Raw genomic sequence first — 288,358 nt, 5'->3', positions numbered from 1 at the left:
TCAGCAGTGTAGACAGCTATTCACTTTTACCTTCGTCGCCAGTTTTGTAAGGGCCCCGAAGAATCCAGCACGAGTTTTAAGGATACAAAATAATAAAGTTTATTTACTATAACAATATATACATAGCAGTAGCAGTAACTTCCCTTGCTACCTTCTCCTTCCTCCTGGTTCCTGGACTGGCCAGCTTATTTATAGTAGGAGTTTCTCCGCCCCCCTCATTGGGGAAGTTCATACTCCCATAGGATTGTGGGATAGTCATTAGTCCCCAGCCAATCGTCAGTAGGCAGGTTATAACAATGAAAGAAAAACAAAAAATGCTGGAAATACTCGTCAGGTCTGGCAGCATCTGCGAAGAAAGAAAGGAAGAGATTGTCAAGTGGGGTTTTCTGGCCATTGCCACCGGTGATCTCCCGCCATGGGTTCCCTGGCAACAGAGGGTGAGAACAACAGGAAACCCCATTGACAGCCACATGAAGGGGAAAATGGTGCCAGTGGCAATGCAGTCCTTGGCATTGGCACAGCAGAAGTTATCAAGGGTGATAGTAAGTGACAGCCTTATCCGCTTTTCAACTTCCTTCTCACCCACATTGTGAGATGCAGCATCCAGGAAGCTGAAGATGATGTGATCATCCAACTCTAGCTTTACTTCCCATGTGCCTTCCCTCAGACCAACATTTTCATTCAGATTTGCTGCTTTCAGACACCCAGAACCACCACCTTCCCAACTACACAAGCCCTAGGATAAAGAGGAAACAGAGCAATAGGTCAACATTAATGAGAAGGCCCCATTAATTGATGTGACCGTCACAGGCAGCAGCTCAGATACTGCCACTGCACCTACCTTGGAGTCTATTATAGAGTTGGTATGAACACATGCCAAATCATTTGGGCATGAGTGACTTGCAGCCAGGCCAGGGGTAAAAGATGGTTTGTTTCCAGCTCAGCGGAGACCAAGGTGACAGACATGTTCTGCTACAGAAGACTCAGATGAGGTTCTGGTTGGGCAACATAAAGGAGAGTGCTGATAGGCGTGCACATTGGGTGCATTGGCAGGCCTGCAAGATACTATCCTATTAAGGAACATGGAGGAATCCAGCTCCAAATTGGCAGAGGGTATCGCCCGACAGCCAGAGCTCCATCTCCCTGGGGTGGCACAGGCCCAGAGTGCTGCAACTGCTGCCATCAAACTGGCTTCAGCCTTTGTATGCACTTACTTCGAGTTCATTAAAATGCCTCAAACTTCCTCAGTGCTTCCAGACACTTTGCAATGGAAAAGGTTCCAAAGATTTACCATAATTGCAATTTGGGGCCGGGCCCTTTAAATCAGGAACGATCTTGCAGCGCCATGATTGTACTTTTTTTGGTGAAGAACAATGGGCGTCATTCTCCGACCCCCCAGCGGGTCGGAGAATCGCCGGGGGCTGCCGTGAATCCCGCCCCCGCCAGTTGCCGAAGTCTCCGGTACCGGAGATTGGGTGGGGGCGGGAATCGGGCCGTGCCGGTTGGCGGGCCCCCCCGCTCAATTCTCCGGCCCGAATGGGCCGAAGTCCCGCTAAGAAATTGCCTGTCCCGCCGGCGTAAATTAAAGTAGGTATTTACCGGCGGGACAAGGCGGCGTGGGCGGGCTCCGGGGTCCTGGGGGGGGGCGCGGGGCGATCTGACCCCGGGGGGTGCCCCCACGGTGGCCTGGCCCGCGATCGGGGCCCACCGATCCACGGGCGGGCCTATGCCGTGGGGGCACTCTTTCCCTTCTGCCTCCGCAACGGCCTCCACCATGGCAGAGATGGAAGAGACTCTCCCCACTGCGCATGCGCGGGAAACTGTCAGCGGCCGCTGAAACTCCCGCGCATGCGCCGCCCGGGGATGTCATTTCCGCGCCAGCTGGCGGGGCAACAAACACCATTTCCGCCAGCTGGCGGGGCGGAAATCCCTCCGGCGCCGGCCTAGCCCCTCAATGTCAGGGCTCGGCCCCCAAAGATGCGGAGCATTCCGCACCTTTGGGGCAGCGTGATGCCCGTCTGATTGGCGCCATTTTGGGCGCCAGTCGGCGGACATCGCGGCGTTGGGGGAGAATTTTGCCCAATGAATTTATTGCTTGCCCATTCATTGTACAAATTTGGGTTTTTGTTTCACATTAGTCAATTGGGCTGTGACACCAGGACCACATCTGTCCCAATGAGACAATGACCCCATGTGTGTCTTCCTACCCTGCTGGAACACCACCGCAGCCACGGCGGGAGTGGCCTGTTAGCAGGGAACAAACCGAGAGGGGTACCGAGTTTCCCTGGAGCCAATTCATACAGCGAAAACAGTGACTGAGGACATGAGAAGGAGGAAATGTTTACAATATTAGGCACTGGGGAATCAAGAGTCAATGTTATTGACTGAACATCTGGATAATGGGGGTGTGGCGGGCAGGGCTTGATGCAGGATCATACATATGAAGCAGAGCATTGGATGAATATCTGTGGATATAACAGACTTTGAGAGTTGGAGCCTTGTGCCTGTGCTATAAAAATGTTGTTTGTTCATATGAGGGCACTGGAGGATCAGTACAGAATATCTCTATTGACGCCTGACATCGCTCTGCCGGAGTTTCTCCTCCAAAAAGCGAACATGTATTGGTATTCCTCAGGAAAATCCATTAGCACCGGTGGAGTTAGCAATAGGGAGAGGAAAGGAGCAGCAGCTCAGTTATTACAAAGTCTCATGAAATCAGAAGTGGCAGGAAAAAAATAACAAAGTGATAATGATCTAGAAGTTGATTAATTGCTATGCTCTGTGCTCCTACCAAGCAGTAAGATTATTGTCTCACCACTGTCTTTTTCTTGGAATAAAGTAGACTCTTCAGAACCTCCCATAAGCTCCTTGGAGTTGTTGGCATGGACTTCACATTGCCTGTGACATATTGCCAGACTTATTGACGTGGTCTTGTGTTATAAGGATGTTTCGTACACTAAAAATGTACAGTATTTCTCTGTTAAACTGTTCATGAACACACCCAGAACCAGGGTGCTGATTCAAACCTCTTTCAAAAATGCCTGCACATTCCACAATATGGCTCTGCAGTGTTTGGTGTGCTTTATAACCATGTGGCATTCCTTCCACCCTTATATCATTTGAAGCTGATGGACAGCAATAATTTCTAAATAAGTGCAGTGTTTAGTCAGTTAGAACTAAATAGCCAGCAATCGAATGTCATACTGCAAATTTAAATGCAAATTTCCCGACATGGCAGAAGAATATAGTTGAAGATGTATTGTAACTATAATTTCAATTTTGAAAATCAAATCCCTACAAGCAGTTACTATATTGCTGTCAACATTTTTCATCGCTAAAGTGTTTTTGTGCCATGCATTGTTCTCCAGGAGGGAAAATAGTGGACTTGCTCCTAGGTCTTTGGCAATGCTCGATAACTCTCATCTGCTGAGACATGTGAAAGCAGCCTAGTGTAACGGGCCCACTGATTATCCATCCTTCCCTGTGAATATGTCTATTTATCACCTTCCCCCATAGCTCGACAGTCATGACAAATTCTTGTGAGAAACCTGAAGCAGGATGCCTCCACACAATGTGCTTTGGGTGACTCCATTGAGCTGTTTATGACTCGTTAGGGAATTGTTGGAGAGCCCCCAAATTAACCTAGAGTGGGTTTGGAGGTAGGTGGTTTGTGTGGGGGGGTCAGGGGGGTGAAAGATGGTGTGGATGGAGGGGGTGGGGGCTGTGGTGGTGGTCAAACAGCCAGAAATGCGAGTGGTTAGCAAGCTGGTTCCCACTCACTAACTGACATGTTTAAACCAGGTGAGTTAGGTTGTTTGTGTGAGGCAGGCTGTCGATTGACGTATGCCAATTGCTCAATTGAATCGATATTTCAATTCACTTTTAAATGTAACGGGGCATCCATAGCTTTCTCTGACTTCCTCAAACCCGCCAGTGAAAACAAGGTGAGAACGCCATGGCAGCTCCGCGGCCCAAATCAAACTTATATAAATACTACAATAATTACTTACAACTGCTTTCTTTAGTGAGTGTTTTTTCACAGTATTTTTTGCAAAGTGTTTGCTTTCTATGGCTTGCTCAGTCGCAGCAGGATGTGTGACACTTTGTCGTGGACTGGATCAGACAGGGATCAATATGACCAGCATCAGCAAAAGGAGGGTGTTCTTGAGAAGTCGGTAGCTTGGCAGTAGTCACAAAGGAGGGAGCTGCAGTAGAGGAGGGGCAGCAGCTCAGGGGCATCAGCGGCAGAGGGTACAGCAGAGAGGGGGCAGCAAAGAGGGAGCAACAGCAGAGGGGGCAGCAGAGGGGGAGCAGTGGCAGAGGGGGAGCAGCGGCAGGGGGGGCAGCAGAGGGGGAGCAGCGGCAGAGGGGGAGCAGTGGCAGAAGGGGCAGCAGAGGGGGAGCAGTGGCAGAGTACGAGTAGTGGCAGAAGGGGCAGCAGAGGGGGAGCAGCGGCAGAGGGGGAGCAGCGGCAGAGGGGGAGCAGCGGCAGAGGGGGAGCAGCGGCAGAGGGGGCCGCAGAGGGGGAGCAGTGGCAGAGGGGGAGCAGTGGCAGGGGGAGCAGTGGCAGAGGGGGCAGCAGAGGGGGAGCAGTGGCAGAGGGGGAGCAGTGGCAGACGGGGCAGCAGAGGGGGAGCAATGTCAGAGGGGGAGCAGCGGCAGAGGGGGAGCAGTGGCAGAGGGGGCAGCAGAGGGGGAGCAGCGGCAGAGGGGGAGCAGTGGCAGAGGGGGCAGCAGAGGGGGAGCAGCGGCAGAGGGGGAGCAGCGGCAGAGGGGGCAGCAGAGGGGGAGCAGCGGCAGAGGGGGAGCAGTGGCAGAAGGGGCAGCAGAGGGGGAGCAGCGGCAGAGTAGGAGCAGTGGCAGAAGGGGCAGAAGAGGGGGTGCAGTGGCAGAGTGGGAGCAGCGGCAGAGGGGGCAGCAGAGGGGGGAGTAGTGTCAGAGGGGGAGCAGCGGCAGAGGGGGCAGCAGAGGGGGAGCAGCCGCAGAGGGGGAGCAGCGGCAGAGGGGGCAGCAGAGGGGGAGCAGCGGCAGAGGGGGAGCAGCGGCAGAGGGGGCAGCACAGGGGGAGCAGTGGCAGAGGGGGAGCAGTGGCAGAGGGGGAGCAGTGGCAGAGGGGGAGCAGTGGCAGACGGGGTAGCAGAGGGGGAGCAATGTCAGAGGGGGAGCAGCGGCAGAGGGGGAGCAGTGGCAGAGGGGGCAGCAGAGGGGGAGCAGTGGCAGAGGGGGAGCAGCGGCAGAGGGGGCAGCAGAGGGGGAGCAGCGGCAGAGGGGGAGCTGCGGCAGACGGGGCAGCAGAGGGGGTGTAGTGTCAGAGGGGGAGCAGCGGCAGAGGGGGCAGCAGAGGGGGAGCAGCCGCAGAGGGGGAGCAGCGGCAGAGGGGGCAGCAGAGGGGGAGCAGCGGCAGAGGGGGAGCAGCGGCAGAGGGGGCAGCATAGGGGGAGCAGTGGCAGAGGGGGAGCAGAGGCAGAGGGGGCAGCAGAGGGGGTGCAGCGGTAGAGTGGGAGCAGTGGCAGAAGGGGCAGCAGAGGGGGAGCAGTGGCACAGTAGGAGCAGTGGCAGAAGGGGCAGCAGAGGGGGTGCAGTGGCAGAGTGGGAGCAGCGGCAGAGGGGGCAGCAGAGGGGAGCAGTGGCAGAGGGGGCAGCAGAGGGGGAGCAGTGTCAGAGTGGGAGCAGCCGCAGACGGGGAGCAGTGGCAGAAGGGGCAGCAGAGGGGGAGCAGTGGCAGACGGGGCAGCAGAGGGGGAGCAGCCGCAGAGGGGGAGCAGCGGCAGAGTGGGAGCAGTGGCAGAGGGGGAGCAGCGGCAGAGGGGGCAGCAGAGGGGGAGCAGCCGCAGAGGGGGAGCAGCGGCAGAGTGGGAGCAGCGGCAGAGGGAGCAGCAGAGGGGGAGCAGTGGCAGAGTGGGAGCAGCCGCAGAGGGGGAGCAGCGGCAGAGTGGGAGCAGCGACAGAGTGGGAGCAGTGGCAGAGTGGGAGCAGCGGCAGAGTGGGAGCAGCGGCAGAGGGGGAGTAGTGGCAGAGGGGGAGCAGCGGCAAAGGGGGCAGCAGAGGAGAAGCAGTGGCAGAGTGGGAGCAGCCGCAGAGGGGGAGCAGTGGCAGAGGGAGCAGCGGCAGAGGGGGAGTAGTGACAGAGGGGGAGCAGTGGCAGAGGGGGAGCAGTGGCAGAGGGGGAGCAGCGGCAAAGGGGGCAGCAGAGGAGAAGCAGTGGCAGAGGGGCATCAGCACAGGGGGAGCAGAAGCAGTTTGAGAGGTGGCATTAGCAGCAGGGCATCAGCAGCGGAGGGGCATCAGCGGGGTGGGGGGGGGTATCAGTAGCAGGAAAGGGTCAGCAGTAGAGGGGACAGACATCTATAGCCTACTAGAAGAAACCCTGTTGCATTCTGAACATAGTGGCTATTTATACAGTGGCTATCAAAATTACCGTCATCCTCAACATTTTAGCCTCTGAGTCCTCCAGGGCTCTGCCAGAGATTTCCAGGATTTCACAGGCGGGGGCGCCCAAATGCATAAAACTGATGGCTTGTTTGTCAGGGCAGCACCTTTGTCAACTCCGGCTGTGATGCCAGCCAGATAAAGTAGGCACTTGGGTTGTGGCTCTAGCTGACTTTCCACAGGTTCAGGGCATCATTGACAAGTCATTAACATATTGAAAATCTGCTTCCGGTATCTAGGCAGATGAGAAGGGGTTCTTCATTACACACCAACCAGAATCTTTAGAATGGTGATGGCGAGGTATAATCTGTACAGTATTGTGCAGCGGTGAGGTTTGGATCTGCAGGAGGAAGAAAGAACAGAGTTCACCTTGTCTTCAGATAATTTTGAGGACGAGAAAGGAGGGGAAAATGACAACGCGGAAGGTGATAAGGATAATCCACCACCAACTGCTCACATTTGTATCGGGGATGCCTGAAATGCCCTTATTAATGTTCACTCACATTGCACCAATGGACCAATGTCAGGAACACATGTAATGGACACTCTTCCTGCCTTCCTGCCCTCAATATCTCTGGCATAAAGAAGTCCTACAAATAATCAACCTCCCTTGCACATCCCCTTCATTGGGTCTCTGTCAATTAGGTCTTCGCATTCATTATCAAACAAGGTGAAAGGCGACTTGCTCTGACTGCTGAAATGTTCTTAGCCAATATTCTCTGGATGTGCATGTGAGGGTGCTGCCAAAGACCGTTTCACCTGCAGGGATAGACATGGCCATCAGGGCAGAAGGCAACATGTCCTATACATACTGAGATAGGTCCTGGGACATGGGAGCAGTGAGTGAAAAGTGAAAGTGCTTTGGGTGGAGTCTCCACTTCCATATCTCCTTTTCGCATTGTTTCTCTCATGACAACTGTGTTTCACTGCTCCACCCCTGCTGGAAAACACTTTGATGCAGATTAGTGGTGCTGTCAGGCTAAGGAAAGGTGGCACACAAGTAATCCAAGCTCTCCACTGCCTTGGTCAAGCCTGCATGAACGCAGTTTATTCCAGTATTTGGTGTTTTGTTGCAGAACACATCCTTACAATACCTTGTAACATCAACACTCCCCTGTTTGAGGTGAATCCTTCATTCTCTCTGCAATTGTGGTGAGTGTGTTGCAGAAATGTCTGTGGCTGCTTGCTGATTCTCCTGTTACAACCTTTGTGTCCAGCTGAGCAGAGCTTGGAGAGTTCTGCACTCTCCAACATTCACTCACCTCTCATGTCCCGAATACCATCTGCTCTTGTTCAAAGAATGAGTTAACAGGTTACTATGTGACAAACAGCACTCCACCAAATTGTTGAATATCTGAGTTGATGTACGTTATGCACATCCCAACCTTGAGGAGTGATGTGTTGGGTGTTCTGGATCCGTGGGACACATACAGGCCACCAACACTTAAAATAGTGCAACACTATTTTATTAAGCAAGAAACTGTTGAACATACTTTCACTGTGGGTTGTAAGCTATAAGCTCTGTCCTTCTAGGAGGCTGCATCCCGAATGAGTGGGAACTCTGATGCCCTCTGTCTTTATAGTGAGTGTGCTCTAACTGGTGATTGGCTGCGGTGTTGTGTGTGTTGATTGGTCTTGCTGTGTGTCCATCAGTGTGTGTGTATCTGCACCATGATATACTGGTGTGTATTATGACATCCCCCCTGTTATAAAGAAATGTATGTGTGTGGCAATAAATAATGTGTGGTGAGAATGTTCCTAACTACGTATGGGGTGCGAAGACATATTTACAGGACTACGTACATGAGAACTAAGCTATTTACATGGGAAGGTGCCTGGTGCAGAGAAGCAGTATGCAACGAGAATAACGAGAGCAACACTATATACAAACCAGGGAAACGATCAAACAAAGCAACAAAACAATTCAGAGAGTCCATAGATTTGAAAAGTTCATAAATGTAGTCTCTGAGGTGGGCGACGAATTCTGGTTGACCGCCTCAAGGGTGGATTGAGAGCCGCCGGTTCAGGAGCGGGCTGGACTGCGTCAAAGTTAGGGGGAGGCAGAGTGACAGGGAGCTCTGCATAGTCCATGGCAGGGTCAGCAGGAGGGCGAGGCGACACTGGAGGATCACGTGGCGAGCGTGGAACGAGATGAAGGGCGCGTCGATTGCGGCGCAGAATAGAGCCATCTGGTAGATGAACCAGGAACGAGCGGGGGTCCACCTGCCGAAGGACAACAGCGGTTGCAGACCAGCCACCATCCGAAAGATGGACGCGGACGTTGTCATCTGGAGCCAGAGCAGGGAGATCAGCTGCACGGGAGTCATGAGCCGCCTTGTGCTGTGCACGAGACAGCTGCATCCGGCGAAGGACCGGAACGTGGTCGAGGTCTGGGACATGGATGGACGGCACCGTCATCCTCAGGGTGCGACTCAGGATTAACTGGGCTGGTGGCAGGCCAGTGGACAGTGGGGCGGAGCGATAGGCCAGCAAGGCAAGGTAAAAATCAGACCCAGCAATGGCAGCCTTGCATAGGAGCCGTTTGACGATATGTACTCCCTTCTCCGCTTTGCCGTTGGATTGGGGGTACAGGGGACTGGACGTCACATGGGCAAAATTGTACTGCCTGGCAAAGTTGGACCATTCTTGGCTGGCAAATCAGGGGCCATTGTCCGGCATAACCATGAACGGGATGCTGTGTCGAGCAAAGGTTTCTTTACATGCACGAATGACTGCAGACGAGGTGATGTCGTGCAACCGTATCACCTCCGGGTAATTCGAAAAGTAGTCCACGATCAGGACATAGTCTCTACCCAGTGCGTGGAACAGGTCGATGCCCACCTTGGTCCATGGTGACGTGACCAACTCATGGGGCTGCAGGGTCTCACGTGGTTGGGCCGGCTGGAAGCGATGGCAAGTGGGGCAGTTGAGCACTGTGTTGGCTATGTCGTCATTAATGCTGGGCCAGTACACTGCCTCTTGGGCCCGTCGGCAGCACTTTTCCACGCCAAGGTGGCCCTCGTGTAGTTGTCCCAGGACAAGCTGGCGCATGCTATGCGGGATGACAATGCGGTCCAGTTTTAGAAGAACACCGTCTACTACCGCCAGATCATCTCTGACATTATAGAACTGAGGGCATTGGCCCTTGAGCCACCCGTCCGTTAGGTGGCGCATGGCACGCTGTAGCAGGGGGTCAGCCGCCGTCTCGCGGCAAATTTGGACGAGGCGTTCATCCGAGGCAGGTAGGTTGGAGGCTTCGAATGCCACATGGGCGTCAACCTGGCAGACAAATCCCGCTGGGTCACATGGAGTGTTGACTGCCCTGGATAGAGCGTCAGCGATGATGAGTTCTTTGTCTGGGGTGTATACCAGCTGGAAGTCGTATCGCCGGAGCTTGAGAAGAATACGTCATGTCGTTCAAGTCTTTCTGTATTATATTGACCAGCAAGCGATGGTCGGTCTCGACGGTGAATTGAGGAAGTCCGTAGACATAATCGTGAAACTTAACCACACCGGTCAGGAGGCCCAGGCACTCCTTTTCTATCTGCGCGTAGCGTTGCTCCGTGGGGGTCATCACACATGACGCATATGCAACGGGGGCCCATGATGAGGCCTCATCACGTTGAAGGAGCACTGCCCCAGTGCCGGATTGACTGGCATCGGTCGGAATTTTGGTCTCCTTTGCTGGATCAAAGAAAGCTAAGACCGGGGCCGTGGTCAGTTTTGCTTTGAGTTCTCTCCGTTCGCGCTCGTGGGCAGGGAGCCATTGGAAGTCTGTCGTCTTCCTGACCAGGTTCCTGAGAGCCGTGGTATGAGAGGCGAGGTTAGGGATGAACTTCCCTAGAAAGTTGACCATGCCCAGAAATCGGAGGACCACCTTCTTGTCCTCTGGTGTTTTCATAGCTGTGATGGCAGCTACCTTGTCCACATCTGGCTGCACACCCAATTGGGAGATGTAGTCCCCGAGGGACTTAAGTTTTGTCTGACCAAAAGAACATTTGGCCCTGTTGAGGGGGAGGCCGTGCTCATGGATACGTCTGGATACGCACTGGAGGCGACTAACATGCTCCTGCGATGTGGTGGACCAAATGATTATGTCATTGACACAGACGTGAACAACTTCAATACCTTCCATCATTTGTTCCATAATCCTATGGAACACTTCTGATGCAGAGATGATCCCAAACGGCACCCTGTTGTAACAATATCTTTCAAAGGGGGTGTTAAATGTGCAGAGTTTCCTGATGGATTTATCGAGCTAGATTTGCCAGAATCCTTTTGAGGCGTCGAGTTTGGTGAAGAGCTTAGCGCGAGCCATCTCACATGTGAGCTCTTCGCGCTTGGGAATTGGATAGTGCTCTCTCATAATATTGCGATTTAGATCCTTAGGATCAATGCAAATTCCCAATTCGCCGGAAGGCTTTTTTACACATACCATGGAACTGACCTAGTCGGTCGGTTCCGTGACTTTGGAAATCATTCCTTGGTTCTGGAGGTCCTGCAGCTGCTGCTTGAGGCGGTCCTTCAGGGGTGCTGGGACCCTGCGAGGTGCATGCACCATAGGCGTGGCATTCGGTTTTAATAAAATCTTGTAGGTGTACGGGATCGTGCCCATGCCCTCGAAGACTTTGTGGTACTGGTTGATAATGGCATCGAGCTGCGCCCTGAAGTCAGTGTCCTGATAGGCAGACGCGTCAGCAGGAGAGAGAGAGTGAACTCTCTGAACTAGGTTCAACAGCTTGCATGCCTGCGCGCCAAGCAGGGAGGCTTTCGAGGAGCCCACGATTTCAAAGGGAAGGATGGCTTTGCGTGACCTGTGCGTCACTTCAAGTTGGCATGAGCCGCTGGAAGCAATGGCATTGCCATTATAATCTAATAGCTGGCAGGCTAATGGCAGGATGGCTGGTTTGACCCGAAGGCTTTGGAGGTCAGATCGCGCAATGAGATTGGCGGAGGCACCAGTGTACAGGCGGAATCGTATTTGCGACCGGTTGACCATAAGGGTGGCACACCACTCATCGTCCGGATCGATGCTGTATACCGACAGAGGTGGATTCTTTGCTTCGGGAACACCCTGTTTTTTGTAATGATACCGACTCGAAAAGGCGCCTTCGGGTCCTCGGTGTCAATATTGGGTAGTAGGTCCGAATCGGGCTCGGTGACCGTGGGTTGAATAGGCCGGACATTCCTGCGAGGCTGGCTGGAGTGACGAGAGTTGGCAGGCTGAGCTGATCTGCACAAAGCAGCATAGTGGCCAGGTTTGCCACATCGCAGGCATCGTCGGGATTTGGCAGGACATTGCCGCTTTAAGTGGGCGGAGCCACAGTTGCCGCACGTTGTAGCGTCAGTACGTTCGATGCGCCACTGCGCATGCGCGGTGCGGTCGGACGTGATTCGCGCCTGCGCAGTACGTTGTCAACGCCGCCATCCCCTCGTTCGGTGCGCATAAGTGCGGGAGTCCGCGAAAAGCGCGCGAAATGGCCGCCCTCATCCAGGCTGAGGCCCTGGAGTTGCTCGATTGCTTGGACCCGTTCTGCTTCGTGGGGACCTTGCCATGCCGTTTCAGCCACTTGGATGTGGGAATACCGACTAGTGGCGTGTTCGTGTGGCACGCAGGTCTCAATGGCAATCGCTAGGGTGAGCTGCTTTACCTTGAGGAGCTGCTGGCGTAGGGGGTCCGACTGAACACCAAAAACGATCTGGTCGCGTATCATGGAGTCGGAGGTGTGCCCGTAATTACAGGACTGCGCAAGGATGCGCAGGTGGGTGAGAAAGGACTGGAAAGATTCATCCTTACCCTACAAACGCTGTTGGAATACATAGCACTCGAAACTTTCATTCACCTCGATGTTGCAGTGACTGTCAAACTTAAGGAGGACCGTCTTGAATTTTGATTTATCTTCACCATCAGCAAAGGTGAGAGAATTGAAAATGTGGATGGCATGTTCCCCGGCCGTGAATAGGAAGAGAGCGATCTGCCTGGTGTCTGAGGCAGCTTCCAGGTCTGTGGCTTCAAGGTAGAGCTGGAAGCATTGTTTGAATATCTTCCAGTTGGCCCCTAGGTTATCGGTGATGCGGAGCGGCGGCGGCGGGCAGACGCTGTCCGTTTTGCAGGATGGCTGTATGCTGGTGGAAGGCAAATCATTTGCAGGTAGGTCTAAGAAGTTCTAACTTCCCTCAACTCCTGGTACCATGATGTGTTGGGTGCTCTGGATCCGTGGAACACATACAGGCCACCAACACGTAAAATAGTACAACACTATTTTATTAAGTTAGAAACTGTTGAACATACTTTCACTGTGGGTTAACACGATGTTAGATTAAACTAAAGACTTATGCCTGTCCTAACCAGTCTATGCACTCAGCACATGATGAAGTTCTGTGCTGTAAGCTGTAAGCTCTGTCCTTCTAGGAGGCTGCATCCCGAATGAGCGGGAACTCTGATGCCCTCTGTCCATATAGTGAGTGTGCTCTAACTGGTGATTGGCTGCGGTGTTGTGTGTATTGATTGGTCTTGCTGTGTGTCCATCAGTGTGTGTGTCTGCACCATGATATACTGGTATATATTATGACAAGGAGGACCCCAGGAAAACCCCCTCACCCCACTCAACCTGGTAAGGCCCTCTGGGCCTGATCTCTGGCAGTGTCGATCTGGCACCCTAGCACTGCCTGCCTGGCACCCTGGCAGTGCCCCTGCCATCTTGGCAGTGCCATCCTGGAAGTGCCAGCATTGCACTGCAAGGGTGCCCGGGTAGCAATGCCAGGGTGTCAGGATGGCAGTGCCAAGATGCTCCTTTGCCAGAGGGAGTGCCAAGGTGCCACACTGCCCTGACCCGGACCACCAGGGGGTCTCCAATGGCCTGGGAGACCCCTAGGTTCCATTACAACTGGTCCAAGACACCACAACACAGCCTTGGGCCAGTGCAACCAGTTACCCAGGCAATGCTGGAACAGAGAATCAGCAATCAATCAATTCGCAGCACAACTTAGTGAGGCAAGGAAACAAAGAAATAAGAACATCTTTGAACAGAGAGCTAAGGTGAAAATTGAGCCCAGTGATAAGTCACACCCACACAATAGGAAGAGACATTTTCCATCCCAATGTGTATCATGCAGCGCGATATTTCTTTCTTTTTTAAAATAAATTTAGAGTACCCAATTCATTTTTTTGAATTGAGGGACAATTTAGCGTGGCCAATCCACCTATCTGTGGTGTTGGGTGCTCTGGTGCACAGATGAGCCAACACAGTTGTATGTGGTACAACTCTATTTTATTATAACTCTTATAATACAGTTCGTTCTGGATACTCTGCACGTGCTGTCTCCCTGAGTGTGTTTGGCAATAGATGTGTCCTGGTTCTCCTCTGCAGCTAATACTGACCACCAGGGTTCCTGTCTGTGCTTTTATATCTTTCTGTAATTGGTTGTGGTGTTGTGTGTTCTGATTTGTCTGTTGGTGTGTCTATCATGATGTGTGTGTTTGAATATCATGACATCCCCCCTTTTTACAAAGACAAGTGCCTACGTGGTTATAAATATAATTGTGTCGTGAGTGCATCTAAGAGTGTGCGTTTATGTTGTGTACAGCGTGTGTTTGTGACGTAACTATTTACATGGGGCGATGTCGGGTGCGTCACACTAACAAGGTTGTACCATAACAAAACTTGGATGCGAGAGAAAAAAAAACTTGAACATTGGTCCGGTCAGACGATATCTGGAACAATAAACAACAACAGGTTATAATACAGAAGTGTTTGACTTTTTGAACGTATGAACAGCGTTATAAGTCCAGTCTAATGGGTGACCGCCTCAAGAATGGGCTGGTCCTCAAGCCGGTTCAGCTGTGGAGATTTGGGGTCACACTGGTTCACCTTGGACTGTTGGAGGTGATGCTGTTGCCGAAGTCTCTACTTTACCATTTGTTGTACTTCATGCAGTGCTTGGTTTTTTTCATTCTTGCAAATATAACATTCAACATCTTTGTTAGTGGTGCCCTGGCTGTGGTTTGGTTCTGGTGGCGATGGAAGGGGCATGATCCGTGGCATCTCCACGAAGTCATCCTTGGGAACCAGTGGAGGATCCGGCGTGTGCGTACGGTGCAGTTGCGAGCGTGGAAGGCGGCACAAAGCCCGCTGATTGCGCCTACGCACCAATCCATCCGCCCTGCATGCCAGGAACAAGGTGGAGTCTGTTTTCTTTTTATGTTTGTGGTGGACGGCATCTTGTAGCCGATGGGTCGTTGCCATCGAAGTAGCACCATCACTAATATCATGCAAGGCGATGACTGTGCCAGATGTGGAAGTTGGCCAAGACCGTGTACGCTGGTTCCGGCCTTCTGCTGTGCCGGAAGGGCGACTCTGCAGAGAAACGTCGAAGCATGTCGCCTTGGAGAGAGAATTGTTGCTCGCATCAACGTCTGGCGATGGCGCGAATTGGTGTGTCCATCTTGGACCGCCGGTGCTGGTTGCCACTGCCGACCCAGTGGGACTGCCACGCGATCCATTCCCTGTCGCCGTGGCATCTGCCGTCACCCTGAGCGTGCCATCACCGAGGCCGCGACACCGCCCGTCCGGAGCAAGGTCTGGCGTGCGCAAATCAGAGTCGGCGCTTGGCTGCTCCCCATCTGGAGTCCGGTCTGCCTTCCGCCGATGCCCCCCGTCCGGAGTCCCAACAGGTTCACTGGAGGCAGCCGAGATTCCCTGAAGCTGCACTTCTGGAGTCGGAACATGCAGGAATGCACCAACCAGTGGAGAGGCTCGAGCCATCGAGGGTGGAAGCGGTGCGCCGCCACCGCAGTCGTCAGTGGTCCCACCGTGATCGTTGAGTGCCTCGGTACGCACTAGGCGAGGTCTGTCACCTTGCACCTTTTGCATGGGAAGTGGGATGCTGTCGTCACTCGTCTCACATCCCGTGGATAGATCGTCATTAGCAGCTTGCTGTTCACTAGGGTTGGGTAAATTGTCAGAGTTTTCATCTGGTGGTGCACACCATGTCAGTGGACTGTCATTGTCTTGCCATTGTCCTTCATTTGGGCTTTTCTTCTTTGGAACTTTAAATCTTCCCCCAGACATTGCAGAACCTTGTTTATTACCCCCAAATTCTCCCATATGTATGGTCTCGAATATAGGATCCACTGTTTCTATCGACATTGTACCATTTTCCAAAGAACATTCCGTTTCACTTTTCTTCTCAGGTACCTCATATGTAACTTTGTTTAATGTACATGCCTTCATGGTCTCTGGGTCTGATTTTGCTGGGACTGGCATGGTCACAGTCTCTCTTTTACTGTTCTCAATTGCCCACATTATACTCCCCATACATAACTGCTTAATCACTGGGGTTAGTGTGGTACAATGGACAATCGGGTCGACCTTATCTGCATCTTCACCATTAGTGGAAAGCACACTTGGTTCACTTGAAACTGCTGTGGGTTTTAAATTCGTTATCTGGCTACTCGATGTCGGTGTCCTCAGGATTCTTGCTCCAATGTTCTGCTCAATAATCAGTGGAGTGTGTATAGGTTCAATGCAATTAATGTTCCCCTCCAGGTTTGAAGAGTCATTACTGACTAACTGCTGGTCTCCGAAGTTGGGATTTTGCGGCATTGTGTTGAAGGGAGACATTTGTCCCTGCTGTAGATATGATTCAGGTTGTGTTATTTCCATTACCTGAGGATCAATGTCTTGTCCATTTTTTCGATCCGTACTAAAACACTGGCAATTCTCAGTCTGCTCCTTGCAAGTTAAACATTCAATTAATTTCGTTAGCAAATCCTCAGCATCCTTCTGTGGCCGTGCAGCATTATTAATCTCTGTTCGGCTACAATGACCCTGAAGGTCAGCGCATAAACCTTTTTTCTTCGGGCTTGGACGAGGCGATTCCCTTGGCTTGTCTTCAGTTGGGCTTGAACAGTCTTCAGCGCTGTGCCCTTTATTGTAGCATGAGAGACCGTCATGGTCATGCTGCTGTGTAGTGGAGCATGGTAGGCTGTTATAGCCTTCTTGCTGTTCACGGGAGCATGGCAGACTTGCATCGTCTGCCGCTGGTTGGTCAGGAGAGGTTGCTAGACCCTCATGGTCTTGTTCCTGCAAGGACTGCGCTCTGGAGTCTTGCGTTCCTTCCATCGTGGAGTCCGTCCACGAGCTCTCTGTGGAGGCTTGTGACACTGGAGTCACTTCTTGTTCGTGCAAGGACTGCGCTCTGGAGTCTTGCGTTGCTTCTATCGTGGAGGCTGTCCACGAGCTCTCTGTGGAGGCTTGTGACACTGGAGTCACTTCTTGTTCGTGCAAGGACTGCGCTCTGGAGTCTTGCATTTCTGCAATTGTGGAGTCTGTCCACGAGCTTGCTGTGGAAGCTTGTGACACTGGAGTCACTTCTGGTTCATGCGAGGACTGCACTCTGGAGTCTTGCATGTCTTCTTTCATAGAGTCGGGAACGTTGAGCGGGACGTGGACCACGCTCTGTGTGGCAGCAGGGCACTCTCCGTGTGCTTGCACCGCTCCCTGTCTGTTAATGTCAGGCTGCAGCATCATCCGGTACTGATAAGTTGGAACGTCATATCTGCTGGATTGAAGATCCTCAAATCCGAAAAATGAATCCGCATCTGCGTCGGATTCAATGTGGGGGCCGCCAATGTGCAACACGAAAGGTTCGTCCGAGTCATAGTCATATAGGACCACGGAGCTATCATTGGGCTCGCGAGGTCCGGAAACACTGTAAAAATCGTCATCGAAGTATTCAAGGTCGGAATCATCGGCTTGTGCGTAGTTAACTGCTTGTCGGAGGGTTCTTCGGAGGTTAAATTCATCTCCTGGGTCAATTTGCGGCACTGTGCTGTCATTCCAGGTGAAGGAAGGTTGTTTTACAGCTTTAACAGATTTTTGTTTTTTTGATTTGGGACGTTTCCCTTTTAAATTGGATTTGGGACATTTCCCTTTTAAATTGGTGCAGTCTGGGGCCTCTGACATCCTGACGCTCGGTATGTAGCACGTAGGAAGCGACTGCGCATGCTCAGATCGCTGTTCCTTTACCGATGGCCGTTTTCTTGACTGCGCATGCGCAGCATCTCGCGCATGCGCAAACGAAACTTCCGGTTCTGCGCACTTCTCGCGCAACTGTGCTAGCGTTATACCTTTAGCAAGATGGCCGCCGACCTCGACCCAGCCTTTTCTCAGGCCCGGGATTTCGGGCTCCGGGATCCCAGCCACGAGGTGAGTACTGCAGCTTTTCTTACCTTTAAGTCCCCATTGGATTGCGTATTCTTCACAGTACTTGGCGAATTTGCCCATGACTGCCTGGTAATCGTGCCTTTGCTGCCTCCTGAAGAACCTGAACCTTCTGAACATTGCTCTTGCCCTTGCACCGGCGACGATGAGGAGAAATTCAATTTTTTCCTTATCATCCAGGTCCTTGAGTTCAGCTGCCGCCAGGAACAACTCGAACATTTGCCGGAATCGCCGCCAGTTTTCGTGGAGGTCGCCGTCGCACTGGAGCGCCTGCGGAACCGGGAGCTCGTACATCATACCTGGGCACTGCTGGTTGTCTCTGTACACTGAGGTATGCCGGCAGGTATCGATCCACTCCTGTACCATGTGGTGTTGGGTGCTCTGGTGCACAGATGAGCCAACACAGTTGTATGTGGTACAACTCTATTTTATTATAACTCTTATAATACAGTTCGTTCTGGATACTCTGCACGTGCTGTCTCCCTGAGTGTGTTTGGCAATAGATGTGTCCTGGTTCTCCTCTGCAGCTAATACTGACCACCGGGGGTCGTGTCTGTGCTTTTATATCTTTCTGTCATTGGTTGTGGTGTTGTGTGTTCTGATTTGTCTGTTGGTGTGTCTATCATGATGTGTGTGTTTGAATATCATGACACTATCCTGCATACCTTTGGGTTGTGGGGATGAAACCCAAGCATACACGGGGAGAAAGTGCAAACTCCACATGGACAGTGACCCAGAGCTGGGATCGAACCTGGGACCTGGGTGCCGTGAGGCAGCAGTGCTAACCACTGTGCTACCGTGCTGCCCTTTGGCCCGTGATTTTGAGGTGTGTTTCCTGCCATCAAACCCCCACTCCAAGTGAACACACCCGCTATGAGGTCGCTGAGGGCCACACCACCTATTGACCCCCCACTTTTAATCCCCCTTTCAGGCAGTCCTTCTTTCAGGGCCCCCCTCTTCACCTCCCCAACTTTGATGATGCATCTCCACATTCTTCCTTCACACTCCCACCATTCATTATCACCCTTTGGGCATGTTCCCGCCTCAGGCTGCAAACCCTGGCATTGCCAACCTGGTACCCTGGGAATTGCCAGCCTGGCACCCGGGAAGTGCCCTGACACCCTGGCAGTGTCAACCTGGCACCCTGGTACTGCCAGGGCATCCAGGTGCCAGCAGGAGTTCCAGGGCACTGCCCTCCCCTGTCCCCCACCATCCAGGGGCCTCCAATAGCCTACAAGACTCCCGGAGTGGCCATCACGCTTGGTCTCCACAATCAGCACCCGGGTGGGCCTCGCCAGTGCAGCAGTGAGTCCCATGAGCTGGGAGACTGTGGCCTCAAACCTAATGGACCATTTAAATATGAAAGCACCGTGTGGCGTGGGTCGAGTGATTCGCGTCCAGATTTGCACTCGGCAGGAAGCCCAGGTCCAATGTATTGACTGGATGCAACAGGGTGGCAAAAGCATGCCTATGGCGAACCATACATAGGAAGAAATACAAAATGATCACTGTGGGTGAGCTGCAAGTTCACTTTCCCCATAGGGAACAGAATAAACCATTGAGCATCAATAACTAATATCCTTAAGGGAAGAAAATCTACCATCATTACATGGTCTGCCTTACAAGTGACTCCAATTCCACAGCAATGTGATTGACTCTTAAAAGCCCTCTGCAATGTCCCAATACGCCTTTGAGTTCAAGGGCAATTAGGGATGGGCAACAAATGCCCAAATCACCTTGCCAGCGATGCCCACATCCTATGAAAGAAATAAAGAAACACCAGATGGGAATTTGAGAAGGTGCGGTTCATCTGTAAAGAACAAAGAAAGACAATTGAGATCAACTAACCAAATCCCAGAATGTAGCAAGCTGCGGCCGCTGCAGGCCGCCGCCGTGCACGTGCGCGGCCATGGACCCGGCAATTCTCCGGCTCGTATCGGCAACTAGAGCTTGGGGCTCTACGCTGCCGGCATGCTAGCCCCCACCAAATGGGGAATCAATGGCCATCTTACACCATGTTTTCTGGTGTAAAACGTGACCCCCGCCAGGGTGGGGACATAGCCCCAGAATCGGAGAATCCAGCCCCCTATCTCTTCCAGAGACCCAGGGTGGGAATCTCCGTTTCTGAGACTAAGGGCGGGATTCTCCGTCCCATTGCACCCGTTTTCTGGTGCAGCGCGCCCCAGCCAGCAACATGATGTTGAGTCCTGGGAGCCGGCCAATGGGGTATCTCATGGTGGGCACCTCCACTCCATCAGGAAATCCACGGGCGTGAGGGCACTGCTGGCAAAACGGAGGATCCTGCCGATGGAGAATCCCACCATTTGTGTTGACGCCGACGCAGAATTTGTGGACTTTCATGGCTGCAAAACTGCCGCCGAACCTGGATCGATTCAGCAACTGTGGAGGGGCTAGCACCATTTGGAACACAATCGATTCCAATGAAAAATGGTGCAGGATTCTCTGGGTCCATGATTGATGCTCAGGAGGCTGACAAGTTGCAGTCGCATGTACACATTCCAATCCCCACACACATTCATCCAAGCCAACAGGATGGCACTGGTTGTGCTGGAGCGCGCCCATACAGCTGATCGGTCGGCTGGGGCCATAGGGCACCAAGGGGGGGTTGCCTGGGGGGACACCCATGGCCCTACATTCACAGTGGGAGGTTAACGGCATGTGCAGCTGCATGATTGCCTTGCCGGCTGCAGCAATGGTGCTCCATGCCCGTCCATCCCGACCCCACAGCCCACCCTCACCGCCACTCCCCCTGGCTCTGGCAGAAGCCCCCTGCCCAGCGGGACAACTGTCAGCAAACTATGACGATGTTGGACACTTTCCGTAACCCCTCTCTCTCCCTCAGCAGCCACCTTTGCATGTTTCACAATTTTTAAAAGCACAAATGGACCGCCGTCGGGGACTCAGCCCATTGGAGAAGGAGCATCGCGGAGGCCCCAAAGAATATTGGGTCAGGCCTGCTAATGACAAGCAAATGGTGTTTACTGTACGTGCGTTCCGGATTGCATTGACGGCGCTGTCAAGGTGACGGAGAATTGCGATTTGGCATCAGAACCTATTGTCCGCCCAATCGCGTTTCACAAGTTTGGCATCAGCCAATGGAGAATCCCACCCCTACCAGGTTATACACATCAACTTTCAGATCCAGTATTAGAGCATACGGGGTGACATTGGGCTTCAGCTGTTATCACAAAATGAGCTATAGCAAGTCAGTAGCTCATTTTACACCACACTCTATTTGCTTTGCTATTAAAGACAGTGGAAAAGAAAATGAGGCAGGGTGTAAAACGGCTGATGACTTACTAATGCCTATTCTGCTGGAATGCGCAAAATGAATTTCAACCCTACTTTCTAGGTTTACTTCATTTCCATTCTAATGCATGTTGCTCGATCTTCTGGAATAACAGGTAACTGGATAATTTTAAATTTACATCAGCATTGTTGTCCCTCAGCTGTTATATGGAAATGCAATCTGTCACTGCTCATCCTTCTCCTCAATCCATGCACATCACTCTTCAAATTAATAATTGTTCCCTATTTTCAGTCTGCTGATCTTCCCATTCAGTAACTTATTGCATCAGTATTCAAGAATCTGGCAGTGATGGGTAATTCCATCACAATCAACTTCCGTCATTGCTTTTTCACATCTGTTCCCTTTGTTTAAACCACTTAAGGGTGCTGCTATTTTGTATTTTCTCAATTATACTTCAGTTCTGAGCTTAATTTTTGTTGTTTCTTCCACTTTTTGCCGCAGACTTCCATCATCACAAACTCTAATTTGGCTCATTGCTTTACATCTTTTCTATTACTTTAGTAACCAACTAATCAAAGCAGACAGTGTCTGACGTTTGACGTAGGATCTTCCCCAACATGTCAATACTCACTGATCTCTTATTGCGCTCACATTTAACTGCAGTCAGTTGATTCCCTTTAAAGCACCAAGTCTATCTCTGAGATTCAAATCAAATTAACATCAGCTGCACAATTCAGACTGCTGACCACTTCAACACAGATCTTCGGTCCTTCATTACCTCTAATTACCAAGAGCAAAAGGCAAGTATTCTGTGAGCTCCTTGCCTAAACTGACAACTTACATTGATTTTCTGTAACTCTCTTGCCTTGCAGGCAATGTATTTGGAACTACCTTAACACCTTATGATTTCCAAAGACTTACCAAGAAAAGTTCAACAATTGCCACACGTTTGCTGTGAGAAGTCCTGCAATGCACCTACCAATTGTGCTGGCTTGTGCACTGTGTGGGACATCACTGCCTGGTTCATAAGTGCTGGTTTCAATTGTTCGGTATTTGATTATATATGTCTGTTGACGCTTGTTCTGTGTGCTGTTAGTCAAGCCTGGCATGGTGACAGAGAAACAGAAACTAAACTGAAGATATGTCCTATGTCATAACTTTAAACATGGACTGTGTTGGCATGGAAGCTCCTGGGGCTGTTTTTTTTTAATGGACACTATTTTTTTCAAATGGACACACACGTGATGGCTATGTTGGCTGTCAAGGATCAGGTGACATTTGCAAATTCAACAACACAAACTATTTGTAGCTTCTACAATGTTCCTGCTTGCATCACCCTGTGTGGTGCCTCTCCTTGGAATTGACAGATCAGGCTGAATACTCACTGTGGAATTCATACTTGCCATTGTTTGGGGATTGCCCAAAACCAAGTCTCAACACCATGTATCCAAATTGAAATCCTAAGAACAACAGCTGGGCAGAAACCAATTCATCCTGAATAAGTGTGAAGAACTCACCAACTATCTCTTTTAGCTACACCATTCTGGGTGGCCAATACCAATATTGGTCATGTGAGTGAAACTGGCTGGAAATAGCAGGTTTTTATCAGAAGACCCAGAAAGACCTGGACAGTCAGCAGAAAATACCAAAAGAGGCAGAAGCTGCAGTAAAAGACTGTATCATTTTTGCCTTTCAAGCTATGCATCCTAAAAGAGCCTTCCAGCCTAATACCAAAACTCAAGTCCTTCGGTGAAGAAATTGGACCTCCTGACACAAAAAACGAGAGTTCCCAACTTTGTCTCTTGCTGAACATTCATATCTTCAAGGGAATCTTGAAATAACCTGATATCTAACCTCAGCTATCAGGACTAATTTGAACTACAATCTAAGGGTGGAAAAAGACTCCTCTCTGTATGGGGCCACAGGGGCTGTTCTTCTAGGACGAGGCAGTGGTGGAGTGGTAACTTCACTGGACTAGTAATCCAGAGGCAAAGACTAATGCTCTGGCACCACACATTTGAATACCAACACAACAGCTGGTGGAATTTAAATTCAAATAATAAATCTGGATTTAAAAATCTATTCTCAGTAACAGTGACCATGAAACCATTGTCGTTTGTTGTAAGATCCACCTGGTTCAATAATGTCCTAGTGGAAGGAATTGTGCTATCCTTACCTGGTCGGCCTGCATGTGACTCCAGGACACGACAATACAGTTGATTCCTGAATGCCCTCTGAAATGGTCCAGCAAGCCACTTGGTTGTATCAAATCCCTCTACACAAAGAAAGCAAAGCAGTTGGACAATCTGGCAAAGACCGAGGCACCAGAAACAAAGCCTTGTCAACTCTGCAAAGTCTTCCTTATTAACATCTGGAGGCTTATGCCATAATTGGGAGAGCTGTCTCACAGATTAATCAAGCAAGAGCCTGACATAGTCATACTCACTGAATCATACCTTACAGATAATGTCCCAGATACCACCATCACCAGTCCGAGATAGGTCCTGTCCCACCGACAAGACAGACCCAGCAGAGGTGGCAGCATAGTGATATACAGTTGTCAGGGAGTTGCCCTGCGAGTTTTCAACATCGACTCTGGACCTCATGAAGTTTGTTTTATTCATTCATGGGATGTGGGCATTTCTGGCTCAGCCAGCATCTGCTGCCCATCCCTAATTGCCCTTGAATGTTGGCAGTGAGCAGCCTTCTTGAACTACTGCAGTCCACCTGGCGTAGGTGCACCCTCACATAGAGAGGGAGTGCTAGGATTCTGACCCAGTGACAGTGAAGGAATGGCAACATATTTCCAAATCATTTTGATGAATGGCTTGGAGGAGAACATCTAGGTAGTAGTATTCCAATATGCCTTCTGTCCTTGTCAATGGTAGTGGTTGTGGTTGGAAAGGTGATTTTTGAGGAGCCTTGCTGAGTTGCTGCAGTGTATCTTGTAGAAGGTACATACTGCTGGTCACGGTGAATTCATCATGTGAACTGTTCACACTTGTGAAGTCCATCATCTTCTTTTACTGCATCTTTCTGGAGTATGTATGTGTGTTTGTGCATGTGTGAGAATAATGTATCATTTAAATTTTTGAGATGATTGTGTGAATAAATAATCCTTTTTATTTAAACCGACAAAAGCTCGCTGCTGTTATTTCTTAATTGTCCACACACTCTGGGGGCTAAGAACCACACACATCTTCATCTCTAAAACAACGCTGATTATGGACAGAAAAGGATATGGAAACAAGGGTTTCAGTTTACCTTTCCTCCCTGTATATAACCGATAGCAAGCAGTAAGCATGAGAGCAGGCATTTTGGCCCAGATCCTTCAGTGAGCGGCAATGCTGGGCAGTTGCCACTGTCTGCAAAGTTTCTGTGCCCTGACAGAATTGTTCATTCCTTGCCAGGACTTCAGATCACAGCTGTAGTGGAAATAGGTCAGCACCAGCTCTCCAGGGTAGGTCCAGTAAGTGCATGAGAGTCAAAGGGAGGAACAAACACATTATTGCCTTTTTATGAAACTAGCTATTTATTCAGGTATGTGTTTAAAAGTCTCAAGTCTTTTATTGAATGTGGGTTAGTGAGTGGATCAGTGAGTGAATGAAGGAGTAATCGAGTGAGTGGTGGGTGAATGAGTGGGTGAGTGGGCAGTACGGTCAGTAATGGTTGATCGGGTCGGATGGGTAGTTGGGTCGGTGGGGTGGTGGTGGTCAGGGAGATTGCGTAGTTGGGGTGAGGGTGTGGGTAGTCGGATTGGCTGAGTGGTCGGGTCGGGTGGACAGTCGGGTAGGGGTGGTCAGGTCGGGTAGGTAGTTGGATTGAGTGATTGGTCGGGGGAGAGGTGCTGGGTAGTTGCGTTGGGAGGTGGTTGGATCAGGGGGTGTGTGATTCAACTAGGTAGGGGGTCAGGTGATCGGGCCAGATGGGCAGTTGGTTAGGGTTTGCCGTCAGATTAGGTTGATGGGATGGTGTTGGGAGAGAGTCCAGTCAGGTCGGGTCAGGGGAGCGATTGGGGTTTGGTGCTCAGTTCAATTTCTCTGGCTAACCACTGAGTTGATTCAAATCTTAACCAGTGTAACATTTCCTGGGAAAGTATCTAGGGAAGTCTTACATTTCTGACCTACAGTTCAGTTTTAGAGATGTTCGCAGGGTGTCAAAGACAACGCCAATCAGCCCATCAGAAGTTTAAACTTCCCTGATAATTCCAGCCCATGTGCACATACCAGGACTTCCACAGGGTCCCGATGCACAACACAAGTTTAAGTTGATATTCCACTGCTCTGGACACTGGAATATTTGGGCATTATGGCATTGAATAAAATCCTGTTCAGACACAGAAACTGGTGTCATCTCTGCGTATCTCCAAGGCATGAAAATACACCAGTCGGCTCTGTAGTATTGAGTTTGATCCATTAGAACTGCACAGCCAACAATAGTCCTTATTGTCTCCTGGACCATCACTTAGAATGACTGAATCGGAGAGTGAGTATGACAAGTGTGCAGGAAGTTAACTTTCTGGCTGCAGCTTGATGAGATATTGTCCAATTGGGAGGGATAAGATTTGTTGAATGTGTTTACGATATGACATAAATAATCTCAAATTGACCCTTGCATATTTTCATGCAGCAGTTAATGTCTCATACTCCTCACAATTTCCTCTCCATTAATTGGGTATGTAAAAGAAAGGTTTCTTTAACTTGTACTTATGTACAGCCGGCACTTCAAAACCCTAAAAAGTACCACCAGTGCTGCCTCTGCAAGATCCTGCAAATCCACTGGCAGGATAAGTGCACCAACGTCAGTGTTTTCCCTCAGGCCAACATCCACAGCATCCCCCCACCCACACTGAGCGTAAGCACGGTGGCACAGTGGTTAGCACTACTGCCTCATAGTGCCAGGCACCCGGGTTCAATTCTGGCCTCGGATGACTGCATGGAGTTTGCACTTTCTTCCCGTGTCTGCGTGGGTCCCTATAAGAAGAGTTGCGTGAATTTTACACAAAATGTATTTGAATTGCGATTAGGGTAAAATAAATGTAATTGGCTGGAATAGCTGAAAGATTCTGTGCATCCTTGAAAATGTTCAGCCTGTGCATCTCAGCAGAAGACCTGGGGACAGAGGTGATGTGTTATTTGAGTTGGTTTAACATTGACTGCAACTGGATGCAGGGAGACTAGAAACAGGCTTCCGACACAGGAGATGGTCCAACACTGTTTTATTGAACCTGCTGGTTGCTGTACATAATCTGCTGTGGGTTGACACTCTATTAATCTAACTGATAACCTCTGACTGTCTTGACCAGACTAGCTCTCTGTCACATGGAGATGATGCTCATGGCCTTGTGCACTCTAACTATCTCTGTAGCTGTATCCTGTGAGAAGAGGGAGAGTCTTAATGCCTTGTGTGTTTTATAATGGCAGTGCCCTGTCTGGTGATTGGTTGTTCTGTGTCGTGTGTGTTCATTGGTTATCCTGTGTGTCAATCACTGCCTGTCTGCATCTCATTATATACATGAGTGGATATTATGACAAGAGGTAAAGGACCAACAGTTCTAGGCTCTTGCACTTTGCTGCCTGAGAATCTCTGTAATTAGATGTAATATTTTATCACACTTGCATTGAATTATAATCTCTCAAGTGCCCAGAAAATAACAGGGCGAGAAGAAGACAAACACCCAGGTTCACTCATTCATATCTCTAAAATATGGACATGGAGTGGAGCGTGACCAGATTCCTGGGTGTTGATGCCGCCAAGTCACCCAGAATTATTGCTTATACTTGAAAGGGAGCGACCTGCAGAGCTATTGTGAAAGAACAGGGGAAGGAGATTAATTGAGGAGCTCTGTCAAAGAGACAGCACTAGTTAAGATGTGTTGTACTGTGATCTGATTAATAAAACTAAACTCTAATAAAACCAGTACCATTCTGAAATGATTATGTAAAGATAGCAACAGAAAGCGCACAAATATTTTCTTCATTCATGAAGTTTCTTTTTCAGATATTCCAAATGCAACAGATCAAGAAAAGCAAATGTGGCAGTAAAGGATTCAATGAAATGCAGGTGATAGAATTAGTACTGCAGTCCATGAGGAAATGATAAATTATCTGCTCTCCCTGCTCTATGATCATTGTGTCCCTGCTCTTCCAGCACACAGCACCACGGCATTTATCCTCATCACTCCAGATTGTCTCCAGCCACAGAACACATGAAATGAAATGAAATGAAAATCGCTTATTGTCACGAGTAGGCTTCAATGAAGTTACTGTGAAAAGCCCCTAGTCGCCACATTCCGGCGCCTGTTCGGGGAGGCTGGTACGGGAATTGAACCGTGCTGCTGGCCTGCCTTGGTCTGCTTTAAAAGCCAGCGATTTAGCCCAGTGAGCTAAGTCAGCTCCACTAAAATGAAAAAATACTACGAACAATCGGATATTTTTACTGTATTTATTCACACAACAACTTGCTAGGTTCCACTCTCATTGAAACCAGAAAGAGAGAAAAAGAGTGTCTGATAGACTGAAGACATGGGAGGGACAGAGAAGATAAGGTGGCCAGGTGCATTTCCTAATGTACTGGTGGCCTGTCAGTCAAATGGTGGGGTGCGGGGTTGAGGGGTGGGGGCACCCATACGGCTGGTGTCACTCTGCAGTCAAATGCTATCTTACTATTTTCAGGTCGTCATTATTTTGACCCTCGCTTCTCCAACAATTTACTTTTGTTTGGCAGATTATCCCAGTGTAGCTAAACCCCTCATTACAGCAATCTTACATCAGCAAGAACAACAATTTCTATTTCTCTAACATGGGAACAGACATGCATTTTATAGTGTGGTAGTCACCACTGTTGTATTATATTGTATATATGGGTATTACAGTAAGGCCCCTGTGCTACAGGTACGGGGGTAGATCCCTGCCTGCCGGCTCCGCCCAGGAGGCGGAGTATAAATGTGTGTGCTCTTCGAACAGCAGCCATTTCGTAAGCTGCTGTAGGGGGCCACACATCTCTGTGTAATAAAGCCTCGATTACATTCTACTCTCGTCTCATCGTAATTGATAGTGCATCAGATAGCATTTTAAGATATTGAATTGCTTCAAATTGCTATCAGCAGGTCGAGAAATTAACAGCCATTCTGCACCAGCAACATTCGATAAACAGCAGTGAGCGAAGTTTTCGCTTTTCTCCGATTATGGGCATGGTTCTCCGTTTGGGAGACTAAGAGCGGAATTCTCCATCGGCTGAAATTGCGAAACATGATTGGGCAGAGAATAGGTTCCGACGGCAAAATCACAGCAGGCGCGGATTTGACGCCAAATCACAATTCTCTGTCACCTCGACAGCGGCATCAAAGCGGTCCGTAACGCATGTATAGTAAAAAACATTTGCATGACATTACTGGGCCCGACCCGGTATTCTCCGGGGCCTCTGCAGTTCTCCGCCTCCGATGGGCCAATTTCCCGATGGTGCCATTCACTTGTGCTTTTAAAAATCATGAAACCAGCATTGTGGCTGATGAGGGAGAGAGACAGGAGGTAGGACATAGAGAGGAGCGATTGTGGGCTGCAGGGCCGGACACTGGGGAACAGGCCATGTGGCCGGGGTGACCCACCACGGGATTGGGGCAGTGTCCAGTCATGGACCGCCATTGCCGCGGCCTGCAGGGCAGCCATCTTGCTGCGCACCCCACTGACCACAGGCCTTGGCTTCTGGTTCTGCAGAGTGACACCAGCCATATGGGTGCCCCCACCCCTCACCCCCGCGCCCCACCCTCTGCCATAACCCCCTCACCCCCGGCTGTCCACCGGTGGCCCACCCAGGCCAATGCCCACTGTAGCCCCTATGGGGGCGCCAGGCGGGGGCAGCGGAGTGTACCGGTGGCAAGGACAGATCTTGCTGATGGTACCCCTGGCATCAGGGGCAGGCACCAGGGCCAGAGGTTCCCACGGAGCTGGGCAACAACGGGGCCAGGGGTGAGGGATGGAGGGGGGGGATTGACATACGGGGGAAATTTGCATGTATCTCTGCTCCATCAGAGTCATCGATTGAGATGCGTATGCAATAGGTTTCCACAAATCCTGAGCAGGGACACATTCTGTAGGACGACTGCGCCAATGCCCTGTTTGTTGGCATCTGTGGAGATTTTAATTTCTTTCATTGAATCATAGAACATTAACAGTGGAGCAGTGGTCAGAGTTGTTTTCATGTCCTGCCACTCAGCTGCATGTTCAGGCATCCATTTAAAATCATCATTCTTTTTAATGAGGTTCTGTAGAGCCAGTGTATGATTTGATAAGTTTTTACAAATAAATTTAGAGTACCCAACTAATTTTTTTCTAATTAAGGGGCTATTTCGCGTGGCCAATCCACCTACCCTGCACATCTTTGGGCTGTGGGAGCGAAACCCACGCAAACACGGGGAGAAACAGGGCAGCACGGTAGCATTGTGGAGGGCAGCACGGTAGCATTGTGGATAGCACAATTGCTTCACAGCTCCAGGGTCCCAGGTTCGATTCCGGCTTGGGTCACTGTCTATGCGGAGTCTGCACATCCTCCCCGTGTGTGCGTGGGTTTTGTCCGGGTGCTCCGGTTTCCTCCCACAGTCAAAAGATGTGCAGGTTAGGTGGATTGGCCATGATAAATTGCCCTTAGTGTCCAAAATTGCCCTTAGTGTTGGGTGTGGTTACTGGGTTATGGGGATAGGGTGGAGGTGTGGGCTTGGGTAGGGTGCTCTTTCCAAGAGCCGGTGCAGACTCGATGGGCCGAATGGCCTCCTTCTGCACTGTAAATTCTATGATAATCTATGATAATGTGCAAACTCCACACGGACAGATACGATTTGATACATTGAGAATGAACTTCTCCATGAAGTTTACCACACCGAGCATTCACAGAATCGTTTTCTTGTCCATTGGAACTGGCCTTGATCTTGTCTGGATCCGGCCTAATTCCTTCCTGAGGTATGATATCGCCTAAAAATTTTAACTTGTGAGTTCCAAACTGACACTTGTCACAATTCAATTTAAGACCATAGTGCTGAACTCGGTCCATCACTTTCTTGAGCCTATCAAGATGTTTTTCTGGGGTGTTGGACTAGTTGATGACATCATTAACGTAGGCTTGCACCCCCAGAATCATTTTGATTATAGTCTCCATGGCCCTATGAAAAGTTTCAGATGCCGATATTATTCCAAACAGTAGCCGATTGAAGCGATATCTTCCGAATGGCATGTTGAATGTGCAGAGCTTTCAGCTTTGAACGTCGAGTGTGAGCTGCCAATAGCCTTTCGAGTCGTCCAACTTGGTGAATAACTTGGCATTAGCCAATTCGGAGATGATTTCTGTCCTCCGCATACCATCGAACTGACCCAGTCCGTCAGTTGAGTGACCTTGGGGATGACACCTTCCTGTTGCATGCAGTCAAGCCCGGTCTTGAGGCGCTCTCTTAACGGAGCTGGCACCCATCTTGGCGCATGTATCACTGGTTTGGCATCCTTTATTTGTTTGATTGAGTATGTAAAGGGTAAGGTGCCCATTCCCAAGAAGTCATGTGCGCTTGTCCAAAAGGTGCCCACTTTCATTCTGTAGCATGTCTTCCACCTTATTGGTTGCATGTATATGCTTTACTAGGTTTAATTTTTTGCCAGCATCCACCTTAATTAGTGATGACATATCATCTTCCACTATTTCAAAGTCGATTGGCATTTCGATGTTACCATTTCGAACAACGAGACAGCAGGATCCTCTTGTGGCTACGTTGTTACCATTGTAATCGGTCAGCCGACAAGTAGATTTCTGTATTAGCGGTGTACTACATGCTTGTCTTAAATTATTTTTTGTGATAAGATTTGCGTGTGCTCCTGTGTCAATTTTAAATGGTTTATCTGAACCATTTATTTCTAATAATGCAGTCCACTCTTTAATTATCTTTGAGAGCTGTTGTACTGGTTTGTCATTACAATCCAGCGCATTAATCCTAGTGACTGCTTCAATCATGAAAGTATCCTTTAGCGTGTATGGTGATAAATCTTCATTATCAGTCAAGATACTTGATTTTTTTACCTTCACTCTGAACACTTTGGATCCTTCTGTTGTCATGGTAGGATTTTTAAAATTTGGTCACTGGAGAAGCTGTTGAGAAACGATATTGTGCTCCAAAGTGGTTGAACTTGCAACAATTGGAAAACTATTTGCCTTTTGCCGGACAATTTCTTTTACTGTGGGCATGGCCACAGCGTGTGTACATCATCACGCTCATGATGTCACTCTCCAAATGGCCGCCAGCCGATGTACGGAGTTTTCTGTGCTGCATTAATGGCGTCAGCCACATTTCCCGATTTTGCACCTTTTCTGTTTGCCCTGAACTCCGCATATTCAGAGGATGTTTGTTCACTGGCTTTGCACATATTAATCGTGTCTTCTAGCAGTAAAATCGGTCATCTTAGCATTTTTTCACGCAAACGTTCATCAATTATCACAAATACAACTTGATCGCGAAGCATTGAATCGGCAGCGGAGGAAAAGTTACACGACTGCGCTCTTAACTTTAAAGCTGCAATGAAAGAATCTACCGATTCCCCTTTTAGCTGCAGCCTTTTTCTGAACATGTAGCGCTTATAGGTCTCATTCACCTGCTTCTTGCAGTGTGCATCGAACGTCAGTAGCAGTACATTATATTTTGTTTTACCCTCATCAGCAGTAAATTCAAAGAAGTTATAAAGCTTTAATGCTTGCAGTCCAGCCAAATTCAGAAGAAGTGTTATTTTTCTCTGATCGGAAGCATTTTCTAGCATGGAAGCAGATAGGAAAACTTCAAATGCTTTTTAAAAAATGCCCAAATTTGACATAGTTTACCATTTGTCCTGAAGTAGTCAGGCTTCTTGATACTCTCCATCTTATGATTTATCCTCTGTGTAGATTTTCTGATCCGTGTAGTGGCGAGATTGTTTTCTTCAATCTTCTTAAAGCTAACTTGTCTAATCTAACTGCTTATTAATTGTAGAAATAAACTCCTGGTACCATGTGGTGTTCTTTGTGTTGCTAAATTCAGGATGGTTGGCGTAGTGTTCAGAAAGACCACAAAATAGCTTTAACTTGAACAAAGCTATAAATTTATTAACACTAATTTGAATTTGACATGTACTCCTAAATAATACACAGTTGATAATTAACATATAATCTACACTCAATCGCTTATCTATTATAAACTATGATCTGCTCTCACTCACACTATCTTTCCTTCAGTCAATGCCTTCACTTCTGTCCCCAAGGGTTAGCATCAATGTCTTATATACTTGTTACTCAACTCCCTCTAGTGGCTGATCTATACATTTCATTAACTCTTGCAGTTCTTACATTTATGATAATATCACAGGCAGGTGTGAGACTCAAGCCCGACATTGTTAACAGGGTCTGGGAGGAGGTGGCAGAAGTGGTGAGCCAGCCTCATGAGGTGGACTGGGACCCAGTGCAGGAAGAAGATTAATTACCTCCTTAGGGCAGATTGGGTAAGTCACCAACTCTGTGCTTCTGGCATCACTCCTGTCCCTCACTCCTCAAATCACCCCCCCCCCCATTCCCTTCGAAGGCAACCAAAACCCACCTGCCTGCATCTCCCTTACATCCGACCCTCCACCAAACCCCAAAACCTGTATTGTTCTCTTTGACCAGGTGCCTTGCACACTAATACCACAAGCTACAGAGCCCCTTATAATTCACCTCCATGCGTCTGACCATGTCCTTTATGTGTCCCCGAGGACAAGGCGGGCCATAATCAGTGAAAGCAGCAGAAAACTGGTGGGGATATCCCAGGTCTGCGAGTACAAACCCCCATGGAGCAGAGACCGATGGAGCTAGTGGGTGAGGCTGAAGAAAGGGTAGTCTCAGAAGTGGAGGTCAGCATGTGGCAACCAAGTGAGCTCCCAATGCAAAATGATATTCCTGCAGGAAGTGTGTCACCCTTCTCCCACAGACCACTCCTCGCCAAGATCTCACCAGGTCCCTTGTCTGTTGTCTCACAGGACTGCCATCAGATGAGGCCGGGCCATCTGGTATCGCTTCCCCCCTGCCACATCCCCAGCACACCCCGCAGCACCAGTCCAGGAAGACACCGACTTCTCATCACTCTGTCACCTGCACCTCCACCAGCGCAGAGGTTATCACCTCGGCGGGGGAATTTAGTGAAAAGGCTCCTGGGTCACCTCCCAGTGCACACTTCACATATGTTACTGCACATCAGGTAGAGATATGGACTCCTGAGGGAGCGGGCGGTCGGAGCAATTCCCGATCCCAGGAAACAGCTGTAGTTCAGACAAGTGGTGCACTTCTGAAAGGTGTGATCTCATCACTGAGCCATGATTTACAGGAGAAGGTGCCAGTGATTTTCCAGCGCCTGCAGGTACAGCTGGAGGAGTCCAACTGTCTTCAAGCGCAGGAGATGTTGCTGACAGTCAGGCCAACACTGAATAGGTGGCATCTGCAGGGGATGCCATGGGCAAAGACATCCAAGGCTTGGGAAACTCTGTGCAATTGATGGCTGAGGCTCAGGTAGGGGTGCTTCGACACAGGCAGGCATGCATTGGACCTACATGGACATTGCTGCTGTGCTCCAAAGCTTGGTCCAGCCACAAAGGATCATGGCTGAGGGCATTGAGGGCATTGGCCAGGCCCAATCACAGAGGCACTTGTCAGACAGGCAGAGGAACATGGCATACTCTCTGAGGGACATGGCGCAATCTCAGAGGACATTGCATAGTGCCAGAGGGACATGGCCGAGGCAGTGAGGAACATGTCTCACTAGCTGAGGGATGTGTCCCAGATTTAGAGCACCTTAGCTGAGAGCATCGAGACCATGGGCGGGATTCTCCCCTACCCGGCGGGGCGGGGAGTCCCGCCGAGATGGAGTGGCGTGAATTTCTCCGCACCTTTAGGGGCCAAGCCCTCACCTTGAGGGGCTAGAATGCGCAGGGGAGGGTGTCTCTTACGCGTCGGCCATGGTGAAGACTGTGGCCAAGGCGGAGGGAAAAGAGTGCCCCCACGGCACAGGCCCGCCTGCGGATCGGTGGGCCCCGATCGTGGGCCAGGCCATCGTGGGGCACCCCCTGGGGCCAGATCGCCCCACGCCCCCTCCAGGACCCCGGAGCCCGCCCTAGCTACCTAGTCCCGCCGGGAGGAGAGGTGGCTTGATCCTCGCCGGCGGGACAGGCATTCCAGCAGCGGGACTTTGGCCCATCGCGGGCCGGAGAATCGCCGGGGGAGGGGGGTGGCTCGCCGACCGGCACGGCGCGATTCCCGCCACCACCGAATATCCGGTGCCGGAGAATTCGGCAACCGGCGGGGGCGGGATTCAGGCTAGCCCCCGGCGATTCTCCCACCCGGCGGGGGGGTCGGAGAATCCCGCGCCATGGGCGAAATTCTCCGTTATCGGCGGAAAGTCCGCCGATCGGCGCCATAAACGGCGCAAATCCCACTTGCGTCACGTCATAAAAATGGGGCGATAGTCTCCGGCCCGAAATGGGCTAGCAGCGACGTAACGGGATCCGCGCTTGCGCAGTGGTTCACGCCGTGCAGCGTCATACGCGCTGCACGGCGTGACGGCTCATAAGGCCGCGCAGCTCCCCCCCACCCGACCGGAACACCCGACCGCAACACCCGACTGGATGGCTGGCCGTCGCTCAGCCCCGAGGTTCGAGTCCCACGATGTGGAGGCGCTCCTGGACGCGGTGGAGCAGAGGAGGGACGCCCTGTATCCCGGGCACGGCCGCAGAGTTGCCCCACGCCACAGCCGCGTCTGTGGAGGGAAGTGGCAGAGGCCGTCACCGCTGTGGCCCTGACACCACGGACAGGCACCCAGTGCCACAAGAAGGTGAACAACCTCGTCAGAGCAGGCAGGGTGAGCCTCCCCCATATCCCCCATATCCCCCCTCCCCCATATCCCCCCTCCCCCATATCCCCCCTCCCCCATATCCCCTCTCCCCCATATCCCCCCTCCCCATATCCCCCCTCCCCCATTTCCCCCTCCCCCATATCCCCCCATATCCCCCCTCCCCCATATCCCCCATATCACCCCCTCCCCCATATACCCCCTCCCCCATATCCCCCATATCCCCCCTCCCCCATATCCCCCATAACCCCCCTCCCCCATATCCCCCCTCCCCCATATCCCCCCTCCCCATATCCCCCCATCCCCATATCCCCCCTCCCCATATCCCCCCTCCCCCATATCCCCCGTCCCCCATATCCCCCCTCCCCCATATCCCCCCTCCCCCATATCCCCCCCTCCCCATATCCCCCCTCCCCCATATCCCCCCTCCCCCATATCCCCCATATCCCCAAGTGAATCCAGCCCTAACCTTAACCTCTGCAATGCACGCGCAACCGATGGCGTGCATTCATATACCTGCCTAACACTGTTGCCTTTTACCCCTGCCACCACCCCACCCCCCACAGGAGAAGCGCGCACACAACAATAGGGAGCATGTGAGGACTGGAGGAGGGCCCGCTGATGAGAGGCCACTGACCGTACACGAGGAAAGGGCCCTGGAACTGGCTGGCGGACCTGAGGACCGGGAGGTTGCTGATGCAGAGGTCGGGGGCCCACCAGCAAGTGAGCCACCGACAGCCCGTCCCTATATCCCCCCTCCCCTATATCCCCCTCCCACGGATCACCTGATCACTGCCTGATGTCTAACCAGGCATGCTTCATTGTGTATCGCAGGACCAAACGTCCAGGCACCCATCCCCGCAGAAGCACACCGCCCGCAGGATGCCCCTCGGAGACCACAGGAGACGGAGAGACCCGCACCCTCCAGCATGCGACGCCCGCAGGATTACCCTCGCACACCACGGGAGACGGAGAGACCCGGACCCTCCAGCATGCGACGCCCGCAGGATGCCCCTAGGAGACCACGGGAGATGGAGAGACCCGGACCCTCCAGCATGCGACGCCCGCAGGATGCCCCTCGCACACCACGGGAGACGGAGAGACCCGGACCCTCCAGCATGCGACGCCCGCAGGATGCCCCTCGCACACCACGGGAGACGGAGAGACCTGGAGCAACAGGGAGACGACACCCCCGTCACGTGCGGGAGCGACCACCCAGCGATGAGGGGGGCAGCCACAGGCCCCCGTCACATCCGAGCCAGGACACCACTACCCAGGACACCACTACCCAGGACACCACTACCCAGGACACCCCTACCCGGGACACCACTACCCAGGACACCCCTACCCGGGAAGACGAAATACCAGACAGTGACTCAGAGTGGATGGGTGGAGACGAACCCCCACCCCAAAGGGCCATGGACTCAGAGTGGGACGAACAGCACGACACAACGCCACTGCTGTCACCAACACCCTCCACCATCGCAGAAACACTCACCACGGTTGGGCACTTTAGTGATGAGGCGTCTGGTACACTCACTGGTGCGCACAACACAGCCGTCCCGGTACAGCAGGTGGAGGTAGGAGCAGCAGAGAGACCGGGCGGTCGGAGGGCAGCCCAGGCCAAGCGAACATCTGCCGCCCAGATGGATCCCAGGTTCCTGCAGTTACCACACCCACACATAGATCCGAAGCAACCACCGACCCGGAGACGAGCGAAGAGGGTGACGGGCGGCTTGCGGCGGCTGCGGTCGCAGGTGGAGGAGTCCACCCGCGTCCAGGAGCTGGGAGTGGTCCCGGTCATGCGTGCCACCCAGGCTGACACCGCACGGGTGGCGTCCGCGGTGGAGGCAATGGTTGCGACGGTGTCAGACATGGGGAACGGTTTGCGAGGCCTGGGGCCTTCCGTGCAGGCGGCGTCTGTGGCCCAGGAAATGGCTGCCCTCTCACAGGAGGCCATGAGCCAGTGCCAGCGCCAGATGGCAGAGGCGCTCAACGCCATAGCCCAGTCTCTGCAGGCCTTGGCCCAGTCTCAGCAGGCCATGGCCCAGTCTCTGCAGGCCATGGCCCAGTCTCAGCAGGCCATCGCTGAGGGCATCGGCGCCAGTGGCCATGTGCGAGCTGGCGTCGCACTGTCACAGACAGGGTTGGCCAACACCCTGGGCTCCATGGCTGCAAACCTGCAGACCCCTGTGTCAGAGGGCAGGAATCACAGGAGTCCACCTCCAGTTCTGCTGTACCGTCTGGGGAACCACGTAGACGTAGTCAACGGGCCCGTAAGGCCAAACAATTAGACACTGAGTAAGTTGGCACGGGTGCAGGGCACAGATGAGTTTTAGGGGCTAGGGCACGTGCATGAACTCCTTTGGTTATTAAAGTCAATGTTACACCTACCGAAGCTGCCTTTGTGCTCTGTCCAAAGTGTGCGGGTGTGTCATGTACGTTGAGCGCAAGTGTGTGTGTGTGAGGGGTGGTCTTACCTCAGCCCCAGGTGAGTCTGCCCCCTTCCCTCTGGGCCGCCATCAACATCCCCCGGGCAGAGGACGGGACCGTGCGCTGCAGTGTCACAGCCGCATGCAGGGATGGTCCGGGTGGATGGTGGTACTGTGGCCATGGGTCAGACATAGTCCAACGATGTAGAGCCAGGAGCTCATCGCAGGGCGGGTTGTCATCATCCTCCATGGCCTGCGATAGACACGCGTCCACCCGCAACTGTGTGAGCCCGGCCCGTTGTGCCGCCGGTGGATCGGGGGGTCGGAGAATGACGCCCCATGTCTCAGACGTGGGCAGGCCTCCAGGACTGCTGATGGTGGAACCTCCGGAGCTCATTCCGGCCTCATCTCTCTCCCATGAAGTAGCCTGGGGGGCTAGTGAGTGATGTGTTGGGTACTCTGGATCTGTGGAGACTGCGTTTACCTTCGCAGTAACATAGACAGGCTACCAACACTTGTAATAGTACAACACTATTTAATTAATCTAGAAACTGTTGAACATACTTTCACTGTGGGTTAACATGATGTTAGATTAAAGTAAACACCTATGCCTGTCCTAACCCGTCATCGTCCAGATCGATGCTGTATACCGATAGAGGCTGGATTCTTTGCTTCGGGGACACCCTGTTTTTTGTAACGATACCGACTCGAAAAGGCACCTTCGGGTCCTCGATGTCAATATCGGATAGCAGGTCCGAATCGGGCTCGGTGACCGTGGGTTGAATGGCCCGGACATTCCTGCGAGGCTGGCTGGAGCGACGAGAGTTGGCAGGCTGAGCTGATCTGCAAAAAGCAGCATAGTGTCCAAGTTTGCCACATCGCAGACATCGTCGGGATCTGGCAGGACATTGCTGCTTTAAATGGGCGGAGCCACAGTTGCCGCACGTTGTAGCGTCAGTACGCTCGCTGCGCCACCGCGCATGCGCGGCACGGCCGTACGTGGTTCGCGCCTGCGTAGTACGTTCGTCGACATCCCCTCGTTCGGTGCACACAAGCGCGGGAGACCGCGAAATGGCGAAATGGCCGCCCTCGTCCAGGCGGAGGCCCTGGAGTTGCTCGATTGTTTGGACCCGTTCTGCCTCGTGGGGACCTTGCCATGCCGTTTCAGCGCTTGGATGTGGGAATACCGACTAGTGGCGTGTTGATGTAGCACGCAGGTCTCAATGGCAATCGCTAGGGTGGGCTGCTTTACCTTGAGGAGCTGCTGGCGTAGGGGGTCCGACTGAACACCGAAAACGATCTGGTCGCGTATCATGGAGTCGGAGGTGGGCCCGTAATTACAGGACTGCGCAAGGATGCGGAGGTGGGTGAGAAAGGACTGGAAAGGTTCATCCTTACCCTCCAAACGCTGTTGGAATACATAGCGCTCGAAACTTTCATTCACCTCGATGTCGCAGTGACTGTCAAACTTAAGGAGGACCGTCTTGAATTTTGATTTATCTTCACCATCGGCAAAGGTGAGAGAATTGAAAACGTGGATGGCATTGTCCCCGGCCGTGGATAGGAAGAGAGCGATCTTCCTGGTGCCTAAGGCAGCTTCCCGGTCTGTGGCTTCAAGGTAGAGCTGGAAGAGGTGTTTGAATATCTTCCAGTTAGTCCCTCTGTTACCGGTGATGCGGAGCGGCGGCGGCGGGCGGACGCTGTCCATTTTGCATAATGGCTGTATGCTGGTGGAAGGCAGATCACTTGCAGGTAGGTCTAAGAAGTTCTAACATCCCTCAACTACTGGTACCATGATGTGTTGTGTGGATCTGTGGAACACATACAGGCCACCAACACTTAAAATAGTGCAACACTATTTTATTAAGTTAGAAACTGTTGAACATACTTTCACTGTGGGTTAACATGATGTTAGATTAAACTAAAGACCTATGCCTATCCTAACCAGTCTCTGCACTCAGCACATGGTGAAAATCTGTGCTGTAAGTTGTAAGCTCTGTCCTTCTGAGAGGCTGCATCCCGAATGAGCAGGAAAACTGATGCCCTCTGTCTTTATAGTGACTGTGCTCTAACTGGTGATTGGCTGCGGTGTTGTGTGTGCTGATTGGTCTTGCTGTCTGTCCATCAGTGTGTATGTCTGCACCATGATATACTGGTGTATATTATGACAGTGAGCACCCCGGGAGAGGAGGAAGTGAAGGGGCCCATGCATCTGATGCGCAGTGAGCAGAACAGTACCTGTGGCACCTGAAGGTCAATCAGCCCCATCCAGGTCCAGGCCCTCCAGGGCATGTCGCCAAAGGCATCTTAGGTCAGAGAGCAAGACAAGCAGCAGGTCCCCTCCACGTCTCATGTGCTGCCTTGGGTAACACTTAGAAGGAGTGTCAGAGCATGTAAAATTAGAAAGTTAGAAGTTGGCACGGGTATAGTACATATGTGAGTGTTAGGGTTGCCATAAACACTTTGTTCACCACATTCCGACCTGCCTCTTTCCTCTGTCAGAAGTGTGTTAGGGATGGGCTGGGGCATAAAAGGTGGGGAGATTTGTGGGGGGGTTGAGTGGGGGAGGTGCTAAGGGCCAGTCCTCTTAGTTGGTAAATCGGGAGTTGATGAGGTTGTCCCACATACGGCGACCCTGGATCATGCATTGGGTGTTTATCCAGCCAGCCTGGGCTCCATGTACGGTTCATCCTGGATACCTTCCTCATCCCCCTTGTCAGATGAGGCCTGATGTTCATCCTCCTCCTCCAGCATTCCACCCCCTCCCACCCCCCCTTCTCCCCCACCCCCACTTGCCATGTGCAGGATGTTGCAGGCCAGTACAATATACAAGTCCCTCCCAGGGCTTTATTGGAGCACCTCACTGGAGAGGTCCATGCCTTAGAAGTGCATCTTGAGGGTGCCGATGACCATTCAATGATGCTCCTGATTGTTGCATGATGTCGCTATAACGGGTCTCCAAATCAGTTTGGGGCCTCTGCATCGGCATCATTAGCCATGACCTCAGCGGGTGACTCTTGTCACCCAAGAGCCAACCCCTCACCCTGAAGGTGCCGGGATGTAAGTGTTGTACACGATACCTGGGTACCTGACGCAGAAGCGCATGATATGCAGCTGGTGGTCACTGGGTGAGCCATGTGTTATCCTGCCAGCAGGGTAGCACCTAGTCGTGCGATGGAGAAGGTGACCTTATGCCACCACTCTCCTGCATGCTTAGAGGCTTGTGGGTTGGCAGGTACTGTAGATGGGGATGAGCGAGGGAAATGTGTGTCGGAGCTTAGCTGCAGTGTGGTGTGGGTCCTGGGTGTGACACACAAGTTGTGACATCTTGACTGGGGGCAGGATGGATTGGAGCAGGGGCGCAGTGGACAGGCAGGGCTGGGAGACAGCTGGTGGTCCTGAGAGATGGGCTAGCTGATAGTGTCGCTCGTGAGGCTTCTGCTCTGAGAGGGGCAATGTGCCAGGGAGGGTGCCAAAGGCCACGGTGCATGTATCTTTTGTTTGGGGCGAGTACTTCTATTCCCCTGCTTCCCCTGCAGTGGGGCTGAGCTTCTGATGAGGGCACTGAGGAGTGGCAGGACCTGATGGGCCACTGATTGAGCTTGGCCATGCCCATCCTGTTGATGATATTACTGGCTCTGAGGGTTTCCGGAGGGGCAGCCTGGGTTAGCTTCCAGATTACAAAAGGCTCTCTGAACATTTACAGGACAGAGTGAGCAGTCAGCAGAGTGAGCGACCAGGGACCTGTAAGTAGCACCATTGGGGTGCGTTTAAAACACATACTGAGGCAATGGCGGTCTGAGCCAGGCCACTCCTATCCCGAAGGGAACACTCCAAATCCACAAATTGTCATCAAGTCACTTCCCGCTGTTGCCCCTGGGCCAGGCAGCCAACCCCAGCAAGCGTGACCATTTTGGAGAGGATTTGAAAGTTTCCTTAACTTCTTGCTCCCGCTGAGCAGCCATGGCGCCCAGGCCCATTTGTAAAAGCTGCACACATTCGCACTCATGTGACTTCCATCTAAGAGGGGTGGAGTATCGCGGATGGATGGAGCTGCTCTGTCCAACCCACTAATGATATTGAAATCCATGTAAATTATGGTTCTGCATGAGGCCATCAGTGAGGGACCAGAGCATGGCGGCGGAAATGGTGACAGGCAGAAACCACGATTTTTCAATTCTACCCGATTCTCTGTCTGATCACAATTTGCATTTCTGGTATTGCGAAGCAGTGAATGCTGCCTTATATCTGGAAATGGTTCACTATTATTTAATATCTTGAGCGCTATTTAATAGGGAAAAAAACAGTCCGTTCTGGGCGGGAATTGAGGGGTTGTTTCCAGCGTTACAAGCAGGGAACAGAGAATGTCCCCCCTCTGAGGCCGCACTCACATTTCCTGCACTGAGGAGCTCTACTCGCCAGGGTCCTCAGGACCCCCTCCCACACCCAGCTCACACAGGCAGGGCATCACCAGGCCCAAGCAAAACACCAGCCTGGCACCTTAGCACAGCCAGCTTGGCAGTACCCCCGGAAACCTTGTCCCTACCAGGCTGGCATACAGGTGGCACTGCCAGGGTGCCATACTGGCAGTGCCAAGGTTCCCAGGTGGCACCAGCAGTGTCAGGGTGCCACCCTGCCCAGAGGCCAACCACCCAGGGGCTTCCGATCCCCAGGCGCTCACCCAGGTACCATACAGTACAGAACAGCACTCGCCTAAGACCGCCAACGCAAAGGAGTGAGATCTCAAAACCTCAGGTAGCTCAGGCGAGTGCATATTAGAGTGAGGCAAGCTGTCTCGCTCTAATATGCAGATCGCAATGTCTCGCAACACCCCATTAGATCTCACGAGGTGTGGCAAGTTGGGTAAATTCTGGAAGAGGACTCTCCCGGCATCTACTAGCTGGGGCACCCCCAGTTCGGTAGGGACGTGGCCGGTAGATCACGCTCCTTAATTTTAGCATTTCTTGAGGATAATTAGTCCATTGCAGTAGGTTCATTAGTATATTAATGCTTACTTCTTTATTTCACAAAATACAATTAACCATGTTCTCTGTGTATAACATACAATATTTGGTTTCACATTCTGATCTGCAGCCTTTTTAATTGACATTTTGGTGAATAGTATCAATAGTAATGGACCATTACCATGGAATAAATACTTTGATGTAATGATTGGACAACGCGGCAGGACAGACCCACCGGAAGTCTTGGCACAGTTGTATACGGTTGGAAGGGATTTGCCCTCGGAGACTTCAACATCCGAACCCCATGAGGTCTCATGGAATCAAGTCAAAGATGGGCAAATAAACATCCTGCTGGGAATCGGGGTGAAAACTCTCTACTGGTGGGAGTCAGACCGAGCATAAGGAAGATGGTTGTGGCTGTCGAAGGTCAGTCATCTCAGGACATCATTGCAGGAGTTCCTCATGCAGGATAGTTAGGTCTTAGGCCTAACTATCTTCAATTGCTTCAGTGATTACCTTCCCTCCAGAATAAGATCAGGAGTAGGGATGTTTACTCATGATGTTTACGACCATTCATGACTCCTTAGATACTAAAGTAGACTATGTCCATATGCAACAAGACAGCATTCAGGCTTGGGCTAATACATGGCAAGTCACATTTGTGCCACACTACTACCAGGCAATGACTATCTCCCATCACTGATTCCCTCAAGATCAATATCCTGGACATTACCATTGACCAGAAATTGAACTGGACCAGCCACATAAATGCCATGGCTACAAGGGTGGGAGAGATGTTGGAAATTCTGCTTTGAGTAACTCACTTCCTGATTCCCGAAAGCTGGTTCACTATCTACCAGGCACAAGTCAGGAGTGTGATGGAACACTCTCCATTAGCCTGGATGAGTGCATCTCCAACCACACTCAAGAAGCTCAACACTATTGAGGACAAAGCAACCTGGTTGATTTACACCCTGAATCACCACCTTAAACAAACACTCCCTCCACCACAAATGCAGTATGGAATATTGATTAGGTACACTGCAGAAACCCGCCGTAGCTTATTCAACAGCACCTTCCAAACCCATAACATCTATCTCCTGATAGGACAAGGACATGAATAGGAACAGGAATACCACCACCTGTGAGTTCCTCTCCAAGTCACACATCATTCTGACTTGGAAATATATCATCGTTCCTTCACTGTCACTAAGTCAAAATCCTGCAACTCCCTCCCTAACGCCACTTGCTCGTGGATGTGCCTACACCACATGCAGTTCAAGGACGTGGCTCACCACCATCTTTGCAAGGGCAATTAGGGATGGGCAACACATGCTGGCCTAGCCAGTGAAGCCCACAGCCCGAGAAAGAAAATACATTTTTTAAAAATGGAATCCAAGTTATTGTTGATCAAAATGGTATCACAAATGGAGAGAAGTTTCTGATGTTTCTCTGACTTATGACAAAATAAACAAGTGTTGATCAAGTAACCATTGCAAGATGTTGAAAATGGAAAACGCGGTTTAATTAAAACACTCAATTTGAAGCCAAGCTGAAAGAACTCAGGTATAGGACGCACGGCTGATCCGATACAAGACGAATGTTATCCAGGAGCTTCAGCCAACAATCGGTAATACCAAGAGAGAACAGTACAAGCCTGGCTCTTACAGTCAGCAGAGAGGAGACTAAGCACATGGGTGATAACAAATGTGACATATGGCAAGATAGAGAACACTATAAGTTCTAGTTAATATCATTTAACTCGGTTGTCTGTGATCGAAATCTAGGTAAAGCAGATTTCACATATCACTCATATACAAAACTGAAATATTAAAATATACTACTGAGGGTAAATATAAGAAAGTAGATTGCAGTTGTGGCATCACACGTCCTACTGTCATAACGTTTCAGGATCCGTCCTATAAGTGTAACCTGTGCACAGACCGGAAAATGGCATTCTATAATGAGTTACTCACCAAATCCAACCAATCATCCCATTACTTCGCTACCCTATCTCACCCACACACACTGCAACACCCAGTAAGGAATGTGAATGATATATTGCACATAGCTTTAAGTATTTTGATCTTCACAGTTGTTCAATAATAGTATCAGAACTCTGAAGGTGACAGTCATGTAGGTTAAATATTTATACCACTTCTGTCATCTGTCAGAATGACTGATATTTTTCATACCCCCATACCACTCATGTCATAAAAGAATTAAGCTTGTTCCAAAATGCTATGTTAACCAAGCATATCACCTCTTTTTAATGCATGGAGGAAGATAATTTCTGAAATGATAAAATGCCAATAGTAATTTAAATGTGATGAGGTGCCTTTCTGAGTCAGCTTCTATTCACCTTCTCCAAAGCCTTTCCCAAATATTCAATATATGGGATACTTTCTGCAAAAAAGATTATATTATGAAACCCTCACAAGATAATTACAGCTGGTTATACATATGAATGTGACCACCCACAGAGAGATCCTAACATTTCCCCTCCATTGAAAATAAGCAATTGTTTCTTGAATTTAATTTGATATGTTGATCATTCCTTTGTCCAGCCTGACGTTTGGGTGGCTGACCAACAATCATCCCAATCAGTGCAAGGCAGTGAACCCTGTGATTTTGAGCCCTGACCTCATTTACATTTTGTGTCGAACTTTTTTTTTTAAACTCAAGGAATGCAAGCTGCAAAATTTAATATGGCCCAAACACTTTGCGCACGAGCATAGGGAGAGGCCACATCCTGAGTGAGGCACAGGCAGAGTGAGCTTTAGACTTGGGAATTTGAAGCAGAGTGGGAATTTGGTGCAGAGCAGGAAGAGGTACTCTTTGCTTTTTCTCCTTGCTTTGTAACTTTTAAATCTTCAGAGGGGAGTCTTGCCCTGCTGCAGCTGAGGCTATGAGGGAGAGAACTATTTGGTAAGTAATGGGTAAGATTGGTACGTCTTTACAACTTTTAACACTGATAGTTTCAAATAATGTTTTGTGGTTTATGATCTGTAAGGGCTATAATTGGTAGTGACGAGGGAGCAGAGCTGGGCAGGTCAGGAGAAATTCAAACAGCACCCTGGGAAGGTAAGTGGTATAAAAACCTTACCCAGGGGACCTGAGGCATTTTCATCGGGAGCGGAGATGAGCAGAGTGGAAGAAGCTCGAACTGTAACTTGGGAAGGTAAGTGGTATACAGTCATTGATGCACTGTCACTGATTCACTGTCACTGATTCACTATCACTGGCACTTTTGCTGTTACTGATTCACTGTCACTGATTCACTGTCACTGATTGACTGATTCACTGATTCATTGATTCACTGTCACTGGCACTGTCGCTGTCACTGATTCATTGATTCACTGTCACTGGCGCTGTCGCTGTCACTGATTCACTGTCACTATCACTGATTCACTGTCACTGATTGACTGTCACTGATTCACTGATTCACTGGCTATTCCAACTGGGGGAGAAAAACTGAAAAGTGACATTACAGGAAGGCTGTGATTTGATTGGCTGATAGGGAACATGTGCTAGATTTGTAAATCCACTTTAAATCACTGGTTACAAATTGCTTTCAGACTTAGGTAATAAGGAGAGATATTTTAAAAAAGTTATAAAAAATTTTGAAAACCAAATTGGAAACTAAATGAATAAAATAGAGATGGAGGGTCAAGTGATGTGTTGTTCCTGCATGGTGTGGGAACTGATGGACACCATTGTTGTTCCTAATGACCACATCAGTAGTAAATGTTGGTTGTTTGAGGAACTCTGGCTCAGAGTTGATGCGCAGGATTCTGAGCTTCGGACATGTGACACATCAGGGAGTGGGGAGGTACCTGAACACTGCGTTCCAGGAGGTAGTCACACCCCTTAGACTAACTTAAATTCAGCCAGTGGTCAGGGACAGGAGGGTGTGGCTGTGAGTGAGGCAGGTAGAGGAATTCAGGAGGTAGGGTTTCAGGAGCCTCAGTCCTTGAACCTATCCAACAGGTTTGCGATTCTTGCTTCCTGTGTGGACAGAAATGGGGAATATAGGGAGGATGAGCAAACTGACCACAGCACCATGGTACAGGGAGCCATTCAAATGAGGGGAGAAAAAAGAAATGTAGTCGTAATTGGGGATAGTATAGTTAGGGACATTGACACTGTCTCTGTGACCAGGATCAAGGATCCCGTAGGTTGTGTTGCCTGCCTGGTGCTCGGGTTTGGGGTATCTCATCTGGGCTGCAGAGGAACTTGGAGTGGGAGGGTAAAGATCCAGTTGTTGTGGTCCACGGAGATACCAATGACATACGTAGAACAAGACAAAGATTCTGCTAGGCGAGTATGAATAGCTAGAAGCCAAATTAAAAACCAGAACCAAAAAGGTAATAATCTTTGGATTACTACCTGAGCCATGAGCTAATTGGCGCAGGGTCATTAAGATTGAGGTAAATGCATGGCTCAAAGATTGGTGTGGGGGAAATTGATTTGAATTCATGGGACATTGGCACCAGTACTGGGGAAGGAAGGAGCTGTTCCAAATGGACGGATCTTCATCTGAATCCTGCTGTGACCAGAGCCCTAGCGAGTCGCACAGCTAGGGCTGTGGGTAGGGCTTTAAACTGAACAGTTGGTGGAGGGTTCAGTTGTCGGGGAAACTAGAAAACCCACATTAAAGGAGAAGGTAAGAGTACAGGTTTGCAATGTGGCGGATCGTTACCAGAAAATAAAGGTGAGGGACAGAATGGGTGAATATCTTTATGCACCAAGGAATTATAGAAGAGTAGGGAAATTTAACAGTGGAACAAATTTAAAAGCTTTTTTCTAAATGCACAAAGCATTTGGAACAAACTTTATGAGTCAATGACGCAAATAGATCAAAAGGTCATGATTTGGTGGGGATTACTGAAACATGGTTACAGGGAGACTATGACTGGGAATTTAATATCCAAAGGTAAGCAATATTTCGGAAAGACTGAAAGGAAAAGGAGGTGGCGTAGCTTTGTTGGTGAGGAAAGGGATCAGTGCCGCAATGAGAAATGACATAAGCACAGGAGATCAGGATGCGGAAGCAGTCTGGGTAGAAATAAGAAATAGCAAAGGGAAAAAGTCCTTGGTAGGAGTAATCTATAGGTCCCCAAACAATAGTTCGACAGTGGGACACAGTATAAACTACGAAATACTGCGGGCTTGTAAGGAAGGTCCACGGAGACAGAGGTCCCTTCACTAGAATCCCATTTATTTACAAAACCAACAGCAGTACGACCATGTCCACTCAGCTTGCTGTCTACACTGGGAGTGCAGAGGATCTGACACTCCCTGTTATATACAAAGAAGAGGTTTCCTGATTGGCCCACTAATTTGGGAACTCATATTCCAATTGGCCAATCTCAAAGGCCTTTTCTAAGTCATTACAGAAGGTACGGCAATAATAATGGGTGATGTTAATATGTGCATTGTATGAAAGAAGCAAATGGGCAAAGGTAGCTTGGTGGCAGAGTTCACTGAATGTATTAGAGATTGTTTCTTGGAACAGTATGCTGGGTAACCAATCAGGGAGCAGGCTACTCTGGATTTGGTATTGTGTAATGAGGAGGGATTAATTAATGGCCTCATAGTTAAGGATCCTTTAGGGAGTGGCGACCATAGTATGCTGGAATTCAAAATTCAGTTTGGGGGTGAGAAAGAAGAGTCCCACACTTGCGTCCTGGAATTAAACAAAGGAGAGTACATTGGCACAAGGACAGATTTGTCCCGAGTAGAGTGGGCCAGAAGGCTAAAAGGTAGGACAGCTGATGAGCAGTGGGAATTGTTTAAGAAGATACTCAATTCCTCACAACTTAATATATACCAGTGAGGAAGAAAGATACTAAGAGGGGTAAAAAAAATCCATGGCTAAGCAAAGATCACGGACAATATAAGGACAAATCTAAGATAAGGCAAGTTTTTTACACAGAGGGTAGTGGGTGCCTGGAACTCGCTGCCGGTGGAGGTGGTGGAAGCAGAGACAATAGTGACATTTAAGGGGCATCTTGACAAATACATGAATAGGATGGGAATAGAGGGATACGGACCCAGGAAATGTAGAAGATTGTAGTTTAGTCGGGCAGCATGGTCGGCATGGGCTTGGAGGGCTGAAGGGCCTGTTCCTGTGCTGTACATTTCTTTGTTCTTTGTTCTTTGTTCTAATCATATTGCAGAGGCCAGTGGCAGGCTGGAAGATTGGGAAACTTTCAAACATAAACAAACGGATACTAAAAAAATAATAAAACGAGCTAAGGATAAATTACGAAAGAAAACTAGCGCAAAATGTCAAAAAGGATAGCAAAATCTTCCTAAGTGCATAAAAGGGAAGAGAATCACTAAAGTGAATGTTGGTCCCTTGGAAGATTAAACCGGAGAGTTAATAGTTGGGAACACAGAAATGGCAGAGATGCTAAAAGCAGGGATGTACTTCTGAAGCTTTATAAAGCATTAGTTAGGCCTCATTTAGAATACTGTGAGCAATTTTGGGCCGCACACCTCAGGAATGACATACTGGCACTGGAGCGGGTCCAGCGGAGATTCACACGGATGATCCCAGGAATGGTAGGCCTAACATACGATGAACGTCTGAGGATCCTGGGATTATATTCATTGGAGTTTAGGAGGTTGAGGGGAGATCTAATAGAAACTTACAAGATAATGAATGGCTTAGATAGGGTGGATGTAGGGAAGTTGTTTCCATTAGCAGGGGAGACTATGACCCGGGGGCACAGCCTTAGAATAAAAGGGAGTCACTTTAGAACAGAGATGAGGAGAAATTTCTTCAGCCAGAGAGTGGTGGGTCTGTGGAATTCATTGCCACAGAGGGCGGTGGAGGCCGGGACGTTGAGTGTCTTTAAGACAGAAGTTGATAAATTCTTGATTTCTCGAGGAATTAAGGGCTATGGAGAAAGAGCGGGTAAATGGAGTTGAAATCAGCCATGATTGAATGGTGGAGTGGACTCGATGGGCCGAATGGTCTTACTTCCGCTCCTATATCTTATGGTCTTATGGTCTAAATCAATTCTTTGCCTCAGTTTTCACAATGGAGGACACTAGTACCATTCCTATAGGAACGGCCAATTCAGAGGGAATAGAAAGGGAGGAACAATCAACATCAATAGGGAAATGGTACTCACGAAATATTGGGATTGAGGGCAGACAAGTTCCCCGGGCCTGATGGTCTACATTCTAGGGTGTTAAAGGAAATGGCAGCGGAGATAGTGGATATTGGTTATAATATTCCAAAATTCGCTAGATATGGGAAAGGTTCCAGTGGATTGGGAAATGCTAACGTTCAATTATCAAGGAAGTAATATCAGGACATTTGGAAAGTCAAAACGCTATCCATCAGAGTCAGTGGGGTTTTCTGAAAGGCAAATCATTTTTTACTAATTTGCTAGAGTTCTTCAAAGATGTAACAAGCAAAGTGGATAATGGGTATCCTGTAGGTCTAGTATATCTGGACTTCCAGTAGGCATTTGATTAGGTGCTGCACAGAAGGTTCAGTCACCAGAAAGATCACAGGGGATTAGGGGTGATTTATTACCTTGGATAGATGACTGGCTGACGGACAGAAGACAGGGGGCGGGATTCTCTCAGCTCGGGGCCGGGTCGGAGAATCCCTGCAACCGGCGTGAATCGCGCCACGACGCCCCGAGACGCGATTCTCCGCAGAGCGGAAAATCGGCGCTGGCATGGTTGGTGCGCCGCCTGTTGGGGGCGGTTCTACGCGCCCCCCCCCCCCCCGCTGATTCTCGGCCCGGGATGGGCCGAGCGGCGCAACAAAACACCCAAGTCCTGCCGGCCCCGTTCTAATCTGCTCTCAGCCGGCGGGACCTCAGCGTGGAAGGGTCCGGGGGTGACCTGTGGGGGAGGGGGGGGGTTGGAAGGGGGGAAGGGGGAGATTGACGCCGGGGGGGGGGCCTCCGTTGTGGCCTGGCCTGCGATCGGGGCCCACCAATCGGCGGGCCGGCCTCTCGGGCTGGGGGCCTCCTTTCTTCCACGCCGGCCCCTGTAACCCTACACCATGTTGTGTCGGGGCCGGCGCGGAGAAAGGAGCCACTGCGCATGCGGCATTATCGCCGGTGCCACTGTGCATGCGCGGACCCCGCGGTGCCCAGTTGACGCCAGGATCAGCAGCTGGAGCGGCATGGGCTGCTCCCGTGCCGTGCTAGCCCCCTGTAGGGGCCATAATTGCTGATCCTGAGGCCGTGTTGACCCCGTCGACAAACGCGACGGCGTTTCCGATGGCGTCAACACTTAGCCTCAGGATCAGAAAATCCCGCCCAGAGAGTCGGCATAAATGGGTCTTTTTTTTGGATGGCAAGATGTAACTGGTGGGGTGCCACAGGGTTCAGTCATTGGGCCCCAGCTATTTACAATCTATATAAACAACTTGGATACAGGGCTAAGAGGTTCTATAGCCAAATTTGCAGATGACCAAAATAGGTGGGACAGTAAGTTGCAATGAGGAAATAAGAACCTTACAAATGCATATGGACAGGTTAGATGAGTGGGCCAAAATATGGCAGATAAAGTTTAAAGTGGATAAGTGTGAGGTCATGCATTTTGGTCAGAAAAGTGGGAAGGCAACTTATTATCTAATTCAGGCGAGACTTCGGGATGTTCAGTTGCAGAGGGATCTGGGGGGCCTTGTTCATGATTCACAGAACACTCGCGTGCAGGTGTAGCAGGTAATAAAGAAAGCAAATGAAATGTTGGAATTTATTGCTGAAGGAATAGAGTTTAAAGGTAAGGAAGTGTTGTTGCAACTGTACAAGGCATTGGTGAGACCGCACCTGGAGTATTGTGCACAGTTTTGGTCCCCTTATTTGAGGAAAAATGTAGTGGCATTGGAGGCAGTTCAGAGGAGATTCACTGGGTTGATTCCAGAGGTGACGGGTTTGTCATATGAAGAGAGATTGAGCACTTCAGGCCTATAATCTCTCGATTAGAAGAATGAGGGAAGATCAAATTAAGGTATACAAGATGATAAAAGATATGGATGAAGTAGACATGGAGTGACTGCTTCCTCTGGTGGGGCATTCTAGAATGAGAGGTCATAATCTTAGGATAAGAGGTAGCAAATTTAAAACAGAGTTGAGGAGAAACTACTTCTCCCAGAGGGTTGTGAATTTGTGGAATTCACTACCCCAGGGTGTGGGGGATGCGGAGGTAGTATGTAAATTTAAGGAGGAGTTAGACAGATTTTTGATTGGTAATGGTTTGAAGGATTATGTAGAACGGGCAGGACAGGATTTAAGGCCAGGATGAGATCAGCCATGATCGAATGATGGAGTAGACTTGATGGACCCAATGGCCTAATTCTGCTCCTGCATCTTATGAAATTATGAAAAACAGGGATGCAATGTGTGATTGATACGCACTCATTGCTTTCAATGCAGAGTGTGTTTCGCCTGCTCATTGCCGCAGTTATAACATGCAGCCAATGTTAAGGGTGCCTCACACCTGAATGGGGGTGCAAAAGGATGAGATGCCGGCACCATTTAAGAGTAGCCTATACTATTTAAAACTAGTCTGCATCTCTGAAAGGGAAGCACATTCTGAATGCAGCAGGTAAACGAGGCGGCCAGGGAATAGTATCCGAGTAGGGAGAGTGTTGAAAAATGGTGCAAAAGGGCGGAATCCTCATGCTCCAAATGTTCCAATGCAACAGTGAGGCCTTGGTGCAGGAGGTGGACAGGAGGAGAGAGGTCCTCTAAACATGAGGAACCAGGAAGTCCTCCAAATATTCACTATAAGGTCAGTGGGAGCAGGTAGCCATCACAATGAATGCCAGCAGTGCAGCTCTGAGAACTTGGATGCAAAGCCACAAGAAGTTGTATGACAATGATTGTTAGAGATCAGTGAATTCACCTCCAAATGTAATCTGCAAAATTCTCCATCGGTGGGATCGTCCAATCCGCCGGCAGCATACCCACGTCCACGGGTTTCCAAATGGTGTGGGGTGGCCACAATGGGAAAGTCCATTGTGAGAATCCCACGGAGAATCCTGCTGCTGGTGGGGGCGCACTGCAGGAACACGTGGCTGGCGGACTGGAGAATCCCACCCCATATCTTTACAAATGAACCATTTATATTATGTACAGTTCAATTCAGTAGTGTCCCTTCACTGACCAACCAACAATTCTCCATCAACCACAACTTATTCCTCACACCATAGCATTACCTTGTGGGAATGTGGATTCACACTAACCGTGTATCTTAATGTTTAGTGCTGATTATGGGTTCACACACACAGTGAGTTAAGACAGCGCTCAGCTTAGCTGAACAGGGTTTTGTTTGTGAAGCAGGCATAATAAGGCAAGGATTAAAGTCTGAATGAATGCGAGCGAGGGTGAATAGCCAGTGGTCGTGGTGCACATTGGTACAAATGACATAGGTTAATAAAAGGGATGAGGTCCTAAAAGCAAAATACAGGGGGTTAGGAAGTAAGTTGAAATGTAGGGCCTCCAGGTAGTGATCTCAGGATTACTACCAATGCCACATGCGAGTCAGAGCAGAAATAGCAGGATATATCGGATGAATACGTGGCTGAAGAGATGGTGTGAGGGGGAAGGTTTCAGATTCCTGGGACATTGGGATAAATTCTGGGGGATGTATGATCAGTACAAACTGGATGGGTTACGTCAGGGCAGGATTTAGATTTAGATTTATTGTCACATGTACCAAGGTACAGTGAAAAGTATTGTTCTGCGGTCAGTCCACGCAGATCGTTCGTACATGAAAAACATAGGATATATGATAAATACGCAATGTAAATAAATAGACATACACATCTGGTGAAGCACACGGAGTATAGTGCTACAACAGTGGAGAAGATGGGTAGATGGATCAATTCAGTCAAAAAGAGGGCCATTCAGAAGTCTGGTAACAGCAGGGAAGAAGCTGTTTTTGAATCTGTTGGTGCATGTTCTCAGACCTATGTATATCCTGCCTGATGAAAGCGATTGGAAGAGAGAATAACCTAGGTGGGAGGGGTCTTTGATTATGCTGCCTACTTTCTTAAGGTAGCGGGAGGTGTAGATTCAATGGATGGGAGGCAGGTTCGTGTGATGGACTGGGCTGTCTTCACGACTCTCTATAGTTTCTTACGGTCTTGGGCCGAGCAATTGCCATACCAGGCTGTGATGCAGCCAGATAGGATGCTTTGTGGTGCATCTGTAACAATTGGTAGGAGTTAATGTCGAATTTAGTTTCTTGAGGAAGTATAGGCGCTGTTGTGCATCAGGATCCAGTTGCAGAGGGAGGAGCCAAGTCCAGATTTTGGAGTTTGGATATGAGCTTGGCTGGGATTATGGTGTTGAAGGCAGAGCTGCAGTCAATGAATAGGAGTCTGATGTAGGAGTCCTTGTTGTTGAGATGCTTCAGGGATGCGCTGTGGACCAGTTGAGCAGGTATGTGAATTGCAGTGGATCAAGGCATTCTGGGTGTATGGAGTTGATGTTTGTGATGACTAACCTCTCAAAATACTTCATAATGATGGATGTCAGGACCACCGGGCAGTAGTCGTAGAGGAACGATGCCTGGTACATCTTTGGCATCGGTATGATTTGAATAAACATGTATTTTTCCAAATTGTAGGCAGTGACGAGTGGGGTACTGCAGGGATCACTGCTCGGACCCCAGTTATTCACAATATATATTAATGATTTAGATGATGGAACAAAATGTAATATCTCCAAATCCGCAGATGACACATGCTGGATGGAAGGGTGAACTGTGGGGAGGATGCAGAGATGCTTCAGCGTGATTTGGACATGTTGAGTGAGTGGGCAAATGCATGGCAGATGCAGTTTAATGTGGATAAATGGGAGGTTATCCACTTTGGTAGCAAAAACAGGAAGGCAGATTATTACCTGAACAGCTATAGATTGAGAGGGTGGCTCGGTGGTTAGCACTGCTGCCTCACAGCACCAGGGACCCGGGTTCGATTCTGACATCTTGGTGACTGTGTGAAGTTTGCACATTCTCCTCATGTCTGCGTGGGTTTCCTCTCGGGGCTCCAGTTTCTTCCCACAGACCAAAGAGGTTCAGCTTAGGTGCATTGGCCATGATAAATTGCCCCTAATGATCTAAATGATAGGTGGGATTACTGGGATACAGGGATAGTGTGAGGGCGTGGGCCCAGGGGTGCTCTTTCGGAGGGTTGGTGCAGACTTGATGGACGAAATGGCCTGCTTCTGCACTGTAGGGATTCCTTGAGTCTATGAGAGAGGGGAACATGCAACGAGACCTGGGTGTCTTCGTAGACCAGGGCCACCAGATAAGCATGGCGGTTAAGAAGGCAAATGGTATGTAGGCCTTCATAGTGAGAGGAGTTGAGTACAGGAGCAGGGATGCCTTGTTGCAAATATACAGGGCTTTGGTCAGACCACACCTGGAATATTGTGTGCAGTTTGGTCTCCTTATCTGAGGAATGATGTTCTTCCTCTTGAAAAGTGTCGCAAAGCTTTACCATATTGATTCCTGGGATGGTGAATTACATTCACTTGCGTTTAGAAGAATGAGGGGAATCTCATAGAAACCTATAAAATTCTAACAAGGCTAGACAGGGTAGATGCAGGAAAGATGTTCCAACAGTGGGGGATTCCAGAACCAAGGGGGGTCACAGTATAAGGATAAAGGGTAAATCATTTAGGACTGAGATGAGGAGAGATTTCTTCACACAGAGAGTGGTGAACCTATGTAATTCTCTGCCATAAAAAGCAGGTGAGGCTAAAAAATGTTTTCAAGAAGGAGTTAGATATCGCTCTTGGGGCTAACGGGATCAAAGAATATGGGGAAACAGTGGGAGCAGGTTACTGAGATGATTGATCAGCCATGATCATAATGAATGGAGGAGCAGGCTTGAACGTCTGATAGGCCTCCTCCTGCTCTTCTTTTCTATGTTTCTATGAATGTGTGAAGATCATTTATCTTGAGGGTATGAGGAGATGTTGGGTTCGATTTAACCGCTGCATTATGCCCAACGCGGATCCCGGGCACACCAAGGTTGCTTGAATCATAAGAAGCCTCATATAAAGATGGTAAATTTCTTAAATTAGTCTCCCATCATTGACATCAGCTACCAAGTTATCATCTCAAATCTTACATGCACTCTAGGTAGCACAGTGGTTAGCACCATTGCTTCACAGCACCAGGGACCCAGATTTGATTCCTGGCTTGGGTCACTGTGTGGAGTCTGCTTGTTCTCCCCGTGTCTGTGTGGGTTTGTTCTGGTTTCCTCCTACAAGTCCTGAAAGATATGCTTGTTAGGTGAATTGGACATTCTGAATTCTTCCTGAATGTACCCGAGCAGGCACCGTATTGTGGTGACAAGGGGATTTTCACAGTAATTGCATCTTAATGTAAGCCTACTTGTGACACTAATAAAGTGTATACATTTCACAATGTCATTTACGCACACAGCCAATATGTCAATAAATTAATATGATTTCATTGTCTTATCTTGATGAACTCAAAGATGTTGTATAACAGAAGTGTCATTATTGTAGGGCTGGCAAAGGGAAGTAATCATCAACTGTCATGTGAGAGTACCTTTAAGAAATGGGTGTTTATAAATGGGTGTGTATATAAATATCTGTAGTGAGAATACCTTTAAGAAATGGGTATTTATTACTGCAGTGATGTCAGAGAGTGGGTGGAGCTAGGCTGTCTGTCAGCTTTTTACTTTCGTTTTAGGCTGTTTGCTGCAGGATGTGTTTTTGTTTCGTTTTCAGAGCTGGGTAGATGCAGTCACAGCCAGAAGGTGTATTAGAGTTTCTCTCTATAACCTAAAGACTGTAAATCGATCCTGGAGATTTAAAACTAATAACAGTAGTGACTTTAACCTGATGTGCTTCTGATAGAAGGTGTTTAAGTCTTATGGATGTAAAAAGGAATGCTTAAAGGATTACTTAGTGTTGTATTCTTTGGGGGGTTGTATTTGAATTAATGGTTGCTAAGATGTTCACTGTATGTTTTAAAAAGGTTAACTTGAGTTCATAGAATAAATATTGTTTCAATTTAAAAAATACTTCTCCATTTCTGCTCTACCACACCTGTAGAGTGGACCGTGTGCTCCCCATACCACAATCTATTAAAAGTTGTGGGTCAGGTGAACTTCATGATACACTTTGGGGTTCTCTAAATCCTGGCCCATAACAAATTGGGGGCTCGAGGGTGATAAAAGTCTATCGATTGGATTGGCTTAGTGAACTTAAAGACAGTAAGGGGTGAGTATATTGTGGTTGCTTTTCAGGTGTGGTATTTTAGTTTAAGTGGGGAGTGTGTTGTGGACAATGGCTCTTTCAGAGGCTCTGAAGTTTTTGGGGGTGGAGACGGTCACACGCAGTACCTTACGGATAGCAACTAAAAGCAGACTGTTAGATTTGGCAAAAACATTGCAGTTAACATTACCTGACAAAATGTGAAAAGATGAAGTCATTATGGTGGTGGCGAAGCATTTAAAGTTGCCTAAGATACAGTTTGACTCATTGGAAATGGCAAAAATTCAGTTACAAATTAAACAAATGGAACATGAGAAAGAATGAAAGCAGCTTGAATACGAAAGAGAGAGAGTGGAAAAAGAGAGAGAAGAAAGGAAAACAGAAAGAATAGCCCTAGCAGAACAAAAAGAAAGAGAAAGGGATTTACGGATCAGGGAAAAAGATGAAGAGAGTTTGAACTTTAGAAAATGGCCACAGGACATGTGGGTATCACTGATTCAAACAAAGCTGGTAGGTAGGGCTAGTGAAGTGTTTGCATCACTATCGAAGGAGGTATCTGAGACGTATGGGGAGGTGACAAAATCCATCTTGGGTGCATATGAACTAGTGCCTGAAGCCTACAGCCAAAGGTTTAGAAATTTAAGGAAAGAATTTGGTCAAATACACATGTAGTTTGAAAGGATCAAACAGAGTAATTTTGATAGGGTGGATAAGTGCTTTGAAATTGACCAAACATATGAAGCTCTCAGAGAAGTTATACTTTAGGAGGTTTAAAAGTTCAATTCCTGATGTAGTGAGAACTCATGTGGAAGAGCAGAGGGTTAAAACTGCAAGATTGGCAGCAGAAATGGCAGATGATTATGAATTAGTTCATAAATCAAAGCTTGGTTTCCGACATCAGTTTCAGTCTGTGAGGGATAGAAACTGGGGACATGAGAAATACTCAAGTGGTAAAGGTAATGGTGATCTGATGGGAGATAATAAGGAGAGTGTACCTCAGATTAAAAAAGAAATCCAGGAGGGTGGAAAAGAAATGAAAAGTTTCTGATGTTTTCACTGTAATAAACTAGGCCATGTAAAGTCACAGTGTTGGTGGTTGAAGAAAAGCACTGGGAAGGCTGATGTGGTAAAACAGGATAAGACAGTGGAGTTTGTTAAAGTGGTATAGGAAAGCCCAAGTGAAGCGAAGGAGGTGCAAAAGATTGTACAGCCTGATCAAGAGGTGATTGATAAGAAGGTGCCAGATCTCTTTAAAGAATTTACTTGTGTGGGTAAAATTTACTCATGTGTATCAGGAGGAGTAGATAAAGAAGTCACAATTTTAAGAGACACGGGAGCTAGTCAATCTTTAATGGTAAGAGATGAGGTGTTATGTGGTTTGGGAAGAACGTTGCCAGAAAAGGTGCTAATATGTGGAATTCAGGGTGAGAGGGGTAGTGTTCCATTATATAAGGTAAGGTTGGAAAGTCCAGGGAAGAGTGGTGAAGTGGTAGTAGGAGTAATCGAGACACTATCTTGTCCAGGAATACAGTTTATCTTGGGTAATGATGTAGCTGGATTGCAGGTGGGAGTGATGCCCACTGTGGTTGATAAGCCAGTGGACAATCAGACAACTGAAGTGTTGAAGGACAAATATCCTGGGATTTTTCCGGATTGTGCAGTAACAAGGTCGCAAAGTCGCAGGTTAAGACAAGAGGAGAAATGAAAGAGTGAAGATAAAGGTGAAATGCAATTATCAGAAATGATTTTTGATCAGATGGTTGGAAAAGAACAGGTGGAGGATGAGGCGGATATTTTTAGTTCAGGAAAATTGGCGGAGTTGCAACAAAAAGATATAGAAATAAAACGGATGTATCAGAAAGCATACATGGAAGAGGAATCTGAATGTATACCAGAGTGTTATTACCATAAAAGTGATGGCTTGATGAGAAAATGGAGACCTTTACATATGCAGGCGGATGAAAAGTGGGCAGAAGTTCATTAAGTAGTATTGCCGGTAGGGGATAGAAAGGAGGTGTTGCAAGTTGCACATGAGGTACCAGTGGGAGGACATTTGGGAATAAGGAAAACTCAAGCTAAAATACAAAAACGTTTTTATTGGCCTGGACTACATAAAGATGTAGTTAAATTTTGTCAATCATGTCACACGTGTCAAGTGATAGGGAAACCTGAAGCAGTGATAAAACCAGCGACCTTAATACCCATTCCAGCATTTGAGGAACCTTTTACAAGGATCCTAATTGATTGCGTAGGGCCACTTCCGAAAAGGTAAAGTGGGAATCAATATCTTTTGATGATAATGGATGTGTCTACTAGGTTTCCAGAGGCCATTCCAGTATCATAGAATAATAGAATTTGCAGCGCAGAAGGAGACCATTCGGCCCATCGAGTCTGCACCGGCTCTTGGAAAGAGCACCCTACCCAAGGTACCCCATAACCCAGCAACCCCACCCAACACTAAGGACAATTTTGGACACTAAGGTCAATTTATCAAGGCCAATCCACCTAACCTGCACATCTTTGGACTATGGGAGGAAACCGGAGCACCCGGAGGAAACCCATGCACACACGGGGAGGATGTGCAGACTCCGCACAGACAGTGACCCAAGCCGGAATCGAACCTGGGACCCTGGAGCTGTGAAGCAATTGTGCTATCCACAATGCTACCGTGCTGCCCCTATGTACTATGTATGTAATATTACAGCTGAAAAGATTGTGGAGGAGTTACTTAAATTCGTTATTGGATATGGACTACCGACAGAAATACAATCAGATCAAGGATCAAATTTTACCTCAAGGTTATTCAAAGAAGTTATGGGTAGCTTAGGAATAAAACAATTTAAATCAACTGCGTACCATCCAGAATCGCAGGGAGCGTTAGAAAGGTGGCATCAAACATTAAAGACAATGTTGAGGGCTTATTGTCAAGATTATCCAGAGAATTGGGATAAATGAATTCAAAAGAACAAAGAACAAAGAAATGTACAGCACAGGAACAGGCCCTTCGGCCCTCCAAGCCCGTGCCGACCATACTGCCCGACTAAACTACAATCTTCTACACTTCCTGGGTCCGTATCCTTCTATTCCCATCCTATTCATATATTTGTCAAGATGCCCCTTAAATGTCCCTATCGTCCCTGCTTCCGCTACCTCCTCCGGTAGTGAGTTCCAGGCACCCACTACCCTCTGCGTAAAAAACCTGCCTCGTACATCTACTCTAAACTTTGCCCCTCTCACCAAAACCTATGCCCCCTAGTAATTGACCCCTCTACCCTGGGGAAAAGCCTCTGACTATCCACTCTGTCTATGCCCCTCATAATTTTGTATACCCTATCAGGTCGCCCCTCAACCTCCTTCGTTCCAGTGAGAACAAACCGAGTTTATTCAATCGCTCCTCATAGCTTATGCCCTCCATACCAGGCAACATTCTGGTAAATCTCTTCTGCACCCTCTCTAAAGCCTCCACATCCTTCTGGTAGTGTGGCGACCAGAATTGAACACTATACTCCAAGTGTGGCCTAACTAAGGTTCTATACAGCTGCAACATGACTTGCCAATTCTTATACTCAATGCCCCGGCCAATGAAGGCAAGCATGCCGTATGCCTTCTTGACTACCTTCTCCACCTGTGTTGCCCCTTTCAATGACCTGTGGACCTGTACTCCTAGATCTCTTTGACTTTCAATACTCTTGAGGGTTCTACCATTCACTGTATATTCCCTACCTGCATTAGCCCTTCCAAAATGCATTACCACACATTTGTCCGGATTAAACTCCATCTGCCATCTCTCCGCCCAAGTCTCCAGACAATCTAAATCCTGCTGTATCCTCAGACAGTCCTCATCGCTATCCGCAATTCCACCAACCTTTGTGTCGTCTGCAAACTTACTAATCAGACCAGTTACATTTTCCTCCAAATCATTTATATATACTACAAAGAGCAAAGGTCCCAGCACTGATCCCTGTGGAACACCACTGGTCACAGCCCTCCAATGAGAAAAGCATCCCTCCATTGCTACCCTCTGCCTTCTATGGCCTAGCCAGTTCTGTATCCACCTTGCCAGTTCACCCCTGATCCCGTGTGACTTCACCTTTTGTACTAGTCTACCATGAGGGACCTTGTCAAAGGCCTTACTGAAGTCCATATAGACAACATCTACTGCCCTACCTGCATCAATCATCTTAGTGACCTCCTCGAAAAACTCTATCAAGTTAGTGAGACACGACCTTCCCTTCACAAAACCATGCAGCTGTCCATTTGCTTCCAAATGGGAGTAGATCCTGTCTCGAAGAATTCTCTCCAGTAATTTCCCTACCACTGAAGTCAGGCTCACCGGCCTGTAGTTCCCGGGATTATCCTTGCTACCCTTCTTAAACAGAGGAACAACATTGGCTATTCTCCAGTCCTCCGGGACATCCCCTGAAGACAGCGAGGATCCAAAGATTTCTGTCAAGGCCTCAGCAATTTCCTCTCCAGCCTCCTTCAGTATTCTGGGGTAGATCCCATCCGGCCCTGGGGACTTATCTACCTTAATATTTTTTAAGACACCCAACACCTCGTCTTTTTGGATCACAATGTGACCCAGGCGATCTACACCCCCTTCTCCAGACTCAACATCTACCAATTCCTTCTCTTTGGTGAATACTGATGCAAAGTATTCATTTAGTACCTCGCCCATTTCCTCTGGCTCCACACATAGATTCCCTTGCCTATCCTTCAGTGGGCCAACCCTTTCCCTGGCTACCCTCTTGCTTTTTATGTACGTGTAAAAAGCCTTGGGATTTTCCTTAACCCTATTTGCCAATGACTTTTCATGACCCCTTCTAGCCCTCCTGACTCCTTGCTTAAGTTCCTTCCTACTTTCCTTATATGCCACACAGGCTTCGTCTGTTCCCAGCCTTTTAGCCCTGACAAATGCCTCCTTTTTCTTCTTGACGAGGCCTACAATATCACTCGTCATCCAAGGTTCCCGAAAATTGCCGTATTTATCTTTGTTCCTCACAGGAACATGCCTGTCCTGTATTCCTTTCAACTGACACTTGAAAGCCTCCCACATGTCAGATGTTGATTTGCCCTCAAACATCCGCCCCCAATCTTTGTTCTTCAGTTCCAATTCCATTCCATTCATTCAATTCCATTCGTACTGTTTGCAATTAGGGATGTACCTAATGAGTCAACCATATTTAGTCCTTTTGAACTAATTTTTGTTCATGAGGTAAGAGGACCACTTAAATTGATTAAGGAAAAATTGATGAGTGACAAATCGGAAATTACATTATTGGATTACGTGTCAAATTTTATGGAATGATGAAATAGAGCAGGTGAATTGGCTAGGCAACATTTAAAAGTTATATAAAATGTGATGAAACGGGTAGCGGACAAGAAATCCAAAGTTCGTAGTTTTGCCAGTGGAGATAAAGTTTTAGTGTTGTTACCAGTGGTAGTTGAACCTTTAAAAGCTAGGTTTTGTGGACCTTATCAGATTGAAAGGAAATTAAGTGAGGTGAATTATGTGGTAAAAACACCAGCTAGAAGGAAGACTCACCGAGTGTGTCATGTGAATATGCTTAAAAGGTACTTTGAAAGGGAAGGAGTGAAAAAGGAGGTTTTAATGATTCTAACTCAAAGTGACGAACCAAATCCAGATGACTGTGAATTTGACATACCTCAAATTAAATTGGAAAACGAGGATGTTCTTAAAAATTTCGATAAATTGTTGAGTTACCTTCCAGAGGAAAAACAAACTGACCTGAAAGAGTTATTGATATCATGTGGGCAGGTTTGTGGAGATAAATTGGAAAGTACTAAAATGGCTATATATTATGCAGGTGTGGGAAATGTTGTTCCAATCAAACAACATCCATATAGACTTAAACCTTTAAAATTGGCACAGGTTAACAAAGAGATTGAGTGTATGCTTAAAAATGGCATAATTGAAGTGAGTTGCAGCCAATGAAGCTCACCCATAGTGATGGTACTTAAACCAGACGGTACCCAATGGTTGTGTGTGAACTATAGAAAGGTTAATGCAGTTACAAGAACGGACTCTTATCCTATCCCACGTTTGGAGGATTGCATTGAGAAAGTGGGTCAATCAGCTTTTATTTCCAAACTGGATTTACTTAAAGGTAACTGGCAGGTACCTTTATCCGAAAGGGCGAAGGAGATTTCAGCTTTTATGACTTCAGATGGTATATACCAATTCAAAGTTATGCCATTTGGCATGAAAAACGCCCCAGCCACATTTCAACGGTTAACTAACAAAGTTGTTTCAGGATTACCCAATTGTGCAGTATACATCGACGATCTGGTAATTTTCAGCCAGACCTGGACAGAACATTTAAAACATCTTATGGAGTTATTCGATCGAATTCAGGAGGCGGGTTTGGTGATAAACCTAGCCAAAAGTGAATTTGGAAAAGCCCAAGTCATTTTCCTTGGCCATACACTCAGACAGGGTTGAATGTTCACACGGGATGTGAAACCAACAGTTATTGAGGAGTTTCCAATACCCTCAAGACGAAGGGAAATAATGCAATTTCTTTGCATGAGTGGATTTGATTGAACATTTGTGCAAAGGTTTTGTGGCGTGATTGCTTCACTGATGGACTTGCTGAAGAAACGTTGAAAATTTCAGTGGACAGTGGACTTTCAACAGGCATTTGACGGCCTGAAAGCTGTGGTAACCAATGCTCTTGTGTTGGAGAATTACAAGGGACTCTGTGATCAGATAAAACTAAAGTATCTGACTTTAAAGAGAAATGCCGAAGCGTAGAGAAATGGACGGATCGTGCAGAGACCTTCTTGTTCAAAGAGACTATTAATCGAGAAGGATTTCAGTTGGAGGATGATGAACGAAGAAAAATGGACTATATTATTATACCTGTTTGCGTGTGTTGTTTTTTTGAAATGATAAAGTATATTTACTGTGTGCATTTCTTAAAGGATGCTGAAAAGGTGAAAAATGAAACCATCTTGAAGTTCATGGTTTATTATTTTTTTCTTGGGGGAGATGTCATGTGAGGGTACCTTTAAGAAATGTGTGTTTATAAATGGTCTGTATATAAATATCTATAGTGAGAATACCTTTAAGAAATTGGTGTTTATTACTGCAGTGATGTCAGAGAGTGGGTGGAGCTGGGCTGTCTGTCGGCTTTTTACTTTTGTTTTAGGCTGTTTGTTGCAGCTTTGTTTTAGTTTAGTTTTCAGAGCTGGGTAGATGCAGTCACAGCCAGAAGGTGTATTAGAGTCTCTCTCTGTAACCTAAAACTTGTAAATCGATCCCGATGATTTAAAAATAATAACAGTAGTGACTTTAACCTGATGCGCTTCTGGTAAAAGGTGTTTTAAGTCTTATGGATGTTAAAAGGAAAACTTAAAGGATTACTCAGTGTTGTATTCTTTGGGGGGTTGTATTTGAATTAATGGTTGCTCAGATGTTCACTGTATATTTTAAAAAGGTTAACTTGAGTTCATAGAATAAACATTGTTTTGCTTTAAAAAATACTTTTCCATTTCTGCTGTACCACACCTGTAGAGTGGGCCGTGTGCTCCCCATACCACAATCTATTAAAAGTTGTGGGTCAGGTGAACTCCATGATACACTTTGGGGTTCTCTAAACCCTGGGCCCATGACAAATATTGTTCCATAACACAAAACTGTCGATTAGGAATGTCAAGTGCCAGGGTTGAGAAGTGTGAAAGGTTTGTTCAGTTCGCTTCAGAATTCAGAGTGGCTCATTTAGCTGATTTAATTAACATAATTTATTGTTCGGTGCAAAATAATTGCTTTTGTTTCATTGCATCAACGTACACTATTGAAAGAATTGATACTTATCAAAATGTTCATCAATTGTGACACTGTGTTCTCTATTGTTAATTGTAATTACGTGTGAAAGAAACATGTTGGCGAACCTCTGTTCCCAAAGAATGAACAGAAGTGTTGTGACTGAAATCTTAGAGGTTAAAAGCAAAAGTTTCAACAGGCGCTGTATTTCTTTCAAAAAAGGTTGTTCCATGAGAGTAGAAATGGAGACTGCTTGTGAACAATGATCTAAATGGATAGCATGAAAACGGGTTGCATTTTCTATTCAGAAACAGGATTTGGGTAATCAGAATAACAAAGGAAACAAAACTGGGATTGCTCAGGCACCAAGGGTGCTGTTCCGTTCCCAAGATGAAGTCTGCTGCATGCCTGCATACTTCTGCTGTAAATTGCACAAGATGGTATATTGATGAAGGTGTTAGCGTGCACATCGCTAACGTTTACCGGAAGTATGCAGAGGTCATGTAGTCAAACAGCATGCAAGACTGAACTGATGCCACTGCTGTCATTTTGGAATTCTAAGCTCCAGCTGACACCTATTCTTAACTTTGCACTTCTGAACACATGTTAAAGAGCAAGAAGACTTCCCACTATTTGAAGTGATCATCAACTAGTTACAGGTTAATAGCTAGAGATTTTTCCTGGCTATTGAAATTATCCTATAAGTGTTTCCTGCTTTGCAAATTTTAAGTGGTGGTGGTGTGAAAGACCCTTTGCTAACTTTAAGGCTTCTGCTCAAATAAGATACTTCCAGTTGTAGGTGACCTAGTAGGGCTTCCACTTACATTGCATTGCACATGACTGAATGAGCAGAGAGGATGGGAAAATGATCAGAGCTGGACAAGCTGTTGGAAGAGCAATGATGAGGATGAGGCGAAGGCTTTTCAGCAGTAAGGCCTATTCACCAGAGCATGTTGAAGGAGCAGGTCTCTTGGATTGTAGGAATGTAGTGATACCCTGGGAGATCCTTTACATAATATTAGGTAAGAACGGAAGAAATAGGGCCATATGAGAGTGCTCCACCATGCAACAAGATTTTTTTAAATATAAATTTAGTGTACCCAATTATTGTTTTTCCAATTAAGGGGCAATTTAGTGTGGTCAATCCACCTAACCTGCACATTTTTGGGTTGTGGGGGTGAAACACACACAGACATGGGGAGAATGTGCAAACTCCATACAGACAGTGACCCAGGGCCGGGATTCGAACCCGGGTCTCAGCGCCGCAGTCCCAGTGCTATCCATTGCGCCACATGCCGCCCACCATGCAACACGATGGTGGCTGATCTTTTGTCACATCTTCCCGCTCACACCACCCCCACATCCCTTAATTGCCTTAGCACTCAAGCATCTGTCAAGCACCGCTGACTTCAATATGATCAATAATGAGCATCACAGCTCTGCAAGATAGAGAATTTCAAATGTTCACAATTCTTTAAGTGAGGATACCCAGGGCTGCGATTTGTTTAAATGTTCGTGAAGTTCATCCACAAGGCCAGTGTTTATGGCTTATCCTATCATGCTCTTGAGATGGTGGTGGTGATCTACCTTCTCAAACGGTTGCAGTCCATATGGTGTAGGTATATCCCCAGTGCTATTAGAGACGTGAGCAGGATTTCAACCCACGATACTGAACGAATGGCAAAATAATTCCAAGTCAGAATAGTGTGTGATTTGGAGGGAAAATTATAGTTGGTGATGTTCGTATGCATCTGCTCATAAGTTCATAAGATCTCGGAGCAGAATTGGGCCATTCGGCCCATCGAGTCTTCTCTGCCATTCTATCATGGCTGATATGATCCTCATCTGTTATCTATAATGCCACAGACCAAGAGCTGGATTGTGAAATCAGCCAGAGCATCTCCTCCCGGGAACACATGACCTAGGAGCAGGAGTAGGCAATTTAGCCTCCCGAGCCTAAACACCCCCAATGTGATCATAACTGATCCCATCCTGGTCTCAACTCCACCATCCTGTCCGTTCTCCATAACCTTCAACCCATTACCAATTAAAAATCTGTCTAACTCCTCCTTAAATTTACTCACTGTCCCAGCATCCACTGCAATCTGGGGAAGCAAATTCCAGAGATTCACAACCCAATTGGGGAAGTAGTTCCTCCTCAAATCAATTTTAAATTTGCAATCTTTTATTCTAAAGTGATTGTCATAATATCCACGCATGTATATAATGAAGTGTAGACATGATGTGGAGATGCCGGCGTTGGACTGGGGTGAGCACAGTACGAAGTCTTACAACACCAGGTTAAAGTCCAACAGGTTTGTTTCGATGTCACTAGCTTTCGGAGCGCTGCTCCTTCCTCAGGTGAATGAAGAGGTCTGTTCCAGAAACACATATATAGACAAATTCAAAGATTCCAGCAAGTGTAGACAGGCAGTGATTGACACATAGGATGACCAGTAAGCACATAGCACAGTGCAGCCAATCACCAGACAGGACACCACCACTATAAAGCCAGAGGGCACTAGGTTTCCCGCTCTCTCTGGACCCAGCCACTGAGACAGTCCACGAGCTAGCACAGTGCAATCACCCATGTGGTAGCTAGTAAGTCTAGTCAGGCTCCAGTCAGTTCAGTATAGTGTCGACCCACAGTTAAATATGTATGTTAGTTCTATCGTTCAATAAAACCGTGTTGGATCTTCTACAGTGCTGAAGTCTGTTTCTCGCATCGCTGCATCAAGTGCAGTCCACACCAAACCAATCTGCCTAACACATCATGGTACTACAGAGTGATACTGAAAATTGACGGACCTACCTCGAGTGAATCAGCATTGACCAGCAAGCAGCCATCCGGTGACATGGAAAACATCCTCCGCAGCTCTGCATCTCCGGCAATCGCGGCGCAAATTGGAAGCTCTTCAAGCAAAAGTTCTTCTGGTACACCCGACCTCGAAGCAGCATCGGATGCCAGGAAGATCGCGCTATTTCTCTCCCTGCGGGGGACCACGGATCCACATCTACAACTCCCTCATGTTCGCTGACGGTGAAGACAAAACAAAATTCGAAACAGTCCTGCTGAAATTTAACAGCCACTGCGACATTGAGGTGAATGAGAGCTTTGAACGGTACCTTTTCCAGCAGAGGTTTCAGGGTAAGGATGAACCTTTTCAGTCCTTCGTCACCCATCTCCGCATCCTAGCGCAGTCAGGTAACTATGACTCGACGGCTGACTCCATGATCCGGGATCAGATCGTTTTCGGGGTCCACTCCGACTCCCTTCGGCAGCAGCTCCTGAAAGTCAAACAGTTGACCCTCTCTGTCGCTATCGAGACGTGCGTTGTCCATGAGCATGCTAAGAATCGTTACTCCCACATCAGGGTGGCAGAAACTGCGAAGCTGGCCTCCCACGAGGCGGAATGGGTGCAGGCCAGTGCACAGATGCAGGGCCTGAGCTTCGAGGAGAGTGGCCGTTTTGCACGCTTTTCCCGGGTCCCTGCGCATGCGCGCCACGACCGAGTGGACGACGAGCCCGACAACCCGACTGCGCAGGTGCGTACATCGACCGATCGCGCTATGCATGCACGATGGCGCACGGAACGCGCTGACGCCGGCATCATGACGTGCCCGAATTGTGGCTCCGCCCATTTAAAGCGGTAATGTCCGTCAAAAGGACACCAGTGTCGACAGTGTGGCAAGCTTTGCCACTACGCATGCCCTTTGCAGATCCCAGCTGCGGCGCAAAATGTCCACTCAATACAACAAGACAGGCCAGATTACGGTCCTGACAGAACAACGGACCCTGTTGCTGAGTGCCTCAAGTCCCCATACCGGGTGGGCATCATAACTACACATGCGCTGCCTTCCACCACACCTACGCAACACCTCTCAATCCTCAGTGTGGATCCCGACGACGAGTGGTCTGCTGTCCTCACAGTCAACAAGGCCCGCATCCGGTTCAGACTGGACACTGGCGCATTGGCGAACCACATCTCGATATCCGACCTCGACACCATCCGTGCCAAACCAAGCATTCTTCCACCGGCCTGCCAGCTCCTTGACTACAATGGCAACGCAATAGCTGCCAGTGGCTCGTGTCAACTGGGGGTATCTAATAAGGCGATCAAGGCGACGCTGCGGTTTGAAATCGTCGGGTCTGACAGAGCATCTCTGCTCGGTGCTCATGCCTGCAAACTCCTGAACCTTGTTCAACGTGTCCACACCATGTCATCACCACCGGCGACGGCCTCGCCCAATGGAAACTTGCAAGCTGACATAAATGACATCATTACGCAGTACACAGCGTGTTCGCTGGAATGGGTACGCTCCCATACCAATGAAAAATCCTGCTTAAGCCGAACGCCACCCCTGTAATTCATGCACCTCGCCGGGTGCCGGCGCCCCTCAAGGATCGTCTGAAGAAGCAATTACAGGACCTCCAAGACCAGGGTATCATATCAAAGGTTACAGAGCCCACAGACTAGGTCAGCTCCATGGTCTGCGTCAAGAAGCCGTCAGGGGAGCTTCGCATTTGCATTGACCCTAAGGATCTAAACCGAAACATCATGAGGGAGCATTACCCAATACCAAAACGAGAAGAGTTGACCAGTGAGATGGCTCATGCCAAATTCTTTATTAAGCTCGACGCCTCCAAGTGTTTTTGGCAAATACTACTGGATGCGTCCAGTCACAAGTTGTGCACGTTCAACACCCCGTTTGGTCGTTACTGCTACAACCGGGTGCCTTTTGGCATCATATCTGCCTCTGAAGTGTTTCATCGCATCATGGAACGGGCGTTGGAGGGCTCTGACCAGACTTACTAGCTACCGCATGGTGTTTGCACTGTGCTAGCTCGTGGACTGTCTCAGTGGCTGGGTCCAGAGAGAGCTGGACACCTAGTGCACTCTGGCTTTATAGTGGTGGTGTCCTGTCTGGTGATTGGCTGCACTGTGCTGTGTGCTTACTGGTCATCCTGTGTGTCAATCACTGCCTGTCTGCACTTCATTATATACATGCGTGGATATTATGACATCTCCACCCTTTTAAAAAAAAATACTAAGGTGTGGATGCTTATAAATATATATATATATATATGTATGTGCCTGACTATATACAGAAAGATGTCTAAACGAACGAATACACAGGAGGGTTGCGATAGTGCAGATACATGGCAGACGGAACGATATTTACAGAGGTCCAATTGGTCACAAAAATGTACAAAAGCTCAGTCTTTGAATTTAGTCTTTGTGGTGGGCGACAAATTCTTGTTGATCGCCGCAGAGGCGGATTAGGAGCCGCCTCCGCTTGGAGAGGCGGGATCGCTGGCATCGCGGTGGGCGCGTGGACCGGCAGGATTGCTGGTAGATCGGTGGCCTCGTGGTCGGGTACATCCGGAGGAGGCATCGTAGGCAGCGGGGCACGTCGGTCAGGTAGCGGGCGTAGAACTCTTCGCAGTGTCCATCTGTTGCGCCGTAGCAGGGAGCCATCAGCCATGCGGAAAAGGAATGATCTTGGGCCACTTGTTTGAGCACAACAGCTGTGGCTGACCCGATGCCCTCAGGCAACTGTACGCGAACATGATCAGTTGGGGCCAGCTCGGGCAGATCCGTGGCATGGGCATCGTACGTGGCTTTCTGTTGGGCCCTTGACAGCTGCATTTTCTGTAGGACCGTGAGGTGGTCAAGGTCAGGAATGTGGATGGCTGGAACTGTGGTCCTCAGAGTGCGATTCATGAGCATCTGGGCTGGAGACAATCCAGTGGACAGTGGGGTCGCCCTGTATTCCAGCATCGCCAGGTTAAAATCGGAGCCTGATTCTGCAGCTTTGCACAGCAGCCGCTTTACAATGTGGACCCCTTTTTCGGCCTTCCCGTTTGACTGCGGGTAGTGGGGACCGGAGGTAACGTGATGGAAGTTGTAGGACCATTCCTGGCTGTAAAAGCAAGGACCGTTGTCGCTCATTACCGTGAGCGGTATCCCATGCCTGGCAAACGTTTCTTTGCAGGCTTTGATTACCGCCTTCGACGTGAGGTCGGACAGTTTCACTACTTCTGGGTAACCGGGAGTACGTAGTCTTGCCCCTTGCCGTGGAAAAGGTCTACACCGACTTTGGACCAGGGAGACGTCACAATCTCGTACTGCTGCAACGTTTCTTTGGGTTAAGCTGGCTGAACCTCCTGACAGGTAGGGCAATTGAGGACTGTGTCAGCAATGTCCTGGCTGATGTCCGGCCAATAGGCCGCCTCCCGAGCTCTGTGTCGGCATTTCACGACCCCAAGGTGACCCTCGTGGAGTTGGCCCTGCACCATAACATGCATATTCTGAGGAATTACAATCCTGTCGAGTTTCAGAAGGATTCCCTCCACCACCATCAGGTCGTCTTTTACGTTATAGAACTGGGGACATTGTCCCTTCTGCCAGCCATTGCTGAGGTGCTGCATCACGCATTGCAGCAGAGGATCCTTGGCTGTCCCTTCACGAATTTGCTCCAGTGGCGTATGATGCCCACTGAGCAACGCTACGCTCAGATTGAGTAGGAGTGTCTGGGCCTCCTAACAGGGATAGTCACGTTCCACGACTATGTTTGTGGCCTACCGAAATTCACGGTAGAGACGGACCACAGGTCTCTAGTCCACATAATCCAGAAGGATTTAAACGACATGATATCTCGGTTACAGCATATTCTTCTAAAGCTACGCCGCTACGACTTCGAACTGGTCTACACGCCAGGTAAAGAGCTGATCGTTGCAGATGCCCTGTCCAGGTCCATTACCACACCTCATGAACAAAGTGACTTCATCTGCCACATAGAAGCCCAAGTGCAGTTGTGTGTCTCGAACCTTTCGGCCTCCGACGAACGGGCGGTCCAAATTCGTGAGGAGACAGCCAAGGATCCTCTGCTGCAGCGCGTGATGCAGCACCTCAGCAATGGCTGGCAGAAGGGACAATGTCCCCAGTTCTATAAAGTAAAAGACAACCTGACGGTGGTGAAGGGAATCCTTCTGAAACTCGACAGGATCGTAATTCCTCAGAGTATGCGTGTTATGGTGCTGGGCCAACTCCATGAGGGTCACCTTGGGGTCGAGAAATGCCGACACAGAGCTCGGGAGGCGGTCTATTGGCCGGGCATCAGCCAGGACATTGCCGACACAGTCCTCAATTGTCCCACCTGTCAGAAGTTTCAGCCAGCTCAACCCAAAGAAACGTTGCAGCAGTACGAGATTGTGACGTCTCCGTGGTCCAAAGTCGGTGTAGACCTTTTCCACGCCAAGGGGCATGACTATCTACTCCCGGTCGACTACTTCTCCAGTTACCCAGAAGTAGTGAAACTGTCCGACCTCACGTCGAAGGCGGTAATCAAAGCCTGCAAAGAAACGTTTGCCAGGCATGGGATACCGCTCACGGTAATGAGCGACAACGGTCCTTGCTTTTACAGCCAGGAATGGTCCTACAACTTCTGTCACGTTACCTCCAGTCCCCACAACCCGCAGTCAAACGGGAAGGCCGAAAAAGGGGTCCACATTGTAAAGCAGCTGCTGTGCAAAGCTGCAGACTCAGGCTCTGGCTTCAACGTGGCGATGCTGGCATACAGGGCGACCCACTGTCCACTGGATTGTCTCCAGCCCAGATGCTCATGAATCGCACTCTGAGGACCACAGTTCCAGCCATCCACATTCCTGACCTTGACCACCTCACGGTCCTACAGAAAATGCAGCTGTCAAGGGCCCAACAGAAAGCCACGTACGATGCCCATGCCACGGATCTGCCCGAGCTGGCCCCAACTGATCATGTTCGCGTACAGTTGCCTGAGGGCATTGGGTCAGCCACAGCTGTTGTGCTCAAACAAGTGGCCCAAGATCATTCCTTTTCCGCATGGCTGATGGCTCCCTGCTATGGCGCAACAGATGGACACTGCGAAGAGTTCCATGCCCGCTACTTGACCGACGTGCCCCGCTGCCTACGATGCCTCCTCTGGATGTACCCGACCACGAGGCCACCGATGTACCAGCAATCCTGCCGGTCCACGCGCCCACCGCGATGCCAGCGATCCCGCCTCTCCAAGCGGAGGCGGCTCCTAATCCGCCTCTGCGGCGATCAACAAAAATTTTTCGCCCACCACAAAGACTAAATTCAAAGACTGAGCTTTTGTACATTTTTGTGACTTCACCAATTGGACCTCTGTAAATATCGTTCCGTCTGCCATGTATATGCACTATCGCAACCTTCCTGTGTATTTACGTTCGTTTAGACATCTTTCTGTATATAGTCAGGCACATACATATATATATATATATTTATAAGCATCCACACCTTAGTATTTTTTTTTTTTTTTTTAAAAGGGTGGAGATGTCATAATATCCACGCATGTATCTAATGAAGTGCAGACAGGCAGTGATTGACACACAGGATGACCAGTAAGCACACAGCACAGTGCAGCCAATCACCAGACAGGACACCACCACTATAAAGCCAGAGGGCACTAGGTTTCCCGCTCTCTCTGGACACAGCCACTGAGACAGTCCACGAGCTAGCACAGTGCAAACACCATGCGGTAGCTAGTAAGTCTGGTCAGACTAGTACAAAGTCTCCAGTCAGTTCAGTATAGTGTCGACCCACAGTTAAATATGTATGTTAGTTCTATCGTTCAATAAAACCGTGTTGGATCTTCTACAGTGTTAGAAGTCTGTTTCTCACATCGCTGCATCAAGTGCAGTCCACACCGAACCAACCTGCCTAATACATCAATTATGACCTCTCATTTTAGAATGTCCCAAAAGAGGAAGGATCTGCTCCTTGTCTACTTTATTCATTCTCAGACATGGCAACATATTTGGTTCTACAAATGTGCTCATGGTCACCTCTTGCATGTTGGAAAGCATGGCCTCTAAGATCCGTGTAAAACACTGTGATTGCCCTTTTAAGGGCAACACAACAGAGTAAGTTTCACCTGGCCTGTGTGACCACTCAGGACTCAAAGTGGGGAACCACCCCAAGGGGAGGAGTTTTCTTTGGGAGAGGCATTCCAGAACTAGTGGCGGACATGCTGCTGCTCTTACAGATCCTTGCAAATAAATTCTTTGTTTCTCACTAATGATGACTTTGAAAGTACGTTGTTATAGTGAGATTTTCCAGCCCCTCCTGAAAGTGGGATCTACTGGTCCCATTGAAGTCAATGGACTGTTGGCTAACTCACTGAAACCACTGCAATGCGACACACTGGGTTGGGGCTGGGAAATCCCGGCCTGTACCAATTTGTGTCGGACATCTCTGTGCTCGTTGGCACTGAATACGGGCTTTCTGGTAGGCTTTTCATGCAGCAAGCTGTTTGTTAAGTGTACCCTTCAGGCCTGGTCTGTTATTTATCCCTCATTCAAAATCACCAAAACAGATTATCTGGTCATTGTCAAATTGTTGTTCATACGAGGTTGCTATGTGTGTGTTTATGGGCTGCCAGGTTTCCTACATTACAGCAATTACTTCATCGAATGTGAAGAACTTTGAGTCATGAAAACACTATTTAAACAGAAGTCTTTCTCTTTTATCCTATGACAGTACTCATCTGCGTTCTCTGTAGTGGTATTGCTGTGTCCTCCAGTGAACTGCCACATATAGAATAATAGCATTTACAATGCATGAAGGAGGCCATTTGGCCCATCGAGTCTACATGGCCCTTGGAAAGAGCTCCCTACCTAAGCCCTCACCTCCACCTATCCTCGTAACCTAGTTACCCCACCTTACCTTTATGGACACTAAGGGCAATTTAGCAAATCCACCTAACCTGCACATCTTTGTCTGTGGGAGGAAACCAGAGCACCCGAACGAAACCCACGCACACACGGGGAGAATGTACAGACTTCACACAGACAGTGGTCCAAGCCAGGAGTCGAACATGGGACGCTGGAGCTGTGAAGAAGTCATGCTAACCACTGTGCTACCATGCCGCCTGTGATTGCCCCTGGCTTCATGACAGCACAATGACGTCTGGTGTGCTAACATGTGCATATTCCACTGAAAAAAACCCAGCACGGTGTGGGGATGGGCTTGATTGTTTTCCCGGTGTTCTAACATATCCGTAATTGTGTAAAAGGTCGGTCAGTCTGGAACCGACCGACAAGAGAGAGTACCTGGTGAGGTTCAACCGGTAGTCATGTATATAATTGTTGTAATTTTGTTTACTTTTGCTTATTTTGGATTCCCCAAGCCTTATTAAATCCACCTCAATGCTATTATCTAAGGTTTGAGCAGTGGCGATATCTGAACTGCGAATGTATAATCAAATGACAGCGCTGTGTCGTCATCATTACTGATTCTTTAGTCCCACCACTGCCTGGGAAGATTGCACTTCTTGGGTATCTGAAAAGTGGCCATTTCAATATTGACCACTATTGTCCCCATGGGGGTTTGGACATACAGATGCACCTGTCCCACTCTGGATAGCTTCTGCTGCCTTCAATTGTGAGCCACCTTCTTCTGAAAGACAGAGTGAAGTGTGTCAGTGAATGTGGTGGGATTTATTTGGGCCATGTGGTTTACATGATTGAATAACCTGGCAATGGATGCAAGCTAGGAATGTCTTCACTATAAGGGAATCAATTAACCCTAGCTCATTGCACAATGCCAGGTCTAGTGTAGACTGCCTTATGTTTGGCTCCAGAATGTGCTGTTCTAAGAAACTTTCATGAAAACATTCTATGAACTTCTCAATGGTACCTTTGCCTACCTGATTTTTCCAATCGATATGTAGATTAAAATGTTTATTGCCGTACCTATCCGACAAACTCCAATTTCTCTATCTTTACATGCTGTAATTACAATTTGGGGGCCTGTACACCACTTCCACAAGTGGTTTCTTGCCTTTATCATTTCTCACTTCAACCCAAACTGCTTCTATATCTTAGTTTCATAAACTTAGATCAACCTTCTCTAATGTGCGAATACCATCATTAATTAATAGAACCACACCTCCATCTTTTCCTAATTTCTTATCCTTCTTATCCAGAAGACCCTATCCTAAGGGATGTGACAGCATCCTGATACGAAGCATCCTCCCTGATGTGTCGCAGTGATAACAGATCAGCTTCCAGCTCAATGCTCTGTAAGACCACAAAACCATAAGACATAGGAGCAGCATTAGGCCATTCGGCCCATCGAGTCTGCTCCACCATTCAATCATGGCTGATATGTTTCTCATCCCCATTCTCCTTCCTTCTCCCCATAACCCCTGATCCCCTTATTAATCAAGAACCTATCTATCTCTGTCTTAAAGACACTCAGTGACTTGGCCTCTACAGCCTTCTGCAGCAAAGAGTTCCACAGATTCACCACCCTCTGGCTGAAGAAATTTCTCCTCATCTCTGTTTAAAAGGATTGTCCATTTAGTCTGAGGCTTTGTACTCGGGTTCTAGTTTCTCCTCCCAGTCGAAACATCCTTTCCGCATCCACTCTATCTAATAATAATAATCTTTATTGTCACAAGTAGGCTTACATTAACACTGCAATGAAGTTACTGTGAAAAGCCCCTAGTCACCACAATCCGAAGCCTGTTCGGGTGCACAGAGAGAGAATTTAGAATGTCCAATTCACCTAACAGCACGTCTTTTGGAACTTGTGGGAGGAAACCGGAGCACCCGGAGGAAACCCACGCAGACACAGGGAGAACGTGCAGACTCCACACAGTGACCCAAGCCGGGAATCAAGCCTGGGACCCTGGAGCTGTGAAGAAACAGTGCTAACCACTGTGTGTAGGCCTCTCAGTTCTTAGCCAAAACTCCTCAAGCCACAGACGCTTACTGCAGGTGTACTTGCCCTGGTTGACGGATGGCAGATGATAGAAAGATGATGAACGGAACTTGCACATCGATTGGATTATATTGAAGGAGAGAAGGACATTGTCAGCCTCCTTCTCTCTTCCTGACGTATCCAGGCCCAATGGTAAAATGAGTTTAGATGGCTGGATATAGATCTGGATACATTGGGTGATCCAGACGTCTTCTGTGCCTTGTCAAAGGGTGGTGTTGAGCCATTTGGTATTGCTGGGTCTGTACTCATCCAGTCAAATGGAGAGAATTCCATCTACTCCTGACCGGTACCTTCTAGTTACTTTGGATTATATAGGATTACATAGGATATACAACGCAAAATAAGGCCAATCTGCCCAATTAGTCCTTGCCAGTGCCAGTGCTCCATTTGAGACTCCTTTCATCTTTTCTCATCTAAATTCACCCTTGTAACCATCTATTGCCTTCTCCCTCATATAGTTGTCTAGTTCCCCCAAAGATTCATTGATACAACCACTCTCTCTTCTTACCTGTTTTTGAGTGAAGGTGTTTCCTCTGAATTACCAGTTGGGTTTCTTGGTGACAATCTTATATTGATGGTCTACCCCACAAGAAGAAACACTCTGGGTGTAATCTACCGGCCGCGTCGCGTCAGGCATGAAGAGGAGCGAGTCGGCTAGATATTGCAAGAGGCCATAATTGGGAACCATGGTGAGCGGCAATCGGTTTCCAATCTAACTGGCTCATTCCCATTGGCGAGAAACCAATACTCACCAATTAAGACCAATCTCCATGCCATTAACGTGAAGGACACCGTATCGAAAGGCCTCCTGTGATCTAACAGGCTCCCCAGTGAGCAGTCAGGTGAGGGGTATGGCGGGGGGCAGGTGGGTGCACCACTGCTGGGCAAGGATGGGTTCAAGGGTGTGCTGAGACAATTTGGGTATTGTACTGGGGGAGTGAGGGGGGAGGGGGGGTGCGTTGCCAGGTGCAGGGTCGTGGGGTTGGGGAGTGCCTTCGGGTGTAGTAGGTGGGAGCAATGCCAGGAGGGCAATACCAAGTCAACCATGCGGCCTGGTGGAGGTTGTTTAGCTTCTTGTGGCACTGAGTATTGGTCCTCCTGGTGACTCCCGAGCTGATGGCTGCTGCCACTGCCTCCCAGGTGGCACTAGCTGCCCTGTGGGTGACCCTCCAAGCCTATCGGAGGAACAGGTTGTCTCGTCTGGACTCAACCAAGTCCATCAGTCTGGCCAGGTCAGCACCTCTGAATCGTGGAGCTGGTCTGTGTGGTGGAATGGCTGCGTGCTGTCTGGGCTTTACTCTGTGGGATCGGCTTAAGTGCTGCTCCCCATATTAGCGGGGAATTGCCAGGCACAGTTCTGGCAAATCAGCGGGTGAGACAGTTCTTAGCGGCATGAAGATCGTGGGGCATCATTAACGTAGATACGGGTGATGGCCTCGCCGGGTCGACTGTCGGAAAACAACCGGCATTTACTGCTGGCTAACACACTTAGACCCTTTTCCATTAGATCGTGCCCTCTGTCCATAACCATTCTCTCAAAATCTTTCAGAATTTTAGGTCACCCTTCAGCTTTCTTTTTCCAAGAGAGCCAGCCTGACAATCCTCTCTGGATATTTGCATTCCTGGTCGTCATCATCAGTATTGCTTCACTATCAAAGATGGTTGTTTATTGTGTGGATGCATCACCGGTTGTTCGTCCTAATGTGGCTGTGGAGCCCAATTGTAAACGTGGATGGCATTCAGCAGTGTGGACAAGGGTAAATTATCTGATTTTGTGGGACTTGCAGGACCAGAATTTCTAGTTTTCCATTTGTCCTTAACTGTCTGTATTCCTTGCTGTTTGAAGGAAACAATGTCACTCCTTGAGATGGTTCCCCATACATGTTTTGTGTTTTTCTCTCCGTCTTTGGTGGACATGACACATTTCCTGAGATTCACTTTTAATCTTGGCCTACCTCACAGCTGGTGTCCAAGTTTCAGTTCTGAATACATGACTGACTTAGGGATTTTATCATCAGTCAGACGTATCACATGTCCACTCCACCTTGACTAATGGTGAGTGCTTCAATTCCAGACATTGCTGCTGTTTGAAATATCTCAGAGTTGGACATTTTTTTCCTCCCATTTAATGCATAATGTTCCAAATGCATCTCATGTGGAATCTGTCCACTTGCTTAATATGTGTGGAGTAGGTAGCCCATGGGTAAGTAGGTAGGTAGCCCATAGGTAAGGTAAAGTGGAGTAGGCAGCCCATAGGTAAGGTAAAGTCGCCTTAGTCCCAGATGACCATAGGTTGCTTTTCCCTTTGAGGGGGAGAGCTGACTGGTGGTGATTTAACATGAAGATCACCGCACCTCAAGCGAGGGACAAGGTTGAGAAGGTGGGGCCTTTATGAATAACCTCAGCCTGTCCGGGAATTGAACCCATACCTCTGGCCTTGCTCTGCATCACAAACCAGCTGCCTAGCCAAGTGAGCTAAACCGGCCCCATGTGCCCATATGTAGCCCATGTCTAACAGGCATGTGGAATGGTTGGTATAAGCACAGTTTTTTGCACAGCAACTAGTGTTGTAAGTTTGAAACCTTGTTTCTGTCACTGCCTCTTGCATAAATGCGAAAATGTTGAGCTTGATCTGGCAATCATATTTGCCACCTCACTGTTAAAGCTGACTTTTCTGGAGATTGTGCTTTCGGTGCAGACCTGATGGCCAAATGGCCTCCTTCTGCATTATAGGGGTTCTATGATACTATGATAGGTGAAGTTATTTGCAGTCTTCAGAGTTGTGTCATTGATAGTTACATTAGATGTGCTGCATTAAGTATTTGGTGGTGGTTGGTGGAATATTGCTGAAGGTTAGCCCATAGTCATCTGCTGCTTTTGAAAAACAGTCTATGATCCTTTGTAGGCCAGGCTCACAGAGAGGGCACTGTCTCAGTAAATATTAATTCCCATCTGATCATCTCGAACAAGAATTGAAGATTTCAAGTGTGTCTCGTTGAAGAGATTGCCATCTGTTCTGAATCCCAGAAGCTAAGTCAAGCTCCCTTTTAATCTATTTGTCTCACCTGCAATGTCCAGTAATCTGAATACTAAAGGTATACATTGCAGAGTACAACAGGGCTTGAACTGCTACAATCCATATGGTGTAGGTACACCCACAGTGCTGTTCGCAAGGGAGTTCCAGGATTCTGGCCCAACGACAGTGAAATTATGGCAATATATTTCCAATTCTGGATAGTGTGTGACTTGGAGGGGTATTTCCAGATGGTGCTCTTCCCAGGAATCTGTTGCCCTTGTCCTTCTAGATTGTCGTGGTCATGGTTTTGGAAGCTGATATTGTCACTGGGCTAGTAATACAGAGATCGAGGCTAATGCTCCAGGGAGCAGGGGCTAATCCCACCACGACAGACAGTAGAATTTGAATTCATTAAAAATCTGGAATTAAAAGTCTGGGATTAATGATGTCTACGAAACCATTGTTGATTATCATAAATATCCATCTGGTTTACCAATGTCCTTTCGGGAAGGTAATCTGCCATCCTTAGCTCGTCTGGCCTACATGTGGCTCCACATCCACAGTGATGGACTATCTATTCCCATAGATAGGTTCTTGATTAATAAGGGGATCAGGGGTTATGGGGAGAAGGCAGAAGAATGGGGATGAGAAAACATCTGCCATGATTGAATGGCGGAGCAGACTCGATGGGCCGAGTGGCCTAATTCTGCTCCTATGTCTTATGGTCTTTTGTGGCTGACGCAAAAAAGGCCCTCTGAAAGCCACTCAGTTGTGTCAAACCAATAAAAAGAAGTCAATAAGGAATGAAATTTGACGGACTGCCTAGCATCGACCAATACACCGGAAATGACCAGGATAAATTCAGCCCTGTCGACCTTGAAAAACCCACCTTATGAACATCCAGGACCTTGTGTCAAAACTTGCTGACTGACACTCAGTTTGGGGTCATTCAGGGTCACTCAACTCCTGACCACATTACAGCCTTAGGCCAAATGAAAGAAGTGGGGCGGGATTCTCCCACCCCCACGTCAGGTCGGAGAATCGCCGGGGGCGGCGTGAATCCCGTCGCACCACTCCGACGCCGGCTGCCGAATTCTCTGGCGCCGGTTTTTTGGCGGGGGCGGGGATCACGTTGTGCCGGTCGGAGGCCGTTGGCAGTGGCTCCCCCGCCGATTGTCCGGGCCCCGATGGGCCGAGCGGCCGCCCGTTTTCGGCGTAACATACTGGCGGGAACTGGCTCTGAGGGCGGCCTGCGGAGTCCTCAGGTCCCCCTCGGAGTCCAGGGAGATCCGGCCCTGGTGGGGGGGGGGGCCCCATGGTGGCTCAGCCCGCGATCGGGCCCCACCGATCTGCGGGTGCGCCTGGGCCGTGGGGGCACTCTTTCCCTCCGTGCCGGCCTCCGTAAAGCTCCGCCATGGCCGGCGCGGAGAAGAAACCCCCTCTGCATGCGCAGGGATCACGCCAGCGGTTCTGCACATGCGCTAGAACACGCTGGCGCTCCCGAGCATTCGCCAACTCGCACCGGCTGGCGGAGGCCCTTCGCCGCCGGCTGGCGTGGCGCCAACCACTCCATCGCCGGCCTAGCCCCCGGAAGTGCAGAGGATTCCGCAACTTCCGGGCTGCCCGACGCCGGAGTGGTTCATGCCACACTTTGGCACCGGTACTGCCCGCCGACCGATTGGGGGAGAATCCCGGCCCTGAACTCGAGAGGTGAAGGCAGAGTCACTACCCTTGACATCAAGGCAGCATTTGACCAAGGAGCCTTAAAAAAAACAGGAATCTATGGGGGAAAACTCACCATTGGTTGAAGTCATACCTGGCTTAAAGGTAGATGATTGTGGTTGTTGGAGGTCAAACACCTCAGTTTCAGGACATTTTCTTAGGAGTCCCTCAGGGTAGTGTCCTGGACACAACCATCGTTAGCTGCTTCATCAATGACCTTCTTTACATCATAAGGTCAGAAGTGGGGATGTTTGCTGATGACTGCATAATGTTCAGCTACAGTTGCGACTCCTCAGGTATTGCAGCAGTCCATGTCCAAATGCGGCAAGACCTCGACAACATCCAGGCTTGGACTGACAAGTGGCAAGTAACATTCATGCCACAGAAGTGCCAGGCAATAACCATCTACAGCAAGAGAAAATCTAACCGCTGCTCCTTGAGATTCAGTGGCAATGCCATTGCTGAATTCCTCATTATCAACATAATGAGGATTAATATTGTCCTGAAATTGAACTGGACTAGCCACTCTGGCTGCAAAAACAGTCAAAGGTCAGGAATCCTGTGGTGAATAACTTTCCTCCTGACCCCCCAAAGCCTGCCCACCACTTACAAGGCCCAATTCAGGAGTGTGATGGAATACTCCCCACTTGTCTGGGTGAGTGCAGCTGCAACAACACTCAAGAAGCTCAACACTATCCAGGACAAAGCAGTCTGTTTGATTAGCACCCCAACCACAAATTAACTCCCTTCACCTCTAATACATAGTAGCAGCCGTGTGTTCCATCAACAAGATGCACTGCAGGGTCTCATCAAGGCTGCTTAGATAGCACCTTCCAAACACAAATCCATTCTCATTTAGAAGGACCAGGGCAGCAGACACATGGGAACACCATCACCTGGAAGTTCCTCTCCAAGCCATAAACCATCCCGATTTGGAAATATTGTCATTCTTTCAAAATCAATGGGTCAAAATCCTGGAATTTCCCCTTTCACAACACTGGCTGTGCTTCCACAACATGGACTGCAGCAGTTCAAGAAGGAAGCTCACCACCACCTTCTCACGGGCAATTGGGGATGGGCAATAAATGTTGGCCCAGCCGGCGATGCCCACATCCCATGAATGAATTTTAAAAAGTGAACTATGATCTCATCAGATGAGGGAAAAGGCTCAAATGGCGAAATGACCTGCTTCTGTTCACACGTACATTGGTGCCAGTGCTGCTGATCAGCATGACTTTCTCTCCCCGTCTTACGCAGCATTGATTAGCTTCAGGGAACTGGATATTATGGAAATGTTGAGATTGTGCCTTATACATGATTAAAAAGAAGGAAATAATGTCCCAATTTATTACAATTCCAGTGAACTAACTGCAAAGCCACTCTTTTCAACAGGTTACAGTGCTTGTGTAAAAATAGCACAAACCAGAATGCAGTCTGAGACCATTAAAAGGGATAACGTGAACTTTGCTGATCACGGAGTTCTGCAGAATAATGAAATGGTGGTTCTTTATCAGAGTGCAATCCAAAATGAGTGGGGTTTGTACTTGGTGTAATTTTCTTTCTCTGCAGTTATATTGGGTGACAAATGATGGGAATTAAAGTCCCACATAGTTGTGTGCTCCTGTTATACAGCACTAACCAGTACAATATCACCCTTATTATTAGCAGTAAAGCAAAGAGACAGCTCAGGTGATAAGGTCAATAGAAGTAGGGAGCCTGCTGATGATTGCACACTGTTCTGTTCCATTTGTAATTCCTCAGTTAATGAGTCAGTCCACGTACTCATGTAACTAGTTCTGGACAGCATCCAGGCTTGGGCTGAAAAGTGGTGAGTAATATTCGAGCTAAATGTGCCAGGCAATTAGTATCTCCAATAAGAGAGAATATCACCATCTCCCCATGACATTTAAGGGCAATTCCATTGCTATATCCCCCCATCAACAGCTTGGGGTTTACCATATACCACTGGACTTGTCATATCAATACTATGGGAGCAATTCAGCGGACTCAAGTTAAGGTCCGCAGAACGTTGCATTTGACGGGGTGTTTTTCAGCAGCTGCAGCGCCGAGAAACATCCCGCAATCCAACGGCACCTTGCTTTTTTTCTGGCCTCGGGAAGATTCTCTCCACCCAGGCCACACTTCAGGGGGATTTCCTGCTGGCGAGCTACAGACCCCTCGCAGATCGGACGCCATTTTGCCCGGCAGCCTGATCTTTCCACCTCCTGTTTCAGGTCCCCACCTGCTCTTTTGACACTCTCCTCACCCCCCCCAACCTTGGGAAGGCCCCCAGGACCCCTCCTTAACCACTCCTCTACCTGGCATGCCCCCCAACCCCCTGGGCCTGACTGCTGGCAGTGCCAACCTGCACCTGGGCACCCTGGCACTGCCAGACTCACATCCTGGAAGTGTCCCTGGCAACCTGGCAGTGCCACCCAGGCACCCTTGCAGGCCCTGGTTGATACTGCTAAGGTGCCCGGTTGACAGTGCCAAGGTGCCCATGGGCTGGGGGAGTGCTAGAGTGCCACCCTGCCCGGACCCGACCACCCAGGGTCTCCAATGGCCTGCAAGACCCCCAGGTGCTGTTATGACTGATCCACCTTTGTGTGGACCAGTACTAAATGGCACCCTGGCAACGTTTCCCAGGCGCGACCAGTGAGTCCTGGGTGCCGCCTGAATCCGACGTTCCAGCGAGGGCGAGATCCAGATCTAGCCGGGCAGAGTGAGTCAGGTGACTTGCAATTGGTCCAGTGCCCGACACAGAGCCCTATTCTGGGCTCGCGCGCAATTCGCTTGTTGTGTCAGGATCCTTACCGGGCGCAACAGGGTCGCTGAACCGTGCCCTGTGTCTCCAAGTGCAGGTCAGAGGCTGCGAATTCTGTGGCAAGTGACTGACCTATTGACTCCCCAAAGCCTGTCCACCATTTATAAGGCCGAGGCACGATCAATTGAACAAAGACTAGAGTTGGATACAACTGAGGCTTTATTGCTCTAAGATGTATGGCCTCCCACAGCAGATGGCAAAATGGCTGCTGAATGGAGGACACACGTATTGATTATCCTCCTACTGGGCGCAGCCAGCAGGTAGGGACTACCGGCGAACCTATAGTACAGGTCCTTCCTTACATCACCTAATGTAGGTGCAACAGTGGTTTACTACATTCACCCCCTGTTAAAATTGAGTCCGGCGGGGGTGGTGGAGAACTATATACAGCAATGAATTTATATTTACAGTATTTGATCAGAAAAAAAAATGTCTTTTGAAGTCCGGTGCCAGTTAGAGATTTAACCGGTCTTACACCGCTGGGAGCGATGTAGCGGTGGCGGCGATGTCGATGCTGGCTTGACGTTCGGTGACTCTGGGAGCGTGCCGAAATCCTCTTCATCCGTGGGCGTGGGCAGGGGAAGGACGGATGGGCTAATGCTGGGAACGCCGGGGGGTAGGGTGGCCTCCGGACCGGAGAGGTGTGTGTGTGTGAAACCTGCTGGTGCCAGGTCCCTGAGGGAGACAGTATCTTGGTGGCCGTCGGGGTACGCCACATAGGCATGCTGGGGGTTGGCATGGAGCAATTGCACCCTTTCCACCAACGGGTCCGCCTTGTGGAGGCGGATGTGCCTAAGGAGCAGGACTGATTCTGGAGCTGCGAGCCAAGTCGGGAGCGACACCCCGGAGGTGGACTTCCTGGGGAAGGCAAAAAGGCGTTCATGGGGTGTGTTGTTCATAGCAGTGCACAGCAGAGACCGGATGGAGTGGATTGCATCAGGGAGGACCTCCTGCCAGCAAGAGGCTGTGAGGTTCCTGGACCATAGGGCCAGTTGGACGGCCCTCCATACCGTCCCGTTCTCCCTCTCTACCTGCCCGTTTCCCCGGGGGTTATAGCTGGTCGTCCTGCTGGAGGCGATACCCCTGCTGAACAGGAACTGACGCAGCTCATCGCTCATGAATGAGGATCCCCTGTCACTGTGGATATAGGCGGGGAAACCGAACAAAGCGAAGATAGTGTTTAGGGCTTTGATGACGGTGGCAGGCGTCATGTCGGGGCATAGGATGGCGAAGGGGAACCTGGAATACTCATCGACCACACTGAGAATATACGTGTTTCAGTCGGTGGAGGGGAGGGGCCCTTTGAAATCCACGCTGAGATTCAGCGTTCAAAAGGGCGGGAGGCCTTCACCAGGCGCGCAAGGTCCAGCCGGTAGAGGTGCAGCTTGCACTCCGCACAGACCTGATTGTCCGTACTTCCTCGTCAGAGCAGGCAGGTTGCGGGCCTTTATGAAATGGTACAACCGTGTGAATCGCGGGTGACAAAGGCTGTCGTACAGGGTCCGGTGTCAGTCTACTTGTGCGCTTGCACATGTACCTCGGGATAGGGTGTCTGGGGGCTCGTTGTGTTTGCCGTTATTATAGGTGGAGAGCTCGATCCTCCACTGCAAGATTTTATCGTTTTTGATCTTGCCCCGCTGTGTGTTGTTGAACATGAAGGCTACCGACCGTTGGTCAGTGAGGAGAATGAATCTCCTGCCGGCCAGGTAATGCCTCCAATGCCGCACAGCTTCAACGATAGCTTGGGCCTCTTTTTCGACTGATGAGTGCCAAATTTCTGAGGCATGGAAAGTGCGGGAAAAGAATGCCTGCCTGATTGAGGGTGGCGGCTAGGGCGACATCCGATGCGTCGCTCTCTACTTGAAAGGGCAGTGTCTCGTCTACTGCGTGCATCCCGGCCTTGGCGATATCGGCTCTGATACGGGCGAAGGCCTGCTGTGCCTCGGCTGTAGGGGAAAATGGGTGGACTGAATGAGTGGGCGGGCCTTGTCCCCATAGTATGGGACCCACTGGACGTAGTACAAGAAGAACCCCAGGCAGCGTTTGAGGGCCTTGGTGCAGTGGGGGAGGCGAAGCTCCATGAGGGGGTGCATGCGGTCGGGATCGGGCCCCAGAACTCTGTTCTGGACCACGTAGCCGAGTATGGCTGAACGGGTTGTGCTTAACATGCACTTCTCCTTGTTGTAGGTGAGGTTGAGGAGAGTGGCGGTGTGGAGAAATTTGGCAAGGTTGGCATCGTGGTCCTGCTGGTCATGGCCACAGATGATGACCTTGTCTAGGTACGGGAAGGTGGCCCGCAAACCGTACCGGTCGACCATTCGGTCCATCTCCCTTTGGAAGACTGAGACCCCGTTAGTGACGCCGAAGGGAACCCTGAGGAAGTGATATAGCCGACCGTCCGCCTCGAAAGCGGTGTATGGATGGTCTGATTTACGAATGGGGAGCTGGTGGTAGGCGGATTTGAGGTCTACCGTTGAGAAGACCCGGTGCTGTGCAATCTGATTGACCATATCAGATATGCGTGGGAGCGGGTACACATCGAGCTGCGTGTACCGATTGATGGTCTGGCTGTAATCCACAACCATTCTGTGTTTCTCCCCAGTTTTAACGACTACCACTTAGGCTCTCCAGGGGCTGTTTCTGGCCTCGATAATGTCCTCCCGAAGCAGCCGCTGGACCTCTGACCTGATGAAGGTCCTGTCCTGGGTGCTGTACCATCTGCTCCTGGTGGCGACGGGTTTGTAATCAGGGGTTAGATTGGCGAAGGGGGAAGGCGGATCGACCTTTAGGGTCGCGAGGCCGCACACAGTGAGGGGAGGTAGGGGCCCGCCGAATTTGAGGGTTAGGCTCTGGAGGTTACACTGGAAGTCCAGGCCGAGTAGTGGGGCAGCGCAGAGGTTAGGGAGGACGTAGAGGCGGAAGCCGCTGAATTTAAAGCCCTGGACCGTGTGTGTGACCGTACAGAACCCCCGGATCACTACGGAATGGGATCCGGAGGCCAGGGAAATTCTTTGGTTGGCAGGGTGTACAGCGAGGGAGCGGCGCCTTACTGTATTCGGGTGTAAGAAGCTTTCGGTGCTCCCGGAGTCCAGCAGACAAGAGGTCACGAGGCCGTTGATTTTCACACTGGTCGATGCGATGGCCAGGTTGTGCGGATGAGACTGGTCGATCGTCACTGAGGCGAGTCGTGGTCGGTCGTCGCTGACGTCGGATGATGGGGAGCCTGGGGGTCCCTGTCCTGGAATGTTGTCGATGTCCATGTCCCGTGGGGGAGCCAAGATGGCGGCGCCTGAAGATCCTGCGGGGGACAAAATGGCGGCACCCATGGGCCGCATGTTGCAGGGGTTGGACAAGATGGCGGCACCCATGGGCCGCACGTGGACTGAGAGGGAGACGATGGCGGCGCCCACTAGCTGCGCGTGGCCCCGGGAGGTGAAGGTGGTGGTGCCCACTAGCCGCGCGTGGTCCGCGGAGGTGAAGATGGCGGCGCCAACTGGCCGCGTGTGGTCCGGGGAGATGAAGATGGCGGCACCCATTGTGTGTAAGCTAGGGGGGTGGGGGCGATAACGGCGACTGAGCGGGCCTGTCACACTACGGTGATGTGTCCCTTTTTGCCGCAAGACTTGCAAAGGGCAGCGCGGGCCGGGCAGCGTTGGCGAGGGTGCTTCTGCTGGCCGCAGAAGTAACATCGGGGACCCCCGTGGTGCGCGGGCTGGCGTGTGGCGCAGGCGTAATGGCTGGGTAAGGTCCCCGCTGGGGCGGCCGTCTGTGGGGTCCACGAGGGGTAGGAGGGGTTAACCGCGCGGCTGGTGGGGTAGGCCTGAATGTTATGTGAGGGAAACGTCATGGAGAGCGCTAGCTTCTTTGTTTCAGCTCGGTCGAGCGTGGCCCCTTTGTAGCGCACAAAGACTCCCGAGAGACGAATAGAGGTGAAGTCGATGAGGCTTTATTAAGCGTGACTTGTTCCCCGCAGTTCAGCAACAGACTGGCCTGCGGGGGAGAACTCCTGGTTCTTATACTCCGCCTTCAGGGCGGAGCTAGAGATCAACAGCCAACCAGGACCCGGGATCTGTCAGCCAATGACATCACGGCTTCACAGTCCCACATGACCCCCAATGCATACTACCACACCCTTCTAACAGTCTTTGGCGTATGAGGTCTAACCCAATTCCTGTTACGAACGCGTCCCGCATAAGAAGGTTGGAATGTTTGGTGGCCGTAACGGCGTGACAGTCACAGACCCGGACGAGGGGGATTAGGGCCCACCAGAAGTCTTCGATGGACTCACCAGGGAGTTGAGAGCGAGTGGCGAGTACGTGCCTGGCAAAGAACCTGTTCGTTTTCTGTGCGTAGTTTTCTTTGAGAATCGCCATGGCGTCAGCGTAGTTCGGGGCGTCCTGGATCAGTGGAAACACATTGGAGCTCAACCTTGAGTACAGGATCTGTATCTTCGGAGCCTCGGGAACAGGGGTGGTTGCTGAGTTGATGTACGCCTCGAAGCAAGCTATCCAGTGATTAAAGTCCTTTTTGGTGTGGCTTGATTGCGGATCCAGCTTCAGGTGATCCGGTTTGATACGGAGTTCCATCTTTTAGAAAATCTTAGAGCAATAAATTGAGGCACGATCAATTGAACAAAGACTCGAGTTGGATCCAACTGAGGCTTTATTGCTCTAAGATGTGTGGCCTCCCACAGCAGCTGGCGAAATGGCTGCTGAATGGAGGACACGCATACATATGCTCCGCCTACTGGGCGGAGCCAGCAGGCAGGGACTACCGCCGAACCTGTAGTACAGGTCCTACCTTACACCACCTAATACAGATGCAACAGGGGTTTACCTCAAAGGCACAGATTAGGAATGAAATGGAATGCTCTCCACTTGCTCTGGTGCAGCTCCAACCATAATCAAGCTTGGCACAATCCTGACACACAGCAACTACTTGATCATCAACCCAATTCGCCACCTTAAAAAACTTTCACTCCCTCCACCAGTGTCACAGCAATGCTGCAGAGTTTATCATCTGCAAAATATGCTGCTGCAAGTCACCGAGGCTCACTTAGACAGCGCCTTCTAAATCCGCAAACACAACTACTTCAAAGTCGCACATCATTCTGACTTGGAACTACATTGCAGTTCTTTCATTGTCATCAACAGAATTCTCAACAACACTGAGAATACCTTCACCACACAGCCTGCAGAATTCAAGAGGGCAGCTCACGGCCACCTTCTCAAGGGGAATTAGCTATGGGCAGTAATCGCTTTCCTTACCAGTGATGTCCACATGCAGTGAATTAATTTTTTTTAGCTGTCTCACCCGAGATAATGTGTTCAAGTCTCGAACTTTAATCAAATCCACACTTTACTGACAGAAGGGAATTGACAATCTTTGATTTCCACTTTGGCTGGAGTAGTGCGGGCTGGGAACTGTGCAGGGCAAGCAACCAGCTTGCATTGTTAAGGCTCAAAAGGTCATTTAGCAGGTGGCACGGTGGCGCAGTGGTTAAAACTGCTGGTTCACGGTGCTGAGGACCTGCCCATGGGTCACTGTCGGTATGGAGTTTGCGCATTCTCCCCGTGCCTGCATGAGTCTCATGCCTGCAACCGAAAGATGTGCAGGGTAAGTGGATTGGCCACACTAAATTGCCCCTACATTGGAATTTTTCTTTAAAGAACTTTTAGCTTCTGCTTCTCATTTGTATTTGCTGCCTGGCCAGCATAAAGGATCCAGCCGTCCGGGGGCTTAGCTCCCTTAACAAGGTATATCCATTGAAGGGAATTCCCATCAAGGGAGAATAGAGGAAGCCTGGGGCAGGGTTAACTGTAAGATTTTCCTCCGCATGGGATCCAGGAAAGCAATCCTCTTCTCCTGGGCCCAAAGGAAACAAACAAAAAATCAAAACTCACCTCACTCTTTACCTGTTTTCCTCAGCATGTTTGGTCTTTTGGAGAAAGCACATATGCTTCTTTTATCAGGCCTTGGGTCTTTTTCATTGTTGCAAAAATGTACTTTATTCATTAAACATCTGAGAGAAACATCACAAAAAATCGTTATAACAGGAAAGTACAATGATATTCACATTTTCTCCAGAGATCCAGATGCACTCTGAGGTGCTTCAATTCAGTAATGAGAACATTACATATATTTCAATATTTCCATTACAGGGAGTACAATTCTTTTCAGACTACATATATTGGTCATGTTACACGCTGTGGTGTTTCAATACAGTTACGGGTAGGATTAAGCACAGTTTGATGGGTTTTACATGGTTCCCAGATTTTCAGTGTATATTGGGTGAAAGGCCTTACACAGTGGTCTTTCCCCATTGTGCCTTGGCAGTGGTTGCCTCAAACTTGAGTGCGTCCCTCAGCACATAGTCCTGGACCATGGAATGTGCAAGTCTGCAACACTCAGTCGAGGACAGTTGTTGGCACTGGAAGATCAACAAGTTCCTGGTAGACCAAAGAGCGTCATTCACCGAGTTAATGATCCTCCAGCAGCAGTTGATGTTTGTCAATGACACATCACACCCAGTGTGGACATCAGCGCCCTGCCTGAAAGAACCTGCTGTTTTGTAATGTGTGGTCTTTAGCTGCATTATGAACAGATCAGTCAGAGAAGCACTGGGTAGGTCTTTCAATTCTACCAGGCGGGTGGAGGGGTGGGGTTTGCACCTCGCAATAATATTTTTCTTCTTCACTTTTTGCCTTTGATTTACTATTCAACCTTTGCACTTTCACTCATCATCCAGCAGCACCAACAATTATATTCATATGTAATGGTATCTTGAGTTCTTAACTAATATCACATTACAGAACGGCTGTCCTCTGCCAAGCTTTGAATAATTTTCGTTCCATGACTTGTCAGCAGGTCCTTTGTCTAAAATGCAATTCTTTGACAGAGTGTGCTGCGAAACAGATTTCTTTCAGTCAGCTCTTGCTGGCTGGTTTTCATCATTCATCCATCATGCGTGTCTACTTTGTTGTGTCCTTGAGAGTACAAACCTTTACTTTGTTTTAGATCTTCATCAAGTATAATATATTATAGATTTGTCCTCTGCCCTCTCTGTTCTGTTGAGGAAGTATAAATAAAGTTAGTCGATGACTACCTGGTGAGTTTCTCTCAGTGCAATACACAACATCAAATAAAAGTCCTCCAGCTTTTGGGGAAAATGCATAAGACGGTTCATCATTTGCCCTCTTGTCTGGGTTCAGCAGACACTTCCTGACATTAACAGAAGTTAACACTGTAACACCGTAAACAACATTTTTTTGGCTGGGGGTAGATTTGTCTGGAGGAATGCCAAGTGTTTGACCAAGTGCAGACAGTGAAAGATACCCATTGCAAAGCCGATGATATATCAGGTGATCAGATCTTCAAAAGTTAAAACTGTGAGACACAGTGAAATGCCTGAAAGTGGGGATCTCTGATGATTGACATATTGGCCGACCAATTGCAGGATCTTGGCAGGGATGGGGGGAGGTGCAGTTGCAGGTAAGAGATTATGTAATAACATCTCCTGGAATATGTCCAACCAGAGTTGGCAAACTCAGAAGGCATCAGCTATGGAGCACAGACCTTTGTTTCAATGATGCTTCTGCTCAGTTTCTTTGTCACAAGATCCCAGCCAGAATCTTTTACTGTAGCCTTACTGCGCAATGCTCCATAGTAAGATTAATCTCTATTTAAAAACCTTGTTTATTTTCATTTGCTCACATTTGCAATAGATGTTTTCAGCCAGAAGTTTGATTTTTTTTCAAAATAGTTTTATTCCCTTTTTCACATTTTCTCCCAAATTTACACCCACCAACTATCATGATATGCAAACAGATTGTAGTTTAGTCGGGCAGTATGGTCGGCACGGGCTTGGAGGGCCGAAGGGCCTGTTCCTGTGCTGTACATTTCTTTGTTCTTTGTTTGTTCATGCAGCTAATGAACATATAGAATAGGACATGACCAATGAGCAGTCAGGACACTCAGGGGTGGTATCTCACTATAAAAGGGATGAGGCACTCACACCCTGCCTCTTTCCACAGATCAACATCTACAGATTGAGACAGGGTGTATCCTCATTTGATCATTTGGTGAATTCAGAAATTTAAATGTTTTCAGCATTGAATGTAACCTCTGATATGCTTCTGTTTAAAGGTTGTTAAGTCTTTTGGATGTTAAAAGGACAGCTTAAAGGATTACTTAGTGTTGTATGCTTTGGGAGTTATCTTTGAATTAATGGTTGCTAAGATATTCACTGTTTGTTTTAAAAAGATTAACTTGAGTTCATAGAATAAACATTGTTTTGTTTTAAAAAAAGAACTTTTCTATTTCTGAAGTATCACACTTGTAGAGTGGGCTGTGTGCTCCCCATACCACAATCTATTAAACGTTGTGGGTCAGGTGAATTCCATGATACATTTGGGGATTCTCTAAACCCTGACCCATAACACCAGCATCCTCAAATTTCATGATTACGTCTACGGCCTGCCGACATTCACTGTCGAGACGGCTATAGGCCTCTGGTCCACATCATCCACAAGGACCTGAACGACATGACACCTCGGTTGCAGAGAATCCCGCTTAAACTTAGGAGGTATGACTTCAACTTGGTGTACACACCTGGCAAGGAGCTCATCATCGCTGATGCATTGTCCCGCTCTGTCACCCTCGCCCAGTGAGCCACTGGAGATCATCCAGCACATCAAATCGCAGGTGCAGCTGTGTGCTAGCACACTCCCGGTGACAGATGAGAAGGTAGTTCTCATCCATGATGAGACAGCCAAGGACCCCCTCTTGCAGCGCGTCATCCACAACCTCACCAATGGCTGGCAGAAAGGGCAGTGCCCACAATTTTACAATGTGAAGGACGATCTGACGGTGATTGATGGTATCCTCCTCAAGCTGGACAGGATTGCCATTCCGCTCAGTGTCCAGAGCTTGGTGCTGCGCCAGATTCATGAGGGACACCTGGGCGTCAAGAAGTGAGACGCAGAGCCCGGCAAGCTGTCTACTGGCCCAGCATCAGCCAGGGCATCACGAGCATGGTCCTGAACTGTGCTACCTGTCAGCGGTTCCAGCCAGCGCAGAGCAAGGAGACGCTCCAACAGCATGACATAGTGACCTCTCCGTGGTCCAAGGTTAGCATCAACCTCTTTCATGCGAATGGTCGCGACTACGTATTGATCACCGACTATTTCTTGAATTACCCTGAGGTGCTGAAGCTCCGGACCTCACCTCTTGACCGTCATTAAAGCCTGTAAGGAGATGTTCTCAAGGAATGGCATCCCAATCACCGTCATGAGCGGTAATGGCCCGTGCTTTAACAGTCGAGAATGGTCCACGTTTGCCAGGTCATACAATTTCCAGCATGTCACCTCCAGTCCGCACTATCCACAGTCCAATGGAAAAGTCGAGAAAGGGGTGCACATTGTGAAACAGCTCATCTGCAAGGCCGCGGACTCTGCTTCCGACATACACCTTGCACTGCTTCCGTACAGGGCGACTCCATTGTCCACTGGCATGTCGCCGTTCAACTCCTGATGAACAGGGACCTGCGGACAACACTTCCAGCCATACACCTGAAAGCCCAACCTGGATCACCTCCCGGTGCTGCAGAAGATGCAGCAGCTCAAAGACCGTCAAAAGCAGGGCTGTGATGCCCATGCCACCGATCTGGTCGTAACACAACACCAACAATAAACAATAATCAGTAATGAATGCAGTGTCAATCCCCATATCAATAACAATGATCCCATCCTCCCACCAAACCCCCAAACAGCAGCCCGAATGTAACATAAACAAACAACAAAAAGGAATCAGGAATCACCCATGGTCATCATTAACACATACGGTCCCCCTCCCCCCCAACCGTCCCAACGCCCCCCCCCCCCCAATTTTCGCTGTAATCCAATTCACGAAAGTGCATAATGAATAGCACCCATGAATTGTAGAACCCCTTCATCCTCCCCCTCAATTCAAATTTGACCTTCTCAAGAGTCAAGAATTCCAGCAGGCCCCCGCCACGCCAGGGCACAGGGTGGAGAGGTTGATCTCCATCTCAACAGGATCTGCCTTCGGGCGATCAATGAGGTGAAGGCTACAACATCTGCCTCTGCACACATTTCCAACCCCGGCTGTTGCAACACCCTGTATATGGCCTCCCGAGGGCCCAGGTCCAATTTCACGTGCACCACTTTGAGAAGTTTGATTTTAAACTAGCAACCATACCAAAGGGTTGGGTAGGGTTGTTGGGTTGCGGGGATTGGGTGTGTCTAGATAGGGTGCTCTTTCAAGGGGTCGGTGTGGACTTGATAGGCTGCATGGCCTCCTTCTGCACTGTAAGGATTCTATAATAGCTAATCGTGTACGATTTTGTTTGCACCCAGAGCTACCTTACCTCATTTAGCTTAAATTAGCTAAAACTAAACTTTATATTGAGTTTTACCGAGCTCAAGGACAGAAGAGTTAATTATTTGATTTTTTTACCTTGCCACTATTATTGATGACCGGGTACTTCGCTGAGGAATGAATTATCTGTAGCACGTTTCTGCTTTTCACCAGTTGATTGTGGAATTCAGCACAGCTTTGATCAAAGTTGACCCTCGTTGCAAGCAATGCCATTTACTTTCTATTTCTCTCATCCAGGTATTGTTCATGATGGCACATATCTATTCCATGGGTGATTCGTTCCGGGCAGAGATTGCAAACAATAAGGTTTATTTGTTTTTTATAAATTTAGAATACCCAATTCATTTTTTCCAATAAAGGGGCAATTTAGCGTGGCCAATCTACCTAGCCTGCACATATTTGGGTTATGGGGGCGTGACCCATGCAAACATGGGGAGAATGTGCAAACTCCACACGGACAGTGACCGAGAGCCTGGATCGAACCTGGGACCTCGGCGGCATGAGGCAGCAGGGCTAATCCACCGCGCCACCGTACTGCCAGGTTTATTTGTTTTTGATTGCAATGTCCTTGTTTCTTAAAATGGATGAGGCTCTCTACCCACTGTTCGTCTGTTGGCTTTTTCGCTTCATTCCATCGTGCAATTCTCTCGTTAAAATCAAATCGCAAACTGCTGGAAAACTCGGTAGGTCTGGCAGCCTCTGTGGAGTTAGTTCTGTTTCTCTCTCAATCGATGCTGCCTAGCCTCTGTGTTTTTCCAGCAGTTTCTGCTTTTATTTCACATTCCCGGTACCTGGATTTCTTTGCTTTGATGCATGTTCATCCGTGTATATTCTTACATAGCCCAGTTCATCAAGCAGCTGAGTTCGACTGATGTCCTATTTTTTGCAACTTTGTGAAATTACAAACTGTGAAGAGCTCCTTCCACATTTTCCCAAACAGAGGCATTGTTGAGGGGTGTCTGCAAAATAAGTGTGCAGTTCAGTGACATTTTCCTGCCCCCAGCCCCCCCCCCCCCCCCACACACACTTCATTCAGGTAAGCAATGCAGCTGTCATGGAATGACTGAACATAATTGACTTTCAAATACTGTTTCTTGCTCCCTCAGGGAGCTAAGAAGACCCTTCCTTCACCTTTGGCTCCCATGAAGCACACATCTCTCCTTTCTACTGGTTTCAAGGCAATGCCAATTGCATTTGCATTTTGTTTCCCCATTCCTTTAGTTGTGCCACTGATGAGGCAGGTTGTACAAAAACCAGAACCAGGTTCCACCAACAGGACTCCCAAAAATGCAACAATTGTCTTTGGGGCTTTTTCTTGTGAGGGGGGAGGGTTTCAGAGCTAGGAATAGTTTTAACATCCTAGCAACTGCAGGCATCAGAGAAAGCCAATGAGCTTGTGCTGATACTCCAAATCATCAAGGTTGATTTGATTTGATTTATTTATTGTCACGTGTACTGAGGCACAGTGAAAAGTATTGTTCTGCGTGCAGTCCAGACAGATCAATCCATACATGAAACATATAGGACATACATAAATACACAATGTAAATATACAGACACAGGTATCGAGTGAGCATACGGAGTGTAGTACTACTCAGTAGAGAACATAGAACATACAGTGCAGAAGGAGGCCATTCGGCCCATCAAATCTGCACTGACCCACTTAAGCCCTCACTTCCACCCTATCCCCGTATACCAATAACCCCTCCTAACCTTTTTTTTTGGTCACTAAGGGCAATTTATCATGGCCAATCCACCTAACCTGCACGTCTTTGGACTGTGGGAGGAAACTGGAGCACCCGGAGGAAACCCACGCAGACACAGGAGAATGTGCAGACTCCGCACAGCCAGTGACCCAGCGGGGAATCGAACCTGGGACCCTGGTGCTGTGAAGCCACAGTGCTATCCACTTGTGCTACCGTGCTGCCCCTAGAAGATGTGTAAAGAGATCAGTTCAGTCCATAAGAGGGTCATGCAGGGGTTTGTTAACAGCAGTAAAGAAGCTGTTTTTTAACCTGTTAGTGCATGTTCCCAGACTTATGTATCTCCTGCCTGATCGATTTTCTGCGTGGGAGGGGTCTTTCATTATGCTGCCCGTTTTCCCAAGGCAGCGGGAGGTGTAGACAGAGTCAATGGATGGGAGACGGTTTTGCGTGATGGACTGAGCTATGTTCACGACTCTCTGTCGCTTCTTATGGTCTTGGGCCGCGCAGTTGCCATACCTGTCATAATATACACATCAGTATATGATGGTGCAGAGACACACACTGACTGACACGCTGCAAGACCAGTCAACACACACAACGCAGCCAATCACCAGTTAGGGCACGGTCACTATAAAGACAGAGGGCACTAGTTTTCCCGCTCATTCGGGATGCAGCCTCTGAGAGAGACAGAGCCCGCAGTCAGTAGCACAAACATCCACCATGTGCTAGCAGTATAGGCTGGTCAGGTTAGGCATAGGTCTTCAGTCAATCTAACATAGTGTCGACCCACAGTGCAAGTATGTTTAACAGCTCTTAGTTAAATAAAATAGAGTTGTACTATTACAAGTGTTGGTAGCCTGTCTATGTTACTGCTAAGGTAAACGCAGTCTCCACAGATCCAGAGTACCCAACACATCAATACCAAGCTGTGATGCAGCCAGATAGGATGCTTTCTATGGTGCACCTGTAGAAATTGGTAAAAGTCAATGTGGACATGCCGAATTTCCTTAGTTTCCTGAGGAAGAAAAGGCGCCGTTGTGCTTTCTTGGTTGTAGCGTCGACACGGGTGGATCAGGAAAGATTGTTGGTGATGTGCACACTTAGGAAGTTGAAGCTGTCAACCATCTCCACCTCGACACCATTGATACAGAAAGGGGCGTGTATGATACTTCACTTCCTGAAGTCAATAACCAGCTCCTTAGTTTTATTACGTTGAGGGAGAGATTGCTGTCATTGCACCACGCCATTAGGTTCTCGATCTCCCTCTGTACTCGTTGTTTGAGACCTAACCCACTATGGTTGTGTCATCAGCAAACTTGCAGATGGAGTTGGAGTCAGATTTTACACAGTCGTGTGTGTACAGGGAGTATAGTAGATGGCTAGATATGCAGCCTTCCAGGGCCCAGGAATTGAGGACAATCATGGCGAAGGTGTTGTTGTTTGCAACAAGTTACAGTATTCTTTCAATTGTTCTGTTCAAACGGTTTATAAATCTTGAAAATGAATGGCTCAGTGTCAGGGGATGGCTGACAGCAGCAGTTTATGTGGTGTTGTGGATAGTATGTGCTGCACACACTACTCCAATTAGGGATTACTTTGTTAAGTTTGCAGAACTGTTTTTTCCTGCTCTGACCTTTTCCTCAAAGTTGGTGTTTGTGTTGACAGCACAAAACCCAATCACTTTTTCCTGAAGATTCCTCTGGGCCTGGTGCATCTCTTCAAAAAGTACCGCGGAGGTTCGGTGAATTCTAAAATGTTCACTTTTACTCCCTCACAGCACTTGAAATAATGGATGACAATTGATATCAACATCACAGCTTTTTTATTGGAAGCATCAATCCAAACAGATATATAATTGATGTTGTTCATGTCACTCTTCAGGTCATCTGTTGCTCGAGGCGTTAATACATTAGCGACTAAAGCTTCGGTCTTTGTACGGACGCAGTAGAACTTTTCATCGTACAATGTTTGAATCAATATCGATGTAATCCAGTGACTGAAAGCTGTGATTGTGTTTTGCAAGTTGATATGCAAATATGCCACCAACTGCAGCCCTATTAAACTTAGCCTGTCCTTTGTTATAATCCTAGACCAGACCGCCAGGTTTTGGCGCAATCTTGTTAGGGACCAAGGACGTCTTGTTTAAAGTGGACAACATTTGAGATTCAAGACACTTGGTCAGCATTTGTGAATTAACAAGCAATAATTATTTAACACACCACAGTACTCGGTAAGTGGGAGATGCAAGCAAGACCGCATCTATCGATTTCTCAACAACTAGTAACACTGTGGATCAACTAAGCTTACTGAAATCTGGGGCGAGATTCTCCGACCCCCCGCCGGGTCGGAGAATCGCCGGGGGCTGGCGTGAATCCCGCCCCCGCTGGTTTGCCGAAGTCTCCGGCACCGGATATTCGGCGGGGGCGGGAATCGGGCCAAGCCGGTTGGCGGGACCCCCGCTCGATTCTCCGGCCCGGATGGGCCGAAGTCCCGCCGCTAAAATGCCTGTCCCGCCGGCGTAAATTAAACCACCTACCTTACCGGCGGGACAAGGCGGCGCGGGCAGGCTCCGGGGTCCTGGGGGGGTCGCGGGGTGATCTGGCCCGGGGGGTGCCCCCACGGTGGCCTGGCCCGCGATCGGGGCCCACCGATCCGCGGGCGGGCCTGTGCCGTGAGGGCACTCTTTCCCTTCCGCCTCCGCCACAGTCTCCACCATGGCGGAGGCGGAAGAGACTCCCTCCACTGCGCATGCGCGGGAATGCCGTCAGCGGCCGCTGACGCTCCCGCGCATGCGCCGCCCGGAGATGTCATTTCCGCGCCAGCTGGCGGGGCACCAAAGGCCTTTTCCGCCAGCTGGCGGGGTGGAAATTTGTCCGGCGCCGACCTAGCCCCTCAATGTTGGGGCTCGGCCCCCAAAGATGCGGAGCATTCCGCACCTTTGGTGCGGCGCGATGCCCGTCTGATTTGCGCCGTTTTGGGCGCCAGTCAGCGGACATCGCGCAGTTTCCGGAGAATTTCGCCCCTGATCCTTCTTATGAGGGATTCCAGTCTTCACATTCAAAGATCCAACCTGGAAATTCTCTCCAAAAATTGCTCTCTCCCTATACGCCCACCTGATCCTAGACCATGGTATATAAGGCCTTAAATTAGAATGTCTGATTGGATTATTAACCCAGCCCTGGTCATTCAAGACCTCTATGGTAATATCTGCCCTCTCCCGGGGGCTATCTCTAGGTGCATGCCAACAATTGGTGTAATTCCTGCATCTTGGGGCAAGAAGAAGATGATTCACTCTTGCCTAGTTCAGTTTCTGCAGATGATGTGTCTGTAACAAGCCACCACCTCAGGGAGCTGCCTTGACGTGTGTGTGTGTGTGTGTGTGTCTGTTTAGTTGAAAAATATTTTTTTCAGATTTCATTCTGAGCCTCAACGATGTCTCCAGTCAAAACATCTTCCCCACCACTCCATCTTGTACCACCATGAGACAAACCTTGCCACAGAACTCCACCACAACCAGCTTACATTTATTAATATCAAATAATTAAAAGCATGGTTACATATTTAAAAGCAATTAATACATTACAATTGAAATCTGGACTAGCCCACACAATATTAAGGTAGGTTTGACTTTTATAACACCAGGAACTACCTGCAAAAAAGTTTGCAATTTTGCTCCTTCCAGATTCAACCCTAGCTTTGTGTTTTTTAATTTGAATATGATTGTTTATGTCTGCCTTTCCATTGTGATAAACCGCGAATGTTGATTTGTAGTGCTCACTCTACACATCACTTTCACTCCTCCCTGTCTTACTCAAAAATGGGCATGCTCTCAGTGGCTCCTCACTGAGTGAACATTTTCATTATCTTGCTATTTCTTATTTTTATTGAAACTTTAAGAGAAAATAGAATTTGAAATTAATATGAATACTTTTTAATCATGGATAAAGGTGTCTGTTAAAAAGTAAATAATAACAATCTTTACGTGAGAGGAGATCATAGTGCTCATAATATCTCTCTTCATTGTCTGTGTTATAGTGTCACTGTGAGTACAGAGTGTTCTTATAAACCTTTCTCCGGTGTAATTGTGTTACTGGCATCTGTTGAGGATTCTGAGAGTGTGCGTGCTTTGTGCAGGCTTTTTCAGCCAGCAAGAGAGGACCTGTAAGCAAGACTTGTTTTGCACGAGCTCCTGTTTTCATAGTTATTATTGTTATTGTTAAACTTTGTTATTTAATGACAGAAAGAAGTTTCTTCTTTTAAACAAAGCGTTCAGCTTTGTGATCTCAAGCTACGACAGTCTGCATAAAGTTGCACATTCTCCAGCCAGCATACGCAGGTTATATGTTTTATTTTTGCATATTGATTCTTGGCAAATAGCCTTCGAAGCCACCTCCAATCTGTGTTCTGTGAATTTCTTGGAAAGGTACAAACTCAAAATGAATACTGAGTTGCACACAGGGGAAAATAAAGCACCTGTTCTTTTGAATTGTGCGATAGATTTCTTACATTCACCCAAGAGGGCAGGTGTGATCTCAGTTTAATGTCACATCCAAACAGCTCCCCTGCCACTGCAGCACTCATTCTGCATTGGAGTGTCAGCATGGATTAGGTGCTCAGATCTCTGGAGTACGGCTCGGAAATGAACCAGGGCTATATATATGCTTATTGACTCCCTTTACGAATCCACAAGTGCGTGTGGCTGCAGAGATGGTTTGACGCTCATTACAATTCAATTCATATTCATTGCTCCCAATATCTATGGACATTGTGTCATTGAAATGTACAACAATGCGGCTTTATCAGAGGTTGCCAATGTGCATTTGAGCCACAAATTCATAAATTAAAGGCATATGATGTGTGATCAATGTAAGAAATGGTTATATTTAATATTTGCTGCAATAATGTTATTAAAAAAAACCTGGATTTAAGATTCATACAGCAAGTACATCTACATCTACTGAAACTGTGATGCAGGTCACAAAAATGGGATAATCCTTGATTTTTGCAGCGGGAGTGCTTTACTGATAAATTTAAGAAGCTTTTGTTTACAGATAGGTGGCTAACAAAATATTGTTTGGGTTTTGGGGGTCCCTGAGCATAGATTATTTATGGGAGATATTGAGCTGGATTCTCCGATTCTCGGGCTATGCCCCACGCCAGCGTGAGAATTGCCGGGCCCGTGGTCGCACATGTGCAATGCAAAATATTCCCCCTTTCGGGCGGTTCGCAGGCCACGGACCACCCCCACACAGTGCCTCCAGCCCCGAATAATGTCTCCCGCACCGCGGATCGGCCCTCCCCCGACTGTGCCAGCTCTGGACTGAGTCCACAGCCGCCACGCCAAGTTCCCGACGGGTGAGGCCATGAGAGACCCATACTGTCGGGAACTCAGCCAGTCGGGAACGGAGCATCGGGTGGCGGGCCTCAGGCAATGTCCTGAAGCAATCGATACATGGTGTGGCCTACTCCTAGAGTACGCCACTTGGGAGGGGGCGGAGCTTCGTGAAAGCGGCGCTGCCCTGATTCTGTCGTAAACTTGGATTCTCCGGCCATTCACCAGATGCAATTTTGGAGTCGGTGACCGGAGAATCCAGCCCATTGTATTTGATCCTGGCTAACCATGTCATGGGACATCTTGCGAGAGTAGACAGAAGAATGCCTTGTAATGTTTTGTAGAAGAATGTTTTATATACAGATAATGTAATTAAGGAGAGGAGCCAGATCTGTCTGTAGTTTCAATTTACTATTCAATCTGCCAAAAAGTATCTTTCAGTTTGCTCCTGAAAGGTTCTCTCCAACGGTTCTGCACAGAGAAAAGCAGGTATACCTTATTGCTAACTTTATTTATAAGTGCTTTTTGAACTATATTGGTTTGCTTAATTGAAATCAACAGTATCTCCCAGTGTGCCAGAGAAGACACAGCCAGAGAAAGACAGCAAAGAGTGAGTTTGGGAATTTGAAGCTAGGTGGGGAGGAGGTGCTTTTTAACCCTTGCAAGTAACTGGTAAGTAGTTTTTATTTTCATTGTCTAATTTATTTATTTATTTTTTCTTTCATTTTTTGGAATTGTAGTTGGATAAATTAACCTAAGGTTTAAGACATGGCAGGAGATCCCAGACCCGTGTCACGCTCCTCGTGTGCGATGTGGGAGCTCAGGGACACGTCCACTGTCCCTGGCTCCTTCACGTGCAGGAAGTGTGTCCAGTTGCAGCTCCTGTTTGACAGCTCTGGAGCTGCGGGTGGACTCACTTTGGAGCACCGCGATGCTGAGGATGTCATGGATAGCACGTTTAGCGAGTTGGTCACACCGCAGGTGAAAGTTACCGAGGGAGATAGAAAATGGGTGACCAAGAGACAGAGCAAGAGTAGGAAGGCAGTGCAGGTGTCCCCTGTGGTCATCTCCCTGCAAAACAGATATAACGCTTTGGAAACTGTTGAGGGAGATGGCTCACCAGGGGAAGGCAGCAGCAGCCAGGTTCATGGCACCATGGCTGGCTCTGCTGCGCAGCTGGGCAGGAAGAAGAATGGCAGGGCTATAGTGATAGGGGACTCAATCGTAAGGGGAATAGACAGGCAGTTCTGCGGACGCAATCGAGACGCCAGGATGCTATGTTGCCTCCCTGGTGCAAAGGTCAAGGATGTCTCGGAGCGGCTGCAGGACATTCTGGGGGGAGGGGGGGGGGGGGGTGAACAGCCAGCTGTCATGGTGCACATAGGCACCAACGATATAGGTAAAAAACGGGATGAGGTCCAACAAGCTAAATTCAGGGAGTTAGGAGTTAAACTAAAAAGTAGGACCTCAAAGGTAGTAATCTCAGGGTTGCTACCAGTGCAACGAGCTAGTCACAGTAGGAATGTCAGGATAGATAGGATTAATGCGTGGCTCAAGAGATGGTGCAAGAGGGAGGGATTCAAATTCCTGGGGCACTGGAACTGGTTCTTGGGGAGGTGGGACCAGTACAAACCGGATGGTCTGCACCTGGGCAGGACTGGAACCGATGTCCTAGGGGGGATGTTTGCTAGAGCTGTTGGGGAGGGTTTAAACTAATGTAGCAGGGGGATGGGAACCAATGCAGGAAGGCGGAAGGTAGTAAAACAGGGACAGAAACAAAAGGCAGTAAGGGGGAAAGTGTAAGGCAGAGAAGCCATAGTCAAAAATCAAAAAGGACGACAGTACAAGGTACAGTGACTGAGGGGAGCTCAGTGAATAGGCCCAGTAATACTAAAAGGATTAAAACAGGAAGTAAAAACATAAATGGTAAGTGATGCGGCAGGTTGTTACATGAAGATATGGGTTCAACAACAAGGAAAATGAGGAGAAAAGCTAGGAGGAAATATAACTTAGGAGAGGTTACTGATCGAGGTGTTAAGATTCAAAACAGAGGTATAAAAGCCAGCATAAGTGTACTTTACCTGCATGCTCGTAGTATTCGGAATAAGGTAAATGAGTTGATGGCGCAAATCATCGTGAATGACTGTGATTTAGTGGCCATTACCAAAACATGGTTAAAGGATGGTCACGACTGGGAGTTAAATATCCGAGGGTATCAAAATATTCGGAAGGACAGAGTGGATGGTAAGGGAGGTGGTGTAGCTCTGTTATTTAAGGATGACATCCGGGCAATAGTAAGGGATGACATCGGTGCTATGGAGGATAAGGTTGAATCCATTTGGGAGAAAATCAGAAATAGTAAGGCGAAAAAGTCACTGATAGGAGTAGTCTATTGGCCACCAAATAGTAACATTATGGTGGGGCAGGCAATAAACAAAGAAATAACTGATGCATGTAGAAATGGTACAGCAGTTATCATGGGGGATTTTAATCAACATGTCGATTGGTTTTACCAGGTCGGTCAAGGCAGCCTTGAGGAGGAGTTTATAGAATGTATCCGCGATAGTTTCCTTGAACAGTATGTAATGGAACCTACGAGGGAACAAGCGGTCCTAGATCTGGTCCTGTGTAATGAGACAGGATTGATTAATGATCTCATAGTTAGGGAGCGTCTCGGAAGGAGCGATCACAATATGGTGGAATTTAAAATACAGATGGAGGGTGAGAAGGTAAAATCAAACACTAGTGTTTTGTGCCTAAACAAAGGAGATTACAATGGGATGAGAGAAGAACTAGCTAAGGTAAACTGGGAGCAAAGACTTTATGGCGAAACAGTTGAGGAACAGTGTAGAATCTTCCAAGCGATTTTTCACCGTGCTCATCAAAGGTTTATACCAACAAAAAGGAAGGACGGTAGAAAGAGGGAAAATCGACCATGGACATCTAAGGAAATAAGGGAGAGTATCAAATTGAAAGAAAAAGCATACAAAGTGGCAAAGTTTAGTGGGAGACTAGAGGACTGGGAAATCTTTAGGGGGCAACAGAAAGCTACTAAAAAAGCTATAATGAAGAGTAAGATAGATTATGAGAGTAAACTTGCTCAGAATATAAAAACAGATAGTAAAAGTTTCTACAAATATATAAAACAAAAAAGAGTGGCTAAGGTAAATATTGGGCCTTTAGAGGATGAGAAGGGAGATTTAATAATGGGAGATGAAGAAATGGCTGAGGAACATAACAGGTTTTTTGGGTCGGTCTTCACAGTGGAAGACACAAATAACATGCCAGTGACTGTTAGAAATGAGGCTATGACAGGTGAGGACCTTGAGATGATTGTTTTCACTAAGGAGATAGTGATGGGCAAGCTAACGGGGCTAAAGGTAGACAAGTCTCCTGGCCCTGATGGAATGCATCCCAGAGTGCTAAAAGAGATGGCTAGGGAAATTGCAAATGCACTAGTATTAATTTACCAAAATTCACTAGACTCTGGGGTGGTCCCGGTGGTTTGGAAATTAGCAAACGTGACACCACTGTTTAAAAAAGGAGGTAGGCAGAAAGCGGGTAATTATAGGCCAGTGAGCTTAACTTCGGTAGTAGGGAAGATGCTGGAATCTATCATCAAGGAAGAGATAGCGAGGCATCTGAATGGAAATTGTCCCATTGGGCAGACGCAGCATGGGTTCATAAAGGGCAGGTCATGCCTAACTAATTTAGTGGAATCTTTTGAGGACATTACCAGTGCAGTAGATAACGGGGAGCCAATGGATGTGGTATATCTGGATTTCCAGAAAGCCTTTGACAAGGTGCCACACAAAAGGTTGCTGCATAAGATAAAGATGCATGGCATTAAGGGTAAAGTAGTAGCGTGGATAGAGGATTGATTAATTAATAGAAAGCAAAGAGTGGGGATTAATGGGTGTTTCTCTGGTTCGCAATCAGTAGCTAGTGGTGTCCCTCAGGGATCAGTGTTGGGCCCACAACTGTTCACAATTTACATAGATGCTTTGGAGTTGGGGACCAAGGGCGATGTGTCCAAGTTTGCAGACGACACTAAGATGAGTGGCAAAGCAAAAAGTGCGGAGGATACTGGAAGTCTGCAGAGGGATTTGGATAGGTTAAGTGAATGGGCTAGGGTCTGGCAAATGGAATACAATGTTGACAAATGTGAGGTTATCCATTTTGGTAGGAATAACAGCAAAAGGGATTATTATTTCAATGATAAAATATTGCTGTGCAGAGAGACCTGGTGTGCTAGTGCATGAGTATCAAAAAGTTGGTTTACAGGTGCAACAGGTGATTAAGAAGGCAAATGGAATTTTGTCCTTCATTGCTAGAGGGATGGAGTTTAAGACTAGGGAGGTTATGCTGCAATTGTATAAGGTGTTAGTGAAGCCACACCTGGAGTATTGTGTTCAGTTTCGGTCTCCTTACCTGAGAAAGGACGTACAGGCGCTGGAGGGTGTGCAGAGGAGATTCACTAGATTAATCCCAGATTGAAGGGGTTGGATTACGAGGACAGGTTGAGTAGACTGGGACTGTACTTGTTGGAATTTAGAAGGATGAGGGGGGATCTTATAGAAACATATAAAATTATGAAGGGAATAGATAGGATAGATGCGGGAAGGTTGTTTCCACTGTCGGGTGAAAGCAGAACTAGGGGGCATAGCCCCAAAATAAGGGGAAGTAGATTTAGGACTGAGTTTAGGAGGAACTTCCTCACCCAACGGGTTGTGAATCTATGGAATTCCTTGCCCAGTGAAGCAGTTGAAGCTCCTTCATTAAATGTTTTTAAGATAAACATAGATAGTTTTTTGAAGAATGAAGGGATTAAGGGTTATGGTGTTCGGTCCGGAAAGTGGAGCTGAGTCCACAAAAGATCAGCCATGATCTCATTTAATGGCAGAGCAGGCTCGAGGGGCCAGATGGCCTACTCCTGCTCCTAGTTCTTATGTTCTTATGTATCAGGTGCAGGGAGTAAGTCAAAGTTTTTCCTTTTATGGAAGAACTGTTGTAACTGCTATCTGTAAAGCTATTTAGCTGTTGGTAATGTGGTTCATTCTGTGTTTAAATTAAAGTTTGTATTAACATAAAATATACCTTTTGGTGAGTGTTATCACTTCCATGGTGCAGTTGCCTCTCCTCACAAGTTTAACAAATTGTGACTAGTTGGGTTCTCATCCGGATCCTAACAAATATTATTTGAAGGTACGGGGGAAATCTTGACCAAAATCACCTCCTGATTCTTTACATGGTGCTTTAGGAAAATGCTAGTTGCACAGTACATTTAGAAATGCCATAAGTAAAGAAAATAAATGACTTTTTACCGTCTCTGGCCTTCATTAAAATAATTTAATTTTTTCCTTTCACTTTTTTTTGGTTGCCCTCAGCTTAAATTATAGTTATTGTCCAGGGAAATAATAGTTTGGACTTTTCTGGGGTTTCTGCTGATTAATACCATTGACCAGTTGGGCATGAGAAAAGTGTGTAAGAGTGCCAAGGGCTGGCTTGATCTTTCCTCCTTCATTAACAGGAAGGCATTTGCTCACGTGACATCTGAGCCAGCATATTAATTATTTGTACTTGTTGAGGATATATTGTCCGAGTAATTATTTGCTCTCCACAAGAAAGGCATTTTCCAGCCTTTCATGCTCATTTGGCATTATAATGGCTGGTGACAATTGATCGAAAAGCTATGTCAGTCTGGAAGATATCCTGGATTCTTGTTGGATCGCAATAATTGCTGTAACAATCTATGGTGAAAATTGACCATGAAAGGCACATCAGACTGCGAGATATTTTTCTTGTGGATTGCAAGTAACAGCAGGAACCATATATTACAACAGTAATTTGGAGATCAAGTCAATAGCTGTTGAGACTTCTCCATTCTCTTGTAACCTTCTGTAATCTTAGACTCAGCAACCAGCTGCAGAATCAGTGGAGAATTATTTGTTTTTCAAAAGATGAGAAGAAAGAAAAAGAGGCAGTTGGATTCCAATCCTCATTCCTCCATCGACATGAACCTGCCCCATGTTCCGAGTTCTGAGGCTAGGGTGGTTGCCCTTTCTCAGTGTGAGGGTGTGGACTCCAAGTGGGTGGAGAGTTGAGAACCTATAGCAACATAACAGCCTTATTATCACATGTTGGTAGATACTGAGTTGTGGGACCATTTAAAAGCTGTGTTTATTTCATGGACCTTTGCACACAACGGGGAGGATTTACCAGCTGTTCATGTGGGATATTCCAGTCACACGACGGCGCACGTGTTTCCCGGCAATGACGGGTGTTGTCACTGGGAAATCCCATTGACAACAATGGGGTGGGTAGATCCCGCTGGCGGGCTGCAATCCATTGTCTATTTCATTGTCACGATGGGCTCATCTTCTCGTAACAATGAAATAAATTTTTCAGACAGCCAGAATCACAGAATACTACAGTGCAGAAGAGACCCTTCAGCCCATTGAATCTGCACTGAGGCATGAAAGGCCCTGACCTGCCCACCTAATCCCACTTACCAGCACTTGGACAATAGCCTTCAATGTTATGACACACCAAGTACTCATCCAGGTACTTTTTAAAGGATGTGAGGCATCCTGTCTCTACCACCCTCCCAGGCAGTGCATTCACCACTCTCTGCGTAAAAAGGTTTTTCCTCAAATTCCCCCTAAACCTCCTGCCCCACACTTTGAACCCGTGTCCCTTCATAACTGACCCTTCAACTAAGGGGAACAGCTGCTCCCTATCCACTCTGTCCATGCCCCTCGTAATCTTGTGCACCTCAATCAGGTCAACCCTCTGTCTTCTCTGCTCCAGTGAAAATAACCCAAGCCTATCCAATCTCTTTATAACTTAAATGTTCCATGCCAGGCAACATTCTGATGAATCTTCTCTGCACTCACCCCCCCCCCCCCTCCCCCCCCCCACCCCCCCCAGTGCAATTATATCCTTCCTATAATGTGGCGACCAGAATTGCACACAGTACTCCAGCTGTGGCCTCATCAAAGTTCTATACAACTCCAGCGTGACCTCCCTGCTTTTGTAATCTATGCCCCGATTGATAAAAGTGAGTGTCCCATATGTCATTTTCACCACCCTATTAACTTGCCCGTCTGCCTTCAGAGATCTATGACAAACACGTCAAGGCCCTTTTGTTCTTCAGAACTTCCCAGTGTCAGACCTCTCAGAGTATACTTTCTTGTTAAATGATTCCTTCCAAAGTGTATGACCTCACACTTTTCAGAATTAAATTCCATCTGCCACTTATCTGCTCATCCACCCCATCTATATCTTCCTGTAACTCAACCTCATTGTTAACCACCTGGCAAATCTTTGTGTCATCCTCAAACTCACTGATCCTGCTCCCCTGGAAGCTAACGAGCATACCTCAAGTATGAAAATCACCGACGAAAATCCACAGGGAGCAACTAATCTTGCGCTGATTGTCAAATCAAATGAGAAGTTTGGTAGCGTGCCATGGCGCAACCAAACTTGTTTGCCAGTATCCTCTGCACTGATTGGTGCTACTTCTAGAAATGCAAATTTCAGCTGCAGGACACCGCTGTCAATATTCTGCCATCACTCAATGATTCCCTTATGGTTCTGATGCCGGTGAGAAGGACTTTCGCTTGCTCCTGTGGGAGCGTCTCGGTGCAGATTGACAGAATGTGGCGCATGGTGAAAGGACCCAACAGTAAAAGTGGAATATAAAGAGTGAAGACTGAAGGGTATGCAGGGAGACAGTGAAGCTGTGCGAAAGTTAGGGAAGGTGGAAACCTGGATATTTGACCGTTTTGGAGAAAACTGCGGAGCACCAGGACTATTAATGCAAAACCAAAACTGGGTAGTCTGACTGGCACTTTATACACATATGGGTGGAGACTATCTTCCGTGGATTGCCACCTTGGCAGGGTGGAGAGGCTTGAGCGTCCTGTTGATCCAGAGAGTCTTAAACTCCTGGAAGGGTCACCCATGATGGTAATGAAAATGAAAATGAAAATCGCTTATTATGACAAGTAGGCTTCAAATGAAGTTACTGTGAAAAGCCCCTAGTCGCCACAGTCCAGTGCCTGTTCGGGGAGGCTGGTGCGGTAAGGTCAAATGGGACGGAACCAGACAAAGCACAATCTGAAACAAACCCTCAAGGTGCAGATCAGGTTGAAGATACACATAAGATATCAATAGCTGTGATGGCAAATGAGGCTGCAGCAGTAGGGAAATCCCCAGTCATTGAAGTTCCCTTGCTACTCAATTTCGTACTGGAATGTACGAACCCTCATGGACATTGACCAAAACATTCAACTGAAATGGAGATATTCCCTAGTTACCTGTGAGCTCGGGCACTTCAATATTGATGTCCTTGCCCTGCAAGAGACCGGATCGCAGGCAAGGGCAGCTGAGGGAAGAAGAAGGTTGATACATCTTCATCTGGAGAGGAAACTTGAGGATCAGCCCAGGTTGCATGGGATTGGATTTACCATCATGAACAAACTCGTCAACTGACTTACGGAGATCCCGGTCGGCATCAACAAATGCCTCATGAATCTTTTCCCACAGCGTTCCAAGACCAGCAGGAATAGTCATGAGTGCCTTTGCCCCAACCCTTGATGAGTCCAAAGATGACTTCAACTCACCCCTGGACGCCACACTCTCCAAAACTCCTCAGGATGATAAGATCATCCTCCTTCGGGACTTAAATGCCAGTGTTGGAAAGGACTCCCAAATTTGGAAAGGAAATGATGGGAAAGAAAGAAGTTGGGAATTGCAAATCCAATAGGGTTTTCCTGCTCACCAAATGCATGGAACACCAGCTTGTCATCACCATCACACAGTTCCACCAAAAAGACAAGTTCAAGACTTCCTGGAGACATCCACGATCAATGCACTGGCATATGATTGACTTTGTCATCATCTGATCCCGAGACCATGAGGATGCCCTCATCGTCAAAGTGATGACCAGTGCAGATGATTGCTGGAAAGACCATCAGCTCATCCATTCCTCTATGTCCATCAAACTTCCAGTAGCCGTGGAAGATGAAGAACAGCTCAGAAAAAAGATCAACGTTGAGCAGCTTCAAGAGTTAAGCTTGCTAGTGAACTTCCAACAATGTTTTCTCCAAAATCTCCAAAGTGTTCATTCTAATGGAGTGGCGGAAAACTGGAAAGAGCTGAAGACAACCATCTTCAAGCTGTGAAGAAACCATCGGCTACAAGACCTAGACTAGCTCGATGAGAATGACCACACCATCTAAGAACTCACTGACAAAAGAGGAAATCTCTCCACACCTGGAAAAATGACAAAACCAGCAAGGCCAAGAGGAGAACTCATCAAACAGCAAAGGCAGAGGTACAAAGAAGAACTCGGGAAATCAAAAAAATAATGTGAACTGGGAAAGCTAAGGAGCTGCAACTCCTCATCAACAAGTATGGCACCTGGGGATTTTTCTGTGCCAGTAAGGCAATATATCGACCCAAAAACCTAGGCCTCAAACCAACAGAACCCTTTTAAGAGACAGAGAAAACATCAACCTTTGATGGAAAGAACACTTCAAAGAACTCCTAATCCATGATACAATACATGATAAGGATGTGTTTGAGGAAATCCCCCAATTCCCCATCAAAGGTGATCACTAAGCCTGGGTGAATTCAATGCCACCATTAAACACATGAAGAATGGAAAGGCCGCACGAGTGGACCAAATTCCAATGGAGATTTCCAAATTTGGAGGAGAAGCGATCATCTGTCATCTCCATCAGCTGTTGCTGAAAATCTGGGACCGGCAAGAAATCCCTGCCAACTTCAGGGTTGCAGTCATCACCACCATCTTCAAGGAAGGTGAAAAAGCAGACTGTGGAAACTACCAATGAAACTCCCTACTCTCCATTGCCGGGAAGATCATTGCCCTACTCCTCGCTAACTGTGATCTCTCTCTCTGAAGAAATTGTTCTGGAAAGCCGTGTGACTTTCAACTAAACCATGGAACAATCAATATGATTTTCACTGCTCGACAACTTCAAGAGAAATGCCAGGGGCAACATCAACCACTCGAGGGGACTTAGCTTTAAATTGAGGGGAGATAGATATAGGACAGATGTCAGAGGTAGGTTCTTTACTCAGAGAGTAGTAAGGGCGTGGAATGCCCTGCCTGCAACAGTAGTGGACTCGCCAAAATTAAGGGCATTCACATGGTCATTGGATAGACATATGGACGATAAGGGAATAGTGTAAATGGGCTTTAGAGTGGTTTCACAGGTCGGCGCAACTCTGCGCTGTAATGTTCTATGTTCTATGTTCTACATGGCCTTCATCGGTCTGACCAAGACTTTTGACTCAGTCAATCGGGAAGTGCTGTAGCAGACCGTCATAGGCCGGCCATCCAGAGAAATTTATTAACATTCTCCGACTCCTTCCTGACAAGATTTCAGCGACAGTCCTCACCAGTGGATATAAGGTAGAAACCTCTGACTTCAAGAATGGTGTCAAGCAAGGATGCTTCATTGCCCCCACCCTTTCCCAATGTTCATCACCACCATCCTTCAGCTTGTCAAAAAGAAGCTTCCCAGTTGGGTGGACATTGTCTACAAGATGGACAAAAAACTTTTCAACCTCCACCGATTAAAATCCAAGAAGAAAATGACACAGATATCATTCACAGAACCTCAGTCAGCGGATGACATCGCCATCTCCGCTCTCTCAGAAGAGAATCTTCAAGCCATGCTTGCAGAAGCATACCAAAGAATCGGTCTCAGCCTCAACCTCAGGAAGTTGCAAGTCTTTTAGCATAGAATCCTCACAATGCAGAAGGAAGCCATTCAGCCTATTGAGTCAACCATCAGAAACAGCACCCTATCTAGGCCCCCTCCCTATTTTCGGAACCACACCTAACCTGCACACCTTTGAACACTAAGGGCAATTTTAGCATGGCCAATCCATCTAACCTACACATCTTTGGACACTAAGGGAAAATTTAGCATGGCCAATCCACCTAACCTGCACATCTTTGGACTGTGGGAGGAAACCAGAGCATCCAGAAGAAACCTGTGCAGACACAGGAAGAAAGTGCACAGACAGTCACCCAAGGCTGGAATTAAACCCTTATGCCTGGCATGGTGAGGCAGCATTGCTAACCAGTGTGCCACCATGCCATCCCAATCAACCCATTGCTGGGAAAGATCCAGTCTCTCCCTCTATTGAGATCAACAGAGAAACCTCCCTAAATGTGGAACATTTCTCCTATCTGGGGAACCACCTCTCACCCAAGGCTGACATTGTTGTGAAGATCCAAGATTGTACCCAATCCGCAAGTGCCATCTTCAGACGCCTAAGAATGAGAGTCTTCAATGACTGCAACATCCGTGCTGATACCGAGATCCTCGTGCACAAGGCAGTCGTCCTCCAAACCCTTCCACACAGCTCAGAAACTTGGACTACGTCGAGGCGCCACCTCAAGGCCCTGGGGAGGTACCATCATCGCTGTCTGAAACGGATTCTCTGCATCAGCTGGGAGGACAGGCGTACTAACATTAGCTCCCTTGAAGGAGCCAAGAGCACCAGCATCAAAGCCTTGGTCATCTGAAACTAACTCCATTGGGCTGACCATGTGCTTAGGATGACAGACTCCCGACTGCCAAAGCAAATCTTCTTCACCCAGTTCAAGAAAGTCTCCCAAACAAAGGCACCCGGATGACTTACCTCAAGAAATGCAACATAGACATCAATGCCTGGGAGACCCTTGCTCAGAAATGACCTATTTGGAGGGACTTCCCGATTGAAGGGACCACAATTTGTCAAGAACACCTGACGGCAAGAGGAGATCCAGAAAAGGAGACTGAGAAAGGAATACCAGCGATCTCAAGTCCATGGACCAACCCCACCTCCCAGAAATACCTGCCAAGTGTGCGGTCAAATATGTGGTTATGGGATGAGGCTCATTAGACACGAAAAGACCCACTGAATTCATGACCAATGACACAGAGTTTCTTAGGTGGACACTCATACTCGTTTGCGAGTGATCGCTGAAGAAGAAGGTGTAGCTTAATCTTGTGTGAGAGTGACAAATGGGTGATTGTGAATTGGCAGCTTGTGTTCAATCTCTGCCAATTTGGTTGGAGGGGTGAGTGGGTGGGTGGGTGGGTGGGTGTTTGGAGGGGTGAGTGGGTGGGTGGGTGGTTGGAGGGATGAATGGGTGGGTTGGTGGTTGGAGGGATGAATGGGTGAGTGGGTGGATGGTTGGAGGGATGGGTGGGTGGGCGGGTGGGTGGGTGGTTGGAGGGATCAATGGGTGGGTGGATGGTTGGAGGGATGAATGGGTGGGTGGGTGGTTGAAGGGATGAATGGGTGGGTGGGTGGTTGGAGGGATGAATGGGTGGGTGGGTGGTTGGAGCGATGAATGGGTGGGTGGGTGGTTGGAGGGATCAATGGGTGGGTGGGTGGTTGGAGCGATGAATGGGTGGGTGGGTGGTTGGAGGGATCAATGGATGGGTGGATGGTTGGAGAGATGAATGGGTGGGTGGTTGGAGGGATCAATGGGTGGGTGGATGGTTGGAGGGATGGGTGGGTGGGCGGGTGGGTGGTTGGAGGGATGGGTGGGTGGGTGGGTGTTTGGAGGGATCAATGGATGGGTGGATGGTTGGAGAGATGAATGGGTGGGTGGTTGGAGGGATCAATGGGTGGGTGGATGGTTGGAGGGATGGGTGGGTGGGTGGGTGGGTGGTTGGAGGGATCAATGGGTGGGTGTATGGTTGGAGAGATGAATGGGTGGGTGAGTGGTTGGAGGGATGAATGGGTGGGTGGGTGGTTGGAGGGATGAATGGGTGGGTGGGTGGTTGGAGCGATGAATGGGTGGGTGGGTGATTGGTGGGATGAATGGGTGAGTGGATGGTTGGAGGGATGAATGGGTGGGTGGGTAGTTGGAGGGATGAATGGGTGGGTTGGTGGTTGGAGGGATGGATGGGTGGGTGTATGGTTGGAGGGATGAATGAATGGATGGGTGGTTGGAGGGGTGAATAGGCAAGTGAGCAATTAATTTCTGCTCGAAAGACTTCTGGCATTAACACGCCCTATCAATATTCTGTCCCCACACTCACACTTAAAGAATTGTCAATTTAAATAATTACCATAAAGCTGCAGCAGCTCATGAACGTCATTCTCTGAAAACACAGTTAGGGGGGAGACTCGCATTTCATTTGCTCAAGACCTGGGTGTAGGGTGAATAATATGGGTCAGTTACAGGTGACACAATTAAACATGTTGATGATGGAGCTAGTGAAAGCCTTTAGGAATTAAATTATTCCGTTGAGAATTTTAACAAGTCAGTCAATGTTTCTGGCAAAATTATCACCAGGGTAATGTTCTGTGAAAGAATGCTATTTTTGAAATATTGCAAAAAAGATGAGAACATCAGTTTTATTCTGTTTCCAAATGTGTATCCTGCAGTTCAAACCTTTAAAGTGTGTGAAATGTGCTTAGAAATTCTGCACAGAATTTAGTGTCATCAAATAATTTTGAAGGAGCGCTCAGACATTGATCGCTTTTATTCCAGACGCTGATTTACATTCTTACCTATAATAAAACTAGACTAACATTGTAGCTGTTACAACACCCAGGGAGGTCACCGGGTGTGTACCATTTGGTTCCTTGTGACCTCTATGGAGTGTGCGAACCTACCCGGTAACAGGGTGGGGCTACACTTTTAGCAAGGGTAGCCCATAGAGTATAAAAACCCCAACCTGAGAGTAGGTCAGAGCTGGATACCCTTTGGGAGTGGAGTAGTTTAAAGTACGTATTAATAAACAGTTCTTTTTGCATTTTACCCTTCATTCCTTGTGATCACTCTGTATGGATTCTACACTGGCGTGGACTGTCTAACACTGCCTTTTTCTGTTTCCAACCCCCACAATTTCCGGGAGCAGGAGAAGACAGGAGGGGGACTGCCGGACCTGAGGCCCCCTAACCATGGTAGAGCAGGGGGCCCGAGACGTGGTCAGTGGTCCGGATGAAAGGGAAGTCACCGAGGTGGAGTTCGGCTGTGGGCGAGGAAGTGAGATCCTGCTGATTTGCGGTTCCCCATAACACATGTGCCACCTCCCTCCCCAACACCACCCTCACCCCCACACTACCCTCACCCCCACCCTCACCCCCACACCACCCTCACCCCCACACCACCCTCACCCCACACCACCCTTAGCCCCACACCACCCTCACCCCTACCCTCACCCCCACACCACCCTCACCCCCACCCTCACCCCCACACCACCCTCACCCCACACCACCCTTAGCCCCACACCACCCTCACCCCCCCTCACCCCCACACCACCCTCACCCCCACCCTCACCCCCACACCACCCTCACCCCCACCATCAGCCCACACCACCCTTACCCCCACACCACCCTCACCCCCACACCACCCTCACCCCCACCCTCACCCCCACCCTCACCCCCACACCACCCTCACCCCCACCATCAGCCCACACCACCCTTACCCCACACCACCCTCACCCCCACCATCAGCCCACACCACCCTTACCCCCACACCACCCTCACCCCCACCCTCACCCTCACTCCCTCACCCCACACCACCTCCACCCTCACCACTCCTCAGCCCCATCTATATGCTGACCCCCACCACCCCGGCCCGCGGTTTAATCATGCGTCTTGTCTTGTGTCTTGTAGGACCTGCTGGGAATGGGGTGGGTCCATCTGGTGTCCCCCGCCCCCAGCCAGGGCCACAGCCGGAGCCCCCCATGAGCCGCGCAGAGAGGAGAAGCAGCTCGGAATGCAGCCCTCCGCCCGAGACCCAGGAGACCCCGGAGCTCGGGTCGGAGGATAACACTGACTTTCCATCACAGCTGTCTCCAACACCCTCCACCATCCCAGAGACACTCACCTCGGTTGGGCACTTTAGTAAAGAGGCTTTTGGGATACCATCTGGTGCTCACCACACAGCTGACCCAGTACAGCAGGTGGAGGTAGGTGTGGTAATAGGCATATCTGTATGTAACTACAAATGTATCAAGCCGTTTATCAATGTATGTAGTCACAGGTATGACCTCCTTCCAGTGGGTGGTGTCAAACATATATCAGGTGACTGATGGGGCTGGACAGTTGGGGTAGGATGGATAGTCGGACAGTCACACTTAGAATAGCTTCTGAGGAACTTTAATAACTTTGTTGGTATATTGATCTGTGAATTATCTTCCCAGTGCTCAACAATAAAACATTGTTCAGGTTGAAAAGACCAATGTTCTGTGTGTGTCTTCATCACCAGGGGAACCACGGAACATAACAATAGGAACTCCCGACAGGGTGGACATCAGAGGGCGAGCTGACCCCAGGGACTAGCTGCCATCCAGGTGGGTTTCGGGCTTCTGGAACAGACAGTTCCATCAATTATGGAGATTCAGTCGCAGATCCAGGGACTGCATGAGGGGTTGTCGGCGAGCATAAAGCACCTGCAGGTGCAGTTGGAGGGGTCCAACTATGTGCAGGAGCAGGAGGTGGTGCCGACCATGCATGCCACCCAGGGCAACACTGCACTGGTGGCGTCCACGGTGGAGGCACTGAGGGTGATGGTTTTGGCTATGGTTCAGCAAGTTCAGGGCCTGGGGCATTCTGTGTAGGCATTGGCCGAGGCCCAGGACAGGGTTGCTGCCTCACAGGCAACCATGTGCCATTGCCACTTGGAAATTGCAGCGGCGCTTCTGAGCATGGCCCTGTCACAGCAGGCCGTAGCTGGGAAAGTCAGTGGCATTGCCCAGGCGCTGGTAGACATGGTACAGACGCAGAGGAGGGTGACCCAGTCCCAAAGGGAGACGGCGCAGTCACTGGCTGATGTGACACAGACCCAGAAGGTGGTGACACATTCAAAGCATGATGTCCCAGACAGAGATGATATACTCCCTGTGCTCCATGGCTGCGAGCATGCAGACCCTGGTCGAGAACACTGTGGGCCTCCAGGACTAGCAGCGCCAGGTAGTGAGGGAGCCTCAGAGGATAGCTCTGCTTGCATCCCATGGAGTATCCCGGGTCCCATCGGGCACCTCGAGGAAGGAGGAGGTGATGGGGCCCGGGCCGGTGACTCCCACAGGGGACGTGCCAGAACACCGCAGCACCTCGGGCTCCCTCGCCCCCACCCCCCCTTGTAAGGGGACATGCTTCCCTTCGATCACTCCCTGGACCCAGGGCATCCCATCAATGGTGGCAAACCCGTTGCCCGGGCATCCTGGTGGGCTCGGTCCACGTTGAAGTGGATGTATTGAGCCGCCTGAACATATAGGGCCTCCGTGACGTTGCGGATGCACCTGTGCATCGAGGACTGTGAAATCCCGGACAGGTCACCACTCGGTGCCTGGGGGGACCCCGTGGCGTAAAGGTTCAGGGCGACCGTCACCTTGATGGCCACCAGGAGCGGGTGTCCTCCCCCACGGTGTCAGGTGCACCATGATCTGGCAGATATGTCACATTGTCTCCCTGCTCAGCCGGAGTCTTCAACGGCATTCCCGGTCCGGCAGATTCTCGAAGACAGGCGCTGCTGGTACACACGAGGCCTCATGTGGCGCCTCCTTGGCACCTCCTCCTCCTTCTCGGCCTGTTTGGCAGCTGGCTCTCCAGCCTGGGCAACGGCCTCCTGTCCGCTGCTGCAGCTTCCTCTTTCCCCGAGCAGCTCCAGCTCGAACAGCCGCAGGGCATCCCCCAGGGCTGCGGCGACCAGCAGGAAGGCCACCATTGCTGGTTTGAATTCCACCAGCAAAGTGTTTCCCCATGCCCAATCAGGTTCAATGGGCTACATGGTGGCCCCGGTTGGCACTGCGGCTCTGCCCCCACATGCCCCCCCCCCCCAATCTCCGCACCCCTGGCCCCACCATTGCCTGGCACCGTGGGGCCCTCTGGTTCCCGTTCCTGATACCAGCGGTACCGTCGGCAAGCATTGCCCTTGCCGGTGATTGACGAGTGGATAGGGGGGTATGGCTGAGGGTGGGGTGCTGGTGTGGGGGCACCCATACAGCCAGTGTCAATCTGTAGAACCAGGGACCAAGGTGGGTGCTCATAGAATCATAGAGTTTACTATGCAGAAGGAGGCCATTCGGCCCATCGAGTCTGCACCAGCCCTTGGAAAGAGCACCCCACCCAAGCCCACACCTCCACCCTAACCCCGTATTCCCGGGAAGAATGTGCAGACTCCACACAGACAGTGACCCAAGCCGGGAATCAAACCTAGGACCCTGGAGCTGTGAAGTAACTGTGCTAGCCACTGTGCTACCGTGCCGCCCTGGAGTGTGCAGTAAGATGGCTGCCTTGCAGACTGCGGCAATGGCGGTCCGTGACTGGACACTACCTCAGTCCCGTAGGGGGTAACCCCGGCCACACTCCCCTCCCCCCCCCACCACAGCCAGCCCGGCCAGTGTCTGGCCCGGCAGCCCACAGTCGCGCCTCTCTGTGTTTTACCTCCTCGCTCTCTCCCTCATCAGCAACGGTGCCAGTTTCATGATTTTTAAAAGCATAACTGAACTGCGCCTTGGAAACTCGGCCCATCGGAGGAGGAGAATCGCGGAGGCCCTGGAGAATACCGGGTCAGGCCCGCTAATGACATGTAAACAGTGTTTCTGTACGTGGGTTCCGAACCACATTGATGCCACTGTCGAGGTGACGGAGAATTGCGATTTGTTACATACTCTAAAAATAAATAGAATTATTTAAACCTTATACTCTGAACACTCCGATTCCCCAGGCTTCTTGAAATGTGATAGGTTAAACCAGGTGAGAGAACAATGGAGGTTGACAGGGTTTAGAAGTGCACAGATAGTAAAGGTTTTAAATAAGATATGGCAGTTGTTTCCTTGCCTAGTTGATTTCCAATATATTGGAGTTCATCCCAGCCACCTTGGAATTTTTAGCCTTGGATCTGAACTTCCCAGCTGTCGGCCTCCTTGGCAGAATGGGAGGTGCTTATCCAGCTCTCCCTGCACTTCTATTGCGGAAAATAGGAACAACGGCATTGTGCTTACCTGGTGTTCCCCAGGGCAGAGGGGGTGAACACAGGTCTCCAGCATGCTTGAGGTAATACTCTCAACACTGAACTTACAAGCAGAGGATTAACAGAGGTCATGACCAGAAACTCAGGCGCATCAGATATTTTCCTCTGGTGATTCTGACATCTACAGCCTGCTGGAAGATGGCATCTTGTCAAGTAGACCAAGTGGACAATGTTTGTCAGTGGTCATTATAGCAGCTGCAGTCCTGCATTTCTTTGTCACCGGCTTCTTCTAGGGATCTGCTGGTGGAATCTACATAATTTCACAATCGGAGATGCACAAATCTTGGGGCACCCTTCAGTCCGTGCCAGCAAGGGGTCATTAATAATTGTGATTTTCCGTGTCTTTTATAAACCTAGAGCAGCAGAGAGGGCAGAATGAGCAGCAAGTGGAAGAAGTTGATGAGTGCTCTGCATCTTCAGAGGAGGAAGAGGAGCCTGAGTTGTTGAGGACTGACAGCCGCTCACTCAGCTGCCAGCTATGGATGGAATGGACTCACTCACACTCTGTCTAGTGCAGACATCTGGAGCACCAATTCTGAACTCACTATGCTTCTCCCACAGCTCGCAGCACAAAGCAGTCCCATATTCACAATCCAACCCGCTCTCTCATACCCATTATTCAATTATGTTTCCATTGTGCACAAGGAACAAGGCCAGGCAACAATAGGAAGAATGGGACAATGGAGCTTTGTAGTAATATGTATGGTTCATTTATACTGAATAGGAAAGTGACAATGTAACAGAATGTTAAACACCCAAGTAATTGCCCTTTTCTAATTCCAAATCTGTTTCTTTTCCTATGACTGCTACATGATGCAAACCCTATGGCTTCAGCAAAGAAAGAGACAGCTGACTCAGATGCTCTTGGTCAATGACTCCTGGGCAATGTCTTCTGAGTACCAGAGCCCATGAGGGCTGTAACAAAAGGTTAGGGCCCTGTTCAGGGACATTCTTGGCTCTCAGGACAAGAGGCTACATGTGGGTCTCTGATTAAGGTGGGGGAAGAGTGGAAGGGCTTTGAGCAGAATCCCCAAATCCTTGTGCCCTTTATCGAGTTTCCTTCTCATGACCGACATCCTACTACCCACGAGTTAGAGAACTGCTGCACCTCAGTGACGTACTGAATAGCCAAGTTGAAGATGTCCCAAAGGGTTTTAATGTTGAAACAGAGTCTGCAGACCGTTGGTCAGCTTCCACTTTATTGAATGATGTGTGTGAGTCTCTTTGTAGTTCGCCGCTCATGTTGGAGACTGACTCCTTCGGTCTTTCTCCAATGTGGCATGCACAGCTCTGGGAGGTGTGACAGAACCTAACATATTTTCTGCCGATGCTCCAGCTCCAGAATACTCCTCTTCATTGATGACCATGCCTGCACCCTCCCCCCCTCCCCACCTTGAGGCTCAGCATCTGTATCCAGATGAGCAGAGTTTGGTGTGTCCTATACTCTTGGATGGAGTATCTCTCCACTGTTGTCCCTGTCCCTGACTCCAGCACTTGCTTCTGCTGCATTAGGATGTGTGCTGCACCATGTTACAACCTGATTACCTTTGCAGTCCCACCAAGGTATGTGTATCTGACCTGGTGGAAGTGTGCATGAGTCACATGACAGTGCCTCATCAGAGTGGGTGACCTTCTCTGAGGTGTCCTCTTCTTCCTACAGCACCACCTCCTCATGAACATTATCAGGATCTGCCGGAGCTGAGAAACATGAATTAAAAGTCAAGGCAGGAGGGTTCAAAGTCATTATTGTGCACACCATCATGTTTCAGTGGTTGCTGACATCAGGTCATCATGACTGAGTGTTGTCTTAAAACTACCCTCTAATTTTCTTTGCAGTGTGTAGTCAATTGGTTTCACTATATGGGCCATAATTTCTTTTTTGTGCAGCCATAAATAGACAGTAACTTCAAGTGGGCAATTATTGTGCAGCATGTGTGCGAATTCCTGGATTGAACATCTTTGCAGCTTATAATGAATATTGTCTGCCATGTGGCTGTGTTGTATTTGGCTCTGTTACCAGGTAGTTGGGAGACCTCGATCATTCCATTGTCAATGCCAGGCTTGCTGAGACTCTGCACCTCCTCCACCATGAGGGCCATTTTTGGTTCCCTGCATCTCCCGGGTGTTCTGTCCTCTCTTCTATGAAGAGAGAAGGAAACAACATCTAAGTGTGAATAGCGGAAGGTTTGAAGAGATTGGAAGGACAACATTTGTGGCGAATCGCTGTTGGGATGTATGTGACATTGCAGAAAGTTGATGGCAGGTCAGTGGTGGTTGGTCAGATGGAGTTGTGAGGATGTGTTTCAGCAGGAGGATTATGCGGGTCTGAGGAATGATATGAAGGAGAAGGCTGAAAAAACAGAGTGAAGCGATTTGTACTTGCATCTGGCTTGCCCTGATCAGGTCATCAAACCTCATGCGGCATATTACGGGCCAGGGTTTAGAGAACCCCAAAGTGTATCATGGAGTTCACCCGACCCACAACTTTTAATGGATTTTGGTTATGGGGAGCACACAGCCCACTCTACAGGTGTGATGCAACAGAGATCTAAAGTACTTTTTAAAACAAAGCAATGTTTATTATATGAATCCAGTTAACATTTTACAAACACACAGTAAACATCTTAGCAACTATCAACTCAAATACTCCCCCCAAAGAATACAGTACTCTATAAGTAACCCTTAATCTTTCCTCGCAACATCCATAAGACAAATACCCTCTTTAACAAAGACAGCAGATTTAAATTCTCTACTGAGAGCAGTTATCACTTTTAAATTAGCAAATGATCTGAAGACATTCTTTTCATGCAGAGAGAGATCAAAATTACACCTTGTTTGGATGCAGCTCCAACTCTGAGAATGAAATTAAACACACACTGTAGCTGCCAGCTCAAAAACAAAAGTGAAAGACAGACAGACAGCCCAGCTCCACCAGACTCTGACATCACTGCAGCTATTTGATAAACTCCCATTTCTTAAAGGTATTCTCACATGACAGGTGCTATATTCAGGAATTCATCTATAAATATGAAGTTATAAGAGAATCTACCTAAAAAATTAGAAGTTATAGTATTAAAATAGTGATTCTCCTATGAAGTAGGGATTAAAAATTAAAAGCACATTTCAAACTTGAAGCAGAATTCATCTATGTTCAGAAAGTTTGTAAACTTGCCTTAGTATAACTGTGCAACAAACCTGTGGTGGTGCGATGGGCAGGGGGTGGGGGTGGGGGGGAGAGTTCACATGATGTAAAGGTAGGAGCGGTTGCATTTTCACAAGCTCTGGTTCTGCTCATCTTTTAATCCTTTTTTCTCTTGATACACAACCCATAATTATTTGATCCTGATGTGTCTAATCTTTGTTATGTTCCTGGAATATCTTGGCTAGATTTTGGCGATGGGGTGGGCCAAGTTAATTCAAGAAAATCCTTGTTCGGTTGAGGAGGTTGGAGACAGCTGCGGTGGGGCCCGTTCACAGTGCTGGTTTCACTGGTGTGCAGGTTTACGTTTTGTCGATAACATTGTCATCGAGATGATTGCTGCCAGTGTGAATGAAGTTGTGCACGATGGCACAGGTTAATGATGCTCATGAAGATGAACTGTGAGATATCCTAAAGAGACTGGAGCAAGCGGAGAAGAGAATCCTGTCAGTCGATAGAGCAGTTTCTTCGGTGGGGGCTCACCTTCAGTTGTTGGAAATCCTGCTGCCTGGTATGTCGAACATCCTGGTTGATCGGGGAGATGGGGCCGGAGAAGGTTTAACCGTGCTCCTGGTCTCCCGAGGGGAGCTGGGGGGAATTCCCAACCAAATATGAGAACAGGGTGCCATGCTTTCACAATCGTGATCTGAAGACTTGGCATTTCGATTTTGGTGGAGCACATTGCATTCGATCTTCAAGGTCTGGGTTGGTCAAAGGCTCCGACCTCTGGGGCGAAATTCTCCCGAAACGGCGCGATGTCCGCCGACTGGCGCCCAAAACGGCGCCAATCAGACGGGCATCGCGCCGCCCCAAAGGTGCGGAATGCTCCGCAGCTTTGGGGGCCGAGCCCCAACATTGAGGGGCTAGGCCGACGCCGGAGGAATTTCCGCCCCGCCAGCCGGCGGAAACGGCCTTTGTTGCCCCGCCAGCTGGCGCGGAAATGGCATCCCCGGGCGGCGCATGCGCGGGAGCGTCAGCGGCCGCTGACAGTTACCCACGCATGTGCAGTGGAGGGAGTCTCTTCCACCTCCGCCATGGTGGAGACCGTGGCGGAGGCGGAAGGGAAAGAGTGCCCCCACGGCACAGGCCCGCCCGCGGATCGGTGGGCCCCGATCGCGGGCCAGGCCACCGTGGGGGCACCCCCCCGGGGCCAGATCGCCCTGCCCCCCCGCCCCCAGGACGCCGGAGCCCGCCCGCGCCGCCTTGTCCCGCCGTTCAAAAGGTGGTTTAATCCACGCCGGCGGGACAGGCAATTTATCGGCAGGACTTCGGCCCATCCGGGCCGGAGAATCCAGCGGGGGGGCCCGCCAACCGGCGCGGCCCGATTCCCGCCCCCGCCGAATATCCGGTACCGGAGACTTCGGCAACCGGCGGGGGCGGGATTCACGGCAGCCCCCGGCGATTCTCCGACCCGGCGGGGGGTCGGAGAATGACGCCCCTGGTCTTATGTTGCCCTGCCCCCGGTATTTGTCGCGAAGGGCTGGAGGAGGCAAGATGGGACATGTCTTTTCCACCCTCAAATGGCCCAGGTTTCTTTTTATCAGGGTTTGGGTAGACGACATGGCGGAGGTGCAAGGACTTCGTTGAAACTCTGGGTGGACCCTGGCTGGTGCTCGGTGGTCCTGTAATGACTTTTGGTCTTTCCAAGCACCATGGATGGTCACATTATCCTGCAATTCATCATTAATCCTGAACTTTTCTCCTGGTGATTATACTCCTGATTTTGTGTTATTGCCTTTTATCCTGACAAGGGCGTATGATAGATAAGCACGGAAACGTGCTATCCTGTTATACTGCAAAAATCATGTTGCATTGGTTGTTTGACATGAGGATTGTGGGGCATTTATTTGTTTTATTTTGTGTGTTCTAATCCTTGCTTTTACACTGAGGGAGTACATTGTTTGGTACCCAGGATCAATGTAGAAGATGTGGGGCAAAGGGACATTGGGCTCGTGATTGTAACTTTAATCTCCAGGAAGGATGTGCCCCACTCGGAGACATGCCCCCTCCCCCACCTCCATTTACGTTTTTGGTGCTTTTTGAGTGCGATAGTGAGAGTTTGGTGACTGAGGGAGTATAAGGCTTCATTTTTATCTAAAGTTTAGTCTTTCTTTTATTTAGTTAATTAACTTAAAAGTTGCTGTTTGGTTTAGAAGAAGGTGAATTTTCAATCAGCTTTAAACAGGCTTCTACTTCTAGGCACTTGCAGCTGGAGCTTGTTAATTAGTTAATTGGATTAGGCCAGTTTTTCAGAGGCTAGATTCACAGTATAAAAGTGATCCCCTACAATGCAGACTTTGTTTGCACTGAGTGCTGAATTTGGTGCTTTTTGAGTGCGATAGTGAGAGTTTGGTGACTGAGGGAGTTAGGTGAGGAGGGAGTAAGGTGCTCCTTTCATTTTGTTTCCGACATTTCCGCAAAGAGTGCGAAGAGAGCCAGGAGTTTACAGGAAGTGTAGCTGACTGGGAGCAGAGTCGGAGGGCGGAGATCTAGTTAGTCCACACAGCAGCTATATTCTGTAAGGTAAGAGGGGATGGAGGCTAGGCTAGTTACATGCTCCTCCTGTAGGATGTGGGTGGTGAGGGATACCACCGGTGTCCCCACTGACTATACCTGCGGGAAGTGCACCCAACTTCAGCTCCTCAAAGACCGTGTTAGGGAACTGGAGCTGAAGCTGGATGAACTTCGGATCATCCGGGAGGCAGAGGGGGTGATTGAGAAGAGTTACAGGGAGGTAACCACACCCAAGGTACAGGACAAGAATAGCTGGGTTACAGTCAGGGGGAAAAAAACAAACAGGCAGACAGTGCAGGGATCCCTCGTGGCCGTTCCCCTTCAAAACAAGTATACCGTTTTGGATGCTGTTGGGGGGGATGACCTACCGGGGGAAGGCCCTAGCGGCCAGGTCTCTGGCACTGAGTCTGGCTCTGGGGCTCAGAAGGGAAGGGGGGAGAATAGAAAAGCAATAGTTGTAGGAGATTCAATGGTTAGGGGAATAGATAGGAGATTCTGTGGTCGCGAGCGAGACTCCCGGAAGGTATGTTGCCTCCCGGGTGCCAGGGCCAGGGATGTCTCGGATCGTGTCTTCAGGATCCTTAAGGGGGAGGGGGAGCAGCCAGAAGTCGTGGTGCACATTGGTACCAACGACATAGGTAGGAAAAGGGGTGTGGAGGTAATAAACAAGTTTAGGGAGTTAGGCTGGAAGTTGAAAGCCAGGACAGACAGAGTTGTCATCTCTGGTTTGTTGCCGGTGCCACGTGATAGCGAGGCTAGGAATAGAGAGAGAGTGCAGTTGAACACGTGGCTGCAGGAATGGTGTAGGAGGGAGGGCTTCAGGTATTTGGATAATTGGAGCGCATTCTGGGGAAGGTGGGACCTGTACAAGCAGGACGGGTTGCACCTGAACCAGAGGGGCACCAATATCCTGGGAGGGAGGTTTGCTAGTACTCTTCGGGAGGGTTTAAACTAATTTGGCAGGGGAATGGGAACCGGATTTGTAGTCCAGCAACTAAGGTAGCCGATATTCAGGACGCCAAAGCTTGTAATGAGGCAGTGGGGAAGGGAACACTGACAAAGGAGAGTATTTGCAGGCACGGAGATGGGTTGAAGTGTGTATACTTCAACGCAAGCAGCATCAGGAATAAGGTGGGTGAACTTAAGGCATGGATCGGTACTTGGGACTACGATGTGGTGGCCATCACGGAAACTTGGATAGAAGAGGGGCAGAAATGGTTGTTGGAGGTCCCTGGTTATAGATGTTTCAATAAGATTAGGGAGGGTGGTAAAAGAGGTGGGGGGGTGGCATTATTAATTAGAGATAGTATAACAGCTGCAGAAAGGCAGTTTGAGGAGTATCACCCTATTGAGGTAGTATGGGTTGAAGTCAGAAATAGGAAAGGAGCAGTCACCTTGTTAGGAGTTTTCTATAGGCCCCCCAATAGTAGCAGAGATGTGGAGGAACAGATTGGGAAACAGATTTTGGAAAGGTGCAGAAGTCATAGGGTAGTAGTCATGGGCGACTTTAACTTCCCAAATATTGAGTGGAAACTCTTTAGATCAAATAGTTTGGATGGGGTGGTGTTTGTGCAGTGTGTCCAGGAAGCTTTTCTAACACAGTATGTAGATTGTCCAACCAGAGGAGGGGCAATATTGGATTTAGTACTGGGTAATGAACCAGGACAAGTGGTAGATTTGTTAGTGGGGGAGCATTTTGGAGATAGTGACCACAATTCTGTGACTTTCACTTTAGTAATGGAGAGGGATAGGTACGTGCAACAGGGCAAGGTTTACAATTGGGGGAAGGGTAAATACGATGTTGTCAGACAAGAATTGAAGTGCATAAGTTGGGAACATAGGCTGGCAGGGAAGGACACAAGTGAAATGTGGAACTTGTTCAAGGAACAGGTGCTACGTGTCCTTGATATGTATGTCCCTGTCAGGCAGGGAAGAGATGGTCGAGTGAGGGAACCATGGTTGACAAGAGAGGTTGAATGTCTTGTTAAGAGGAAAAAGGTGACTTATGTAAGGCTGAGGAAACAAGGTTCAGACAGGGCATTGGAGGGATACAAGATAGCCAGGAGGGAACTGAAGAAAGGGATTAGGAGAGCTAAGAGAGGGCATGAACAATCTTTGGCGGGTAGGATCAAGGAAAACCCCAAGGCCTTTTACACATATGTGAGAAATATGAGAATGACTAGAGCGAGGGTAGGTCCGATCAAGGACGGTAGCGGGAGATTGTGTATTGAGTCTGAAGAGATAGGAGAGGTCTTGAATGAGTACTTTTCTTCTGTATTTACAAATGAGAGGGGCGATATTGTTGGAGAGGACAGTGTGAAACAGATTGGTAAGCTCGAGGAAATACTTGTTAGGAAGGAAGATGTGTTGGGCATTTTGAAAAACTTGAGGATAGACAAGTCCCCCGGGCCTGACGGGATATATCCAATGATTCTATGGGAAGCAAGAGATGAAATTGCAGAGCCGTTGGCAATTATCTTTTCGTCCTCACTGTCAACAGGGGTGGTACCAGGGGATTGGAGAGTGGCGAATGTCGTGCCCCTGTTCAAAAAAGGAACTAGGGATAACCCTGGGAATTACAGGCCAGTTAGTCTTACTTCGGTGGTAGGCAAAGTAATGGAAAGGGTACTGAAGGATAGGATTTCTGAGCATCTGGAAAGACACTGCTTGATTAGGGATAGTCAGCACGGATTTGTGAGGGGTAGGTCTTGCCTTACAAATCTTATTGAATTCTTTGAGGAGGTGACCAAGCATGTGGATGAAGGTAAAGCAGTGGATGTAGTGTACATGGATTTTAGTAAGGCATTTGATAAAGTTCCCCATGGTAGGCTTCTGCACAAAGTAAGGAGGCATGGGATAGTGGGAAATTTGGCCAGTTGGATAACGAACTGGCTAACCGATAGAAGTCAGAGAGTGGTGGTGGATGGCAAATATTCAGCCTGGATCCCAGTTACCAGTGGTGTACCGCAGGGATCAGTTCTGGGTCCTCTGCTGTTTGTGATTTTCATTAATGACTTGGATGAGGGAGTTGAAGGGTGGGTCAGTAAATTTGCAGACGATACGAAGATTGGTGGAGTTGTGGATAGTAAGGAGGGCTGTTGTCGGCTGCAAAGAGACATAGATAGGATGCAGAGCTGGGCTGAGAAGTGGCAGATGGAGTTTAACCCTGAAAAGTGTGAGGTTGTCCATTTTGGAAGGACAAATATGAATGCGGAATACAGGGTTAACGGTAGAGTTCTTGGCATTGTGGAGGAGCAGAGAGACCTTTGGGTCTATGTTCATACATCTTTGAAAGTTGCCACTCAAGTGGATAGAGCTGTGAAGAAGGCCTATGGTGTGCTCGCGTTCATTAACAGAGGGATTGAATTTAAGAGCCATGAGGTAATGATGCAGCTGTACAAAACCTTGGTAAGGCCACATTTGGAGTACTGTGTACAGTTCTGGTCGCCTCATTTTAGGAAGGATGTGGAAGCTCTGGAAAAGGTGCAAAGAAGATTTACCAGGATGTTGCCTGGAATGGAGAGTAGGTCTTACGAGGAAAGGTTGAGGGTGCTAGGCCTTTTCTCATTAGAGCGGAGAAGGATGAGGGGCGACTTGATAGAGGTTTATAAGATGATCAGGGGAATAGATAGAGTAGACAGTCAGAGACTTTTTCCCCAGGTGGAACACACCATTACAAGGGGACATAAATTTAAGGTGAATGGTGGAAGATATAGGAGGGATATCAGAGGTAGGTTCTTTACCCAGAGAGTAGTGGGGGCATGGAATGCACTGCCTGTGGAAGTAGTTGAGTCGGAAACATTAGGGACCTTCAAGCAGCTGTTGGATAGGTACATGGATTACGGGAAAATGATATAGTGTAGATTTATTTGTTCTTAAGGGCAGCACGGTAGCATTGTGGATAGCACAATTGCTTCACAGATCCATGGTCCCAGGTTCGATTCCAGCTTGGGTCATTGTCTGTGCGGAGTCTGCACGTCCTCCCCGTGTCTGCGTGGGTTTCCTCCGGGTGCTCCGGTTTCCTCCCACAGTCCAAAGATGTGCGGGTTAGGTGAATTGGCCAATGATAAATTGCCCTTAATGTCCAAATTGCCCTTGGTGTTGGGTGGAGGTGTTGAGTTTGGGTAGGGTGCTCTTTCCAAGAGCTGGTGCAGACTCAAGGGGCCGAATGGCCTCCTTCTGCACTGTAAATTCAATGATAATCTATGATTAATCTAGGACAAAGGTTCGGCACAACATCGTGGGCCGAAGGGCCTGTTCTGTGCTGTATTTTCTATGTTCTATGTTCTATGTACGTACACTGACCCAAACCCTAACCAAAACCAATAGGGGTGCCACGGAGAAAAGGTGGTACAGGCGGCTATGATCAGACTGTCCAACTCAGTAAGAGACAAACCCATGACAACGGTTAAAATAGGAGATCATTATGTGGACCTTCTGGTCGATACCGGCGCTACTATGTCATCTGTGTCCCCCTCCGTGGAACTAACCCCTGGTGAGTCTTCTATTGTCACTGTGGGAGTAGCCGGCATTCCCATAACTGAGCCATTATCACGCCCGACTAACCTGGAAATTGACGATATCCCCCTGGTCGATACTGTGATTATTTACAAAACTACGCCCCTCCCTCTGCTTGGCAGGCAGACCCTCTGCAAATTGGGGGCAATAATTCATTGCACTAACAAAGGCATGTTTATGGAACTGCCTCAGATACGCGCTCATCAGTTGTTGAATTTAATAGCTTCTGACCACGAGCCAGATCGCTCTGTGTCTGTGTTATATTGCTGGCAGCTGGACATTAACCCTTACAGCACCATTGTTAAACAACTGCAGGAAGCATTGCAAACGATTACTGACCCTTGGGCGCAGCTATTAAAACACATGATAGAGATCAGCCGAGAGAGCATAGTGACCCACTGCACGGCTTGGTATGCTCGTGAGCACGAGCAGTCATACAATTTACAAGCGCAATGTCACCTAGGGAAGCAGACAACATTGCATGTCACCCCATTTTATTTATCACAGTTGTGGGATTACGAATGTTAGTACAGTTGACGGATAGTCAGAGGGACCTCTTTAGGATGGGTGAAACTTCAGAACCCCATCTAACATTGGCCGTAAGGCATCCCGCTAAGGCAAAGCAAATGGGAGAATCGATGAAAAAGGCCAGAGAAAAAAAGGTACTACATCAAATTGATGTTGACATAGACGGACAGAATTGCCTGATAGAGTTTTATGGCAGCGTGACCTGGAGAGATGAACAATGGCCCGCTACATTTGAAAGACAACAACGCCCCGAAACAGCCATCATTTACTCCCTTCAGTCCTGGCTCAGGTACCGGCAGATCTATGGGCACAGCATAAAAACCATGTTGGAAAGGTACATTCTGCCCCAGCGCACAGGGTACAGTTACAGAAGAATGTTGCCCTGCCATGCTTGAAACAATACCGGTTGGCACCAGACGCAGAGAAAGGGATTGAGGGAGTGATCAATGTACTATTACAGCAAAGGGCGCTGAAGAGGACACAAAGCCCCCGTAACACCCCTATACTCCCTATTCCAAAAGTGGGAAGACCCAACGAGTGGCGATTTGTACAGGATCGCAGAGCCGTCAATAAAATTGTTATCCCTATTGCTCCATTGGTGCCGGACACAAATGTCATTTTGTCTTCTATACCACCAGCAGCAGACACTTTCTCTGTCATAGATTTATGCTCAGCCTTTTTCTCCATACCACTGCACCCGGACAGTCAATATCTATTTGCTTTTACATATCGGAATCAACAGTACACTTGGACGCGCCTACCGCAGGGCTACACAGAAAGCCCGGCAGTATATGCTGCAGCGGTTAAGAGAGACTTGGATGAGTGCCAGTCGTCGTCCGGCTCAACGCTGTTACAATATGCGGATGATTTATTATTGGCCTCAGAGGGGGGTCTAACTTGCCAACAGGATACCCTTTTGTTATTGACAGATCTGGCAAAAAGAGGGCATAGAGCCTCCATGGAGAAGCTGCAAGTCTGCCAGGAGACAGTTCAGTCTTTAGGATTCCAGCTTCAGCAAGGACAGCGGAGGCTTGGGTCTGAAAGAATACAGGCTGTAGCAAGGGTTCCAACTCCGCGTACAAAAAAGGAGACCCTCACCTTCCTCGGCATGGTGGGCTATTGCAGGCAGTGGACACCGGACTTTAGGGAGATGGACACGGTACTGCGCAAGGCTACCCTACAGGACGCCCCTTCAGTTGTTATCTGGACCCCAGAGAGGGAGCAAGCATTTCGTAACTTGAAACAAGCCATGATTAGCGCCCTGCCTTGGGACTTCCTAATTACGCCAAGCCCTTTACTCTTTATGTGAATGAAGCAGGGGGATTTGCAAAAGGGGTCCTGGTGCAGGAGCATGGAGGAGGGAAACGACCCCTTGCCTATCACTCGGTCGCCCTATGTGCAGTGGTAAAGGGTATGCCAAGTTGCTTAAGAGCAGTAGCAGCCACGGCTGCCATAGTAGAAAAATCAGTACCCCTTGTACTCGACCACCCGTGTACAGTATTGGTTCCTCATTCTGTTTTGCTCCTGCTTAATTCATCCGCAACGCAGCATTTTTCTGCGATGCACTGGGTACGAGGTAATCCTTCTCTCTAAGACTAACTTTGTCTACAAACGAGCACCGGCTATCAACCCTGCTACACTCTTACCCGCGCCCTCGGAAGAAGAACATTTGTTTCATCATGACTGTGTACAATTGGTTGAAGCCACCACAACCCCTCGCCCTGATTTATTGAGTCACCCACTTGAAAATCCAGACATCATTACATCATTTTTTTTACTGATGGGTCCGCGAACCGACCAAATGACACAACCCTCCTGGCCGGCTATGCAATAGTAACTCCATTCGAGATAGTGGAAGCTTTTGCTAGCCTTCGGGAACGTCTGCCCAAGCGGCTGAATTATTTGCGCTTACTCAGGCATGTATTCTAGCAAAAAGTAAGACAGTCAACATTTGCACTGATTCTCGATACGCTTTTGGGGTAGTACACGATTTTGGCCAATTATGGAAAAACAGGGGGTTCATAACATCCTCCGGCCAACCTATTAAGCATGCTAAATTGGTTTTAAATTTATTAGATGCTGTTCAGCTGCCCAGCAAAATAGCTGTATTAAAGTGCGAAGCGCACACTACCACAGACGATGAAGTCTCCAGGGGAAACAGATTTGCTGATAAAATAGCGAAGGGAGTGGCTCTCAAAAAACAGCCCCAACTGCAAGCTGCTGCAGTGGAACTTCCGTCCATTATAACAGAACCAAAGTTAAAGCAGGCACAGGAGCAAGCCTTCCCCCAGGAGCATCGCTCTTGGCTCAAAGCCGGTTGCTACCAAGACAGCCATCCGATCTGGGTCCACCCCGATACCCGCGCAGTATGCCCCAGAAGTCATGTTTTTGCCACTTTGCCGCCTTGCCCATGGACAGGCTCATGTCGGCAAAGGAGGGATGACACATGCAGTATGTCAACAATGGCATGCTCCTGGTATTACAGTAGCAATTGAAAAAGTAGCCCGCACATGTATGATTTGTCAGAGGACTAATCGGGGCAAAACACCCACTGTCTTTGATCACCTCCCACAGCCCGAAATGCCTTTTGAAAATTTGCAGATAGATTTTGTACACATACCAATGGCGAAAGGATTCAAATACATGCTGGTGATAGTGGATATGTTTTCACGGTGGGTAGAGGCTTTTCCAACCAAAAGAGATGATGTGAGAACTGTGGTAAATATTCTCTTGAAGGAAATAATACCTAGGTTTGGAATACCGGTGGGTATTAACAGTGACAGGGGAACTCATTTCACTAGCAAATTGGCCAAAGCCCTTACAGAAGCCATGGGATTTGAGTGGAAATTGCATATCCCATATCAGCCGCAATCCTCCGGAATGGTGGAAAGGGTGAATGGAATAATTAAAACTGCAGTTACAAAAGTGTGTCAACATAATGGGCTGCTATGGCCAGATGCCATACCCATAGTAATGTATGCCCTGAGAAATCAGAAAAATCGCAATACAGGCCTAACCCCGTATGAGATATTAATGGAACGCCCCATGACAACTGGAACAAAACCCCCAATGACCCCAGCGGCAGTAGCCTTAATTTGGGCAGATGAGGCATCACTAAAATATGCCCAGGCTATGTGCGAGACCACTGGAAAAATACATGCAAAGGTGCAACAGGCTCAGATGCATCCAAAAGAGGGAAATACACACCCCTTTAAACCTGGAGATCAAGTATATGTGAAAGCACTAAACAAAGATTCTTTTTCTCCTCGGTGGAATGGACCGTACCAAGTGCTGCTAACAACCCGAACAGCCGTTAAAGTAAAAGAGAAGACAGTTTGGATCCACGCAACTCGGTGTAAACTACATCATACAGAACTTTGAGAGTACTAGCCGTTGATGTTTTTATATATTTTCATACTAATCCAACATCATATAGAGGATAAACTGAACACTAACACCTTGATATACATGTCTCACTCATAGCAAAGAGGGTAAATAAATCCAGTTGTTGGGTTTGTACACAAATTCCCAGATTCTCGGGGGAGGCCATCCCCGTTAGACCCATCCCATTCACTGGTAACGAGATAGCAGAGTGGGCGCTGCGACAGAATCATACAGGGCATGATGAGGATACACAGAATATGTTAGATTGGAGATCAGCTGGATACTATCTGAATAGGTTTAAAGGATGGTAGTGGCTTAGATTTAATGTGACACGCCAGTCGCCCTGTTTGACCCTTCCCAATTACACTGGAGTCCCAAAGGGTAGTATATGCTTTAGGAAACATAAAACATATGGGACTTACCCAGTCGGCACAAGCCAGTGCGACCAGACCTTGAATTGGCAACCCCCTATGCCCTGCCTTACAGTTAAAGGATTATTCATCTTTGACTGGTCAGCGGTTGAAAATCGTACTAGTGGAGGCCCCTGGGGAGGGGATCCAATTAGACTAATGATGACTGATAGTAAAGGAAACCTGACCGCATATAACGGCACATACTTTATCTGTGGACGCAAGGCGTACCCATGGTTACCAGAAAATTGGGAGGGCTCCTGCTATTTGGGATACGTAGTCCCTTATGTCCATCACGTCCAACAACTAAAGGACCATCCCCATCACAGGACGACACGCAGTGTTATGACATGGGCACAAATGCTGGGAATCATGATGCCACCATTAGGAATAGCCGCTAATGCATACAACCTACGCGAATTAAGAGACATCCTTGAGCAGGTAGCTAATGACACTGCAGAAGCTGTTAACCAAATAGAGACTGAGATAGTTGAAGAGCAGTTGCCCTACAGAATAGGATGGCCCTTGATTTCTTGTTAGCAGAGAAGGGAGGTACTTGTGCCCTGATTGGCAGTGACTGCGGCACATACATCCCTGATAACTCAGAGAAGATTGATAACCTGGTGGATCACATTCGTAGAGATGTTGCACAGTTGCATGAGGATGAGGGATGGGACTTTGGCTTTGGGTGGTTGGGAGCATTAGGACAGAGGATTGTGATTTGGATTATAATCATTATTGTGATGCTGATTGGCGTATGGTTACTGTTTAAATGTTGCTCGGGATGTTGTCAGGGCATGGGGGCGCATATGTCAGCTTTGCCTCCATGGTCCCAGCAGGTGTCTATCATACGTCTATTCCCCGTACATTATAACCCACCCTTTGCTGCTGAGGACACTGTAATGTACTAACAATGTGTTGATCATATGATCAACAAGGAGGGAATTGTAGAAGGGACTTTAGTTGGTGGATTAGTTGCCTTGATACCCTGTATTCCTTCTTAACCGGCTGCTTGACTATATTTCAAGGCAATAGGCACCTGGCAAAGCATGATGGGTATATTAGCTTTATTTCAGTCAAGAAGTTCTGCATGTAATAGGCAGAAGGTCAGACTATGTAAACAAGTGCACAGCTGCACATTGTTGCTGACAGTAGACAATTATTATTGTTCTTAGGCTAGGAATTCAAGGCCTGTTGTTTAACCCTGCTCGCTTTTCTGTCTCTGGGCTTATCAAAGGAATGCCTTGTTTTTCTAAATATTGCTTATTGAACCATATAAAGTACTGCTATACTCTTGTAATGTGGGGACAATTAGAAGGACTGTGGTCACTCTAACTCCCTCCACGAACTTCGTGTTAAATAAAGGACCTTTGCGAAAACTCGAAGTGCTGACTATTTTTTCCTCAACAGGTATCTTAAAGATTCTTCTTCTTGTCAGTGGGGTTTCCTTGGTGGAAAATGGTTCAAATTTTCCGGTGATGGTGAAGCCTGAATGGTGCCTCTGACTGGGATGGAGAGGAGTGAAGTCTGTTGTGTTGCGAGTCTTCGCACAATGTAAGAATCCGTGACTTACTGACTCCTGTATGCGAGAGTGTGCACTGCCAAGATACTTCTTGTACTGATGGCGGTGATCTTTTGTTCTCCTTTTTCTGGAGTATCCTTTCATTGCTTGGAGGTCTTGGGATGCTGAGTTAGGTCCCGGGGTTGTATTCTACCCCATAAGGGATCCCGTATATTGTGTAGCTGTATCTTTGTTGTCCTGCGGGGGACGGCTTGCACCATGGCACAATGCGCTCATGGCATTATCCTGTTATCCTGAGATATCTCACTCTTTCTGGTATCCTTTCATTATCCATACGAAAGGAGACGCAACCACAATGATTGATAATTTGACCCATTTGTATGGGTATTTGCTGGTCTTTTCTGTATGTATGTGTGGAAGAATGATCACTCTGTACTGTACTAGATTCTGGGGACTTGTTGCATATTGTGGTTAAATGGAAAATGGAAAACCTTTAACAAAAACATTCCTTAAAAGAAACACTATATTGTGGCACATCCTTGAAAACTAGGCCTCTTTGAAAAAAAAAGTACTGGCTTTTAGACAATGGTTTGCACTGCTGCCTCACAGTAACAGGGACACGGGTTCAGTTCCGACTTCGGGTGACTGTGTAGAATTTGTACACTCTCCCCGTGTCTGCGTGGGTTTCCTCCGGGTGCTCCGGTTTCCTTCCACAGTCCAAAGGTATGCGGGTTAGATGGAGGTATGGGGATAGGGCGGGGGAGTGAGGTGCTCTTTCGGAGGGTCAGTGCAGAACCGATGAGCTGAATGGTCTCCTTCTGCATTGTAGGAATTCTATGGATATCACCTCAGCAAAACATTGGTAAATTGTAAGATTCTACAATTTAGCCAGATGACCTTGCGGATGACCCGAACTAAGCTGTCAAACTGAATCCTGGAAACTGAGTGATCTGTACCTCTCAGTATCATGTTTTATTGAAAGACGTGACAAAACACAAAGGATGAGTGCTCAGCGTGCTTTCTGCTGGTTTACTTCTTATAAGGGATAGGTATTCAGACCACACAGCAAGATTGTTAGCTTTATTGGATTCACTCCAGCATCTCTCAGGTAAAGGTTGGATTCACTCCAGCATCTCTCAGGTAAAGGTATGTTGCTATAGTGTAGCAATGATAATTCTCCCCTTAATTGGGATGGAGACACCTTGCTAGACTCGATTGCTTTCTACTCAGGGACGTAAGGTAATTGCGACTTTAAATATTGTTGGGTACCTTGGGCGACATTCTCCGACCCCCTGCCGGGTCGGAGAATCGCCGGGGGCTGGCGTGAATCCCGCCCCCGCCGGTTGCTGAAGTCTCCGGCACCGGCTATTCGGCGGGGGCGGGAATCGCGCCGGTTGGCGGGCCCCCCCGCTCGATTCTTCCGGCCCAGATGGGCCGAAGTCACGCCGATAAATTGCCTGTCCCGCCGGCGTAAATTAAATCACCTACCTTACCGGCGGGACAAGGTGGCGCGGGCGGGCTCCAGGGTCCTGGGGGGGCGATCTGGCCCCGGGGGGTGCCCCCACGGTGGCCTGGCCCGCGATCGGGGCCCACCGATCCGCGGGTGGGCCTGTGCCGTGGGGGCACTCTTTCCCTGCCGCCTCCGCCACGGTTTCCACCGAGGTGGAAGAGACTCCCTCCACTGCGCATGCGTGGGAAACTGTCAGCGGCCGCTGACGCTCCCGCGCATGCGCCGCCCGGAGATGTAATTTCCGCGCCAGCTGGCGGGGCAACAAAGGCCGTTTCCGCCAGCTGGCGGGGCAGAAATTCCTCCGGCGTCGGCCTAGCCCCTCAATGTTGGGGCTCGGCCCCCAAAGATGCGGACAATTCCTCACCTTTGGGGCGGCGCAATGCCCTTCTGATTGGCGCCGTTTTGGGCGCCAGTCGGCGGACATCGCGCCGTTTCCGGAGAATTTTGCCCTTGACTTTCACTCTGTAACATTTAGAATTAAAATGTGTTCACTTTTAGAACCAAGATGACACTTACCTTTTCTAGAACTGTTAATGTTGCGATTGTCCCTTGGTGGGGTTATGAGGATATTGGGATAGGGCAGGCGAGTGAGCCTTGGTCGGGTACTCTTTCAGAGGGTCAGAGACCTGATGGGCTGAATGTCTATCCCTCCCGCTGCTCTGCCCACACCTCCCGCTGCTCTGCCCACACCTCCCGCTGCTCTGCCCACACCTCCCGCTGCTCTGCCCACACCTCCCGCTGCTCTGTCTACACCTCCCGCTGCTCTGCCCACACCTCCCGCTGCTCTGCCCACACCTCCCGCTGCTCTGCCCACACCTCCCGCTGCTCTGTCTACACCTCCCGCTGCTCTGCCCACACCTCCCGCTGCTCTGCCCACACCTCCCGCTGCTCTGTCTACACCTCCCGCTGCTCTGCCCACACCTCCCGCTGCTCTGCCCACACCTCCCGCTGCTCTGTCTACACCTCCCGCTGCTCTGTCTACACCTCCCACTGCTCTGTCTACACCTCCCGCTGCTCTGTCTACACCTCCCGCTGCTCTGTCTACACCTCCCTCTGCTCTGCCCACACCTCCCGCTGCTCTGCTCACACCTCCCGCTGCTCTGTCTACACCTCCCGCTGCTCTGCCCACACCTCCCGCTGCTCTGCCCACACCTCCCGCTGCTCTGCCTACCCTTCCCGCTGCTCTGTCTACCCCTCCCGCTGCTCTGTCCACACCTCCCGCTGCTATGCCCACACCTCCCGCTGCTCTGCCCACACCTCCCGCTGCTCTGTCTACACCTCCCGCTGCTCTGCCCACACCTCCCGCTGCTCTGCCCAAACCTCCCGCTGCTCTACCCACACCTCCCGCTGCTCTGCCCACCCCTCCCGCTGCTCTGCCCACACCTCCGCTGCTCTGCCCACACCTACCGCTGCTCAGTCCACACCTCCCGCTGCTCTGCCCACACCTCCTGCAGCTCTGCCTACCCCTCCCGCTGCTCTGCCCACACCTCCCGCTGCTCTGCCTACCCTTCCGCTGCTCTGTCTACACCTCCCGCTGCTCTGTCCACACCTCCCGCTGCTCTGTCTACACCTCCCGCTGCTCTGTCTACACCTCCCGCTGCTCTGCCCACACCTCCCGCTGCTCTGTCTACACCTCCCACTGCTCTGTCTACACCTCCCGCTGCTCTGTCTACACCTCCCGCTGCTCTGTCCACACCTCCCGCTGCTCTGTCTACACCTCCCACTGCTCTGCCCACACCTCCCGCTGCTCTGTCTACACCTCCCGCTGCTCTGCCCACACCTCCCGCTGCTCTGCCTACCCCTCTCGCTGCTCTGCCCACACCTCCCGCTGCTCTGCCCACACCTCCCGCTGCTCTGTCTACACCTCCTGCTGCTCTGCCCACACCTCCCGCTGCTCTGCCCACACCTCCCGCTGCTCTGTCTACACCTCCCGCTGCTCTGTCTACACCTCCCGCTGCTCTGTCTACACCTCCCGCTGCTCTGTCTACACCTCCCACTGCTCTGTCTACACCTCCCGCTGCTCTGCCCACACCTCCCGCTGCTCTGTCTACACCTCCCACTGCTCTGTCTACACCTCCCACTGCTCTGCCCACACCTCCCGCTGCTCTGCCCACACCTCCGCTGCTCTGTCCACACCTCCCGCTGCTCTGCCTACCCCTCCCGCTGCTCTGCCCACACCTCCCGCTGCTCTGCCTACCCTTACGCTGCTCTGTCTACTCCTCCCGCTGCTCTGTCCACACCTCCCGCTGCTCTGTCTACACCTCCCACTGCTCTGTCTACACCTCCCGCTGCTCTGCCCACACCTCCCGCTGCTCTGTCTACACCTCCCACTGCTCTGTCTACACCTCCCGCTGCTCTGTCTACACCTCCCACTGCTCTGCCCACACCTCCGCTGCTCTGTCTACACCTCCCGCTGCTCTGTCTACACCTCCCGCTGCTCTGTCTACACCTCCCGCTGCTCTGCCCACACCTCCCACTGCTCTGTCTACACCTCCCACTGCTCTGCCCACACCTCCCGCTGCTCTGTCTACACCTCCCGCTGCTCTGCCCACACCTCCCGCTGCTCTGCCTACCCCTCCCGCTGCTCTGCCCACACCTCCCGCTGCTCTGCCCACACCTCCCGCTGCTCTGTCTACACCTCCCGCTGCTCTGCCCACACCTCCCGCTGCTCTGCCTACCCGTCCCGCTGCTTTGCCCACACCTCCCGCTGCTCTGTCTACACCTCCCGCTGCTCTGCCCACACCTCCCGCTGCTCTGCCCACACCTCCCGCTGCTCTGTCTACACCTCCCGCTGCTCTGTCTACACCTCCCGCTGCTCTGCCCACACCTCCCGCTGCTCTGGCCACACCTCCCGCTGCTCTGTCTACACCTCCCACTGCTCTGTCTACACCTCCCGCTGCTCTGCCTACCCCTCCCGCTGCTCTGCCCACACCTCCCGCTGCTCTGCCCACACCTCCCGCTGCTCTGCCCACACCTCCCGCTGCTCTGTCTACACCTCCCACTGCTCTGTCTACACCTCCCGCTGCTCTGCCCACACCTCCTGCTGCTCTGCCCACACCTCCCGCTGCTCTGTCCACACCTCCCGCTGCTCTGCCCACACCTCCCGCTGCTCTGTCTACACCTCCCGCTGCTCTGTCGACACCTCCCGCTGCTCTGTCCACACCTCCCGCTGCTCTGTCCACACCTCCCGCTGCTATGCCCACACCTCCCGCTGCTCTGCCCACACCTCCTGCAGCTCTGCCTACCCCTCCCGCTGCTCTGCCCACACCTCCCGCTGCTCTGCCTACCCTTCCGCTGCTCTGTCTACACCACCCGCTGCTCTGTCCACACCTCCCGCTGCTCTGTCTACACCTCCCGCTGCTCTGTCTACACCTCCCGCTGCTCTGCCCACACCTCCCGCTGCTCTGTCTACACCTCCCACTGCTCTGTCTACACCTCCCGCTGCTCTGTCTACACCTCCCGCTGCTCTGCCCACACCTCCCGCTGCTCTGTCTACACCTCCCGCTGCTCTGCCCACACCTCCCGCTGCTCTGTCTACACCTCCCGCTGCTCTGCCCACACCTCCCGCTGCTCTGTCTACACCTCCCGCTGCTCTGTCTACACCTCCCGCTGCTCTGCCCACAACTCCCGCTGCTCTGTCTACACCTCCCACTGCTCTGCCCACACCTCCCGCTGCTCTGTCTACACCTCCCGCTGCTCTGCCCACACCTCCCGCTGCTCTGCCTACCCCTCTCGCTTCTCTGCCCACACCTCCCGCTGCTCTGCCCACACCTCCCGCTGCTCTGTCTACACCTCCCGCTGCTCTGCCCACACCTCCCGCTGCTCTGCCCACACCTCCCGCTGCTCTGTCTACACCTCCCGCTGCTCTGTCTACACCTCCCGCTGCTCTGTCTACACCTCCCGCTGCTCTGTCTACACCTCCCACTGCTCTGTCTACACCTCCCGCTGCTCTGCCCACACCTCCCGCTGCTCTGTCTACACCTCCCACTGCTCTGTCTACACCTCCCACTGCTCTGCCCACACCTCCCGCTGCTCTGCCCACACCTCCGCTGCTCTGTCCACACCTCCCGCTGCTCTGCCTACCCCTCCCGCTGCTCTGCCCACACCTCCCGCTGCTCTGCCTACCCTTACGCTGCTCTGTCTACTCCTCCCGCTGCTCTGTCCACACCTCCCGCTGCTCTGTCTACACCTCCCACTGCTCTGTCTACACCTCCCGCTGCTCTGCCCACACCTCCCGCTGCTCTGTCTACACCTCCCACTGCTCTGTCTACACCTCCCGCTGCTCTGTCTACACCTCCCACTGCTCTGCCCACACCTCCGCTGCTCTGTCTACACCTCCCGCTGCTCTGTCTACACCTCCCGCTGCTCTGTCTACACCTCCCGCTGCTCTGCCCACACCTCCCGCTGCTCTGTCTACACCTCCCACTGCTCTGCCCACACCTCCCGCTGCTCTGTCTACACCTCCCGCTGCTCTGCCCACACCTCCCGCTGCTCTGCCTACCCCTCCCGCTGCTCTGCCCACACCTCCCGCTGCTCTGCCCACACCTCCCGCTGCTCTGTCTACACCTCCCGCTGCTCTGCCCACACCTCCCGCTGCTCTGCCTACCCGTCCCGCTGCTTTGCCCACACCTCCCGCTGCTCTGTCTACACCTCCCGCTGCTCTGCCCACACCTCCCGCTGCTCTGCCCACACCTCCCGCTGCTCTGTCTACACCTCCCGCTGCTCTGTCTACACCTCCCGCTGCTCTGCCCACACCTCCCGCTGCTCTGGCCACACCTCCCGCTGCTCTGTCTACACCTCCCACTGCTCTGTCTACACCTCCCGCTGCTCTGCCTACCCCTCCCGCTGCTCTGCCCACACCTCCCGCTGCTCTGCCCACACCTCCCGCTGCTCTGCCCACACCTCCCGCTGCTCTGTCTACACCTCCCACTGCTCTGTCTACACCTCCCGCTGCTCTGCCCACACCTCCTGCTGCTCTGCCCACACCTCCCGCTGCTCTGTCCACACCTCCCGCTGCTCTGCCCACACCTCCCGCTGCTCTGTCTACACCTCCCGCTGCTCTGTCGACACCTCCCGCTGCTCTGTCCACACCTCCCGCTGCTCTGTCCACACCTCCCGCTGCTATGCCCACACCTCCCGCTGCTCTGCCCACACCTCCTGCAGCTCTGCCTACCCCTCCCGCTGCTCTGCCCACACCTCCCGCTGCTCTGCCTACCCTTCCGCTGCTCTGTCTACACCACCCGCTGCTCTGTCCACACCTCCCGCTGCTCTGTCTACACCTCCCGCTGCTCTGTCTACACCTCCCGCTGCTCTGCCCACACCTCCCGCTGCTCTGTCTACACCTCCCACTGCTCTGTCTACACCTCCCGCTGCTCTGTCTACACCTCCCGCTGCTCTGCCCACACCTCCCGCTGCTCTGTCTACACCTCCCGCTGCTCTGCCCACACCTCCCGCTGCTCTGTCTACACCTCCCGCTGCTCTGCCCACACCTCCCGCTGCTCTGTCTACACCTCCCGCTGCTCTGTCTACACCTCCCGCTGCTCTGCCCACAACTCCCGCTGCTCTGTCTACACCTCCCACTGCTCTGTCTACACCTCCCGCTGCTCTGTCTACACCTCCCGCTGCTCTGCCCACACCTCCCGCTGCTCTGTCTACACCTCCCACTGCTCTGCCCACACCTCCCGCTGCTCTGTCTACACCTCCCGCTGCTCTGCCCACACCTCCCGCTGCTCTGCCTACCCCTCCCACTGCTCTGTCTACACCTCCCGCTGCTCTGTCTACACCTCCCGCTGCTCTGTCTACACCTCCCACTGCTCTGTCTACACCTCCCGCTGCTCTGCCCACACCTGACGCTGCTCTGCCCACACCTCCCGCTGCTCTGCCTACCCCTCCCGCTGCTCTGTCCACACCTCCCGCTGCTCTGCCCACATCTCCCGCTGCTCTGCCTACCCCTCCCGCTGCTCTGTCCACACCTCCCGCTGCTCTGCCCACACCTCCCGCTGCTCTGCCCACACCTCCCGCTGCTCTGCCCACACCTCCCGCTGCTCTGCACACACTTCTCGCTGCTCTGTCTACACCTCCCGCTGCTCTGCCCACGCTCCTGCTGCTCTGTCTACACCTCCCGCTGCTCTGCCCACACCTCCCGCTGCTCTGTCTATACCTCCCGCTGCTCTGTCTATACCTCCCGCTGCTCTGTCCACACCTCCCGCTGCTCTGTCTACCCCTCCCGCTGCTCTGTCTACACCTCCTGCTGCTCTGTACACACCTCCCGCTGCTCTGTCCACACCTCCCGCTGCTCTGTCTACACGTCCTGCTGCTCTGTCTACTCCTCCCGCTGCTCTGTCTACACCTCCTGCTTCTCTGTCCACACCTCCCCGCTGCTCTGTCTACACCTCCTGCTGCTCTGCCCACACCTCCCTGGTGCGTTGGAAAAGCGGGCATAAGAATCAAAGACCCCTCCCACCCGGGTTATTCTCTCTCCCAACTTCTGCAATCGGGCAGGAGATACAAAGTCTGAGAACACGTACTAACAGAACCTAAAACAGCTTCTTCCCCGCTGTCACCAGACTCCTGAATGCCCTTCTTATGGCCCGAACTGACCTCTCTACGCATCTTCTCTACTGTTGTAGCACTACACTCCGTACGCTTCACCCAATGTCTGTATATTTAAATTGTGTATTTATCATATGTCGTATGTTTTTCATGTACGAACGATTTGCGTGGACTGACCGCAGAACAATACTTTTCACTGTATCTCGGTACATGTGACAATAAATCTAAATCTAAAACGAAATCTAAAAATCTAATGGCCTTCTTCTGTATTGCAGGAATTCTACTGTTCTATGGATTGAATTACTATCAAAAGTGAATTGCATATTTTGTTCTTCAAGAAAAGTTTATATAATTTAGAAAATATATTGTCTCATTTAGTCTTCTGTATCAAAACTCAAAAATCTGTCTCCGTACACTCTTCAGTGGAGAGATGTCTGGACCCTTGTGATATTAAAGTTGTTATAATCTAGCTAAACTTGTTGAAAAGGCTACCTGGAGCTTGGTAATATTCTCTTACATTTTCGTTACTTCAGGGGCAGTTTGATCAATTTTTCAGATCCATTTAGGGTGGGGCCTGACTTTCTCAACTTTAAGTGAGGGTGATCAACCGAGGAGTACACGTGATCCGAAATAGTCCCAGAAAGGGGCAGGATTATAATCCATTCCAGCAGTACACTCCTGCTGCTTCTGATCCCACCTCTCCCTTCCAGCCAAATCTGCTTGTTTTCTGAGGCTGCCTTCTTCACCTGTCTGAGGGGGACAGAATCTCCCTGTGCGTCCTTACAGCTGACAGCACGGTATCCAGGGATGCATCTGAGAACTGAGCCTTTTCAAGTTGAGACTGTTTTCCTTCCTCGATTTTGAAACTTGGGCAATTCTGACCCTCGCAGAATCTTTTTCGAGAGTAGAGCTCAAACTTTGTCATTATCACATCCACCTGCTCTAGTTATCATGGAGTTTCTTTGTACTCCTTTGGAACTACACACAGCACGACTGTTCACTTGTACATCATACAACCATCTCCTACAACCATCTGGTGACAGCCGGATGTGCCCCCACTTATATTGGAGTCTCTTGTCACATGACCACTGTCTTGAGACTGCATGGTGTGTCTGCACCTCCACCTGCTGATTGGAGATCGCACATCACCCATCTATGATATTGCTTACAGGCATATCACCACAATAATTGAGGATTTTAGTTGTCCTAATATGGACTGAGATAGTGGTAGCGTAAAGGGCAGAAAGAGCAAGACTTTCAAAAGTATGTTCAAGAGAATTTTCTTGAACAGTACGTTTCCAGTCCAATAAGGAAGGAGCTTGATCTTGTTCTGGGGAAATGAGGTAGGTTAAGTATATCAAGTGTCTTTAGGGGAGCATTCAGGTAACAGTGATCATAGTATCATAACATTTCGGTTAGCTATTCTGGACAAGAAGAAGTCCAGAATAGAAATAATTACCTGGCAGATGGCCAATTTTAGTGGAATGAGAATGGATCTGGACCAAATAAATTTAATCCAAGTTTGTCGGGCAAAACTGTAATGGAATAATGGGCTTTCTTTGAAGAAGAGATAGTTTGGATATAGTCCAAGTACATTCCTACAAGGAGGAATGGGAGGACACCCAAATCCAGAGCTACTTGGATAACAAGAGATAGATGATGCAGAAAAGGGTACATAAGACAGATGCCAGATGGATAACACAATTTAGAACCAGAATAAATGCAATTGTTCCAAGGGAAATTGAAAAAACAAATAAGAGAAGCAAAGAGAGAATGAGAAGAAACTGGAAGCTAACACAAAAGGGATTATTTTTGTGCACCCTCCCCCAAAGGAATGTCCTGCAGCTGCTCTGTGATTAGATTCTCTCTTGTTGGAGATGGTTATTGCCTGGCATGTGTGTGGTGCAAATGTTTCTTGCTGGATCAAAGACCCCTGAACATGAAGTTAATGGATAATCCAGGAGGACAAAGGTCTATCATACTGTTTAAAAAATATTATTAGATTTCTTTAGGAGCATTATTAATTTATTCACTACCCCCCCACCCCATTTGTATTCTTGAGACCTTTGTGACACCTGACATTAAGTTGCTGAGGGCGCTGGAGAACTGAATATAGTGAAACATTGTCCAGTCCTCTCTTCATTCCCTATCCCGTTTGACTATTATTTTAAGATCCCACCTGTACAAGTAATAAGATACATGGAAAGTGAATTTCTCCATTGTAAGTTGACAGCAGTATGCAGAATAAAAGAACAACATCTTATGAGTAACATAATCAAAGTATTTAGAACTAGTGAAAGGAAAATTTAGAATGGATGTCAGGAGATTCATCTTCACATAACGAGCGATTAACAGCTGGAAGGTGTCCAGGCAGGATGTTGGGAAGAAAAAGTTGGAATGATATGTTACAGATACTTAATTGGAGGAACTTGCTGGATGGAGGAGCTGATGTAGGCTGAACAGGTTTCCTCATTCGTACATATCTTGTGATCTTGCGATGTTTGTTAATTTTTTAGCATTGGCACAAATCTATATCTGATCATAAATAACCTCTCAAATGAGTTTGTCAGTAAAGGTGGCCCAGATTATGTATTTGTTGCGTTAAATCATGCCAGAATTGTGAACTAAATTACTTAAGTTGCCACTCAGCTGTTTGCTCTTTTATTTCTGTGTCATCATAAGTGATCATTTATTGTAACTGCACATTATTATGAAGCATGTATTAACTTAATTGGCATATTCAGCAGAGCTCCTAGTGGCAGCTGCCTGAAACCAAGTGTTTTGTCTTTCAGAAAAATTCTAACTGCTGAATTAAGAATTATTGGGACCAAGGCACCAAAAATATGTGGGCTCCCTTTGTCCCCTGTGCACAACCTACCCCTCGACAATCCATTAAAGCTCACCCAAATGGAGAAGGCCGGTCTGTTACTGGGCTTTTGATACTTACAGGTTCTTATTCCATTGGATCAGGGAAGAGAGGCTCAGCTCCTGGACCTGCCTATTGGGCATGGCCTTTTGCCCCTACTGTTTTTCCTGGATACCGTTGGGAAGGCCTATGTGGTAATGCATCAGAGAGTCATAAATGTTTACAGCATGGAAACAGGCCCTTCAGCCAGGCTTGTCCATACCGCCCAGTTTCTATCACTAAGCTAGTCCCACTTGGCCGCATGTGGCCCATGTCACTCTATACTCACCCTGCCCATGTAGATGTCTAACTGCTTTCAAAAGCCAAAATCGTACCCGCCTCTGCCACTGCCTCTGGCAGCCCGTTCCAGATGCTCACCACCCTCTGTGTGAATACATTTCCCCTCTGGTCTCTTTTGTACCTCTCCCCTTTCACATTAAGCCTATGCCCTCTAGTTCTAGACTCCTCTACCTTTGGGTAAGATGTCAACTATTTACCTTATCTATGCTCTTCATTATTTTATAAACCGCTATAAGATGACCCCTAAGCCTCCTACGCTCCAGGGAAAAAAGTCCCAGCCTATCCAGCCTCTCCTTATAACATCCTTGATGTGTGGCTCATTTTTTCCCCCACCCCCCAGCTTAAATACCCTGAAGGATCAGATTCGGATAATCTTGAGGCAGCATTAGGCATTTCAGTTGTGCTCACAGGTCTACTCGCAGAGAGGAGCAGTAGCAGTGAAAATGGGTCTCCAGTCATCAGGAACATGCTGGGAATAGGCATAATCGATCTGCTCTTTCTCAGGCAATTGCCACATCTGTTGCTGCCAATTATTCTTGTTAGAATTCAGAAAGCCAAGCTGTGAAAGATAGAAGTGAAGCTTTGTCTTTATCGTTATACGCTTACAGACTTCCATTTACAGAGACATACATTGCTTATTATACATCTCCAACCAACATCTCCTCTTTAAGCGTGCTTTTATATATGAGCACAGGTGAATTTCCAGTTGGTACACACCACCCCGTACAATTAAACACCCAGTTGATTATGCAATGGAACAATCCTGCTCATTTGATACAGATGTACGAGAAGATGAGTAGGAAGGGTTCTACCATTGGAATAGAAATGCCGAAGCTAACTGCAAGGACTTGTTGTGACATAGTATAGAGGAAGGGAATAAGAGGCATCCACTGAAACTCAGCAACCAACTGTGGGGAAACACATAGAAGGAGCATTAGGTTAAATTCTGAGGCACACAAAATATATACTGTCCCAGTGGGTCAGAAAACCTGACGCATATCCAATAACCACTCACAGTTTTACTTTCTAATGTCAATTATGTTTTCTGAATAATGAGAAATTTTGCATGTCCTAATATAACTGAAATATATTTTCATAGTAAAAGGGAGGTCTCATTTGTTTTGGAAAAACCTCTGAATCCTGCCTTAAGATTGAATAGAAAGAAAAATCATAGACACAGGTCAAGAGTCAACTATGCTAACCGTTATCACAAGGAAGAAGTTCACAAGTTTAATGCCTGTACACAGAATCTTCTTTAGTGCCCATTCACATCAATGGCAATTGGGAAAGTTATACTCAGAGGGACTGACAATTGTGAATCGCTTTGTATGTTGGTAATTCCATTGATACTGGCCAAACATATTACATATTGGATCCTTAATAAACCACAGCAGACAGAGCCCTTAAATCCCATATAATCCTTACGTGGATTCAAACCCCAGACCACATAGGCAACAAGAGTGTGTGCTAACCCACTGTGCCATCTGTTTGTGTATAACCAGATGCATTGGCTGGGGACTACTGCGGCTTTGAAGCTCTCATAATGACCCTCAGAAATAGTGTTGCTTTTTACGTTTGCATTCCAACCATTTTGATTTTGTTATTTGTTTCTCATACTTGAGGTTACTGTCTTTGTCCCACAATTCTCATGAGAACACCTATGGACAATACCTTGATCTTAATCAGTGATTACAGCCATTGACTGATCATTATTTCCAAATATGAGAAATGACGCTACAGACAAATGCAGCATGAGTTAAGCCACCGAGATTGAAAGAAAAACCTAAATGCTGACAACCGGAATTAAAAAATAGAAGCTGCTGGAAATAAGCAAGTCCAAAATGAGAAAAGGCAGGTTAATATTTCAGGTGCTGATCCAAAAGCTAAACCAGGAACTGGAATGTAAACGAGACATTAATGGTTCTGAATAAGAGAAAACAAGAGGAAAATCATAGATACAAGTCAAGAGTCAGCTATGCAAGCTGTTATCACAAAAAAGCAGTTCACGAGTATAATCCCTGTAAACAGAATATTTAAAACATCCTGGAAATAGAAGTGTCAGATTGTATACAGCGATCTCCATCGTGAAATTAGAAGATGTTATAAAGTCAAAAAGGAAGAACAAGTAGCTCCATCTGGAAGGGAATGAAGTGAAAGGTGAATGGGACAAACACACGAGGGTAATGGTTAATGGAAAATACTGGACAATTTAGCGGGTCTGACAGCATCTGTGGAGGGAAGGGAGCTAATGTTCTTTCTCCACAGATGCTGTCAGACCTGCTGCGATTGTCCAGTACTTTCAGTTTTTGTTTCGGATTCCAACATCCGCAGTAATTTGCTTTTATATTATTATAATGGTTAATGGATGTTTTTCAGGTCAGAGGGAGGTTTGTGGTGGAGTTCCCCAGGGGTCGATATTAGGACCTTCACTTTTCATAGATATCTTAATGACATAGACCTTGGTGTACATGACACAACATAAATGTTTGCGGATGATATGAAACGTGAAAGCAATGTAAGCTGTGAGGAAGATCCTGTAGTTGGACTGAGCCTGATGCAGGTGGTACGGTAACCAAAAAAAGAGAAAAGTCTACATGGCCTCGTCCTCGCCAATCTACCTGTTGGAGATGCATCTGGCCATTATAGTATTGGTAGTAGTGACCACCGGACAGTCTTTGTGGAAATTAAGTATCAGCTTCACATGAAGTATACCTTCCAAGAACAAAGAAAAGTACAGCACAGGAACAGGCCCTTCGGCCCTCCAAGCCTACGCCAACCATGCTATCCGTCTAAACTAAAATCTTCTGCACTTCCAGGTTCCATATCCCTGTATTCCCATCCATTTCATGTATTTGTCAAGGTGCCTAATGTCACTATAGTCCTTGCTTCCACCACCTCCTCCGGCAGCGAGTTCCAGGCACCCACTACCCTCTGCGTAAAAAACTTGCCTCGTACATCTCCTCTAAACCTTGCCCCTTGCACCTTAAACATATGGCCCCTAGTAATTGACCCCTCTACCCTGGGAAAAAGTCTCCGATTATCCGCTCTGTCTATACCCCTCATAATTTTGTAGACCTCTGTCAGGCCCCTCCTCAACCTCTGTCGTTCCAGTGAGAACAAATCGAGTTTATTCAACCGTTCCTCATAGCTAATGCCCTCCGTACCAGGCAACATCCTGGTAAATCTCTTCTGCACCCTCTCTAAAGCCTCCATATCCTTCTGGTAGTGTAGTGACCAGAATTGAACGCTATACTAAGGTTCTATACAGCTGCAACATGACTTGCCAATTTTTACACTCAATGCTCCTGCCAATGAAGGCAAGCATGCCGTGTGTCTTCTTGACTACCTTCTCCACCTGTGTTGTCCCTTTCAGTGACCTGGGGACCTGTACACCTAGATCTCTCTGACTGTCAATATGCTTGAGGGTTCTATCATTCACTGTATATTCCCTACCTGTATTAGACCTTCCAAAATGCATTACCTCACATTTATCCGGATTAAACGCCATCTGCCATCTCTCCGCCCAAATCTCCAAATGATCCAAATCCTGCTGTATCCTCTGACAGTCCTCATCGCTATCCGCAATTCCACCAACCTTTGTGTTGTCTGCAAACTTACTAATCAGACCAGTGGTATGCGCCGTGCTGGCCGGTGGGGAAGGGGCTTGGCGCCACGCCAACCGGCGCTGAAGGGCTTCCGCTGGCCGACGCGAGTTGCCGCATGCACAGGAGCGCCAGCGTGTGCATGCACATGGCGGGATCTTCTCCGCGTCGGCCATGGCAGAGGACCACAGCAGCCGACGCGGAGGAATAGAGTGCTGCCAAGCCACAGGCATGCCCGCGGATCAGTGGGCCCCGATCGTGGGCCAGGCCACCGTGGGGGCACCTCCCGGGGCCAGATCTCCCCATGCCCCCCTGAGGACCCTGGAGGCCGCCCGCGCCGCCAGGTCCCGTCGGTAAGGGCCTACTGTAATTTACGCCGGCGGGACCAGAAAAAAACGGGCGGCAACTCGGCCCATCGGCGGGGGGTCGGAGAATGAGATGATTTTCCTGCACGAGACGCACCTCTGGGTGATAGATCAGGTGAAGTAAAGGAAGGGGTGGGTGGAGCAAGTGTTCCACGCAGGGTCTGACTCGAAGTCGAGAGGGGGGGGTGGTCGCCATATGTTGAACAAGAAAATGGGGTTTATGGGGCCTAGGGAGGTGTGGGACCTGGCGGTGGAGGTTTGTGATAGTAAGTGATATGCTAGTGGGACTCCAGTGGTGTTGGTGAATAGGTATGTGCCTAATTGAGATGATGCTGGATTCATGAAGAAGCTATTCGGGACGATCCTGGATTTGAACTCTCACCGGCTGATTGTGGGGGGCGGGCTGAATTTTAATTGTGTATTGGAGCCAAGGGTGGATAGGTTGAGCCCAAATGGGCGGCACGGTAGCACAGTGGTTAGCAATGTTGCTTTACAGTGCCAGGGTCCCAGGTTCGATTCCCGGCTTGGGTCACTGTCTGTGCGGAGTTTTCCCGTTCTCCCTGTGTCTGCGTGGGTTTCCTCCGGGTGCTCTGGTTCCCTCCCGCAAGTCCCGAAAGACGTGTTGTTCGGTAAAATGGACATTCTGAACTCTCCCTCTGTGTACCCGAACAGGCACCGGAATGTGGCGATGAGGGGCTTTTCACAGTAATTTCATTGCAGTGTTAATCTAAGCCTCCTTGTGACAATAAAGATTATTATTAAGTCGATGGGGAGGTCGAGAATGGTGCAAGAGCTGGGATGGTTTATGGAGAGGATGGCGATGGTGGATCCGTAGGGGTTCGGGCACCCGCGAGAGAGGGAGTACTCCTTATTTTCGCATATGTATCGGGGATATTACCGGATTTACTTTTTTGTGGTGATCCAGGCGGTGCTGATGGAGTTGCAGGGTCAGAATGTGCAGGAATCGTGATTTCGGACCACCCCCCTGCACTATCCTGATGTGAGACTTTGTTCGGGTCAGTCGCAGAGGTCGGGGTGGAGGTTGGATTTGGGGATTTTGGCCGACAAGGCGTTCTGTGGGAAGGTGGCAGTGGCGATTAAGAATTATATTGCGCTTAATCAGGTGGGGAGGTGTCGGCAGCCAAATTTTGGGAGGCCTTGAAGGCGGTGGTCTGAGGGAAATGATTTTGTTCAAGGCCCATAAGGATAGGAGGAGCATTGATGAATGTTGGACGAGCTATTTGAGGTGGATAGGAGGTACTATGTGGCCCCACAAAGGAGTTGTGGCAGAAAGAAAGAAGTTTCAGGGCAGTTTGATCAGTTGACGATGGGAAGGGTGGTGGGTCAGCTGTAGAGGGCATGGAGGGAGTGCTGTTTGAGAATGGGAGTGTGAGTTTAGATGTTGGCAGCTGCGGGACATTGCGCACAATGAGCTGCCTTTGTTTTCTCAGCTGCCGGAGTGTACGCTTTGGAGAAAATGTTGCTCCCAGATGAGGGGTGGGGTTGCTAGGATTGAGGATATAAATGGGTGGTTGGGGAGTAGGGCACGGCCTTAGGGAAAAGGATCCAAGTGGACATGGGAGTAGGAGTTGGGAAAGGAGATAGGAGGTGGACTGTGCTGCAAAGCAATACGTCGAGTGAACTCAACCTCCTCCTGCGCTTGGATGAGTCTTTTCCAATTTAAGATGGTGAATAGGATCCACATGACTCGGGCCGGATGAGTGTTTTTTTTGGAGGTAGCGGACAGGCGTGAGAGGTGTGGGAGGGCGGACGGACCATTCCCATATGTATTCTGGGTGTGAGGGTTGGAGAACTTTAGGGAGATGGTGTTTGGGAGGACTGTAGGGTTTGAGATGTAGCCTGACCCTATGCTGGTGATCTTTGGGGTGACAGAGTTGCCGGAGCTGCTGGAGGGGAAGAGGGCCAATGTCATGGCTTTCACCTCTCTGATTGCGTGGCGATGGATACTGTTGAATTGGAGGTCGGCCACACCACCGGGGGTTGCAGCATGGCTGGGAGACGTGGACGAGTTTCTCAGGTTGCAGAAAATCAAATTTGTCCAAAGTGGATCGGAGGTGGGCTACGAGGTATTGTGGAGGCCATTTGTGGCTATATTTGAGGAGCTGTTTGTCATGGGAGAGGATGGGGTGAAAATGGAAGGAAAATGTACAAACTGTATATTTTGTTGGATGTTAAGGTTGTGTTATTATGTTGAATATCTTTGGAATTAAATATCTTTTAAACATGGTGGTACATAGTATGTCAAAGGGCAACTGGGAACAGGGAACAGATGGCCCAAGTGGGGTGGGCAGGGGGGGGCCATGGTAAGTCCGGGTGGCTGGAACGTGCCGAATCAGAAGATGAGGTGCAGTTTCTCTAGTTTGCGCTGGGCTTCACTGGAACATTGCAGCAGGCCAAGGACGGACATGTGGACGTGACAGAAAGACGGTGAGTTGAATTGGCAAGCAACAGGGAGATCTGGGTCTTGCTTTTGGATGGACACAAGATGTTCTGCAAAGTGGTCACCCAGTCTGCGTTTAGTCTCTCCAATCTAGAGTAGACCACATTGGGAGCAACAAATACAATTGACTAGATCGAAGGTGGTGCACGTGAAGTGCTGCCTCACTTTAAAAGAGTGTTTAGGCCCTTGGAGGTGAGCAAGGAGGAGGTAAAGGGGCAGGTGTTTCACCTTCTGTGATTGCATGGGAAGGAGCCATGGGAAGAGGTGTTGAGGGTGATGGGGGAGTCGACCAGGATATCCTGGAGGGTGTGAGGGGACGATGCGTTTGGTTGTGGGATCATGCTGGAACTGACGGAACTAGCGGAGGATGATTCTTTGAATGTGGAGGCTGGTGGGGTGAAAAGCGAGTTCAAGTGGGACCTATCCTGGTTCTGGGAGGGAGGGGAAGGGGTGAGAGCAGAGGTGTGGGAGATGGATCGGGCTGGTTGAGAGCCCTGTCGGCCTCAGGGGTAGGTAACTACAATTAAGGAAAAATGAAGATATGTTAGCAGAACCATTTTGGAAAGTGGCATCATCAGAACAGATGTGTCGGAGGCGAAAGAACTGGAAGAATGGGATGGAGCTCTTACAAGATGTGGGGTGTGAAGAGCTGTAGCCGAGGTAGCTGTGGGAGTCAGTGGATTTGTAATGGATACTCGTGAATAGTCTAGTGATAGAAAGGTAAAGGAAGGGAAGGGAAGTGTCAGAGTTGGACCATGTGAAGGTGATAGAGGTGTGGAAATTGGAAGCGAAATTAATACATTTTTCCAAGTCCAGACAGGAACATGAAGTGGCACCTAAACAGTTGTCAAAGTACCAATAAAATGTTGTGGGATGGGGCCGGAGGAGGACTGGAACAAGGAATGCTCCACATATCCCATAAAGAGACAGGAAAACTGGGACCGATGTGGATACCCATAGCCACACCTTTGGTTTGGAGGAGGTGAGACAGGTTAAATGAGAAATTGTTCAGTGAGAGGACAAGTTCAGCCAGACGGAGGAGAGTGGTCGTGGATGGGGATTGTTCAGGCCTCTGTTCGAGGAAGAAGCGGCGAGCTCCCAGACCATCCTGGTGGGGAATAGAGGTATAGAGGGATTGGACATCCATGGTAAAGAGGAGGCTGTTAGGGCCGGGGAACTGGAAGTTGTTGATATGATGTAGGACATCAGAGGAATTGTGGATGGAGGTGTGAAAGGAATGGACAAGAGGAGAGAGTATGGAGTTAAGATAGGAATAAATTAGTTCAGTGGGGCAGGAACAGACTGACAAGATGGACCTACTGGAACAGTATTGTTTGCGGATTTTGGGGGGGGGAGGCAGAAGCGGGCTGTCTGGGGTTGGGACATTATGAGGTTGGAGGCTGAGGAGGGAAGATTTCCAGAGGAGATGAAGACAATGACAGCCCTGGAAACAATGGCTTGATTCTCGGTGGTGAGGCTATAGTCCAGGGGACGTTAGAGGAAATGTCTGAGAGTTGGCGTTCAGCCTCTGTGAGGTAGAGGTCAGTACACCAGACAATAACAATCTAAGCTCTGCAGTCCTGATGGTGGTGGACATTAAACAACTAACCACAGGAGGAGGCTCCACAATTACACAAATCCTCAATGAAGCGAGAGCGCAGCACATGCAGCAAGACCTGGACAATATCTGGACAAGTGGCAGGTTTCATTCGCACCACGCAAGTGGCAGGCAATGACCATCTCCTACAAGGGAGGTCTAACCATCCACCTTGATATTCAATCGCATTACTATTACTTAATCCCCCACAATAAACATTTTGGGGGTTACCATTGATCAGACACTGAACTGGAATAGCCACATTAATACTGGGGGTACCAGGGCTAGGAATCATGTGGGGAGTAACTCATCTCCTGACCCCCCCCCCCTCCCCCCCCCCCAAAGCCTGTCCACCATCTACAAGGCACAAGTCAAGAGTGTAATGAAATACTCTACACTTTAGAGGTGACCGAGGGGTTGAGGGCTGGAGGGTAAGTGGGGGGTTGCTAGTTTTATTACCTGTTTCTGAGGTTTGACTTTCATATTTTTGTATGTATGCAAAATGCCTTCAATAAAATTATTTCTAAAATAAAAGAATACTTTCCACTTGCCTGGATGAGTGTTCCAACAACACGCAAGACGCTCAACACCATCCAGCACAAAGCTGCCCCGCGCAAATTTTCAAACCCTCCATCACCGACAAACAGTGGCTGCCGTGTGTACCGTCTACAAGATGCACTGCAGTAACCCGCCAAGGTTCCTTAGACAACACCTTCCAAACCAATGACCATCTAGAAGGACAAGAGCAGCAGATATCTGGGAACCCCACCACCCGGAGGTTCTCCTCCAAGTTACTCACCACCCTGACTTGGAAATATATCGCCGTTCCTTCACTGTCGCTGGGCCAAAATCTTGAAACTCACTCTCCAGCAGCACAGTGGACCAACCTACACCTCGGGGACTGCAGCGGTTCAAGAAGGCAGCTCACCGCCACCTTGTGAAGAGCAATTCGGGATGGGCAATAAATGCTGCCCACGTCCTGCAAAATAATTTTTTTAAAAGACTCTGGGCCTTGAAAACATTCCACCAATAGTTCTGAAGACTTGTTCTCCAGAACTAGCCATACCCCCGCAAATAAAATTGCATATCAAATGGAGAATCTAAGATTTGAAAGTGTTAATCCCAGGATTAGCAGCATCAGGTTAGTAACATAAAAGAGCAAAACTGACATAAAAGCTACCAGACATCAGGGGCGTCATTCTCCGACCCCCCGCCGGGTCGGAAAATGGCCGTTGGCCGCCGTGAATCCCACCCCCACCGAAGTCTCCGGTACCGGAGATTGGGCGGGGGCGGGATTCTGGCCGCGCCGGTTGGCGGGACCCCACGCTCAATTCTCCGGCCCGGATGGGCCGAAGTCCCGCCCAGAAATTGCCTGTCCCGCCAGCGTAAATCAAAGCTGGTATTTACCGGCGGGACCAGGCGGCGTGGGCGGGCTCCGGGGTCCTGGGGGGGGCGCGGGGCGATCTGACCCCGGGGGGTGCCCCCACGGTGGCCTGGCCCGCGATCGGGGCCCACCGATCCGCAAGCGGGCCTGTGCCGTGGGGGCACTCTTTCCCTTCTGCCTCCGCCACAGCCTCCACCATGGCGGAGGCGGAAGAGACTCTCCCCACTGCGCATGCGTGGGAAACTGTCGGCGTCCGCTGACGCTCCCGCGCATGCGCCGCATTTCCGCGCCAACTGGCGGGGCACCAAACGCCATTTCCGCCAGCTGGCGGGGCGGAAATCCCTCCGGCGCCGGCCTAGCCTCTCAATGTTGGGGCTCGGCCCCCAAAGATGCGGAGCATTCCGCACCTTTGGGCCGGCGCGATGCCCGTCTGATTGGCGCCGTTTTTGGCGCCGACATCGCGCCGTTGGGGGAGAATTTTGCCCAATGTCTGGTAACTTGAATTATTGCCAACGTATGTACTGAACAAAAGAAGCCTACAGCCGGTGGAAAATTGGAATGCAGCTAGAACAGATATCTGAGCTAAGAGTTGATATCCTTGTTGAAGAAATATTCTCTGAACAAGAAATCACTTCAGCTAAGCAGTAATTAAAAATGTGATCCGGTATCAAGACAATTAGCTGATACAAAATCTTGAAATAAATCTAACATTTGGGAGGAAACAAATTTCACTTTGGAAGGTAGCCCACCAGCCAGTCATTTCAAAACACACAATTCCACTGGTTAGAAAGTAAACACTTTCGGCGGGATTTTCCAGCCCCCCTGTGGCGTGTTTTCCAGCAACGAAGGCGGCTGGCCTTCGGCTGCCAGTGGGATTTTACGGCCCCGTCGATGTCTATGGTGTCTTGTGTGACTTGTCCATCTCACCTTCAAGGAATCTGTCATGAAAGGTTGCCTTTGGTGGGTCTGGCAGATCCTACCAGTGGGAAGGGACGGGAAAACCCCCTTTGTGTCTTCACTCATTCTTGGATTGCTAAGACTTATTCATAAACTAGACAATGATACGAAGATAAAAGCAAATTACTGCGGATGCTGGAATCGGAAACAAAAAACTGAAAATGCTGGACAATCTGAGCAGGTCTGACGTCATCTGTGGAGAGAGAAGAGAGCTAACGTTTCGAGTCTAGATGACTCTTTGCCAAAGCTGGAGAGAACTGGAAATAGAATGCAAACACCAGGAGGTAAATGAAAAGCAATTAAGGTGTACAGGGTGGAACAGATGAACAGAAATCCAGTTGGAGAGAGGAGCAGTACTTCTTCAGGGTAAACATTCCTGGAAGAGAAGTAGTAATAATAAATATAATCTTTATTAGTGTCATAAATAGGCCGACATTAACACTGGAATGAAGTGACTGTCAAAAGTGGCAGTGAATTAAATATTAAGATAAAAGCTAATTACTGTGGATGCTGGAATTTAAACAAAAACAGAAAGACAAAGACAGTGGCCGGGATTCTCTGAGCCCGCGTCGGGTTGGAGAATTGCCGATGACGTGGGAAATTCCCGCCACGCTGCTCCGATGCCGGGACGCGATTCTCCGGCGACCGGACAATCGGCGGCAGTCGCACCCGCGCGTTCGACGCAGCGCCGGTCGGGAGCTGCTGAAAGCGCCGCCCCCCGCGCCGATTCTCCGCAGTCGACCAGCCGAATTACCGCCGAATCCCGCCGGCGTGGTTCCAACCTTGTGCCACCCGGTGCGAGCTTCGACCCGCGGCCGCGGTGGCCGTCATGGTGGGGGGGAGGCTGGGGGATCAGACTCTGCGGAAGGCCTCCACGGCGCCCAGGCCTGCGATTGGGGGTAACCTTCTTATGCGCGGGCCCGCTGTAGGGATCCGCCATGTTGCGCGGCGCTGCCGTGGAAACGGCCACCACGCGTATGCGTCGGCGCAGCGACGGCCGTCGCGCGCATGCGTGGTCCCGCGGCAGCAGTCCAGGGCCGCGTATCGGCGGCGGAGCAGTGTGGAGCACTCCGGCACTGTGCTGGCTCCTGAGCGCCGCTAATCGCTGGGCCAGGAGGACCGTTGATGCCGGCCTGCACCACTCCGGTGTTTATGCCGGCATCAACACTTGTTTCATTACGGCAGAGACTTTCTTTAAAAACACACAACATTTGCGAGCGATTTCAGTCAGCCATTTTTGGAACACAAGGGGTTAAGTTTCCTTTAGAGAACTCTCTCCTGGGCTGAGATATTTGGGCGCAATTAAATGGAAATGAAAGAGCGCCAAGAATGGCCCCACTATTAAACAGGACTCTGCTTCATTTCTGGGCCTCGGCGAGGAACGCCAAGCTGAGGCTACACTTAGTCCCGTTTCCTGCACGAACGAACTCTGCTCACCAGTACAGGAGGAAATCGGGACGCCATTTTTAAAATGGTTCCCTGATCTCTAGACCCCCCTACCGGGGTCTCCGGACACCCCCCAATGCCCAACTCACCAATAAAGGGGCCATCAAGCCCCCCTGCACCCCACCTCATATGGGCAGGGCAACCCCAGGCCTGATCCCCGGCACAGGCATAATGCCACTTGAGCACCTTGGCATTGTGAGCCTGGCCCCCTGGCGGTACCCCTGTCAGCCTAGCAGTGTCACATTGGCATCCTGACACTGCCAGGGTGGTACCTGTGTGACATTGCCAAGGTGCCAGGATGGCAGTGCCAAGTACCAACCTGCCCAGAGCCTGACCACCCAGTGGCTCACAATCGCCTGGGAGGTTCCCCTGAGTGCTGGTGTGCCTGATCCACGTTTGTGGGAACCATGCTAAACGCACCCGCTCGGAGTCTCCAAGGCCAGACCATTAGGTCCCGGGTGCTGGGTAAGTCCAGAGTAGACATATTCAAATGAGACTAACTGCTCACTTGAATATTCAAATCAGGGTCCCGACCTTAATGGACAGGATCCAGATCGCGATACCTCAAAATTTTGCGAGGCACGACGAGGCCGGTAAATCTCACAAAATAACATCTCGAGTCGGACGCGGTGAGACCGATAGGTCACGCTCAGAGATACTTCAAAATCTAATACCAAAATTGGATTTGTGAGTAAATACTTTTTTAATGATTTTGTTTGATGATCCAACAAGGTTTGCTGATATGGTGGATTTAGAAATTTCATGCAGTGCACAGAGGCAGGGGTGCCCTCTGTCCCTGCTCTTGTTCGCCCTGGCAATCAAGCCGCTGGCGATCATCCTGAGAGTGCCAGGGTGCTGGACAGGAATCCAAAGAGGAGGCAGAGAGCACAGAGTCTCGCTCAATGTGATGATCTGCTCCTCTACAGAATCATAAAGCTCCTGGGAGAGTTCAGAGCCCTTTCGGGCGACAAACCCAACCTTGGCAGAAGCAAAGTATTCCCGATGAACCTGAGAGAGGGAGGGGCAGAGCAGAAGGGACGACCATTCAAACTAGCCCAAAACAAATTTCACTACCTGGGGATCCAGATTGCCCACGACTGGACACAGATCCACAAGTGGAACCTGGCCAGTCTGGCAGAGGAAGTAAAAGAAGACCTACTGAGATGGGATGCACTCCCGCTCTCCCTGGTGGGAGGGTACAGATGATCAAGATGAACGTACTGCCAAGGTTCTCTTCCTGTTCAGTCCATACCTATCTCCATCCCCAAGGCCTTTTTCAATGCAATAGACAAGATGATTATGGCGCTTCTGTGGGGGAGGGAAGAATCCAAAAATCCCCAAATGTAGACAGCAGATAACTGCCTATTGTAAAGTAAGTGACCCAAGAAAGGACCCTGAACCAACAAATCGATAGGGCGGTGTGGATGGGGAGTGGGGACCAAGGTGGGGAGGGGAGATTGGTACAGAGTTTCAAATCCAGCTCTTAACACCACTGTTTAAGAATAATGTGGAGATGCCGGCATTGGACTGGGGTGGGCACAGTATGAAGTCTTTCAACACCAGGTGAAAGTCCAACAGGTTTGTTTCAAATCACTAGCTTTCGGAGCGTATCTCCTTCCTCAGGTGATTGAGGAAGGAGCTGCTCTCTGAAAGCTAGCGATTTGAAACAAACCTGTTGGACTTTCACCTGGTGTTGAAAGACTTCATACTGTTTTGGAAGGATGTGAAGGTTTTAGAGAGGGTACAGAAAAGATTCAAATTGTTCCAGGGTTGAGGACCTTTACTTGCGTGAATAGATTATAGATGCTGTTCTCTTTGGAGAAGAAAAGATTGAGAAGAGACTTGATAGATATATTCAAACTCACAGAGGTGATAGATAGAGCAAATATGGAGAAACTGTTCCTGTTGGCAGAAAGATTGGGAACTAGAGGGCACTGATTTAAGATGTTTAGCAAAAGAAGCAACAGCAACATGAGGAAAAGCGTTTTCACACAGCAAGTGGTTAGGACCGAGAATGCACTGCTTTAGAGGCTGGTGGAGGAAGGTTCAATCATGTCCTTCAAAAATGATTTGGACAAATATCTGAAGAGGAAGAAGAATGCAGGGGAAAAGGCAATGAGTGGGACAAGGTGACTTGCTGTTGCAGAGAGCCAGCATGGGTATTATGGGCTGAATAGCCTCCTTCTGTGCTGGAAATTTTATATGATTCTGTGTATAATTCTATTTGAAAGTGCATTAGGCCAGTTTGCTGACAGCAGCTGTTGAAGTGGAGGAATCTATAGTCAAGACCTCTCAAGCCTGTATTTCTGGAGGTCAATGGACAACACCACCTTTTCAGGAGCCAGCTGAACGAGGTACATCGGTCTACCATTACTCATACACCAGCCACCTTGTAAAAGCACCATCGTAAGTGCTCAGAAACTCGTGTTTGGGATAATGCAAACTAGGAGGTGGAAAAGTGAGAAGGCCTGCTCTTCTGATGAAGAAAATGAGGTGCCACTTCACTGAAATTGTGTGCAGAGTTTGTTCCTGAAATGGTTTTGTATTTTGGAAATTGAGAGATGAATAATTTTAATAGTAATTGTGCAGTGGGTTTTAACTTGTAGTCCAGTGGATAGATATTTGCAGGGACTTGGGAAGTTATTGATCAGGACTGTTAATGCAGAGGTATAGGGTTCACCAGTTGAAGGATCCAGAAACCAACTGTTGACGTAATGCTCTGGTTCGGAAAGATGTTGACAGCCTTACAGCATTCTCCATGGCCTCCCCCTCATTGACAACTCCATGCATGTTCCCAAATGTACAGAATCATTGTGAAGCATTCAAGACAAAATAATACATGAGACTTTGGCAGGGCTATAATGTCCAGGCCTCTGAATTATTGTTTCAAGATTCTAATCTTTGTGGAAGCATGAATTTGATTGTACCTATGTATGTGAATTTTTGCACAAGCATCCGAAGCAAGGTCTGCAATGGATAACCTTTTACTGTCTGGAGTAAGATAAATAGATTCGAGCAGCTGCTGAGGAAGTGGGCCATGACCTACAGGATCAGATGCAGATGGTCACAGTCTAGTTGCATACTAATAGACAACTAGTTGCATTGTGGGAGGAGAACTCAGGATTACATGTGTGAAACCTTGATTTTGAGTATTTTGCAATCGCGATGAATTCTAATGTCCTATTCTGATACTGCTGGATGTCTCCGGAAAAAGTTACGAAGACAAAGAGTGTTGGAGCATAAAGCGAGCCGAGCATTGAATGTTTCGAGGTACATGTGTTAACCTGGGAATTAAGTGCAGAAAGGGAAGGAGGTGCTACTTTTTAACGCCTTTAATTTCAGCCTCCAGTAGCTGGTGAGTGTTCAAAGGCATTAAGTGGGTGAGCAGGTAGGTGATGGGTTGGTGAGTTTTAAGATTTTATCCCACTACACTGATACTCCAGAGATGGATGTTTCATTAAATTTATAGCTTGACTAGTTAAACTATCTAATATAACAATAGATAACAACTGAGTGATATTAAATTTGAACCTAATTAACTAAATAAAGCATAATAAAGAAAGCAGGGCGTATGTTGTGTTGCAGCTGTAGCATGTGGGCACTGGCGATGCCAATGTGATCCACAGCAATGAAATCTGCAGTAAGTGTCTGCATCTTGGGGAACTTCAGCTTCTAATTAATGAGCTAGAGTCTGAACTCCAGACACTGCCATGCGTCAGAGAGGAGCAAAGTAACCTGAATACTTTGTTCTGGGGGTTAACTTGAGGGGAGATTTGGTAATATGTCATAACTTCCACGAGAACCATGAGGAAACAATCGTTGATCTTCCTGTGGAACTCGTGGAGTACAAGCTTCCTAGGTCGAGGGGGGGGAGGGGGGGGGGGAGCTGGGGAGAGGGTATGTGATGGAGGCCAACCACCTGGGGCGTGTTATGAGTAAGGTATAAAAGCAGGCCCAAATCAGGGCCTGGAGTAACAACTCCTCTCAGCTAGAACTGCACTGGAAGTGGGATGCTGCATTATACAGACTATTGTAAATATGGAAATAAATGTATCTTCGTTAATGACAGCTTCCTTCTGAGTTATAAAAAATAAAGAGAAAGGACAATGCAATAGTGCAACATGGTGATATGGATAATGGAAATTTCAAACATAGGAGTGCAGCAGAAAATAAGGGCAGGACAGGGAAAAGTGGTAAAAAGACTGAATTCAAGGTTCTTTACCCGAGTGAGACAACATTCATTGAGAAGAAGATGGATGAATTAACAGCACAAATAGAAATAAAAAAATATGGGACGGGATTCTCCTACCCCCGCCGGGTCGGAGAATCGCCGGGGGTCGGCGTGAATCCTGCCCTTGCCGTCCTTCGAATTCTCTGACCTCCCAAAAATTGCTCCGGCGTGAATCGCGCCGGTCCCCACCATTCTCCAAGGCTATGGGCCCCGGGGCTGCCCGAATTCTCCTGGTCGGATGGGCCGTGACCAGGGGTCACGTCGGCGTAAATTAAAACACCTATATAACGGCGTTAACCAGTTCTGATGGTTGACGCCGGACAGCGCGGAGGTAGGTCTCGGCGTGGGGTGGCCGCAGGAGAGGTGATGGCGCGGCCGCAGTCGGTGGGGAGGGGTGTGTGTGTGTGTGTGTGTGTGGAGGGGGGGGGTGCATGTGTGGAGGGTGTGTGTGTGTGGAGGGGAGGGTCCCGGGGGGGTGGAGAGGTAGGGAGGGGAGGGCGATTGCCGGGGAGGGGGAGAGGGCGTGAATGCCGGGGAATGGGAGAGGGCGAGTGCCGGGGAGAGGGGGCGAGTGCCGGGGGGAGAGGGCGAGTGCCGGGGAGAGGGGGCGTGTGCTGGGAAGGGGGGAGAGGGTGAGTGCTGGGGAGGGGGTAGAGGGCGAGTGCCAGGGAGGGGGGAGAGGGCGAGTGCCGGGGGGAGGGGGCGAGTGCCGGGGGGAGAGGGCGAGTGCCGGGGAGAGGGGGCGTGTGCTGGGAAGGGGGGAGAGGGTGAGTGCTGGGGAGGGGGTAGAGGGCGAGTGCCAGGGAGGGGGGAGAGGGCGAGTGCCGGGGGGAGGGGGCGAGTGCCGGGGGGGAGAGGGCGAGTGCCGGGGAGAGGGGGTGTGTCCTGGGAAGGGGGGAGAGGGCGAGTGCTGGGGAGGGGGTAGAGGGCGAGTGCCGGGGAGGGGGGAGAGGACGAGTGCCGGGGGGAGAGGGCGAGTGCCGGGGAGAGGGGGCGAGTGCTGGGAAGGGGGGAGAGGGCGAGTGCTGGGGAGGGGGTAGAGGGCGAGTGCCGGGGAGAGGGGAGAGGGGGCGAGTGCCGGGGAGGGGGCGGGGGTTGGGGAGCTCGTCCGCCTTGCCAGGTGCCAGCTTCCAAACGTCGCGACCATGCAGTGCACGGCCCCTGGCAGCGGCGGGGGGGGGGGTGGATACGGGCAATGCTGATATGTTGTCGTTCCCCCCACCCCCACCCACCCCCCACCCCCTGCAGGTCGTCTATGTTTGGTGATCAGCCAGCGATATTGGCCGCCGTGGCAGGAGCCACACTTCTACATGTTGCCCTGGGGGAGCAGAAGGAGGCGCGTGCTAAGGAGGTGGCGGAGGCTGCTGCAGAGGAGCATGCCGCAGAGGGGCAGGTGGCAGCCGCCCAGGCTGGAGGGCCGCCCGCCCAACAGGATGAGGAGGAGGAGGAGCACGAGGAGGAGGAGGAGGAGGGGGGAGGAGGAGGTGGTGGCACCACGGTGACAGAGACACCCGAGGAGGCCCCGTGAGTACCGGCCCCGCTCGTCGTACCAGGACCTCACGGACTGGACATGCAGGAGGAGACTCCGGATGAGCCGGGAATCCATGGCACACATCTGCCACCTGATGGCACACCTGGCACTGCGTGGCACTGTGGGAGGACACCCTCTCCCTGTGTACGTCAAGGTTATGGTGGCCCTGAACATTTATGCCACGGGGTCATTCCAGGTGCTGAGTGGGGACCTGTCCGGCACCTCGCAGACATTGGTGCACCGGTGCATCCGGGCAGTGACAGACGCCCTGTTTGCCATTGCAGACCGCTACATCCGCTTCCCTGTGGACCGAGCCTGCCAGGATGCCCGGGCAGCGTGCTTCGCTGCCGTGGCCGGGTTCCCCATGGTCCAGGGCGCGATCGATGGGATGCACGTCGCCGTGCGGCCACCTCCGGATAACAAGGCCGTGTTCACCAATAGGAACGGGTCCTATTCCATGAACAATCAGGTGGTCTGCGATCCCCGCATGATTATCCTGCACGTCTGCGCCCGCTACCCGGGCAGTGTACATGATTCATACGTATTGTCGCAGTCTTACATCCCTGGCATGTTCGAAGGACGCTCCCCCCGGCTGAGGGGCTGCTTGCTGGGCGACAGGGGTTACCTGTTGCGGTCGTGGCTGATGACGCCTATACAGAGGCCTCAGACTGACGCGGGGAAGAGCTACGGCACACCACGGCACCAGCCGACCACCCTCACCCCCCCACCCACCCAACACCAACCACTCTAACCCCCCCCCCACCCACCCACCACCAACTCCCACCCCACCCGCATCCACACCACTCCTCCATTGCAGATCCACCTGCGGCACGATGGCCGGGCTCACACGGTAGTCAGTGGAAGCGTGTCTATTGCAGGCCATGGAGGATGATGGCGACCCGCTCTGTGATGAGCTCCAGGCTCTACATCGTTGGACGATGTCTGACCCATGGCCACAGTACCACCCTCCACCCGGACCAACCCTGCATGCGGCCGTGACACTGCAGCGCACGGTCCCGTCTTCTGCCCGGGGGGATGGCGAGGGCGCCCCGGGGAGAGGGGGGGCACACTCACCTGGAGCCGACGTAATACCACCCCTCACACACACACTGGCGCTCACCTCACACCACACCCTCGCACGCTTCGGACAGAGCACAATGGCAGCTTCTGTAGGTGTGACAGTGATTTTAATAACAAACAGTTCATACACGTGCCCTAGCCCCTAAAACTCGCCTGTGCCCTGCACCCGTGCCAACTTACTCAGTGTCTAATTGTTTGGCCTTACGGGCCCTTTGACTACGTCCAGGTGGTTCCCCAGACGGTACAGCAGAACTGGAGGTGGACTCCTGTGATTCCTGCCCTCTAACTCGGGATCCCTTTGGCGGCTGTTTCCTGGGGCGGCCCGGTCTAGATGGGCCAGGTTGCGGCTTGGGCGACTGGGATGGCGAGCTGCCAGCCTGTCCTGCCCGTTGTCCACCAGATGCACCTGGGACGGAGCGGGGGGGGGGGGGGGTGGAGTCCGAGGTGCCGCGGGCCTCTACATGGGTCGGGGATGCGAACGGGCCCCAGCACCTCCTCCTCCCTCGTGGTGCCCAATGGCCCCCGGGCCTCTACATGGGTCGGGGATGCGAACGGACCGACCATCCGACGCCCCTCCGAAACCTGGCGTTGCCAGTCCTGGAGGCCCGCCCTGGTATCGACAAGGGTCTGCAAGTTTGCAGCCATGGAGCTCAGGGAGTTGGCCACCCCTGTCTGTGTTTGGGCAACGCCGGCCAGGACCTGGGCAATGGCGCCGATGCCCTCAACGATGGCTTGCTGAGACTGGGCCACGGCGTTGAGCGCCTCTGCCATCTGCCGCTGGCTCTGGCTCATGGCTTCCTGTGAGAGGGCAGCCATGTCCTGGGCCACAGACGCTGCCTACACGGAAAGCCCCAGGCCTCGCATACTGCTCCCATGTCTGACACTGTCACCCCCACTGCTTCCACCGTGGACGCACCCCTTGCCGTTTCAGCTGGGTGGCACGTATGACCGGCACCACTCCCAGCTCCTGGACGCGGGTGCACTCCTCCACCTGCGACTGCAGCCGCTGCAAGCCGGCCGTCACCCCCTTTGATCGTCCCAGGTTCTGTGACTGCATCGGGTCTATGGGTGGGAGTTGTAACTCCAGGAACCCGGGACGCATCTGGGCGGCAGATGGTTGCTTGCGCCGGGATGCCATCCGACCTCCCGGCCCCTCGGCTGCTCCTACCTCCACCTGCTGTACTGTTACGGCTGTGTTGTGCGCACCAGTGAGTGTACCAGAAGCCTCATCGCTAAAGAGCCCAACCGAGGTGAGTGTCTCTGCGATGGTGGAGGGTGTCCATGGTCCCCTGGGGTGGCAGTTCCTGTCCACCCGTCCCCTGTGTGTCAGTGTCCTGTGTGTCGGTGTCGTGTGTGTCAGGGTCGTGTGTGTCAGTGTCCTGGGTAGGGGTGTCCTGGATAGGGCTGTCCTGGGTAGTGTTGTCCTGGGTAGGGGTGTCATGGGTAGGGGTGTTCTGGGTAGTGGTGTCCTGGATGGTGGTGTCCTGGGTAGTGGTGTCCTGGGTGGGGGTGTCCTGGGTGGGGGTGTCCTGGGTAGGGGTGTCCTGGGTGGGGGTGTCCTGGGTAGGGGTGTCCTGGGTGGGGGTGTCATGGGTAGTGGTGTCCTGGGTAGTGGTGTCCTGGGTGGGGGTGTCCTGGGTAGGGGTGTCCTGGGTAGTGGTGTCCTGGGTGGGGATGTCCTGGGTAGTGGTATCCTGGGTGGGGGTGTCCTGGGTAGGGGTATCCTGGTTCGGCTGCGACGGTGGCCTGTGGCTGTCCCCCTAGTCACTGGGTGTCGCCCGCCTGTGTCGCCGCACTCGCACGAGACGGGGGCGTCGTCTCCTTGGTGCTCCGGGTCTGTCCCTGTCTCATGGCCACCCTGGATCCTGGGGGCGGTTGGCATCCGCGGGGACGGGTGCCTCAACGTTTGGTCCTGCAATACACAATACAGCATGCATGGTTAGACACGCAGGCGGTAATCGGGGATATGGGGGAGGGGGGATATGGGGGAAGGGGGATATGGGGGAAGGGGGATATGGGGGAGGGTGATATGGGGAGGGGGGATATGGGGGAAGGGGTATATGGGGGAAGGGGCATATGGGGGAAGGGGGATATGGGGGAAGGGGGATATGGGGGATATGGGGAGGGGGATATGGGGAGGGGGATATGGGGGGCATGGGGGAAGGGGGATAGGGGGAGGGGAGATATGGGGAGGGGGATATGGAGGAAGGGGGATATGAGGAAAGGGGATATGGGAAAGGGGGATATGGGGGGATATGGAGGATATGGGGAGGGCAGATATGGGGGATATGGGGGAATGGGGATATGGGGCAAGGGGGATGTGGGGAGAGCGGATATGGGGGAAGGGGGAATATGGGGGAAGGGGGATATGGGGGGATATGGGGGAGGGGGGATATGGGGGAAGGGGGATATGGGGGAAGGGAGATATGGGGGAGGGGGGATATGGGGGATATGGGGAGGGGGATATGGGGGAGGGGGAAATGGGGGATATGGGGGAAGGGGGGTATGAGGGAAGGGGGATATGGGGGAAGGGGGATATGGGGAGGGGGATATGGGGGGTATGGGGGATATGGGGGAAGGGGGACGGGCCGTGGGGCATCTCACTTGGTGGCGCGCCCCCGGCCTCTGCATCTGCAACCTCCACCGATCCTCAGGTCCGCCTGCGAGTTCCAGGGCCCCCTCCTCATGAATGGTGAGTGGTCTCTCATCAGCTGCGCCCCCTCCGGTCCTCTCACACTCCCTGTTGTTGTATGCGCGCTTCTCCTGTGGGGGGCGGGCGGGTGGGTGGCAGGGATAAAGGGCAGCAGTGTTAGGCAGAGATATACATGCATGCCAGCGGTTGTGTGTATATTGGCAGAGGTGTGCAGCACATCCTGCCACTGCATCCTGCATGGGTGGGTGCAGCCATGTCAGTTGCACCTTGGGCTGTGCCGCACATCGGAGGCGGGGTGGGGGGGGTTACTCACCCTGGCTGCCCTGACAAGGTCATTGACCTTCTTGTGGTACTGGGCGCCTGTCCTTGGTGTTATTGCCACAGCGCTGACGGCCTCTGCCACCTCCCACCACAGGTGGCGGCTGAGGCATGGGGCGACCCTGCGGCCGTGTCCGGGCCAAGTCCTCCCTCCTCTGCTCCACTCCGTCCAGGAACGCCTCGATGTCGCGGTCCTGGAACCTCGGAGCTGCACGGCGGGCGGCCATCATGACGGCTCTCCGGGCCGTGTCTTTTGTGCTGCGACGCCGCGCGGCATCAATGGCGCAGCGCGTCAGTGGCGGGTGACGCCGTCGCGAATGGCGTCACTCTACTGCTAGCCCAATCCGGGCCGGAGAATTTGCGCTGTTTCAGGGGGCTCGGCACTGGAGTGATTCGCGCCGTTTTTGGCGCCGGGTTCCGGCGATCGCGCAGATTATCGGAGAATCCCGCCCATGATATGATAGCCATTACACAGACACAACTGCATGTAGGAGGCTCAGACGTGACCTGAATGAGGCGTATAGGATTATGAGGAGCCGAGACAGGATAGGCAGGAAAGACTTGGTGCCCCTAGCTGAGGGGACAAATATCAGGGGGCATAGATTCACGGTGACTGGCAGAAGGATTAGAGGGGACATGAGGAAAAATGCTTTTTATCCAGAGGGTGGTGGGCATCGCGAATTCACTGTCTAAGTTGCTGGTTCAGGCTGAAATGCTCAACACATTTGAAAGGTACCTGTGCTATCGGGCAGCGCGGTAGCACAGTGGTTAGCACAGTTGCTCCACAGCTCCAGGGTACCAGGTTCGATTCCCGGCTTGGGTCACTGTCTGTGCGGAGTCTGCACGCTCTCCCCGTGTCTACATGGGTTTGCTCCGGGTGCTCCGGTTTCCTCCCACAGTCCAAAGGTGTGCAGGTTAGGTGGATTGGCCATGATAAATTGCCTGTAGTGTTCAAAAAGTTTAGGTGGGGTTACTGGGTTACGGTGATAGGGTGGAGGTGTGGTCTTAAGTAGGGTGCTCTTACCAAGAGCCAGTGCAGACTCAATGGGCTGAATGGCCTCCTTCTGCACTGTAAATTCTATGATTACTCTCTAGAGGGTCGTTAATCTTTGGAATTCTCCACCACATAGTGCAGTGGAGGCTGGATTGCTGAACATATTCAAGGCTGAGCTAGCCAGAATTTTGATTTACAAGGGAATCCAGGATTATTGGGTGCAGGCACCATGATCTTATTCACTGGTGGAGTGTGCTCAATGGCCAAATGGTCTGCATCTGAAACACTCTAGCCTGCAAGGCTATGGATTAGGTGCTGGTAAATGGGATTAAAATGAGGGGCTAGTTTTGTATTTTCTTTTTTGCCAGCGCAGACATGATGGGCCGCATGGCCTCTTTCTGCATCTTGACGTTTTTATGGTTCTATAGTCCTTGGGATTCTCTTTCACAGGGAGCAGTTCAGGCTGATCATTGAATAGATTCAAGGCTGAGTGGACAGATTTTTGATTGACAAGTGGGTCAAGGGTCATGGGGGCATGCAGAGAAATGTCATGAGGTCCACAATGAGGTCAGCTCTGATCTTACTGGATTGCACAGAAGGTTCACCAGGCCTGGTCTGATGATCAAATAAGGTGTCAGTCATTTGTTTCATACTTGGATGGACTGCACATTGGCCACTTTTAAACCTCTCTCATGGCAACTCGGAAGAAGCTGGAGAAAATAATGCTTATTTTCCAGTGGACTTTACTGCAACAGGCAACACCTTGCTTCTTCTACTTATTGGTTGCAGGTATTCTTCAAGCAGACGACACAGGTCTGTCGCTGCCTCCCTGGAGTATATTTAGTTACGTGCAAAGAAATGTTTGCTTCTCCAGCACAGTTAGTTTGGAGAGTATTATAGTGGGAGTTCCACTGTTATGTCCTTGGACCAAAGGATCTGTCTTATCTTTTGCAATGCACCCACAGCTCCCCAACCAGCCACGAATCTGTACAGCGGAGCACCTTGTCTGATTAGTAAATTGGCTGCTGTTGTGACAAAATGTTTCCTGGAACAATCCTTGGGGCTGGATTCACCATTTTCAGGCTACATCTGGAGGATCCGTGGTGTTTTTCATCAAAACAATCGCCGGCGCCCCAGCACCGATTTTCCGACCGGTGAGGGGCCAGCAGCCGCGCCACATAAAAGGGCCAGCCACCACGACACAAACAGCCAGAAAATTGCCGGGCATGTGCAAGGTGACGAGCTGCAGCAGCCGGGCCGTACAACATGGCGACGACCGTACACGGACCCGAACTGCCAGATAGTACCCCCCTGGACACCCCTCACCAGTCCCCCGGCCCTCGCCAAAGCCCCCCCAGCCAGCACCATGGCTCCTGCCTGACTGTGACGGCGCGCTGGACACAGTCCGCAGCCACCCATGCCTGGTTCCCAACCTCTGAGACCGTGAGTCAACTGTGCGGTCGGGAACTCGGTCCATGTGGGGCGGGCCTGCAGGTGACATCCTGAAGCCGACCCAATGGCATGCGGCATGCTCCTCGGTGACGCCATTTTGGAGGGGCGGAGCTTGCGGAAAAAGGTGCTGCCCCCAATCCCATCGTAAAAAGGAATTCTCCGCTGGATCTCCGATTACAAAATCACCATTGGGGAACGGAGAATCCTGTCCTTGTATCAAGAGCTTGACCTTTCAAAATTTTCCATTTTAAATAAGTATCAGGCTTCAGCTTATACATGGACCATAGCAGCAACTAGCTTAATGTTGTTTCTATTCTTGAAAAAAAACATATTGATGCCCTAAAGACGTCACAGTGGCCCCATTTATACACATGAATGAAACTGCTGCCTGATTGATTTGAGAGTTTGCACCATTGATCACAGATTCAGTCAATTGATTTCCACACAATCTCACAGGTCCTTCTGTCTCCAAAATCACAGGGATAAGGGCCATAAAATTGATTCTGATATTTTCTTTGAGGTGGAGTATGAAGTGGATTTCGAGAGGTTAACTAAATGGATTCCATAAATCTTCTGGGGTCTTGTGTATTTCTAAATCCTTACGAACGATAATTTGAAGAAATGCTTTGATGTCCATGATTTAATTGTATTTTACAATGCACTGGTCATTGTAATTTACATGAATACGTTGCAAAATTGTAAAACTAATATTTAAAAGGTGAGGTTGCCTTTTTAACAACAAAGTGACATTTATATCATTAGATAAAATCAAACATAGTATTATGTCACATACAATATGTTCACTCAATCTTCAAATTGGGAAACATCCTGACTTCATGTTTGCTGCAAATTTCCAAGGTAGAGATCCTAGATAAATAAAAATGAAAGCATTTTATTGAAGAATGACAAAACTAGGTTATTGTTCATTGCAGCAAGACAATATGCCATGTTCATTGCGCTGGAAGTAATTATGGTATTTATAATTAGGTGTATTTCAGTATTATGCATGCAGACAGGCAAAATAATTTGTACCAAATGTACACTCCCCTTGCCATGACACCATCTATTGGTCCTCGTTTTGGATATACTTTTCAGCTGAACACCCATAACCAAATCCAAAGATTCACAACCCATTAAGTGAAGAGAGTTCTCCTCATCTCAGTCCTAAATAAATGATTCCTCATTTTGAGACTTATTCATTTATTAATCCATTTAATTGTTGGTGCAGAGGAATATGCAAACAGAGAGGTTGAAAAAAGTAAATGGCACGTGAACAAAAGCAGATGTAAAGTTTCCAAAATATTGCACCAAAAATGTTCAAGTTGGAAAGATATAACAATTCTGATCGAATTCACAGTTCAAAAGTTTGTAGATTTTTTTAAAGACAGACCAAAGTTGAAAAGGGAAACTGTAAAGAGAATCTGAGAAAGGAAGCTGACCTTTCCCGTTTCTTAAGAAACTAAAACGGAAATCGCAATTGGAAACCAAAACTTCTGGGGAGACTGAAATTGGTTGAAGAAGGAGGAAAGAGAATCATCGGAGCTCAAATGATGATCCCATTGGTGCAGTACAGGCAGGTTCAAGGAGATGCTTATTATGCCCAAAAACTGAGATTAGACAAATACATAGTTGCTGTTTCTGTTGCTAGAAGATAACATTGGTGGATCTACACTATCCATATCATCCGAAGCAGAATTGAGGAGGTTGTGCAGGTGAGTGCCATTTTTGGTGAACATGGTGTGGAGATGCCGGCGTTGGACTGGGGTGAGCACAGTGAGATGTTTTACAACACCAGGTTAAAGTCCAACAGGTTTGTTTCATGTCACTAGCTTTTGGAGCGCTGCTCCTTCCTCAGGTGAATTAAGAGGTATGTTCCAGAAACATATATATAGACAGATTCAAAGATGCCAGGCAATGCTTGGAATGCGAGCATTAGCAGGTGATTAAATCTTTACAGATCCAGACCATGCCTGTGGAACTCGGGTAGGCTACACACTGCTTTCAGATGGGGATCAGGCTGCATTCTAGAACAGGAAAAGCTGAAATTCTTCATAAGGAAGACAGAATTTTGAAGGACATACTGAGATTGATAACCTACATGCATGTTGAGTGAAATGCAGAGTCATTTGGTAAGATCTACCTTAATTGTACATGCCATTTAATGTCTAATTTATAGTTTATAATTGATCACAATTTCCACATTAGTTCATGTTTAGCTTGCATTGATTCATTGGGCAGCACGGTAGCACAAGTGGATAACGCTGTGACTTCACAGCGCCAGGGTCCCAGGTTTGATTCCCCACTGGGTCACTGTCTGTGCGGAGTCTGCACGTTCTCCCCGTGTCTGCGTGGGTGCTCCAGTTTCCTCCCACAGTCCAAAGATGTGCAGGTTCGGTGGGCTGGCCATGATAAATTGCCCTTAGTGACCAAAAAGGTTAGAATGGGTTACAGGGACAGGGTGGAAGTGAGGGCTTAAGTGGGTCGGTGCAGACTTGATGGGCCGAATGGTCTCCTTCTGCACTGTATGTTCTATGTTCACTTCCCTTTAAATAGAGGTGGACATGGTGCAGGCAACCAATCAGCTTGCAGAGAATGGGGTTATCATTTAAATATTATAATGAGGCTGCTTGTCTTCAGCTCAATGGTCATTCCATTTTTGACGCATTGGCGACCAGGGTTTCCCAGGGTTCGGGAAAGTTGACAGGTGCAAGGAGACAAAAAGAATTTAATCCTTAAGTGTCTTAACTGCTTTTGGGCCAGAGAAACAATAGTATTTCCTCCAGGCCCCCCCAAGTAAACCCTGTGATCTGTCTATTTCCCCGCCCCCACCCCTAATCCCCACCACCCCAAACACCCCCATCTCAGATTTCATTGATCCATTGGGATCCCCTGTTCACCATTGGACCTCCACTTTTCGATCAGGAACTCCATCATTGAGCAGGATCTTTCCCCATGATTGGGCATATTGCAAGCCGCCCCAGTCCCACCCGTCCACTCATTACTGCACAAAACTACCTGTTCTTAAAGGCTGTGGCCTGGTGAGGCAGGTTTTATACCTGAAAGACTTCCAACCTATCAATCAAGCTGCCTAAAAGGTAAACATTTTAAGGCACCTTGCAGTTAAAAACGCGGGACACTCAGAAAACCCCTTCTTCTGGATTGTCTGACCTCACAACAGCATGGACCTTACTTTCATGCTAAAATTCAATCAAAACTTGAGAGACAAAGTACATTTTTTGGCAAAAATAGTTTAGGGCCGGAATTAAAAAATCATGGAGTTTACTCAAATAGTAAGACTACATCAAAGATCAAAAACAAAGAACAAAGAAAAGTACAGCACAGGAACAGTACCTTCGGCCCTCCAAGCCTGTGCCGATCATGATGCCCTAACTAAAAAAAAAACTTCTGCCCGTACTCAGTCCGGGTCCCTCTATTTCCTCCCTATTTCCAATTAATGACCTTGTGCCAGAACTGGGAAAAGACAGATATATAGCATGTTTTAAGAAATGACTCCGGCAATGAAAGCCCTCAATGGTGGTTGGGATTTGGGAGCGGGGTGGGGAGGTGTTGGTATGTGGAATAACATAGTTTGGACAAAGTGAAATACAATCCATGATAATAGGTTCATAGCCAGATCTTGGTGGACCATAGCGATCATGATTGCCCAAAAAACATCTGCAAAGAAGTGGGCAACTATGCAGACGGCTAAAGATGCAATGCTACCTCTATAAAGGACTATGAGCCTCACTACTGGCACCACATTTAATACTGTATTGTTGAGGGTGTAAGGCAACAGACCACAATGTACAAAAAACAATAGCAGGATTCTCCCAACCTACCAGCGGCAGATTTGGTGGCGGGCAGGGGTGGAGTTGCAAATCTCCCCATGGCAGGTTCATGGCAGGTCGGTCATCCTGTTGGGAGGTGATGTGAAAGCCATTTGGATCTCTTGAATGCTCATTAAAACAGCTTCCCTCTGGTATCCTATCAGGCATTCTAATCTTATGTAACACCAGCGTGAAATTATGTCAGTATCAAACACGATTGCTAAAGAGTGGCATGCACAAGATGTTCCTCCTTTTGCCTGAGACTTCCGGGTGAGTACAACAACTTTCTGCCATGATGGTGCGCTGCTTCTGATGCATTGTTCACTACTCTGCCAGGGCAGACCGGTTCCTGCCCTCCATCTCCATGCCAAGCTGCTCTTCATGGGCAGCATTGTGCTGCTGCACCCATGGAGCCTCCTGTGTCGGTTCAGTACAGCGCCTGAACTTGGAGAGTACAGGAATCTCCTTGCCCTTGGTGCCAAACACCAGTGTCTATCTGGACAGCACTGTGCTGTGAAACTCATGCAGACGATGCAGCAAAAGTTCGCAGTTCGACCAAGGCTGGAGTTTGAGGTGTGGTGGAGATGGTGGTGTGCTGATAGGCCTGACAAAGATGGGGGGGTTGGACAATGTGGAGGGAGGGCTGTGCAAGGGCAAGGGGTGGTGGGATTGGGGTGGGGTGAGAGCAAGGTTTCACAATGGCATATATGGGGGAAGGGGTTGGATGATGAAGACAAACAGCGGAAGGCCGAGGGAAGATCGAGGGGAGGCAAGCTGGACCCGACATGGCTGCATGAAAAGCTCATAAAAATGGGAGTCAAAGTGAAACCACATTGTTTATTGGACGGGGATGGATGAAGACCCCAGAGGTGGTGGGGAGGGGTCCAATTGGGGCATGGGTGCCTCGCAGGTGATAGGCTCTGAATTGAGGGTGGTTGAATTGAGGAACAGATTTTTGTTGAGGTTGCTAGCCTTTTCCTTCTGGGTTGCTGACATCCTGAATATTCTGGTGAAGATAGCTGGGCTGGAAAGTGATGTGCATGACTGATATTTAAATATGGCGCTGGGACCTTCGAACCCATCAGCTAATCGATGAATCAGCTGCCTGCTCACCAAGATAGGGAACTCATCTGTGCATACTTAACAAGCTTCCAAGTGCAGAATCTGGTGCAGGTTCCTCCCAATCTGGTCAGTGAGGCAAGCGCTGGTGAAGCTGCCAGAGCCGCCCACCACTGCACTTGGGGTAGAATTCCCCAAGTGTGCAGTGTGACTGAAAATTCAGAGAGCTGTACAATGGGCAAGAAGCAATGTTGCCGATTTTACACTGTGGCACAAAATAAAGACTACACTTTCAGAGAGCAAAGTGGTTAAGGCTTGGGGAATTGCAATTCACTTTGGATTTTTCTAGCAAACGCCCGGCTCAGAATATTGGCGGAAATGCCCTCTTCCTGCTTCTTAAACTATTACGCATCTAAAATTTCATTTTGTCCCTCTATTTGTTACAATCCTTGTTCATAACTGTGACACATTTCTGTTCAATTTGTGATAATTTACAGCCCTTGAATCAAACATAACCTACATTTTTGTCACATCTTAAGAATGTTCATTTGCAGTACAGTTGCATCGTTTCTCAATTTTCAGAAATTATTTCCTGAGGAAAAAGTACTTTTGCAACAGTTGTTTTAACATTTCACTGTAGTGGCTGTTGATTAACATACTGAAGAAACCCAAATATTTACGGGCTCAGTCTTAAATTCATGGAACGTCCTGAAAGAGGCAGTCAACCTCTTATTAACAAAGTCCCGCTGCCTATTTTAGGCAGATGCCATGATCTCTTGAATATCACCCAACCCAATTTGGCATTGGATATATTTCCAGAACTTCTGAGATTTTCTGGAAGACAAGAACAGAAAATGGATGCTCTTGGCCTCACTATGCACCAGGATGAATAATGTTTCCCCCCTAAATCAGCTCTGCATCTTCTCCAGAGCCAGAGTGCAGGGGCACCTAAAATGGGCACAAGATTTTCATTTTCCCCACATAGGCAGTAAGCTTGCAAAGCAAATCATCAGCCCAGGGAAAATTGAGTTTGTTCGATAACAGTAGGGCAACCCTGTCCACTAGATAACCTCCATGAAGACCAAACTTTGCTCCATAATATTGTAACTCTGCTCTAATAAGATATTTTTATATTTTTAGCATTATCTTTTTTATTTTGCACTTAGTTGTACTTATTTATAAAACCTGGGATTGACTTTTATTTTTCCAGTTATATCAATTTTTCGCCCACTCTTGAAGCCAAGCATATTGGCGGTGGGAGGTGGTCCCCGACCAATGGTCTCCTTGCTTGAGTTGTGATGCAGTCGCATCTCTGAACTGAGAAAAGGCATATTTTCAATATTGAAATGAGACCCCTGCACTTTCTTTCCCACCTGAATTCATAGTTTTTTATATCGAAGTTGTAACTTGCAATTAATATTCCTGAGCCTTGAGGAACCAATCACTGGTCTTTAATGACAAATCCTAAAGGCTGGTCGCGATAAGGCCCAAATACATTGAAAAATGTAATTTCTCTGCATGGAATATGAAAGAGCAGAGGTGCCTCCCCAGACTAACCTTGACTTTTCAATCATACACCCTTGCCTCAGTCACTTAAATGTGTGAAATATTATAAAATATCTCATTATTTAGAGTTCTTTGTCAGAAAGTTTGTGCAAGATCTTCTGGATGTTCATGCTGCCGGGATCTTCCGGGCCCGCCGACTGAGCACCCCTCCCGTAGGTTTCCCGGTGGGAATCCCATTGACAGCAGCGGGACCAGGATATCCTCCCACCTCCCGCCGCCAAGAAACATGTTGCGGGGAGTCCAGCGAATCTCATCCTTAATTTAATCTCCTAATTAGAATTACATTTTTAAATTAAAAATCTCTTGTATAAGGCTTTAAGTTGCTCTTGTTCTGCTCTGTTTATTAACAGGGGCTGCAAACAAGTTAATGTTTGTTCGTTGGAAAAATGTTTAGTATTACATGGATTTTTCATTGTGACTATTGATTGGTAATTTGTAAAACACCACACTTGTGGCATGTTGCCATTTTATGAATGTAATATTTGAAGGTAGCAAATGTGCTAAATGTGCTAGATATTCACTTTAGTTAATATATAACAGCTGAAATGTGCAAATATATAAAGGCCTATTTTTTGAGCTCAGAGGTGTTCATTACACTCAGACTTGTCCAAAGACTTTCGATTGGCGTCAGCACTGCAACGTGCTGTGATTATAAAGCTATTTTGGCACAGTGCCTTCTACACAAAGTGGGGTGGATTTTCCAGGGGTGTTAACCAGCATCAGGAATCATGATGGCCCGGTGCATCGGGAGGGAGGCAAAAAAAGGTTTCATGTCGAAAGCCAAGCCAGTTGCGGGCTTCTTGGCTCACCTAATCGGCCCCATCGAAGTTCCAGCCGGGACCAACAATGTTCCCACCCAGACTGGCAGGAACATGCACGAACCTCATTAACCATGATTTAAATTTCATTATCGGGCAGGAAGCCTGATTCACCTTCCTCCTGGGATGCTGCAGCAACCCCCCTCCCCCAGTCAGGAAGCCCACTGGCGTGGATTGGTGCAAGTCCTAAGAAAGGGATACCTGGCAGCTTGCACTCTGAGGGGAGCCACAAGCATGAGTACCCTACCTATACTTGCCTCCTGAGTGCCGAGGAAAGTCCTTAAGAGGAGGTAGGTGTGGGGGAGGGGGAATTCGACAGGCATTTATTAACTCTGAATGTTTCCCCTTTTGAGCAGATGTTTTTGTTGTGCCACCCTGGGCAAGAGCGCAGTCAATTCCAGCCCCTACGTGCCCTTGAGTCACAATACAAGTGAATCAACCAATAATTCTTATACAAATTCCTGAAGGCTTTGGCCCTGGCTGCCCAATGATTCCAGTCACCAGGTTTGTAAGTTGAAACACATTTTACTGTATATTTATACAAGATTAAAGAATAAATATTCAGTAAATGCAACTGAAGAATGGTAAGTTAACCTATTACCCCTTTTACCTGTCCCACCCTCTACCTAAACACACAAACTGGGCCTTCAATTCAAAGGTTCACACGCAGGCCTATTTCTTTCCTCAGACACTCTGTCTCACATTAAACCCTGCCTTAAGCTCAGACTTTGGTTTCAAGACTTTGCAGCCTTGAGAGAATAGCACCCAGACTGACTGGAGAGAAAATCAGCCCACAGAGCGGCCTTATGAAGAGAGTTTAGCTGGATCTTTTGGGGAGTGAATTATTTGGGATCCTCTACCCAGACTGCAGAACCAAAAGTGAAACTATAATAGAACCTCATGGCTCTGAGAAACATTCCAGAAGGAAAACATCCAACCATCAATTGTTACCGGGTAAATCACAGCGTTACAGCCAATTCATGGACCACCAACCACATTAATAAAACCCCAATCTTCAATCACCAGTCTAAAACAGCACAGCCTGAATTAAACACTGCTTTGCCTGAAAGTTAGAAGTCCATTAAACATCCATGGATCAAAAATGTAACAGCAAAATAAGAAAAGGGGAAATAAGGGAATGAACCAGGAATAAACCAGAACAGGAAGGACCCTTATATTCTTTCCAACCACAGTGTTTTTAAAGAGTTTTGTAAGGGCCACGAAGAATCCAGCACGAGTTTTAAGGATACAAAGTAATAACATTTATTTACTATAACATATATACATAACAGTAACTTCCCTTGCTACATACTGCTTCCTGCTGGTTCCTGAACTGGCCAGCTTTATTTATACTAGGAGTTTACTAGTGGTTTCTCCGCCCCCCCTCATTGGGGAAGCTCATACTCCCACAGGATTGTGGGATAGTCATTAGTCCCCAGCCAATGGTAAGTAGGCAGGTTATAACATCCCTCCCCCGCAAAGTCCAAGGAATCCACCGAAGACCCTGGCGAAGGAGGGCGTCGGACTCGTTTGGCCGCAGGCCGGACAGCATTTGCACGCGGCGCTGGATCAGGCGGCGTGTAACGAGACGGAGACCGGTGCTTCCATGATGATCGGCGCAACGGTTGTACATCCACGGCCCGTGGACCCGAGGATTCCCCCTCTGATGCATCCTGTGTCTCCATCTCGGAGTCAGAGTCTGCTGCCTCCGTCATGTCAGCGTCTCTATCTCCATTCGGTCCCGTAACGACCTGCGCAGGCTTCGAGTGAGGCACCAGTGGAAGATTGTGAGGACTACCTTCCCTTGTCTCTGGTCTCTGCGGCTGTTGAAATGAGCTCCGGGGGCGGGGAATCTTTTGAGGGGATGGTCTTCTGGACCGAACGTGGTCTACATGTTTTCGCTGGAGACGACCCTGGGCTTGCACTTGGTAAGATATAGGGCCCGTTTGGCGAATGATTACACCAGGAACCCATTGGGCACCACCAGCAAAATTCCGAACGAACACTGGGTCACCGGGCGCAAACTGCTGAATCGGCCGATGCCGAGAAAATCCCTGTCCTTGCCGTTCTTGTGTGCGACGTACTTTTGCGCCAATGTCCGGGAAAACCATACTAAGGTGGGTGCGAAGTCTCTGGCCCATTAGGAGTTCTGCGGGAGCTACCCCAGTCACTGCATGGAGGGTGGTCCTGTACGTAAACAAAAAGCGAGCCAGTCTCGTGTCCATTGATCCGGAAGACTGCTTCTTTAGGCCTCTTTTGAATGTCTGCACTGCGAGCTCTGCCAACCCATTTGAAGCTGGGTGGTAAGGGGCAGTGCGGATATGGCGGATGCCGTTCATCTTCGTGAACCTCGCAAACTCCTCACTCGTGAATGGAGTGCCGTTATCCGTGACCAGCACCTCGGGGAGGCCATGCGTACTAAACGATAAACGCATCTTTTCAATTGTTGCGCAGGGCGTTGTCCCCTGCATCTTATGCACCACTAGCCATTTGGACTGGGCGTCAATTAGTAGAAGGAACATGGATCCTTGAAAAGGGCCTGCGAAATCTGCATGCAAGCGTGCCCAAGGCCGCCCTGGCCATTCCCAGTGATGTAGGGGCGCGGCCGGCAGAAGCTTCTGATGCTCCTGGCAAATGGAGCAGTTTTGGGCCACCTTCTCAATGTCGGTGTCGAGGCCTGGTCACCAGACACATAACTCCGGGCCAACAGTTTAATTTTGGTCACACCTGGATGCCCATTGTGCAAGCCTGTTAGTATCAGCTCCTGGCTTTTTTCCGGGACAATCACACGCGTCCCCCACAAGAGGATGCCGTCTTCCACGCTGACAGCTTGGAGGAAAATGCCCGCAACTCGCCTGGGAGCTGTCTATGCTGCCGAACCTTTGACAGGATTGGCTCCGTCTGGGTCCACTCATGGATCTGTGATGCCGTGACAGGCAAGGTGCCCATAAAATTTAGGGTTGCAACCACCTCACCGGTTGTGGGGGTCGACATGGGGCCTGTCGATAAAGGCAATCGGCTCAGTGCGTCGGCATTTGCTATCTGCGTTCCTGGTTTGTGCTCCAGAGAATACTCGTATGCAGCAAGCAACAAAGCCCAGCGCTGGATCCGTGCAGAAGCAATGGGCGGTATTGGCTTATCCTCTCTGAAAAGTCCCAGCAGGGGCTTATGATCAGTCACGATAGTGAAATGGCGGCCGTACACGTACTGGTGGAAGCGTTTCACTGCAAAAACCACTGCCAGGCCCTCCTTCTCGATCTGCGCGTACTTTTTCTCCGCTGCAGTCAATGTGCGGGAGGCGAAGGCTATCGGTCGTTCGGCCCCGTTCTCCATCTTGTGGGACAGGACGGCCCCAATACCATACGGGGATGCATCACATGTGACGAGCAAAGGCTTTCCAGGATCATAGTGGGTTAGTAACCCAGACGACGACAATTGTTGCTTTACCCGCCGGAAAGCGGTTTCTTGCGGCTGACCCCAAACCCAGGTGTGATTTTTCTTTAGCAGAAAGTGCAAAGGGGCCAGCGTAGTTGCCAGATTGGGGAGGAACTTCCCGTAATAGCTTACGAGACCGAGAAAAGAACGAAGATGCGAAGTGTCAGTCGGGGCGGGGGCATGTTGAATTGCACGCACCTTCTCTGCGATGGGGTGCAGACCTTCACGGTCCACCCGATAACCTAGGTAGACTACTTCCTTTGCCTGAAATACGCACTTTATGCGACGTAAACGGACTCCAGCCTCCGAAAGGCGTCTAAGGACAGCCTCCAGATTTTCCAAATGTTCCTGCTCCGACGTCCCTGTAATCAAAACGTCATCTAGGTAGACAGCCACACGTGGTAAACCTCTCAGAATGCCCTCCATAACACGTTGAAAAATTGCGCAGGCAGAGGATACTCCAAAGGGCAACCGTGTATATTCATACAGGCCCCAGTGTGTATTAATCATTACATATGGTCGGGAGGCAGGGTCCAGCTCCAACTGCAGGTAGGCGTGACTCATATCTAATTTTGTGAACGAAAATTAGAGAGTCCACCTGCAAGTTTCGCGTAGAGATCCTCTATTCGAGGCATTGGATATCGGTCGAGTCGGGAAACCGTATTCACTGTACGTTTATAGTCGCCACACAAGTGAACTGTGGCATCTGGCTTCATTACAGGTACAATTGGTGCTGCCCAGTCAGCAAAACGGACGGGCCTGATAATACCCAAACTCTCCAAATGAGTGAGCTCCCCTTCTACCTTCTCGAGCAAGCTGTAAGGCACTGGGCGCGCTCGGAAATAGCGCGGCGTGGCTCTTGGTTCAACTTGGATATGGGCTACGGCCCCTTTTATTTTTCCCAAACCAGGCCGGAATACATCTGGGTATCGTCCTAGCACCTCAGTCAACCCTTCAGAAACTGTTTGGAGGATGTGCTGCCATTGCAACCGCAAATGGCGCAACCAGTCCCGACCCAACAGGTTGGGTCCATGGCCGCGCACCACGATAAGTGGGAAACGCCCCTCCTGGCGTCCATAGACAACAGGGTTCATTGTAGTTCCTGCAATGTCCAGTGGTTCCCCCGTGTAGGTGGCCAACCTGGCCTGTGAGTCAGTTAATGTAAGGGTCTGTATACCCTGCTTGATGCGGTCGAATGTCCTCTGGGCGATCACGGAGACCTCTGCGCCAGTATCCAACTCCATCTCAAGCGGGTGTCCATTGACACGTACTGTCACCTTAATGGGGGCCACACGGGGAGCTGCCACACAATGCAGCTGCAGGCAGTCGTCCTCCGTCTCCACGTCCTCAGGAGTAGTCGCTGCAGGTTCATTCACATGGAAGGTACGGCCTCTGGGCTGGTCCCAGTTACGGCCCCTGGGCTGGTCCCAGTTTCGGTCGGAACGACGGCGCCTCTGGTGCCCCCAGGACCGCCGTCCGCGACGGGGTCGGCGCCTACAAGTCTGACACGGACATGGCTCCTCATCCATTGGCTCTGGAGAAGGCTCCCTTCGGGGAGGAATGTCCGACGGCCACTGGCGTCGGTCCGGACGTTGCCTCGCGCAAGGTACCGCAGGAATGCGGGGGGACGTTTTCGGATGGAAGGGGTTGCGCCCCAAGGCATGCACTTCCATTCCCTGTAGCTCCTGTACTCCTCGCTCTGCGCTCTCTCGGGACAATACTATTTGAATGGCCTGTTGAAAAGTCAATGTTGGCTCCGCTAACAACTTTCTCTGGGTGGCCGCATTGTTAATATCGCAAACCAAACGGTCGCGTAACATTTCTGACAAGGTCTCACCATAGTCACAGTACTCCGCAATCCTGCGTAGCCTGGATAGAAAATCGGCAAGGGATTCTCCAGGGGTCCTCTCAGCGGTATTAAACCGGTAACGCTGGACTATTGTGGACGGGGTTGGGTTAAAATGTTGCCCCACTATATTCACAAGTTCATCAAACGTTTTGGTGTCCGGCGCAGCTGGGTACGTAAGGCTCCTAATCACCCCAGACGTATGCGGGCCGCAGGCAGTGAGCAATATGACCACCTGGCGCTCGTTTTTGGTGATATGGTTTGCCCGGAAATAGTAACGCATCCGTTGTGTGTACTGGTTCCAGCTTTCCAGCGCAGCATCAAAAACATCCAAACGTCCGTACAGAGGCATGGTATAATAGAAAACAACTTCCAACCTGTATCCAACAAAAATCCAGGGAGGTGGCTTCAGCAGTGTAGACAGCTATTCACTTTACCCTCGTCGCCAGTTTTGTAAGGGCCACGAAGAATCCAGCACGAGTTTTAAGGATACAAAGTAATAACATTTATTTACTGTAACATATATACATAACAGTAGCAGTAACTTCCCTTGCTACATACTCCTTCCTGCTGGTTCCTGAACTGGCCAGCTTTATTTATACTAGGAGTTTACTAGTGGTTTCTCCGCCCCCCCTCATTGGGGAAGCTCATACTCCCACAGGATTGTGGGATAGTCATTAGTCCCCAGCCAATGGTAAGTAGGCAGGTTATAACAAAGAGGCTGTCACTTTGGTTTGAAGGGCTTCCTAGAAAGAGCAGGAGCAGCACCCTGACAGAGCACCTTATCTTTCTAGAAAGACATTCGGAGTAAAGAGAAAGCCTCTTTTAAAAAATGCAGTTAGAAAGACCAGGAGCTGGATTCTCCGCCCAGCCACGCCACATTCCTGTCTCACCCCGTCGGTGGCATGCTCCACTACGCTGGCAGGTCAATGGGAGACATGTATTCAGGCTACAGATGGGAAAACTTTCAATTTCCTCTCACAGATCATTCATATTGAGAAGCTGAAAGACTGTTTAAAAGTTTTAAAGGCTGCAGATGGGAAGACCAGCCAAACCACCCCCATCCCAGGATAGACATCCAACTTGAGCCCCTCCAGCCCACCCCAAGCTCCAGTAACCCCACCTCACCTGAAGAACCCTCCTTGGGCACCCTGGAGGCAAGTGTGAGCAGGGTACTCAACCCTTTGCCCCCCTCGGAGTCCAAGGTGCCAGGTTGACACTGACAATGGGTGAGGCCTGAAGGGGGAGATGAGAGGGAAGGGGGCTGAACATCGATCCCATTTAAAAAGTACTTTGTGCCATTGAATGGCATGTCAACTTCACTCCTAGCGCCAGTAGGAATCAGTCCCGATTATCTGCTCCCAGGAGTATTTAGTCTGCAAATGAGAGTATTGTGCACAAAATCTGGGGCCTGCATGAACAAGACAAAGAATTATCTGCTTACACAATCACATTGAATGAATCCTTACTGGAGACATGGCGCATGATTTACCAGCCTCATCATGCCTGACTTGGTGTCGCAACGAGGCTGTTGAATCTCACAAGAGGCCTTTCGAGAAATTGTGACGCTCGAGATATCTCACGAGATTCACCCAAACCTCGCAAGACGTCATGATATGGATCACGCCCACACTGAGCGAGATCCAAATTAGTATATTAATGGCTCATTTAAATATGCCTGTGCCAGATTTGCTGTGATCCCGGGAAGTAACATCCCCCACAGCGGGGTGTTGACTGGGTGTTGTTTGGTACTGGTCTGCACAAACATGGACTAGACATAATAATTAAAATCTTTATTAGTGTCACAAGTAGGCTTACATTAACACTGCAATGAAGTTACAGTGAAAATCGCCTTGTCACCCCACTATGGCGCTTGTTTAGATGCACTGAGGGAGAATTCAGAATGTCCAATTTACCTAACAAGCACATCGTTCGGGACCTTTTGGAGGAGGAAACCGGGGCACCCAGAGGAAATCCACACAGACACGGGGAGAAAATGCAGAATCCGCACAGACAGTAACCCAAGCCGTGAATTGAACCCAGGTCCTTAGCATTGTGAAGCAACAGTGCTAACCACTGGACCACATAACAGCATCCAGGGGGTTTCCAGGCCATGGAGATCCCTGGGTGGTTAGGGACAGGAGAAGGCATCACCCGAGCACTTTTCCTGGCACCCAGGCACCTTGGAACAGCCAGTATGGCACCTTGGATCTGCCACCCTGGCACTGCCAGGATTTCTTGGTGGCAACTGCCAGGCTGGAAGAGGCATTGCCAGGGTGGCAGATGGGGTCTTTGCCGGGGAGGAGGTGGGGGGTGTCCGTGCCGGGGAAGGGATGGGGGGGGTCCGTGCCGGGGAGGGGGATGGGGGGGTCCGTGCCGGGGAGGAGGATGGGGTCCGTGCCGGGGAGGAGGATGGGGGGGGTCCGTGCCGGGGAGGGGGATGGGGGGTGTCCGTGCTGGGGAGGGGTATGGGGGGGTCCGTGCTGGGGAGGAGGATGGGGTCCGTGCCGGGGAGGAGGATGGGGGGGGGGTCCGTGCCGGGGAGGGGGATGGGGTCCGTGCCGGGGAGGAGGATGGGGGGGGTCCGTGCCGGGGAGGGGGATGGGGGGTGTCCGTGCTGGGGAGGGGTATGGGGGGGTCCGTGCTGGGGAGGAGGATGGGGTCCGTGCCGGGGAGGAGGATGGGGGGGGGGTCCGTGCCGGGGAGGGGGATGGGGGGGTCCGTGCCGGGGAGGGGGACGGGGGGGTCCGTGCCGGGGAGGGGGGGTGCGAGGGCAAGTGAGTTGGTCCACCTGGCCAGGTGCCAGCCTCCAACAGTTGGACCCATGCGGTCCATGCCACCTGGCTGGGGGGAGGAGGGGGTATGGGCAATGATGACATGTCGTCGTTCCGCTCCCCCCGCCCCCCCCCCCCCTCCTCCACCAGGCCGTCATGTTTTCCGATCAGCCAGCGATGTTCGCCGCCGTGGCGGCAGCCGCTAATGTCTATGTAGCCCTGGATGAGGATGAGGAGGGGGAGGAGGACGTCGCGACCCCACGGCAACGGAGGCACCCGAGGGCGCCCCGTGTGTACCGGCCCCGGCAGTCATACCAGGACCTCACGGACCGGGAATGCAGGAGGAGACTCCGGATGAGGCGGGAATCCGTGGCACACATCTGCCACCAGCTGGCACACCTGTCACCACGTGGCACTGGCGGGGGACACCCTCTCCCCGTGTCCGTCAAGGTTACAGTGGCCCTGAACTTTTATGCAACGGCGTCATTCCAGGCACCGAGTGGGGACCTGTCCGGCATATCGCAGACATTGGTGCACCGGTGCATCCGGGCAGTGACAGACGCCCTATATGCCATGGCGCACCGCTACATCCGCTTCCCTGTGGACCGGGCCAGCCAAGATGCCCGGGCGTGGGCTTCTCTGCCGTGGCCGGGTTCCCCATGGTCCAGGGCGCGATTGATGGGATGCACGTCGCCGTGCGGCCACATGCAGATAACAGGGCCGTGTTCACCAATAGGATGGGGACCTGTTCGATGAACATACAGGTGGTCTGCGACCACCGCATGATGATCCTGCACGTCTGCCCCCGTTACCCGGGCAGTGTACACGACTCATACGTGTTGTCGCGGTCATCCATCACCGGCATGTACGAGGGACGCCATCCCCGGCTGAGGGGCTGGTTGCTGGGCGACAGGGGCTACCCATTGCGATCGTGGCTGATGACGCCTGTACGGAGGCCACGCAATGAGGCGGAGAACCGCTACAATGATGCCCATGTAGCGACAAGGAGAGTGATAGAGAGATGCTTTGGCGTGCTGAAGATGCGTTTCAGGTGCCTGGACCGCTCTGGGGGCACCCTCCAGTATCAGTCAGATGGGGTCGGCCGCATCATTGTGGTGTGCTGCGTGCTGCACAATATAGACCAGCAGAGGGGCGATGTGCCGCAGGCAGAGGAGGGCGGAGTGGAGGAGCAGCAGGAAGAGGCGCAGTCCTCCCCAGATGAGGGGAACGGAGGCAATGGTCAGGGCAGACGGGCTAGACATGGGCGGGTGGCTGACCACCGTTACCGGCTGGCCCAGCGGGCACGGAACAGGCTGATAGCCGCCCGCTTCACTGACTAGATGGGCGTGGGAATCGGGTAGTATTGCCACAGACTGCACACCATGGCAACAGCCGGCCACCCACACCTCCCACCCATCCACCCACCCAGCACCCTCACCCCCCTCCCCAACCCCACCCGCATGCACACCACCCCCCCATTGCCGATCCACCTGCGGCACAATGGCCGGGCTCACACAGATGCCGGTGGACGCGTGTCTATCGCAAGCCATGGAGGATGATGACAACCCGCCCTGCGATGAGCTCCTGGATCCACATCATTGGACTATGTCTGACCCATGGCCACAGTACCACCATCCACCTGGACCATCCCTGCATGCGGCTGTGACACTGCAGCGCACGGTCCCGTCCTCTGCCCGGGGGGATGTTGATGGCGGCCCGGGGGGAAGGGGGCAGACTCACCTGGGGCTGAGGTAAGACCACCCCTCACACACACACACTTGTGCTCAACGTACATGACACCCCCGCACGCTTTGGACAGAGCACAAGGGCAGCTTCTGTAGGTGTAACATTGACTTTAATAACCAAAGGAGTTCATGCACGTGCCCTAGCCCCTAAAACTCATCTGTGCCCTGCACCCGTGCCAACTTACTCAGTGTCTAATTGTTTGGCCTTACGGGCCCTTTGACTACGTCTACGTGGTTCCCCAGACGGCACAGCAGAACTGGAGGTGGACTCCTGTGATTCCTGCCCTCTGACACAGGATCCCTTTGACGGCCGTTTCCTGGGGCGTCCTGGCCTAGATGGGCCAGGCTGCGGCCCGGGCGACTGGGATGGCGAGCTGCCAGCCTGTCCTGCCCGTTGCCCACCCGATTCACCTGGGACGGAAGGGGGTGAGTCCGAGGTGTCGCGGTGTTCCGGGACCTCCCCTACAGGGGGACCCGGGACGGACCACAGCACCTCCTCCTCCCTCGGGGTGCCTGATGGCCCCCAGGCCTCTACATGGGTGGGGGATTCGAACGGACTGGCCATCCGACGCCCCCCCGACATCTGGCGCTGCCAGTCCTGGAGGCCCGTGCTGGTATCGACAGGGGTCTGCAGGTTTGCAGCCATGGAGCCCAGGGGATTGGCAAACCCTGTCTATGACTGTGCGATGCCGGCTCGCACATGGCCAATGGCGCCGATGCCCTCAGCGATGGCCTGCAGAGACTGGGCCATGGCCTGCTGAGACTGGGCCATGGCCTGCAGAGACTGGGCTATGGACTGCTGAGACTGGGCCGTGGCGTTGAGCGCCTCTGCCATCTGGCGCTGGCACTGGCTCATGGCCACCTGTGAGAAGGCAGCCATGTCCTGGGCCACAGACGCCGCCTGCACGGAAAGCCCCAGGCCTCGCAAACCGTTCCCCATGTCTGACACCGTCGCACCCATTGCCTCCACCGCGGACGCCACCCGTGCGGTGTCGGCCGGGGTGGCACGCATGACCGGCACCACTCCCAGCTCCTGGACGCGGGTGGACTCCTCCACCTGCGACTGCAGCCGCCGCAAGCCGGCCGTCACCCTCTTCGCTCATCTCCGGGTCGGTGGTTGCATCGGATCTATGGGTGGGTGTGGTAACTCCAGGAACCCGGGATCCATCTGGGCGGCAGATGTTCGCTTGGGCTGGGCTGCCCTCTGACCGCCCGGCCCCTCAGCTGCTCCTACCTCCACCTGCTGTACCGGGACGGCTGTGTTGTGCGCACCAGTGAGTGTCCCAGACGCCTCATCACCAAAGTGCCCAACCAAAGTGAGTGTTTCTGCGATGGTGGAGGGTGTTGGTGACAGCAGTGGCGTTGTGTCGTGCTCTTCGTCCCACTCTGAGTCCATGGCACTTTGGGGTGGGGGTTCGTCTCCACCCATCCACTCTGTGTCACTGTCTGGTATTTCGTTTTCCTGGGTAGTGCTGTCCCGGGTAGTGGTGTCCTGGGGAGTGGTGTCCTGGCTCGGCTGTGACGGGGGCCTGTGGCTGCCCCTCTCGTCGCTGGGTGGCACAAGCCTGCGTCGTCGCACCCGCACGAGACGGGGGCGTCGTCTCCCTGTTTCTCCAGGTCTCTCCGTCTCCAGTGATCTCCAAGGGACATCCTGCGGGCGTCGCATGCCGGAGGGTCTGGGTCTCTCCGTCTCCCGTGGCCTCCGAGGGGCATCCTGCGGGCGTCGCATGCCGGAGGGTCCGGGTCTCTCCATCTCCCGTGGCCTCCGAGTGGCATCCTGCAGGCGGTCTGCATCTGCGGGGATGGGTGCCTCGACGTTTGCTCCTGCGATACACAATGAAGCATGCATGGTTAGACACGCAGGCAGTGATCAGGTGATATGGGGGAGGGGGATATAGGGGAGGGGGGATCTGGGGACGGGCTGTCGGTGGCTCACTTGCTAGTACGCCCCCGACCTCTGCATCAGCAACCTCCCTGTCCTCAGGTCTGCCAGCCAGTTCCAGGGCCCTTTCCTCGTGTTCGGTCAGTGGCCTCTCATCTCCTCCAGTCCTCACATGCTCCCTGGTGTGCGCGTTTCTCCTGTGAGGGGGGGACCGTGGTGGAAGGGGTAAAAGGCAACAGTGTTAGACAGGTATATGAATGCACGCCATCGGTTGCGCTTGTATTGCAGAGGTTAAGGTTAGGGCTGGATTCACTTGGGGAAATGGGGGAAGGCGGATATGGGGAAGGGGGGATATGGGGAGGGGGATATGGGGTATATGGGGGAGGGTGGGATATGGGGGATATGGGGGAGGGGGGATATGGGGGATATGGGGAGGGGGGATATGGGGGAGGGGGGATATGGGGGACGGGGGATATGGGGGATATGGGGAGGGGGGATATGGGGGAGGGGGGATATGGGGGGGTGGGATATGGGGGATATGGGGGATATGGGGGAAGGGGGATATGGGGGGAGGGGGATATGGGGGATATGGGGAGGGGGAATATGGGGGATATGGGGGAGGGGGGATATGGGGGAGGGGGATATGGGGAGGGGGGATATGGGGAGGGGGTATATGGGGGAGGGTGGGATAGGGGGGGTATGGGGGAAGGGTATATGGGGGACATGGGGGAGGGGGGATATGGGGGAGGGGGGATATGGGGGACATGGGGAGGGTGGGATATGGGGGATATGGGGGAGGGGGGATATGGGGAGGGGGATATGGGGTAGGGGATATATGGGGGAGAGGGGATATTGGGGATATGGATATCGGGCAGGGGGGGAGGCTCACCCTGGCTGCTCTGACGAGGTCGTTCTTGTGGCACTGGGTGCCTGTCCGTGGTGTCAGGGCCACAGCGGTGACGGCCTCTGCCACCTCCCTCCACAGACGCCGGCTGTGGCGTGGGGCAACTCTGCGGCTGTGTCCGGGATACAGGGCCTCCCTCCTCTTCTCCACTGCGTCCAGGAGCGCCTACACATCCCGTGACTGGAACCTCGGGGCTGAGCGGTGGACGGCCATCCGGTCGGGTGTTCCGGTCGGGTGTTCCGGTCGGGTGGGGGGGAGCAGCGTGTCCTGATGAGCCGTCACGCGTGCAGCGTGTATGACGACGCACGGCGTGAAGCACGTGAGCAAGCGCAGATCCCGTCACATCGCTGCTAGCCCATTCCGGGCCGGAGACTTTGAGACGTTTTGGGCGGCGTGATGAAAGTCGGATTTGCGCCGTTTTTGGCGCCGATCGGCGGACATTGCACCGATAACAGAGAATTTCGCCCCGAGGAGCCGGTTTGGCAGGCAGTTTCAGCATCCCAGAGATGAAAAATTTCTAAGTGTGGGCTACACCGGAGAGAAATGCCCCGAGGCTCAAAAAGCTGACTAAGTGTGTGTGAATACTGAGGTGGATCTCACCCAAAAAATTGGCGGGAAACACCCTGCCAAATTCACCCAAAATGATACTTAGAAATGTTTTGGTTAACCATTTAACCAGAAATGCCTTTTAGAATATTTGATTCAATGTTAAGTCATATATGAAAGCCAAAATACAGGGAAATAGAGAAAGGGTTAAGAGAGAGATAAAAGAGACACTGAGAAAACATTTTTAAACATACATTTTTATTTTTATTTTTCTGAACATAAACAATAATTAAACCTGAAGGAATGAGACTTCACATTTGTAAAAGTGAATTGTCAACGGCAGAGAGGTTGTTTAGTGGTAATTAAAACTTAGCGCAGTGTTAAAATTTACTTACACCAGAATTGACAAACCATAACCTTTCTTGCTGTGTTTCATGTGTAGGAGTATTTCCAAGACCTGAGTATTGAGTTAGCTTTTATGTGGGGTTCCTTGCTCTTAGTTACAGCTCAGCTGAACACACAGATCTGCAGACCCACATCAACCTGGTTAAGACGGCTTTATCCATGAATATGGGAGAGTGATCTGGATAAATACACTATCACTCTGTCTGACACTGGTACAAACACACCAATTATAGAGTTTTAAAAAAATCAGTAGCCCACCCCAGTTGGACTTGATCCAGTCCTTGGAGCTGTCAATTTTATATTGTCTAGTAAATCTAGATCTTTGGATCCTCGCTGTCTTCAGGGGATGTCCCGGAGGACTGGAGAATAGCCAATGTTGTTCCTCTGTTTAAGAAGGGTGGCAGGGATAATCCCGGGAACTACAGGCCGGTGAGCCTTACTTCAGTGGTAGGGAAATTACTGGAGAGAATTCTTCGAGACAGGATCTACTCCCATTTGGAAGCAAATGGACGTATTAGTGAGAGGCAGCACGGTTTTGTGAAGGGGAGGTCGTGTCTCACTAACTTGATAGAGTTTTTCGAGGAGGTCACTAAGATGATTGATGCAGGTAGGGCAGTAGATGTTGTCTATATGGACTTCAGTAAGGCCTTTGACAAGGTCCCTCATGGTAGACTAGTACAAAAGGTGAAGTCACACGGGATCAGGGGTGAACTGGCAAGGTGGATACAGAACTGGCTAGGCCATAGAAGGCAGAGGGTAGCAATGGAGGGATGCTTTTCTAATTGGAGGGCTGTGACCAGTGGTGTTCCACAGGGATCAGTGCTGGGACCTTTGCTCTTTGTAGTATATATAAATGATTTGGAGGAAAATGTAACTGGTCTGATTAGTAAGTTTGCAGACGACACAAAGGTTGGTGGAATTGCGGATAGCGATGAGGACTGTCTGAGGATACAGCAGGATTTAGATTGTCTGGAGACTTGGGCGGAGAGATGGCAGATGGAGTTTAACCTGGACAAATGTGAGGTAATGCATTTTGGAAGGGCTAATGCAGGTAGGGAATATACAGTGAATGGTAGAACCCTCAAGAGTATTGAAAGTCAAAGAGATCTAGGAGTACAGGTCCACAGATCACTGAAAGGGGCTACACAGGTGGAGAAGGTAGTCAAGAAGGCATACGGCATGCTTGCCTTCATTGGCCGGGGCATTGAGTATAAGAATTGGCAAGTCATGTTGCAGCTGTATAGAACCTTAGTTAGGCCACACTTGGAGTATAGTGTTCAATTCTGGTCGCCACACTACCAGAAGGATGTGGAGGCTTTAGAGAGGGTGCAGAAGAGATTTACCAGAATGTTGCCTGGTATGGAGGGCATAAGCTATGAGGAGCGATTGAATAAACTCGGTTTGTTCTCACTGGAACGAAGGAGGTTGAGGGGCGACCTGATAGAGGTATACAAAATTATGAGGGGCATAGACAGAGTGGATAGTCAGAGGCTTTTCCCCAGGGTAGAGGGGTCAATTACTAGGGGGCATAGGTTTAAGGTGAGAGGGGCAAAGTTTAGAGTAGATGTACGAGGCAAGTTTTTTACGCAGAGGGTAGTGGGTGCCTGGAACTCACTACCGGAGGAGGTAGTGGAGGCAGGGACGATAGGGACATTTAAGGGGCATCTTGACAAATATATGAATAGGATGGGAATAGAAGGATACGGACCCAGGAAGTGTAGAAGATTGTAGTTTAGTCGGGCAGTATGGTCGGCACGGGCTTGGAGGGCCGAAGGGCCTGTTCCTGTGCTGTACATTTCTTTGTTCTTTGTTCTTTGTTAAACTTTACGCTAAGCAAAATGATGACTTGTGATCAGCTCATGATTTAACCCCATCCTGCCACCTGTTGTTTACGAGGATACTGTGTACATTATAAAGATTTTTTTGTCCATTCCCATCCTACATGTCAGTTCCTGCAACCTCATTGTTCACCTAGGGGCAGGATGCCAAAGTTGGTTCCTCTTTGTATCATGTATTGTCTAAGGCAGGATATTGGGGGCACTGATAAGAACTGTTTATTGAGCTGACCGTGTTATTGCTGACCACACTACATCTGTATATCGCTGTTTGTCTCAAAAACATAGGCAAGTTAGCTAGCTTAAATCCCATCATGCATTGTGGCCACTGCTTGTAGCAAGAGTTTGAATTCTTATTACTGCTGTGTCCTAACAATACATGTTTAATGGTTAATAATGATTACTGGGTATACTTTCCCTGAATAATCTCAATCCTTAAAAAAACTAACTTATGTAGAACGATTCTAGTGTTATCCTAGCTATCCAGCTTTAAGGAGTCAAATCTCAGGACACCCCCCTTCAATATGGATATCCATCATGCAACTACAACCTCTTCATACTTTCCCATGTATTTCAATGTTGAATCTCTTGGCTAGGTCCCGTTATAACAAACCTTTTGGAAGACCAAGTCAACTAAATAGCAAATTCTTGACTTCCATGTGCAGGTATAGATGCTGGATGTTGCTGTCCAATTTATACTTCAATAAAAGTGAGTGTTGATAGCCATGACTGTCATTCATAGCGCCCAAAATAGGCCATTCAAGTTGTCACCACCTTTCCAAATGATACTGGGGCTGGTTTAGTACAGTGGGCTAAACAGCTGGCTTGTAATGGAGATCAAGCCCAGCAGCGTGGGTTCAATTTCCATACCGGCCTCCCCGAACAGGCGCCGGAATGTGGCAACTAGGGGCTTTTCATAGCAACTTCATTGAAGCCTACTTGTGACAATAAGCGATGATTATTATTATTATATTTATATATTAACATGTATTTATGCATTTAAAGTAAAATGATGGGGGCAATTCTCCGATATTGAGGCCAAGTGTTCGCGCCGTCATGAACGCCGCGTCAACCCGTGCAGGCACAGTTGGGGCAGCCCAATCCTGCGCATGCGCAGTGGGCCGCGCCATCCTGCGCATGCGCGGGGAACGTCTTACGCACGGCGGCCCCTCACCAACATGGAGCCGGTGTTCTGGGGCCGCGCGCGGAAGGAGGTAGGCCTGGGGGGGTGGGGGGAGGCCGGCCCGCCGATCGGTGGGCCCCAATCGCGGGCCAGACCCCATCGGAGGCCACCCTGGTGAAGGAGCCCCCCTCCTCCCCCCACAGGCCGCCCCCCCAACATTCCCGTAGAGTTCCCACCGGCAGCGACCAGGGGTGGACGGCGCCGGTGGGAACCTTTCGAGTCGTAGCGGCCGCTCGGCCCATCCGGCCAGAGAATCGCCGCTCGCCGGTTCTCCAAGTGGCCCAGAGCGAATCGCTGGTTTCCGGGGTGGGGTGGGAGAATCGCGTGCGAGAGTCGGGGCGGCGTGGCGCGATTCGCGAGGCACCCCAGCGATTTTCCCACCCGGCGTGGGGGTGAGAATAGCGCCCGATGTGCTTTATTCTTTCATTGAAAATAATCAAAATTGCTCTTCCTCATGATTTTCTTTGAGAGCAACATATGTTAAAATTTTTATCACTGGTTCATTTGTATTGTTTTCGAGGACTCAGCATTAATGAGCCATGAAATACTTGTCTCTTTGAGAATTATAGGGCAGTTATGAAGTCTGTCAGCCCTGTCGGAACCTTTTGAATCCCCAGCCGTTCTTTCACAAATTTTCTTTCCTTCCTCAACTAACTGAAAAATTACATTTCTGGCACTTTCCGTTCCCGCAGGTGTATATATGGAGGGCAGACTGTCTCATCAACACTCTTGGACTCTAACATAGGTGAGATTCACAGCAACAGTGGTGGAATTAATTACAATGTAATATGACAGATTCTGTGCCTCTGGGATTCAGTCCTTTTATAAGTCTGAAAGCTGTGGAACATTAGATGAAGTCAAATAAATTCACTGTTAAGCGAAGCCTATCAGGTTAGCACAGGCTTTGTGTTTCCCAGTAGGCACTCACGTTTGCTCAGAACATCAGACCTCCACCTTAATTCCTCATGGGCTTGTCATCACTGTAAGATATGGCTAGATACTATAAAGTATCATCTTTCCTTCTTCAAATCAAAATTCTCCTACAATCTCAGGGTTTCTACAGAGGCAAAGATCAATCAATGATGCAAAGTGCCTCATCAAATCCCCTTTTTTCTACCCTTACACCTTCACCTCTGAAACCAAGTGTGAAGAGCTCATATATTCAAAGACTCAGACCACTTCCATCTCAGATCATAGCTCTTTTGGAAGTTCCTCCCTTTCTGCCGTTGAAAGTGTTAATTGCACTTGCACTAGTTGAGGCCTTGTATGGGTTCCTTTGTAGCCTCAGGCTCTGGACGTTTGCCAAAATAAGGTGATTCATGCTGGACAGCAGTGACTCAGTGACAGCTATCTCATCTATGAATTAGAAGGTTGTAGTCTCAAGCCCTACTCCAGAGAAGTGCCATCTTTAAATGTGATACAAAAGACTTAAAGAGCCCTATGCCATTTTCAACCAATATAATTGAAGCTCTCCTAATGTTCTGGTGAACATTGCAAAAATAGTTGATTTGGTCATTCATCACTTTGCTGTGTTCAAATTGATTGAGGTGTTTCCCTACATTACAACAGTGACTACATTTCTAAAGTATTCCTCTGTCCCAAAGTGCTTCCGATCAAGCTGAAATTGTGAAGAGTGCTATCTAAATGTAAATTATTTTTCTGCCTGCTTTTCCTTTCTTTATTACTCTCATTTTGTCTTTTTGTCGCATGCCTTGAAACATTTTCTGCGTTATATAAAACCAAGTTGTTGTTACTGCTTCCGTAGCCAATTGGAACACATTAATTACAATGAACAATCAGCAGAGTTGCTCAGGTATCACGGTGATCTCAATGAGGGCTTCATGTTTGAAGCAATGTCATTTATATAAAATCAACAAAGCGAAGCAGCAAGATTAATGAACAATCTTCTGAGTAATATCGGACAGAATACTTAGCAATTCAAGAATGTGTATGAGCTACATAGATTGTGGCACGAGCAGATTATTGAAAGTATATAAACTGCTCAAAAGTCATCTTTAATTTCCATTTCTTGTGTCTGTGCAGAAGAATCATGAGCTTGGTTTATAGCCCATGGGACTCTCTTGAACTTTAATGTAACGTGGCTATTTCGACACAGTGTGTGATGAATGTTGTGTTGGGTGCTCTGCTGCACAGACGAACCAACACGGTTGCGGAAGGTACAACTCAGTTTTATTACTAACAATTATTAACATTTGTAAACTGGTTACTGTGGTTCGTTCATTACCCTCTAACCTGTGGACCCAGGCCTAACACTATCTTGGAGAGGCACTCAGCACATGGTGAATGTCTGAGTGGCACGCTGTGAGCTCTGTGCCCTGAGCTGTCTCCTGCTGGAATGAATCAGAAGTGTCGTGTTCCCCGTTTTCATAGAATTTATAGAATTTACAGTGCAGAAGGAGGCCATTCGGCCCATCGAGTCTGCACCGGCTCTTTGAAAGAGCACCCTACCCAAGCCCACGCCTCCACCCATAACCCAGTAACCCAACCCAACACTAAGGGCAATTTTGGACACTAAGGGCAATTTAGAATGGCCAATCCACCTAACCTGCACATCTTTGGACTGTGGGAGGAAACCGGAGCACCCGGAGGAAACCCACGCACACACGGGGAGAACGTGCAGACTCCACACAGACAGTGACCCAAGCTGGGAATCGAACCTGGGACCCTGGTGCTGTGGAGCAATTGTGCTAACCACTATGCTACCGTGCTGCCCTATAGTGTGTCTGCTCTTGCTTGTGATTGGCTGTGATGTTGCATGTGTATTGATTGGTCCGTTGGTCTGTCCATCAGTGTGTATGTGTGTTTGCACCATGATGTTTATCTGAATATCATGACATCCCCCCTTTTTTACAAGAATATGTGCCTATGTGGTAATAAATATAGATGTGTACTGAGGGCAACTGAATGTGTGTGTGTGCATTATCTACAACATGTACATGAGGCTAAACTGTATACATAGGAAGGTGTCAGGTGCAACATAGCAACTAGGTTGTACCATGAACAAGACAAGTGTAAACATCAAGCATCAAAACGAACTCCTGTAACGACAAAAGAGAAACTTATTAACATAGTGACATAAAACTTTTAGTGAGTCCAATGTTCAAACAGGCTCATAAGTCCAGCCCAGTACGTGAGCGACGAATTTGGGTTGGCCGCCTTAAGGGTGGGTCAGGACCACCGGCTGAGGAATGGGCCTGGCCACAGGCAGCAGAGGAATGGGCCTGGTGGCAGGAAGCGCCACAAATTCGACATCAGGAACAACAGGAGGGCATGGCACTGGCGTATGATCACGTAGCGAGCGCAGAAGCAGGCGAAGAGCCCGGCAATTGCGCCGGCGAATGGAGCCATCAGGCATGCGAACCAGGAACAAGCGGGGAGCCATGCGTCGGAGAACTTCGACAGTTGCCGACCAGCCACCCTCTGGTAGGTGGATGCGGACGTTGTCTCCAGGCGCCAAGGCAGGAAGATCAGTTGCCCGAATGTCGTGTGCCACCTTCTGCTGAGCACGCTGCTGTCGCATCCTTTGCAGTACTGGAATGTGGTCGAGTATAGGGACAAGAATGGATGGCACAGTGGTCCTGAGGGCGCGACCCATCAACAGCTGGGCTGGTGAGAGGCCAGTGGCTAGTGGGGCCGAGCGATAGGCCAGCAGGGCTAAGCAGAAATCCGATCCGGCATCAGCAGCCTTGCAGAGGAGCCGCTTGACGATATGAACGCCCTTTTCCGCCTTGCCATTTGACTGGGGATGCAGAGGGCTGGACGTCACGTGTGTGAAGCCATACGAAGCAGCAAAGGACGACCATTCTTGGCTTGCAAAACAGGGCCCATTGTCCGAAATGACAGTAATCAGAATGCCATGTCGAGCGAAGGTGTCTTTGCATGCCCTTATGACAGCGGACGATGTTAAATCGTGCAGGCGTATGACCTCTGGATAATTTGAAAAGTAATCTATGATGATTACGTAGTCCCTGCCAAGCGCATGAAAGTGGTCCACACCCACCTTCGCCCAGGGGGACGTCACCAACTCATGGGGCTGAAGCGTCTCGGGGGATTGCGCCGGCTGAAACCTTTGGCAGGTGGGGCAGTTGAGCACCATGTTGGCAATGTCATCGCTGATGCCCGGCCAGTATACAGCTTCCCGGGCCCTCTGTCTGCACTTCTCAACCCCCATATGGCCTTCGTGCAGTTGGTCGAGGACCAGCTTGTGCATGCTGTGTGGAATCACAATCCGGTCCAGCTTTAGGAGCACACCGTCAATGACGGCCAAGTCATCCCGGACATTGTAGAATTGTGGGCACTGTCCTTTGAGCCACCCTCCCGTCATTTGGCGCATCACACGTTGTAGAAGGGGGTCAGCCGCAGTCTCCCGGCGAATACGGGCCAGAGTTGAATCGTCAGCTGGCAGATTGGCCGATGTGAAGGCCACCTACACTTCGACCTGACAGACGAACCCCCCGAATCGGGCGGTGTGCTTACTTCTCTGGATAGGGCATCCGCAATGATGAGGTCCTTACCCGGGGTGTAGACCAGTTGGAAGTCGTACCTCTGGAGCTTGAGCAGGATGCGCTGGGCGCGGGGGGTCATCTCGTTCAGGTCTTTATGTATGATGCGGACTAGGGGACGATGGTCGGTTTCCACGGTAAACTGGGGGAGACCATACACGTAGTCGTGGAACTTATCTATCAACAAACACAGGCACTCCTTCTCGATCTGCGCAAAGCGCTGTTCTGTGGGGGTCATGGCCTGCAAGGCATAGGTGACCGGGGCCCATGATGCAGTGTCATCCCGTTGCAGGAGTATCGCCCCAATGCCGGACTGGCTGGCATCAGTTGAGATCTTCGTATCCCGAGAGGTGTCAAAGAACGCCAATACCGGGGCTGTGGTGAGGTTAATTTTGAGCTCCTCCCATTCCTTCTGGTGTGCGGGCAGCCACTGGAACTCCGTGGACTTCTTAACTAGGTGGCGAAGAGCCGTTGTGTGGGAGGCAAGGTTGCGAATGAACTTCCCCAGGAAGTTGACCATGCCTAGAAAGCGTAGCACTGCTTTCTTGTCTGCCGGCTGCGGCATGGCTCTAATAGCGCTCACTTTGTCTGCATCCGGACGCACTCCCGACCGGGATATATGGTCCCCCAGAAACTTTAGCTCAGTTTGGCCAAAGGAGCACTTGGCTCGGTTGAGGCGCAGGCCGTGTTCCCGTATCCGCGCGAAGACACGCTGGAGACGACTGATGTGCTCCTGTGGTGTGGTGGATCAGATGATGACGTCGTCCACATAGACGCGCACCCCTTCGATGCCCTCCATCATCTGTTTCATGATTCTGTGGAAAACCTTGGATGCCGAGATGATGCCAAACGGCATTCTGTTGTAGCAGAACCTGCCGAAAGGAGTGTTGAAGGTGCACAGCTTTCGGCTGGACTGATCCAGTTGGATCTGCCAAAAACCCTTCGAGGCATCAAGCTTTGTGAAAATTTTAGCCTGGGCCATTTCGCTCGTGATCTCCTCCCTTTCTGTGGCTTCCAGGAAGAACTGGAAGCGCTGTTTGAACAACTTCCAGTTAACGCCGAGGTTTCCAGCGATTTGGAGCGGCTGCGGCGGGCTGAAGGTGTCCATGGCACAGGATGGCGGATTCCTGAGCATGCGTAGGTAGGTCTCACAGGTACTGGGTTCCAAACCTGGTACTATGTTGTGTTGGGTGCTCTGCTACACAGACGAATCAACACGGTTGCGAAAGGTACAACTCAGTTTTATTCCTAACAATTATTAACATTTGTAAACTGGTTGCTGTGATTCGTTCATTACCCTCTAACATGTGGACCCAGCCCTAACACTATCGTGGAGAGGCACTCAGTACATGGTGAATGTCTGAGTGGCTTGCTGTGAGCTCTGTGCCCTGAGCTGTCTCCTGCTGGAATGAATCGGAAGTGTCGTGTTCCCCGTTTTATAGTGTGTCTGCTCTTGCTTGTGATTGGCTGTGATGTTGTGTGTGTATTGATTGGTCCGTTGGTCTGTCCATCAGTGTGTATGTGTGTTTGCACCATGATGTTTATCTGAATATATTGACAATGAAGAGGCTAATTTCCAATGAGTTAAGTGGGGTGACGGGTTTATTTAAGTGGTGAGTTAAAGTCCAGGTTTGGAACGATTCCTGCACAGTAGATAAATGCTGCCTGAGTTCCAATTGATACTGAAGCAACAAAAGTGGGTGACCATCTAACTCCATCATATCTCATAATTGTTTTCCTTCCAGTATATTATCTAGTATCTAGTAACCTCCGGAATGCAAAATTATACATTATTCACGTTTATATTATTTCTTCGGGTTTTTTTGAATGATATTATTGAAATGATTAGAGATAGCTGAAACTTACCTGGCAACTGAGAGAAGTATGGCGATGATGTTCCTGATATATAACTCGAACCAGAATGTTAATACAATTTTTATTGATGTTCTATATTGAAGTGTTGTAGGTAGTTGGGGCAGATTGCAGCCAATGTTGTTCAATATTAATGTTGTTGCTGGACAGGTTAATGCAATAGTCGATTTGATTACATTTGAATGAGGAATTGTCTGGAATCCGTGACTGGAATATTCATTTAGAAGGGGGTATAGGCACACTCACTCTGAAACTATTGTTATATTCCAGTGAGTTTCTGTTTCAGTTGATTATATTTATTGGCTAAGGCCTGTTTAGGGCTGGTTTAGCTCAGTGGGCTGGTCAGCTGGTTTGTGATGCAGAACAAGGTCAGCAGCGCGGGTTCAATTCCCGTACCAGCTTCCCGAACAAGCGCCGGAATGTGGCGACAAGGGGCTTTTCACAGTGACTTCATACTTGTGACAATAAAAGGTTATTATTATTCTTATTTAATATAATTTATTCCAGGTTATACAATTCCTCTTAATACCCATGAACAACAGACCATGCAAAATAGATAAGTTATTTCAGAACTATTTAGGGTGCCCCAATTCATTTTTTCCAATTAAGGGGTAATTTAGCGTGGCCAATCCACCTACCCTGCACATCTTTGGGTTGCAGGGGAAACCCAAACAAACACGAGGGAATGTGTAAACTCCACACGGACAGTGAACTACAGCCGAGATTGAACCTGGGACCCCGGCGCCATGAGACAGCAGTGCTAACCACTGCGCCACCGTGCTGCCCTGAGAACTTTGTTTTTAAAATGAATTCCGTTCAGAATAAGGATATCAAAAGGAATAAATTTAATGATTGTTGTCGACTATATATCCTTTGTTGTAATGATGTTATAATTACATACAGGTTGATTTTTAACTCTGGGTTCATTACAGGTGGGAAGTGGGGCAAGAGGGCAGTGTACTTGCAAAGTTCAACATGAGACATGAGCCAATTTAACGCCCTCGTCCGATATAGCTAAAGTAACAATGTCTCTCACCCGAGACTGGTGAGTATGACATTAGAACCCATGGGCAGGAGCAGAAATTGGGCAGACACTGAGGATGCCACGGGTGTAGTCGTTGGCATGAAGTTAGTGCTTGGAAGGAAACTTAACAGCAGATGCCATAGTGACATGACTTTCATTCACCTCTGGCATCATAACTACTATTAAGTATGTATGTATGTAGTTCTGTGTTGTAGCATCACCAGGTTGACACCTCACTTTAAGGTGTAAGTGGTGCTGCTCCTGGCATACTTTTTATTTAATTGGGTTCAGTCCCCTGGCTTGATGGTAATAGTAATGTCAGGGATATGCCAAATGATGAAGTTACAGGTTGTGGCTGAATGCAATCTGTCTCACAGTCCCTCAAGGATGCCCAATTTTGAGGTATTAGATCTGTTCTGAATCTATCCCATTTAGCACAGTGGTAGTGCCACGCAACACAATGGATGGCATTTTTAGTACGAAGATGGAATTTGTTTCCTGAAGGACTGTATGGTGGTCACTCCTACCAATACCATTGACAAATGCATCTCTGATAGGTGGACCTGTGAGGACCATAATTTACAATTAAGAGGGAGGACGTGTGAGAAAGGCTATCTTTTTTTATAGATAAATGTAGAGTGCCCAATTCATTTTTTTCAATTAAAGGGCAATTTAGCGTGGCCAATTCACCTAGCCTGCACATCTTTTGGGTTGTGGGGGTGAAACCCACGCAAACATGGGGAGAATGTGCAAACTCCACACGGAGAGTGACCCAGAGCCGGGATCGAACCTGGGACCTCGGCTCCATGAGGCAGCAGTGCTAACCACTGCACCACCATGCTGCTGAAAAAGGCTATCTTTACTGAAAATGAATACGGTACCAGGACTGGATGAGATGCATTCAAGTGTATTGAGGGAAGTGAGAGTGAAAATTACAGAGACATTCTTTATAATCTTCCAGTTTCCTTAGACACAGGGGATATACCTGAGGACTGGAGAATTGTGAATGTTATACCCTTGTTCAAAAAGGGGTGTAAGAAAAAGACAGCAACTGCAGACCAGTCAGTTTGACTTTAGTGGTGGGGAAACTTCTGGAAACTATAGGTTGGGACATAATCAATAGTCACTTAGACAAGTGCAGGATAATTAAGGAAAGTCAACATGGATTCATGAGGGGGAAATTACATTTTACTAACTTGATGGAGTTTTTTGAGGCGATAACATCATAGGTTGATAAGAGCAATGCTATTGATGTGGTGTATATGGATTTTCAAAAGTGCTACATAACAGTCTTGTGAGCAAAATTCTAGCTCATGCAATAAAAAGGAAAGTAGGCAGCCATTAAGAAATTGGCTGAGTGACAAGAAACGAGATAATGATAAATGGTTGTTTTTCAGATTGGAGAAAGGTTTATCATGGAGTTCCCCAGGGGTCAGTGCTGGAACTTTTGCTCTTTCTGATATATATTACTGACATAGACTGTAGTGTTCAGGGCATGATTTCAAAATTTGCAAATGATACAAACATTAGAAGCATTGTGAACTGTGATGACGATAGTCTTGAACTTCAAAAGGATGTGGCTCTGTTGGTGGATTGGGCAGACAAGTAGCAGGTGAAGTTCAATGCAGAGATTGGATTGGATTGGATTTGTTTATTGTCACGTGTACAGAGGTACAGTGAAAAGTATTTTTCTGCAAGCAGCTCAACAGATCATTAAGTACATGAGAAGAAAAGGGAATAAAAGAAAATACATAATAGGGCAACACAACATATACAATGTAACTACATAAGCACTGGCATCGGATGAAGCATACAGGGTGTAGTGTTAATGAGGTCAGTCCATAAGAGGGTAATTTAGGAGTCTGGTGACAGTGGGGAAGAAGCTGTTTTTGAGTCTGTTCGTGCGTGTTCTCAGACTTCTGTATCTCCTGCCCGATGGAAGAAGTTGGAAGGGTGAGTAAGCCGGGTGGGAGGGATCTTTGATTATACTGCCCGCTTTCCCCAGGCAGCGGGAGGTGTAGATGGAGTCAATGGATGGGAGGCAGGTTTGTGTGATGGACTGGGCGGTGTTCACGACTCTCTGAAGTTTCTAGTGGTCCTGGGCCGAGCAGTTACCATACCAGGCTGTGATGCAGCCTGATAGGATGCTGTCTATGGTGCATCTGTAAAAATTGGTAAGAGTCAATGTGGACATGCCGAATTTCCTTAGTTTCCTGAGGAAGTGTAGGCGCTGTTGTGCTTTCTTGGTGGTAGCGTCGGCGTGGGTGGACCAGGACAGATTTTTGGAGATGTGCACCCCTAGGAATTTGAAACTGCTAACCATCTCCACCTCAGCCCCGTTGATGCTGACAGGGGTGTGTACAATACTTTGCTTTGTGAAGTCAATTACCAGCTCTTTAGTTTTGCTTGCATTGAGGGAGAGATTGTTGTCGCTACAACACTCCACTAGGTTCTCTATCTCCCTCCTGTATTCGGACTCATCATTATTCGAGATCCGGCCCACTATGGTCGTATCGTCAGCAAACCTGTAGATGGAGTTGTAACCAAGTTTTGCCACGCAGTCGTGTGTGTACAGGGAGTAGAGTAGGGGCTAAGTACGCAGCCTTGCGGGGCGCCGGTGTTGAGGACTATTGTGGAGGAGGTGTTGTTGTTCATTCTTACTGATTGTGGTCTGTTGGTCAGAAAATCAAGGTGATTCGAGAAATGTGAGGTGATTCATTTTTTCAGGACAAATATGGAGAAACATGATAAAATAAAGGGAGAAACTTTAAAGGAGTTCCTGTAACAACAGAACCTCTGGGTATATGTACAAATAAATGTCACTAAACATGGCAGGGCATGTTGAGAGAGCAATTACTAAAGCTTATGATATCCTAGGTTTTATTAATAAGGGCATTGAGTACAAAGTAAGGATGTAATGTTGAACTTGTATAAGACACTAGTTAAGCCTCATCTGAAGTACTGCATCCATTTCTGGGTGCCATATTTGAATAATAATAATCTTTTTATTGTCACAGTAGACTTACATTAACACTGCAATGAAGTTACTGCGAAAAGCCCCTTGAGGATGGATGTGAAGGATTCGAGAGAGTACAGAAGGGACTCACAAGAATGATTCCATGGATAAAGAACAGTAACTATGTGGATAGATTGGAGAGATTGGATCTGTTTTCCTTGGAGAAAAGAAGGTTGAGAGGAGACTTATTAGAAGTATTCAAGATCCTGAGGTGTATGAAAATAATAATAGTAATAATGATAATCTTTATTGTCACAAGTAGGCTTACATTAACACTGCAATGAAGTTACTGTGAAAAGCCCCTAGTCGCCACACTTCAGCGCCTGTTCAGGTACACAGAGGGAGAATTCAGAATGCCCAATTCACCGAACAAACACGTCTTTTGGGACTTGTGGGAGGAAACCGGAGCACCCGGAGGAAACCCACGCAGACACAGGGAGAACGTGCAGACTCCGCACAGACAGTGACCCAAGCCGGGATTTGAACCTGGGACCCTGAAGCTGTGAAGCAACAGTGCTACCCACTGTACTACCGTGCCGCCCACGGTATGGAAAGGGTAAATAGTGAGAAACTGCTCTCACTCAAGAGAGCATCGAGAACTAGTGGGCACAGGTTTAAAATAATTGGCAAAAGTATTAAAAGTGATTTGAGGTCAAATATTTTCACCCAGAGGGTGGTTGGAGCCTGGAATGAACATCCTGACAGGGTGGTAAAGGCAGGGTCGATCAAGGCATTCAGAAGGGAATTGGATTCTTATCTGAAAAGAAAGAATGTGCAAGGGTGTTCTGTGCTAAGGACCAGAAATGAAGCAGAGTCCCATTTAATAGTGGGGTCATTCTCGACGCTGCCAGTGCCGGGAAACACCCGACTAAATGCGCTCGACACGGGACTCTGTTTCATTTCCGTTAAATTGCACCCTATATGATTCTTTTATGTGATGCTGCAAAGATGGACGTCAAAGGTCAGCTGACCTGGCTTGTGTATTCAAAAGCTGCCTGACAAGGACAGCGCCATACATTCCAGACTCCAAGGTGTTTACTAAACATATTCTGAAACCATAGAAAGACATTTTGGAATTGAATGGGTCATTTTTAAAACAAAGAAGGTGCGGTGTCTTGAGACATACACTGAAAGCTTCCAGTAATAAACAAACAGGTCTATTGATGAAATGCAAAGGCAGTTAGATAACAGGCACAGGCAGTTCTTTACACTTCAGCTCCCTGGTCCACTCTGCCCAGGGTCCTGCCCCCAGGGCCCTGCGCAAACTCCTCATTGGCCAATGTTCGCACGCTCTCACGCGATTGGTCCCAAACCAGCCAAGTGGCTCGTGGAGCCTTCCCCACCCCTTAAAGGGACCACGCTACCACAGTAGGTAATTCATTTAACCCCCTAAGTATGAATGTCTTCAAACAATAAACCAGGATGTTGCTGATCATCCTATGTCACCACTATATTTGGAAAAGGAACTGCAATTATCGGAGGTCAGAAGGTAAGGCTGCCATGTTTTTCCCTTTGTAATCTTTAAATGCTGACTGCAAGAAGTAAGACATTTAGCAGCAGAAATGGCAATAATAACTATGCCTTAGGAATTGGACCATAATAGATCTCCAAGTCGGTTCCTCTTTCAGTCAACCAATACAACAATCTGATCTCCAGGTACGAGACTACAAGCGACTAACTTTGTGAAGTGCTGAAAATCTGTCTCTTCGAGGAAACCCTGAAACTATGTTGGCATATGACTTCAGTTATTGAATTGACCTAAATTACAGGAGTGAAAACATCTTTTCATCAGAACTGTAACGCATGTTTTTCAGACAAGGCACCCACATAAATCATGAACTGTTCCTTTTGTAAAAGAGCACTAGTCCCGCCAAGATGTGCAGGTTAGGTGGGGTTAGGGGATAGGGTGAGGGAGTGGGCCTAGGTAGGGTGCTCTTTCAGACAGTCGGTGCAGACTCAATGGACCAAATGGCTGTCTTCTGCACTGTAGGAATTCTATGGTTCTTAAACAATATTTTCCTTGAGTGTGCTTGTGTGAGTTAGTGCAGTAACGTTATATTTCAGGGTGAGTGGTTAATTAAACAGTCATTTTTTTTAATCCACAAAAAGCTTGAGGCTGGTTACTCAAATTGTCCACCCACTTGGGAGTTTAAAAAAACACAGACATCTTGCTCTCAAAAGCTTACTGATCACAGACAGCTGAGAAGGGAACAGGGATTTCAGCACTTCTCTCTCACCCTGTCTGTCCTCAGAGAATTTCCAGAATTAATGTTGATATAGTGTTGGTGATGTCTGGACAAAGTGTCTCCCCTGATGTGTCTCAAAGGTCCTTTCCAAAGATGCAGTATTAAATAAATAGTGCTCAAAATCCTCCGCAACTATATTACACCCAAAGCTTGTATTTATGAAGAGAGGTGTGAATTCAAATATTAACCACCAAAATACCGCCCAGCCTGTTACGTTCTGGTGCTTGGCCGGTTGGAATAAATGCACTAAAGTACGTCTAATTCTTAGACTAGTAAGTGTTATTATTTAACAATTGCATGGTTAAGTTAACTATAAGAATACTATCAAAAACTACTGACTATAATGAATAAATTATGACTGCTGCAAACTATGGCTATCCACTATGAAAACCCTCCACCAACTCCCTGAGGTAACAGTGTCACATGGTTGTTCTTTACTGCCACCTGTTGGTCAGAGGTCTTGTCTATCATTATATACATGACTGGTCCTCAATATCATCACACAGCCTACTTAATGAGTACTGAAAGCAACTTAATTGGCAGTCAGCCCCTTAATGACCTCCAAGTGGCGATTAATAGTGCATGTTTTAACCCGTAATTGAGAAGGTGCCTGACGCTAAATGTGGGATAAATAAGTGATTCAGCTTAAGACACCATGGGCGGGATTCTCTGTTGGCTGACGCCAAGATCGTAAAATGCGACTGGATGGAGAATAGGACTGAATGGTCATTGGATAGACATGCGGACGATAATGGAATAGTGTAGATGGTCTTTAGAGTGGTTTCACAGGTTGGCGCAACATCGAGGGCCTGTACTGCGTTGTAATGTTCTATGTTCTAATAGGTTCCGATGCCAAAATCACGGTAGGCGCCACTTTGATGCCTTGACAGCGGCATCAATGCGGTACGGAAGTCATGTACAATAAACACATTTGCATGTCATTAGCGCGGCCGACCAGATATTCTCTGGAGCCTCCGCGATTCTCCGCTTCCAATGGGCGGAGTTCCTGACGGCGCTGTTCACTTGTGCTTTTAAAAATCATGAAACCGGCATTGTGGCTGATGAGGGAGAGAGAGGAGGAAGGACACAGAGAGGCATGACTGTAGGCTGCCGGTCCGGACGCTGGTTGGGGGGCAGTAGGTTGTGGGCAGCACGGTAGCACAAGTGGATAGCACTGTGGCCTCACAGTGCCAGGGTCCCAGGTTCGATTCCCCGCAGGGTCACTGTGCGGAATCTGCACGTTCTTCCCATGTCTGCGTGGGTTTCCTCCGGGTGCTCCGGTTTCCTCCCACAGTCCAAAGACATGCAGGTTAGGTGGATTGGCCATGATAAGTTGCCCTTAGTTACCAAAAAGGTGAGGAGGGGTTATTGGGTTACGGGGATAGGGCGGAAGTGAGGGTTTAAGTGGGTCAGTGCTGACTCGATGGGCCGAATGGCCTCCTTCTGCACTGTATGTTCTATGTTCTAGTGTGGGGGTGGGGTAGGGTCAGGGTGGTATGGGGTGAGGATGGAGGTGAGGGTGTTGTGGGGTGAGGGTAGTGTGGGGGTGGTGTTGGGGTGGGGGGTTGACAAACGTGTCACAGGGAACCGCAACCCAGCGGGGCCTCATTTCCTCGCCCGTGGCCGAATTCCACCCCGGCGACCTCCCTTTCCTCCGGGCCACCAACGACATCCAGGGCCCTCTGCTCTGCCATGGTGAGAGACCGCTAGTCCAGCGGTCCCCCTCCAGTCTTCTCCCGCTCTCAGTGGTTATGGACGGCCTTCTCCTGGGCAGTGGTGCGGGGCATACAGAAAACGACAGTGTTAGACAGTCCGACGCAAGCAACCCAGGGGGGTGGGTAGCTGGTGGCTTCGGTGGCTGGGGTACCAGACCAAGTAATATGGGTGCCGGCATGTGGTGCAGGGTGGGGGTTCAGCCGCTCTCCGGGTTGGGGGGGGGGGGGTCGGGTTACTGATTTATTGGAAGAGGGTTGGTGCCAGGGGCACAGTTGTGCCTATTCACCCTGGCCGCCCTGAGGGGGTTGTGCAGTTTCTTCCGGCACTGCTGGCCGGTAAGGATAGTGTTACCTATGGCGTCTGGCAACCTGCTTCCTGGGCCGGGGTAACGGTTCATCCGCCTCTCCTCCACCGCGTCCAGGAGTGTCTCCAGCACGGCGTCCGTGAAGCATGGAGCTGCTCTCCTTGCTGCCACCTTGTTGGCTGGGGTGATGTGTGCGGGGAGTGAAGTGCGTATATGTGGCTGCAGCTTGTCAGCCTGCTGAGTGTCAATCTCGGACCTGGTGAATCCTGCACCATTTATCATTGGAATCGATTGTGTTCCATGTATCGCCGGTGCTAGCCCCTTAACTGTCGCTGAATCGGTCCAAGTGCGACCTCAGTTTTGCTGTTGTGGAACTCCACGTATTCTGTGCCAACACTTTGTCTCAGAAATGGAGAGTCCAGCCCTAAATTGGACACCTCAGAGACCCTTTTGTGCCTAATGTATCTGTGCAAAATCGGCCCCATAGCACACTATATAAAATGCAAGTTATTCTTGGATGTTCATCAAACCACATTTTATATAATCTCAACTTGAGTTTGTATTTTTGGCTATGCCAGTGCTATGTTGCTTTCACAATGAATCTAGGTTAAGTTTAGTCCTCATCTAATAGTTTTTGACATTAAAGGAACTATTTCCTTAGGAAAATATACCATCTTCTTTCAAACCTATTAATTCAATCTTTACAATTCCTCTTCTTGCCACACATTTTGCTATAAGCCTGATTCTGAGATTACCCTTGCCCCATTAACCTCTTGTTACTTTTTAACTTAATATTGTTAGTCATTTTGGCCCAGTAATATCACACAACTCTTTTATAATGAGACTTGCAAAAAGCTGGAATATATTTTGAGGATTATCCGTATTCTTTGAATAAAACTCACATTTAGCGTTGAGCTGAACTGTCAGGATATTAGCTTGTTTCTTAGAATAGGCTGGAACGACAAATGCTAAGTGTGATCAACTTTTTAATATATTGTTTTTATGGGATGCCAGCTTCATTGGCTAGGCCACCATTTGTTCTCCATCCCGAATTGTCATTGAGAAGGTGGTGGTGAGCTGCCTCTTGAAATGCCACAGTCGATGTGATGTAGGTACACACACTGTGCTGTTAGGGAGGGAGTTCCAGGATTTTGATCTAGCAACAGTGAAGGAACAGTGATATGTTTCCAAGTCAGGTTGATGAGAGACTTGGAGGGGAACCTCCAGGTGGTGGTGGTCACATGTATCTGCTGGCTTGGTCCTTCTAGATGGTAGTAGTCATGGGCTTGGAACGTGCTGCCTGAGGAGCCTTGGTGAGTTCCTGCAGTGCATCGTGTCGATGATACATAGGGCTGCTACTGTGCGTCGATGGTGGAGGGTTTGAATGTTTGTGTCAATCCAGTGGGCAGCTTGTCCTGGGTGGTCTCGAGCTTCTTGAGTGCTGTTGGAGTTGCACTCATCCAAGCAAGTGAGGAGTATTCCATGCATTCCTTTCTTTTTAAAATTTAGAGTACCCAATTCATTTTTTCCAATTAAGGGAGAATTTAGCGTGGCCAATCCACCTATCCTGCACATCTTTGGGTTGTAGTGGCGAAACCCACGCAAACACGGGGGGAATGTGCAAACTCCACACAGACAGTGACCCCAGCCCGGGATCAAACTTGGGACGTCAGCGCCATGAGGCAGCAGTGCTAACCACTGCGCCACCGTGCTGCCCTTTCCATCACGCTCCTGACTTGTGCTTTGCTTTGGGGAGTCAGCAGGTGAGTTACATGCCGCAGGATTCCTAACCTCTGACATGCTCTTGTCGCCACAGTATTCCAGGACACAGCCTTTGTGTCTTCAATGCTGAAAGTCAATTTCACCCCCTTTGACTGTGACCAGCCTCTAGCTGCAAAGCTGCAGGCTATTTCAGATGGTGCACTAGCCTCGTTAGTTGTGAGAGCACTTCACAGCGTCAGGTTGAGTTTGCTGCTTGCTGCTGCTTGTGGCTACAAATGCCTGGAGGCTGCTGTTGCTGTTTGTCGAGGAACGCGGATTGGAAAACCAACAGCAAGGGTAGAAATAAGGGGCCCCTGGCATGGAGGAGAAAACACGACAATGGGTGGTTGGGGGGGGGGGGAGGGGGAGGCAACACCTGACCTCCCCGCCCCACCCCTCCACGGAAAGCGCACCCTGAACAAAAAGCAAACCACTACCCGAGGGACCGCTTCAGGTGGGAGACTATGGCCCAGCACGAGGGAACGAGAGTAGCGGAGAAGGGAGAGCAAGTGAGAGGACCACAGGGTAAGATGGGGGAAGTGCGGGCAAGAGATCGGGCGAGGGAGAAGCAAGACAGTAACCCCCGGGAGGCGGGTCACAACACTAGCAGGAAAGCTGGCGCCGGACGCACGCAACAAAGCAGGGCAACAGGTGGGGGGGGGGGGGGGGGGAGACCACTCAGCAGAGGCTGGGGAGCAGACAGGGACAGGAACGGGGGAAAGAGGGACAAAAGAAGGGTAAACGGGAAAGGGAGGATAAGGGGAGGATAAGGAGGGGAAGGGAGGGATCGGTGGGGGGGGGGGGGGAACACAGGGAAGGGGAGAAAAACAAGGCTAGAAAGAGAACCACAATAAGACTACAAAGTGACACAACCAAGAGCACGGAACAAGGAACCATTCATGCAACCACCCAGTACAGTCTCTGGGCGAAGGGCTACCCCAGAGTGCAGGGGACTACCCACGTGGCGGATGCACAGTGGGCGGCCATGTTGGGTGCACCTCAGAACAAAGGGAGACCCCGGAGCGCAGGGACCCGACCGCATGAGGGGAGCAGTGACAGAGGCCATCTTGGACGGCCTACCAGGAATGGGGGGACAGAAGACCCCACCAGGATAGTCACCTGGAACGCAAGGGGACTCAACGGCCCAGTGAAAAGATCCAGAGTTCTCACCCACCGAAGAAACATGAAAGTTGACATAGTCTTCCTCCAAGAGACACACCTGAGAGAACAGGACCGACTTCGGGTAAGGAAGGGCTGGGTGGGGCAGACCTACCATTCCTGCTACGGGGTGAGAGCCAGGGGGGTGGCAATACTGATCAGCAAGAAGTTGATGTTCAGGGTGACAAAGACGGTTACGGACCCAGGGGGAAGGTACGTCATGGTCAGCAGGGCATTGGTAGTACTAGTTAACGTGTACGCACCCAACTGAGACGACACGAGCTTCATCAAAAAGACCAAGGCAGAAATCCCCGACATAGCGACGCATCGGCTAATCATGGGGGGGGGCGGGGGGACACTTCAACTGTGTACAGGACCCAATGACTGACAGATCAAACCGCAGAACAGGGAAAACATCAGACATGGCAAGGGAACTCAGTGACTTTATGGAGCAGATGGGAGCGGTGGACCCCTGGAGGAATTCTCCCTCTTCTCCCCAGTACACAATGTAAACACCAGAATTGACTCTGCAATCTCATCCCTTGCCTCCCAAAGAATCCTTGGATATATCCCATCTGGACCAGGGGACTTGTCGACCCTCAGGTCTCCACCTACTCCTCCACCTCTTTTATCACCTTCCCTACTCTTACTGAAACATCTATACCCCGGAACTTCCAACAACCTGTCCCTGTTCTAACCATGTCTCCGTAATGGCCACAACATCGTAGTCCCAAGTACCAATCCACGCTCCAAGTTCACCTACCTTATTCCGGATGCTCCTTGCATTGAAGTAGACACACCTCAACTCACATTTCTGTCTGCCAGTACACTCCTGCGACCTTGATACCCTCCTCAGTACCTCACTACTCTCGACATTGGCTTCTGGAACACAGCTCGTTTTCCCAGCCCCCTGACAAATTCGTTTAAACCTCCCCGAAGAGCCGTAGCAAATTTCCCTGCCAGGATATTGGTGCCCCTCTGGTTCAGGTGCAAACCGTCCTGTCTGTACAGGTCCCACCTTCCCCAGAATGTGCTCCAATTATCCACATACCTGAAAGCCTCCCTGCTACACCATCACTGCAGCCACGTGTTTATCTGAACTCTCTCCCTGTTCCTCATCTCACTAGCACGTGGCACCGGCAACAAACCAGAGATGAGAACATAGTTTGTCCTGGCTCTCAGCTTCCACCCTAGCTCCCTAAATTCCTGTTTTAAATCCCCATCCCTTCTCTTACCTATGTCGTTTGTACCGATGTGTACCATGACTTGTGACTGCTCCCCCTCCCCTTTAAGGATTCTGAAAACACGGTCTGAGACGTCACGGACCCTGGCACCCGGGAGGCAACATATCATCCGTGAGTCTCTTTCGCTGCCACAGAACCGTCTATCTGTCCCTCTAACGATCGAGTCCCCAATAACTATTGCTCTCCTGCTCTCTCTCCTTCCCTTCTGAGCCACAGGGACGGACTCAGTGCTGGAGATCTGTTCACCGTGGCTTACCCCTGGTAGGTCGTCCCCCTCAACATTATCCATTGCTACTGAGGGGAACGATCACAGAGGATCCCTGCACGGACTGCTTCCTCCCAGCCCCTCTCACCATCACCCATCTATCTTGATTCTTCGGAGTAACTACATCCCTGAAGCTACTATCTATGACCACCTCTGCCTCCCGAATGATCCAAAGTTCATCCAGCTCCAGCTCCAGTTCCCTAGCGCGGTTTCTGAGGAGCTGGAGGTGGGTGCACTTCCCACAGGTGAAATCAGCAGGGACACTGACGGCGTCCCTCACCTCAAACATTCTGCAGGAGGAACATTGCACTGCCTTCCCTGCCACCCCCTCTAGATAAAAAAAGAAAAAGAAAGAAAGAGCTTACCTGTTATTCACTCTACCCCTTAGGTTAAAGGAGGTGGCAGGGTGGGGGACACTACAAATGTAGTGTCTAGGGTTTAGAAACTGCCCAACTTATATACAGGTAAAACTAAAACACTTAACCAGCAACAACTGTGCCCCACACGAGAACAGCAATCAGCTGTTATGGGCCTGCGCAAACAATTTAAATCTTTACTACTTACCCAGCAGTCACTCTGTCCTCACTTCGACCGGATTCAGCTGGAAACTCCCAATTTTAAAAAAAAATTTACTCCCCTTCTCAGCAAGCACTCACTCAGCAACCACTGCGCCCTGCACAATAACACCTCAGGGAAAAGAAAAACTACTTACCAGTCACCAGCCAATCACTTACCTGCAGGCTGTGATGTCACGGTTCAACTTCTTTCTACTTCTACCTGCCCTCGATTCTCCCTCTTGTTCTTTACTCGGCTGGGATCCTTACAGTGATTGTCTTTTTTTTTTGGTTAGAGGAGGAGGTATGGAGGGAAACACTGAAGAAGTGTTTCGGGTTTAACTGTCACTTGACAACATGTGCCTACTTATTTGTTCAACATAATATTGCTAACTGTACAGAATTGCTGTTTTTGAGCTGGTGTACAATATCATACCAGTTTTTTAATGTATATATATATTTCAATCTGTGCACATAACTGTAAATGTTCAAAACCCCAATAAAAAATATTTATTTAAAAAAATTATTGCATGTTCACTGCAAAGTGGCAAACCCCTTTTGATTGCAGGTATCCTTTTGATGAGAGGGCAGGCACCCTTAAATATCCTTCTGAAGATGAATCAGGCTGCCTTAAATATGCTTCCGATGATGCGTTTGTGTTTCATTATACTGAAACCCACCCAGGTAAAAATGTAAAAAATGTACAAATACATCCTAATTCCTACTAGACTCATACTCTAACCCCAAGAATGTAGAAAAAATACATTTGTAGAGTATCAGATATTAAACTTGGCCATGTTAAATTGCAGATTAAAGAAAGAAAGTCAATGAAGATTCACTTGTTGCATCCAGAAGCGTAGGTTCCAAGCTCCGGCGGTTATGTTTCATGGTTGTGGTGGCTGATATGTCCCTTTTTTTCTCGTAGAAACACTGTTGTGAAAATCCAACAGCTTTTACTGGAGCGCCTGTGTCTGCTGTAGAAATCTATGTGCTGTTCTTTGTGATTCCTGTGCTCAAGATGGATGTTGTAGACCACAGAAGCGAAGTTCAATAATAAAGCTAACATTTATTTACACTACTTATTGAAGCTCGACCACTTACTCCTATAGTAAACAATAATCTAATAATCTACACTCTACTAACATTAGTCTCTGCACTCCATTTATAACTGTACTCTGTCCTCTCTCACTGCTCCTCTCCAGCTCTCTCCCAGAAGTCGGAGTCAGTGCTTTATATAGTCCTGCATCTAGCTCCATCTGGTGGTTAGTTATGATATGACATCAACCCTTTATATTCTGAACATTTCCCATAATGTCACAATGTAGACAGACTTGAAACTCGCAAAACAGGGTTCAAAGTTTAGGCGGAATCTTGTAGATTGCGAAAGAGCTCGGAAGACAGCGACTCTCAAAACAGCTAGAATATCTCTGTCTAATTCCAAATTGTGAGAGCTGAGATGATTAATTTTGAATGGTTTGTGCATCCATCTGGATGAAATGGGAAGGAAATTTTTTACATGTCATGGGAGGTCATTATCTGTGGGAGCCTCCAAAGACTCTACATCTCCATGAAATGGAATGTGGTTATGCAGATGCAAATAAAAGTCAGTGGCTTTGTGTTCCAGTGGAATATTCCTCATAAAAAGTTTAATATGTGAAACCAATGGGATATCAAATTAAGTCCATATAGCAGACCGTCACAACATAGTTCTGGGAACTCATTGGTTGAATGTGGACATACCGAACAGGAGATTTTTAATCAACATTTGTGTCAGGTGGACAGGAAGTGCACACTCCATGTAAAACAAAATGCGAATGGTGACATAAGCACTTTCAAAGAACAAGTATGACCGATGCTTTGACCCTGCTCCGTTTTCCACCTCAATGTGCTTTTAAATTGTAGATTTGTCCAGTTAGCATTGGATACATTGATACGTTTTCCAGTCTATAAACCTTTTAAAATAGCTCAAAAAAATTTCAAGTCAGAACGTTTCCTTGATTTTAAAACAAGTGGTATATTCCAAGAGAATTGCCTCCCAAAATTAATCAGGATGATACTTTTATTAATTTTCATTGAAATTTACAACACTGGGGGAATCATTTGCCCAACAATGATTCATACTTAAAATTCAGCCGATAAAATGCAGAGTAAGTCCAACCTGGTAAATTACTGCCCTGTCAATCTTCCCTCAAACATCAGCAAAATGATGGATGAAGTTCCCAACGTATCAACATTTCTAGCTCGTTTTTTTTAAAGTTTGTTCATGGAATGTAGGTATCACTGGCTAGGCCAGCATTTGTTGCCCATCCTTCATTGCCCTTGAGGACATTATGGTGAGCTATCGTTTGTGAACCAATGCAAACCATGTGGTGTCGGTACACTCACCGTGGTGTTAGGGAGGCTGTTTTAGCTCAGTTGGCTGGACAGCTGGTTTGTGATGCAGAGCAAGGCCAATAATGAGGGTTCAATTCCCAAACCGGCTGAGGTTATTTATGAAGGACCCGCCATCTCGACCTTATCCCTCACCTGATGTGTGGTGATCCTCAGGTTAAATACCACCAGTCAGCTCTTCCCCTCAAAGAGAAAAGCAGACTATGGTCATCTGAGACAATGGTGACTTTACTTTATGTAGGGAGGAAGTTCCAGGGTTTTGACCCTATGACAGTGAAAGAACAGTAATATATTTCCAAGGCAGGGTGGTGTTTGACTTGAAGGGGAACTTGCAAGCAGTAGTGTTCCCATGCATCAGCTACCTTTGACTTTGTAGGTGGTCAAAGTAATTGGATTTGGAAGGTGTCGTAAATGGAAGCTTGTCAAGTTGCAGCAGTGCATCTTGGTACATATCAGATGGTGTACACACTGTGTGCCGGTGGTGGAAGGAGTGAATGTTTAAGTTAGATGTGTAGGACGCCAATCAAGCATTTTCTGGAGATGTCCTGCCTTTTCAAGCTCCTTGAGTGCTGTTGGAGCTGCATTCATCCAAGCAAGTGGAGAGTTTTCCATTACACTGCTGACTTGTGCCTTGTAGGTGCTGTGCAGGCTTTGGGAAGTCAGGAGGTGAGTTACTCTGACCTACTCTAGTAGCATAGTATTAATTTGGTTGCTCTAGTTCAGTTTCTGGTCAATGCTAACCCCCAGAATGTTGATAGTGAGGTACTCAATAATATGGAGTGTGAAGGGGAGATGGTTAGATTCTCTCTTTTCGGTCACTGCCTGTCATTTGTGTGGTGTGAATGTTACCACTTGTTATCCCAGCTTGAACGTTGTCCAGGTCTTTCTGCATATACACATGACCTGCTTCAGTATTTGGGGAGCAGCAAATGGTGCTCAACATTGTGCAAATGTCAGGGAACATCCCCACTTCTGATCTGGGGCGTCATTCTCCGACCCCCCGCCGGGTCGGAGAATGGACGTTGGCCGCCGTGAATCCCGCCCCCGCCCCCGCCGAAGTCTCCGGTACCGGAGATTGGGCGGGGGCGGGAATCGGGCTGCGCCGGTTGGCGGGACCCCCCGCTGGATTCTCCGGCCTGGATGGGCCGAAGTCCCGCCCAGAAATTGCCTGTCCGACCTGCGTAAATCAAAGCTGGTATTTACCGGCGGGACCAGGCGGCGTGGGCGGGCTCCGGGGTCCTGGGGGGGGGGTGCGGGGCGATCTGACCCCGGGGGGTGCCCCCACGGTGGCCTGGCCCGCGATCGGGGCCCACCGATCCGCGGGCGGGCCTGTGCCGTGGGGGCACTCTTTCCCTTCCGCCTCCGCCACGGTCTCCACCATGGCAGAGGAGGAAGTGACTCTCCCCACTGCGCATGCGCGGAAACTGTCGGCGGCCGCTGACGCTCCCGCGCATGCGCTGCATTTCCGCGCCAGCTGGCGGGGCAACAAACGCCATTTCCGCCAGCTGGCGGGGCAACAAACGCCATTTGTGACAGGTTTTTGCTGAGTAAGTGTCGCTTGTTAACACTGTCAATGCCAACTTCCATAACATTGCTGATGATGAAGAGTAGACTAATAGGTTAATTGGTTGGCTTGGATTTGTCCTGCTTTTAATGTACAGGGCATATCTGGGCATTTTTCCACATTTTCAGATAGATGTATTGTCAGATTGCTATCTAATGTCACTTACTCACTAATAATTTCCTCACCAATCCTCAGTTTGGGAAACACTTGGCATTAAATCTCATTACAGCCCAAATAGACATGATGTGGAGATGCCAGCGTTGGACTGGGGTGAACACAGTAAGAAGTCTTACAACACCAGGTTAATGTCCAACAGGTTTGTTTCAAACACTCGCTTTCGGAGCACCTGAGGAAGGAGCAGTGCTCCGAAAGCTAGTGTTTGAAACAAACCTGTTGGACTTTAACCTGGTGTTGTGAGTCCAAATAGAGACATGTGTTTAGTTTCTGAGATGAGGAGAGTGTGGCATCAAGATAATGTTGGGAGACTCAGTAAAACTAAAGTCAATAGGAATCAGAGGGGACATACTTCTGTAGCTGTGTGCCTACCTTGCACAGAAGAAGTAGGTTGTGATAATGTCCAGGCGATAACTGCTTTTGCTGAAGAACAACTTGCTAAATCATTTTCCCATTACAGTTGGCCAGATCATTATTTCAGATTTCTTTCCTTGATTGAAATTTTCAGGTGTTTGATGAAATGGGATGTCTAATCTGACTTTCCAACTTGATCTTCATTGCATGAAATGTCTCAACAACATTGATTGTGTGGAGATTCCATCTGTGTATCTTGCAAAACTGAAAAGATTGGTCAACTTTTGTCCAAGCTAACAGATTGAATAACCTGCCTTTTGTAGACACTGTTTGATTTTTGTTCCATTAATTTTTGGAAGTAATGTATCAGTACATTGTCTGTCATGTTCTTGTTGTGTAAGGCATCTCTTAGTGTTACAGAAAGCCAGATACTCCTTGAATGTGGATAAGTCTTTCATTTTGGGAGATTCCATTGGAGCCTGGGTTCTCCACTTTTTTCATTACACAGCACATGATGATGGTAGACTTGGCAAGAACATCTACACAACCACCCTTCTCCGTTGGCATCCATCCTTTTGCGAGTCCATCACAATAAAACATGCGTTTGGTTTCTGCTAGCAGTTTTGGCTTTGGGTACCAATCTTTTAAAGAATATGAGGAACGTTTTGTGAAACCTCATACCATTATCAGGGTCTTGTATGCAGCCAGTTGGGATGACAATGTTACATGATTTTATGTCATATCGGAAGTATCTTGGCATCTTGTCTACTGTGTGAGTGTGGCTTCTCTTGTTGCACACAAAGTTACATGTCGATGGAGTGGAAATGGTCACCAAGTAGAAGAACCCTAGGGACGGGCTAATTTTAATATGTATGGAACAGCAGCCTGGATCTTAGAGGTGCTACAGGGGTCTGCTGAGGTACTACTTGATGTGTTGGGTGCTCTGGATCCGTGGAACACAAACAGGCTACCAACACTTAAAATAGTACAACACTATTTTATTAAGCTAGAAACTGTTGAACATACTTTCACTGTGGGTTAACATGATGTTAGATTAAACTAAAGACCTATGTCTGTCCTAACCAGTCTATGCACTCAGCACATGGTGAAGATCAATGCTGTAAGCTGTAAGCTCTCTCCTTCTGAGAGGCTGCATCCCAAATGAGCGGGAACTCTGATGCCCTCTGTCTATATAGTGAGTGTGCTCTAACTGGTGATTGGTTGCGGTGTTGTGTGTGTTGATTGGTCTTGCTGTGTGTCCATCAGTGTGTGTGTCTGCACCATGATATACTGGTGTATATTATGACATCCCCCTTTTATAAAAAATGTATGTGTGTGGCAACAAATAATGTGTGGTGAGAATGTTCCTAACTACGTGTGGGGTGCGAAGACATATTTACAGGACTACATACATGAGAACTAAGCTATTTACATGGGAAGGTGCCTGGTGCAGAGAAGCAGTATGCAACAAGAGTAACGAGAGCAACACTATTTACAAACCAGGGAAACGATCAAACAAAGCAACAAAACAATTCAGAGAGTCCATAAATTTGAAAAGTTCATAAATTTAGTCTCTGAGGTGGGCGACGAATTCTGGTTGACCGTAAGGGTGGCACACAACTCATTGTCCGGATCGATGCTGTATACCGATAGAGGCTGGATTTTTTGCTTCGGGGACACCCTGTTTTTTGTAATGATACCGACTCGAAAAGGCACCTTCGGGTCCTCGGTGTCAATATCGGGTAGCAGGTCCGCATCGGGCTCGGTGACCGTGGGTTGAATGGCCCGAACATTCCTGCGAGGCTGGCTGAAGCGACGAGAGTTGGCAGGCTGAGCTGATCTGCATAAAGCAGCATTGTGGCCAAGTTTGCCACATCGCAAGCATCATCGGGATTTGGCAGGACATTGTCGCTTTAATTGGGCGGAGCCACAGTTGCCGCACGTTGTAGCGTCAGTACGTTCGCTGCACCACTGCGCATACGCGGTGCAGTCGTATGTGGTGCGCGCCTGCACAGTACGTTCGTCGACGTCGCCGTCCTCTCGTTCGGTGCGCACAAGCACGATAGTCCGCAAAAAGCGTGCGAAATGGCCACCCTCATCCAGGCTGAGGCCCTGGAGTTGCTCGATTGCTTGGACCCATTCTACCTTGTGGCGACCTTGCTGCGCCGTTTCAGCCGCTTGGATGTGGGAATACCGACTAGTGGCGTGTTCGTGTGGCACGCAGGTCTCGATGGCAATCGCTAGGGTGAGTTGCTTTACCTTGAAGAGCTGCTGGCGTAGGGGGTCCAACTGAACACCGAAAACGATCTGGTCGCATATCATGGAGTCGGAGGTGGGCCCGTAATTACAGGACTGCGCAAGGATGCGGAGGTGGGTGAGAAAGGACTGGAAAGGTTCATCCTTACCCTGCAAACGCTGTTGGAATACAGAGCACTCGAAACTTTCATTCACCTCGATGTCGCAGTGGCTGTCAAACTTAAGGAGGACCGTCTTGAATTTTGATTTATCTTCACCATCAGCAAAGGTGAAAGAATTTAAAATGTGGATGGCATATTCCCCAGCCGTGGATAGGAAGAGAGTGACCTTCCTAGTGTCTGAGGCAGCTTCCCGGACTGTGGCTTCAAGGTAGAGCTGGAAACGTTGTTTGAATTTCTTCCAGTTGGCCCCTAGGTTACCGGTGATGCGGAGCGGCGGTGGCGGCGGGCGTACGCTGTCCATTTTGCAGGATGGCTGTATGCTGGTGGAAGGCAGATCACTTGCAGGTAGGTCTAAGAAGTTCTAATATCCCTCAACTACTGGTACCATGATGTGTTGGGTGCTCTGGATCCGTGGAACACATACAGGCCACCAACACTTAAAATAGTACAACACTATTTTATTAAGCTAGAAACTGTTGAACATACTTTCACTGTGGGTTAACACGATGTTAGATTAAACTAAAGACCTATGCCTGTCCTAACCAGTCTACATACTCAGCACATGGTGAAGATCTGCGTTGTAAGCTGTAAGCTCTGTCCTTCTGAGAGGCTGCATCCCGAATGAGCGGGAACTCTGATACCCTCTGTCTGTATAGTGAGTGTGCTCTAACTGGTGATTGGCTGCGGTGTTGTGTGTGTTGCTTGGACTTGCTGTGTGTCCATCAGTGTGTGTGACTGCACCGTGATATACTGGTGTATATTATGACACTACTGATGGGGGGAAATGAAGGCAAAGAATGACAGAGTACACATTTTCCTTACAGGGATCAAATAGGCTGAATTTTACTCTTTGTATTTCTGGGGACTTTACTAAGCTCACAATGGAACTCGTGACAACTCTGAGGGGAATGCCTTCTGCTGGGTCTAATAAGGTCATACATTTAGTACGTAGCCAGGATGCATCATGAAATCTGGCTTCAGAGTTGTCATGAGTGGAATTTTTCTCATTTCTTGCATTGAGCAGAAACCTGATGGATTCAGGTTTGGCCCTAAATTGCACTCCACAACAGGCACCCTTTCCCCCTCTCAAGAAAATCCCAGTTTCATCATGATTACTGTATACAAGCACAGAAGCTTATAAAATTAGGAGGAGGATCAGACCTTGAAAAATCTGATGAGACCAGTCCCAAGCCTGCTTACCTTCAATGAGATGCCTGCATTGATTTTAACTGGACCACACAATTCAATCCACAGCAATTTATCCTTCAATAAATGAGTTAATAATTTCCATATTATTGTTCGCTCTGCTTGTATCGCAGAAGTAAACACCTGAAGCTTGATTCTACCGCTCTATATTTGTGTTTTCATGTTTTAATTACGGAGTTTGCTGACCAGCATTAATGATTTCCAAAATTTCTGAAGACAGATTATTTTTGGAGTGCCTGGAAATTGCAAGCAAGCTGATGCCCACAACTTGCTGTAAGTTTTGTCGATGTGCAGTGATGTGGAAAAATAACATTAGCATACATAAAAATAACACACCATTGATGGTTCTGAAGGGATTTGGATATCATGCTAATTTGTTCTTGATGCACTCAGAAGTGTTTTCTAAGGTCAGTTTACTATGATAATTATACAGAGATCCATAGCAACATTAGTCATGGGTGTAAATATTTTTAAGTCCCTGCAGACATGAACATCTGAAAATGGTGTGCAGAACATTCCGTGCCTTATTTACACGTGTCTCAGATAAGAATAGTCACGCCCGCCGCCCCCACCCCCACCCCCACCCCCATTCACCATTTTCTCCATTTGGGAAATATTTATGATTTTCAGAATGGACAGAAATCTGCATTGTGGATCTTACTCGACTGGGAAATTTAGGTTAATTGATCAGTAGACTTGTTATTCGTGTCTGGCACCTGCTTAAACTGCAGTCAAACTAATCATTTAAAGGTCTCGGCATGGAGATCTGGATGTGCAGTGCAGTGCAGTGCCCATACTGTTTGCACTCCTCACTCCTCACAGACCTGGCAGTCTCTGGTGATTGCCCTGACTTCCTCGACGGAGTAGGGCAGATTGCGGGCCTTGATGAAGTGGTACAAACGTGTGACGCCCGGGTGACAAAGGTTGTCGTGCAGAGTCTGGAGTCGGTCCACCTGTGCGCTGGCACATGTACCTCGGGATAGGGCATCGGGGGGCTCGTTGAGCTCACCGGGGCGATGCAAAATCTCGTAGTTGTAGGTGGAGAGCTCGATCCTCCACCTCAGGATTTTATCATTTTTGATCTTGCCCCGCTGTGTGTTGTTAAACATGAAAGCTACCGATCGTTGATCAGTGAGGAGAGTGAATCTCCTGCCGGCCACATAATGCCTTCAATGACGCACAGCTTCAACGATGGCTTGGGCCTCTTTTTCGACGGAGGAATGCCGAATTTCGGAGGCATGAAGGGTTTGTGAAAAGAATGCCACGGGCCTGCCTGCCTGGTTGAGGCTGATGGCCAGAGCGACGTCTGATGCAACGCTCTCAACTTGGAAGGTGAGAGTCTCTTCGACTGCGTGGATCGCGGCCTTGGCGATGTCGGCCTTAATACGGTTGAAGGCCTGGTGGGCCTCCGTCGTTCGGGGCAAAAGAGTGGATTGGATGAGTGGGTGGGCCTTGTCCGCATAATTTGGGATTCACTTGGCGTAGTAAGAAAAGAACCCCAGGCTATGTTTGAGGGCCTTGGGGCAGTGGGGGAGGGGGAGTTCCATGGGGCACATGCGGTCGGGATCGGGCCCAGAACCCCGTTCTGGACCACATAGCCGAGGATGGCTAAACAGTTCGTGCTGAACACGTACTTCTCCTTGTTGTAAGTGAAGTTGAGGAGAGTGGCGGTGCGGAGAAATTTGGCACGGTTGGCGTCGTGGTCCTGCTGATCATGGCCGCAGATGGTGACATTGTCAAGGTACGGGAAAGTGGCCTATAGTCCGTACCGGTTGACCATTCGGTCCATTTCCCATTGGAAAACCGAGACCCCGTTGGTGACGCCGAAAGAAACCCTGAGAATCCCGAAAAGCGGCCATCTGCCTCGAAGGCAGTGTATGGGCGGTCCGCCTTACGGATGGGGAGCTGGTGGTAGGCGGATTTAAGGTCCACAGTTGAGAGGACCCGGTACTGTGCAATCTGATTGATCACATCAGATATGCATGGGAGGGGGTGCGCGTTGAGCTGTGTGTACCTATTGATGGTCTGGCTGTAGTCCATGATAATTCTGTATTTCTCCCCAGTTTTCACCACTACCACTTGGGTTCTCCAGGGGCTGTTGCTGGCCTCGATGATGCCTTCCCGAAGCAGTCGCTGGACTTCGGACCATGAAGGTCCTGTCCTGGGCACTGTACCGTCTGCTCCTGGTGGTGACGGGTTTGCAATCTGGGGTTAAGTTTGCAAATAGGGAAGGTGGGTCGACCTTTAGGGTCGCGAGGCTGCACACAGTATGGGGTGGTAGGGGCCCACTGAATTTCAATGTTAGGCTCTAGAGGTTGCACTGGAGGTCCAGGCCGAGTAGTAAGGCAGCGCAGAGGTTGGGGAGGACGTAGAGGCGGAAGCCGGTAAACTCCATGCCCTGGACAGTGAGAGTGGCTCTGCAGTACCCCCGATTGCCACGGAGTGGGACCCGGAGGCCAGGGAGATTCTCTGATTGGCAAGGTGTACCGCGAGAGAGCAGCGCCTTATCGTATCGGGATGAATGAAGCTCTCGGTGCTCCCGGAGTCCAGCACGCAGGAGATCTTGTGCCCATCGATTTTCACGTTAGTAGAGGCGGTTGCTAGGTTGTGTGGGCGAGACTGGTCAATCGTGACCGAGGCGAGACGCGGCTGATCGTCGATGGTGGCAGACAATGGTGTGCCCGGGGGGCATAGGTCCTGGTAAGATGGCGGCACCCACGGGCCGCACGTGGTGGGGGTCGATCAAGATGGCGGCACCCACGGGCCGCACGTGGTCCGAGGAGGGGAAGATGGCGGCGCCCACTGGCCGAGCATGGTCCGAGGAGGGGAAGATGGCGGCGCCCACTGGCCGTGCGTGGTCCGAGGAGGGGAAGATGGTGGCGCCCACTGGCCGTACCGGGGGGGGGGGGAGCCGGAGCAATAGCGCTGACTGAACGGGCCTGGCACACCGCCGCAAAGTGCCCCTCCTTGCCGCAGGCCTTGCAAAGGGCTCACCGGGCCGGGCAGCGTTGTCGGGGGTGTTTTAGCTGCCCACAGAAGTAACATTTGTGGCCCCCGGGGTTGGTTGCCTGCCGCGTGGCACAGACGTGGGATTGGCTGAGTGGGGTCCCCGATGGGGCGGCCGTCTGCGGAGTCCACGATGCGTAGGAAGAGTGGGCCATATAGCCGGGTGTGTAGGCCTGGATGTTGCGCGAGGCGACCGTCAGCGAGAGCGCAAGCTTTTTGGTTGCCGCGAGGTCAAGCATGGCCCCTTCTAAAAGGCGTTGGTGGATGTAATCTGACCCTATCCCCGTAACAAAAGCGTCTCTCATGAGCAAGTTCGAGTGTTCCGTGGCCGTGACGGCCTGACAGTCACAGTCTCTGACTAGGGGAATTAGAGCCCGCCAGAAGTCTTCTACTGGCTCACCATGGAGTTGACTGCACGTGGAGAGGATGTGTCTGGCATAAAGCGTGTTAGTCCGCTGAGCGTAGTTTTCCTTCAGTAGCACCATGGCTTCGTCGTAGTTCGGCGCGTCCTGGATAAGCGGATAGACGTTGGAGCTCAGCCGCGTGTAGAGGATCTGAATCTTCTGAGCTTCCGGAATTGGGTCTGGTGCAGACCTGATGTAAGCTTCGAAACAGGCTAGCCAATGTTCAAAGTCCTTTTTGGTGTTGCCTGATTGCGGATCCAGCTGCAGGCGATCCGGCTTGATGCGGATGTCCACCTTCTGAAAACTTTAGTGTAATAAATTGATGCACGATCAATTACACAAAGACGAGAGTTGAATGCAACTGACGCTTTAATACATTCAGATCTGTGGCCTCCTACAGCAGCTGGCAAAATGGCTGCTGTATGGGAAGCACACATATTTATACTCCGCCTACTGGGCGGAGCCAGCAGGCAGGGAACTACCCCCGTACCTATAGTACAGGGCCTTACCACAAATCACCTAATATATACATCAGTGTTGACTACCACACCAACTGAACTACCTAAGTGGACAATTTAGGGACATCTCCCACTTAGATGGACATTGTGCACAATGTAGCCCACAAAAGAATCTGGCTTATTAGCCCATGGACTCCTCCAGTGAAAGAGAGGTGACCCTCTTGAAGAGCTACATTGTAATGATGCACTTTCAGAGACTTCACCAGTGAACAAAAAGGGATATATTAACCAGCCATGTAGAGCAGCATGATTGCAGCTAATTCTAAATGGCCTCTGCTAAGGAGCATTGCTCCCCCCAGGGTGAATTCCCACTCTGAGTCCCAATTGGTCACCCAGACAAGGTGACCCTTACTCTGCTGTGTTATTCTTAAAGGGACAATCAGCACACACATGCAATAAACCATCCAGTGGATGTAGGAACCATGTGTGGCCTCATCCCTGAGCAGTTCTGAGTGCAGGATTGGCATGATGGCTCGGTGATGCATGGATTTCCTGCCAGGTGGCAGTCAGCCCTTGTTTTTTTTAATTAATTTTTGGGATGTGAGTGTCACTGGCTAGACCAATTTTTAGTCCCCATTGCTAATTGCCCTTGAGAAGGTGGTGGTGAGCTGCCTTCTTGAACCGTTGCAGTCCCTGAGATATAGGTACACCCACAATGCAGGTAGGAAGAATTCCAGGATTTTGACCCCGTGACAGTGAAGGAACGGCGATATATTCCCAAGTCTGGATGGTGAGTGACTTGGAGGAGAACCTCCAGGTGGTGGGGTTCCTGGGTATCTGCTGCCGTTGTCCTTCTGATGGTAGTGGTCATGGATTTGGAAGCTGCTGCCTAAGGTACCTTGGTGAGTTCCTGCAGTGCATCTTGTGGACGTACACATGGCTGCCACTGTTCGTTGATGGTGGAGGGAGTGAATCATTGCGGAAGGGGTTGCAATCTAGCGGGCTGCTTTGTCCTGGATAGTTTCAAGCTTCTTGAGTGTTGTTGGAGCTGCACTCATCCAGGCAAGTGGAGAATATTCCATTACACTCTTGACTTGTGTCTTGTAGATGGTGGACAGGGGGGTCAGGAGGTGAGTTACTCGCTGTAGGATTCCTACCCTTTGACATGCCTTGGTAGCCAAAGTATTTAGGATGCTGGTCCAGTTTATGGTCAATGGTAATTCCCCAGGATGTTGGTATTGGGAGATTCAACAATGGTAATGCCATTGAATGTCAAGGTGCAATGGTTAATCTTCTCTTGGAGATGGTCATTGTCTGTCACTTATGTGGTGCGAATGTAACTTGCCACTTGTCAGCCCAAGCCTGGATATTGTCCAGGTCTTGTTGCACTTTGACATGGAATATTTCAGCATCTGTGGAGTCATGAATGGTGCTGAACATTGTACAATCATTAACGAACATCCCCACTTTTTACCTTATGATGGAAGGAAGGTCATTGATGAAGCAGCTGACTATGGTTGGGCCGAGGACACTACCCTGGGGAACTCTGCAGTGATGTCCTGGAGCTGAGATGATTGATCTCGAACCACCACAGCCATCTTCCCTTGTGCCAGGTATTACTCCAGCCAGCAGACGGTTTTCCCCCGATTCCCATTGATCCCAGCTTTTCCAGGACTCCTTGATGCCATAATGAGTCAAATACTAATTAATGTCAAGGACAGTCACTTTCACCTCACCCCTGACATTCAGTTCTTTTGTTGATATTTTAATCAAGACTGTAATGAGTTCAGGAGCTGAGTGGCCCTGGCGGAAACATGATTAGGCTATTGCTGAGTAAGTGCTGCTTGATAGCACTGTTAATGACTCCTTCCATCACTTTACTGATGATCAAGAGTAGACTGATGAGCGCTAATTGGTCGGGTGAATTTGTCCTGTTTCTTGTGTACAGGATATAGGGTGGACAATTTTCCACATTGCCGGATAGATGTCAGTATTAAAGAACAAAGAACAAAGGAAAGTACAGCACAGGAACAGGCCCTTCGGCCCTCCAAGCCTGCGCCGACCATGCTGCCCGTCTAAACTAAAATCTTCTCCACTTCTGGGGTCCGCATCCCTCTATTCCCATCCTATTCATATATTTGTCAAGATGACCCTGAAATGTCACTATCGTCCCTGCTTCCACCACCTCCTCCGGCAGCGGGTTCCAGGCACCCACTACCCTCTGTGCAAAACACTTACCTCGTACATCTCCTCGAAACCTTGCCCCTCGCACCTCAAACCTATAGCCCCCAGTAATTACCCCTCTACCCTGGGAAACAGTTTCTGACTATCCACTCTGTCTATGCCCCTCATAATTTTGTAGACCTCTATCAGGTCGCCCCTCAACCTCCTTCATTCCAGTGAGAACAAACCAAGTTTATTCAACCTCTCCTCATAGCTAATGCCCTCCATACCAGGCAACATCCTGGTAAATCTCTTCTGCACCCTCTCTAAAGCCTGCACATCCTTCTGGTAGTGTGGCGACCAGAATTGAACACTATACTCCAAGTGTGACCTAACTAAGGTTCTATACAGCTGCAACAAGTGGGCAGCACGGTAGCATTGTGGATAGCACAATTGCTTCACAGCTCCAGGGTCCCAGGTTCGATTCCGGCTTGGGTCACTGTCTGTGCGGAGTCTGCACATCCTCCCCGTGTGTGCGTGGATTTCCTCCGGGTGCTCCGGTTTCCTCCCACAGTCCAAAGATGTGCAGGTTAGGTGGCTTGGCCATGCTAAATTGCCCTTAGTGTCCAAAATTGCCCTTAGTGTTGGGTGGGATTACTGGGTTATGGGGATAGGGTGGAGGTGTTGACCTTGGGTAGGGTACTCTTTCCAAGAGCCGGTGCAGTCTCGATGGGCTGAATGGCCTTCTTCTGCTCTGTAAATTCTATGTTCACATGACTTGTCAATTTTTATATTCAATGCCCCAGCCAATGAAGGCAAGCATGCCGTATGCCTTCTTGACTACCTTCTCCACCTGTGTTGCCCCTTTCAGTGACCTGTGGACCTGTACACCAAGATCTCTCTGACTGTCAATATTCTTGCGGGTTCTATCATTCACTGTATATTCTCTACCTGTATTAGACCTTCCAAAATGCATTACCTCACATTTGTCCGGATTAAACTCCATCTGCCATCTTGCCACCCAAGTCTCCAAACAATCTAAATCCTGCTGTATCCTCTGACAGTCCTCATCACTATCCGCAATTCCACCAACCTTTGTGTCGCCCGCAAACTTACTAATCAGACCAGTTACATTTTCCTCCAAATCATTTATATATACTACAAATAGCAAAGGCCCCAGCACTGATCCCTGCGGAACACCACTAGTCACAGCCCTCCAATCAGAAAAGCATCCTTCCATTGCTACTCTCTGTCTTCTATGACCGAGCCAGTTCTGTATCCACCTTGCCAGTTCACCTCTGATCCCGTGTGACTTCACCTTTTGTACCAGTCTGCCATGAGGGACCTTGTCGAAGGCCTTACTGAAGTCCATATAGACAACATCCACTGCCCTACTTGCATCAATCATCTTTGTGACCTCCTCAAAAAACTCTATCAAGTTAGTGAGACACGACCTCCCCTTCACAAAACCGTGCTGCTTCTCGCTATTACGACCACTTGTTTCCAAATGGGAGTAGATCCTGTCTCGAAGAATTCTCTCCAGTAATTTCCCTACCACTGACGTAATGTTCCCTGGATTATCCTTGCTACCCTTCTTAAACAAAGGAACAACATTGGCTATTCTCCAGTCCTCTGGGACATCACCTGAAGACAGTGAGGATCCAAAGATTTCTGTCAAGGCCTCATCAATTTCCTCTCTTGCCTCCTTCAGTATTCTGGGGTAGATTCCATCAGGCCCTGGGGACTTATCCACCTTAATATTTTTCAAGACGCCCAACACCTCGTCTTTTTGGATTGCAATGTGACCCAGGCGATCTATACACCCTTCTCCAGACTCAACATCCACCAATTCCTTCTCTTTGGTGAATACTGATGCAAAGTATTAATTTGGTACCTCGCCCATTTCCTTTGGCTCCACACACAGATTCCCTCCCCTGTCCTTCAGCATTGTAGCTGCACTGGAACAGCTTGGTGAAGGGTGGAAAAATCTTGAACACAAGCCTTCAGTTAAGCAAAAGAGTACATGCGGGTCATTAAAACTGCCAGGAACGGGTGACTGAAGGCTTTTGCAGTCTTGATCTTGCCATCTCCCATACTGACACTCAGCTCTTCTGACTGTGACATGAACACTCCTTCCAGCAGTGAAGACAGAGGCTTCCATTGCTGATGCTTAGTGCCCAGCTTTTCCCTGGCCTGTCAAGGGCCCCGTAACCCAGAGATCAGCCACAGGCATCTAATGCACTGAAACAGCAAGGCCAGGAGTTTGCTCCCACATCAGCTCCTGCCGCAGAGGGAGTATTGTGTAGAAGCATCCTGAAACAAACATCTAGTTGTAGAAGGGGGGCTCATGGGGTTGCCCTTCTTTCATATATCTGGCACTGTGTATTTGATTTCTTCACAACATATGTTTGATACTAACTCCCCGTGTGGACCATGAGCAGAAGTAGTGGCATGGAACTGGAGCCCATGAAAGTGACACAAGTAACCGAAGGGCAAAGATGGATCATGGACTTGGGGCCCGTGACATTGTCATAGTGTGGCACCACATGCTACCCAGGCATACCCGGGAAATGAATGACACACTAGTCCTGCGGCGGCATGGAGAGTTTCAGCTGAATCTAATGTGCTTGAGGTGATTGTGGCTTTCCCTTGCATATATGTTGTGATGAAGGTACGAAATTGGTATATATATATATCATATTTTATACCTGTTGCAGTAAAGTTTTTAAAAGCCTGGGTTAGAGTACATATTTGTTGCAGTAATATTATTAAAGAGCCTAGGTTAAGGTATCCAAACTGTGTGTTTATTAAATCTGTAATTAATGGGTCATAAAATGTGAGATCAGCGGGGACTTTGTCAGGGGCTGGGGAACTGTTCGGGGGGGAAGTCCAGGGCTCATATGCCGGCCAAAGGGGGGGCACTATTTTGCAGGCCGGGTCCGCTCGCCGCTGGCACCATGTTACACGACGTGGTCGCTGCAGGCCGCCGTGCACGACCACGGATCCGGCAATTCTCCAGGCCATATCGGCAGCTCGAGCCAGGTGCTCTACGCTGCCAGCACGCTAGTCCCCAGTCAAACAGAGGATCAGTGGCTGTTTTGCGGCGAATGTTCGGGTGTAAAACGCCACTGGTCCCACACCAGCATGAGGACATAGCCTCACAATCGGAGAATACAGCCCACAGTGTTCGCTGACATCTCTGTGGGTTTTTGAGAAATTCATGGAATATATTTTGGCCGCATTTGCCACGGTAGCACAGTGGTTAGTGCTGTTGCTTCACAGCGCCAGGGACACGGGTTCAATTGCCGGCTTGGGTTACTGTGCGGAGTCTGCACATTCTCCTCGTGTCTGTGTGGGTTTCTTCCGAGTGCTCCCACAGTCCAAAGATGTGCAGGTTGGGTGGATTAGTCATGCTTACTTGCCCCGTAGTGTCTAAACGTTAGGTGAGGTTGCTGGGCTACGGGAATAGGGTGGAGGTGTGGGCTGAGGTAGGATGCTCTTTCAAGGGTCTGTGGACATTCGATGGGCCGAATGGCCTCCTTCTGCACTGTAAATTCTATGATTCGATGATTTATCATACAGGGTCGAATGTTCGACCACAGTTTTCCGGCACCCATCTCCTTTTGCTGCCATTAACCCTAACTGGGTGTCACTTTCCCCAGCCCTCCCCCAAAACCCACCTCCTCCCCCCACCACCCCCTTGCCTTGCCTGGGCTTGCGGCAGGGGTCGGGGAGAAAAGCCTCCAGCTGCTCGAGTACTCCATCGCAGTCCTACACAATAATCCTTTTAAAGTTCACTCCCTTCCAGTGGCACGTCTGAACCTTCCTATTGAAAACTGTGCAATTTACAACCTGTCAATTATAGGCAACAATCACCGTCTGCTGTTCTCTTTCCTCATTTGAGCTGGTGCTGCTGAAGCTCTGTGGGACTCATCCATCTTCTACAAAATTCAAATTGCTGCTCACTGTCACCATTAGTGACCCTTTTAACAGCCTCAGTGCATGCCCAATGAAATCCAGAAAGCTAGTTACATTTGTCTACTCAATATAAATATACCAATTATGGCAAAGATTGGTCAAAGACTATAAGACGATAGACAGAAAATGCTAAAATATTAACAAGATATTGTGGTCGGAAAAGGGATCGGGTGTAAGGCAGGAATTCAGGGAGCTAGGGTGGAAACTTAGATCTAGGACAAACAGAGTGAGTATCTCTGGGTTGTTACCCGTGCCATGTGCTAGCGAGACGAGGAATAGGGAGAGAGAGGAGTTGAACACGTAGCTACAGGGATGGTGCAGGAGGGTGGGTTTCAGATTTCTGGATAATTGGGGCTTATTCTGGGGTCGGTGGGTCCTCTACAAACAGGATGGTCTACACCTGGACCAGAGGGGTACCAATATCCTGGGGGGGAAATTTGCTAATACTCTTCGGGAGGGTTTAAACTAGTTCAGCAGGGGATTGGGAACCTGAATTGTAGCTCCAGTATACAGGAGGTTGAGAGTAGTGAGGTCATGAGTAAGGTTTCAAAGTTGCAGGAGTATACCGGCAGGGAGGAAGATGGTTTAAAGTGTGTCTTCTTCAATGCCAGGAGCATCCGGAATAAGGCGGGTGAACCTGCGGCATGGGTTGGTACCTGGGACTTCGATGTTGTAGCCATTTCGGAGATATGGATAGAGCAGGGACAGGAATGGTTGTTGCAGGTGCCGGGGTTTAGTAAGCTCAGGGAAGGTGGTATAAGAGGGGGAGGGGTGGCATTGTTAGTCAAGGACAGTATTACAGTGGCAGAAAGGACGTTTGGTGAGGACTCGTCTACTGAGGTAGTATGGGCTGAGGTTAGAAACAGGAAAGGAGAGGTCACCCTGTTAGGGGTTTTCTATAGGCCTCCGAAAAGTTCCAGAGATGTAGAGGAAAGGATTGCAAGGATGATTCTGGATAGGAGCGAAAGCAACAGGGTAGTTGTTATGGGGGACTTTAACTTTCCAAATATTGACTGGAAACGCTATAGTTCGAGTACTTTAGATGGGTCCGTTTTTGTCCAATGTGTGCATACTGACACAGTATGTAGATAGGCCAACGAGAGGCGAGGCCATGTTGGATTTGGTACTGGGTAATGAACCAGGACAGGTGTTAGATTTGGAGGTAGGTGAGCACTTTGGTGATAGTGACCACAATTCAATTACGTTTACTTTAGTGATGGAAAGGGATAGGTACATACCGCAGGGCAAGAGTTATATCTGGGTGAAAGGCAATTATGATGCGATGAGGCAAGACTTAGGATGCATCGGGTGGAGAGGAAAACTGCAGGGGATGGGCACAATGGAAATGTGGAGCTTGTTCAAGGAACAGCTACTGTGTGTCCTTGTTAAGTATGTACCTGTCAGGCAGGGAAGAAGTGGTCGAGCGAGGGAACCGTGGTTTACTAAAGCAGTCGAAGCACTTGTCAAGAGGAAAAAGGAGACTTATGTAAAGATGAGACATGAAGGTTCAGTTAGGGCGCTCGAGAGTTACAAGTTAGCTAGGAAGGACTTAAAGAGAGAGCTAAGAAGAGCCAGGAGAGGACATGAGAAGTCTTTGGCAGGTAGGATCAAGGATAACCCTAAAGCTTTCTACAGATATGTCAGGAATAAAAGAATGACTAGGGTAAGAGTAGGGCCAGTCAAGGACAGTAGTGGGAAGTTGTGCGTGGAGTCCAAGGAGATAGGAGAGGTGCTAAATGAATATTTTTCGTCAGTATTCACACAGGACAAAGACAATGTTGACGAGGAGAATACTGAGATTCAGGCTACTAGACTAGAAAGGCTTGAGGTTCAAAAGGAGGGGTGTTAGCAATTCTGGAAAGTGTGAAAATAGATAAGTCCCCTGGGCCGGATGGGATTTATCCTAGGATTCTCTGGGAAGCTAGGGAGGAGATTGCTGAGCCTTTGGCTTTGATCTTTAAGTCATCTTTGTCTCCAGGAATAGTGCCAGAAGACTGGAGGATAGCAAATGTCCTTGGTCAAGAAGGAGAGTAGAGACAACCCCGGTAACTATAGATCAGTGAGCCTTACTTCTGTTGTGGGCAAAGTCTTGGAAAGGTTTATTAGAGATAGGATGTATAATCACCTGGAAAGGAATAATTTGATTAGAGATAGTCAACACGGTTTTGTGAAGGATAGGCCGTGCCTCACAAACCTTATTGAGTTCTTTGAGAAGGTGACAAACAGGTGGATGAGGGTAAAGCAGTTGATGTGATGTATATGGATTTCAGTAAAGCGGGTGATAAGGTTCCCCACGGTAGGCTACTGCAAAAAATACGGAGGCATGGGATTCAGGATGATTTAGCAGTTTGGATCTGAAATTGGCGAGCTGGAAGAAGACAAAGGGTGGTGGTTGGTGGGAAATGTTCAGACTGGAGTCCAGTTACTAGTGGTGTACCACAAGGATCCGTTTTGGGGCCACTGCTGTTTGTCATTTTTATAAATGATCTGGAGGAGGGCTTAGAAGGATGGGTGAGTAAATTTGCTGTTGACACTAAAGTCGGTGGAGTTGTGGACAGTGCGGAAGGATGTTACAAGTTACAGAGGGACATAGATAAGCTGCAGCGCTGAGCTGAGAGGTGGCAAATGGAGTTTAATGCAGAAAAGTGTGAGGTGATTCATTTTGGAAGGAATAACAGGAAGACAGAGTACTGGGCTAATGGTAAGATTCTTGGCAGTGTGGATGAGCAGTGAGATCTCAGTGTCCATGTACATAGATCCCTGAAAGTTGCCACCCAGGTTGAGAGGGTTGTTAAGAAGGCGTACGGTGTGTTAGCTTTTATTGGTAGAGGGATTGAATTTCGGAGCCATGAGGTCATGTTGCAGCTGTACAAAACTCTGGTGCGGCCGCATTTGGAGTATTGTGTGCAATTCTGGTCGCCACATTATAGGAAGGATGTGGAAGCATTGGAAAGGGTGCAGAGGAGATTTACCGGAATGTTGCCTGGTATGGAAGGAAGATCTTATGAGGAAAGGCTGAGGGACTTGAGGCTGTTTTCGTTAGAGAGAAGAAGGTTAAGAGGTGACTTAATTGAGCCATACAAGATGATCAGAGGATTGGATAGGGTGGACAGTGAGAGCCTTTTTCCTCGGATGGTGATGTCTAGCACGAGGGGACATAGCTTTCAATTGAGGGGAGATAGATATAGGACAGATGTCAGAGGTAGGTTCTTTACTCAGAGAGTAGTAAGGGCGTGGAATGCCCTGCCTGCAACAGTAGTGGACTCGCCAACACTAAGGGCATTCACATGGTCATTGGATAGACATAGGGACGATAAGGGAATAGTGTAGATGGGCTTTAGAGTGGTTTCACAGGTCGGCGCAACATCGAGGGCTGAAGGGGCTGTACTGCGCTGTAATGTTCTATGTTCTATGTTCAACAGCTGCTGCTGTAACCTGAGTTCAGAGTCAAGGGATGAATGCATCACATCCTGTGATGGTGCTGTTTAAGAAATTCACCTTAAAGATACATGCACATCACAAATTTTGCCTCACCTGTTGAATATTTACAGTCCTTTCCAGCTTTGTTTGGGATTTAATATAAATGTTCGACTGTGTTTTATGTCAAGATGACATGTGAGTAATGCAACCTTGTTCTCACACATCCCCTGTTTCCATGGAATGGAGTGACCAGCTCCAGCTCCCTCCAGACCAGCTGTATGGCTGCGTGGCTGCTGACAGCCACAAGAATGCTTTGCCTTAAAGGGGAAACCATGATGTGGAGATGCCGGCTTTGGACTGGGGTGAGCACAGTAAGAAGTTTTACAACACCAGGTTTAAGTCCAACCGGTTTGTTTCGATGTCACTAGCTTTTCCTCACCTGAGGAAGGAGCGGCGCTCCGAAAGCTAGTGACATCGAAACAAACCTGTTGGACTTTAACCTGGTGTTGTAAAACTTCTTAAAGGGGAAACATTACAATGCAACCTTGGCCAGTGTCTATGTTGTATGTTTCGTTGAGGCTGCATTCTTAGATGCTCATACTGTGTGTAATCTTTCCAGTGTTTGCTTCTGTTCCACAAGCTTTGTTTACAATACAATAAGTGTGTAGGCCAATATTAACCTTTTCCTACAGAATATGCTCCTTTGACAACTAATCTCTTTGCAAGACATGAGCTTTTTCTTGGGTGTTTATCAATGTATCTCCTTATATTCCAAATTGCATGTTGTTTGTATCTAGAGATAAAGGTAAGATTTTCCCTAGTTCATTATTGCTGTAATGTTAAAAAGTGATAGTTACTGACCATTTAAATAATCTGAACACATTGTGAGAAAGCATGCATTCAATATGAGCTGGGGGTACTCTCCCTGATACACTGCTAACGGCCAACAGCTTGTCACACCTGAAACAGATTGGGCCTTTTACATCTGCAACTCAGAGGTTGAATTCCTGATGGAAGATTCAATTGCAGAACCTGTTTTCCCTGGTCTGCGTGCAAACTAATAGACAGTACTTCAAAAGGTCCAACTGCATAGGCTGCAAACAAGATCAATTTTAACAGGTCTGCTTTTTCCTTAACCAATGTTTTCCTCCCACTGTGGTTAACAGGGCACTCACCTGAGTTTGCCCTTGTCCTGCACCTCTGCCCTCACCCCTTCTCCTCCCGCCCAGAACCAGAACCTTGTCCTCGCTTTTCATCCCGTTAGCCTCCACTTCCAAAGAATCATCCTCCACCATTTTCGCCAGCTCCAGCATGATGCCACCACTGAACACATCTTCTCGTCACCCAGCCTGTTAGCATTCCGCAAGGACCACTCCCTGGTCCACTCCTCCATCATGTCCAACTTCCCAACCCCTTCCCACAGCGCCTTACCTTACAACCTCAGAAGATGCAACACCTGCTCCTTTACCTCCTCCCTCCTCACTGTTCAAGGCTCTAAATACCTCTGTCAGGTTAAACAGTGTTTCACTTGTACTTCCTTCAATTTGCTTTACTCTATTTGCGGTCTCCCCTACATTGGGAAGACCAAATTCAGACTGGGTGACCGCCTAGTGGAACATCTTTGCTCAGTTCGCAAGCATGACCCTAACCTTCCTGTTGTGTGCCATTTTAACTCAGCATCTTGCTCTCATGACCACATGCCTGCCCTTGGCCTGCTGCAATACTCCGGTGAAGCCAGGTGGAAGTTGGAGGCGCAGCACTTCATCTTCCATTTGGGCATGTTACAACCCTCGGGACTCAACATTGAGTTCAGCATCTTTAGATTTTGACCTTTCTCCTCCATCTTAAATCCCCTCTTTCTTCTCTTATCCTTTTTAAAATATTCCATATATGTATTGCCTCCATGCAAAACATCCCCTCACATCGGGCCATCCGTCATTTGTTCTTAAATTTGCTAATTTGTGTTGCAGTTTCTTCTCTTCTAATAGTCTTTCTTCTTTCAGTTCGATGAAACATTCAGTGTGCCTCTCTCCTGCTAGATGCTGGCAGACCTGCTGAGTTTTTCCAGCTTCCTTTGCTCTTGTTGTAGTTTCCAGCATCCTCCCCTACACAACCCCCTCCCACCACTGCTACCTTCCAATTAAATTGTAGGGAATGTTTCCAGAACCTTTGGCTTGGCCCAACATTCCCTGGTGATCCTCTCAGTCCTGTTTGTTAGGGTTTTCAGAAAATAAATTGGAAGTTGAAACTCATGGACTGAAAGCTACCCTGTCGGTGGCAGTAGGATTCAGGCTCACCATACCTGATGGCTAATGGGAGAATTGGAACCATACCATTTCTGCAATGGAGGCACCTTGCCGAGGCTGAGGGTTCAACCCTTTGCTGGAATGAGTAAAAGGCAATTTAACCAGTGCTTCCTAATTGACATCCTTCATGGAAATTGTGATAAACCACTGTGATCCTATATTAAGTGTTGTACGGTAGAACCTGCACTACAGGTTCACCTGGGTCCCTGCATGCTCGCTCCGCCCAGGAGCCGGGTTATAAATCTGCGTGTCCTCCAGCTCGCAGCCATTTCGTCAGCTGCTGTAGGAGGCCACACTTCAGATGCTAATAAAGCCTCAGTTTGAATTCAACTTCGTCTCCAGTCAAATTGATCGTGCCTCAATTTATTAGTATCTGACTCAGAAGATGGAACTCTGGATTAAACCAGATCGACTGCAGCAGGATCCACACGCAAGCGACGCCAGAAAGGACTTCCAGCACTGGCTAGCTTGTTTTGAAGCGTATATCAACGCGGCGCCAACCCCTGTTCCTGAGGCTCAGAAGATTCAAATCTTGTACTCCAGACTCAGCTCTAAAATCTTCCCGCTGATCCAGGATGCGCCCAATTACGCTGACGCTATGACCCGACTCAAAGAGAGTTATGAGCAGAAGACGAACACGATCTTCGCCAGACACGCACTCGCAACACATGCTCAACTACCTGGTGAGTCAATCGAGAACTTCTGGAGGGCCCTGATCCCACGAGTTTGGGACTGTGACTGCCAGGACATTACAGCTAAGGAGCACTCAGATCTCCTTATGAGGGACGCTTTTGTAACTGGGATTGGGCCCGATGTTATCAGGCAGCGGCTCCTAGAAGGGGCCACGCGCCACCTCGCAGAGACTAAAACACTAGCGCTTTCCATGACGGTTGCCCTGCGCAATGTACAGTCCTACCCCCCCAACCGCACGGCCCACTTCTCCTACGCTTCATGGGCCCCACAGGCAACTGCCCCAGCGGAGGCGCTACCTACCCAATATGCCTGCGCCAAGCGCCAGCCAGTGATCTCCGGGGGGGCCCCGATGCTATTTTTGCGGCCAACAAAGACAAAGACACCCCCGCCAACGCTGCCCGGCCCGCGCTGCCCTTTGTAAGGCCTGCGGGAAGAAGGGCCACTACGCAGTGGTGTGCCAGGCCCGCTCAGCGGCAGGGGCACCCCCACCTCCCCCGTTCACAGACAATAGGCGCCGCTATCCTCCCCTCCTCCCCAGGCCATGTGCGAGCAATGGGCGCCGCCATCTTCTCCCCCACAGAACACGTGCGTTTCATGGGCGCCGCCATCTTGCTCCACCCCCGCATCGTGCGTTCCATGGGCGCCGCCATTTTGTGACCCCCAGGACCTCCGGGTGCCGCCATCTTGTCCACCCCGCAGCACATGGAGACCAACAGCGTTTCAGGACCCCGGCGCTGCGGCCGCCTCACTACCCGAAGATCAACCATGGTAATCGACCAGTCCAGACCACACACTCTGACCAACGCATCCACCAGCGTGAAAGTCAACGGCCACGTGACCGCCTGCCTACTGGACTCCGGGAGCACCGAGAGCTTTGTACATCCAAATACGGTAAGGTGCTGCTCCCTTAAGGTACACCCTACCAATCAAAGTATCTCCCTGGCCTCCGGATCCCATCGCGTAGCATTCCGGGTGTGCTGCACGGTCACGCTCACAGTCCAAGGCATAGAGTTCCACGGTTTTCGCCTCTATGTCCTCCCTAACCTCTGCGCTGCACTTATCCTTGGCCTGGATTTTCAGTGCAACCTCCAGAGCCTGATCCTTAAATTCGGCAGACCCTTACCACCCCTCACTGTGTGCGGCCTCATGACCCTAAAGGTCGATCTTCCTTCCCTCTTTGCCAATCTAACTCCAGATTGCAAACTCGTCACCACCAGGAGCAGACGGTACAGCATCCAGGATAAGGCCTTCATCAGGTCCGAGGTCCAGCGGCTGCTTTAGGAGGGAGTCATCGAGGCCAGCAACAGCCCCTGGAGAGCTCAAGTGGTAGTGGTTGAATCTGGGGAGAAAAACCGAATGGTCGTGGACTACAGCCAGACCATCAACAGGTACACGCAGCTCGACGCGTAACCCATCCCACGCATATCTGACATGGTTAACCAGATTGCACAGTACCGGGTCTTCTCAACAGTGGACCTGAAATCCGCTTACCACCAGCTCCCCATCTATAAATCAGACCGGCCATACACTGCCTTCGAGGCAGAGGGCCAGCGATATCACTTCCTTAGGGTCCCCTTCGGCATCACCAATGGGGTTTCGGTCTTCCAAAGGGAGATGGACCGAATGGTCGACTGGTACGGTTCGTGGGCCACGTTTCCATACCTAGACAATGTGACCATCTGCGGCCATGATCAGCAGGACCACGACGCCAACCTCGCTAAATTTCTCCGCACCGCCACTCTCCTCAACCTCACGTATAACAAGGAGAAGTGTGTGTTCCGTACAAACCGCTTAGCCATCCTCGGCTACGTGGTCCAGAACAGAGTTCTGGGGCCCGATCCCGACCGCATGCGCCCCCTCATTAAACTTCCCCTCCTCCACTGCCCCAAGGCCCTCAAACGCTGCCTGGGGTTCTTCTCATATTACGCTCAGTGGGTCCCAAACTATGCGGACAAGGCCCGCCCACTCATACAGTCCACTCATTTCCCCCTGACGGCAGAGGCCCAACAGGCCTTCGCCGGGATCAGAGCTGATATTGCCAAAGCTGGAATGCACGCTGTAGACTAAACACTTCCGTTCCAAGTAGAAAGCGATGCATCAGACGTCGCCCTTGCTGCCACCCTCAGCCAGGCAGGCAGGCCTGTGGCATTCTTTTCCCGCACCCTCCATACCTCCGAAATTCGGCACTCATCCGTCGAAAACGAGGCCCAGGCGATCGTTGAGCCTGTGTGACATTTGAGGCATTACCTGGCCGGCAGAAGATTCACTCTCCTCACTGACCAACGGTCGGTAGCCTTCATGTTTAACAACACACAGCGGGGCAAGATCAAAAATGACAAAATCTTGCGGTGGAGAATCGAGATCTCCACCTATAATTACGAGATTAAGTACCGCCCCGGCAAACTCATCGAGCCCCCAGACGCCCTATCCCGAGGTACATGTGCCAGCGCACAGGTAGACCGACTCCGGACCCTGCACGACAGCCTTGGTTACCCAGGGGTAACTCGGTTGTACCACTTCATTAAGGCACAAAATTTGCCCTACTCCATCGAGGAAGTAAGGACTATCACCAAGGACTGCCAGGTCTGTGCGGAGTGCAAACCGTACTTCTACCGGCCGGACCGTGCGCACCTGGTGAAGGCCTCCCGCCCCTTTGAACGCCTCAGCGTGGATTTCAAAGGCCCCCTCCCCTCCTCCGACCGACACACGTATTTCCTCAGTGTGATCGAAGAATACTCCCGTTTTCCCTTCGCCATCCCATGCACCGACATGACGTCTGCCACCGTCATTAAAGCCCTTAATTCTATCTTCGCTCTGTTCGGCTTCCCCGCCTACATCCACAGTGATAGGGTATCCTCATTCATGAGTGATGAGCTACGTCAGTTCCTGCTCAGCAGGGGTATCGCCTCCAGCAGAACGACGAGCTACAACCCCCGGTCCAGAAATCTCCCGGCCTCCTGCTGGCAAGAGGTCCTCCCTGATGCACTACATTCCATTCGCTCATTACTTTGCACTGCTACTAACAGTACACCGCATGAACGTCTTTTTGCCTTCCCCAGGAAGTCCACATCCGGGGTATCACTCCCAACTTGGCTCACAGCTCCGGGAACCGTGCTTCTCCGTAAACATGTGCGGCTCCACAAGGCGGACCCGTTGGTGGAAAGGGTGCACCTGCTCCACGCAAACCCACAGTACGCCTACGTGGCGCTCCCCGACGGCCGCCAGGATACCGTCTCCCTCAGGGACCTGACACCAGCAGGTTCCACCCCCATACCACCCCCGTCGCCCCCGGCACCACCCTCCCCTCCCCCGCCACCCCCATCACCCCCCCAGGACTGTCCGTCCTCCCCCTGCCCACCCCTGTTGATGAAGAGGATTTTGGCACGCTCCCGGAGTCAATTTCAACCACGACAGCACCAACATCGCCGGCTCCACTTCGTCGATCCCAGAGGATGATCAAGGCGCTGGACCTGCTGAACCTCTGACCGGCCCACCGGATGACCAGAGACATTTTTTTTCTCACTGTTCTGTAAATATTAAAGATTGTGAATTGTATATAGTTATCAACCACCCCCGCCGGACTCAATTTTAACAGGGGGTGAATGTGGTAAACCACTGTGTTCCTATATTAAGGGTTATACGGTAGAACCTGCACTACAGGTTCACCTGGGCCCCTGCATTCTAGCTCCGCCCAGGAGCCGGGTTATAAATGTGCGTGGCTTTCAGCTCGCAGCCATTTCGTCAGCTGCTGTAGGAGGCCACACTTCAGATTCTAATAAAGCCTCAGTTTGAATTCAACTTCGTCTCCAGCCAAATTGATCGTGCCTCAGAAATTGAATTAAAATGTAATTTTAATTTATGTTTAGAGAGCCGTGCTAACCTCCATATCAGAAATCCTGATATGAGCCACTATTGCAGATTCTTCTGTGCTGGGAGCAAAATATTTGCCTCACATTGATGAGCAAAAAAGGTCAATTTAATTTTTTTAATGTTTACCCGACAAAGTAGTTTTCTTAAAACCTTTCTTCTGGGGAGGGTGTTGGTGGGTTCTTTTTGGGTTGCTTTTGCCCCTCAGCTTGAGCATGACGGTGAAGTAAATTGGGAGAGAGCATTGGGTGTGAGACCTCTCAGATTTTCACAGCCAAACTGCAGACTCTGTCATGTAAATATTATTTCCTGTTATTTACCTTCAATGGTGAGTGGGGACATCCTAAAACACAGGGGTCGCTGATATCCCTGTCACTGACCAGGAACATCGTGAGCACAATGCACCAGGACCACAGCAGTACCAAAATTCTCAACCTCCTGTCAGGTTGGATTTAAATATTTGCAGTACGTAACCTCAGTTTTGCTGCAGGAACAAAGGAATGTTTAGAGCAGGAGTGATTGTGCATGAAATGGTGTCCGACACATTTTGTTGAAAAGGACCAACTAAGTGTTGCAATATGCCTGGTACCTCAGACGATAAAGGGCTTATAAATCAAATTGAGTTGTTCCTACCAGGGAACCTGAGAAAAGCATGCTGCATTAGTCCTATACTCTGAAAAATAGAAGAATATGAAAATAAATTGGCAATATATTGTTGAATTGCCTCAGAAATGATCAGCAAAATTGCAAGTCCATGAATTGGAGATGTCATATGGATTGGTACTGTTATGTATCCAGGAATACATTATTTGTGGTTCTGCGCCACGTGATGTGTCGTGCCTTCAGCAGAGTGTTTAAGTCAGGTTCAGGCAGATTACCTTTTTGGATGTGTGAGCACCACCTTAATAAACCTCTCATTGTGTTTTCCAGGAATCCAGAGCGTGGGCACCTCTCCACACCTTTTAGCTTTGCGGCAACAGGAGAGAAAACTGATGATGAGGATTATGGTAGAACAAAATCGCAGGAATGAAGATTTTCAACTAATTGTGGGACGGTGTTGGGAGCAACGGAAAGATTCTCGCGCACACTCAGACATCTGGCGAAGTGCTGCCGCCGATGTGAAGGTTTAACAAAAATTTTCGACAGCAACTGTGAGTAAGAAGATCGACTGTCGGCGAAGACTGCTTGCGTTGAAGTGAGTTGGGTCTTGGCTGCAGGGACCACGCATGTGGGGTGGAGCTACACAGCTCTGGGAAAGGGGGATTTTCCACGTCTGCCTGCTCTACACGGGTCACTACTTGGGAGACAAGTCGGAAAACTCAGGCATAAATGGGAAAAATGTCCTAATTATTTGTTCAAGGGATTGTTTGTGCCAGCCATTCCAACACAGGCGGAAGGGAGGAAGTGTAGGTCCCAGGAGCTGATATCCAAAAATGGCAGGGAAAACGGGCAACATTGGTGCATTTGATGAGGATTATGAAGCATGGAATTCTCATGAAGAAAGATTCCAATTATTTGCAATAGCTAATCAGACACCGGAGGACTAAAGGTCTCAACATTTCTCAGCTCAGTTGGCCCATAAAATATTTAAGCTGCTGCAGAATCCTGTTCACCCTGCAAAATAAGGAGAGAACTCCTTCAGTGAATTACTGAAAATTTTAGAGGGACATTTCTCTGCTAAACCGTTATTGATTGCAGAAAGGTTCCGATTCCACCACCGTTGTCAGAAAGAAGGTGAAACCATTTTACAGTTTGTAGCATTGTTAAGAAGATTAACTAGATATAATGAATTTGGTACAACACTTGGTGATACGCTGAGAGACAGGCTGGTTTGTGGATTATGCAGTAGAGCTTTTCAGAGGAAGTTGCTTACTGTCAGAGATTTAACTCTGAGAGCCACATTTCATAGAATTTCATAGAATCCCTTCAGTGCAGAAGGAAGCCACCCGGCCCATCGACTCTGCACAGACCCTCTAACCCCTTAATCTAACCTATACACATTTTGGACACTAAGGAGCAATTTAGCATGACCAATCCACTTAACTTACATATCTTTGGACTGTGGGAGGAAACCGTAGCACCCGGAGGAAACCTACACCGTCATGGGGAGAATGTGTGACCCAAGGTTGGAATTGAACCAGGGACCCTGGCACTGTGAGGCAGCAGTGATAACAATTGTGCCACTGGGCTGCCCCATGGAGCTATGCTACAAGAGAAGCTTCACAGGAGTGAAGATACTCAAAATGGATACCTCAAGGAACAGGCCTGCGAAGGTGCAACCATGTCACCGTTGTACACAGGTTGGACAGTTAACCGGGGAATGCTGGAGTAAATCAAAAACTTGTAAGAACTGTGATGAGAAGGGCCATATTGCCAAGGTGTGTTGGGCTCAGAAAACCTCTGCACCAAGAAGGTGCAAGAAGAACACAAGTAAATAATCTAGTTGAGTCTACAATCATGATCACTCAAAAGACACTCAATTCAAAGAGAAACTTGGAACAGTTTCTGATGAAGTGTGAAAAGGTGTTCGAAGGTTCACTAGGCTCCATGGCTGGAGTTGAAGTACATCTAAAAATCAAGCCAGACAGCACTCCCAAATGTATCAATGCTAGAACCGTACCAAACACCATCAAGCCTAAATTTGAAGAAGAACTAGAAAACTTAGTAAGGACAGGAGTCATTGAACCTGAAGCTATGAATGATTGGACAATACCAATCATTCCTGTATTAAAACATATGGCTCAGTGAGAATTGGCGGATATTTCAAAACTACTATTAACCCAGTATTGTGCGTAGATCATTATCTACTGCTGCTGATTGCCGATTTGTTTGCTGGACTTGCTGGGGGACAGAAATTCACTACAATGCGGCATGGTGACACAGTGGTTAGCACCAGCCTCACAGCGCCAGGGTCCCGGGTTCAATTCTGGCCTTGGGTGACTATCTGCGTGGAGTTTGCATTTTCTTCCCGTGTCTGCATGGGCTTCCTCCGGGTGCTCCGACAGTCCAAAGATGTGCATGTTAGGAGGATTGGCCATGCTTAATTGCCCCTTGGAGTTCAAAAGGTTAGGTGGGGATACAGGGATATGATCTGGGCGTGGGACTTGGTCGGAGACTCTTTCCAAGGGTTGGTGCAGACTCGATGGACCAAATGGCCTCTTCTGCACTGCAGAGATTCTATGATTCTAATTGCTCTTTCACAGGCATAGCTGTCAAATCACAGCCACTACTCACTATCGTAACACACAAAGGTCTGTTTCATTACAAAATTCTTGCTTTTGGAATAACATCTGTGCCTGCTCTTTTTCAAAGATCCATGGATCAAATTCTAAGTGGGTTGAATGGAGTGCAATGTTATTCAGATGACATACTCATCACCGGTTCACATGAACAGGAACACTTGGAGAATTTGGAAGCTAGCCTGAAGCAGTTACAGAGCCAACCAGGGAGAAGAAGGAAATGTGTGAGTTTTTCAAGTCATCCATAAAGTTCTTTGGTGTAGATAAAGAATCATTACAGTGCAGGAGGAGGCCAATCTACCCACCGAGTCTGCACTGATCCTCTGAAAGAGCTGTCACACCCCTACCCTATCCCTCTAACCCAGTAACCCCACCGAATCTTTTGGACACCCGAAGGAACAATTTAGTATGATCACCTGACCTAACCTGCACATTTTTGGGCTATGGGATGAAACCGGAGCACCTGGAGAAAACCCATGCAGACATGGGGCGAAAATGCAAATGGCACACAGACAGTGACCCAAGGCTGGAAGAGAACCCGGGTCCCTGGCGCCGTGAGGCAGCAGTGCTAACCACTTTGGCACTGTGCTGCCTATCGACAAAGGCATTTCACACAAAGAACCAAAGAAAATGTCAGCAATCTTAGAAGCACCACATCCTCAAAATGTGGCAAATTAAGGTCATTTTTAGGATTGCTCAATTATTATAGTAAACTCATGCCAAATTTAGCAACACGATGAAGCCTTTGGATACTTTGCCATGTGTCAAACGGGCATGGCACTGGTCAGAAGAATATGAAAATGCATACAACTAAGTGAAATATGCTTTACTGAAGTCAAAGCTGTTGGTTCATCGTAATCCAAAAATGGAGTTGCAATTAGCTTGCAATCCTCACTCTATGGGGTCGGTGCAGTTATCTCTCACATTATGCCTTTAGGAGAGGAACGACTGATAGCATTTGCTTCATGCACTCTTACTGGCACAGAAATTAATTACAAGCTAGAAAAAGAAGCTTTGAGCATCATTTTCAATGTAGGAATGTTCCACCATCACCTTTCTAGGCGTCATTTTAACTTTCTTTGACAGATCATAGACCCTTGGGCCATGGAAAATTAAACCTTCTTTGGCAGCTAGTAGATGACAAAGATGGTCAGTGCTATTATTGGCAGACCCTTATGATATCCAGTATCACAATACTCGGCAGCATACAAATGCTGATGCTTTATCATGATTGCCGTTACATGTCAAGCATGATCCAGCAGAAAATTTTGTCAATATTTTGTATTTCTTGTTCATGGATAGTGTGCCTGTGACTGAATCTCAAGTTTAAAGATACACAAGAACTGATCCAGTGATGGGGACTTGGTCCAAAAAGGAGTGCTATCAGACGTTCATAGGAAAAATCCAGATACCAAACTCTACTTCACATGAAGTGTTGATTTGACAGTACAGAATGCAGTTCTATTGTGGGAAGTCCATGTGATTATTCCTCCGTGCTTGCATAGCGGAGTCGTTGACCAACTACATGAGGGACATCCTGGTATGGTGAGGATGAAGAAACTGGCACACAGTTATTTTTGGTGGCCAGGATGAGATAGTCAAATTGAAGCAAAAGTTGGACAATGCCAATCTTGTGTGCAAAACTAAGGAACACTCCACCTTTATATCCATGGGAAGGCCGACTCAGCCATGGCAGGTAATACACATTGATTTTGCTGGTCCACTGGAGGATCCCATGTTCTTAGTGATTGTGGACGCACACTCGAAGTGGCCAGAAGTCACGATAATGAAGTAATTGACGATTGAGCAACCATTGAGAAACTAGACGGAATATTCGCAACATTTGGAACACTGGAGCAGATTGTCAGTGGTAATGGTACACAGTTTACTTTGAAGGCGTTTGGGGACTACTTGATAGGGAACAATACACCAGAGCAAGTCAGCTCCATATCATCCAGCAACAAATAGATTGCCTGAGCGTTTTGTGCAATCATTAAAGCATTTTATCAAAGTAACGAAAGACCGGGGAACATTATCAAGAAGAGTAAACAAATTTATAATATTTTATCAGGGCACCATACATTCTACCATGCAAAGTTCATCAGCAATGCTGTTGTTTAAGAGGAAACTGTTTTGTTACCTACGTGGTAGGTAACAGGTGCTACTCAATCCTTGGTAATGAAGAGGTCTTCTGAATCTCGATGAAGAAGACTCAAACTCATCTAGTAGTAACAAAAGGTTTATTGGGCAACTATAACAATAATTGCATGAGTTCTTTACTTTAACTTTGATACTAGTGATAAGGTTAACAAGAGATATGAGGGGACATAGCTTTAAATTGAGGGGAGATAGATATAAGACAGATGGCAGAGGTAGGTTCTTTACTCAGAGAGTAGTAAGGGCGTGGAATGCCCTGCCTGCAACAGTAGTGGACTCACCAACACTAAGGGCATTCAAATGGCCATTGGATAGACATATGGACGATAAGTGAATAGTGTAGATGGTACTTAGAGTGGTTTCACAGGTCGGCGCAGCATCGAGGGCCGAAGGGCCTGTACTGCGCTGTAATGTTCTATGTTCTATCTTCTAGATCTAACTACAGTAACTATACGTAACTCCACTAGCCATCTGAACTATTCTGCTATTGCCCTGATCACAGTGCACCCCCGAGAGGCCCAGAGACCAGCACACTGCAAAATAATGACAAGATGACAAACATGCCAAGGCGTGACAAAGAATCTCTTTGAAGAACCACAAGTGATCATGTGGTGCTACTGATTTCATATTAACCCCGTGTGTACATGCACATATAGAGATCACTACATCCTCCTTTTTTTGTGTTACATATTTTCTGTATGTTGTAAAGAACAAACATAATGGATGCAGTTTGCAAATGCATTACATAAAATCAATGAGTTAGTCCCTCAAATGTGAATACATTTAGTCTCTAAGGTTTCTTTGCTTGCATGAAATAGGTAGACAAATGATGTTATGTACAAGTTGTGATGATTGTGATGATTATACAAAGTCAATTAATATTTATGAGTCCAATCTTAATTTAAAAAATTGTGAGTCCAAACGTTATGAATTTTTTCGGTTGAGTTGCTTTCGTCTTCTGTTGTTGAAGTGGTGATGTTGATGTTGTTATTTCTTTGTGAATGTCATTAGTGTTCTTGTGTTTAAGTGACCATCAAGTCATCATGAGATGTTTGAATGGTCGAATCACTTTATTGTCTGATTTAGACTTTCTTTTTTTCTCTCTATACGTGTGGTAGCGATTCTGTGTTACACCATTGTCTGACCTGGACTTTTTTCTGTGCTTGCGGTATTGATTCTGTATGTCATCTTTGTCGCCTGACCTGGACTTTTTCCTGTGCTTGCGGGATTGATCTAGTGCGTCATCTGACTTGAAAGCTGGCGTGCTTGCTTGTTCTGCAGCAGATGTGAATTTGTGAGATTCTTTGTCGTGCCTTGGCATGTTTGTCATCTTGTCATTGTTTTGCAGTGTGCTGTGGCATTGTCCTTCATGTGCAGAGATGTACTATGTTGTACAGGTCGCTGTTTCATTGTTGTTCTTTCTGTCGTTTCTGTGTTTGTTGTGTTCGTTGTCGTTCTTGTTGTTGTCGTTCTTGTTGTTGTTCTTGTTGTGCTTGTTGTTTCTGTTTGTTTGTTGTTTTCGTTGCTGTTCTTGTCGTTTTTCTTGTCGTGCTTGTTTTTTCTGTTATGCTTCTTGTTGTCTTTGTAGTTCTTGGTGCGCTGCATGTTGTTTTTGTTGTTGCTGTTGTTGTTCTTGTTTCTGCTGTGCGTCATGCAGTGTTTGTTGTTCTTGTTGCGCTCAATGAGTGTTGCGTGTGGATGATTTCAGTCATTGTCACACTTATTGGTGTCAGTGTCCGTTCTGGTATCTGTTACATTGAGCTTTCTTCTTGAGAATTGTGAGAATGATCTGATGTTGCATTCATGTTGGTGACATCAGTCATTTGTGGTGGATTTGATTCCTCTTCTTTGCTTCCTTGGTACTCCTCTTCTAGAGTCATTTCTGGTTCACTTGAATCATCATTGATTTCTTTGTGCTCCTCTTCTGGAGTTATTTCTGGTTCATTTGAATCACCTTTGCTTTCTTGGTGCTGATCTTCTGGAGTAAAACTCTTCAAGATTTCAATTGACGTTGTCTCTCTGGACTCATGAGTTGTTGAGTTCTTCTGTGCAGACGAGCTGAGATCTGACAGTCTCGCTGTGATCCTGCACTTCCTGTATGGGAATTGTGATTTCTTCATCACTTGTCTCACATGGTTTGGCGGAGGAGGAGCAGTCTCTGTCAGGGAGAGAACCTGAGAACATCTAAGACACTCAGAGGGTAAGAAGGTAAGTAAGTGATTTTTACTCATTTTTACTTTTATACCTTTTTCAAATTGTGTGTGTCGGGGGAAACTGAAGTGACATCACAGAAAAGCTGTGGCCTGAGTGGCTGGTTGGGAATCTACACTAAATTAAAAAAATTAAGCATTGGTAACTAATTAAACATAATTACTTAATTATAATTTAGAGGGATATCTAAGCCAGAGATCGGAGAGTACTACATTTAGCTTTCGCATTTCTATTAGAAATCTAGTGCTAGGAAACAGATAGTTAACAGTAACTTTGAAATTAAAAAAAATATATATTTTTTTAAAAATTTAAATTTAAATTTTAATTAATTGACGCAATGTCAGTTAGAGGGGTGCAGTGCTCTGACTGTGAGATGTGGCAGGTCCGGGAGGCTTCCAGCATCCCGGATGGCTTCATCTGCAGAAAGTGCACCCAACTGGAGCTCCTCACAGACCGCATGGTTCGGTTGGAGCAGCAATTGGATGCACTTAGGAGCATGCAGGTGGCGGAAAGCGTCATATATCGCAGTTATGTAAATGTGGTCACACCCAAGGTGCAGGCAGAGAAATGGGTGACCACCAGAAAGGGCAGGCAGTCAGTGCAGGAATCCCCTGTGGTTGTCCCCCTCTCGAACAGATATACCCCTTTGGATACTGTCGGGGGGGATAGCCTATCAGGGGAAAACAGCAGCAGCCAGAGCAGTGGCACCACGGCTGGCTCTGATGTTCAGAAGAGAGGGTCAAAGCGCAGAAGAGTAATAGTAATAGGGGACTCTATAGTCAGGGGCACAGATAGGCGCTTCTGTGGACGTGAAAGAGACTCCAGGATGGTATGTTGCCTCCCTGGTGCCAGGGTCCAGGATGTCTCCGAACGGGTAGAGGGCATCCTGAAGGGGGAGGGCAAACAGGCAGAGGTCGTTGTACATATTGCTACTAACGACATAGGCAGGAAGGGGCATGAGGTCCTGCAGCAGGAGTTCAGGGAGCTAAGCAGAAAGTTAAAAGACAGGACCTCGAGGGTTGGAATCTCGGGATTACTCCCTGTGCCACGTGCCAGTGAGGCTAGAAATAGGAAGATAGAGCAGCTAAACACGTGGCTAAACAGCTGGTGTAGGAGGGAGGGTTTCCATTATTTGGACCACTGGGAGCTCTTCCGGGGCAGGTGTGACCTGTATAAGAAGGACGGGTTGCATCTAAACCGGAGAGGCATACATATACTGGCCGCGAGGTTTGCTCGTGTCACACGGGAGGGTTTAAACTAGTATGGCAGGGGGGTGGGCACGGGAGCAATAGGTCAGAAGGTGAGAGCATTGAGGGAGAACTAGGGAATAGGGACAGTGTGGCTCTGAGGCAGAGCAGACAGGGAGAAGTTGCTGAACACAGCGGGTCTGGTGGCCTGAAGTGCATATGTTTTAATGCAAGAAGTATTACGGGTAAGGCAGATGAACTTAGAGCTTGGATTAGTACTTGGAACTATGATGTTGTTGCCATTACAGAGACCTGGTTGAGGGAAGGGCAGGATTGGCAGCTAAACGTTCCAGGATTTAGATGTTTCAGGCGGGATAGAGGGGGATGTAAAAGGGGAGGCGGAGTTGCGCTACTGGTTCGGAAGAATATCACAGCTGTACTGCGGGAGGACACCTCAGAGGGCAGAGAGGCTATATGGGTAGAGATCAGGAATAAGAAGGGTGCAGTCACAATGTTGGGGGTTTACTACAGGCCTCCCAACAGCCAGCGGGAGATAGAGGAGCAGATAGGTAGACAGATTTTGGAAAAGAGTAAAAACAACAGGGTTGTGGTGATGGGAGACTTCAACTTCCCCAATATTGACTGGGACTCACTTAGTGCCAGGGGCTTAGACGAAGCGGAGTTTGTAAGGAGCATCCAGGAGGGCTTCTTAAAACAATATGTAGACAGTCCAACTAGGGAAGGGGCGGTACTGGACCTGGTATTGGGGAATGAGCCCGGCCAGGTGGTAGATGTTTCAGTAGGGGAGCATTTCGGTAACAGTGACCACAATTCAGTAAGTTTTAAAGTACTGGTGGACAAGGATAAGAGTGGTCCTAGGATGAATGTGCTAAATTGGGGGAAGGCTAATTATAACAATATTAGGCGGGAACTGAAGGACATAGATTGGGGGCGGATGTTTGAGGGCAAATCAACATCTGACATGTGGGAGGCTTTCAAGTGTCAGTTGAAAGGAATTCAGGACCGGCATGTTCCTGTGAGGAAGAAGGATAAATACGGCAATTTTCGGGAACCTTGGATGACGAGAGATATTGTAGGCCTCGTCAAAAAGAAAAAGGAGGCATTAGTCAGGGCTAAAAGGCTGGGAACAGACGAAGCCTGCGTGGAATATAAGGAAAGTAGGAAGGAACTTAAGCAAGGAGTCAGGAGGGCTAGAAGGGGTCACGAAAAGTCATTGGCAAATAGGGTTAAGGAAAATCCCAAGGCTTTTTACACGTACATAAAAAGCAAGAGGGTAGCCAGGGAAAGGGTTGGCCCACTGAAGGATAGGCAAGGGAATCTATGTGTGGAGCCAGACGAAATGGGCGAGGTACTAAATGAATACTTTGCATCAGTATTCACCAAAGAGAAGAAATTGGTAGATGTTGAGTCTGGAGAAGGGTGTGTAGATAGCCTGGGTCACATTGAGATCCAAAAAGACGAGGTGTTGGGTGTCTTAAAAAATATTAAGGTAGATAAGTCCCCAGGGCCTGATGGGATCTACCACAGAATACTGAAGGAGGCTGGAGAGGAAATTGCTGAGGCCTTGACAGAAATCTTTGGATCCTCGCTGTCTTCAGGGGATGTCCCGGAGGACTGGAGAATAGCCAATGTTGTTCCTCTGTTTAAGAAGGGTAGCAAGGATAATCCCGGGAACTACAGGCCGGTGAGCCTTACTTCAGTGGTAGGGAAATTACTGGAGAGAATTCTTCGAGACAGGATCTACTCCCATTTGGAAGCAAATGGACGTATTAGTGAGAGGCAGCACGGTTTTGTGAAGGGAAGGTCGTGTCTCACTAACTTGATAGAGTTTTTCGAGGAGGTCACTAAGATGATTGATGCAGGTAGGGCAGTGGATGTTGTCTATATGGACTTCAGTAAGGCCTTTGACAAGGTCCCTCATGGTAGACTAGTACAAAAGGTGAAGTCACACGGGATCAGGGGTGAGCTGGCAAGGTGGATACAGAACTGGCTAGGCCATAGAAGGCAGAGAGTAGCAATGGAAGGATGCTTTTCTAATTGGAGGGCTGTGACCAGTAGTGTTCCACAGGGATCAGTGCTGGGACCTTTGCTCTTTATAGTATATATAAATGATTTGGAGGAAAATGTAACTGGTCTGATTAGTAATTTTGCAGACGACACAAAGGTTGGTGGAATTGCGGATAGCGATGAGGACTGTCGGAGGATACAGCAGGATTTAGATTGTCTGGAGACTTGGGCGGAGAGATGGCAGATGGAGTTTAATCCGGACAAATGTGAGGTAATGCATTTTGGAAGGTCTAATGCAGGTAGGGAATATACAGTGAATGGTAGAACCCTCAAGAGTATTGAAAGTCAAAGAGATCTAGGAGTACAGGTCCACAGGTCATTGAAAGGGGCAACACAGGTGGAGGAGGTAGTCAAGAAGGCATACGGTATGCTTGCCTTCATTGGCCGGGGCATTGAGTATAAGAATTGGCAAGTCATGTTGCAGCTGTATAGAACCTTAGTTAGGCCACGCTTGGAGTATAGTGTTCAATTCTGGTCGCCACACTACCAGAAGGATGTGGAGGCTTTAGAGAGGGTGCAGAAGAGATTTACCAGAATGTTGCCTGGTATGGAGGGCATTAGCTATGAGGAACGGTTGAATAAACTCGGTTTGTTCTCACTGGAACGAAGGAGGTTGAGGGGAGACCTGATAGAGGTCTACAAAATTATGAGGGGCATAGACAGAGTGGATAGTCAGGGGCTTTTCCCCAGGGTAGAGGGGTCAATTACTAGGGGGCATAGGTTTAAGGTGAGAGGGGCAAGGTTTAGAGTAGATGTACGAGGCAAGTTTTTTACGCAGAGGGTAGTGGGTGCCTGGAACCCGCTACCGGAGGAGGTAGTGGAAGCAGGGACGATAGTGACATTTAAGGGGCATCTTGACAAATACATGAATAGGATGGGAATAGAGGGATACGGACCCAGGAAGTGTAGAAGATTGTAGTTTAGTCGGGCAGCATGGTCGGCACGGGCTTGGAGGGCCGAAGGGCCTGTTCCTGTGCTGTACATTTCTTTGTTCTTTGTTATACAAGTAGACATTCAGTGTCTTCTTGTTGGTTAAATGAGCTGGGTAGACGTTCATAGTCTTCTTCTGATGGCTCAAGTAAGTTGGGTAGACTGTCTTCTTGTTGTTAAAATTAGCTGGGTTCTGGTGGCTTAAATAATGTCGATGATCTGGCACGTCTTGCAGAGATTGCCATGGCAGGGTTGTGTGGTGTCGTGGTCGCTGTTCTGAAGGCTGGGTAGTTTGCTGCAAACAATGGTTTATTTGAGATTGCGCGGTTGTTTGAAGGCAAGTAGTAGGGGTGTGGGGATGACCTTGGCAAGATGTTCATCTTCATCGATGACGTGTTGAAGGCTGCGAAGAAGATGTTGTAGTTTCTCTGCTCCGGGAAAGTACTGGATGACGAAGGGTACTCTGTCGGTTGTGTCCTGTTTTTGTCTTCTGAGGAGGTCGGTGCGGTTTTTTGCTGTGGCGCATTGGAACTGTCGATCGATGAGTCGAGCGCCATATCCCATTTGTACGAGGGCATCTTTCAGCGTCTGTAGATGTCTGTTACGCTCCTCCTCGTCTGAGCAGATCCTGCTGTTCATGCATGGCGTTCACTATGGAGTGTTTGCTTGCTTCCATTTTTGAGTCAGTCACCGAGCTGTCTGGAGGCTTGCGTCGCTCTCTTTGTGGAGGCTTGTGTTGCTCTCTCTGTGGAGTCTTTCATCGCTCTCTGTGTGGAGTCTTTCATCGCTCTCTCTGTGGAGTCTTTCATCGCTCTCTCTGTGGATTCCTTCATCACTCTCTCTGTGGAGTCTTTCATCGCTCGCTCTGTGGATTCCTTCATCACTCTCTCTGTGGAGTCTTTCATCGCTCTCTCTGTGGATCCCTTCATCACTCTCTCTGTGGAGTCTTTCATTGCTCTCTCTGTGGATTCCTTCATCACTCTCTCTGTGGAGTCTGTCATCGCTCTCTGTGTGGCATCGTCTTCTTCTTGGGTATTGCTGTCATCCAATGTATCGACGATCTGCCATGGCATCATGGTATTGGATTCATCTACCATGAGAAGAGTTGTGTTGAGCATTTCAACCGTGTTGCTGGTGCAATGATCATCAATTCCAAATAACTCATCCATGCCTGAGCAGCAGTCTTCAATGAACAAATCATCTCTTTTTGTTTCGGATTTGTCATTGTTCTTTCTATGTCCAATGAAGAAATCACCTTCTGAGTAGTATTCTTCAATGAACAAATCACTGTGCTCTCCTCTTTGGGTGGTGCAAACTGCTTGTGCCAGGGTGCTGCGGAAGTTATTTTTAACTGCTGGTGTAAGTTTGGGCATTGTTCTGTCTTTTGATGTAAGAAAATTTGGATTTGCAGCTTTAAATGTCTTTTTGTTCATTTTCGTGCATTTCCCTTTTAAGTGGGCGTGGTCCGGGTCCTCTGACGTCGTGACATCATGCGTAGGAATCGACTGCGAATGCGCAATTCGAGTTTCCTTTACTGTGCGCTCTTTTCGCAACTGCGCATGCGCGGCTTCTCGAATGTATTTTGCCGTTTTCCTTCTTTTTGAGAAGTGCGCATCATACTGGCCGGAACGCTCTCGCTCAAGATGGCTGCCAATCAAAAAGCAGTATTGCATCGAGTGAGATCCTGCCTCTGCCTCGTGGTGAGTGTTCGCGCTATTTTTACCGATTTTGTTTTCTAGATATTGATTCTGTGTTTGTAAAGACTCACAGTATTGATTCTGTTTTTGTTCATAAGGCATTTTTGTATAGCAGTTTCTAGAGTTAGATACTTATCGTGTGAAAGTTCTTCCTTCAAATTTTTGTCAGATAGTCCACAACTTAATTGATCCATTATCATAGTGTCTCTGAAATGAACATAATCGCAGCCTTGTGGTGTGAACTTGAGATTTTTGATAAAATCAGTGACGGGCCCTCAGTTTCTCTGGCATTTATGACAAGAGTTAAATCTTTCCAGCATCTCTCCAGACTGACTCTTACAGTGTCCATCAAATTTTTTGAGTATTTGTTTCCAGCTGCCCTAGAGATCTAATGAGTCCCATAGTTAGTCGTCGAGGATCCATTTGCTGCAAAGTCTCCAACAGTCGAATATCCAATCTGAATTTTCTTCTCTTTTCGTCGAACCTAATCCAACAAGTTCTGTTAAAGCCAACACGCCTGGTACCATGTTTTGTTACCTGTGTGGTAGGTAACATGTGCTACTCAATCCTTGGCTAATGAAGAGGTCTTCTGAATCTCGATGAAGAAGACTCGAACTCACCCAGTGGTAACAAAAGATTTATTGAGTAACGATAACAATAATTGCATGAGTTCTTTACTTTAACTTTGATACTAGTGATAAGATTAACAAGAGCTAACTACAGTAACTATACGTAACTCCACTAGCCATCTGAAATACTCTGCTATTGCCCTGGTCACAGTGTACCCCCGAGAGCCCCAGAGACCCAATGTAGTTGCCTTTTATACCCCTGTTGGTCCTGCCCCCTTGTGATTATGTGGTGCTACTGATTACACATTAACCTGTTGTGTACATGCACATATAGAGATCACTACAGAAACTATGAACACAATATGATTTGTTAACTCCACCTGATACTACAAATTGCTATGAGGAAGAAAATCTCTAAAAAGTGAGTATTAAACCAGGGAGGAGAGTCCTAGCTATGATTTACACCACCAATGAGAAACGGGTACTAACTATGATCTTAGCAAAGACTGTTCCAACATCATACGTCATACAGACGGATGATGAAAGAGTTTGGTGATGTCATCCTGATCAGTTACTTGCTGCATGAAGTGAATTTGCAGAAACCTCTCAAGAGGTTCAACCTTTAGAAGATCTCGAGAGCTAAACTTCGGAATAGAGATCAGAGACAGTGGCGAGTTAAGGTTCTGTTTCTGAGGACTGTTCAGTGCCTACAGACACTGAACTAACTACTCCAGATGTACCATCTACAGAAAGGATTAAGGACACTTCCGAGGACGCAAGTAGCCAAGTGAATTCTACCAAAACGGAATAGATGTCCACCACAGAGACTATCTTATTGAATTGTATATATGCATAGAAATAACATATCATAGGATCTGTTGTATAAATGTTAATTGTTGTCATTCCATTAAAGAAGTAAAGAGGGAGGGGTGTTATGTATCTGGGAATACATTCTTGCTGGTTATGCATCAGTGTTGTGCAGTGACGTCAGTAGGGTGTTTGCGTGAGCTTTAGGTGTATCACGACCTAGATTGTATGAGCAACACCCGTGCTCATACAATTAAAAACCTCAACGTGTTTTACAAGAATCCAGAATGTGGGCATCTCCATTCCTGTTCTCCTTGCTGCAACAAAGAAATACAATAAGTACATGAAGCCGTACTTTAAGCTGCCCCACTTAAAGTAGTTTTGCTTTAAACTTTGTTTATTCTTTAGGACCTTGTTTTCGATTGACGTCAGCATTTTTCGTTTTATATTGTCTATACTCTGCCACCACATGCTTCCCTCCACACTCCGCTCTGAACTTTGGACCAGTCTCCACCCTGTTCTGAAGCCGGAGCTGCCACCGCCGTCTCCAGTGGCTCAGGTTATGGAGAGAGAATGAGGCGTGTGGTTCCTGGAGACCAGGGATGTGAAGCGGCCAGCCACTGATCAGATGATGAACTGTAAGTAACCTGGGCAGGGATGTGTGGTAGGGAGTGGAACCTCTGACTCCACTCACTGCCATTCCCACACTCCTTCCATACCCCCCCCCCCCCCCCTCGCCCACCCGGGACAGGGGCTCAACTCCTGAAAACTGTCAGGACAGGGTCCAGGCTCTGGAGATAGAGAAAGAGAGAGAGAGAGATAGGGACAGAGCGGGAAAGAAAAGAAAGCAAAAGGTTGATCTGCGTTTCAAGAGTGCTCAGGGTGAGACACAGAAGCTGTTCTACTCAGGGCTTGTTTGGGTAATTTAGTATTATGTAATTTTTATTTACATAGTAGTCGTATTATATTCAGTGACTTGGGCGGCATGGTGGTTAGCACTGCTGCCTCACGGCGCCGAGGACCCGGGTTCGATCCCGGGCCCAGGTCACTGTCCGTGTGGAGTTTACACATTCTCCCCGTGTCTGCGTGGGTCTCACCCCACAGAACCCAAAGATGTGCAGGTAGGTGGATTGGCCACGCTAAATTGCCCCTTAATTGGAAAAAATAATTGGGTACTCTAAATTTGTTTTAAAAATCTATATTCAGTGACTTATTTTGCACATTATTCCAGCTACGAATGCACATGTATGGTACAGTATTTTAACCTGTACATTGGTTTTCTGGACAAGAAATTTCCGAAAGAACCTGATATAAAAGTAAAATACCGCGGTGCTGGAAATCTGAAATAAAAACACAAAACGCTGGAAAAGATCAGCAGGCCTGACAGCCTCTGTGCGGAGAGAAACAGGGTTAACGTTTCGAGGTCGTATGACTCTTCGTCAGGACTCAATCATAATTTTTTGGTCTCGTTAAGTGCTTTGAGATATCTTACAAAATTGAAGGTGCTATATAAACACAAGTTATTACTGTTGTTCTACCCCTCACATTTCATCTCTACCACTCTCCTCTCACTCTCTCTCCTCCCCCACTCCTTTCACTTTCCTCTCTTTCCTCTGTCCTCATGGAATAAATAACACTGAGGAAGGTGCACTCTGCACCTAACTCACATTGTTTCTGACCCCAGAGAATTAGGTGAGTTAGCACAGGGAATTATTTTTTCTAGTGATAACTAGAGTGAAAATGGCATCAGAGAGAATAATATGAGAGATGAAATAAAAATAACAGAGGGAGAGGCTAACTAAAGAAGGAGATATTGCTGTTGAATCAATGAGGCTTTCCTTTTGGAAGTGCAGGAAGTGTTTGGCAGGATTTTCGCGACTGAAGGGGTGACAGCTGTTAGCAGTTGGTTCAGTGTTTGTGCCATAATTCTCCTGAAAATTATTCAATACACCAATTTTGCTACATTTAGTACAAAGCACCTGGAGTAAATTAATAAATTGCTGTTCTGTATTTCTTTGGAACACCAAGGTGGTATATATTGGGAAATGATACACCTCCAGTATAGGATTCAAATATTTACCCTTTAATGCAGTATTTGTGAGTTTGCCAATTTAAATTGGGCAAAATTTTCCGCCTTGTAACGCCACAAACGCAAACTGCAATTCGGAGGAGAATCGGGTGTCTGTCTAAAATCGAGGGGTGTGCCGGGTGCCTCTTCGGGCACCATGCTCCCGTTACTCGCTGGTGGCGCTAACAAGGGGCGTCATTCGCCGACCCCCCGCCGGGTCGGAGAATCGCCAGGGGCTGGCGTGAATCCCGCCCCCGTTGGTTGCCGAAGTCTCTGGCACCGGAGATTCGGCGGGGGCGGGAATCACGCCGCGCCGGTTGGCGGGCCCCCCCGCTCGATTCTCCGGCCCGGATGGGCCGAAGTCCCGCCGATAAATTGCCTGTCCTGCCGGCGTGGATTAAACCACCTTTTGAACGGTGGGACAAGGCGGCGTGGGCGGGCTCCGGGGTCCTGGGGGGGGGCGCAGGGCGATCTGGCCCCGGGAGGTGCCCCCACGGTGGCCTGGCCCGCGATCGGGGCCCACCGATCCGCGGGCAGGCCTGTGCCGTGGGTGCACTCTTTCCCTTCCGCCTCCGCCACGGTCTCCACCATGGCGGAGGCGGAAGAGACTCCCTCCACTGCGCATGCGTGGGAAACTGTCAGCGGCCGCTGACGCTCCCGCGCATGCTACGCCCGGGGATGTCATTTCCGCTCCAGCTGGCCGGGCAACGAAGGCTGTTTCCGCCAGCTGGCGGGGCGGAAATTCCTCCGGTGCCGGCCTAGCCCCTCAATGTTGGGGCTCGGCCCCCAAAGATGCGGAGCATTCCGAACGTTTGGGGCGGCGCGATGCCCGTCTGATTGGCGCCGTTTTGGGCGCCAGTCGGCAGACATCGCGCCGTTTCGGGAGAATTTCACCCAAGGTTTGTGCATCGCGCCAATGGCGGTGTTCAAAACTGACATTTGCATGCATTTAAATATGATTAGCAGGTTGGACACAGTATGCTCCGCCCTTCCATGATGCTCTGCTCCTCGCAGGCGGAAGTCTCACGGGTGTGAATTACTATAAGTATTTACAAATGTGGATTGGGCGCCATGGCTGTGGAGGGGTGGCGGGAGGCGAAATAAACACGGAAAACCCATTGAAATCTGTTGGGCTTATTGCTTTCATTAGTGCCAGATCCCTGCAGAAGAGGATGGGGCAGCAGCACCAAAACAAAATGGATGAACTTCTTTACGTGGCCAGGGTTACGTGCCACCTCTAGTCGCTTGCTGCACCTCGTCACTCACCCCTTGCACCTCCAAGGTGACCTCTCACCCAGCCACCAGATTGGCCACCTGTCATTGTTCTGTTATTCACGCTGGGCTAACATGGACTGCAACAGGATGCAGATGAACGGTAAAACATACACCAAACGTAGGCGTTGGTTCAATACGATTTATTGAACTTCTGTCACAATGCACACAGCTGGCTGTGGGTTGACACTCTACTATTCTAAGTGTACTAACGCTAACTCTCTACTACTCTAAGTAAACTAACATTAACTATCTAGACCAGGCTAGCTCTGATCCACGTGTAGAAGGTGCTGACTGATATATACACCCTGACTGTCACTACAGTTGTCACCAGTGGAAAGAGGCGGAGTGCTGATGCTTCGTGTGTTTGTAGTTGGAAGCCCCCCTCTGGTGTTCTGTCTGGTGATTGGTTGTGTTCTTTCCTGTATGTTGATTGGCTAACCTGGGTGTCTGTCACTGCCTGCTTTTACCTCATGATGTGCATGGGTGCATATTATGACAGTCATGACATCCCCAGTCTCTACGCTGCTCCTCACATCCCTGCTCCCATTCCTATGCACGCCACTCCTCAACCACCTGAACCGGCAGGACTCCCTAGCATGTCAGCCCTGACCCGAGGTGGTGCTTCTTCCTCCTCCTCCGTGGGTAGTGCCTCACCGCCCTCCTCCTCATCCGAGGAGTGTGAAACTCTTCCATCTCCTCCTCATCCAGCTGGTCTTCGCGCTGCAACGGCAAGTTGTGGAGCGTTCAGCTGACCACAATTATGCGTGACACCCTCTGGGAGCTGTATTGGGGGGCACCCCACAGCTGGTCCAGGCTCCAGAACCCCGTCTTGAGCAGCCCTATTACCTGCTCGACCAGCACACACGCTAACACACGATACCTGTTCTAGGGAGTCTTTGCTGGTGTTTGTGGCCTTTGCACTGGCATCAACAGCCATCTCCTGAGTGGCAACTCCCTGTCCCCCAGGAATCATCCCTCCAGGAGCTGCTCTCCCTCAAAAACATCTGGGATCTGTGAGTGCTCCAAGATGTAACTGTCGTAGACGGTCTCCAGGAAATGGGCATGATGCTCATCGTGTAGTCACAAATGAGTTGGACATTGAGGGATTACAATTCCTGGTGGTTTATGAATGGTGCCTCATGATGCCATGGAGAATGCATAGACCATGTGGGTGCAGCTCTCACACCCTGCACCGAGGGCATGCACGCCAAGTGTGCAAAGCTCATGACCCTGACTTCTTGGCTCTCCTGGTCCCGGGCCAAGTTGATATAAAAGGCATCTGTAACGTCCCTAATGCATTTGTCTGTGGCTGACTGGGAGATGCCACACCGATCACTGATGCTGCCATGAAACATGTTGCTCACATAGAGGTTCAAAGCTGTGGTCACTTTAAGGGTCACGGAGAGTTGGTGTCCTCCTATTCCATGGGATACCAGCTCTTGCAGCACATGGAAAACATGGCCCACTGTCCCCCGGGACAGATGCATTCTTCTCTGCCACTGAAGATCCAATATCTATAAGTAGGATGTCTGACATCAGAAGAGCCTTTGCCTGTAGTGTCCCCTATGAGGCTCCACCATCTGTGATATTGCTCCTGGAACTGCTATGGGCCAAGCTGCCCCAACCTCTGCAGGGTGCTGGTCCTGGCCACATGCATGTCACTGCCTCAGCTGCTGCCCAATCGCTGTGAGTAGAACAGCCAATTCGACAGGCTCCACGATTCTCCAGAATCATACACTGAAAGGAAGAGAGTACAAAAGTGAGCAGTGAGGATTCCTGACAGAATCCAATCCCTCAGTCCTCCACTCCTCTGGGACCTCCACCCATGTACTTCACCCTCAGTGAGTGCCTCTCTACTAGGCCTCACACCCTCTCTTCTCACATTGGCAAATCCCCACAGTTACCCCTCTCAACTCCACCAGAATGAGGTGCCTGTACCCTCGAGTGTCTCAATGGCACCTTCTCCCGACCACTCCCCAACCCAACTCCGCAAAATCTTGCGTTAGGTGACAGGGCAGTTGACTGACATGGGACCAGTGTCTGCATCTTCACGGGGACTTCAAAGACTCCCTTCGTCATGACTTAGACTAGGGTGGGTAATGATTGATTCACCGTGAAGCATTGGGGTACACATCAATGAAATTTGTTTAACATTAAATCTTGAATGAGCATTGGAATTCAGTGCTTGGGGTTAACACTTTCAAAGGGTTAAGAGCTTGGCTCCAATCAGTGGCATTCATGTGTAGCTGTGGTAACCTAGCAAGCCCTAGTTTATAGGTGATATGCCTTCAATAAGCACACGACGAGTGATGAATGTAACTGAGGCTTTAATACACTAAACAGCTAGCCTCCTGGCCTCTGGTCCCGAACTGGGTCGCAGACGGACATGAGCCCGAGGGGAGGAGCCACAGGCGGAGCCAGCCGAGACAAGCCTAGGCATGTACAACACAACACAATGCAACACAGTGGTTTACCACATTCACCACCTGTTTAAAAAAAGAGTCTGGCGGGGGTGAAGTGGTCTTAAAGGTCAAGTCTGTCGGAGGCCTTGACCTTCCGCCATGATCGCCTCAGTCCCAGCTGTGGTGTGGGCACTGGTGTCGAGACCTGCGCGTCCGGGAGCGAGTTGTCTTCTTCTTCGCCCAGTAGTTGAGTCGGCGAAGGGGGGGGGCGGTGTATGGGCGGAGGTGGTGATAATGGTTGCCAGGGGGCCTGCGGGTGCTAATTTGCGAGGTAGGTGGGCAGGGGTGGGGAAAGATGGTGTAGGGTCGGGGGTGGTGGTGGTGATGCTCGCTGGGGAGCCTGCTGGTGCCAAATCCCGAAGGGAGACTGTGTCCTGTCGCCCATCCTGGTGTGTCACGTAGACATATTGTGGATCGGCATGGAGCAGCAGGACCTTCTCGATGAGGGGGTTGGATTTCTGGCTCCTCGCATGCTTCCTGAGGAGGACGGGCCCCGGGACTGTCAGCCAGGACGGAGCGAAACCCCGGAGGTGGATTTCCTGGGGAAAGCAAACATACGCTCGTGAGGAGTCTCATTGGTGGCAGTACACAGGAGCGACTGGATGGAGTGGAGCGCATCGGAGAGGACCTCCTGCCAGCGGGAGACTGGGAGGCTCCTAGACCATAGGGCCAGGAGGACGGCCTTCCAGACCGTCGCGTTCTCCCTCTCTACCTGTCCGTTTTCCTGGGGGTTATAGCCCTTCGTCCTGCTGGAGGCGATGCCCTTGCTGAGCAGGAACTGACGCAACTCGTCGCTAATGAAGGAGGAAACCCGATCACTATGGATGTAGGCGGGGAACCCGAACAGGGTGAAAAGACTGTGCAGGGCCTTGATGACGGTGGCAGAGGTCATGTCAGGGCACGGAATGGCGAAGGGGAATCTTGAGTACTCATCAACAATGTTGAGGAAGTACACGTTACGGTCAGTGGAGGGGAGGGGCCCTTTGAAGTCAATGCTGAGGTGCTCAAAGGGGCGAGAGGCCTTTACCAGGTGTGCTCTGTCTGGCCGATAGAAGTGCGGTTTGCACTCCGCGCAGACCTGGCAGTCTGGTCACGGTCCTGACCTCCTCGATGGAGTAAGGCAGGTTGCGAGCCTTGATGAAGTGAAAAAAACAGGTGACCCCCGGGTGACAGAGGTCATTGTGGAGGGCCCGGTGTCAGTCTACTTGTGCGCTGGCACATGTACTGCGGGATAGGGCATCTGGGGGCTCTTTGAACTTCCCAGGTCAATACAGGATATCGTAGTTGTAGGTGGAGAGCTCGATCCTCCACCTCAGGATCTTGTCATTCTTGATCTTGCCCCGCTGTGTGTTATTGAACATGAAGGCAACTGACCGTTGGTCAGTGAGGAGAGTGAATCGCCTGCCGACCAGGTAATGCCTCCAATGTCGCACAGCTTCTACGATGGCTTGGTCTTCCTTTTCGACTGAGGAGTGTCAGATTTTGGAGGCATGGAGGGTACGGGAGAAGAAAGCCACAGGCCTGCCCGCCTGGTTGAGGGTAGCGGCCAGAGTAAAATCCGACGCATCCCTCTCCACTTGGAATGGGATGGACTCGTCCACCGCGTGCATCACGGCTTTGGCAATATCTGCCTTGATGCGATTGAAGGCCAGTCGGGCCTCGGCCGTGATGTACCGTCAATTACCACGAGGCGAGAATGGTGAAACAATCGAGGCTTTATTGCACAAGATGTTGTGCCTCCCGCAGCTGGAACCAGAATGGAAGTAGTGCAGGAGAGCATAGACTTTTATATGTCGCCTGCTGGGCAGAGCCAGCAGGCAGGGATTTACCGTCGTACCTGTAATATACGGGCAGTGCCGTAATACATACAATATATCACTAGTGGTGTTTACCACATTCACCCCCTGTTAATAAAAGGTCCGGTGGGAATGACGAAAACATTGCAAATGAAGTCTGTCGGAGGCTTTGACCCCCCGCCGCGATCGCCTCAGTCCTGGTGGTGATGTGGGCGTCGACGTGGTCACCTGCGACTCCGGGAGCGCGTTGTCCTCGTCTTCGTCACCCCTGAGTGGGTGCAATGGGAGGACGGATCCCGCTGGGTTGGGGGCTGTGGTGAGGTTTACTGGAGGGAGGATGAGTGGCGCAGGGGTGAATGAGGCAACCGGGGGGGGGGGGGGGGGGGGCGGTGTCAGGTTGTGGGTCGTGGGTGGGGACCCAGCGGGTGCCAGGTCCCGGAGGGAGACTGTGTCTTGGCGCCCGTCGGGGTACGTAGGCGTACTGTGGGTTTGCATGTAGGAGGTGGACCTTCTCAACCAATGGGGTCCGATTTATGGCTCCGCACATGCTTCCGGAGGAGGACGGGTCCAGGAACTGTCAGCCATGTTGGGAGCGAGACCCCGGAGGTGGACTTCCTGGGGAAGGCAAACACACGTTCGTGAGGGGTCTCATTGGTGGCGGTGCAGAGGAGCGACTGGATGGAGGGAGTGCGTCGGGGAGGACCTCCTGCCAGTGGGAGACCAGGAGATTTTTAGACCGCAGGGCCAGCATGGCGGCCTTCCAGACCGTCCCGTTCTCCCTTTCCACCTGCCCGTTTCCCCGGGGGTTGTAGCTGGCCGTCCTGCTCGAGGCGATGCCCTTGCTGAGCAGGAACTGACGCAGCTCATCTCTCATGAAAGTGGATCCCCGATCGCTGTGCATGTAGATGGGGAAACCGAACAGAGTGAAGATGCTGTGCAGGGCCTTGATGACCATAGCAGAAGTCATGTCGGGGCACGGGGTGGCGAAAGGGAACTGGGAGCACTTGTCAATTACGTTGAGGAAGTACACGTTGCGTTCGGTGGAGGGGAGGGGCCCTTTGAAGTCCACGCTGAGGCGTTCAAATGGGCAGGAGGCCTTCACCAGGTGCGCTCTATCTGGCCGGTAGAAGTGCGGCTTGCACTCTGCGCAGACTTGGCAATCTCTGGTGACTGTCCTGACCTCCTCAATGGAGTAGGGCAGGTTGCGGGCCTTGACAAAATGGAAGAACCAGGTGACCCCCGGGTGGCAGAGGGCATAGTGGAGAGCCCGGAGTCGGTCCACTTGTGCGCTGGCACATGTACCGCGGGATAGGGCATCAGGGGGCTCGTTGAGCTTCCCCGGGCAATACAAGATCTCATAATTATAGGTGGAGAGCTCGATCCTCCTCCTCAAGATCTTGTCATTTTTGATCTTGCCCCGCTGCATATTATTAAACATGAAGGCAACCGACCGTTGGTCAGTGAGTAGGGTGAATCTTCTGCCGGCCAGGTAATGCCTCCAATGTCGCACAGCTTCCACAATGGTTTGGGCCTCCTTTTCGACAGAGGAGTGCCGAATTTCAGAGGCATGGAGGGTGCGGGAAAAGAAGGCCACGGGTCTGCCCGTCTGGTTGAGGGTGGCGGCCAGAGCCACTTCCGATACATCGCTCTCCATCTGAAAGGGGAGGGACTCGTCGATCGCGTGCATCATGGCCTTGGCGATGTCCACCTTGATGCAGTTGAAGGCCTGGTGGGCCTCAGCCGTCAGGGGAAAAACTGTGGACTTGATGAGTGGGCAGGCCTTGTCCGCATAATTCGGGACCCACTGGGCATAATACGAGAAAAACCCCATGCATCGTTTGAGGGCCTTGGGACAGTGGAGGAGAGGGAGTTCCAGGAGGGGGCACATGCGGTCGGGGTTGGGCCCTACGACTCCATTTTCCACTACGTAGCCAAGGTTGGCTAAGCGGTTGGTGCGGAACACGCATTTCTCCTTATTGTAGGTGAGGTTAAGGAGTTTGGCAGTATGGAGGAATTTTTGGAGGTTTGCGTCGTGGTCCTGCTGATCGTGGCCGCAGATGGTGACGTTATCTAAATACGGGAAGGTGGCCCGCAGCTCGTATTGGTCAACCATTCGGTCCATCTCTCGCTGGAAGACCGAGACCCCATTAGTGAAGGGAACTCTGAGGAAGTGATAGAGGCGGCCATCTGCTTCGAACGCAGTGTATTGGCGGTCCTCCGGGAGATGGGGAGCTGGTGGTAGGCGGACTTCAAGTCAACTGTGGAGAAAACTCGATACTGCGCAATTTGATTGACCATGTCAGATATGTATGGGAGGGGGTACGCATCGAGCTGCGTGTACTGGTTGATGGTCCGGCTGCAATCAATGACCATCCTGTGCTTCTCCCCAGTCTTTGCTGCCACTACTTGAGCTCTCCAGGGGCTGTTGCTGGCCTCAAAGATCCCCTTCCGCAGAAGCTGTTGGACCTCCGACCTGATGAAGGTCCTGTCCTGGGCACTGTACCGTCTGCTCCTCGTGGCGACGGGTTTGCAGTCCGGGGTGAGGTTCGCAAACAGGGAAGGTGGATCGGCCTTAAGGGTCGTGAGGCCACAGATGGTGAGGGGGGGCAGGGGTCCGCCGAATTTCAAAGTAAGGCTTTGGAGATGGCATTGAAAATCCTGGCCGAGCAACAGGGCAGCGCGGAGTTTGGGGAGGACGTAGCGCCTGAAGTTGCTGAACTCTACCCCCTGGACAGTGAGGGTCGCGATACAGTACCCCTGGATTTCAACGGAATGGGATCCGCAGGCCAGGGAGATTTTCTGGGTGACTGGGTGTACCGGGATGGAGCAGCGCCTTACCATAGTGGGGTGGATGAAACTATCTGTGCTCCCGGAGTCGAAGAGGCAGGTCATCTTGTGCCCGTTGATCTTCATCGCCGTCGTAGCGGCCGCGAGGTTGCAGGACCGAGACTGATCCAGGGTGATGGAGGCGAGATGCGGAAGATGCTGGGAGGTCCCGGGCTGGTCAGCGGTGGCGGAGGTAGCAGTAGGCGGCGAACGCCCAGACGAGCCGGGGTCCTGAGGCGCGGTCCAAAATGGCGGCGAAGATGGCGGCGCTCAAGGGGCGCACATGGCGGACGGCATCAAAGATGGCGGCACCCACGGGCCGCACATGGCTTGCGGTGAGCTGGAATCGGCAGCTGGTGGGGCCCACGATGGAGCCGCGTGGTCAGGGGTGTAGGACTCCAGGTTACGGGAGGCCACTTCTAGTGAATTAGCAAGCTGCCTAGTCTCCGCAAGATCGAGCGTACCCCCATCCAATAGTCGCTGGCGGACGTATGTAGACTTCATGCCTGTGACATAAGTGTCTCTAATTAATAGTTCGGTGTGCTGGACTGCCAAAACTGCCTGGCAGTCACAGTTCCTACCGAGGATTTGTAGGGCCTGCAAGAAATTGTCCAGAGTCTCCCCGGGGAGTTGCCGTCTCGTGGCCAGGAGATGCCTGGCGTACACTTGATTCACCGACTTAATGTAATGTCCCTTTAGGAGATTCATCGCTTCTGAGTAGGTGGGCGCATCCCGGACGAGGGGGAAAATTTCACGGCCCACTCGTGAGTAGACGACTTGGAGCTTCTGTTGCTCCGAGGGTTCTTCAGTGGCTGCTCTGAGGTAGCCTTCGAAGCAGGCTAGCCAGTGGTCGAAGGTAGACGTGGCGTTGGCTGCCTGAGGGCTCAGCTGCAGGCGATCAAGCTTGATTAGAAGTCCATCTTTTAAAATCTTGTGCAATAAATTGATGTACCGTCAATTACCACGAGACGAGAATGGTGAAACAATCGAGGCTTTATTGCACAAGATGTTGTGCCTCCCGCAGCTGGAACCAGAATGGAAGCAGCGCAGGAGAGCAGACACTTCTATACGCCGCCTGCTGGGTGGAGCCAGCAGGCTGGGATTTACCGTTGTACCGGTAATATACGGGCAGTGCCGTAATACATACAATATATCACTAGTGGTGTTTACCACAGGCCGTCAGGGAAAAACGGTGGATTTGATAAGGGGGCGGACCTTGTCCGCATAATTGGGGACCCACTGGGCATAGTACGAGAAGAACCCCAGGCATCTCTTCAGGACCTTGGGGCAGTGGGGGAGGGGGAGTTTCAGGAGGGGGCGCGTGCGGTCGGGGTCGGCCCTAGGACTCCGTGTTCCACGACGTAGCCGAAGATGGCTAGGCGTGTTGTGCGGAAAACGCATTTTTCTTTATTATAGATGAGATTCAGGAGTTTAGCGGTGTGGAGGAAGTGCCGGATGTTCTCGTCATGGTCCTGCTGGTCATGGCCGCAGTTGGTGACATTGTCTAAGTACGGGAAAGTGGCCCGCAGCCCGTACTGGTCAACCATTCGGTCTATTTCTCTTTGGAAGACCGAGTCCCCATTGGTGACGCCAAAGGGGACCCTGAGGAAGTGATAGAGGCAGCCATCTGCTTCGAAGGCAGTGTATTGGCGGTCCTCCGGCCGGATAGGGAGCTGGTGGTACGCGGACTTCAAGTCAACTGTGGAGAAGACTCGATACTGCGCAATCTGGTTGACCATGTCAGATATGCGGGGAAGGGGTTACGCATCGAGCTGCATGTACCGGTTGATGGTCTGACTGTAATCGATGACCATCCGGTGCTTCTCCCCAGTCTTGACGACCACCACTGGGGCTCTCCAGGGGCTGGAACTAGCCTCAATGATCTCCTCTCGCAGGAGTCGCTAGACCTCCGACCTGATAAAGGCCCTGTCCCGGGCACTGTATTGTCTGCTCCTGGTAGCGACGGGCTTACAGTCTGGGGTGAGGTTTGCGAAGAGCGAGGGTGGGTCAGCCTTAAGGGTCGTGAGGCTACAGACGGTGAGGTGGGGCAGGGGTCCACCAAACTTTAAAGTAAGGCTCTGGAGGTGGCACTGGAAGTCGAGCCCCAGTAATAGGGCAGCACAGAGATGGGGAAGGATGTAGAGTTTGAAGTTAGCGTACTCTACGCCTTGTACAGTAAGGGTCGCGACACCGTACCCCCGGATTTCTACTCCGTGGGATCCGGAATCCAGGGAGATGGTCTGGGTCGTGGGGAAGGTTGGGAGGGAGCAGCGCCTTACCGTATCTGGCTGTATGAAGCTGTCTGTGCTCCCGAGTCGAAAAGACAGGCCGTCTCGTGCCCGTTGATCCGGACGGTCATCGTGGACTTCGCAAGGTGGTGCGGCTGGGACTGGTCAAGCGTGATGGAGGCGAGCTTCGGAAGGCGGTCGGTAAGCCAGTCGGAGGTAGCGGCGGCCAGCGTATGGTCAGGTGAGCCAGGCTCCCGGAAGGCAGCGGAGTGGTCCCAAGATGACAGCCCCCATGGGTCGCGCGTGGCGGGTAGCAGCAGTGATGGCATCCAAGATGGCGGCCCCTGTGAGTCATGCGTGGCGGTTGGAGGATGCGTTAAAGATGGCAGCCCCCATGGGTCGCAAGTGGCTGCCGAAATGGAAGATGGCGGCGAAGATTGTGGCACCCACGGGTCGCACATGGTGGGTGGCGCGGCAGCTGGGGGCGGCTCCGACAGGCAGCAGGCAGCGCTGCTGGGCCTAGAAAGTTTAGGGGTAGATCGGGCCTGGAAGGCTTTTGCAAAGTGGCCCTTTCTCCCACAGCCTTTGCAAGTTGCGTTCCGTGCCGGGCAGCGTTGTCTGGGGTGGCTGCCCTGGCTGCAAAAGTAGCACCTCGGGCCTCCGATGTTGGCAGGCGGTTGCGTGGCACAGGCTTGTGTCGCACCCGGGTCGGATGATGGTTCCGCCCACGAGGGTGCCACGCAGTCGGAGGTGTAGGCCTCCAGGTTCTGGGAGGCCACCTCCAGCGAGTTGGAGAGTTGCACTGTCTCTGGGAGGCCAAGTGTCCCCCCTTCTAGTAATTGCTGGCGGATATATTTTGATTTCATGCCCGCGACATAAGCATCCCTGATCAGCAGTTCCGCGTGCTGGGTAGCCGATATCGCCTGGCAATCACAGTTCCGGCAGAGTACACGCAAAGCACGCAGGAATTCTGCAAGTGATTCCCCCGGACGTTGCCGTCTCGTGGCGAGGAGGTACCCAGCATACACCTCGTTAACGGACTTCACGTATTGTCCCTTCAGCAGCATTATTGCCTCCGCATACGAGGGGGCGTCCCTGATGAGAAGAAAGACTCTTGGCTCACCCGTGCATGGAGGATCTGCTTCTTCTGGAGGTCTGTGAAGTTTTCGGTCAAGGATGCGAGGTACGCTTCGAAGCAGCTTAGCCAGTGCTCAAACGTTTCTGTGGCGTCGGCTGCTTGTGGGTCCAGCTCCAGGCGATCAGACTTGAGTGCTGAGTTCATCGTAAAGTTTAGTGTATTAAATTGATATGTCTTCAATAAGCACATGACGAGTGATGAATGTATCTGAGGCTTTAATACACTAAACAGAAAGCCTCCTGGCCTCTGGTCCCGAACTGGGGCGGAGGCGGAGACTAGCCACCTTTATACATGAGCCCGAGGGGAGGAGCCACAGACGGAGCCAGCAGGTACAAGCCCAGGCACGTAACAATACAATACAATACAGTGGTTTACCACAATAGGCCCAGTTAAAATTGGGTATTTTAAATTAAAGAACCGGGCACTTTAAAACAAGCCACAGTCACGCCTACACACAGCCCCATGGGAATTCGAACTGGCCAACAGTCAAGCTGCCAGAACACGTCTGGACCGGCTCCATTAATCAACAATCAGGCGATCATCACACGCTATTGATATGCACAGGTCAACTGTCAGTAGCCCAGAGCGGGCCAGACTTTCTGTCACCCAGAGTTTCTGCTGTTACCTTATATGGAAACAGGTTATGTGCAGCCCACAACACCAGAGATGGGACATCTGGCGCGGGCTCAGGGGTCTGTCAAACAGTCATCAACCAGGTGCGGAGACCCTTCCCGATGCATTATTGGCAGAAATCCAGAGGAAATGGCAAAAGGGATGAAGGAAAGGGGGTAGAAACAGGCACCTGAGGCACATCAGGAGCGGGAGACTCCACGCAGAGGCAATCAAGATGACTGACTACAAAAGGAATGAAGGAAGGAACAGCGTGCGAGAACCACCTTCATGATGAAGAACCAGAGGGGCTCATGGGTCAGATCCACCACCTACCAAGCCATCCTTATGGGTCGTATAAACCAATCTTGGGTACCTCTAGATTATTCTTTGTGGGTAATTTACTGGTTAATTGTGTGTTAAATAAACATTCTTGAACTTAAATTTGTGTTTGTGGTTTGTTCTCCTCATTATTAAAGACACCTAGGTAAACACTTTGAGTAAGAGAACTGGTCGAAAGTATCTGAGGTTTTACAGATACAATGTAACTCTGCAGATTTCATTGGTACAATTGACTATTCAATGAAGGTGAGGTTGTATATCAGGCAAATTACCGTCTCTTGTGGCAAATGAGGCACAGCTGATTAGAATGAAGCCTGCAATTAGCATGACAAGCGCATACCCAGAGGGAACCCTCATTCACCCTATTCACAGCCCCAGACACTAATTCTTGACTGTCAAACTTTCCTGACAAGTGGATTTGAAACTCTGTCCACCTTAATCCCTTTGTCCTCACAGTGCTGTCTGCATTTGGGGTTCAACTCAGACTGCAGTCGTTCACCCCACTGAGTGGGTCTTCATTCCTCTACAAGTAGGATGGAACAAATTCCTGAGATCCCCATTCTGCCCTTGCAGTCTGGCCTCTCATGTAACCCCACCTAAGAACCTCGCTGTCGCCTCCAGTGGTGACCCTCTGTATTCACGCCCTCCCACTTTCCAGCGCCCACTAAAGATGGCCCGTGGCGATTTCAGAACAGGCCCGCCAAGGGGGACACAAGAAGCGATGCCTGCATTCCAGCTTCCCAATCCCCTTACAGCAAGGGGCACCCCAAAGTGAATGGAAGGTAAGGCCTACTAGTGACCCCTCTCCCTGAGTTTGAGAGACTGAACCCCAGACCCGAATTGAACTTATCAGTGTCCCCCACATTCTCTCCGGTGCCCCCAAGCTTTCAACACCCTGGAGTGGAGGGTGATGGCTGCCTAAGCGCTCACCTCCAAAGTCCCCCTCGGTGAGGTGGGCATGTTCGTGTTGATGTAAGTCTGTTATAAATGGTGCTGGCATTATATCACACCGGCGCCGGCTGAATATTGAGTGAGGGGGTCATTTCTGGAGTGGGTGCTCGCTAATGACATGCTAATGTATTCAAATGAGGATCTCGGGTTCTTGCGGCGTGATTCATGTTTGGTGAGGGGAGGTGAAAATCGCAAAGAGAATTGCGTTTTCCGATCCTCTCCAGAATTTGAGCCCGCGCCGCGTTTCTCACTGACAGCGACAGCAGTGTTTTTCAAACTTCTTTGCCCGGGACTGTTGGCAGCTGCAAAATGGAGGAAACTCTGTTGAGTCCAGAGCATGTTACTGATTTGTTATGTTGTAGGTGTAACACAAGCGGCTTCCTTGTGGTGCACTTGACAAAGGAAGGTTCAGACATGGAGATAACTTCAACACGTTTATTAAACTATTTACACTTCTATTACTCGGGTTCGACACTACTGCTAATCCTACTATAGCTACCCAGACTGACTAACCAGTTGCTGCAATCCACGTGGTGGGTGTAATATTGAATCAACCCTGTGTCTCTATTCACTGACTGTCTCCACTGGAAAGAGGCAGATCATGTGTGTGGTGTCCTTCATATATGGGTTGGTGTAATGCCCTCCTGTGGTGGTGTCACCTCTGTGTGTATCGTGAATGTCCATTGGTCATGTCCTATCTAACTGATCTATTGGTTGTGTGTGTGATGTCTCCGGTGCTCCCTCTAGTGTCTAGCTAGCCTATATGCATTTACATTGATGCATTGATGCATTATATTGATATCATATTTTTATATGATACATATGAAAAATGAAATGAAAAATGAAAATCGCTATTGTCACAAGTAGGCTTCAACGAAGTTACCGTGAAAAGCCCCTAGTCGCCACATTCGGCGCCTGTTCGGGGAGGCTGGTGCGGGAATTGAACCGTGCTGCTGGCCTGCCTTAGTCTGCATTAAAAGCCAACTATTTAGCCCAGTGTGCTAAACCAGCCCACATATTTTCTGTACATTTTGAGAAAATTGAACAAAGAACAGGTAGATAAGGTAAGGTATATACAAGTCATGGGAACAGTGATTAAACAATAAGTCCAAATCATTCGTGTGAGTCCAAAAACCATCAATCATCATGGTCAAATGTCTCTCTTGGTTATGAACGCCATCAACGTCCCTGTGCCACAGGAACCAAGAAGTGGTCAAATCACTTCGCTGTCTGATTTGGAGTCCCTTTCAATTTTCGATGTTTGTGATGGTGCTGTCGGATGGCACCTTGTGGCTGATAAGGTGTTGAGGTTGAAGAGGTGCCAGCAACAGTATCATTTGACGTCATGGATGTGCCATATGTTGAAGTTGGATAAGACTGTACATACTGGCTCTGGCCACATGCTGTGCAGGAAGGGTGATCCTGCTGAGAACCATTGAAACTTGTCGAATTTGAAACAGAATTGCTGCTCGCATAAATATCTGGTGATGGTGTGAAACTAGAACCTTGCATCTGGTAGGAATGTGCCGTCTGGCCAGGCTGGGGTGCAGCAAATCCTGGGCTGGAACGAAGGCATCCAGTCTGTAGTGCAGATTGCGCTTGCAGTAGTCCTCCTTCGGTCTTGATTCCATTAGTGGGCAATCCATAGTGCTGGCCTGTTTGAGAATATGCTGCATAGACTGCTGGCTGCTGCATGCCTGAATACTGGGTTTGTCCAGCATGAGCTGTCATTGGCTGCACTGCTGGTGTGGAAAGAATGTGTGGATATAGCTGTGGTGAATATTGGTGTATTCCTCTTGGACTGTAGCCGCTGCTTGTTATTACTGACCCAGTGTAATTGTTAAGTGATCCATCTCCTGTCATTGTGGCATCTGCTGTCACCCTGAGCGTGCCATGACTGAGGTTGCGGCACTCCCTGTCTGGTGTAAAGTCCGGCTTACGTGAATCAGAGTCGGCGTTTGGTTGCTCCCCATCTGGATCTGGTCTATTTTAACTGAGTCAGTGTTGGTTTGTTGATGCTCCCCGTCCGGAGTCTTAGCAGGTTCACTGGAGTCAGCTGAGATTTCTTGAAGCTGCACGTCTGGAGTCGGAACATGCAGGAATGCATTGACTTGTGGAGAGGTTCGAGCGAATGAGGGTGGAAGTATCGTGGTGTCACCGGAGTCACCAGTGGTCTCACAGTGATCGTCGAGTGCCTCTGTACACACTAGCTGAGGTCTGTCACTTTGCACACCTTGCATGGGAAGTGGGATGCTGTCGTCACTCGTCTCACATACCGTGGGTAGAGCCTCAGTAGCTGCTTGTTGTTCACTTGGGTTAGGTAAATTGTCAGAGTCTTCATCTGGTGGTGCAAACAATGTGGGTGGACTGTCATTGTCTTGCTGTTGTCCTTCATTTGGGCTTGGACTGTCATCATTGCTTTGTTCTTCACTGTAGCATGATAGACCGTCATGGTCGGCCTGCTGTGCACTGGAGCGTGGTAGACTGTCATAGTCTTCTTGCTGTTTACTTGAGCATGGCAGACTTGCATCGTCTACCGCTAATTCGTCAGAGGAGGTTGCTAGACCCTCATGGTCTTGTTCCTGCAAGGACTGCGCGTCGGAGTCTTGCGTTGCTTCTATTGTGGAGGCTGTCCACGAGCTCGCTGCGGAGGCTTGTGAGACTGGAGTCACGTCTTGTGTGTGCAAGGACTGCGCTCTGAAGTCTTGCATTTCTTCTATCGTGGAGTCTGTCCACGAGCTCGCTGTGGAGGCTTGTGACACTGGAGTCACTTCTTGTTCGTGCAAGGACTGCGGTGTGGAGTCTTGCGTGTTTTCTTTCGTAGAGTCGGGAACCCTGAGCAGTCCGTGGACCACGCTCTGTGTGGCAGCAGGCCGCTCTCTGTGGGCTTGTACTGCTCTCTGTCTCTTGGTTTCAGGCAGCAGCATAATCCTGCACTCACGAGTCGGGATGTCATATCTGCTGGAAGATCCTCAAATCCGAAGACCTCGTCGTCGGGGTCGTCAATGTGCAACACATCTAGTTGCGGATCGGATTTGGTATTGGGGTAGCCTCCCAAGGTGAAAGGTTCATCAGAGTCGTTGTCTTCTTGGACCACATCATCACTATTTGCGTCGGAGCTGGCATTGGGCTCGCGAGGTCCAGAGAAAATGTAAAGGTCGGTTTCAAAGTATTCAAGGTCGGAATCATTGGTTTGGGCGTAGATAACTGCTTGCTGCAGGGTTCTTCGGAGGTTAATGTCATTTCTTAGTTCAATTTGAGGCATTGTGCTGTCATTCCAGGTGAAAGAAGGTTGTTTTACGGCTTTAAATTTTTTTCCTTTGATTTGGGACATTTCCCCTTTAAATGGGCGTGGTCCGGAGCCTCTGACATCATGATGCATGTGACATCATACGTAGGAAGCATTTGCGCATGCGTAAATTGCTGTTCCTGTACCGATGGCCGTTTTCATGATTGCGCATGCGCGGCGTCTCGCACATGCGCAAACAGACCTTCCCGTTCTGTGCGCTTCTCTCGCAACTGCGCAAGTCCAGTCCCTTTAGAAAGATGGCCCCAATCAAAATTGTTCTCTGCCCTGGGATCCCGGCCTCGTGGTGAGTACTGGCGTTTCTCTTACCTTTTCTTGCTGGTTGGAGTGTGTTTTCCTCACAGTATTTGCCGAATTTGTCCAGGACTGCCTGGAAGTCGCTCCTGTTTTGCCCTTTGGAGAACTTGAATTTTTTAAAGATTTCTTCTGCTCTGGCACCGGCGATGGTGAGCAGAAGCTCTGTCTTTTCAGCATCGACCACATCGTCTAGTTCGGCTGCTACCAGGAAGATTTCAAACATTTGCTGGAATGCCCGTCAGTTTTCACGGTGATCGCCGTGGCACTAGAGCTGCTGCGGAACCCGGATCTCGAACATCTTGCCTGGGTATCATTGCTGGTTGTCACTGTATGCTGAGGTATGGCTATATGGATTGAAACAGTTCACTGCTGGTACCATGATTTGTTATGTTCTAGGTGTAACGTAAGCGGCTTCCTTGTGGTGCACTTTACAAAGGAAGGTTCAGACGTGGAGATAACTTCAACACGTTTATTAAACTATTTACACTTCTATTATTCAGGTTCGACACTACTGCTAATCCTACTATAGCTACCCAGACTGACTAACCAGTTGCTGCAATCCACGTGGTGGGTGTAATATTGAATCAACCCTGTGTCTCTACTCACTGACTGTCTCCACTGGAAAGAGGCAGATCATGTGTATGGTGTCCTTTATATATGGGTTGGTGTAATGCCCTCCTGTGGTGGTGTCACCTCTGTGTGTATCGTGAATGTCCATTGGTCGTGTCCTATCTGACTGATCTATTGGTTGAGTGTGTGTGTGTGATGTCTCCGGTGCTCCCTCTCGTGTCTAGCTAGCCTACATGCATTTACATTGATGCACATCACCACAGTGACATCTGTGTGGCCTGCTCTCTGTCACGCTGCAGGCAGGAAGACTCCTGCGATTTAAAAAAAAAATCTTCTCCTGTGTCAGCGCGCTGATGTCTGAAGAAGTCATACCGCCCCGCTGCGCTCCGGGCCTGCACACTGCTGAGGGGGCACACATGCGTGGAAAGGTCGGCGGCCACCATTTTTAAAAGCCGGTCGCTCTGTCGGGCACTATGTCCAGGGACCGGGAATGCAGGGATGCATGGCCATGCGATCAGGAGCACCTGCGCTTGACCCTGCGATCGTGAATGCCGCGACGCATGGCCCTGCAACCCTCCTGACATCCGCCCGCACCCCACTGAGCTATAACAAGCTCAAAATTACACCCATCATTATTCTGAAAGAGTTGGAAGTTGATAAAGCACTTCTAACATCAGAGTAACTATTTTAACTATTTTAAAGACCTAAACGGAGCCCCACACAGAACCCTCCCCCAACAAAGTACCCCAACCCCCTCAGCATTCCCCACCCCAACACCAGCATGGAATTCCCATGCCAGGAAGTCCACTCCCCTACACCACCTCCGCAGCCAATCATTAACTGTCGATGATTCCTATACTCACACGCATGTGGAACTTGAAGTAAATCAGAAATTACCACCATTGAGGACCTAAAAGTCTGACTACAGGGCATCAATCCTTTTCCTTCTTACCGTGTTGGCTCATGTGTACCACCATTTCTGGCTGTTTCTCTATCCCCCTCAAATTGTCCTGCACCCCAGCAGTGACATTGTTTAATATCTTTACTAAAGCTTTGCTTGACAGCCTTAGCGTCTTTCAAAAGCCTGGACTTTGTCAAACTATCCTTACTTTGCATGTGTCAGGGAGCGATTTCCACCACGTTTGTACATTCTGATCATGTGCAGGTTGCAGAATTTCCCAGCGTGTAATCTGTACATCAGCATGTTTTGATGTTCTCCTATCCTGTGAAGATTTCAGCAATTTTTTGCGTTTTCCAAAAGGCTTTCAAACAGAGAGGTTGAATTCTCAAAGCTTTATTTCAAACAAATGATGACATGTATTTGAATTTATTTCTGTTTGGAACTTTTCACAGACAGGTAACACCTGTGATCATCAGCACTTTTGATCACAGTTTCTTTGGCGACAGATAGAAAAGAACAAAGGCAGGTTGTTGAGAACGGATTTCTCTTTCACTGAACCTGCCGATGTCTCTGGAAAACCCAGTTGCAAAGTTTCTTTTTACAACAATTTTTAAAGTTTGAACATTTTTATACATTAAAAGTCTGGAAATTGTGAAAAAGATAAACAATTGAATCTAAGTGAATTAACTTGCTTGATTGTCAAAATGAACATTTGTTAAAGACAGTGAAAATGAAAACTGAAAGTCGCTATAAGTTGCTCTCTCTTTATGGGAGAGAGCTGACTGGTGGTGATGTAACCTGAGGGTCAACACACCTCAGGTGAGGGGCAAAGTTGAGAAGGTGGGGCCTTTATGGATAACCTCAGACGGTACAGGAATTGAGCCCACAGACTCACACCATGAACCATCTGTCCAGCCAACTGAGCTAACCGACCCTCTGGTAAAGACAATGGGTTAAATTCTCCATGAAGGGATGCCGAAAGCATGTTTCTGCATGGGACGGAGAATCGAAAAATCGGGGTCGGCGACATGCGTCGGCGGGCACCGATCCAAGCACGATGCTCCAACCCCCCGCTGGCAGCATCGAGGATGTGAATGAATGCAAATGGGTTTTAATGATCCATTTGCGCCCATTTAACGGGCCCAGCACCCTAAGCGCCGGCCCTCCATGATTCTCCGATCTCCTGGGCTGGGAATCACATGGGCGGGGAATACTACAGGTCTCACCGAACGTGGGCCTATCATGTTGGACCTTGCCGTTGGCCAAGGGGGTAACTCCTTAAGGGAGTTTTCCCCAATGTCCATCCGAGGGCCACCCTCCCCCCTACAATGCAATATCTGCCCACCCCTCAACGAAACCCCCACCCAGAGCAGCACGGTAGCAGAGCTTTTAGCACAGTTGCTTCATAGCTCCAGGGTCCCAGGATCGATTCCCGGCCGGGTCACTATCTGTGCAGAGTCTGCATGTTCTCCCCGTGTGTGCGTGGGTTTCCTCCGGGTGCTCCGGTTTCCTCCCACAGTCCAACGATATGCAGGTTAGGTGGATTGGTCATGATAAATTTCCCTTAGTGTCCAACTAAAAGGTTAGGTGGGACTACTGGGTCACGAGGATAGGGTGGGGGCGTGGGCTTGAGTGGGGTGCTCTTCCCAAGAGCCGGTGCAGACTCAATGGGCTGAATGGCCTCCTTCTGCACTGTAAATTCTATGAAACCCCCAAAATGAGAACCCTCACAAACCCCCCCACAGAGGGGTTTAATAGGGAGACCACCCCCCAGGGACCCCCTTATAGGGAGACTCCTGAGACCCCCTAAATATAGGAACGCACCTCAGAGGTCCTCTAACTAAAGGGATCCCCCCCCACCCCCCCCACAGACCCTCCTGCCCCCAGAAAAGAGACCTCTGCCTGGAAGCTAGAGAGCAATCCAGACAAGTGCTGTGAGAAGAATTACAGCTGCAACACTTACCTGGGTCCACGTGTCCATTCCTGGAAGGAGAACGGCTGTGATCTGTGTTCCAACCTCTCAGATCCATTAGCTGCAAGCCATTCATTAATTTCTAGCAGTGGGCTGTGATTGACAGTTCCAGAAAATGGCTGCAGCCTTGATTCATTCATCGATGAGTGGCTCAAGTGTGTGATTGCAATGCAATTACCTAACTGGGGAGACTCTACCTCAGGGACCCCCTTAATAGGGAGACCCCCCCAAGGGACCCCTTAATAGGGAGATACCCCCAGGGAGATATCCATAATAGGGAGATCCCCCCAGGGGCCCTTTTAATAGAGAGACCCCCCCGGGATCCCCTATCTGAAGAGATGCTAACTGCTGGGTGCCATTGGTGGAGGATTGCCCAGGCTGGGGGATGAGGGGCTCACTGCACCTGGGTCCCAAAGTCCACCCAACGAATTGTGTATACCCATAACAGCGGCAAATTCAGCCGTTGCCTGTCCTTCCTACTGAACATCCAAGGGCAGAGACCTGTTTGTGGTAATATGGTAAAGGTCACTTTAACTCCCTCTGACCATGTGCAGCTTCTGGCTGCACAGCTAAAGGTGATTGTCAATAGGGAATTGGCATTTTTTATGAGCACTTCACTGCTCTTGAGTGCAATCTCATAGGTGCATGTGCCATGTCTCAGGCGAAGGTTATTGCCTAGCATCCTAATCAAACTCTCAGCCCTGGACACGTTTGCCTGAATGCTGGAGGTGTCAACACCACAGAGACAGCAGCCAACAATCAACAACCCCAGAGCTGAACTTCAGCACTGGGGTTATCCCCATGAACAGAGGGTGAGTGTGTGTGGATAGGGGAGGGAACCTGAACCACGTCCAAGTAATGTTTCTGGCAAGGGTCTTGGGTTAAGGGTGTGGGATCCAGTGTCCAGTGCCTCTGCTGTGACTGGGGTGTGTGTGCAGGACGGGGCCCACAGCACAATAGACTTGTTTGATGGCAACCTGAGAGAAGTCGGCGAAAGTAAGAGTGAGGGAGGGTCCTTGGGTGGAAGCCATAACTGATAGTCAGTCTCTCACCCTCTCTAATTCCTTATAGATATCTCCTTATGGATGATATTGTGGACCTCGCAGCAGCTGCCCATGTGGTTCTGGTGGCAGGCCAGTCTCTGGAGAGGGCAGGGGCAGCAGCATTGATGCAGGCTTGAGGCGGCAGCCAATATGCAGGGGCCCACCCTGAGCACTCGGCCACTCATCAGGCTGGGGGAGGACCCAGAGGAGGAAACACAAAGGCCCAAGTTGTACATTTGAGGAGATGTCAGACAGCATGTCCCGCAGGGTGCACTGTCTCAACAAAGGGACGGTGCGGCACGTGTGCCAGGTCTTTGTGGACTTAACACCACGTGGAGGAGCAGGATACCCACTCCCGATGGCCATCAAGGTAATCGCAGACCGTAGCTCCTATGCATTGGGTTCATTCCGGGGCTTGAGTGGGGACTTGTGCGGTATTTCCCAACCTACAGCCCAATGTGCATCCGTGAAGTCACAGATGTCCTGTGAGCTCAGTCATCCGACTACATAAATTTTGAGCTGGACTAAGGATGATCGGGCAGCAGGATTGTCCACCATCGCCAGAATACCCCAGGCCCATGGGGTAATTGATGCCAAGCATTTTGCCTTGCGAACGCCGGAGCAACAGGGAGTACTCTTCATTAACAGGAAGGAGTTTCACTCCCTGAATGTTCAACCCGTGTGTGACCACCACTTCTGGATCATGCATGCGTGTATGTGCACCCTTCTCATGCCTGACAGCTACATCCTGGGACACTCAGAGATCCCCGGTGTCATCGAGGAACACCCAGAATGACGGAATGGCTCTTGGGTGATTGGGGGTACCCGCTGAGTTCCTGGCTCATTACACCAGTATGGAGGCCAGAAACCGATGTAGAGAACTGGTGTAATGAGGCCCATGTTGCCACCCATGCTGTCATTGAGCGGAGCATTGGACTTCTCAGAATAAGGTTCCGATGCCTGGACCACTGTGATGGTGCACTGCAGTACATCCCCCAGAGGTCTGCCCTGCCCACCACAAGCTGGCGCAGCAGTGGGGCGACGTGCTGGAGGTGGAAGTGGAGGGACATGCAGCCTTGTCTGAGGAGGAGGGCAAGGAGGAGCCGGACCAGGAAGGGCTGGAGGATCAGTCCGGCAAGAACCATGGGAGCAGCCGGAGGATGGAGGACAGGCAGTCCGGTATGCCTAGAGGACCAGGGAGACTCTCATTCCCACCCGCTTCTAGTACAGCAGGACTTTGTCCGCCATCCCATCCCCTCCCTTTCTTCCCACCCATTGTCCCCCTCCCACTCATGTCCCCCCCACCCCATCCAATACCCCTTCCTCCCGACTATCCTGGGAGGGTTGTACTGGTGGATTCCAGGGAGTGCCAGAGTACAGACGTGGTATTATGTTTGGGGGAGGGCACGGGAAAGAGGGTGGGGAGATCGGGGGTGACATGCGGGACTGGTGCCAGGGGGCTGATGTCAACTCACTTGTGCAGCCCAATGGAGGTTGCTGAGTTCTTATGACATTGGACTGCGGTCCTTCTCATAACACTCCCCGAGCTGATGGCCAGCACCTCCCAGGCGGCACTGGCTGACTGATGTCTGAACCTCCAACGCACTTGGGGGAACAGGGTTTCCTGCCTTGACTCCACCGCATCCAGCTGTTGTGCCATGTCAGCATCTCCAAAACGTGGGGCTGGTCTGTGTGCTGTCTGGGGTTTGCTCGGAGGAAGCTGTCCTCCCTTGTTATCGGGGAGCTACCAAGCACAGTTTAGATGAATTAGCTGGAATGTCAGCCATTGCACTGTGAAGCCTTGGGGGATCATTACCGGCCTGAACTGATGTTAGAACTGACGTCAGGGAAGTCCATGATATTGCTGTGACCAGGCTGGCAGACTTTAGTGGGGAGATTGAGTTGAATGGGGGCTTGGTTTGAGAAATTGGGAGGGAGGATTAAAGAGGGGTAGACCTGGGGGGTTGCGCCAATGGACACAGGTGACCCCAAAGGAGTCGCCTCCTTGTCAGACACCAGCCTACACAGTAAAATTGGATCGGCTACCCTCATTGTGGGCAAAATAGCGGTGGGGCAGGATGAGGTGTTTAAGTGACCATTACCCTCTCTGGTGCCATGAATCATGACCCTTTGAAAAGCTAGCCTATCTCCATGAAAATGACAGAGGACTCGGACATGTGTGTGCCCTCAATGGAGCCAGCAGGTCACGAATGCAGCATGTGGGATTGTGACTCGAACCAGCCCATACGCTTAGAAAGCTCCTGGTGAAATTTGGAATGGGGTCGTGAATCCTGGAATTAAGACCAAGCTGCCATCTTTAAAGGTCCAGAATGTCGCTCCGACTCTGAAAATCCAGCCCCACGTGTGTGGAGGAAATCCTGTGAGTGCTGAGATGTTTTAAAATATTGTAAATAAACCTGGTGTCGATTTTGAACATGTGTCAATCCTACATTTCTCAGATATAAATCAGACGTAAGAAATTTGAAATACAGTTGACACTGTTTAAGTAAACATACTCACATCTGAGTTGCTCTTAAATAGAATAATCTACTTAAAAAAATTATAGTTAAGGAAGGATGTTACCATTGTATCTTATGGTTCGTTTGTTGATGAAAAGTTAAATTACAAAAGGTGTGATGTTTGTTTTGAAGATTAGTTGCAGAGGTTGAAGCAGGAACATCACTTTCCATGGCAGCACTTTGTCACCTGACCTTGATGCATTTATGCGTTGAAGTTATTTTTCTGTAAAGCCTGCAAGAACCAATGAAATGAACACTTCATTGACTAATGCAAAGCCTTTCAATAAGTCCACTGCGTACATCAAATATTCTGGCATCTACACAAAGTAACTGCCAACGTCTTATACAGTCAAAGCATTCTTGGCATTATACTTTATTAGAGCGAACACAAATTATAAAAGGATTTCAGAGCAATCACAATTGAGCCTGTTGGATTTGAGGAACATATGTAATGCTTTGTACTGTGTCCAATCTAAACTGTGGAGTCGGGACAATGTTCCCACTATATATTTTTTCTGCCGGTACTATTTTAGGGGACAGCCCACACTCAGTTGAGTGAGTGCCAGGAACACTATTCTTTCATTGCAAGGAGTATAAAGCAACGCAGTGGACAGATTTCTTTTTGGATCCAGAAATTTAATCAATATTCTTTTCTCAAAATCCGTGGTGGAATTCTCCGTGCCAGAAGCAAAGTGCTGATGCTGGGACTGAATCGGTGGTGTTCTACACCAGCATATTTGGTGCCGTTCCCAGATCAATCCACCGACCTTTAAGGAGCTAGCACCGGCACCACCTGGATCATGACCGATTGCAATGAAAAACAGTGCCTGATTCACCAGATTCGGAATTCAGAGGCTGACAAGCTGCAGCCGCATACAAGCGCTCCCCTCCCCACGCACACCAGCCCAGCCAACAAGATGGCAGCAAGGAGAGCGGCACCACAGATCACCGACACCGAGCTGGAGAATGTACTAGACGCAGTGGCGGAGAGGCGGGCCACCCTGTATCCCAGGGTGAGGAGGCGGTTGCCATTTGCTGCTGTACACTGGGCCGAGGCACCATGGTCAACACCGCTGGGACCGGCCAGCAGTGCCACAGGAAACTGTATGACCTCCTCAGGATGAGTAGGCAGCACAGTGCCCCGGGCACTAACACCCGTCCCACACCCGGAACCCCACCCCTCCGGCACCAAACCCCCACCCCCACTACCTGCCATGAAGGCCACCAGCCACCCACCCCCTGTGCTGAAAGCGTCCAAATGCTTAACACTGTGGGTTTCCTGTCTGTTGCCGCACCCCTCCCCAGGGGAAGGCGGCGCAGAACCGCCAGGAGCGAGACTACACTGGAGGGGGACCACCGAACCTGGGGCCCCTCACCACAGCAGAGCAGCGGGCCTTGGATCCGATTGGCGGGCTCGGCCCACACCCACCACCACCCCTCCAAGACCCCCACACACTGTCCCATCCATCACCCTCAAACCACCCCCAAACTCACTGCCCTCTCCACCACCACGTGCCACCCAAACTCGCGGTCTAACGATGCGTCATGTCCTGTGTCTTGCAGGATTACCTGGCGATGACACGGGTCTTATGGGGATGGATTCTCTGCTCCCCGACGCCAAAATCGCATTCGGTGACGGGGCGGAGAATCCGTTTTGGCGTCGAAATCGGGAGCGGCGCCGATTATTCAATTCTCCGCCCCCTGTAAATCGGCGTACTCAAGGAGTAAGTTGCGCTGAGTATCCACGGCCTTAGGCCATTGCCTGAGGCCTGCCCCACGATGCTCCGTTGCCGACTGGCCGAATTCCCGATGGCGTGGCTTACGTGTGCTCATATCGTCCGGATCCTCGTATTGCAGCTGCGGACTCAGCCCTGTGCCACCAAAGTCGGGGGAGGGCCGATCGGCGGGCAGGGGGGGCTTCATTCGGGGCTGTGGGCAATGTGGGTGGTCGTTTTCACGATGGCGTCATCACTTAGTCTAAAAATTGGAGAATCTAGCCCATGGTTTCCCCCACCCCGACCCCAACCACAACACCAGGAGGAAAACAGCGTTGAATAGGACACAATGAGGAGGACACATGGGGCGGGATTCTCCGACCCCCCGCCGGGTCGAAGAATCGCCGGGGGCTGCGTGAATCCCGCCCCCGTCGGCTGCCGAATTCTCCGACGCTGGGGATTTGGAGGGGGCGGGAATCGCGGCGTGCCAGTCGGCGGCCGCTGGCAGCGGCCCCCCCGGCGATTCTCCGTCCCCTGATAGGCCGAGTGGCCGCCCGTTTTCGCCGGGTCCCGCCGGCGTATGTTACGACAGGTACTTACCGGCAGGACCTGGTTCCGCGGGCGGCCTCCGGGATCCTCGGGGTGGCACGGGGGGACTGGCCCCGAGGTGTGCCCCCATGGTGGACTAGCCCGCGATCGTAGCCCACCGACCCGCGGGTGGGCCTGTGCCGTGGGAGCACTCTATTCCTCCGTGCCGGCTGGTGTACCGGTCCACGATGGCCGCTCCCGCTCCTGCGCATGTGCCAACTCGGGTCGGCTGGCGGAGGCCCTTCACGCCGGTTGGCGTGGCGCCAAGCCCCTTCCGCGCCGGCCAGCGTGACGCAAACCACTCCGGCACCGGCCTAGCCCCTGAAGGTGCGGAGGATTCCGCACCTTCGGGGCGGCCCGACGCCGGAGTGGTTCATGCCACTCCTTCCAGCCGTAGTTGCCTGCCCCGCCGGTTTCTGAAGAATCCCGCCCAATGAACTCCAGGAGCCCTCGACCCGCAACTGGAGACACCCTGGAGCACCGATCCGGGGAAGACGCTGACTTTCCATCACAGCTGTCTTCAACCCCCTCCACCATCCCAGAGGTACTCCCCTCGGTTGACCACCTTAGTAAGAGGCTCCTGGGGCGCTATCCAGTGCACCCCACACACATGTTGGGGTACAGCAGGTGGAGGTTGGAACCCCCGAGAGGGCGGACCGACCCCAGGGACCAGCTGCCGAACAGACTGGTTTCGGGCTTCTGAAAAGTGCGATCCCATTTATAGTGAAGATGCAGTCTCAGAGCCAGGGACTATATAATGGAGTGTCGGCAACCATCCAGCACCTGCAGGAACAGGAGATGGTGCCGACCATGCGTGCCAGCCAGGTCAACACCGCATGGGTTGGCAGCCTCGGGGGTGAAGGTCTGGCCATAGGTCAGGATACCCAAGGCCTGCAGGTGGTGGCTGAGGCCCAGGACAGGGCTGCCCTCTCACAGTATAAGACCATAAGACATAGGAGTGGAAGTCAGGCCATTCGGCCCATCGAGTCCACTCCACCATTCAATCATGGCTGATTTCAACTCCATTTACCCGCTCTCTCTCCATAGCCCTTAATTCCTCGAGAAATCAAGAATTTATCAACTTCTGTCTTAAAGACACTCAACGTCCCGGCCTCCACCGCCCTCTGTGGCAATGAATTCCACAGACCCACCACTCTCTGGCTGAAGAAATCTCTCCTCATCTCTGTTCTAAAGTGACTCCCTTTTATTCTAAGGCTGTGCCCCCGAGTCCTAGCCTCCCCTGCTAATGGAAACAACTTCCCTACATCCACCCTCTCTAAGCCATTCATTATCTTGTAGGTTTCTATTAGTATATTGCAGCAGCACTCCTGAGTGTGGCCCAGTCCCAGCGGGCCATGACTGAGGGTTTTGGCGGCATTGCCCAGACACTGGCTGATGTGGCACAGAGACAGAGGGAGGTGGCGCAGTCACTGGCTGATGTTGCACAAACCTAGAGGTGGTGGCACTGTCACAGTCACAGTGTGATGTGGTGCAGTCCCAGAGGGAGCTGGTCCACTCCGTGTGCTCCAACGCCATGAGCTTCGAGACCCCTGGTCAGGGCAGGCACAAATCTGTATGTACTGTTTCACATTAAATACCGGCGCACAACGTTACAACCGGCCTCGGTGCCCTGTGAGATGGGTGTGAGGGATGGGCTGTTCTAGGCTGCCACAGAGGGGGCAGAGGAGGTGGGGGGGGGGGGGGGGGGGTGCAGGATGTGGGGGTGGGTAGGGATGACCGGGCCGCTGGTTAGGCCTCTAGTTAGTGAATATGGAAACAATTAAAGCTTCCCATGCACGCCGGCCGTGGCACACACATTGTGCAGCCTCCCTTGTCTGCCCAGGTCCAATGTCCTGACGATCTTCACCATCCCCCACATCCTCCTAGTCGGTGTGGACTGGCGTTCATCCCCATCCTCCAGCTTCTCATCTCTCTGCTGTGCGATGTCGTGCAGGACACAGCAGGACACCGTGATGTGGTAGACTCTCCGAGCTTTACACTGGAGGGCTCCTCAGAGTAGTTCAGGTATCTGAACCGCATCTTCAGGATGCCAAACCACCACTCGATCACGTCCCTGGTCCTTGGTCGTTGCATGGGCCTGGTTGTAGTGTGTCTCCATGCCGCTCTACGGCCTCTGGATAGGCGGCATCAGCCACGATGGCAGTGGATAATCCCTGTTGCCCAGGAGCCAACCTCTCACCCGGGGGGTGCCTTAAGAAGTCAGGAACCGTCGAGTGTAGGATGAAGGCGTTGTGCACACTGCTCGGGTATCGAGCTGCATGATGTGCGGCTGATGGTCACATACCAACTGTATGTTCATCGAGTGGAATCCTTTTTGGTTTATGAAGACCGGCCTGTCATGGGCCGGTGCTCGTAGGAGGACATGCATCCTGTCGATCACCCCCTGGATCCAGGGCATCTTGGCGATGAGGCGGACCCCGCTGCCCGGTCATCCTAGTGGGCTCACTCCACATTGAATTTGATGTATTGTGGTGGCTGGGCATAT

Source organism: Scyliorhinus torazame, chromosome 15, assembly GCF_047496885.1.
Source record: "Scyliorhinus torazame isolate Kashiwa2021f chromosome 15, sScyTor2.1, whole genome shotgun sequence".
NCBI lineage: Eukaryota > Metazoa > Chordata > Chondrichthyes > Carcharhiniformes > Scyliorhinidae > Scyliorhinus > Scyliorhinus torazame.
The sequence above is the reverse complement of the archived record's forward strand: the minus strand, read 5'-3'. Positions refer to the sequence as shown.